The sequence below is a fragment of the Bos indicus x Bos taurus genome, chromosome 21 (assembly GCF_003369695.1).
Source record: "Bos indicus x Bos taurus breed Angus x Brahman F1 hybrid chromosome 21, Bos_hybrid_MaternalHap_v2.0, whole genome shotgun sequence".
Lineage (NCBI taxonomy): Eukaryota > Metazoa > Chordata > Mammalia > Artiodactyla > Bovidae > Bos > Bos indicus x Bos taurus.
In genome coordinates, this window is record NC_040096.1 from 6,131,254 (window position 1) to 6,361,853 (window position 230,600).

The window sequence follows — 230,600 nt, forward strand, 5'->3', positions numbered from 1 at the left end:
CACAGGACTGCACTTTCTCTTAAGGCTCTAGGGGAGAATCTTTCTGGCCATTGCTGTCAATCCTGGGTATTCCTTCACTTCAGTCTCCTCTGTTATCACATGACGTTTTCCCTGTGTGTCTGCTGGTGCTGCTGCTGCTGCTAAGTCGCTTCAGTCGTGTCCAGCTCTGTGCAACCCCATAGACGCAGCCCACCAGGCTCCCCAGTCCCTGGGATTCTCCAGGCAAGAACACTGGAGTGGATTGCCATTTCCTTCTCCATCCCTATATGTCTATGGGTATCCAGTTTCCCTCTTTTTAAGTATACCAGTCACTGGATTAGGGCCCAGTCTCATCCAGTATGACCTCTTGTTGTCTGTTGTTTAGTCACTAAGTCATATCCCATTCTTTGTGACTCCATGGACTGTAGCCCGCCAGGCTCCTCTGTCCGTGGGGGTTCTCCAGGCAAGAATCCTGGAGTGGGTTGCCATTTCCTCCTCCAGGGTATCTTCCCAACCCAGGGGTCACAACTTAGCCTCCTGCATTGCCAGGTGGAGTGTTTATCGCTGAGCCACCAGGGAAGCCCCAGTATGAGCTCATCTTAGCTTAATTATATCAGCAGGGACCCTATCTGCAAATAAGGTTACATTCACAGGTCTGGGTAGGCCTGAAATTTGGGGAGGGACACTAAGCCAGTACATTTATTATTTCCCTTTGAGGTGTTTACATGTAATGTGATATGTAAAAAACTTAAATCTTAGTGGTTGTTTAAAGAGAAGTGATTAGCTTCATGTGTGTGTATATATATATATATGTAATCTATGAGAACACAAGTATATTCTTAAGATTTTTTAAAGATACTTTAAAAAGAAATTTTTTCCTGTTTAAAATAGTTGTGATATGAATAATTCTGTCTTTTAGAGAGGAAGCAGTAAATTCAAGTTTTCATGTCATTACAAGCATGCCTCATTTTATTGTGCTTCACTTTGTATTTTGCAGATGCTGCATTTTTTACAGGTTCAAGGTTTGTGGCAACCCTGTGTCATCCAAGTCTTTTGGTGCCATTTTTCCAAAAATATTTGCTCACTTTGTAACATTTTGGTAATTGCAATATATTGGTAATTGCAATATTTCACACTTTCTCATTATTATATTTGTTACAAATATAAAACTTCTAACAGATAAGGAGTTGCTGCTTATGGATGAGCAAAGAAAGTGGTTTCTTAAGATAAAATCTGCTCCCAGTGAAGATTCTCTTAGGATTGTTGAAATGACAACAAAGGATTTAAAAATATTTTATAAGCTTAGTTGATAAAGCAGTGGCTTTAACATTTTCAGCATTGCTGAAGGCTCAGATGATGGTTAGTATTTTTTTAGCAATAAATATTTCTTTATTATAGTATGTAGGCATAATGCCATTGCACACTTACTAGACTACAGTATACTGTAAAGTTAACTAGTTTATATGCACTGAGAAGCCAAAAAGTCCGTGTGATTCCCCTTACTGTGATACTTGATTTACTGTGATAATTTGGAACTGAGTCCAGAGTATCTCCAAGGTCTGCCTGTGAGGGATTTGTATACTGAGAGTGTAACTGTATTCTGCTGGTGAGTCTGTCATTAAGGCAGTCTAAAATGTTATCCTTAAAACATTTTTAAATGACCCTTTTATAGATAAATATAAGGAGACTGAACCTACCAAACATTAAAATATATTTTAGTGTTAGTCACTCAGTCATATCTGACTCTTTGCAACCCCATGGGCTGTAGCCTGCCAGGCTCATCTCTCCATGGGATTCTCCAGGCAAGAATACTGCAGTGGTTTGCCATTTCCTCCTCCAGGGTGTCTTCCCAACCCAGGGATAGATCCAGGGTCTATTGCAAGCAGTTTCACCACCATCTAAGCCACCAGGAATGCCTAAAATATATTTTAAAGGCTGTGTTAATAAAACAGATTAGTACTCATTGAAGTAGAAAAAGGAAAATCAGTGGAACTAAATAGAGGATGGCTAATCATTATAAAAATGAGATGCTAATATTAACCAAAGAGAAATGCAGAGGTCAAAAAGTTTGGTAACAAAGTTGGGGGTATACATTGGGACGGCTTCTTCTATGTGAAAAAATGTATCTTCTGCTTATAAAAGCAAAAGACTAGAAATACCTGGTTAAATGTCAAAATATATATACTCATAGTATATATGTTAAGTTATATATATACTTATGGAAAGAATGGGCTATATTCATGTTAAATGAAGCACCTACAATAAAAAACAAAAGTAAATATACCAGAGTCCCATTTGTTTAAGGAGAGAAGGCAGGGAAGGAGTAATGCACACACTTAACATATTTATATATGCCTTTCTGTGTCTATAGAAAGCTTGACTTCTCATTGTATATCTTGTTTTACTTTTTAACTGAATACTTTTTTTTAATTAAAATTACTTTTTTTAAAGAAACCTGATTCTTTTGTTTTTAGGGGTACATAAATGCTAAATGCACTAAAGCCATGCTTATATAGATGTGTTTTTTTACCTGTGTTTCTCTATAAGATTAATAAGGAACCGTCAACCCCTTGTTATATGTAAAATGAGAAAAAGGCAATCTCATGTGTATGCTGAGTGTTGGGATTTCAGAGATGCTACATGTATAACTAACCTTTAGGTGTAAGTCAGTTTGTCCTGCCCTCACTGAAGCCCTAGTATTAGTGAGGATGACTGGCACTAGCAGTGTGATAACTTTCCTGGCTGTTCAGAGTATCCAGAGCTGTCCTGAGCTAGTCTATAAGGGAAAACACAAAGCTAGTGATACACAATGAGTTCCTAGTCTGTAACTCCACCTCTTCTCCAAGTAAATACATACGCGCATTCAAGTGAGCACAATTTATTTAATCTAAATTTACAAATCAAATTATGAATCTATTGTTTTAACTTAAAATAGAGACAGCAAAATACACACATGCTGCTGCTGCTAAGTCGCTTCAGTCGTGTCCGACTCTGTGCGACCCCATAGACGGCAGCCTACCAGGCTCCCCCATCCCTGGGATTCTCCAGGCAAGAACACTGGAGTGGGTTGCCATTTCCTTCTCCAATGCATGAAAGTGAAAAGCGAAAGTGAAGTCGCTCAGTCGTGTCCAACTCTTAGCGACCCCATGGACTGCAGCCTACCAGGCTCCTCCGTCCATGGGATTTTCCAGGCAAGAGTACTGGAGTGGGGTGCCATTGCCTTCTCTGAATACAGACATATATGACTTGACTTTTCACAAATAGCATGTTTATGAAACCAGTACCCAACTCAAGAAACATTACTGGTGCTCAGGAGTCCCCCTGGGAACCCTCTCTAGTCATAACTCACTGGTAAAGGTAACTATACCCTAAAAGGAGACAACTAGATTAATTTTGCCTGGGTTTGTCTTTTATGTAAATGGATCTTAGAGTATATGTTTTTTTATATATGGCTTCTTCAATGATATTTGGAACATGGTCTAATTTGTTTTTTAAATAATTGCCAAGTAGTTGCATTTCAGCTGTTACTCATAACAAAATACTTACAACTCCTTAAAATTGTAGATGGCACTCCCAATGTGCCAGGATGGTGAAATTGATAGTGGTTGAAACAAAATAGAGACTGAAACAGGTTATACAGGACCTTGTGTAATTGGCCCCAACCTGTTTCTCTAGCCTCACCTGTGGTTCTCCCCCAACCCCCTGTCTTAGGAACACCGCCTTTTGCCTTATAAATTTGTCGAGCCCCATCTTTTTTTCTTTTGTTGTAGGTTTTTAAAATTTTATTTGTTTTTTGGTTAAGCCCCATCTTAAATGTTGGACCTGTGAAAACTCCTCCACCTGTTTTGAACCATTAGATCCTACCTGCTTTGTATTTTCTTCACTGTGTTCTTTCCTATATCATAGCATTTGTCACATTATGTTTTAATAGCTTTTCAACAGCCTCCATCTGGCATGTTCTTTTTACATTATCCCTTGTGAATAGCATCATGTCTGCCCCATTATAATAAACACAACCACAAGTGTTGAATAAATGAGAAGAGATCCTCTCCAAGGACTTGATAGTCTCCTGGGGCAGACAGGTGTGCAGAAACTTAAAATCTTTAACTTGTACATCAGTCACACTATGCCAGTTGCTGTTCCAAGTGCTCAGATTATCCTTATAATAATGGGCAGGTACTATCATGATCCCTGTTTTGCAGATGAGATTAACTTGGTAAGGTGGTAAAATCAAAATAATGGATTTAGTCAGTCTAGTTCTGACCTCCTCTCCATAACTGACTGACTTCAAGCATGGGGTGATGCACTATTAATATTAACATTGTTGCAGTGAGTGCAGTGAGTGGTATGAAGAGAAGCCCTGCTGGCAGGCTAGCTTAGGGCCAGTTCATCCAAGAGCTTGTGTGCTGTGCTAAGGAGTTTTGACTGTTTTGTGGGCAGTGGAGAGCCCATGTGGTTTTCAAGTCAGTGACTGGTTTTGTGTGTGAAGAAAGTGACTTAAATAGCAGTATGATACAAGTGGCGAGGCAGACAACTAGAAAAGACTGGAAAGAGTCCTGGGAACATCCAGCTGGCATCAGGGACAATGAGAATGGAGGAGGAGGAGCTAAGCCTTTTTGCTGAACTCCAGCAGCAGGCCCCTCTGTCCATCAGATCAGATCAGATCAGTCGCTCAGTCGTGTCTGACTCCATGAATTGCAGCACGCCAGGCCTCCCTGTCCATCACCAACTCCCGGAGTTCACTGAGACACGTCCGTCGAGTCAGCGATGCCATCCAGCCATCTCATCCTCTGTCGTCCCCTTCTCCTCCTGCCCCCAATCCCTCCCGGCATCAGAGTCTTTTCCAATGAGTCAACTCTTCGCATGAGGTGGCCAAAGTACTGGAGTTTCAGCTTTAGCATCATTCCTTCCAAAGAAATCCCAGGGCTGATCTCCTTCAGAATGGACTGGTTGGATCTCCTTGCAGTCCAAGGGACTCTCAAGAGTCTGCTCCAAACCACACTTCAAAAGCATCAATTCTTCAGTGCTCAGCCTTCTTCACAGTCCCAACTCTCACATCCATACATGACCACAGGAAAAACCATAGCCTTGACTAGACAAACCTTTGTTGGCAAAGTAATGTCTCTGCTTTTCAATATGCTATCTAGGTTGGTCATAACTTTCCTTCCTAGGAGTAAGCATCTTTTAATTTCATGGCTACAGTCACCATCTGCAGTGATTTTGGAGCCCAGAAAAATAAAGTCTGACACTGTTTCCACTGTTTCCTCATCTATTTCCCATGAAGTGGTGGGACCGGATGCCATGATCTTCATTTTCTGAATGTTGAGCTTTAAGCCAACTTTTTCACTCTCCACTTTCACTTTCATCAAGAGGCTTTTGAGTTCCTCTTCACTTTCTGCCATAAGGGTGGTGTCATCTGCATATCTGAGGTGATTGATATTTCTCCCAGCAATCTTGATTCCAGCTTGTGTTTCTTCCAGTCCAGCGTTTCTCATGATGTACTCTGCATATAAGTAAAATAAACAGGGTGACAATATACAGCCTTGACGAACTCCTTTTCCTATTTGGAACCAGTCTGTTGTTCCATGTCCAGTTCTAACTGTTGCTTCCTGACCTGCATACAGATTTTTCAAGAGGCAGATCAGGTGGTCTGGTATTCCCATCTCTTTCAGAATTTTCCACAGTTTATTGTGATCCACACAGTCAAAGGCTTTGGCATAGTCAATAAAGCAGAAATAGATGCTTTTCTGGAACTCTCTTGCTTTTTCTATGATCCAGCAGATGTTGGCAAATTGATCTCTGGTTCCTCTGCCTTTTCTAAAACCAGCTTGAACATCAGGAAGTTCACGGTTCACATATTGCTGAAGCCTGGCTTGGAGAATTTTGAGCATTACTCTACTAGCGTGTGAGATGAGTGCAATTGTGCGGTAGTTTGAGCATTCTTTGGCATTGCCTTTCTTTGGGATTGGAATGAAAACTGACCTTTTCCAGTCCTGTGGCCACAAAGGAGCAGTGCGCCATGCAAGGACTGATTTACAGTCCAAGAAAGCCAATGTCTTAGCAGGTCTTTGGACTGAGGGACACCAGACACACCTGAGGACAGGGATACCACACTGCAATGGGATTAATTAGGCACATCTCAATGTTGACAGCCAACTTCCACCCACCCCATTACATTTTCCCCCGGAAAATTAGAGGAAATGTCTGTGGAGTCTGACCAAGCTAAGAGAAAGACCTAAAGATACACTGTTGTTGTTCAGTCACTAAGTCATATCCAACCCTTTGCAACCCCATGGACTGCAGCATGCCAGGCTCCCCTGTCCTTCACTGTCACCCAGAGTTTGCTCAAATGTGTGTCCATTGAGTCGGTGATACTATAACCATCTCATTCTCTGCTTACTTCTTTTGCCTTCGATCTTTCCCAGCATCAGGGTCTTTTCCAGTGAATCAGGTCTTCACATCAGGTGACCAAAGTATTGGAGCTTCAGCATCAGTCCTTCCAATGAATATTCAGGGTTGATTTCCTTTAGGACTGACTGGTTTGGGGGCTTCCCCAAAGAAATTATTCTGCCAAGCCTGCCAACCCTGAAGTCCACAGTCACAAAGTTCACCCATGGGGAGAGTTTCTAGTTGCATTTAGGTGTCCAACTCTTACATGGGAGTGAATAGCCAAGGAACACAAGGCATTTGTGGAAAGTCTCTTAACATTACAGAGCCTAAAAGAAGACAGACTAAGCAAGGAGGAAATTAGTAATATCTTCAGAGATAAATAGTTATAAAAGATATTACACTTAGAATATTCAGGAGGAGAAATAAACTTATAAACGAATAATAGCAGAAATGAAAAACGTAATAGAAATGTAAGTTGAGGAAATCTTCAGAAAGTATAACAGCAGGACAAAAAAAAAAATTGGAAAATAGTAACAACAAAATTTGAGGACAGCTCACAAGATTCCATAGCTGAATAGCACAAGTTCTAGATAGAAAAGTAGGAGCAGAGAGGGGGAAGTACTAAAGTAGTCCAGGAAAAATTTCCAGAACTGAAAGACTGAGTCTTTAAACAATATATGAACATATAACTGGGAGAAAAAAAAAACAATTTTATAAAAAAAATTTTTATAAAGGATGAAGAGAATTAGCCTGAGACAGGCGCTGCGTTCTCACTTGCATTTGTGTGGCGGGAGATTCTCCTGCTGCTATTCCCGGGAAGTGGAACCTCACAGTCTCCACAAAGGAGAATGTGTTCTGCTCTCAGCTGAGTGACTCAGGCATTCTTCAGCACGTGTTGACGCCAAGCAGACAGACAGAAATCCGGTGTTGAAAATTAGAAGGTCCACATTACAGCAGGAGTCATCTTCGTAGAGCATTATGAAATTCATGGGAGAAGGTCTGATCTCCCTGAGGCTGGAGAGAGGAGAGGAAAGAGGCCTAGATGAAGAAGGAAAGTTGAGAGAATTTCAGAGGCAGGAAAACAAGAAATGCTTTGCGGAAACTCAGGTCAGGTAGGGCTTGAACAGGCAAGTTTATGTGGAGTTTAGTATCTACGAAGAAGACTCTGGGTGTTTTAACCTTCAGGAAGCTGTTGGTTACTTGAGAGAGATCACGTGTGGCCCCAGGCGTGCTCGGGAGAGGAGGTGGACACCACGAGGACAGTGGTTTTCAACTGATCTGTGTTCTCTGTCCCTCTGAACACCAGGATCTGTCGTGGCATCTGTGAAATGCCTGTGTTGGCATGGATCTGAATGCCTTCCCCAGAGGCAGCGTCTGGTCATGGAGCCCAGGCTGGGGCTTGGACCTGCCTCTTACCTCCCTCCTCAGAGCCCAGGCAGCCCACTCCGACTGCTCAGGGGTGTGGGAATGGGACCTTAAATGCTGAGCTTTAATTGGTCTTTTATATCATTTGTGACACGATATAGAGTTATCTCGCTTTATATTAAAATACTCATTTGAAAACTGTGGTCGATAAAATGCCTTTTCTTTTTTTTTTTTCTTTCTTTTTTTTAAAATTTTATTTTATTTTTAAACTTTACATAATTGTATTAGTTTTGCCAAGTAAAATGCCTTTTCTAACTGTATTATTAATCATAGGTCAGACTAGCAAACCAACTGTAAGTTTTTCTGATTATTCTAAGGAAAGTGAAGCTGAACGAAGCAGATCAAAGCCTTCACAGTTAACCTCCTAATTATTCGGTTCACTAGTATATTTTTTAAGATGTAGAAAAACAGAGGTCCCCTTCTACATTTGCCATGACATTAACCTTTCAAAGTAGATTGACTAAACTGTAGCTCAGTTTCTCACCATATTGGGTAAAATACATATTTATATATACCATGGATTGCTTGCATTTTTTTTCTCTCTTTGGGATTTTTGCTATTTTTTTTTTTTTCAAGGAAAGTATAGTTTCCTAATACTTAGAGGAATTGAGAAATGGAATGTTATCAGGGTATGATTTCCTTACCAGTGAGAAAAGTTTAAGCATTTTTAGTCTGGTTTGAGACAAGCGTCTCCCTAATCATTGAAAGTTGTAGAGTTTGAAATATGGGTTTATATTACAAATATTGTCTAGGAGTGGGGATTGGGGTTGTCTGTGGCATTATGACAGCATACGCTTTTTTAAAAAAAGTCCTTTAGACCTCCTGCCAGACACACTTCTCTCTGGAGGCCCACAGAGTGAACATGCCAGCAGCACATTTATGATTGCTTATGACTTTGCTTTTTAATTTATTGAACAAGTTTTCCTGCAAACTTTTTTTTTTAATTTGCTAAGAAGGGAAGTTTATTTTTCATTTCTAAATTGCTGACTTTTGTTTGTTCATGTCTATAAAACCTAAGAGTAGTATAGCCCACTATTGTAAAATAGAATTGAATTTTGACTGCCAATTTTCCTGTAAATTGTCTTTAAAATTTTTTTTCTGGTTTAGCTATTTTTTTTTCCTGTAATAAAGTGGAAAGATTTCCCTTACTCACTAGATTGTTGACAAGTAAATAATTTTTGGTATCATGTAGCATTCTTTGCTTGAATATGGCACATGTCCTCTTACTTGTGTGTCACTTTTAATGTGTGAAATGAATGATTTGATGGTTATATGGAAGGGAAATGAGTGGTGGACTAGGAGACAAGATTGATTGGCAACCGCATTTCCCTATACAAATGAGTTTTATTACAAACTAATAGTGAAACCAGAGTAACATTTAGGAGTAATCACAAACAGCCCCATTCTCTGAAATGTCTGTTTGAGTAAAAAGTATGTCAGTATGAGCATGAGGATTTGGGAATGGACTTTGAACAGCACTGCACTTCCTGGATCAGCATGCAGAGTGAAGAAACCACTAAGATTCCATCAGAAGTATTTCTTTTATAACAGCATTGTAAAAAGTTAGTTAACAGTATTGTTTGTTTTGTTCTTTAATAGTCTGTTACGGAGGGTGGCTAAAGGGCCATCTGCAGCAAAGGAATGTCATCCCAGTTGTTGTAGGTCAGTGGTGACATACCCATTGTAGGAGGCTGGGTTCACAAACACAGCAGTGGGATAAGCAGAATACATGACACTCGAACTCATGCATCTGTGTTTTCCACCCAGGCTGTGCTACTTGATTTGTGAACCAGTTGATGAGAAAAAAATCACTGTGGTATTTGAAGAAAAGTGCTTTGGGACCATCCAAGATCAGGGTCCGTCTAGTCAAGGCTATGGTTTTTCCAGTGGTCATGTATGGATGTGAGAGTTGAACTGTGAAGAAAGCTGAGCGCCGAAGAATTGATGCTTTTGAACTGTGGTGTTGGAAAAGACTCCTGAGAGTCCCTTGGACTGCAAGGAGATCCAACCAGTCCATTCTGAAGGAGATCAGCCCTGGGTGTTCTTTGGAGGGAATGATGCTAAAGCTGAAGCTCCAGTATTTTGGCCACCTCATGGGAAGAGTTGACTCATTGGAAAAGACTCTGATGCTGGGAGGGATTGGGGGCAGGAGGAAGAGGGGACGACAGAGGATGAGATGGCTGGATGGCATCACTGACGTGATGGACGTGAGTCTGTGTGAACTCCGGGAGTTGGTGATGGACAGGGAGGCCTGGCATGCTGCCATTCATGAGGTTGCAAAGAGTCAGACACGACTGAGCGATTGAACTGAACTGAACTGAAGATCAGGGTTTGAGGTTCCAAATGTATTCTGTGACTTATAAGCTAAAACTTTGGGTGTGAATTCTTTGGTCTGATCATGTGTAATCAGCAGATAATACATAAATGGACTTTATATTATAAACACAATCAAAAATTTGTTCCCTTTTAATAGCTGAAAAGTTGTTCCTTTTTAAAATATAACATAGTTTTAATCTTAAGATGATTTTTCTTGTCATAAATTACATTATTTTCCATGATAGTTTATTCTTCCTTAATATTTCCTGTTTTCTCTTGGCTTGCAAATGGATTGTTAGTAATTTGTACTTACGTCTTGTAGTTATTTGGAAAACATACCTACTTTTTAAACTATACAAATCATTACCTTTTATGCTTTCAAAAAACATGTTTGAAAATTCCTTTATCATCAAAGCCAAGACTGAAGCCATAAGCCTAGACTCCATTATGTGCCAAATTTAGTTCACTTTTCCTTTTCTTGCCCCATTTAGTTTTCTGGCCATTATTAATTTCATCTGAATTCATTAACCAAAATGTTGTCCCCCCCCCGCCCCATCCCGGCCCCCCAAAGCTTCTAGGAAGCTTCTAGCTTCCTCTAGAATGTATAACTGACATAAATTTTACTTTTGCCTTTTAGATGCCATTTTATTATCACCATTTTATTTGTTAGTCTTAACTATGTTTCACACTGTATCCAATGAACTAATCTCAATTTTGGCTCCTCTTGGGTAATGTTTCCAAGAGGGAAGTCTAGGGTACCTCTCAGCAGTTTTTCTAGGAAGAGGGATATATTTTCTGAGACCTCCTATATTGTGTACCAGAATGTCTTTTGGTTACCATTCATTTTGTTGACCTGAATGACAACTTGTTTGGGAATAGTTTTTGTGTTGCAACTTTTCTTAAACTGTTGCCATTTTTATTCTATTGTTTTCTATCCCTAGCTTCTGGAAGAGAAAGCTGAAACCATCCTTATTTGATTATTTTTAGGTTATCTGATTTTCTGATGGCTGTGTCCAAAATAATGTATTGTCCTTGAAATTCAAGAACTTCCTGAGGTTCTGTCTAGGTCTGGCTCCCTTTTGAGTATTCTTGCCTGGAACAAGATGAGTCTTACATACCATCCCAGATATGTTCCCCGGGATCCCTTTTGCCATGCCTTCATGGCAAGTGTTTACATTTCATTTTTTAAATCATTTATTTGCAGATTGAGCTTCTGCTTTCTAATCTCCATGCTTAATTTCCTCTCTTAACACTCTTAACTTTGTTCTCTTTTCTGTGTATTCTGGTGGAATATCTGAACTCTGCCCTTCTTCACTGGAGAAGAAAATGGCAACCCACTCCATTTTCTTGCCTGGAAAATCCCATGGATGGAGGAGCCTGGTAGGCTGCAGTCCACGGGGTCGCGAAGAGTCGGACACGACTGAGCGACTTCACTTTCACTTTTCCCTTTCATGCACTGGAGAAGGAAATGGCAACCCACTCCAGTGTTCTTGCCTGGAGAATCCCAGGGACGGCGGGGCCTGGTGGGCTGCCGTCTATGGGGTCGCACAGAGTTGGACACGACTGAAGTGACTTGGCAGCAGCAGCAGCAGCAGCAGCAGCAGCAGTAGCATACTAAATACTTTCCAGACTGTTTTTTCTCATTTAATCCTTAGGACAACCTGCAACAAGTAATTATTATCCTTATTTTACTCACGAGGAAAAAAGCATTTAAAAATACTAAAAAGTCCAAGGTCACACAACCCAAAATTAATAAATTGAAGAGTCAAAGTTTAAACCCAGGACTCTCTGGCTCCAAAGCCCATTTTCCTTACCACACTATACTATCTTATCTATAAACGACTGTCATAGAATTATATTTTAATAAAATATTCAAAAGAATAACACTCCCCTTTTACTGGAGCTTTTTTTTTTTTTTTTTTACTGCCCCATTTTATGTCTTCCAGTTCCGATCTATGTCTTCATTCAACATTGTAATGAGAGATCACTGCAAATGCGGGTCCTATTCCTGTCCCTACGCTCCAAGTTGTAAACAGTCTGTAGGCCAGTTACAGTGGTATTTGCCCCCTGGAGAGGTTGTGTAGTTGAGTAGCAAGGGCACCGGGTTTGAAATAATGAAAAACCCAGATTCAAAGCCCAGTTGTGCTATGTGGCAGCCGTGGACAAGTTACTTAGCCCCTGTTACCGTGTCAGTGTGCATGTCGGAGGAGGTGCCGCCCCAGGTGAAGTCCCTGCCACCGTCAGCACATTGTTGGTGGGTGGCGGCCTGCGGGCCCCCCAGTCCCCGCCCAGCCCGGGCACCGCGCACTCAGCGACCATGAGCCGCCCTGTATCCCAGGATGCACCGTCGCACTGGCCGCCTGGCCTGCGTCCCAGGATGCACCGCCGCACTGGCCGCCTGGCTCGGCTTGGCGACGGAGCCCAGCCTCAGGCCCGAGAGAGAAAGGTGCGGAGAGGGTGTGGCTCGGGGCCCGCGGCCTGCTGCGTGCCGGCGCCTCGCAGGCTGAGGTCTGTCCCGGTCCGGTCCCCGCGCAGGCCGTGTCAGAGGCCCTTGTGCTGATGCATGCCGAGGCCATGCCCCGTCCGCCGGTCAGCCGTGTACCAGGCCCCTTCCCGGCGCAGGTCGAGGCCAGGTCCGGCCCTGGCCTCCATCAGGCCGCAGCCCTGCCCAGTCCTGGGCCGAGTCTCCGCCGTCTCGCTGCAGTCTGCCTACCGGCCTTGCAAAGTCGGTTAGACTTGTGCCAGGACTCCAGTGCCAAGCGGGTTTCCCTCTTTGTCTTGCCTTCATGGGTTTTTGTGAATTGCTGGGTTGGCTCCATCTTCTCATTCGGGTGACTAGGGGTCAAGCCCACATTTCTGTGGAGTTCAAGGTAAGGGACCCCGGGACTGTCCGGAAGTGGACTCAAGGCCTAGACTCGATTCACAGACCACCGTGCCCTCTGTATCCCTGGCCAGCACTTCTTCAGGGGCTTCGTTTTTCTCAGGTGAAAGTTATTATCCCTGTGTGACCTTAAGGAAACTCTTAACAATACCCTTTTTTTACTCTAAAATTCAACCAAATGTATCAAGGACCCAGTATGTGTTTACACCCGGTTGTGAGATCTGGGTGCTGGGACCTCAAAGATGAAAAAGGCACCCATCCTATTCCTCATAGTTATAGCTTGTAGGCCTAAATCACCCTGTGATTTTTGATGTTTATTCCAGTTTTTCTTTTACCCCATCAGAAAATGGGGGGTAAAAGAAATCATTTAAATTTAAATCAACTGAAATGGGGGTGTGGGGTGGAATGTGAAGTTGTAGAAAGGGTAAATTGATCCAGTTAAGTTGGTTTGCCTACTGTAAATTGTGCCTTATCTTCCATTAATTGTTCAGTAAACAAATTTAGTAGGTCCAGACCAGCATTTTTTAAGATTAGAATAGACAAGAGAGTACATTATAAATAGTATGAATAAGTATTGTTTTGTGAAACTTTGAGTTGAGCGAGCATGCTCAGTTGTGTCTGACTCTGGCCCCATGGACTACAGCCCACCAGGCTTCTCTGTCCATGGGATTTTTCAGGCAAGAATACTGGAGTGGGTTGCCATTTCCTCCTCAAGAGGATCTTCCCAACCCAGGGATCAAAACTGTGTCTCCTGAGTCTCTTGCATTGCAGGCAGACTCTTTACCCACTGAACCATTGGGTAAGGTTCCAGTTATGTATATTTAACAAGTATATTTGTACTAGGTTGTAATATAAAGTTTACTTATTGTGTATTACATCTTAAAAATTGTTACAGGTTTAGATCAGGACAAATATGTTACATGTATAGAAAGTAACCTTGCAGTAATAATAATTTATCTTGATAACAATTATTTGCAAAGATTGAAACTATGAAAGAGTCAAATGGTATTTCTGCCCTAATTAGCTCCATGTTTTATAATTACTTTACATGGTATTAGCATGGCATGTATTTGGGTATCTGATCCATCACGTTCATTGTAGATGGTTGTTGATGTGTAAGGAATGGAATGGTAAAATTGCTCCAATATATGAGATCAGTCACTCTAGTGGTTGCTGATAATAGAAGCCACAAACCCCATCATTGTTATTGTGAAAATATGCATGATTTATAGGTTATGTCTGTTGTTGCCATGTGTGACCATATGAAGATCTTTGCTTTGCATTTTCCCTGCTAAAATTCAGTAATGAAGTTAAATAATCTGAGAGTTTTCTGATCTGTCCTACTTATGATGTTACTTTTTCTAAAAACCTGATTCAGAGCATATCTGATGTCAAAGGGGTTTTGCTATTCAAAGATGTTTTTCTTTTCAGCTTTGATAAGAGATTTTTTAAATTTTTTAACTAAAATTTAAAGCTCTTAATGGTTGTTGTTGTTCAGTCACTAAGTGGTGTCCAGCTCTTTGCAACCCCATGGACTGAAGCATGCCAGGCTTCCCTGTCCTTCACTATCTCCTGGAGTTTGTTCAGATTCTTGTTCATTCAGTCAGTGATGCTTGCTATAATAATTATTTTTACATTTTGTATTTGTGTTTATTTGTTGACTAGTTGGTTGGTTGATTTTTATTTTAAGGATTTAGATAACTTAAAGTTTGGACTATAGTTGTTGAAACTAATTTCCCAATGTATAATTTATTCTCTAATGTGTCAGTCAGACATTTAATTGTAACTGGCTAATGTTTTATTTTTCAAATGGACCTTGCAAACAGTTTACCATCATCAAGCAACCTATTTTTTTTAACTGTACTTACTGGTAACTGCTATGATAGGAATTCCACAAATGTATGAATTAATGAACATTATAACCATAAATTATTCATGTAAATATTTGGTGATGCATCTTATTAGTTTTTAGCGAAACAATTTTTATACCTGATTTATTTTAAGAGGAACTAATATTTGGCAGTTTTATTCCAGAGAAATGATAAGGCATCTATTTTAAAAAGAGATAAATGAATGGAAATCATCCTGTCCTATTGGACACTTTCAGACCGCACCCAACAGTGAAACAAATAAAGTGATAATCTAAATTTCTAATTCAAAACCAGCCTAACACAAAAGAGGTTAAGAAGGTGGGGGATTGTTTTTCCTCAATTTGGATCTCAGTAGAAACCTGTGAGGGGCACTTTATAATTAGTCTGAGTGGTATTTTGCTCATATCCCTTTAGTCTCTTTCAAAGTGTTAGACTCCAGCACTCACTGTGTAGTTCAGTTGATCTGTTAATAGAGCAAGTGAGTGTTGACATTCAGGGAATGTGCTTGCTTTTTCCAGCAATAGCCAAAGTTTGAGATCCTTAAGTAGCTAGAAAGCGGGGACCATCGCTGCCTTGTTCACTGTGATTTCCTATTTCCAGGCACATAGGAGGTGCTCAATAAATAATTGTTGAAGGAATGAAAATACCATGGAAGGAGGAAGAACAGCAGCAGAAGGTACATGCAGCTTAAAACATAGGAGGAAAGCATATTATCAGATCCGTAACTAGTATTTACTGAGCGTCTCCTATGAACCTAGTAGTGTTTCTGGGGTGAGATCTGGGCTCACAGGCTGTTTACAGCCTAGGGGAGACAAGGAATATACTGATCAATTTGAGTTACAAGAGGATTTTTGTGCTGTACTATTAAAGAATGGGACTGCACATAAAATGGGCCTGATGGTATGACTTGGATGATAAATGTAAAGAGAAAGGTTGATTCAAGTTGCTTTGAGAGGCAAAGTTTCCCAGAGGAAATGGGTGGGGCTTGGATAAGGAGGGATAGCAGGCAGGGCATGAGCATAGCCACTGGCTCACCCCAAGAGGAGATTGGTATTGGGGGACAGTGGGGAGCAAAGTGGGATAGGCTGCCTGGGATCATAGTTTGGAGGAGTGGCTAGGAAATAGACAGTCGTGGAAGTTAGATTTCACGTAACCAGCATAAAGAAGCCGTAAGTTCTGGAACAAGGAAGTATTTTGTTGTAGGCTGTGTTTTTAGAGTGCTCTAAAGGAGGAGGGCAGCTCTCCCTCAGAGACTAGACGGAGACAGGACACAGACCCCAGGACTAGAATTTCAGTACTACTTTCAGTCACACCACAGTGTTCTGGTCACTGTAGATGCTTTGGTGGCACAAATACAACCAATGAGGGGAAATGCATTTGTCCTAGAACTTTATTTTAGGAGGGTCTGGAAATGACCAAAGGCTGTCCGCACCTGTTCAACAGCCACAAACCCACACATGCTCAGTCTGTGTCTCAAGCCTGGTCTGTATTTCTAATGCCCTGTGGAGTATCAAAGTCAAATAAGGAGAGAGAAGTGTGAGTTCTTATTCTTGGGAATGAATCTTAGTTGCTGTCATCATGAAATTTAGTCCAGCTTGTGTTTTTCATAAAGGACTCCATCCTGCCTTTAAAAAACTTTCTCCCAAGAATTCACAAGCTGAAGAGAGGTGCCCATCCTTGGTGGTCTCAGGTTGCCAAGCACACCTTCTCTTGGTTGTTTGTTGGCACATGGTATGTAGGGTATGGGATAGAGGGAGAAGGTGAGTGAGAGGGAAAAGATAGACAGGAAGCTCATTGAGCTCAGGGGTCTCGCTTTCATCTTTGTGTTTCAAGCAGCTTATACAATACATGAATGAATGATGACTGGATATATAAGGGGCATTTTGTTTCCTGATTGTCTGGTATTCATAACATGGTGTCAGTGGCCCAGATATTTATTCAAACACTCATCTCCTTCCTACCTCCTCTTTCTTCACACCTGTGTAGTGCTGGTACAACTCATAAGGTATATGGAATGCTTGGCACAATGTTGGATTAAGGGAATATAGATGTTAAAGCTACCAATTCAAGCCTTCACAGACTGGAACAATCATGGGGTTAATGATTTTGAGGATGAAAAGTTTATCTGCCAACTCCAGTCTGTTTCCTGATGCCATACTATGCAGTCTGAGCTCCTCTTTTAAAATCCATGGCTTATACTTGCATGCACAAAGGCTATGAAGTAGTAAATTTTGAAGTCTGTCTCCTCTATGGTCCCAGTGTGCACCTGGGTAGAGCATATAGATATACTCGTACCACATGTACATGTGTCCATTTCCCTCTGCACTCTTTATTATAGGGTTAGTGAACAATTCTGCTCATCTCTGTGAATATGCATCTGTATCAGTTTGGGAAGTCACTCTGTATTTTTATTCTTGAGATCCTTAGAGCCTTCAAAACACATAATGTTTTATGTTTGGCACATAGTATGAAGCCAGTAAATGCATGCTAAGTGAGATAATGAACAAATACTGTGTTCAGAGAATGGTCATGGGTGCTACTTGAAAACTTTATACAATCCTTATAATCAAGATTTAATTGGAGAAACTAAGTCTATGTGCAAAAAAATAAAGTCTATTAGGAATAAACATAGGAATAAAGCATATAGATTAAATATATTAATAATATTGGTTATTATAATCATAGCTAAAATCTACAAAGTGTTTACTATGTGCCAGGTACTCTTCTAAGAGCTTTGATGGATATTAACTAATTTAATGTTTTCCTAACTCTGTAAGATATTGCTGTTATTTTCCCCATTTTGCAGCTGAGAAACCCGAGGAACTGAGACTTAAGTGACTTGTCTGGAGTCACGCAGTCAGTAAGAGTAAGATCACACAATGAGCACAAAGAGGCACTGGGTTCAGCAGCAAAAACTTTCTGGAGGAGACCAGCTGAGATGTGGCCTGCCCCATCACCAAGGCAGAGACCGTTTGGTTGGCCCTCACCGGGGCTGGTAAACAAGGCTGTGGAGAGCCTGCTCACATAGCCAGATAACTGTTTTTTGAAAGAGATTCTCTCCTTTGAGGAGAAAAGCAGATAAACTCTATTAAACTTATATTTTCTTCTCTAGAAAATTAAGATTTGGTCTCAAATATAACACACAGCTTAGAATATCAGAAGCTGCCCTGCTTCCCTTTCCTCCATGTCCATACCACATGCAGCTGGGTGCCCTCTGGTCCTTGCCAGTGGAGCTGTGGCCCCATATCTAGGGGTCTGCTTCCCGTTGGGGCCCACAGTCCGTTCCCTGTGTCCTGCTTCCTCTATGTTCCTCCTCTAAGTTCCAAAATAGTCCTCCAAAGTCCGGATTGGATTTGCCTGCTTTTATCCTCTGCCCCTCTTTTACACTGTGAACTATTCTTTACACTCTTTCTTACTTTAGTAACATTTAGTGACAAGATTGCTCTGTGTATAAAAACTCATCCGTTTTATAACACATGTCTTATTACTCCCCTCGAAACCTCTCCACTCTTATCAGGCTTGATTGCTTACGTTTTATTGTCAGAGGTAATATTCACTTTTTAAAATGTAGTGAATCACTAATATTTTAATAAATGATTTAATATCTATTAATGACCAGCCTCTTGAGAAACCTATATGCAGGTCAGGAAGCAACAGTTAGAACTGGACATGGAACAACAGACTGGTTCCAAATAGGAAAAGGAGTATGTTGAGGCTGTATATTGTCACCCTGCTTATTGAACTTCTATGCAGAGTACATCATGAGAAACGCTGGGCTGGAAGAAGCACAAGCTGGAATCAAGATTGCCAGGAGAGATCTCAATCACCTCAGATATGCAGATGACACCACCCTTATGGCAGAAAGTGAAGAGGAACTAAAAAGCCTCTTGATGAAAGTGAAAGAGGAGAGTGAAAAAGTTGGCTTAAAGCTCAACATTCAGAAAACTAAGATCATGGCATCTGATCCCATCACTTCATGGGAAATAGATGGGGAAACAGTGGAAACAGTGTCAAACTTTATGTTTTTGGGCTCCAAAATCATTGCAGATGGTGATTGCAGCCATGAAATTAAAAGACGCTTACTCCTTTGAAGGAAAGTTATGTCCAACCTAGATAGCATATTGAAAAGCAGAGACATTACTTTGCCAACAAAGGTCCGTCTAGTCAAGGCTATTGTTTTTCCAGTAGTCATGTATGGATGCGAGAGTTGGACTGTGAAGAAAGCTGAGCACCGAAGAATTGATGCTTTTGAACTGTGGTGTTGGAGAAGACTCTTGAGAGTCCCTTGGACTGAAGGGAGATCCAAGCAGTCCATTCTGAAGGAGATCAGCCCTGGGATTTCTTTGGAAGGAATGATGCTAAAGCTGAAACTCTGGTACTTTGGCCACCTCATGCGAAGAGTTGACTCATTGGAAAAGACTCTGATGCTGGGAGGGATTGGGGGCAGGAGGAGAAGGGGACGACAGAGGATGAGATGGCTGGATGGCATCACTGACTCGATGGACGTGAGTCTGAGTGAACTCCGGGAGTTGGTGATGGACAGGGAGGTCTGGCATGGTGTGATTCATGGGGTCACAAAGAGTCAGACACAACTGAGCGACTGAACTGAACTGAACTGAATGGGGATTCAAATATATAAAACTGATTTAATGTCTTAAGTCCTAAAGTTTTTTAATAAAATGAAACAGTATTTCCTGGAAATGACACCCACACATGCATCTTGCTCTGTCATGCTTCCTTTGCATTCTCTGTTTTCTGTTAGCAATGAACTGATACATTTATCATGAGGCACAAGTGAGAAAGAGAAAAAAAAAGGGAAAAAGAAAATCATTACCTTAGGAGTCCTGGAAGGAACATGTTTGTGTTTATCTTCCTCAGAGAAACTCCTCAGAGGAACTCAGGCTAACAACTCCCCCAGGTCACAACCAGCAAACCTCCAGAATTCCTCCCTTCTATCCCTCTAGCTGCTGTCCTCTGTTGTACAGGTTTTTCATCTGTCTCTAAAGAAGGAGGAACTATACCTTGTCCTTGACTCAAGAAATATAGTAGATGTGAGATTCTTTTGATGATAGAGAAGCTATGAGCTATGTATAAATACTTTATCTTTGATTTGTACATATATCTTATCAGTAGATGACATATATTTAGCTACATAATTGACAAACTTGTGATCCTACAGTACTGTTTTGGCTTATTTAATTCTGAGGGAATCCAGAGTAGAGTTCAGAAGTATCCTTTTCCCCAGATATCTGCAGAGTGAAACTGAGTGTTGGTTGCCCACAAGTTGGGGTGTTAACTATTAACATGTATTGAACAGCTCAGCATGGTGCTAAGCTCCAGGGATATAAGGATGTGTGAGGCATATTCCAGAGGAATTACCAATGTAGTGGGGACTACATGCATGCTCGGTCGAGTCCAGCTCTCTTGCAACCCCACAGATTGTAGTCTGCCAGGCTCCTCTGTCCACGGGATTATCCCAGCAAGAATACTGGAGTGTATTGCTATGTCTTCCTTCCAAGACATAGGGGATCTTCCCAACCCAGGGATCCAGCCCACATCTCCTGTGTCTCTTGCATTGCAGGCAGATTCTTTACCATTGAGCCACTAGAGAAGCCCAGGTAGTGGGGAAGCAGATACAAAACCAGCTAAGTTGTAATAGTAGAGTAGAGTGGTGTAATATCATTATAAACACACAACAGGGTGGGGTCAGAGCTGTGGGACTTGGCAGGTGAGTCAGACTTCCATCAGGCAAGAGAGAGCAGAAAGCAGCCAATGGACGGGCATGGAAGTTGCCTGCTTCTGTTGCCTGGACAATAGTGGGAAAGGGCAAGAGGAGAGTCTAAAGGACTGGTTGTCTCCTGTGACAAATCTAGACTGAGTATTAAAAAGCAGAGACATCATTTTGCTAACAAAGGTTCATATAGTCAAAGCTCTGGTTTTTCCAGTAGTCATGTACAAATGTGAGAGTTGGACCATAAAGAAGGCTGAGCACCGAAGAATTGATGCTTTCAAATTGTGGTGCTGGAGAAGACTCTGAGAGTCCCTTGGTCTGCAAGGAGATCCAACCAGTCCATCCTAAAGGAAATCAGTCCTGAATATTCATTGGAAGGACTGATGCTGAAGCTCCAATCCTTTGGCCACATGATACAAAGAGCCAACTCACTGGAAGAGATTCTGATTCTGGGGAAGATTGAGGGCAAGCAGAGAAGGGGGCAACAAAGGATGAGATAGTTGGAAGACATCACCTACTCAATGGACATGGGTTTGAGCAAACTCCAGGAGACAGTGAAGGACAGGGAAGCATGGTGTGCTGCAGTTCATAGGGTTGCAAAGAGTCAGAGACAGCTTAGCGACTAAACAACAGACTAGAAATGTACAGTGTGGGGTAATTCTGCATAGTCTCCTGGCAAGATCTGGTAAGATCTGAACCACAGTCTGTGCATTCATTGCCCAATCTGCTGACAGATCACCGCCTGCCAAATGAGCTTTAAAATTTATGAAACCTTTAATAGAAAAAATCTGAGAAGAGAAAACCAGACTAGGAGAATTGCATAAGTAAGTGTTGAGTGAAAGGGCCTTGACCAGTTTTCCTTCTTTGAACTAAATTCATTAGGGAAATTTGAGAAACTGTAAAGTTTCAGAGAACTTCAAACTGGCATTTTCCCCTTCTCTGCCTCTAGTCAACTTTTATTTTGCTGTCAGCTATTAAGCTGACAGAAGAAGAAAGCTGTCTTTCAGCGGTTAGAGTCAGCCAATGAGGAGAGCTTCAAACCAGGCTTTCAGGGAGGCAGCACTGCCCAGACCTCCTGGGAGGCAAGGTTCGGCTTATGAGACGGACAGGAATCAACTTGTTGAAGCTTTTTTACTTGTCAGAGCATCTTTAAATAATCCACGGTTGCAGCTGTTTCATCTTCAGACAAAGGAAAGTGAAAATGGTCCCAAAAAGGTGTAACATCTCAAGCTCTGTAAAATGAGGGACACCTGCCTTTAAAATGGAAGCATCTGAAGCAGGCAAACGTTTTTATCATGCTACTGAGTTTGTCTTTCCTTGTCTGTGATGATTATTCTTTGAGACACAAATCAAAAGAAAGCGAATCGCATCCAACTATTCTAAAAAGAAAAGATGACCTGATTTTTTTGGTCATTTTATGGTTCAGAAAGGGGATTTTTCTCAATTGCTAGGAAACAGGTGGGAAAATTGCATTTCTAAGAGTGATGCTCCTTAGTTAATGAGTTTTGTGGTGTGGTGGTGGTGGTGATTTAGCTAGCAAAATCCATGCCCACGTTTCAGGCTTCTGGAGAGTAATACACTGTCAGACCAGCTCAGAGAACTGTGCAGGGCTGTTAGCAGTGTTTCGGGTCTCTCTCAGCCACTAAACCCCTTCCTTTTAATACAAAGAGCAAGACTATCCTGAGTAGTAGTTGACGAATGACTTTTTACTGTGTGCACTGAAACGCAATGACGATGAAGCAATTGATGCATTTGTGATTCACTGTCTCAATGGATTCCACTTTTCTCCTCTCCAAGTGGTGAAACAGAAAACAGCATTGCATCAGGAAGAACCTGAAGGTGTCCTCCAGGAGCTGTGCCCCACGTCACTGATTGCCCTCAGTCAGAAATCTTGACCTGCAACTTTAGAGGGTGGGTCTCTGAAAGAATTTCAGAGCTTACACAGCAGTGAGGTGTGTTGCTCTCTGATGAGAACGAAGCTGGCTGGAGCGCTGGGAGTCTGGCTCTGACTGTTTTCACAAGCCAGGGGCATCTTTGTGCACTGAAGTTTCAGAAAGGTAGGCACCATCTTATGGATGTTGTTATTATTTGAGTACCTTCAAAACCAAGTTGGTCTTGACTCTGTGTATGTGTGTGTGCGTGAGAGAGAGAGAGAAATGATCAAAATGTTTGTTTTTTGGCCTGATGCAGGAGAGAGACAGAAAACAGAAGTTCAAAGCCATTTGCTTGATACATTTTTAGTAATGAGTAAATGGTGAATTCAAACTTCTAACCTGTATTACTTGCTCTTGGCAAGTCTAAACTGATTCAGTGAAGGCCCAGGAAGAATTGTTCAGAGAGTGAAATCACGTGAGGCTGAACGCTGCATCAGTGTAGCTTGATTTATTTGGAAAGCCTTGACTCAAGCTGAAATGAAAAGGGTGCCCATGGATCTCCAGGCAGCATGGAAAAGGCCACTTCAGACTACTTAAGAATGTCATAAATTTGGAACAAGGCAGAACTTGCTCATCTCACAGTGACAAGCTTTTTTAAGCTTGTTCCATCTTGAGGGAGATAATGTCATGTCCAGAAGACATTAGCTGATTAATTCTAAAACTTCCAGCTTTGTGCAGAAAAACAAAACAAAAGCAAAACTCTATTTTTTCTAACCCATGTTTAGTGAAGGTATTCTTTTGAGCAATTTTATTTCCTGAAAAGCCTTATACAGAGCATGGGAAAGAAATTTGGGGAACTTGCCGGATGATGATTCATTCATTAATCTGCAATATACAAGGTCTTTCTCCACTACAAGTGAGGGTTCAGACTTTAAAAAACACCTTTCATTTCTCTTGGGTTTCCACTTAAAATTTCATCAGTAAAATCCTGGACAAAGGGACAAATTCTTGAAGAGGAAAATAGATACAGATAATAATTGTATAGTCTTCCCATTAAAAAATTTCTGTCATTTCTAAAAGCAATCACATTAATTTCCATAAGTTTGAAGATAATTCTGGGTTTAGCAGTAAACTGCACTAATTGAATCCTTACTGTGTATTTATGCATTTCACATTTAATTCAGTGAGACAAGACTCATGTCATTTTCAGATAAGGAAATTTAGTCTCAGATTTATAGCAGCGTAGTAGGGAGGTGAGAGAGCCAGAACTCTGTTGCCTTTCTGCACACAGAATATATGTATGATTGGAGCCCTCTGTATTCCTATCCTTTTCCATCAGCCCTTTATGAGTCCTTGTCACATGGAGGAGTTTCTGAATCCATAATACGAAAATTTTGATATCTGATAGAGCAAAAGACCAAGCATGAATCTATATTTGCTTCTGCTCTGGGAGTGAAGTCATGATGAAGTTGACTGAACATGGACTAGAAAGGCAGACAAACCTAGATTTGAGTCCCTGCTATGTGACCTAGGCAAGTTAGTGAAATTCTTCAAACCTCAGTTTCCTTGTTTATAAGCTAATTGTAATAATGTCCATCATATAGCCTTGTTATAAGGACTAGAGAGACAAATAATGAAAGTGCCATCTGCATGATTGAAAAATGGTAGACTTTCGATCAATAATAGTCATTTCTCCAATAATTTGTTGAAGCTTTGACATGCTGGATCCTGTTCTGGGCATGGGGATATCAGCAGTGACAACAGAGGCAAGACCCTGCCCTCATGGAGCTGACTGGTGCTTATTTATTATATCATTGTGTGACTGACTTTCTGTGAAAATTACATTATGATTATTGAGACCCTTTATCGTGGATACAGTCTGGCTTTGACATAGCCTCTGAAGCAGGGTAATGAAAGTCCTGTGTCAAGATTCCCCTAAAATATAGTAGAATTCGGCAAAAAGCAAGAACATCAGATACTTCTTTTACAAAAGTCAGTTTGTTCTGCTAATCATTTCAGAGTTAGAGGTCAGGAAGGATGTGCTTTTATGCAAACATTTACACACACGCGCACACACAGAGAATTCATCTGAGTTTTCCTGGGCCCACAAAGCCATAGTAGAAGCATTACTGACAGGAGAGGTGTGGGAGGAGGGTCTGGCTCCAAGAACTCATGAAACAGAGTGTAGTGTGGCAACCATTCATGTGCTTTAGGTCCCAGGCCATCTACTCAAGAGCCCTGGGCTTTCCAGGGCCTTCCCAGTGTGAATTTAGGGACAAAGCTTGAACGGGAGATAATATACCTTTATAAAGACAGATTGAGGGCAAGAGCAACTGACTTATTTACCAGCTAAAAGCCTGGAGTTAAGTAGGCCAATTGGCATCAAGAATAGTATTTTGGCATCTGTCCCTAACTTTGAATCCCAATAAACTGCAGATCATCTCAGAAAGATACGAGAGGGACACAGGGAAGCTCCCTCTGGAATCCAATACAACTGTATTCTTCCTTTTCCTGGCAACACCTGCATACCCAATACCACTGCCCTTGTTGGTCTTATACACCCTGAGTTTTTTTATGTAGTTGGTAGACCCAGAATGACTGAACAACTCTGTGTCAGCCCAGACCAGAGAGTTGGCATTATGAAAGAAGGCTTTGTAAAGTGACAAGACTTACTTTTGTAAGCCCAGTCCAACGATCAGTCTCATCATTTTTATGGGTCACGTTGCCTTAAGATTGTGTCTTGTAGCAAGGATTTTAAAGGATGAAAATATAAACTAAGTTAAAAGCCTAATTAAGGCTTAGGTAATAAACCCTCAAAGAGCAGGTGGATGGAGAGATTAAGAATCTTTAACCTTATATAATACTGTAATAGCCTGAATTCTCTCCAGGGATTTCTGTGAATGGGGGACAGACGTTTGATTATAAGTGGACTGCAGAAATCACTGTTTTGAAACAGTTAAATTATTTTGAAATTTCATTATTATCAGACCTTAAAGTCTGCAGAAACCCACTAACAAATGGAAGAGAGCTGTGTAAGAGGGGATGTGACCTTGAGATACATTCCTCCTTTCCCAGGTAGGAGGATTTAGAATTTTCCAGGCAGTGAGTGTTTATATGCTGCTCAAATAGAAAATGTTTTGGTTCATTTTAAAAACCATTTTCTCTTTATTTTTTTGCCCACGTGGTCACTGGCAAGTCTTTGGAGAGCAGTTGTTTAGTGTTCTAAGGAGTGTGAACTGAGCTGACCAGAGACCTGATGCATAGCTGGCATTTAGTGTACAGAAATTCCAACTCAATGAAAAGGTTCCCTTTTTTCCCTGAATTATATCTTCAGGAAATACCAGGAAACTGAGATACTTAACCAGAATTTCTAAATCCCTCTGCTCAGGATTGGTATACACAAACATACCCCACACAGACACACACACACACACACACATGCACACACATAACATAGACACAGACACACACACACACATTCATGTGCATAATATAAAAACAAAATCAAAAGATACAGACTTTGTGTGTGCAGCAAAACTGTAGTTCTCATGTCATAGAGTGCGATAGATTGGGCCTTCTGCCCTCTGAAATACATGGTGTGTGGTCATTGGGCCTGGAGAAAGGAGAAATGGAAGCAGTTTTCTAGCTTTTTAAAAAACTGAGATATAATTTACATATTAGTTTCAGATGTTGTTACATAATAATATTTGTATATATTGTGAAATAATTACCAAATACAATTCTCATTAATGGGAAAACTATAAAATTCACAGCTAATACATATATTTAGGTTATTTGAAAAGATAAAATATTACATTGAGGGATTTGAAATCATTTTTACTTACATTTCCATATTCTACAATGAAGTAATTAGGAAGGGAAAATCATATGGCACAATCCACTTGTTCTTTATAAAGTCCTTATGTTCAAAAACAAGGCCTATTTCTTTTATTTGGTTTCATTGGCCAGACATACTTTAGCAGATAGTCAATAAATACTCACTGGTTAGACTGACAGGCTGAACAATAATTATTTCAAGATTCAAGCAAAAATTCTAAGAGCCTTTTCTTCGATAATGAAGATTACTTAACATCATTTAATAACTACATTGGCTTCAATTTCTTCCCCTCAAATTTTGTTTTCTTGCTTGACATCTGATTAAAGCTTTAAAACTGTAAAATATGCTGATGCTGAACAAATCTCAAACTGTGCAGATGAGCAGTTTTCATGTGTGATGTTCCCATCACAGGCTCACTGTTCCCTCTGACCTTGGGTCAGCACTGCAGACTTGTGATGAGCTCCTCTGACCTTGGGTCAGCACTACAGACTTGTGATGAGCTCCTCTTGTTCCATTAGCTTGGCTTTCCTGTGCTTGTTTCCTGTATACCTGCTTTCTGTGAATTCTGGTCTACGACCACCTGTGAAAGAGAAAAACTTCAGAACTTTGCTAGATGATGGCTGTAAAATAATATTCAGGTTGGATTTTCCTAAGTAATGTTTTCACAGGTTACATTTTAGCAGTGGTTTTCAAACCTTTTTTTGTTGTTTGTTTTTTGGTGATCACTGATGGTAAATACTTCCAGATCTCCACTTAGAATGTACACACACATTAATTGGAAAAAGTTTCCCAAACAATATTTGATATGTATTGATGTTTTCTCTTCTATTCCATTCCACTGCATAACCTTTCTGGCCTGACCTAATAATTTTGTAGCTGGTGCATGCATCACTCATGTCTGACTCTTTGCCACCCTATGGACTGTAGCCTGCCTGGCTCCTCTGTTCATGGGATTCTCCAGGCAAGAATACTGGAGTGGGTTGCCATGCCCTCCTCAAAGGGATCTTCCAGGCCCAGGGATCAAACCTGAGTCTCCTGTGTTGCAGACAGATTCTTTACCACTGAGCCACCAGGAAAGCCTTTGTAGCTGGTAGTGGTTCTCAGTACTAGCTGAAAGGAAGACTTAACTAGGTAATTTAAAATATATATATTAAAGTCAAAATCACACTAGACCCATGAAAAAGACTAGAAATTCCAAAAACAGACCTCTGCTTTACGTATCAGTTGCAATACATTAACTCCAATACATATTGGACCCTTGGTTTATAACATTATAGATACTATAAGGAAAGAATGACCATTTGAATATCTATATGGACAAAATCTTGTTTCTAAACTCAAAATGTATAAAGATCTAAGTGTTAATATGGATGTGGCAGGTAAAACATTAAAGTTCTGGATCTGTGCTCTTCAGTACAGTAGGAATTGAATATCATACGATTATTTTGTTTACTTTCCCAGCATCTTTTTGTTTTTGGTCAACCTTAAGACGTTTATAATTAAGTTTCACCAACATGAATGACACAGGGGAACTTGGAATCCCCTCTTACAGCACGTGGTACCAGCAACCTGCCCTGTGGGTCAGCCCAGCCCCAGTTCCACCACTTTTCTCTAGGTTCCCAAGTGCCCCTGCTTTACAGAATCAGGTTACTGTATGGTTTAGCAGAAAAAAAAATTGAGGAAATACTCAATAAATTTTAGTTTAGAGAAGAAGAAATTTTAAAAAGGCTTAGAAACCTGTAGATCCCACCTCATGATCAGTAGAGTAGCAGCAGGTTGAACTGGCACATGTTGGAGCTTCCCCAGCAAGGGAAAAGGAGTTGGTGCTATACCTGGTGTGGCACTGACTTGGGACCTTGGTATGTGTCAGCGTGGTATTTTCTTTGATTCACAGCAGCTAATGGCAGAAATCCAAGAGACAAATGAAAATCATATAAATATATATTGGAAAGAAATTTAAGGATGCCCTTTTCAAAAGAATGTATATTTGAGAAGTGTAGAAACCTAGGGAAATTTTTGTTTTTAAATAATATGTTACATTTTCATACAATATACCCAGGATGTTTTTCCCTCCAGGTACTTTTGCAGGCAAAAGATCCATAAATTTAAAGCCATGATTTTAATCATTAATTCTCCCAAAAGTATAATTAATAGATGAGATATTTTCTCTGTATTCTAGACTTTGCAAATATGCCACATGTCTCTCTCTGTCTCTGTCTTTCCCCCGTCTACTTAAAACCTGGGTGTTACCTGCATTTTTTTTCATTAAGGAACTTCTTGCATTAGATAGACCTGGACAGGAATGACTGGTTCTTTTCAGTTTTGAGGTCTTACAAGTTATTTTCTTTGGGTGAGTAAGTAGCGAGAGCTGGTGGCCGTAGGCAGTGAAGTTGCCCTGGTTGAGGAAGGCTCAAAGGAGGAAATAGTGACTATGGCAGAAGGTGCCCAGTTTCCCAATTTCATGCCAGCACTACTTGCTAGGGGGAAAAAATCCCCCTTTCTATTGTTATTTTTTAATGATTTCTTAGTCAAAGAAGAAAGCTGCTGGGAACGTGTAATTGAGGTTATTTTTCTGCACTTCTTCACTGCATCCCTGTCCTGTGCTGTAGGCCGTCACACCCATGCATGCCACCCTTATCTGAAGACTATGTGAATCTTTGTCATCTTGTTCTTTTCCAAGGGATGCTTCCTTCTGCAGAGGCAGTTGAAAATATTTCATAAGCAAATATTTTAAATATTAAAATTGGGGGCTTGCTTCATCATGTTGCCCTGATAACACCAAAGTGAAAGTCACTTAGTCAAGTCTGACTCTCTGCGATCCCATAGACTATAGCCTGCCAGGCTCCTCTGTCCTCAGAATTCTCCAGGCCAGAATACTGGAGTAGATAGCCATTCCCTTCTCCAGGGGGATCTTCCCAACCCAGGGATCGAATCCAGGTCTCCTGCATTGCAGGCAGATTCTTTACCATCTGAGCCACCAGGGGAGCCTTCCCTGGTGAGCCACTAAGTCCTTCCCTAAAAGTAAACTTGCCTCCTCTTTATCAGTGAGTAAGACAGATGTTCCAAATTCCTTCCTTTTAAAAAAATTGTTTATTTTTGGCTGCGGTGGGGCTTGGTTGCTATACACAGGCTTTCTCTAGTTGTGGTGTTTGGGCTTCTCATTGCAGTGTTTGGGCTTTCTCTTATTGCAGAGCAGGACTCTGTGGCTTGCAGGCTTCAGCAGTTGTGGCACATGGGCTTAGTTGCTCCATGGACCAAGGATCAAACAAGTATCCCCTGCATTGCACTGCATTGCAAGATGGATTCCTAACCATTGGACCACCTGGGAAATCCCCAAATTCTGTCTTGGTCAAGATGTGGCTGTGCACCCTTCTATAGGTTTCACTCTCTGTCATAGAAGATTCCTTTGTTGAGACTGCACAGGACAAGTATCATGATGTAAGAAATCTTGCTGACACTGGGAAAATTAATTACCTACCCTGTCAAGGAAATGAATTATCCATCAGAAAAGCTTTTCCCAACTGATACTTGGTCGAGTAACCTCAATACTGATCAAGGTATTGTAGGAAATCAGTGAATGATGGCTGGCTGTGGTGCCACCTGAAAGTCCACAATACTGTTGAGGAGGAAATGTAAATAGTGACCACAGTACCAACACCTGCAGTTTACTGGGCACTTACTATACACCAAGCATTATGCAAAGTGATTTAGACACACAGCCTCATTAATCCTGACCTAGATTTTACAGACATAAAAACTGTTATACCTGTTTACAGATGAGATCATATAGCTTTAAAGGGGTGAGGATGTGTGTTCAGATTCCCAAACACTTATTCTTGACAGATCAGTAGGCCTTGGGTTCCTACACGTCCTGTCCTGAAATTCTGTCCCAGTGTGTTGTGTGTGGGGAGGTCTGGGCATCCCCCTTGTGATCTTTGTGGAGTTTGGAACCAGGTGATGCTACACAATACAGCCTCTTCAGGGCTTGTCTCCAGGCTGTCTGTTTAGCACAGCTTGTGTCTGTTATGTGGGCTCCCTTTACTGAAAGAAAAATACGAAATCAGTTATCTTTTCTCAGTAGTGAGAGATGTGCACTTCATGGCAGGAAGGCAGCTATGAAGGACAGGAGGTGTCCCATTCCTCTCCCTTGGAAAATCTTTTTAAACTTAGCATTTAATCTTATTATTTAAGATTTAAAGATTTTTGCCCCTACCCAATAAGATTAGGATAGTAAGATAGTATCATTATATAACATTGATTCCGTACTTCACTGTATTCAAGTATTTTTACATACCTGCTGCTGCTGCTGCTAAGTCGCTTCAGTCGTGTCCGTCTCTGTGCGACCCCATAGACAGCGGCCCACCAGGCTCCCCCGTCCCTGGGATTCTCCAGGCAAGAACACTAGAGTGGGTTGCCATTTCCTTCTCCAATGCATGAAAGGGAAAAGTGAAAGTGAAGTCGCTCAGTCGTGTCTGACTCTTTGCGACCCCATGGTCTGCAGCCTACCAGGCTCCTCCGTCCATGGGATTTTCCAGGCAAGAGTACTGGAGTGGGGTGCCATTGTTTTATCACTCTTAATCCACAACAGGTCCTTGTAGAATTAGCACCATTTAATGGTAATTCAGATGAATATTCAGAGAGGCTGAGTTGTCCAAGACCATTTAGCTATTAAGTGACAGATTGAACCCAGGCCATCTGACTCTAGATCCAAAGTTCTTTCTTTTCAGCCATTTGAAAGACAGTGAGCTACTTGAGGTGGTGTATGTAACACTGCATTCCTTTTTTTTTTTTAATTCTTTGATTTCAGGTTTATGATTTGTATGGTAGTCTTCCTGACCTGAGACTAAGTGAGGTGGGAGCTTCTGCAGGCTCTGCACCCAGCCAATCCTCCAGTTTCTCCAATGGGAAAACTCGAGACAGAATGAGGGCCTCGACTTGGGCTCCTCTGAGTTACTAGCAGCAACAAGGTTCTCAACTCCCTTGCTTTTGCCTACGTCACTCACTTGTGCCTGGGACTAATAACAGGTTAATTTGTGAAGCAAGATGTGTGACTCACCAGACAAGGGAGGAGAGCCTGTAAGAAAGGACTCGGAGGAGAAGAGCAACATATTTAATAGCAACTGGAAAGGAAATGCTGACATGATGCTAATTGAGTTAAGATTTCTTTCCATTGCAACACCATTTTCTGGTTATCCAGCTATTAATTTGTATTTTAGGCTTCCAAAGATAGCTAAAAGGGGCAGGGCAGGGAGAAGAGAGAAAGGGAATTCTACCTTTGAAGGGAAAATTATCAAATCTGTATTACTTTCTCATAGATTTCTTCTCAATCATCTTGGACCCCTCTTCTTTGAACCCTAGGATGTGCATTTTTCTGAAGCTTACCTATTGTGTAACGTTGCTTTACATCCTTCTGATTTCAGCCGTAGCTGTGTTTGTGTGAGCTCCTATCCACGTCACCAGTCTGAAAACACTTCGTCAGTAACTTGCCTCTCTCTGTTCTGAGCTGGCCTTTGGCAGTCTTTGTCAATTAATGACTAGGTCAGAGATGAACCAGATTAAGGTGAAGAGGCATCCAGGAGAATTACTTTTTGGTGACCACTGCCTCCTTAAATCGGAGAAGGCGATGGCACTCCACTCCAGCACTCTTGCCTGGAAAATCCTATGGATAGAGGAGCCTGGTGGGCTACAGTCCATGGGGTCGCAAAGAGTCAGACACAACTGAGCAACTTCACTTTCACTATTCACTTTCATGCATTGGAGAAGGAAATGGCAACCCACTCTAGTGTTCTTGCCTGGAGAATCCCAGGGACGGGGGAGCCTAGTGGGCTGCCATCTGTGGGGTCGCACAGAGTCGGACAGGACTGAAGCGACTTAGCAGCAGCAGCAGCAGCCTCCTTAAATGCCTTTTGCTGTGTTATCTTTATTATCTCCAGAATCTAAAGTCAGTTTATAGATCTCAAGAATCTGTCTTCCTGTTGACCAAATAAGCACATTTTAAAATTTTAGTTACCTGTTTGTGTGTATAGAAAGGCTGTGTTAAGTTTTACGTAGGTAACAAACTTGCCTTATTTCAAATCAGCTATTAGTTTTTGTGTTTGAAACATTAACTTAAAAATTAGCCCCTTAAAAAAAATAAGGTGAAATAAATCACCTTAATAACATCTTTTAGTCATGGGAAGCTGGGTGCCTACTTGGAAAGCAACAATTTAAAAATCTTAAATACCCAGAATTTTGCTGTTTTCAATTATTGTTTTCATGTTTCCATCTAGATTTTGTCTCTGCAAACATGCTCACACACATATACGTAATGATTAAAATAGTATGTTATATAGACCATACACTATCATGTGCTCATAGTATAGATGTAATTTTGAGTTTTCTTTTTTTAAACATGTTATAAAACTTTTCATATTTATAAATTTCATCTGTGTGTTAGTCACTCAGTCATGTCTGACTTTTTGCAACCCTTGGACTGTAGCCCACCAGGCTCCTCTGTTCATGGGATTCTCCAGGCAAGAGTACGGAGCCATTGTCTTCTCCAATAAATTTCACAATTTTTAGCATTAACTGTGTATTATTACATAAAATTAACATTTTAAAATGTATTTAAACATTACAGATTTTTAAAATCCATAATTTACTAACACTAAAGTGTTATTTATTAACCAGGGTTTAAGTTTTTTTGCTCAGATAACACATATTTCTAGGTAGGCTTGAACATTTTCATGACTCCTAAAATTTATTATTCCATTCCAGGATGATGGTATCATTTATGTTGCCACCAGTAACATAGGAATGTAATGGTTTTATATTTACATGTAAATGATATATATAAAACATTTATAGCATCATTAGCACTGAGTGTTATTTTTAAATTTGTCTTCTAATTTAATAGGTGTCATGTATAGAATTTTAGGAAGTGAAAGTTCATTTAGTTCTACTCCTTAGAAGGGCAACATGGTATTTAATAACTTGACTCCAATTTACAATTTAACAGGCATATAATACAGTCATTTACAAATATTTATTCACTTTGTCATTTTAACAACTTCATCAGTGTAGTACTATTATTATTTCTGTTTTGTAGATAAGGAAATTGTCATTAGTTGTCCAAGAGCACATAGCTAGTTAAAGTGTTAGAACCTAGACCGTCTGTCTCCAAAGTCCGTGTGGTTGACTCCGTTAATATCTATTGAGAACTTACTGTTCCTTCAGTTTCTGTAGGCCAACTTACGGATACTATTGTGAGCAAAACAACTGTAGTCCTTGCTCCAGTAGACCTTGAGGTCTGGGGAGGGAACCAGACTTTAATCAAATCAACATATATAAAATTACAAGCTTGATACATGTTATGAAGAAAAAGAATGCAGTAATGGAAGAATCTAACAGGAATGTTTCTTTTAGCTGTAGGAGTGATGGGGTCAGGGGTCATGGAAAGTTTTGATAAAGATCTTAGAGGCACTTAAATTGAGACTTGAAGGATAAGGAGGCGAGAGTAGTGTGAAGATGGGTGAACTCAGCATAAGGAGCAGTCTATGCATATGCCCTGAGGCAGGAAAGGAGTTGGCTTGCCTTTTGCTCTAAGGGTCATAAAGTCAACCAGCTTGCTTGTGGGATCAGAAAGTGAGGGGGAAAGGGAGCAGAAGAGAGCCTAGAAAAGCAGACTGGGGGTCCAGTGGTCCAGGGCCGTGCTACAAATTTCTCACTCACAGAAGTGTGCACACTGAGGAAGAGTGTGAGAGTGCGCACTGGGGAAGACTGTGAGAGCATTCACTGAGAGAGTGCACACTGGGGAAGAGCAGTGAGAGTGTGCACTGCAGAAGAGTGTGAGAGTGTGCACTGAGAGTATGTGCACTGGGGAAGAGTGTAAGAGTGTGCACTGGGGAAGAGCAGTTGAGAGTGTGCACTGGGGAAGAGTGTGAGAGTATGCACTGAGAGAGTGTGCACTGGGGAAGAGTGTGAGAGTGTTCACTGGGGAAGGGCAGTGAGAATCTGCACTGGGGAAGAGTGTGAGAGTGTGCACTGAGAGAGTGCACACTGGGGAAGAGTGTGAGGGTGTACACGGAGAGAGTGTGCACTGGGGAAGAGTGTGAGAGTGTGCACTGGGGAAGTGTGTGAGACTGTGCACTGAGAGAATGTGCACTGGGGAAGAGTGTGAGAGTGTGCACTGGGGAAGAGTGTGAGAGTGTGCACTGAGAGAGTGTGCATTGGGTAAGGGCAGTGAGAGTGCGCACTGGGGAAGAGTTTGAGAGTGTGCACTGAGAGAGTACACACTGGGGAAGGGCAGTGAGAATTTGCACTGGGGAGGAGTGTGAGAGTGTGCACTGAGAGAATGAGCACTGGGGAAGAGTGTGAGAGTGTGCACTGAGAGAGTGCGCACTGGGGAAGAGTGTGAGAGTGCACTGAGAGAGTGTTCACTGGGGAAGGGCAGTGAGAGTGTGCACTGGGGAAGAGTGTGAGAGTGTGCACTGAGAGAGTGCACACTGGGGAAGGGCAGTGAGAGTGTGCACTGGGGAGGAGTGTGAGAGTGTGCACTGGGAGAATGCACACTGGGGAAGAGTGTGAGAGTGTGCACTGAGAGAATGCACAGTGGGGAAGAGAGTGAGAATGTGCACTGAGAGAGTGCACACTGGGGAAGGGCAGTGAGATTGTGCACTGCAGAAGAGTGTGAGAGTGTGCACTGAGAGAGTGCGCACTGGGGAAGAGTGTGAGAGTGTGCACTGAGAGAATGCACACTGGGGAAGAGAGTGAGAGTGTGCACTGAGAGAATGCACAGTGGGGAAGAGAGTGAGAATGTGCACTGAGAGAATGCGCAGTGGGGAAGAGTGTGAGAGTGTGCACTGAGAGAGTGTGCATTGGATAAGGGCAGTGAGAGTGCACCCTGGGGAAGAGTGTGAAAGTGTGCGCTAAGAGAGTGCGCATTGGGGAAGGGCAGTGACAGCCACCTCCAAACACAGCTGGAGTTGCTTTGGACAATAAGCCACAGGCAAAGCCATCCCCAAGGGGGTTTCTTCTGCACACAACAGCAAATGGCGACCCTGCCTGTACTTTTCTAGGAATTAAATGTTACTGGCTCATTATTGGTGATGGACAGGGAGGCCTGGCGTGCTGCAATTCGTGGGGTCGCAAAGAGTCGGACATGACTGAGCGACTGAACTGAACTGAACTGGCTCATTATTTGAGTTAGGAAGGGGCTATTTAAGTTAGGAACCTAGATCAAGGCGTATTGTGCAGTTTTCTTAGAGCCAAGAGAAACATGGCCTGAAGAGAACAGCACCAGGGAAGGGGCTTGGCTTGAGAGAGAAAGTGACCCCGTACAGATGCCAAGTGCCTTGTTGGCATTTTAAGGGTTTATTAGCTCTGCTGGAAATTTTTCCATAATGTTTACTAACAGTGAAAAAGTATTGTCTTAGTAGAAAGTGATAGCTGGCTCATGGAGACATTAACCTATGCTTCGGAATCAGTGGAAGCAAAAATGTAGAAGCACATCTTCCTGAAATCTCAAGTCTACCCTTAATCTCTAAGCAAACTCTATGTACAGCATCAGAAGGGGAAAATGAGAAGGCTCTTTCTTCTCATTTCAATTTCAGAGGCCTTTTGTTCAGTATAACTTTAGCTTTTGTTAATTGGTATTAGAGTAAGCACATAAAGTTTGTTAGACTTTTCCATCAAGTCAGGAAGCATTGGAGAATGAAGGTTTGGCCAGTAGGAAGAACTCTAAGATTATAGGAATCACAGGTGTAGGAAGCAGTCATGACCCCTGGGGCTGAGATAGAGTACACAAGGAAGTAGCCCCCAAGGCTGATGTGCAGACTCTGTTGAACGAGCATCAGTTCAGTCAGTTCAGTCATGTCCGACTCTTTGAGACCCCATGGACTGCAGCACATGAGGCCTCCCTGTCCATCAGCAACTCCCGGAGTTGAAAGAGCATACAGGGTTGCTATTGGAACCAGGAGAACTGGCTGGCTATGGAAGCAGCCCTCAGGAACTTGCAAGAAATTTGCTCTCTAGGGTGCTGTCAATTGGTGAGTGTTTCTTTGGAGGTACTTGGCCACAAAACTCCTCAGGAAGGCACTGATGGGTTCTGCTGGCTGCTGGGGGCTCCTGGAGCCTTCATTGGAAGCACACCAGAGCCAAAAACAAAACTCTGCTCCTGCAGTGTCTCTCCACCACTCCTTACTTACAAAGCTCCTGGGCCAGCTGGCAAAGGGAAATAGGTAAAGGGACTGAAGGGACCAGAATCATTTCACAGAGCAGGTAAGCAGCATCAAAATTCAGTGACTTACATGAGATAGAAGTTTGTTTCCCTTGCACATAACAGTCCAGATATGGGTAGACTGGGGCTAATGTGCTGATTGGCTTCAAAGGCTCTCCAGGTCTGTCATCCCCACTTTCAACTGTTGGGCAGGAGAGAAACCAGGGCATGCAGCTTGGTCTTTGGGAAGATTACCCAAATCAGTTCCATTCCTGTGTCGTTGACTGAGACATAGTCACGGATGACCACATCTAGCCATGCTAAAGGAAGGTTGGGAAATGTTGTCTTGCATGGCAGGGCAGCCAGGTGTCCAGGTTGAACTTGGGGGTTAGGGTGGGGATCTGTAACTAAAAGTCAGGATGAATGGATACCTAGGACATCCTGATGCCCCTCAGTGGCATCTTCGAGGTGATACCATGTTTTTGCTACAGAGCCTCAGAAATTTTCCTTTTAGTCTCTAAATCTATTCTGAATTTCTTCAAGGCTTTAAATTGATATAACTGTGAAATTCAGTATGAGAGAATTAAAATTGTTTTTTTCTTGTTGTAAGTTAATTCTTTACCTAAAGTATAGGACTTTTTCCCCCTTCTTTTCAGTTTTCTAAAGCTATAAGCCCAGGTATTTATTAACTTTTTATGCACTAACTTAGTCATAATAAATATCCTTCAGAGTTAAGTTGCTCTGTCCTTTGCATTGTCTTATCCATTTGAAAAGGCACAACTTAAAATGCTTTTAGAATCGGAATTTACAGTTGGCACAGTTCACAGGAAGCAACTAGGTGCTCATATTTTCTTTCTGTTTTGTCTTAAAGGCATAAACCAGTTGTTTTGACTGAGTTAGTAGAGTTAGTTCCAAAGGAAAAAAAAATAGACTGAAGGTAAATAAACATGTTTGCCTAACCTCCTGCACCAAATTTTAAGTTGTTTTGCAACTAATAAAAATGAAGTTGTACATAGTTAAATTAGATATCATTTTTGACCATAGTATAAACCCTCCGTTGATTCATTCAGTAGACACTTAGGTAGTGTCTACTGTGTGGCAAGCTCTGGGTATACAGCAGTGAATGAGCAGGGCAAGATGCTTGCTCTTCTGGAGCTGACTTTTCTTCACCAGAAAACCCTGGTCCCACTTAATCCAGCTGGTCTCCCAGTCTCAAAAACTCTCACCAACTTTCATATCCTCCAACCATAATAATACTCAAAGACCAAAGAATATTGATTCAAGAGTGTCTCTCTTTCACTCGCATTGCTCAGGAATTTACTTCAGTTAAACTTATTTTCTTAACTTCCCATTTCTCATCACCATCCTCTATCTGAGCAATATTTTCTATTCTGTAGAGACACTTTCTTTCATTCCCCTCGTATCCAAGAGATATGTTCTGTAGAGCTATCTTCTCAACTAATGTGGTGTTTATAGTTGGGATTGGATTGATAGATATCAGAAGCTGTCCAAAACCTCAGCCTGATTTAGAGTTCTTACCTCAGCAATAGTTGGAGTAACACATTTTTGTGAAGCAACACAAAAATGTTGCTTCAAATAGTGATAAACTTGTAACACAGATGATTTTATTTCTTCAAGTCCTAGGTCAGATTTAATAGTGTGTGTCTAAAAAAGTGGCTCAGCAGGCTTCTTTCACCCTGCTGGGTTCTGTATCCATGAGGTCAGAAAATAATGAGTCATAAAAACCTACATGCATTAGATGGTTTTCCCGCAAACTGCTGGCAGCTGGAGTTGAAAATAGGGTTTAAAATTTCCACAGTATTAGTGGGAAAACACAGCTGGGTTAAGATGCCACTTCCATTACTTCCCCAAAGTAAAAGGAAATAACTTCAGGTACTTTTCTTGCAAATATTTCCTATTTTAAAAAATAGCTTCAGATTTTTTATATAGGTAAAAATTGAAGTTCCTTCAGATATCCTTTTTATGTAAATAGGGATTTCAGTACTTAGAGATTGTACAAAAGATGGGGAAAATGGAGTTTGAGTAGCTGATGAGAAAAAAAGGGACTGAGAATGGCCAAGGAGTAAATGAATACGTTTGGTTCCCAGAGGACTCTAAGCAGAGACTGAAGAGTTGTCAATACTCTTGGCAATTTTCAGTTGCCAGAAAAACCTAGATTTCAGCCAAATTAATAAAGACAAGAGGTGGGCTATGAGTTTGATATGATATTTAGTGAGCTTCTCAGAGTGTTCAAGAGTGAGTGAGTCATGGGTAGGGTCCCAGAATGAGATTCATTGTTACAAATGCTTAGGACTTTTTTTTAAGCAGTAACTTGTCTGGTTTTAAAAACAGGGATCTTTCCATCTCATTTTGTTTCCATCTAAGGATTGTTTAAATATTATGATACTTAGTTAATACAGCATCAGGTACCATTCCACTCTGTGAAGATAATATTTGTCATTCACCAAACTTTTTAAGGCTGGCTTAGGGAGGCCAGTAGCCTGTGTTATGCTGAACAACCAAAAAAAACGTTTAAGTAATGACTGAGCACAACTGTCAACTTTGAAACATAGTATGCAGAACAGGAGCAAAAATGGGAGAGAAAGAAAGGAAAGGGGACCAGTGAGTGCCTTTGTGGGCAAGAGAGATTGGTGGCTAACCAGAGGGAGAAATTGGCAGATGCTGCAAGCTACCTGCCCCTCCTCAGTTATTCAAGGGAGTTCCTGCTTCTCCATTTGAAAACCCTAAGAACAGGCACTGTTGCTAAGTTTAAGGTTCAGACAGCTGAGTTGGAGCTGTCAGTTTCTTCTAAAAGAGGGTAAGGAAAATGCTAGGTGTATCAGTCATCACTCTTGATTATAAGCAGTGGAAGCCACCTGTTTCTTATTACCTTAAAAAAAAGACTTCACTGAAAGTGACTCACAGCAGCACCAAAAAAGGTGGTAGGTCAAACCTGGACCACAGTAGACACCAAGCGACCACAGCGATCAGGAAGGGCAGGAAGCCGAGAGATGACAGCTGTCTTCTCAGCAGCAGCAGCTGGGTAGAATGCCATCTGCTGCTGCACTCCCTCTTGTCCCTGTCTGCTCCAGATTCAAAGTCTGGGGCAAAGTGTCCATTTGGCCAAACCCAGGCCAACCCAGGCCAGCCCAGGCCAACAGCCAGCAGATGGAGAATTGTCCACCTTGACTTTCACAGAGGGAAAGCCATGGCACCAGACCCACACACAGCAGTGACTTCCCTGCTATCGTGAGGGCTGGGTGCCCTGCTCCCTCCAGAACGGCACATCCTGTATGCTACAGTCAGAGAAGGTTGACTGTGAAGGATGCCCGCAGTGCTGGAACAGGCCTGTGGCCCTAAGACGGCTGCTGAGAGGCTAAGAGAATGTGACCGGCTTCCTGCTGCTAGACTGAAACGGCAGGAAGGAGGAGGAAAGTGCTTGTCGCAGTTTAGCCCCAGATCGCATCTCGAGAGCAGGCATGGTAGAGCGGCTGGCTGGAGGAACAGTCTGGATGGGTAAAGCCACTGCCCAGAGCTGGAATGTTGGCCTGTGGGCATCTATTGAACAGTCTGTACCATCTGTACTATCATCTGGGAAAACCACTTCTCCTTAGAGGAGTTAGTTGATTTTTGCTTTTTAAAGCATGAACTTTTTTCCTTCTAGAAAGCCATTAACTTTAAAATCATGCTTAAGTCTGAATCTGGATATAGTCTTTCATTTACTTCTGTTTCTGAGTTCGTAGACACAGTTGTTTTTTTGTTTGTTTTGTTTTGTTTTGGCTGCACTGTGCGGCTTGAGGGATCTTGGGTTTTCTGACCAGGGATTAAACGTGCATCCTTGGCAGTGAAAGGTCAGAACTCTAACCACTGTACTGCCAGGGAAGTCCCCTTGGACACAATCATGACTCAGGTGAATTTGGGAGATAACTCTTAAACCCCTTAAATGAGATGATAGGAAGCTTTAACGTGAAGTTCTGGCTGAGCCATGGATTAAAAGACGTAAAGGTTTAAAGGGGATGAAACTTAGAAGGGGAGTTTTTAATGTTTTTTTTCTTTAGATGTAACTCACATACCATACAGCTCATTCATTTAAAGTGTGAAATTTAATGTTTTTTTAGTATATTCACAGAGTTATGCAGTCAACACCACACCCAACTTGTGAACAGTTTCATCACTCCAAAGAAACTCTGTACCCATTAGCAGTCACTCCCCATTTCCCCTGACACCCATTTGTACACCCCAAGAAACTACTAACCTGTTTCCATACATTTGCCTGTTCTGAACATTTCACATGAATAAAATCGTACAAAATCTGCCTTTTGTGCCTGGTTCCTTTTATTGAGCATGTTTTCAAGAGCCATCCATGTAGTAGCATTACTGTTCCTGTTCATTCTCTAAGTCATGTCGGATTCTTTGCAGTCCCATGGACTGTGGCACGCCAGGCTTCCCTGTCCTTCACTATCTCCTGGAGTTTGCTTAAACTCATGTCCATTGAGTCATGATGCCATCCAACTGTCTTTTTGTCTGCCGCCCCCTTCTCCTCTTGCCCTCAGTGTTTCCCAGCATCAGGGTCTTTTCTAACGAGTCAGCTCTTTGCATCAGGTAGCCAAAGTATTGGAGCTTCAGCTTTAGCGTCAGTCCTTCCAGTGAATATTCAGGACTGATTTCCTTGAGGATTGACTGGTTTGATCTCCTTGCTGTCCAAGGGACCCTCAAGAGTCTTCTGCAACACCACAGTTCAAAAGCATCAGTTCTTTGGTGCTCAGCCTTCTTTATGGTCCAGTTCTCATATCCATGTATGACTATTGGAAAAACCATAGCTTTGACTAGATGGACCTTTGTTGGCAAAGTAATGTCTCTGATTTTTAGTACACTGTGTAGATTTGTCATAGCTTTTCTTCCAAGAAGCAAGCATCTTTTAATTTCATGGCTGCAGTCACCATCTGCAGTGATTTTGGAGCCCAAGAAAATAAAATCTGTCACTGCTTCCACTTTTTCCCCATCTGTTTGCCATGAAGTGATGGAACCAGATGCCATGATCTTAGCTTTTTTCATGTTGAGTTTCAAACCAGCTTTTTCACTCTCTTCTTTGACCCTTATCAAGGGGCTCTTTAGTTTCTCTTCACTTTCTGCCATATTCTAAATACATGTCCCTTATCAGATCTATGATTTTCAAATATTTCCTCCCACTCTACAGATTTTCTTTTAACTTTCTTGATGGTATCCTTTGAGAACCAAAAAGTTTGTTTGAAAACCAAAATTTCAATGAGGCCAAATTTATCTGTTTTTTATTTTTGTGCTTTGGGTGTCATAAGCAAGAAAGCTTTGCTTAACCCAAGGTCATGAAGATTTACTCCTACACAAAGAGTGTTATTATTTTAGCCATTATATTTAGGTCTGTGCTTCCATTTTGAGTTAATTTTTGTGTATTCTGTGAAGAAGAGATTCTTAACTCTTTTGAAGCAGCAATAATTGATATTTGGTGGCAGTACATGGAGAAATAGTAAATAATGTAGTTTTTTCTCAGTTTGAGCTACATTTTCCAGGGGATCATTTGCAACTCTAAGTTCTTTCTCTCTCCCTTTATATATTTTTTTTTTTTTTGGTTGTTGGGTGTTAAAGTTACTAGGCTTTCAACAAATCTCATTTTATTGCTTGCATATTATTTAGCATGTCAGCTCCTATATAACCATTGAAAGCTATTTTTTAGTTATGTTTCACACTGGACAATTGGAGAAGGAAATGGCAACCCACTCCGGTGTTTTTGCCTAGAGAATCCCAGGGACTGGGAAGCCTGGTGGGCTGCCGTCTATGGGGTCGCACAGAGTCGACTGAAGCAACTTAGCAGCAGCAGCAGCACACTGGAGAAAATAATCTGTACTGCCTGGAGATGCATTTTAGGAGTGAGTGAACTATTTTGTATAAAGATTATTATAATAATACCAAAACAAACTCACTGCCACTATTTGTTTCCTGAGTCATAGTTTATTAAATTTGGAGCCAATAATGTAATGAACATGCTGAGGCAAACTTTTAGGAAGAAATAGATTTGCCTTTGCAGGAGTAGCTCATTCTGATACAATGAAGGACACAGGCCTGGAACAAGTCTTGTCTTTGATGAGAGAGACTTCTGTTGCCTGGGCTCATTTATAAAATCTATAGGAAGTTTGAACTTTAGTTGTAGTCTGACTCAAAGACTTGTGTCTCCTCTTGTTCTGAGCTGTATCTGACTGTGCACTTCATCATAGGTTCCCTCTCTTGATTCCGTCTTCGGTCAGGTATGTCCGATGGCCCAGGCAACCGGTGCGTTCAGTTCCCTGAATCCTCAGTTCGCCTATGGAAGTGTGTTAATTCTTTCCTCCTTACGTCTCTTTCATCAGTTTGCACTCTCTCTTCCTGAGCCCGATCCAGGCCCGTTCTCACTCAGTTCTAAGCTCCCTAAAGTCCCTTTAGGATCATCCCTTTCCTTTCTGTAGCCCCCAAAACTGATGGAAAGTATTCAATAAATCTTCCTTAATGATCTTTATTCCACCATATTTGCACAATTTTGTGACTGTATTAATGGTGCTTATCCTCCTCCAGGGTAGAGGTTGTAGTAAAATGATTAATACATGAAAAAGAAAGCAGCCCTTCTCTCTCTCCACACAAACCTTTCAGGTGTGGGTGTGCCTGGGTTCCTGCTACTTTGAATGTGCGTGTCTCTGAGCAGTGGATGAGAAATGAAATAAAATAGGGAGTATCTCACCAGGTTTAGTTGTTTGGTTTTGGTATGGATTTTTCTGAAGGATATTGGAGTCCACACTCTGGAATTCCTCTACATCTGAAATCAGAAATCTGTAATGTCGGTACTCCACTCTCAACCTCACCTCTGACAGAGTCTTCACGCTCTTTCGGGTGTTTAGTCTCCTTCCCACCAGACTTGTTCTTTGACCTCCAGCTGCTTGAATTTTCTGTTTTTCCCCTCATTCTCACTTCTTTCTTGGCCTCTCTTTATTCTCTGCCCACTTTGGATCTCATGTGTAATCTTGTGAACAGCATTGTTATCAGCATGTTCAGCTCCCTGATGCCACTGCTCTTTGCACCTTCCCATTTCTAACTGTATCTGCTACCTCAAACTCGGAATTGCTCTCCAGTCTTCCAGTGTCCTGAAATGTGCATCGTTTAACACTGCCAGAGAGCAGCCATGTGTGTGCCTAGATGGGGGTGGGAGGAGGGGGTACTCAGGGGACTGAAACCCAGCTCTCATGTGCTGAGTCTGCCCAGAGGGGACACCTTCCTCTAGTCAGCACAAAGACACCATGTGGGCTCACAGAGAACCTAGGTGCCCAAGCAGCCTTTCTAAAATATCTGATCATTTTATTCTTCTGCATAATCCTCTTCATTGGTTCCATTAGCTAAAGCCCAAGCTCCTTAGCATGGATTGCAGATCCTCTGTGACCAAGTCTGAACTGTCTCACCAGGCTTTTGATGACAGTCACCGTATGGTTAATTACCCAAACTGGGACACTCCTGAAAGGAAGGGGCACTGTTAGTAATTATGGCAGGACAACAAGCTGAGGCTCTGGGCACCTGTGTGTGACCAAGCATCCCACACCTTGGATTCTTACAGTGTGGCTGAACCACACTGCTGGTGGTGTTCCATGGGCACTGGGTTATTTATCAGTCAAGAGATTTTGATAAAGTTATTTTGACTACCCTGTAGTGAATCTGAGGACATTTTTACTTCTTTCTCTGATTAACTATTGAATGATGAGGTCAAAACATCCTCAAGAGCAAAATGTCAAGATTAAAACTGTCATAGCACAAATGATGGGACTGGAGCATCTATATATTCTATATTTCTAGTTACTTGATCAGTGTGCTTTCTTTCTTTAGAACTTCTATTTCCTCTTTCCCATTTTCCTCCATTTCTCTGGTTTATTTCAATTTATTGTTCAAGGCTTCCCTGGTGGCTCAGAGGGTAAAGTGTCTGCCTGCAGTGCGGGAGACCTGGGTTCGATCCCTGGGTCAGGAAGATCCCCTGGAGAAGGAAATAGTAACCCATTCCAGTATTCTTGCCTGGAGAATCCCATGGATGGAGGATCCTGGTAGGCTACAGTCCACGGGTTTGCAGAGTCAGACACGACTGAGCAACTTCACTTCACTTCACTGTTCAAGACACCGCAAGGGTCACCTGTCCCAGTGATCTTTCCCTGACATGTCCTGGCTGGGCTTGGTGCTGACTGTCGTGTTCCACAGCACCCTCTGTGTGTGCATATGTTTAGTCACTCAGTCGTGTTTGGCTTTTTGAGACCCTGTGGACTGTAGCCTGCCAGGCTCCTCTGTCCATGGGGGTTCTCCAGGCAAGAATGCTGGAGTGGGTTGCCATGCCCTCCTCCAGGGGATCGTCCCAAGCCAGGGATTGAACCTAGGTCTCCCGCACTGCAGATGGATTCTTTACCATCTGAGCCACCAGGGAAGCCCACAGCACTCTGTTTTATTGTACCACAAACCTGTTTTATTGCACCTAAAAAAACAAGTGTGTCAGTCATTCAGGCCTGCCCTGCCCACAGAATATAAGGTCCTTAGGGGAAGAACACTGGATTTTTAATCCAGTGCATCCTCAGTGCCTAGCACAGGGCTTGAGAAATAATGGATCTCTGTAAATATTTGTTGACATGGAGTAATTTGAATTCTTCATTGTAATACAAAGTTAAATATACTTGTCCTTTATCTTCTAGAGAAATTCTTAGGATACCTGCTTGGAGATTTTATGAGGTTGGCCTTTGGAATATTGAACTTGTAGAGATTATTGTTAAACTAATTTTCATATGATAGAAATATGTAAGAGGAAGATACAGTCTCATAATATTAATGTATGTTGTGCCAAGAGTATGAACAGTGGTGTGTTAAACTTCAGTTTTCCATGCCATGACCAAAACTGTTCTGAGAGTTTCTGCAGAATGATACCTGTTTAATACAATGAAGAGCCATGACGCCCATTAAATAATAGTACTTCGTTCTTACCCTCTGTTCAGAACTCTCTAGCTTAGGTATTTTGAGTAAAGGTGTCAGTGTTGTCTCAGTTTTAAGTATTTGTTTTATAAGTCTAATATATTCTTGTTTCATCTTTTTAGAATGTTTCAGACATTTAAAGAATGGTTTTGGTTGGAAAGATTCTGGCTTCCTCCAACAGTAAAATGGTCAGATCTTGAAGATCACGATGGACTCATCTTTGTGAAGCCCTCTCATTTATATATGACCATTCCATATGCTTTTGTCTTGATAATTATCAGACATTTTTTTCAAAAGTAAGTAATGTTTGTGTGTCTTTCCTCTCCATCCCCCTTTGCCCCACCTCTAGAATAAAGGATTTTGGTAAGATCCTTAAAGAATCTTAATCTGTTGCTCAGAGGTCACCACTAATGGGTGCTCATGAAATCAGATGCACACTAAATGTTGTCTAGAAACTAAACAAATAAAATCAGAAATTCTGTCTCCACAAGTACATTAGTTTCACAGTGAAGATAATTGAGATTGAGAAAGGTTAAGGATCACAGAGCTTATTAGTGTCAATGATGGTGCAAGAACTTAGCTCATCTTCCACGTACCATGTTGTCTGACAACAGACATGCGTGCCTGTGTCCTTTGTCAGCAATATTAGGAGAGTATAACTAGCGGATGCATTATCATTTTAGAATGGCTATAAAATAGCAGAAATGGTTTATTAAATACCAAACAATATTGTTTTATAGCATAGTTTAAAGGTTTATTGAAAATTTTAATAGCAAGCCTTCATTCCAAAGGATAAAGAAATCAAAGAAAAAATATCAATTTGCTTTCTCAGAAAAAGTGACCTTTTTTTTTTCTTAATTTACTTTATTTTTTTTATTTTTTTTTTTTCTTAATTTACTTTAAATAGATATTACTTCCAACCTTTTTATTAAAACTGTACTAGTGTTATGGTAACTGAAGATAAATGTTCATCTATAATTTTGGTAGTTGTCTCTATTTCAAAAAATTGTTATTAGCACATTAATTTTTTTTGGAGCAAAAGAATATTCAAATGTCAAGAGTTGGATGAACTTAAAACAGAATCCCCAGTAGCTGAGTTGGTAAAGAATCTGCCTGCAGTGCAGGAGACCCTGGTTCTCCTGGGTTCAAGAAATTCGATTCCTGGGTCAGGAAAATTCGCTGGAGAAGCAATAAGCTACCCACTCTGGTATTCTTGGGCTTCCCTTCTGGCTCAGCTGGTAAAAAATCCATCTGCAATGTGGGGGACCTAGGTTCGATCCCTGGGTTGGGAAGATCCCTTGGAGAAGGGAAAGGCTACCCACTCCAGTATTCTGGCCTGGAGAATTTCATGGACTGCATAGTCCATGGGGTCGCAAAGAGTCAGATTCGACTGAATGACTTGCACTTTCACTTCACTTTCACTTTCTTTCAAGACAAAATCTGATAAAGATCATTTTGTCCAAGACTAACTGTGGTGCATATTGTACGTTTATGACCATTTGCAGGGTTCTCATCCCAAGGGTTTAACCAACTCTGTTTAATGGATTGTCCAAGAGGTTTCTGTACAAATAACAACTTTACTTTGGCCAGCAATGTGCTATTGATAGGGGGAAGAAAAGAAAGCCGCTTGATACTACTAAACTCTAGCTGAGAATGCTTGATAGTGTTTTCCTTTTTGACAGTTAACTCTGCTTTTACTCACATGTTTAGATTTGTCAGAGAATGCCTAAATTAGAATTGTGCTGCTGCACTTGTAAATTAGCAAATTACTCTGCTGTCCTGAAATATTTGCTTTTCTTGAGTAGTGTCTGATGAGCTTTGAACTTGACATCCAGGTTGTACACTTGCAGATTTCCTACTTTGGTGTGGACAGCTCCATTTTCAACATTTGATCAGACAGTGAACTAGAAAAGTGTTTTGCTTGCCAACACAGCATAGCTGAGGAAGACCAACTTGCTGTGTCCTGGTCTTGGCCTCTCCAGCAGTTATCAGGAAGGAATAAAATCTTCTTTTAAACCTTAAGGCCATTCTTACTTCTTCTCAAGGGGTTAAGTATAGTCTTTCCTACCCCCTTATAACTTTAACTCCCAATAACTCACCCTTAGTTTTTTCCAACCCATGACACTACAGAAAACTGTGTTGCTCCACTAATCTCGTATCTCTTCTTTTTCATATCTGTTTTAATGCAAAAGAAGGAAGGAAAATTTAACATGAGAGCAAGATCATGCTTTTTGAAGTAGAAATTTATATTTTTTCAGGGCTTTTATGTAATTTTCATTAGATTAAACTGCTTAGATCATAAGATATTACTTACACCTTGCATTTGAATAGAAGCTTATAGTTTAAGAGATATATAAAATCATAAGTGGTATGATCTCAGTCAAGAAAATGAGAGCTAAGTGAGCTGGCCAAGGTCACATGGTTAGTAGGTAAAGAGTAGACCTGAAACTTGAGCCCACATGCTGTGACACCAGATTCAGGGTTGCTGAGTTTTTATTTTCCCCTGAACCAGAACTTCTAGGGCTTTCACAATGAAATACTCATGATGGCAAAAGAGAGTAAATTGATATCCTTTGGGAATATAGAAGATATGGCTTAAGGAGATGATAGCAAATGTGAACTTTCCTATCAAAATTCATGTACACTTGATACCATGTTTCAGCATATCCTGTGATATCACAAGAAAGCTTCTTTCTTTTGCCCTGCATTATGTTTGTGTTATACCTCCTCATTCTAGGAAGTGACCTGGAGTTTTGATTTGTCTGGCTCATTTTTATCTTAGCTAGGAGCCATTCAAAATGAGAAAGGGCCCTCCCCAGAAAGGAGTACAGAGACCGACAGATGAAGAACAAATAAGTAGATCATTTGAAAGTTACTGACATTTGCTTTGTATTTAGAATTTCTTTTCCTTACAAGTTTTAATTTGTGCCTTATGCTTTGATATTTTGGGGGGAGGGGTCTAGAATAGCAGTTACTAACTAGTACATCCAGATTATTCTGTACATCCTTCTTTGTGTCTTAAGTATGATTTAGAGGGGATCTAAGCTACTCAAATTTAAGCACATGTGGAATAAGCACATTATCCCCGAGTAAATTATGGCCCTGGAAGAGTCCAGGGCAAGGGTAAGGGTGGTAAAATCAGAAGGTAAGCTTTTTTTCTTCTACTTTTATAATTTTGTTTATTTATTTTGTCTGTGCTGGGTCTTCATTGCTTTGAGGGCTTTTCTCCAGTTGTGGCAAGCAGGGGCTACCCTCTAGTTGCAGCGCACAGCAGTGGCTTCCCTTGGACAATGGGGAACTCAGGCCTCAGTAGTTGCAGCACACATGGGCTCAGCAGTCGTGACTTGTGGGCTCTAGAGCACAGGTTCAATAGTCGTGGTAAATGGTCTTAGTTGTTCCGCGACATATGGGATCTTCCAGGATCAGGGGTTGAACTTGTGTTTCCTGCAGTGGTAGGCAGATTGTTTACCACTGAGCCACCAGGGAAGCCCTTTTCTTTTACTTTTAATGATACAATGAGTAGATTTCTGGGCTCTGCCATTTCCACTGAGCAACATGAGGGCATTAAGGGTTCTTTAAAGAAGGGTAGGTGTAGCAGTTTACAGGAATTGAAAAAGGATTGTTACTGTCTTCAGTTGAAAGTCTCAAAATATATACCTTGGACTTAAATGTTATCTGAGACTTGCATTGCTTCAGATCTGTGTTCTTTTATATAAAACCTTCTGATTAAACTCTGATCATAGAGCCTTTCAATTCTTAGGAACTAGGAATCAATCTTAATGGCAGTAGGCTGTTGTTTCTGTCTAGATATTTAAACTTCACATGCTTAATAAATGCCTAGGCTTGCCTTCTTTTTTATTCCATAAAAGAATATTGAAAAAAAATATGTGTGGGGTAGTGCTCTGGGATTGCTCTGCTTTTGGCTCACAGGTAACTGTTGTAGTGCCAAGTGAAGAGGTGTCTGAACAAGGCCATCTGAGGGCTCAGTTGTACAATAGTAGCAAACCTGTGACTCATGCCCTGGTAATTAATCTAACTTTGAACCATTTTACATGGGAGTAGAAGTTCACATTCTCTTTTCTTCCTGTGAGATTTTCCCCTTCTATTCCACATCAATACAATGAAAGTTCAGGCAGGTTCATGTCTAAGGTCCTTATAGAGCTAAGACCTGTCATTTCCTTCCTTTTTAAAGTTCAGTTTATCAAATATTTATTGTGTTTCTTTATTCTCTCCTTTTTGAAAATAAGTTTTTAATTAAGCACCTATTCATATTTATGTATACTTACATAAGTATAAGTAAATACATAAGTAAAAGGTGAATTGATTGTCTAGATTCTTTTGAAAAGAAATATAATGCTAAAGTAGCAAACTGTACTTATATACTTCCTCTGTTTTACTGAAAATGTAATTTCTGTTCTTGAAGCCTGGACATGTTAACAAACAGGACTATTATTTCTCTTTCTTCTTTAAATTAATGCTTTGACTGTAGATGTTTTCCTCATATCAGCAAGTATGTTATAGATATGTATTTTTATCCATTGTGTATGCTTATCTCTCACATGACCCTCAGAGGGAAATGTTATACTTTATTTGGCTTTGAAATGTATAGGCCATTTCCAGGAGAACTTAGGTCATCTGGAAATTAGATTGGCTTATACATTTTATCCTGGCTTCCTTGGTGGCTCAGATGGTATATAATCTGCCTGCAATGTGGGAGACCCAGGTTCGGTTCTTGGATCACAGAGATCCCCTAGAGAAGGGAATGGCAACCCACTCTAGTATGCTTGCTTAGAGAATCCCATGGACAAAGAAGCCTGGCCAGCTACAGTCTACTGGGTTGCAAAGTGTTAGACATGACTGCGCAGCTCAACACTAAGGCTAACTAATACATTTTATCAGAGAATTTTCCTAAAATTTATTTTTTTTTATTTTTGGCCATACCATGTAGCATGTGGGATCTTAGTTCGCCGATCAGGGACCAAACCTATGCCCCCTGCATTGGGAACTTGGAGTCTTAACCATTGGACTGCCAGGGAAATCCCTAGGAAATTTTTTATTCAATTCCATGGTTATAAAAATGAATTTAAGGGCTAAATGATCATTCATAACTAAATTTCCAGCATTTAATTACATACAGAAAGTTCTGAATACTAGAATAGCCTGACCTATCAGACAATGGAGCCTTTGTTAGACCTAAGGGAAAAATAGGGACATGTGATTTTTAATCAGCTTTACTGAGGTATGATTTACATATAAGAAAGTTCATCTGAAATTTGATGCATTTTGACAAATGCATGTAACTATCACCACAGTTATGATGTAGAAGATTTCAATTGGCTGAAAACATCCCTGTACCCTGTGTAGTTAATTCTCTTCCTACCTACTGCCTCCTTGTAATCACTAAAATGCTTTGTCAGTATAATTTTCCTTTTTCTAGGATTTCTTATAGATGGAATCATATAGATTATAGTCTTTTATGTCTGATTTCTTTCACTTAGCATAATGCTTTTGAGGTTTTTTTTTTTTCATGTTATTATATGTATCAGTGATTCTTTGTCATTGCTGAGTAGTCTTTTCAACATATTGCTATCCTGAAATTTATTATCCTTTAACTAGTATGGAAATTTGGATTGTTTATAGCTTTGGCCTATTACGAATAAAGCTTCTGTGAACATTTGAGTAGAAGAATTTGTGTAGGTATATGCTTTTATTTCTCCTGGTAAATAGCAAAAGTGTTCTTCAGAAGGCATTGTTAATGCAAATATAAATCTGTACAGTAGATTATTTGGCAATAAAAATGAATGAACTTCAAATGCATCCAGATACATTGATGGATCTCAAAAACATTACTCAATGAAAGAAGCCAGGCACAAGCAACCACAAATTATATGATTCTATTACATTAAATATCCAGAAAAGGCCGTTATAAAGACAGAAAGTAGAGTAGTGATTGCCTGTGACAGGATTGACAGGGAGCAGAGATTAAAGTAAATATATATGAGGTATTATATTGGAATTATGAAAATTTTCTAAAGCTGATTCATGGTAATAATTGTACAACTTGGTAAATTTACTGAAAAAAAAATCACTGAATAGTATACTTGATATGATGAATTGTATGATATGTAAAAATGCATTAATAGTTATTTTTAAAAGATGTCGATAAAATGGAGTGGTAAGTCAGTTTAGAAAATCTATACAAGACATTTTGTATATATTTGATGAGGGACTTAAAGTCAGAATGCGTAAAGAACTCATAACTCAATAACAGACGAAAAGACCTGATTTTTTTAAATGGCCGAAAGTTGGAGCAGCAATCTCACCAAAAGAGATATTAATAGCAAGTAAACACATAGAAGATGTTCAATACCATTAATCATTACCAAAATGCAAAGTAAAACCACTATGCACTGGAAGTTAACGAAAATGTCAGAGTAAGGATCTCTGAAAATTTTCTCCTTCCTAACATCAGGAAACTAGCAAAAACTGTCAAATTAACTTTTCAGAATTCAGAATTAACCAGAGGCTTGCAGCAATCCAGAGAGTGTTATTGAAAAAAAACAGCTGACTGTTGGAAAGAGCAGCAAGCTTTGTGGCATTTTAACTTGCCCTATTTCTATCCTTACCTTTCCTCCTCTCTGATAGCTTTGAAAAACCAACAACCCACAATTTCAATGGAAACCAGCAGCCTGGTAACCACTGAAGGAAGCAGAACAGAGTTGGAGCTCCTTCAAACCATCATTCCCAGAGAATTGTCATTCTCTGACCTGTCTGTTGGTTCCTTGAAAGGGCATTACTCATAAACTGTCTTTATTTCCCTTTTCCCTTGGGGAGAGAAGGGGTACTTGTCTGAAACAATTAGAGATAATTGATTCACTTTGGAACTGCCTGAGGGTAGTGGAAAAGGAAAGATATGCCCATTTGAATGCAGAGTTCCAAAGAATAGCAAGGAGAGATAGGAAAGCCTTCCTCAGAGATCAGTGCAAACAAATAGATTAAAACAATACAATGGGAAAAACTAGAGATCTCTTCAAGAAAATTAGAGATACCAAGGGAACATTTCATGAAAAGGTGGGCACAATAAAGGACAGAAATAGTATGGACCTAACAGAAGCCATCCCCATGGAAAAGAAATGCAAAAAAGAAAAATGGCTGTCTGGGGAGGCCTTACAAATAGCTGTGAAAAGAAGAGAAGCAAAAAGCAAAGGAGAAAAGGAAAGATATAAACATCTGAATGCAGAGTTCCAAAGAATAGCAAGAAGAGATAAGAAAGCCTTCTTCAGCGATCAATGCAAAGAAATAGAGGAAAACAACAGACTGGGAAAGACTAGAGATCTCTTCATGAAAATCAGAGATACCAAAGGAACATTTCATGCAAAGATGGGCTCGATAAAGGACAGAAATGGTATGGACCTAACAGAAGCAGAAGATATTAAGAAGAGATGGTGGGAATACACAGAAGAACTGTACAAAAAAAATCTTCATGACCCAGATAATCACGATGGTGTGATCACTGACCTAGAGCCAGACTTCCTGGAATGTGAAGTCAAGTGGGCCTTAGAAAGCATCACTACGAACAAGGCTAGTGGAGGTGATGGAATTCCAGTTGAGCTATTTCAAATCCTGGAAGATGATGCTGTGAAAGTGCTGCACTCAATATGCCAGCAAATTTGGAACACTCAGCAGTGGCCACAGGACTGGAAAAGGTCAGTTTCCATTCCAATCCCAAAGAAAGGCAATGCCAAAGAATGCTCAAACTGCCGCACAATTGCACTCATCTCACATGCTAGTAAAGTAATGCTCAAAACTCTCCAAGCCAGGCTTCAGCAATATGTGAACCGTGAACTTCCAGATGTTCAGGCTGGTTTTAGAAAAGGCAGAGGAACCAGAGATCAAATTGCCAACATCTGCTGGATCATGGAAAAAGCAAGAGAGTTCCAGAAAAGCATCTATTTCTGCTTTATTGACTATGCCAAAGCCTTTGACTATGTGGATCACAATTAACTTAGGAAAATTCTGAAAGAGATGGGAATACCAGACCACCTGATCTGCCTCTTGAGAAATTTGTATGCAGGTCAGGAAGCAACAGTTAGAACTGGACATGGAACAATAGACTGATTCCAAATAGGAAAAGGAGTTCGTCAAGGCTGTATATTGTCACCCTGCTTATTTAACTTATATGCAGACTACATCATGAGAAACGCTGGACTGGAAGAAACACAAGCTGGAATCAAGATTGCTGGGAGAAATATCAATAACCTCAGATATGCAGATGACACCACCCTTATGGCAGAAATTGAAAAGGAACTCAAAAGCCTCTTGATGAAAGTGAAAGAGGAGAGTGAAAAAGTTGGCTTAAAGCTCAACATTCAGAAAACAAAGATCATGGCATCCGGTCCCATCACTTCATGGGGAATAGATGGGGAAACAGTGGAAACAGTGTCAGACTATTTTTTGGGGCTCCAAAATCACTGCAGATGGTGACTGCAGCCATGAAATTAAAAGACGCTTACTCCTTGGAAGGAAGGTTATGACCTACCTAGATAGCATATTCAAAAGCAGAGACATTACTTTGCCAACAAAGGTTCGTCTAGTCAAGGCTGTGGTTTTTCCTGTGGTCATGTATGGATGTGAGAGTTGGACTGTGAAGAAGGCTGAGCACCGAAGAATTGATGCTTTTGAACTGTGGTGTTGGAGAAGACTCTTGAGAGTCCCTTGGACTGCAAGGAGATCCAACCAGTCCATTCTGAAGGAGATCCAACCAGTCCATTCTGAAGGAGATCAGCCCTGGGATTTCTCTGGAAGGAGTGATGCTAAAGCTGAAACTCCAGTACTTTGGCCACTTCATGCGAAGAGTGGACTCATTGGAAAAGACTCTGATGCTGGGAGGGATTGGGGGCAGGAGGAGAAGGGGACGACAGAGAATGAGATGGCTGGATGGCATCACTGACTTGATGGATGTGAGTCTCGGTGAACTCCGGGAGTTGGTGATGAACAGGGAAGCCTGGCGTGCTGCGATTCATGGGGTCGCAAAGTCGGACACGACTGAGCGACTGATCTGATCTGATCTGAACAGAAACAGAAGATATTAAGAAGAGGTGGCAAGAATACACAGAACTATACAAAAAGATCTTCATGACCCAGATAACCACGATGGTATGATCACTCACCTAGAGCCAGACATCCTGGAATGCGAAGTCAAGGTGGCCTTAGGAAGCATCACTATGAACAAAGCCAGTAGAGGTGATGGAATTCCAGTTGAGCTATTTCAAATCCTGAAAAATGATGCTGTGAAAGTGCTGCACTCAATATTCCAGCAAATTTGGAAAACTCAGCAGCGGCTACAGGACTGGAAAAAGTCAGTTTTCATTCCAATCCCAAAGAAAGGCAATGCCGAAGAATGTTCAAACTACCGCACAGTTGTACTCATCTCACATGCTAGAAAGTAATGCTCAAAATTGCCCAAGCCAGCCTTCAACAGTACATGACCCATGAACTTCCAGATGTTCGAGTTGCATTTAGAAAAGGCAGAGGAACCAGAGATCAAATTGCCAATATCCATTGGATCATCAAAAACCAAGAGAGTTCCAGAAAAACATCTACATCTGCTTTATTGATTACACCAAAGTCTTTGACTGTGTGGATCACAACAAACTGGAAAATTCTTGAAGAGATGGGAATACCAAACCACTGTTCCTGCCTCCTGAGAAATCTGTATGTAGGTCAACAAGTAACAGTTAGAACAGGACATGGAACAACAGACTGGTTCCAAATTAGGAAAGGAGTACAACAAGGCTGTATATTGTCGCCCTGCGTATTTAACTTCTGTGCAGAGTACATCATGTGAAATGTCAGGCTGGATGAAGCCCAAGCTGTAATTATGATTGCCAGGAGAAATATCAGTAACCTCAGATATGTAGATGACACCACCCTTAAGGCAGAAAGTGAAGATGAACTAAAGAGCCTCTTGGTGAAAGTAAAAGAGGAGAATGAGAAAGTTGGCTTAAAACTCGACATTCAGAAAACTAAGATCATGGCATCTGGTCCCATCATTTCATGGGAAATAGATGGGGAAACAGTGGTAACAGTGACAGACTTAATTTTCTTGGGCTCCAAGCTATGACCAGCCTAGACAGCAGAGACATTACTTTGCCGAGAAAGGTCTGTCTAGTCAAAGCTATGGTTTTTCCAGTAGTCATGTATGGATGTGAAAGCTGGACTATAAAGAAAGCAGAGCACCAAAGAATTGATGCTTTTGAACTCTGATGTTGGAGAAGACTCTTGAGAGTCCCTTGGACTGCAAGGAGATCCAACCAGTCTATTCTAAAGGAAATCAGTCCTGAATATTCATTGGAAGGACTGATGCTGAAGCTGAAGGTCCAATACTTTGGCTACCTGATGGGAAGCTGACTCATTGGAAAAGATCTTGATGCTGGGAAAGACTGAAGGCAGGAGAAGAAGGGGACAACAGGGGCTGAGATGGTTGAATGACATCACTGAGTTTATGGACATGAATTTGAGGAAGCTCCAGGATGTGGTGATGGCCAGGGAAGCCTGGTGTGTTGCAGTCCATGGGATGGCAAAGAGTTGGACACAACTGAGTGACTGAACTGAACTGAACTGAACTGAGGGTAGTGCATAATTAATGGGTCAAACAATAAACAAAAAGCTTTCCTTTTTAAAAGACAAGCTGGGAAATATGTCCATAGGGCATTTTGAAAAGCTCTGACATACTCTTGGAAGTTAGAAGGCCACTTGAATTTGTAGAGCTTTGGCCATGCTCAGGGCAACCCACATGATCAAGAAGTATGATCTAGAAGTGAGTCCAAAGCTCTCACCTCTGGATGACCTTAAGGCTTTTGCAAACAGGAAGTGAAGGCTAAGGCAAAGTTGTCCACTGCCTGGTTGAGTGTTAAAGGTGTGCCCTGAAGTGTACACGAGCCCCTTAGCAAACACTGGAAGATTTATTGGTTCCAGACATTTAAGGACATCTCTGTCTAGTTGTTAGTAGACCACTAAGCTAACCTAATAAAGACTTTAGTGCTCACACATAAAGAATATAGACTTTACAGATCGGATTTTAAAAGTAAAAAACAAATGGACAACAACAAACAGCACGAACAACAATAAACTCTGAAGAGGGGGATATTCTGATTTCCAGAGTTGCCACATTATATTAGTAAGCATGTCTACTTTTAAGCAAAAATTATGACATGCAACAAAATAAGAAAGTATAGCTCATACACAGGGAAAAAAACCAGCAGTCAACTGAGTGTGTCACCTACAAAGCCTGGATGTTAAACTTATTAGACAAGACTTTAAGTCAACTATTTTGAAAATGTTCAAAGAACTAGTGAAAACCATGCTTAAAAACTAAGGAAAGAAATGTCTCACTAACTTAAGAATATCAGTAAAGAGATAAAATTATAGATTATAAAAAGAAATCAAATAGAAATTTGGGACTTGTTAAGTATAATAACTCATATTAAAAATTCACTGGAGGGCCTTAACAGCATTTTTGGGCAGGGAGAAGAAAGAGTCAGCAGTCTAAGGAACAGAAAATAAAAAGAATACAGAAAAATGAAGAGCCTCAGAGACCTGTGGGCCCTGATGAAGCATAACAACATATATATAATGGGAATTCCAGAAGAAGAGGAGGAAATGAACAGGATAGAAAATATTTGAAGAAATAAGTGGCTAAAATTTCCCCAAATCTGATGACACACATTAATCTGTAATTTGGGAAGCTAACCAAACTCCAAGAGGAATAAGCTTAATTAAAGAAATTCATATGTAGATATATCATAAGCAAACTGTTGAAAGATAGAATCTTGAAAGCAAGGAGAGAGAAGCATATTATCACATAACAGTGATCTGTGATAAGATTGAGTTGATTTCTCATCAGCAACCGTGGAAGCCAAAGGCAGTAGGAGGACAAATAACAAGAAAAAAAAACTGTCAACCAAGCAAAATTATCCTTCAAAATGAGAGAAAATAAGACATTTCCAGATAAGCAAAAACTGGAAGAATTTGTTGCTAAGCAGACCTGCCCTATGAGAAATACTAAAGGGAGTTCTACTGACTGAAAGCAGAGGATGCAGACAGTAACTTGAATCCACATGAAGAAATAAAGAGCACCAATAAAGGACCCACATAAGAAATAAAAAGAATAAATGCATTTTTTTGGTAATATGTTTTACTCCTATCTGATTTGAAAGACAGCTGCATAAAGTAATAATCATAAATGTCTGTTGATGAGAACACAATTTATAAGTACATAATTTATATGACAGTAGCAGTGCAGAGAGGGGAGGTAATGGAGTTTTGTATAGTGCTTAAACTGTTTTACTATTAATATGAATTAGAAAATTATAAATTAAGATGTTAATTATAATCCCTAGGTAATCCCGAGATGAACCACTAAGAAGATGATTTTTAAAAATAATAAAAAAAGAGAAGGAATTAAAAGAATACACTAGAAAATATCTGTTTAACACAGAGAAGATAATAATGGAAGGATAGAGAAACAAAAAATCATAAGCTGTATAGAAAGTAAGTAGCAAAGTGGCAGATATAAATCCTGTTTTATCAGTAATTAAGTGTAATTTACATTAAATGTAAATGAAATAAATACTCCAACTAAAAGACATAGATAGGAGGACTGGATAGAAATATTAATATATGATCCAAATATATAATTTCTATGAAAGACTCACTTTAAGTTCAAAGACATAAATAGGTTGAAAGTGAAAGAATGAAAAAATATATATCATGCTAAGCTAAGCTAAGTCACTTCAGTCGTGTCCAACGCTGTGCGAACCCATAGACGGCAGCCCACCAGGCTCCCCCGTCCCTGGGATTCTCCAGGCAAGAACACTGGGGTGCGTTGCCATTTCCTTCTCCAGTGCATGAAAGTGAAAAGTGAAAGGAAAGTCGCTCAGTCGTGTCCAACTCCTAGTGACCCCACGGACTGCAGCCTACCAGACTCCTCCCTCCGTGGGATTTTCCAGGCAAGAGTACTGGAGTGGGGTGCCATTGCCTTCTCCAATATATCATGCTAGCAATAACCAAAAGAGAGCTGGGATGGCTATACTTTATCGTTGTTGTTTAGTTACTAAGTTGTGTCCGTTTCTTTGCGACTCCATGGACTGCAGCCCTCCAGGCTCCTCTGTCCTTGGCTATACTAATACCAGACAGTTTAACATCCTTTAAATAGTTGCTGGAAACAAAGGATATTTTATACTATAAAAGGGTAAACATATCAAGATGATATAACAATTATAAACGTATATGTACCTAGCAACATAGTCCCCAAAACATGAAGCAAACAGAATTGAAAGGAGAAATAAACAATTCAACAATAATAGTTGTAAACTTCAATACCCCATTTTCAATAATGGATAGAACAACTAGGCAGAAAATCAACAAAGAAATAGACTCGATCAGTGTTATAACTGAACTAAACCTAACACATCTGTAGAGCACATCACCAATAACAGCAGAATACACATTCTTCTCATGTGCACGAGGAACATTCTCCAGAATAGACCATGTGTTAGGCCTTAAAACTAATCTCAATAAAAGTGAGAGGATGGAAATCATACAAGGTATGTTTTCTGACCACTATTGAATGAAATTAGAAGTCCATAACAGAAGGAACGATACTGGATGCTTGGGGCTGGGGCACTGGGACATCCCCCAGAGGGATGGTATGGGGAGGGAGGAGGGAGGAGTGTTCAGGATGCGGAACAAATGAATACCTGTGGTGGATTCATTTTGATATTTGGCAAAACTAATACAATATTGTAAAGTTTAAAAATAAAATAAAATTTTAAAAAAGAGAGAAATCAGCAAATATATGGAAATTAAACAGTATACTTCTAATAACCTATGGGTCAGAAGAGAAATCACAGGTAAACTAGAAAATCCTATAAGATGAATGAAAAAGAAAGCACCATACCAAAACTTATGGGATTCAGCAAAAGCAGTGCTTACTAGGACATTTATAGCTATAACCACATATATTTAAAAAGAAAAAAGATCTCAAATCAGTAATCTAACCTTCTACCTTAATAAACCAGGGAAAAAAGCAAACTGAATTTATAACAAGCAGAAATTAAGAAATAATAGAAATTAGAATATAAAATCAATAAAAGCCACTACACACCCAGTAGAATTGCTAAAATTAAGACTGGCAATACCAACTACTGGCAGAGATATGGAATAACTGGAATTCTGGCACATTATTGATGGAAATGTAAAATAGTATAGACGCTTTGGAAAACATTCACTAAGTTCTTATAAAGTTAAGTGTATACTTGCCATACAACCTATCAATCCCATTGTTAAGTATTTACTCAAGAGTCATGCTATTTTTCATTAGTTAGAACTTTAAATAGGGGACATAATAATTTCTTTAAGGTAATATCACCAAAGAAAATAATAACAAAACATTTATCTTAATCTTTAGTAGTCTTAAAAATGAAACTAAATAGAATGGTTTATCTTGGTTCCTGGATATTACATATAAATGTATTTGAGTTTATGGCTCAGAGGTTAAAGCATCTGCCTGCAATGCAGGAGACCTGGGTTCAATCCCTGGTTGGGAAGATCCCCTGGAGAAGGAAATGGCAACCCGCTCCAGTATTCTTGCCTGGAGAATCCCATGGACGGAGGAGCTTGGTGGGTTATAGTCCACGGGGTTGCAAAGAGTTGGACACGGCTGAGCAACTTCACTTCACTTCATTTCACTTCAAGTACAGTTGACCCTTGAACAACAAGGGTTTGAACTGCAGGGTCCACTTGTAAGCAGATTTTTTACAGTAGTAAATACTACAGTGCTAAATCTACGGTTGGTTGAACCCATGGATGTAAAACCTTGAATAAGGAGGAACCACTTACCTAGGGGCTGACTATAAGCTATATGAGGAGGATTTTCACTGCACTGTTAGCACCCCTCACCTCCATATGTTTAGTCAAGTGTATTTTGTATTTTAAGTTATTGCTTGTATAAAAATCTCAAATTTTGCTCTTTGAATTTCTGTAAGGCAGATTTTGGCTCTAGGTAGTCTAATGACTTATCTTTCATTTGGAATCTAAAGTTACAGCTTGACTTTGCTGAGGACATTGTGGATTCAGTCTCAGATTTTGAACTTGAAAAGCAAGTGTTAGTTTCTCAGCCATTTCTGACTCTTTCTTTTGTTTACATTTTCATAGGTTTATTGCTTCACCTCTAGCAAAAACATTTGGCATTAAAGAGGAAGTTCGAAAGAAGATTATACCAAATTCTGTTTTAGAGAATTTTTTCAAACATTCCACAAAGAAACCATCTCAAGTAAGTACGAATTCTTTGTTTTGGGATTTTAAAATCTCCTTTCTTAATATTTCCATCATCTGTTGCTTACCTCATCTATGCAAAAAGTTAGTTTCAGTTGAGCAGCAAATAATTTGTTTCATTTGGATTTTTTCCTCTGTTGATAAGTTATAAAGCATTCTGAGCATAATATAAAGTGACACAATAATAATATACAATATAAAAAATACATTTATAATGATATAAAGTAACATTTAACTAGTGTTGAACACTGACAATTTGGGTATAAAGATCAAAATTTAATTTTCAATGGTAGGATATATACAAAGTATACCAATGAAAATGGATCATTATTAAGGCAGAGTAGCCCATACCTGACACTTTTGATGACTGTGACACTGTCAGTACACAGGGCACACATTACAAAAGTGTCCCTTGGGGTGGCTTTCCTGAATATAACCCTTTATTTTATCCACGGCTTCAAAATACTCAGAAATAGTCTGTGCTCCTGCCCACTCCCCAGGGATGGAATCCTTAGGAGAATCACAATTCTCTTCTCTACACAAGATGTACTTGATGAAATGTTACAGTGCACTGCATGTTTACACCACAGAAAAAGACTTTAACGTAAAGGTTATGTAGAAATAGTAGTGTCCAGGCAAGTCTAGTTTCATTATACCCCACATTTAAATGAGATGAAATAAAAACTTCTCCAAAAGTGGCACACTCTCTCCGACAAATACAGACATCTCTCACTAGTAATTTTAAGTCAAAAATATGTACTAATGTGGTTTTAGGATAGATAGATTTTTAAAGTCCTGAACTTGTCTGCTGAATTCACTTGCGTCTTCTATGACACTTTCTGTCACTGGTCTGGCGGGCTCCCTGCACAAATGAGCATATTGAAATCTGACCACATAGCACCAGGCATCACGTACAGAATTATTCATGGCTAGCGGCACTGTCTCTAACTTGTCTGCCATCAGCTTCTGTATGTGCCTTTTTTTTTTCCTAAAAAGAGGACAGTCTGACAAGCCATCTCTGTGTGTTCTTTATTTCTACCTGCTCTAAAAGACTGAAGTCATTCACCTAAATACTGCTGTTACCTCTGGTGATAATAATGCTTAAGCATCATTTTACGTTTTGTAGAGGGGAAGTTATTTAGTTGTGTTTATGAAAAGTTAGGACTCTCTTAGAGAATCCTTATTATCCTTTGTTTCTATCTGAGAACAACTAATAATTATTATCTGAGAATAATTTTATTTATTTATTTATTTAAAACTGGGATTTAACAGTTATTGAAACATCTTTTTCTCCCTAAAGTTACCCTCATTTTTATCAAATATAACCAAATTAAAGCTAGTTTGTTTGCAAAATAGGTCTGTTCTCACTAATTTTGGTCTGATGATTTATATAACCATAATTGATCATAGACTTTTTATATTGCTGAAACATTTATAGAGTCTCAGACTGAACTTTTAAAATAAAACAGGGCTGGGAAACTCACACAAAAGGCTTATCACAGATTTTGCCTAACAAATCTAGGTGAATTCTTCCCTTTTTAAGGTCTCAAAAATTCCTTGAGATTTTTGTAGCTGTTAGTGAGATAACCTTCCTAACTCATTTGATAAACTTACTGGAAACCTAAGAGTTTCAAATTTCTGAAGGAGTCAGATAAAAAATATAATTGTCTTGTTTATAACGTATAATTTTACCAAACTATTTTCATAATTAGTTTGAAAGGAAGGTTTTCCCTACTCCTGGGAAACACAAGATTCAAACCTGTAATTTTTCAGATAGAAACCGTAAAAGTTATAAGCATATTTGCTGGTTCATTCAGTCCTTTGTTAACTTTAGTGAAGTCATCAGGTTTTTCATAAAATACCAGAACATATCAGAATGTTAAGACCTCTATATAATTTCTAGGATATCTATATTGGTAATATTTATAGTACATTATAACATGAGAGGATTTATTACTCATTTGATAATATTTTTCATGTATTTTAACCAAATAAACACAGTTTAATATCTCTCTTTGGGATGTTTCAGGGGCCCTCAGAAGCACCCCAAAGTTAGATAGAGGTCAAAGGAACTTCAAAAGAATTCTATTTAAGAAGTTTTGTCAAAAAAGTCAATTAAAAGGGCTTAGAACATTTGGTCAGATTTAGTCAATGTTGATGGGCGTGTATCATTTAGCTTGTTGATATGTCATGATGGGTGTATATACCGAGGCTCAAGGTCTATGTAGAAAATTTGGCTCTTATCAAATTTCTCAGCTATGAAGATAAATTAGCCACCTGACAGTTAAAGAAAAGTGAAGAAAAGCTGAAAGAAATTTAGCGATTAGGTCATCTTTCTTCTTTACACATTGAGATGAGGAAACTAAGGTCAACAGAGGACCTGTCCTAGGTCATGCAGCTAATTAATGGCTGAATCCAAACCTGGACCCTGGCCCGGGACTCCCTGTCAAGTGCTGCTTCTAATATGCCTACATGATGTCTTTAACTGTGTACAGGATGTTGAAAATGTATTTCAGAGGCTGGAGCTATGTTTGTAAGTAATTATTCTAGTTCAGTTGACAATACAGTATGGTAGTAAGTTATAATTTGGACATTTGCATCAGGTAATAGAAGAAATGTTATATATCAACCCCCAAGTGTTAGAAAGCTTCCTCTACTAAACTATGAAGATGAAGGGACATAAGCAAAACATCTAATTTATATTGTGCATAGATTACAAAATCAAGGTAGTATTTGTATAACAGATCAAGATGACAACAAGTTGGCCAGTAAAATGCCCGTAGAATAAAAGTACTAGAACTTAGGAAGATAGAATATAGTAGAAGAAGGCAAAGTAGATGACTTAATAGTGATTTCAGATGTGGAAACAAAATGATACCACAATATTCCCACACATTAGCTTGGCCAATGTCACATAGACAGCATTTTTGCTTAATTTATAGCTGAGGTAAGACAAGTTGCTAGGAAGACTAAAAAAATTGTGCTGGTTCAAGGAATGGGTGGGTATCACCTCTAACAAAGTATTTCAAGTCCGTAGTCACAGGGCACTGCAGTGGTAATACAGGTATGTAACGTGACTTTATTAAGACAACTGAAGACACAAATCGAGGATTCTTCTTCAGCTGCTACAGACTGCACCAAAAAAACAAAAACATTTCAGATACACAGTATCAATTCTATGCTGGTTAGCACAGAGGATATAACATGGTATTGATGAGGTCCAAAAAGCTATACATGTGAACTGCCACTGAGAGTTTTGTTCTGTGTTTCACACACTTCTTTGTGACTGTGTATGTGCAGCTGTGTGCCCACTGTTTATATATCTGTACGTCTCTCTCTATGTGTATCTCCATGACAATTTCAAGATGAAATTCAAAGAGAGAATCATGATAACATACCAATAGCTCTGGCCAACGGATCATTTTTCCTACTGTTGGTAAAATGAAAGAACAGCAGAACTTATTAACTAGCCCATTTCCTCTGCAAGAACACAATGAGAACTATTGCAGAACAAATGAATGTGTAGTTCTGAAAGGTAATTTAAAGAAAACGTAAGACTGACATATAGCAGGTATTGTGGTCCATAGTTGGAGAAGGGTCCATAGAGGCATTCCAGGTTGCTAGCTTGTCTCAACCATGGATTCAAACATGTTTAGAGCAAAAGGCTCTGTAGCTCTCTAGTCCACTTTATTTTATGGGTGAGACATGTGATAGACAAAGAGGTTGAGTGGCTCCTCTATGGTCCCAGAGAGTTGGTTTTTGCATCAAGTAGCCAGGCCTTATGGCTCCATTTTAGGCCACACTGCTTCTCTTCTGGAGAAGGCAATGGCAACCCACTCCAGTACTCTTGCCTGGAAAATCCCATGGACGGAGGAGCCTGGTAGGCTGCAGTCCATGGGGTCGCTAAGAGTAGGACACGACTGAGCGACTTCACTTTCACTGTTCACTTTCATGCATTGGAGAAGGAAATGTCAACCCACTCCAGTGTTCTTGCCTGGAGAATCCCAGGGACGGGGGAGCCTGGTGGGCTGCCATCTATGGGGTCGCACAGAGTTGGACACGACTGAAGCGACTTAGCAGCAGCAGCAGCTTCTCTTCTAGGTTCTGTCTGAGAGCCTTTCCCTTCCACAGACACATTCTCTGTAGTGTCCAGGCTAAAAACACGAATTGTGAGAACAGACTGTATGTGAAGGTGAGCAGATTAACCCCTCTGCCTCAGTGTCCACCTCTGTGAACTGAGTGTGTTAACAGCAGTTACCTCATAGGACTCTCAATTCAGGGATTGAATTGAGTACTTAGAATACTGCCTGGCACACAGTCAAGGTCAGCTCTTATTATTCATATGTTATACCTATCATGTAGACTTCTACAGGAACGTTCTCAAATATATCTTCCCAACATTAATTATCCCAAGGGAACATCAGTAGTTTCCCAAGTATGCTTGTTGGTATTCCCATAATATCTTAACACAACTTTCTGTACCTAGCAGGTGTTCAATAAATGTTTGTTTCATATATTAATAACAAAATACTACTAAAGACTTCTGTTTGCAAGAGGACTTCTATCCCAATAATATTGTAGATATATGAGGCCAGTGTTGTCAAGATTTTGAATTAGATTCATCTGTGCTCCTAATCAGGAGAAATGCTTCAAATCATGTTTGATTACCATCTTCTAGATGCATTTATTCATCAGGTATCTGTAGAAATGATGAGGTAGTAAAATTGTATTGTTCTCAGATCTGGGAAAATTCTAGTGTGAGAACAGGGACTTGTGCTGAATCTCCAGTGCCTAGAATAGGGACTGGCACTAGTGAGTAGAGGCTCAGTAAACATTTGTGAATGATCAAATGAATAAAACTTTTAAAACAATCAAGTTGGACCCAGAGCCCTTCAGTCTCAGAGGGTACAGAATATAGCGCTGCTGCGTTTCAGAATATGTTCTGCTATGGAGCAAGCAGTAGGATTTGAATTATATCTTCTGTTTGGGGGAATCTATTCAAGCTTACAAGTTATTTTAGGAGTAGAGGAATATATTTTTTGAAATGATTTTCAGTCTATGGTCTCCTTTCTGTGTTCAGCCATAATCTCTAGCATTGATGTAGCACATGATAGATGATTAGATAGAGCCCCAAGATCCTAAATCATTCCCACGAGACAAGAGGCAACCACTCATTGTCAATGCCCCATTTTCCACAGTGGGTCAGAGTACACAGCTCAAGGCTGCAGAGCTAGGAAGTAGCAGAACTCAATCTTCTGTTTTTAGTTCCCTTCCATTCCTACTGCATTCTGTTGCCTCAAAACCTTCCGTGTTCTCTCCTCCTGCGATAGGGCTGTGACAAGTTTGGTGCTGCCTGGGAGAGTGGAATCAGACCTCCAGACTTGTCCCATCTGGAGTGTGAGGTCCTTGCCGTGCGGACCTCATTGAGAGAGGTCAGGGATAATAGGGCAAAGTAAACACTGTCTCCACCTCCACTCATTCCTGGTGCTTCATACTTTACACACTGCAAGAGGAAGCCTTCAAAATGCACACATTTTGAAGATAAATTCAGATAATTCCAGGCAAGGTCCTCCTTGCGGTGGCCCTGACCACATCTTTCCTCCTCACCTGTCTGTATGTTTCTACCCTGTAAGACCTCTTTCTGTCCTTTGAGTACTCCCAGCTCTTCTGTGCTCTCATCCCCAGAGGACCTCACATGCTGCCAGGACACTTCCCTTCTTCAGCTTCTCCTTCTTGGGACATTTTTCAGGGTTTAGCATAAGTATAACTTCCAGGAATTGCCTACATGAAGTTAGGTCCCATGGTACCCTGACCTTCCCCTCTTTCAGTGCTCATCATAATTTATTAGAATTCTTTGTTGCATTTTCTGACTTCCTTACCAGACAGACTTTACCTCATGAAGGGGAGGCCCCATAAATGCTAATCTTGTTCATTCAGATCTTCGGTGCCAAGCACAATGCCTGCAGAAAATACTCACCCATGAATAGCTGCCAATTTAGGGCCATCAAAAACACAAAAACAAACCAAAACAACATAGAACAGGAGGTGAAACCTTGGCCTGTAAAATAATAGTATTAGAGATGACAGTTTACAGGGAAACAGTATAATATGTCTTGTCTATATTTTGTTTTGCTTTCTTTCTCTTCAGATTAAGTAATAGGCTTGCGGTTATCTCTGGGTCGGGAAGATCCCCTGGAGAAGGGAATGGCAACCACTCCAGTGTTCTTGCCTGGAGAATCCCATGGACAGAGGGGCCTGGTCAGATACGACTGAAGCTACTGAACATGCATTAAGTTAGGAGTAAACTGAAATATTTCTTGTACTCAGCATTGCAAACTGAGAGATCAAGAAGACTGGTATCTCAAAAAAATTACAGAGCTTATTTCCTTGTGGAAGTGGAAAGTACTGTAGGTCTAGCATATAAAACATGCCCGTGTTGAAAGAACGCAGCTTAAAATACCACTAGGAAGCAGAGCTGCTTCTGTCAGTCATTTGGGGTTCTTGTTTGGCCCTGGGAGAACTTCACATTTGTTATCTTTGAGCAAATCTATCATCCACATTGTTTTCAATTGTAAACCATAACCTGCAACTTCTGCCTTCCAGAAGAGAAGCAGTCATCATTATTATAATCTGCAATCCTTATTTTTTACAATTGGAATTATTTAAGGTTGGTTTAAAACATGCAGCTGTTGTTGTTTAGTCGCTAAGTCATGTCTGACTCTGTGCAACCCTGTAGACTGTAGCCAGCCAGGCTCATCTGTCCATGGTATCTCCAGGCAAGAATACTGGAGTGGGTTGCCATTTCCTTCTCCAAAATGGGCTGTGCATATGATTAAATGTGAAAGTTTTGGATCTATTAGAAACATTTTATGAAATGACAGAAAGGGCAGGAGCCTAAGGTCATATCCTCACTTTGCTACTAGTTTTAGGTCTTGGACAAGCTGTTAAAACTCTTGGAGTCCCATTTTTCTCACAGGAAAAAATACAGAGATTGGGTTTGATTAACATCTTAAACTATACTACTCTACGTGGAACCTAGGAGGCCCTAAATAAAATTGGCTGAAGAAGTAAGCCATGTATGGAACTTGAATGTATGGGTTGCTACCAACTTATGGAGAATTGGTCTTTCTTAGCAACTGAGTTTTCTGGGAATTAACATTCTCTCTGTTTTGGGATGGGTGTGTGTGATTCCATGAACAAAAGGGGTAAATGCACTGGCCCAAGGTTTAATGCAGAGTCTCTCTCATCTCCACAAATGCTTGTAACTCGGTCTCAGTGTCTCTTGCTTGCAAGCCAGCCTACTCTGCTCTTAAGCACTCACTCATTTGTTTCATCCCCTTTCAGACTGATATTTATGGACTGGCAAAGAAGTGTAACTTGACAGAGCGCCAGGTTGAAAGATGGTTTAGGAGACGGCAGAATCAAGATAGGCCTTGCAGGATGAAGAAATTCCAGGAATCTTGGTAAGAAGGATAGTTAAAACTTTTCAAATGGTACCATTTTGTATGGAGCAGAAAAGTCATCTCAGAAAGAATCCTGAGGTTGCAGCAGCAGAAGGGTTTGAGCCTGCTCTATCACTTACCAATCAAGAGTTTGATACTAGCCACTCATCCACCTCTTGTGCTTCACTTTCCTTCTTTATCAAACAAGGTAAGATATGAGCTGTCTCAGTTAAACAGGAGATATATTATATACTTATCTTGAAGTCCAGAAAAATCATAAAAATGTCTTAACTGGTGTTTATCTTTTCTAGGGTAGCACTTGGCCCTGCTCACCAGACTATCGCCTGTTTCCAATCACACTGTAGTTATTCTGTCACATTATAAGAGCAGAGAAGGTCTGAGAGGGCGCTGTCCTCTTCTCTCAGTACTGGTGGAGAGGACTTGTTTCTGTCTCAACTTGACTCTTACCCTACTCCTGCTTGTGGACTGGACAACAGTTCCTCTCGGTTTCCCCACCAGTTTAGCAGGAGGTCTGGATGGACTGGGCACCACATAGAGTTTTTGCATAGCTGGCTACTTCAGATACATTCCGAGGGCAGTGTGACTGTATCACACTTATTTTTGGCTTTATTAAAATTCTGCTTTTTCCTCTTCTTCAGAGTATTATAGTACTTTAGGTCACTCCCTTGGTGGCAAAAACTGACACCTGCGCCAAAACGAGGGTCTAGGTCATTGCTATTACTTTGTTGTTCTTCTTTACATCCAGACCAATAAATATTAGTTGGGTTGTGTGTGATGCCAAATTCTACATACCAATAGCATTCTTTCATTTTGCCTATTTCTTAAGGTCCTAAGATTGCCTAATGACTTTCATCAGATTTGTTTTGATGGGGATTTGGTATCAAATCACCAAATTATCAAATTATCAAATCACCAGATAGGGATTTGGTATAAGACTCTCAAAGAAATCAAACCTGTGAGAGGCTAAACTTAAATGACTTTCTTTAACTACCTATACATTCCTGAGTACAGTAATTCAACTGTGAGACTGGTGATGTATATTTAGAGGCACAGATCAATTCTTCATAGTGTCTTCGAGATAAACTGCTGGGGTCCAGCCCCGGTTGGATCCATGGATTCCCTCGGGAGGATGGCTTTGGCGAAAAGGATAGCACAGCAGAGAGATCAGAGGCATGAACTAATTGGTTTACACAGAAAGCCAATAAAACCTATGATATCAGGTTTGCACTGACCACGGAGGCCACAGGCGCCCTCTCAAATCGCGGAAAGTGCCCCACCTTAGGCACCTTCTCGAGTGGGTCTTAGAAGCTGGGGCAAATAAGTGGTCTCAGAGGGCCCCTGCACTCCAAATTAGTCATCCTGAAGGAAGAACAGAGAAGAAAAGGAGAGAAAAGGAAACAAGAAAGAACGACATGGGAGACCAAGCTTGATGAGCATGGCCCACAACTTTATTTTCCAAAGTAGCTTTTATACCTCAAGTTGTGCATTAAGGATAATAAGGGGTGTAGAATCATGCAAGGTCAGCAGTCCTTGACTCTATATAGAAGCCAGGCTTTCTTTCTGCAAACTTATCATATGCAAAGGCTTTAGGTGATTTACATCATCTTCTGGCCAGGAGGCCTGTTAACATTTTATGACCCTTTCTTCTAAATAATGGTTAGTCAATCAGAAAACTTATTTTCTCTAAAGGTGATTATTCTAAAGTCAGGTGCCACCCTCCGAAAGCATTAGATAAAGTTGCATTCCTATGGGGCAAAAGTGTGGTGGGCTATAACAAGAAAAGAATTAACTCAAGGGTCCAAGGTTACAAACATTAAAGCTACTACTTACATTTCTATATACCAACTATATTAATCAATACACTCCCAGGGACACAGTAGGTAAGGATCATCAGCTCAAGAAAGAAATCCTCTACTAGTTCTATTCTAACAATTTTAATTCTCTGAGAAGCTCTGCATTGTTAGAATATCTTAAGCTTCCTGTGCCTCTCATGGTTGGGAGGCTGTGAGCAATCACATGCGTAGCTGCAGGAGTCCGAACAAACCTGTCAGGCAAGCTAGAAAGTCATCAGAGGGGTTTGAATTGAAACACTCCTATTATGCCCAGGAGACTTATTAACTAGAGCTCTAAGTTGATTTTCTTCAGAGAAAGGTGGTTGGGGATAGCCCCCCGTTAATGTCAGAAGAGTTGGTGAAAGTCGTGAAATAGTAAAACAGACAGATTTTGGTTTTGGGGTAGATGCTCGGGCAGGTCCAGGGGGCCTCTCGAGTTCTGATTCGCCTTTGCATGTCAGATCCTCTTCGCATGACCTTTGTCATGGATGGGAGCTCCCATACTGGCTCCCGGCAATAAACTTTTTTTTTTTTCTCATCATGGGCTTACTGTTGCCTTTCCCACAGTAGCTGGAGGTGTATGACCTGGTTTGTTTTCTGTTTATCTCTGAGTTTTAGCCCTTGCGAGATTAGTTAATACTGGGTTGCCACTATGTCAGCTTGGCCCAGGTGAATCTCTCTTGACGATCACTACAAAAAACTACAAAGTGAAACTGGTTTCACTTTATATCTTCCTGTTTTTCTATTATCATTTATCCTCTCTAGCAAATGACTCTTTATCTTAAATAAAGTACCAAGCAGGGACTATGTCTCTCCCAGAGCTGAATCATATTCCAGTGAAGGAGTATGGTAATTTCTTATAAATCATAGTGCCTTACAGTTTGTAAATAATCTTGGTTTGATCCTTCCTGCCTCTCACAGTGTGGGGAAGTCAGGGCAAGTGGGGCTAGCCTTGTTTGAGAAATGAGAAACTGCACATATCTAATTGCCCTCAGATATTCTGACTCCTGTGTGGCCCCTGCTACCTAATGCTGACCTCTCAGAAGCAGGGGCCCCCACATGTCAAGTAACTGGGTCAGAAGAGTCCAACATTGGGAGTCTGGCTGTCAGTGAGTCCACCAAGAGTCAGCCACAAATTTCAGGTTAGGGAAGGGAATTATGAGTTGCCATTATCAATCATCAGGCAATGCAGAGGGTTGTGTGGACCATCTTCATAGTATGTGGAACTATCCTAGACCCTGTGGACATGTAGATTTTAAGAGGGAAGTAGAAGTGGAAAGTATGTCACTGGCCCAAAGCAACTAATCAGGGAGATAACACTATCACTTATGAAACTACAACATCTGTCGTTCCATTCCATCCAGACCATAGCACACGGTCTGCACATAGTCTATATATGGCACACAGTCTATCGTCATGTTCAGATGTACTCTGCACATTCAGAGGAGATGGGGTCAGCAGGGCTGGATACACTAGACAAAAGCTTTCTAGAGGTCAGGCACAAGCTGGACCTTGAGGGATGGGTCAGATTTCCACAAGAAAAGAAAGCGTGATTTGAGGGCAGCATATTTTAAGTAAGGCAAAGACAAGAAGCAGTACAGTGTATTTAGGAGACTGAAGTGAACCCACAAATAAAATTTAAGCTTTACCTTATTGTTTAGCAGGACATAGGAATTCACAAATTTCCTATGTCAGTGAACTATTAAAAGTTATTATGGATCAAATAAATAAATTAAAGCAAAATGCAAAGCTCTTTAATTGTGTAGGGACCGCACTTTTTTCCCTCATCTATGAGATGTGCTACAGGAAACATAGCAAGACATACCTAGCCCCAGGCATTTTAGAAGTCTCAGGAAACTTCAGTTCAGTTCAGTCACTCAGTCGTATCTGACTCTTTGTGACCCCATGAATCACACCACGCCAGGCCTCCCTGTCCATCACCAACTCCGGAGTTCACTCAAACTCATGTCCATCGAGTCAGTGATGCCATCCAGCCATCTTATCCTCTGTCGTCCCCTTCTCTTCCTGTCCCCAATCCCTCCCAGCATCAGAGTCTTTACCAATGCATCAACTCTTCGCATGAGGTGGCCAAAGTATCGGAGTTTCAGCCTCAGCATCAGTCCTTCCAATGAACATCCAGGACTGATCTCCTCTAGGATGGACTGGTTGGATCTCCTTGCAGCCCGAGGGACTCCCAAGAGTCTTCTCCAATACCACAGTTCAAAAGCATCAATTCTTTGGCACTCAGCTTTCTTCACAGTCCAACTCTCACATCCATACATGACCACTGGAAAAACCACAGCCTTGACTAGTCCGAGCTTTGTTGGCAAGGTAATATCTCTGCTTTTCAATATACTATCTAGGTTTGTCATAATTTTTCTTCCAAGGAGTAAGCGTCTTTTAATTTCATGGCTGCAATCACCATCTGCTGTGATTTTGGAGCCCCCCAAAATAAAGTCTGACACTGTTTCCACTGTTTCCCATGTATTTCCCGTGAAGTGATGGGACCAGATGCCATGATCTTCATTTTCTGAATGTTGAGCTTTAAGCCAACTTTTTCACTCTCCTCTTTCACTTTCATCAAGAGGCTCTTTAGTTCCTCTTTACTTTCTGCCATAAGTATGGTGTCATTTGCATATCTGAGGTTATTGATATTTCTCCCAGCAATCTTGATTCCAGCCTGTGCTTCTTCCAACCCAGCATTTCTCATGATGTACTCTGCATAGAAGTTAAAGAAGCAAGGTGACAATATACAGCCTTGATGTACTCCTTTTCCTATTTGGAACCAGTCTATTGTTCCATGTCCAGTTCTAACTGTTGCTTCCTGACCTGCATACAGGTTTCTTAAGAGGCAGGTCAGGTAGTCTGGTATATTCCCATCTTCTTCAGAATTTTCCACAGTTTATTGTGATCCACACAGTCAAAGGCTTTGGTATAGTTAATAAAGCAGAAGTAGATGTTTTTCTGGAACTCTCTTGCTTTTTCGATGATCCAGCAGATGTTGGCAATTTGATCTCTGGTTCCTCTGCCTTTTCTAAAACCAGCTTGAACATCTGGAAGTTCACAGTTCACGTATTGCTGAAGCCTGGCTTGCAGAATTTTTAGCACTACTTTACTAGCGTGTGAGATGAGTGCAATTGTGCGGTAGTTTGAACATTGTTTGGCATTGCCTTTCTTTGGGATTGGAATGAAAACTGACCTTTTCCAGTCCTGTGGCCACTGCTGAGTGTTCCAAATTTGCTGGCATATTGAGTACAGCACTTTCACAGCATCATCTTCCAGGATTTGAAATAGCTCAACTGCAATTCCATCACCTCCACTAGCTTTGTTCGTAGTGATGCTTTCTAAGGCCCACTTGACTTCACATTCCAGAACGTCTGGCTCTAGGTCAGTGATCACACCATAGTGATTATCTGGGTCGTGAAGCTCTTTTTTGTACAGTTCTTCTGTGTATTCTTGCCACCTCTTCTTAAAATCTTCTGCTTCTGTTAGGTCCATACCATTTCTGTCCTTTATCGAGCCCATCTTTGCATGAAATGTTCCCTTGGTATCTCTGATTTTCTTGAAGAGATCTCTAGTCTTTCCCATTCTGTTGTTTTCCCCTATTTCTTTGCATTGATCGCTGAGGAAGGCTTTCTTATCTCTCCTTGCTATTCTTTGGTACTCTGGATTCAGATGCTTATATCTTTCCTTTTCTCCTTTGCTTTTCGCTTCTCTTCTGTTCACAGCTATTTTTAAGGTCTCACCAGACAGCCATTTTGCTTTTTTGCATTTCTTTTCCATGGGAATGGTCTTGATCCCTGTCTCCTGTACAGTGTCACGAACCTCCATCCATAGTTCATCAGGCACTCTGTCTATCAGATCTAGTCCCTTAAATCTATTTCTCACTTCCATTGTATAATCATAAGGGATTGCATTTAGGTCATACCTGAACGGTCTAGTGGTTTTCCCCACTGTCTTCAATTTAAGTCTGAATTTGGCAATAAGGAGTTCATGATCTGAGCCACAGTCAGCTCCTGGTCTTGTTTTTACTGACTGTATAGAGCTTCTCCATCTTTGGCTGCAAAGAATATAATCAATCTGATTTCGGTGTTGACCTTCTGGTGATGTCCATGTGTAGAGTCTTCTCTCGTGTTGTTGGAAGAGAGTGTTTGTTATGACCAGTGCTTTCTCTTGGCAAAACTCTATGAGCCTTTGCCCTGCTTCATTCCTAACTCCAAGGCCAAATTTGCCTGTTACCCTAGGTGTTTCTTAACTTCCTACTTTTGCATTCCAATCCCCTATAATGAAAAGGACATCTTTTGGGGGTGTTAGTTCTAAAAGGTCTTGTAGGTCTTCATTGAACCGTTCAACTTCAGCTTCTTTAGCGTTGCTGGTTAGGGCATAGTCTTGGATTACCCCAGTATTGAATGGTTTGCCTTGGAAACGAAGAGATCATTCTATTGTTTTTGAGATTGCATCCAAGTACTGCATTTCGGACTCTTTTGTTGACCATGATGGCTACTCCCATTTCTTCTAAGGGATTCTTGCCCACAGTAATAGATATAATGGTCATTTGAGTTAAATTCACCCATTCCAGTCCATTTTAGTTCGCTGATTCCTAGAATGTCTATGTTCACTCTTGCCATCTCCTGTTTGACCACTTCCAATTCCAGGTTCATATACAATATTGCTGTTTACAGCATTGGACCTTGCTTCTATCACCAGTCACATCCACAACTGGGTATTGTTTTTGCTTTGGCTCCATCCCTTCATTCTTTCTGGAGCTATTTCTCCTCTGATCTCCAGTAGCATATTGGACACCTACCAACCCGGGGAGTTCCCCTTTCAGTATCCTGTCATTTTGCCTTCTCATACTGTTCATGGGGTTCTCAAGGTAAGAATACTGAAGTGGTTTGCCATTCCCTTCTCCAGTGGCTCACATTCTGTCAGACCTCTCCACCATGACCCACCCGTCTTGGGTGGCCCCACACGGCATCGCTTAGTTTCATTGAGTTAGACATGGCTGTGGTCCATTTGATCAGATTGGCTAGTTTCCTGTGATTATAGTTTCAGTGTGTCTGCCCTCTGATACCCTCTTGCAACACCTACCGTCTTACTTGGGTTTCTCTTACCTTGGATGTGGGGTATCTCTTCAGGGCTGCTCCAGCAAAGTGCAGCTACTGCTCCTTACCTTGGACAAGGGGTATCTCCTCACAGCTGCCCCTCCTGACCTCGGGCGTGGGGTAGCTCGTCTTGGTCGCCGCCCCTGACCTTAGGCGAGGGGTAGCTTGCAGGAGACATAAGAGATGCAGGTTCAGTCCTTGGGGTGAAGAGGAAGAGGAATAGCAACCTGCTCCAATATTCTTGCCTGGAAAGTTTCATGGATAAAGGAGCCTGGCAGGCTATAGTCCATGCTGTCACAAGGAGTCCAACATGACTAAGCATGCACACACACAATTTCCAAGTACCTGGTGTGTCTTGTGCTGGTGGGAGGTACTCTCTTGCTGGGTGGACCGCCACTTGCCCAGCTGGCCACTGGGCAGGTCCACCGCCTTCTCCATCCTGCCCTGCCACCATGGAGAACCATGTCTGTCCTGTCTCATGTCGCCCAAGTTCCCGCTGTCCAGCTCCTCCCTGACCTCACTCAGCAGGCCTTCATCTTTCAGCTTTGCCATCTTTGTCTAACAAGTGAATTTGTTTTTTTCCAAGAGGTTTTTTTTCATCCCTCACAATTATGTTTGTCTCAGCCATTCCTGGAAAAAAGGACATTTTACTGCCTTAGGTTCATCTGAAGCAAGGAAAATTAGTGAAGCACAATTAGTCAATTGCTTCACAATTAGTGAAGCAGAGCAGCTCCCAAGGTTTTTGGTTTCAGGACCCCTTTCTTCTCTTAAAAACTATTACAGATCCCAAAGTGCATCTGCTTGTGTGAGTTATACCTATTGATGTCCACTGTACTAGAAATGGAAATTAAAATATAAGATTACACAAGCGCATATGTCATCAGCTATCAGAGCAATGATACCATCACAGAACATGTAGCCTCTGGGAAATGCCACTGGATGCTTGCGAGGAAATGAGAGTAAGAAATAAGACAAATAACATTTCATTATCATTGTGAAAGTGTTTGAAGTCAGAGATCCCTGACTTTGAGAACTCCTGAAATAGTGTAATAGACCTGATAGGGCTGGTCCGGGAGCATGTGAAGCTTGGATTTTACTTTTGCATCTGATTGGGACAGATTTTATTTTCTTGGGTTCCAGTATCACTATGGATGGTGACTGCAGCCATGAAATTAAAAGATGCTTGCTACTTGGAAAGAAAGCCATGCCAAACCTAGACAGTATATTAAAAAGCAGCGACATTATTTTGCCAACAAAGGTCCGTATAGTCAAAGCTACGTTTTTTCCATCTGTCATGTATGGATGTGAGAGTTGGACCATAAAGAAGACTGAACACCAAAGAATTTATGCTTTTGAATTGTGGTTCTAGAGAAATCCCTTGACACTCCTTTGGACTGCAAGGAGATCAAACCATTCAATCCTAAAAGAAATCAAACCTGAATATTCATTGGAAGGACTGATGCTGAAGCTCTAATACTTCGGCCATCTGATGCAGCAAGCTGACTCATTGGAAAAGATCCTGATGCTGGGAAAGATTGAAGACAAAAGGAGAAGCGAGAGGCAGAGGATGAGATGGTTGGAGGGTATCACCGACTCAATGGACATGAATTTGGGCAGACTCCGGGAGATAGTGGACAGGGAAGCCTGGCGTGCTGCAGTCCATGGAGTTGCAGAGTCGGACATGACTTAGTGACTGAACAACAATACTGATTTTTACTATACAGTCTTGGGTGAATTATGTGATCTCTCTCAAGTTTAGCATTCTTTAGTCTTCATCTCATCTACCTTTTAGTGTCGTTGTGAGAACCAAGCAACAACCCACAAAAGGAGCTACTTCATAAGCTTGTTGTAAAGAAGAAAATATGGCATCACACAAGTATGCTTAGCATGGTTCCTGAAACAAGATTAAGATATCAATACATGTTTGAGACACAAATGATACGAGATATGCCACCACACTTATGGCTTCCTTTGGGCCTGACAGATCTCATCATCTTATTTTTGTACTTCTTGTTTGGCCAAAATAATTAAGGGTCAAGGAAATGCTCTCTACATTTAAGCACGTGGCTTTGTTGAACCAGCGGTAAATGAAACAAGTGGGAACAAGTCTCAACTGGCTCACTTTGTGGTTCAACTTTCTGAGTAATTGAACCCTACATTTTTCCTTAATCAAAACAAGCAATGAAGGAAAACCATCATGTAGCTCAGAAGCAGTGACAGTTTTCTGGAAACACTACTGGATTCAGGGTTCAAAGACCTATGTTACTGACTTGACTGTGTCACTGCTTGGCTGTGTGAACTGAGGAATGGCCTCCAGTTTAGTTCAGTTCAGTTGCTCATTCGTGTCCAACTCTTTGTGTTCCCATGGACTGCATCATACCAGGCCTCCCTGTCCATCACCAATTCCCAGAGCCTACCCAAACTCATTCCAAAGTCACTGGCATCAGTATAACCACCCAACCATCTTATCCTCTGTCATCCCCTTCTCCTCCTGCCCTCAATCTTTCCCAGCTTCAGGGTCTTTTCAAATGAGTCAGCTCTTTTCATCAGGTGGCCAGAGTATTGGAGTTTCAGCTTCAACATCATCCTTCCAATGAACACCCAGGACTGATCTCCTTTAGGATGGACTGGTTGCATCTCCTTGCAGTCCAAGGGACTCTCAAGAGTCCTCTCCAACACCACAGCTCAAAAGCATCAATTCTTCAGTGCTCAGCTTTCTTCACAGTCCAACTCTCACATCCATACATGACCATAGGAAAAACCATAGCCTTGACTAGATGAACCTTTGTTGGCAAAGTAATGTCTCTGCTTTTGAATATGCTATCTAGGTTGGTCATAACTTTCCTTCCAAGGAGTAAGCGTCTTTTAATTTCATGGCTGCAGTCACCATCTGCAGTGATTTTGGAGCCCCCCAAAATAAAGTCAGCCACTGTTTCCACTGTTTCCCCATCTATTTCCCATGAAGTGATGGGACCAGATGCCATGATCTTCATTTTCTGAATGTTGAGCTTTAAGCCAACTTTTTTACTCTCCACTTTCACTTTCATCAAGAGGCTCTTTAGTTCCTCTTCACTTTCTGCCATAAGGGTGGTGTCATCTGCATATCTGAGGTTATTGATATTTCTCCCAGCAATCTTGATTCCAGCTTGTGCTTCATCCAGCCCAGCAAAGTAGTAAACATATTCAGAACATCCCAGGTAGTTCAAATGGTGAAGAATCTGCCCACAGTGTGGGTGACCTGGGTTTGATCCCTGGGTTGGGAAGATTCTCTGGAGGAGGGCAGGGGAACACACTCCAGTATTCTTACCTGAAGAATCCCATGGACAGAGGAGCCTGGTTGGCTAGAGTCCATGGACTTACAAAGAGTTGGACATGACTAAGTGACTAATACACACACACACACACACACACACACACACACACACACACAGATAAACACACACAATATATACAAAAAGTAGGAAGACTGGCTTAATAAGCTCTGTATGCTATGTATTCATCACCAAATTTAATAATTATCAACTCAAGGCTGTCCTGTGTCATCTCTGCCCCCGTCCACTTCTCTCTGTTACCATATTTTTTGGATGTGGATATTTTTCTTTCAATTTTATTGTGATATATTTAACATACAGCACTGTATAAATTTAAAGTGTACAGTATAATGACTTAACTTACAAATGTTGTGAAATGATTACCACAGTCATTTTAGTTAACATCTGTCGTCTCATAGATACATAAAGGAAAAAGAAGAAAGAATTTCCTTGTGATGAAAACTTTTTGAACTTACTTTGTTAACAACTCTCAAATATACCATATAGCAGTGTAAATACAGTCATCATGTTATACATTACATTCACAGTACCAATTTAAGTAATAACTAGAAGTTTGTACCTTGTGATCACCTTCCTCCAGTTACTATTGAAGATCACATTTGAAGCAAATATCAGACATTGTATGATTCATTTGTAAGTATTTTAGTATGTATCTCTAAGTGATAAGAACTGTTTTAGATATTGTGTGTGTGAGTGTGTGTGCTCAGTCATGTCTGACTCTTTGTGACTCCATGGACTGTAGTCTACCAGGCTCCTCTGTCCATGGGATTTCCCAGGCAAGACTACTTGAGCGGATTGCCATTTCCTCCTCCAGTTGATCTTCCCAACCCAGAGGTCAAACCCACATCTGTTGAATCTCCTGCATTGGCAGGCATATTCTTTACCAGTATGCCACCTGGGAAGCCCATTTTAGATATTGTCATACCTTAAAAATGTACTTAATAGCAGCAAATATTCAATCAGTATTCAAATTTCCTTGATTGTCTTATACTTTTCTTTGTAGTTTGTTTATTTGAATCAGGATCTAAATAAGACCTGTGCATTACAATTGGTCTTTTAAGTGTCTCTTAATCTATATAGTTCCCTCTCCATACATGAGAAAAAAATATTCTTTTAAAATGTGCTTTTCAGAAACACGACTAAAGTCTAGCCACATAGAAACCTTTTCACTGGGATTAAATTTGGATGAAGTGAGTAATTAGATAACAGAATTATCAAACAGGTCAGTTTTCATTCCAGTCCCAAAGAAAGGCAATGCCAAAGAATGTTCCAACTACCGCACAATTGCACTTATTTCACACGCTAGCAAAGTAATGCTCAAAATTCTCCAAGCCAGGCTTCAACAGTATGTGAACCGTGAACTTCTATATGTTCAAGCTGGATTTAGAAAAGGCAGAGGAACCAGAGATCAAATTTCCAAATCCATTGGATCATCAAAAAGCAAGAGAGTTTCAGAAAAACATCTACTTTATTGACTACGCCGAAGCCTTTGACTGTGTGAATCACAACAAACTGTGCAACATTCTTAAAGATATGGGAATACCAGAACACCTGACCTGCTTCCTGAGAAATCAGTATGCAAGTCAAGAAGCAACAGTTAGAACCAGACATGGAAAACAGACTGGTTCCAAATTGGGAAAGGAGTACGTCAAGGCTGTATATTGTCACCCTTCTTATTTAACTTCTATGCAGAGTACATCATGCAAAATGTTGGGCTGGATGAAGCACAAACTGGAATTAAGATTGCCAGGTGAAATATCAGTAACTTCAGATATGCATATGATACCACCCTTATGGCAGAGAGCAAAGAACTAAAGAGTTTCTTGATGAAAGTGAAAGAGGAGAGTCAAAAAGTTGACTTAAAACTCAACATTCAAAAAAATTGAGATCATGGCATCCAGTCCCATCACTTCATGGCAAATAGACAGGAAAACAATGGAAACAGTGAGAAACTTTATTTTCTTGGGCTCCAAAATCACTGCAGATGGTAACCACAGCCATGAAATTAAGAGACGCTTGCTTCTTGCAAGAAAACTACAACCAACCTAGACAGCATATTAAAAAAAGAGACATTACTTTCCCAACAAAGGTCCATCTAGTCAAAGCTATGGTTTTTCCGGTAGTCATGTATGGATGTGAGAGTTGGACTATAAAGAAAGCTGAGTGCCGAAGAATTAATGCTTTTGAACTGTGGTGTTGGAGAAGACTCTTGAGAGTCCCCTTGGACTGCAAGGAGAACGAACCAGTCAATCCTAAAGATCAGTTCTGAATATTCATTAGAAGAACTGATGCTGAAGCTGCAGCTCTAGTACTTTGGCCACCTGATGCAAAGAACTGACTCATTTGAAAAGACCCTGATGCCGGGAAAGATTGAAGGCAGGAGAAGAAGGGGACAACAGAGGATGAGATAGTTAGATGGCATCACCAACTCAATGGATGTGAGTTTGTGCAAACTCCAGGAGTTAGTGATGGACAGGGAGGCCTGGCGTGTTGCAGTCCATGGGGTCCCAAAGCATCAGACATGACTGAGTGACTGCACTAAACTGAATTGATTATCAAACGTCATTTATTGTGTGTCAGGAACTAGGCTAGGCTTATTAGTAATAACAATAGCTAACACTGGTTGCTTACTTCATACCAGGCACTATATCATAATTTTTCATATTTTTACATTTGGAGATAAGTTTGTTATTTTCATCTTATGGATGAAGAAATTAAGGCTACTTGAATTAAGTGACATACTTGAACTTTTAGCCATCCAACAAGTGGCAGAATCAGGATATTAACTTAGATTTTTCTGACTCCAGAATGTGCATTCTTTCTAAACTGTTATCCAAAATGTTTTTCTCCTCAGATGTCAGTCACCTTAACAAGTGTTTTATTTCTTTTGGCAGCTGGCGATTTACATTTTACCTAATTATTACCATTGCTGGAATTGCATTTCTTTATGATGTAAGTTTTCTTTCTGATATATCTTTGACTGTAATTTGTCTTTAATTTTAAAAATTCCTGCTTACGAATCCCTTGAGATATACTTTCAATAAGGTAACCAGCTTTTAATCCTCTACTCACTCTAATCACTTGTTTATGAACTTTCATTACTTGCCCATCAGAAATCAAATATCTCCTTATCATATTCCCTTTGCATTGTCTGTTAAAATAATTATTAAATGATTATCTCATTAAGTGATATATAAAATTAATAGTAAATTGTTAACAGAAAAAAGATAACTAGCTTTTGGAGATGTCTCTAAAGATTCTTTTAAGATTTCTCTTAAGATATTTTATTGCTATGAATATTTCAAGATTTTTTATTGCTACAGAAGCAGTAATCTAATTGGTCCAGAAACAATTTCATTAGAAGAGCACTTGTTTGAAATAAATAATTTCCTTTGAGAATCAGGACTATTATCGATCCCAGACTCACTAGAACTCTTGCATGTCACAGAGGTATTGTATAAGAACAAGTAGAAATACCTGCGGAAGGAGGGATATACTGCTGGGGGAGCAGGAATGTGATGAAAATATCTTACTGTGCATGTTTCCTCCCTATCAGAGACATCAGGAAGGGCTTAGGTTTCTGCTGAAATCAGCCTTTGACTCTGAACAGTTTCTCTTGGTTCCTTGCTTTTTCAGAAACCTTGGGTATATGACCTGTGGGAAGTTTGGAAGGGCTATCCCAGACAGGTAAGTCCTTCTGATGTAGTCCCTCCCCTCCTCAGCAGCTTGCCCCCTGAGTTAGGTCTGAGTCCCTTCCTGCTCTGTGTCCACTTTCATGCAGTCCTTGGCACTTTGTCCACTGGAGCTTACTCATTCTTATTCGTTATTTAGCCATCACTTGTCTCATTCCTTTACTGTTTATGGTTAATGTAATTATGTATTTGAATTTAAATTTACCATCTTACTATTTATTTTCTACTTGTATCACTGGATTCATTTCCTTTTTTGGTACTCTCTTATTACTTTTTTTATAGGACAGTGAAGTTTTTAAAATTATTACTCTATTTCTTCCCTAATATTAGCTTTTCAGTTATACAGGCACTAGTGGTAAAGAACCTGCCTGTCAGTGAAGGAGATAAGAGACATGGGTTCAGTCCCTGGGTTAGGATGATTCCCCTGGAGGAGGGCATGGCAACCTACTCCAATATTCTTGCCTGGACCATTCTTACCATGGATAGAGGAGCCTGGCAGACTACAGTCCATAGAGTCTGAAAGAGTCAGACACGACTGAAGTGACTTAGCATGCATGCACACATTCATTTTCAGTAGTTTTTCAAGAGATTACCTTTTGCATTCTTCAATTCTTAGAGTCTGATACAAATTAATGCTCTTACCTCTTTCCAGTCAGTGAAAGGTCATCAGACTATGCTTGTCTCCTCCTTCAAATATTTAAAAGCCTACAAGTCACTACTATAATTGATTTGTAAATGTCAACTTGCCCTTTCCTTGATATTATTTGGCATCTTGCATTTCCACACTTTGAACTGGCATTATTATCCTTATGGCTGAAGAAGCCCCTTTGGTTTGCTTGTCTGGAAATGTCATCATTTTACCCTATTTTTTAAAAGGAGTTTTGCTGGGCATAGAATTCTGGGTTACTAGTTATTTTCTTTGAGCACTTTAAAAATGTCATTCCATTGTCTTCTGGATCCCCTCAGTTTCTTTAATTCAGTTGTCCATTTTATTTTTGCTTCTTTGAATGATGTCTTTTTATTCCTCTGTTTTAAACATTTTGTATTTGTCTTTCAGCTGTATGATTGTGATAGGCATAAATGTCGTCGTCTTTGAATTTATCCTGCTTATTGTCCATAGTAATTCTTGAATATGTAGCTTAATGTCTTAAATCCATTTTGAAAAATTCTTAGCTGTTGCTTCTGTTCTTTTTTCTCTCTCCTCTCTTTCTGGAATTTCAGTTTACAAGTGAGCTAATATGCTAGACTTTTACACTAGGTCCCAAATCTCTTACATGCTTTTTCTCATATTTTCTATCCTCTAACTCACTGCTTCAGTCTATAGGAACACAGTTCTCCACAGATCTCTTGCATTTCTGCATGTCATATGAAGTGAAACATAGGCTGACTTTTGTTCTGTATTGTCTTTTGAAGGATGTTTGTATGCCAAACAAGCTTGGAAGATGGAGGCAGTCTCTCCTCTGGAACAATAGATATACATGTTATTGTCCATTATGGAAGATTAAGGTTCCCTATTTCAGGGTTCCTCTCTGGTAACAAAACCCACTGCATGTGCAAATGTCAGTTCAGTTCAGTTACTCAGTTGTGTCCAACTCTTTGGACCTCATGGACTGCAGCACGCCAGGCCTCCCTGTCTATCACCAACTCCCGGGGCTTACTCAAATTCATGTCCATCAAGTCAGTGATGCCATCCAACCATCTCATCCTCTGTTGTCCCCTTCTCCTCCCGCTTTCAATCTTTCCCAGCATCAGGGTCTTTTCTAGTGAGTCAGTTCTTCACATCAGGTGGCCAAAGTATTGGAGCTTTAGCTTCAGCATCAGTCCTTCCAGTGAATATACAGGACTGATTTCCTTTAGGATAGACTAGTTGGATCTCCTTGCAGTCCAAGGACTATCAAGAGTCTTATTCAACACTACAGTTCAAAAGCATCAATTCTTCGGCACTCAGCTTTCTTTATAGTCCAACTCTCAACATCCATACATGACTACTGGAAAAAGCATAGCTTTGACTAGACGGACCTTTGTTGGGAAAGTAATGTCTCTGTTTTTTAATATGCTGTCTAGGTTGATCATAGCTTTTCTTCCAAGTAGCAAGCATCTTTTAATTTCATGGCTGCAGTCGCCATCTCCAGTGATTTTGGAGCCCCCAAGATAGTCTGTCACTGTTTCCATTGTTTCCCCATTTATTTGCCATGAAATGATTGGACTGGATGCCATGATCTTAGTTTTCTGAATGTTGAGCTTTAAGCCAACTTTTTGACTCTCCTCTTTCACTTTCATCAAGGGGCTCTTTAGTTCCTCTTCACTTTCTGCCATATGGGTGGTGTCATCTGCATACATGAGGTTATTGATATTTCTCCTGGCAATCTTGATTCCAGCTGTACTTCATCCAGCCTGACATTTCACATGATGTACTATGCATTTAAGTTAAATAAGCAGGGTGACAATATACAGCTTGATGATATACTCCTTTCCCAATTTGGAACCAGTCTTATTCCATGTCCAGTTCTAACTGTTGCTTCTTGACCTGCATACAGGTTTCTCAAGAGGTAGGTCAGGTGGTCTGGTATTCCCATCTCTTCAAGAATTTTCCAGTTTATTGTGATCCACACAGTCAAAGGCTTTGGCATAGTCAATAAAGCAGTAGATGTTTTTCTGGAACGCTCTTGCTTTTTTGATGATCCAATTGGTGTTGGCAATTTGATCTCTGGCTCCTCTCCCTTTTCTAAATGCAACTTGAACATCTGAAAGTTCTCAGTTCATGTACAGTTGAAGCCTGGCTTGGAGAGTTTTTAATATTATTTTGATAGTGTGTCAGAGAGTACAATTGTACAGTAGTTAGAACATTCTTTGGCATTGCCTTTCTTTGGGATTGGAATGAAACCTGACCTTTTCCAGTCCTGTGGCCACTGCTGAGTTTTCCAAATTTGCTGGCATATTGAGTGCAGCACTTTCACAGCATCATCTTTTAGGATTTGAAATAGCTCAACTGGAATTCCATCATTTCCAGTAGCTTTGTTCGTAGTGATGTTTCCTGAGGCCCACTTGACTTAGCATTCTAGGATGTCTGACTCTAGGTGAGTGATCACACCATCGTTGTTATCTGAGTTTTGAAGATCTTTTTTGTGTAGTTTTGTGTATTCTTACCACCTCTTCTTAATATCTTCTCCTTCTGTTGGGTCCATACCATTTCTGTCCTTTGTTGTGCTCATCTTTGCATGAACTGACCCTTTTGTTTAGCCGTGGGAATTGGAATGGGAGATCTGGCCCAAATATTGTTATTCTGGCAACTGTAGTACTGTGAACAGTAAACTATCCTTTATCTCTGACCCAGGAGTCTCATATATCCTACCAGCATTCATGGAACTGTGGCAAGATAACTTGAAAGTAGGGTAAAATCTCAGACACTTCACAGCTCTGGATATTTTCTACTTCATATCCTCCAGATCACTAGTACATTTTTCAGCAGTGTCTAATCTACTCTGAAGCACATCCTTTGAGTTCTCAATTTTAATTATGGTATTTTTCAGTTCTCAACTTTTCACTTAATTCTTTTCCATGGATTCCAGTTCTCTTATAAAAATTCTCACTAATTTTTAAAAATAACCTTAAAAACCTAGTTAATTTTAAAAGTCATTTGAAAGTCATAGCCTGATAAATCCAATACCTTGATCACCTGTTTTCTTTCTTATCCCTGTTTCCTTTTGCTTGATAACTTTTGGTTGAATGATAGACACTGCATATGAAAAATTATACTTAGGAATGATATTATCTACCTCCTGAGTGGACTTATTTTTGCTTCTGTAAAGCAGTTAGAGTTGAGACAGATCATCTTAAGTTTTATATGTTTTGAAGTGATTTTATGTGAATTCCAGTCTTTGTAAGGGCAGATATATTTATAACTCATCTGTATTTCTAGGGCATTCTCTTACAGTGGTTTTAAATAAAAGCTTATAGTATTTACAAGGACTCCTTTTCCTTGGCTGGCCCTGAACATCAGTTTGCTTCATTGCACTGTGAGATTACCAAAAGTCCTACTTAACTTCTGCTTAGGAATCTGAGCTGGTGTTTTCTAGAAACTCTCTTTCATTTGTTTCAGTTGCACATTTTCTATGTTTGAAATAACATTGTGTTTGAATATCTAGATATTTTCTCTTCACTATATTTTTAAGATAAAGGAATGTTTATACCTCAGAGAATATAGAGTGTATAGAGTCTCTGGGCTCTATAATGCTTGTAAATCAGCAAACACGGACTTTATGCTATACATAAGTGTGGTTTTCTTTGAAATTATCCTGTGTAGGGTCTGTAGTATTTCTTGAATTAAGGATGCAGTAGAAATAAAAGATTCCATTTAATGCATTTTTCTTCTCTTTGAAATCTTGGCTCCATGGGATGCTTCAAGATGCTTTGGTTGTTCCCTGTTACCTTCAAACAGATATTAACTGTACTTTTCCATATTTTTAAAGTAGTTCTCACTAGGAGGGTTAGTCTCATACAGACTTGTTTGTCATAGAAGAAAGCAGAAGTTCTTTCTTTTATGGCCTTATCAAGGATGATGAGTTGATCAGAAATCTATTCCATTTAATGTATTAGCCTTACTCTTCACCTCTCAGGTGTGTCAGTTTATGCTGATGCATAATAAATCATCACCAAAACTTAGTACCTTAAAAACAACAACCACTTATTTGCTTATGATATGGATTAGCAATTTGGGCTAGGCACAGCCAAGCAGTTCTTTTCCATGTGGTGTTAACTGAATTCATTAATGTATTTTCAGTTAGTTCACAGGCTGGTTAGGGGATAGCTCATGTGCCCTCATTTGTATTTTTGTCAGTGGACATCTTGATTCTCTACTTTGTGGCCTCCGATAGGGTAGCTCAGGTTTCTTGTTGTTCAGTTGCCCAGTCGTGTCTGATGTTTTGAGACCCCTTGCACTGCAGCACACCAGGTCTCCCTGTCCCTCACCATCTCCCAAAGTTTGCCCAAGTTCATGTCCACTGCATTGGTGATGCCATCCAGCCATCTCATCCTCTGACACCCTCTTCTCCTTCTGCCCTCAGTCTTTCCCAGCAACAGGGTCTTTTCCAATGAGTTGACTGTTTGTACCAGATGACCAAAATACTGGATGCTTCAGCATCAGTCCTTCCAATGAATATTCAGGGTTGATTTCCCTTAAGATTGACTGGTTTGGTCTCCTTGCTGTTCAAGGGATTTTCAGGAGTCTTCTCTAGCACTAGAGTTCAAAGGCATCAATTCTTTGGCACTCTGTCTTCTGTATGGTCAAGTTCTCAAAACCATATATGACCACTGGGAAGACCATAGCATTGACCACGTGGACTTTTGACAGCAGAATAATGTCTCTGCTTTTCAACACACTGTCTAGGTTTCTCATAACTTTCCTGCCAAGAAGCAACTGTCTTCTGTTTTCATGGCTGTAGTCACCATTCTCAGTGATTTTAGAGCCCAAGAAGAGGAAATCTGTCACTATTTCCACCTTTTCCCCTTCTATTTGCCATGAAGTAATTGGGCCGGATGCCATGATCTTCGTTTTTTTAATATTTAGTTTTAAGCTGGTTCTTTCACTCTCCTCCTTCACCCTCATCAAGAGGCTCTTTAATTTCTCTTCACTTTTTGCCATTAGAGTGGTATCATCCACATGTCTGAAATTGTTGATGTTTCTCCCACCTACCTAATTCCAACTTGTAACTCATCCAACCTGGCATTTCTCATGATGGGCTCAGCATATAGGTTAAGCAAACGGGGTGACAACAGACATCCCTGTGGTACTCCTTTCTAAATCTTGAACCAATCAGTTGTTCCATACAGGGTTCTAACTGTTTCTTCTTGACCTGCATACAGGTTTCTCAGGAGACAGGTAAGATGGTCTGGCATTCCCATCTCTTTAACAGCTTTCTGCAGTTGTTATGATCCACACAGTCAAAGGCTTTAGCCTCAGGTTTCTTACTTGGTACTTATGAGGTCTCTGATTGCATCATATTTGCTATATCACCTTGACCAATGCCCAGAATTCAAATTCTTGGTCATATTGGAGGTGACTGTACCAGGACATGAATATGAGGTGAGATTCATTGAGGGCATTAATGTTACAACCCATCACACCAAGTAATATAATGTCTCAGCTTATCTAAAAGAAGCACACCACCCCTTACTTTAAAGAAAACTCTAGCTGTAGGAATTTCATTCTGTTTTTTAGGAGACCTTTTTAGACTACCTAAATAATTATATATATTTTACTACTGTCCCATTTGAGAATGGGCCAATTTGGGTCACCAGCTTGTCACCAGAAAAGAGGTTAGGACATCAGATTTGAGTAGTACTCAATAAACATAAAACAAGATATTTTGTTGAGCCAGCAAAACAACTTTTCCATCTAATTTAACTCTCAATCAACTAAAAGAATGCAGTTACACCTGTGGTAGTTTTATTAAATTTTAAACAAAATATTTAACTTGATTTTGGAATTCTTGTCTCCCTTTTTAGAAAGAAAATGCCTCAAAATATTGTCTCTAATTCCTTTTCAGAAGTTGAAATGTAAAACATTATTATTTGAGAGGAATTTGTGGTATATAAGCTTCCCTGGTGGCTCAGCTGGTATCAGAATCCAGCTGAGAATCCCCCTGCAATGTGGGAGAATTGGGTTTGATCCCTGGGTTGGGAAGATCCCCTGGAGAAGGGAAAGGCTAACCACTCCAGCTTTCTGGCCTGGAGAATTCCATGGACTGTATAGCCAAATAGGTATAAACAATATTTTTAATCCTTAAAATGAGTTGTTTATATGGTGGCATTAAAGTAGTGAATACTCTTGTTTTCCTCAGCCCTTGCTGCCATCCCAGTACTGGTACTACATTTTGGAGATGAGTTTTTATTGGTCTCTCTTATTTAGCCTTGGCTCTGATATCAAGAGAAAGGTAAGTGTCTTATTTACAAAGCTGCTTTATCCATTTTTTTCAAAAATGTTCATCCCCCTTCCCCAAATCCTAATCTTTAAATTATATTTTTTGTGTTCTTAGTTTTAGTTGATAAGTTTTTGTTTTTTTTTTTACTTTTATAGCACATAGAATAGTGCAAATATGCTTGTTATTTTGTGACTTGATCAGTATTTGTAGTGAAATATTATAAAAACTTTAACTTTGAAGTTCCACACTTGTTCCACGAGAAAAGGACTCTCCTTTACGATGTCTGTTCCTTTCTCTTGGTTTGGGAATGTAGTGTTCTGCGGTGCAAAGACGAAAAGTGCTGGTAGTTTTAACTCTAGAACTGTATCTTTTAGTTGATTACAGACTACTTTATTCTTTCATGTATTCAGTGACTTTGAAAACATTTTTTTTTGCTTTAATTTATCCAAGATTCTTGTTAGGAAATACTGCTTCAGGCACTATTAGCTTTGCTTTATTTGCAGGGAAACTGAGTCACAGGCATGCTAAATGCATCCTCTGAGGTCACAAAGTAAGGTATTTTTAGGAACTGTTTGGTTGCTACTGATTCCTGTTTGCTGGTACAGAAAATCATATTAGACTCTCAGTGCAGGCACAGATTTCCTCGTGTACACTAGCAGTACAGGGCAAATGACAGATACTCTTGGCGTGTACTTTATATTTTATGCTCTATATAAAACATCAATTTGTAGCAAAATTCGTATGATAAATAAAATTCGGTGGAATTCGTATTAAGGAGCTAAAACTAAGCTGGCTTGACTAAATGATGTTTAAATGATGGTGTACATTATCTACCACTAAGGGGCACAGTCATCTGCTCAACTGAAGATCTAAAAAGAAACTTACAGAATAAACCATGAGAACATAGTGTGGAAACTCTGATTGAAATGATTTCCTTTTCGAGAAAACTTGATCACTATAGTTTAATTATTATTAACTTAGTTTAGGCTATGAATATATCAAATTTTAATTGAGGCATTTTCTCAAGGGATAGAATTGAAAATAATCATTATTTAGAAGGTATTAATAGACAGACTCAGATAGGATGACCCCATAATCATCCTTTTCCCACTTTTGAGCCTTTGATTTTTTTCAATAGTCGCTTTCTCTTTATTATTTACAGGTTTATAGCACCTTTCAAAAAATTAAATGTAGGTATACATCATATATTTAAAAATACATACTTTCAGAGACAAAAAACTTAAGAATTGGGTAAAGCACAGGCTCTGAAGTCACACTGTCTAAGTGTAGATCCCGTTTTCACCACTCATTAACATTTCAAGCTAGTTGATTATATTCACTAAACTTAATCTCCTCATATATAGAGTTAAAAATAGTTTCTATCTCCTCCAGTTGTTGTGAGGATTAAACAAGTTAATCCATTTAAATCACTTTCTGGTATATAGAAAGTACTCAATAAATTAGGCTGGTATTGTTATTTTATTTTATTTTTTTTACTTTGGCTACAAGGAAACTGAAATTTTATGTTTTTTTAAAAACATTAAAAAAATTTTTTTAAATGCAAAGTCAAGTGGGCTTTAGGAAGCATTACCACCAACAAAGCTAGTGGAGGTGATGAAATTCCGGTCGAACTATTTCAAATCCTAAAAGATGATGTTGTGAAAGTGCTGCACTCAGTATGCCAGTAAATTTGGAAAACTCAGCAGTGGCTACAGGACTGGAAAAGGTCAGGTTTCATTCCAATCCCAAAGAAAGGCAATGCCAAAGAATGTTCCAACTATCACACGATTGCACTCATTTTACATGCTAGCAAAGTAATGCTCAAAATTCTCCAAGCCAGGCTTCAGCAATATGTGAACCAGGAACTTCCAGATGTCCAAGCTGGTTTTAGAAAAGGCAGAGGAACCAGAGATCAAATTGCCAACATCCATGGATCATCAAAAAAGCAAGAGAGTTCCAGAAAAACATCTACTTCTGCTTTATTAACTATGCCAAAGCCTTTGACTATGTGGATCATAACAAACTATGGAAAATTCTTGAAGAGATAGGAATACCAGACTGCCTTACCTGCTTCCTGAGAAATCTGTATGTAGGTCAAGCAACAGTTAGAAACAGACATGGAACAACAGATTGGTTCGTAATCAGAAAAGGAATACGTCAAGGCTGTATATTGTCACCCTGCTTATTTAACTTCTGTGCAGAGTACATCACGTGAAATGTCAGGCTGGATGAAGCACAAGCTGGAATCAAGATTGCCGGGAGAAATGTCAGTAACCTCAGACATATAGATGATACAACTCTAAAGGCAGAAAGTGAAGAGGAACTAAAGAGCCTCTTGATGAAAGTGAAAAAGGAGACTGAAAAAGCTTGCATAAAACTCAACATTCAAAAAAATTAAGATCATGACATCTGGTCGCATCACTTCATTGCAAATAGATGGGGAAATGATGAAAACAGTGACAGACTTTATTTTCTTGGGCTCCAAAATCACTGCAGATGGTGAGTGCATCCATGAAATTAAAAGATACTTGCTCCTTGCAAGAAAAGCTATGATCAACCTATTAAAGCAGCATATTAAAGAGCAGAAACATTACTTTGCTGACAAAGGTCCTGTATAGTCAAAGCTATGCTTTTTCCAGTAGGCATGTATGGATGTGAGCTTTCTTTCTATAAAGAAAGCTGAGCGCCAAAGAATTGATGCTTTTGAACTGTGGTGTTGAAGACTCTTGAGAGTCTCTTGGACTGTATGGAGATCAAACTAGTCAATCCTAAAGGAAATCAGTCCTGAATATTCATTGGAAAGACTGATGCTGAAGCTGAAACTCCAATACTTTGACCACCTGATGCAAAGAACTGACTTATTGGAAAAGACCCTGATGCCAGGAAAGATTGAAGGCGAGAGCAGAAGGGAACGACAGAGGATGAGATGGTTGGATGGCATCACCAACTCGACAGAAATGAGTTTGTGCAAGCTCCGGGAGTTGGTAATGAATAGAGAAGCCTGGTGTGCTGCAGTTCATGGTGTCACAAAGAGTCAGACATGACTGAGCTACTGAACTGAAAAACATTTTAATGAAGATATGCACATACCGTACAACTCTTCTGTCTAAATACATAATACAATGGTTTTTATAGTATATTCACAGGATTCTGCAATCATCACTACAGTCAATTCTATTTCCATCAGCTCAGATAGAAATTCTGTACCCTTGAGCGGTTGCTCCCCATTTCTTCTAACCTGTACAGACCCAGGCAGGTGCTAACCTATTTTTTGTGTCTATGCATTTGCCTCTTTTGGATATTTTATATAAATGTAGTCATACAATATATTTTTTTTTGTATTAGGTTGATGCAAAAGAAATTGTGGTTTTGCATTGTTGAACTTTCCCATTTGATATTGGAATACATTCTTAAATAAATTGTGATAATATTATACATCATTTTAATGCACATTACTCACTCTATTTTTTTTGCTAATGACTTATTACTTGCTGTTTATTTTATATTTTAGACTAGGGATGTTAGGCAAAAAGCAAATTTGAGCATTTTTCTTATTCAAGTTCAAAATGAGTCGTAAAGCAGCAAAGACAGCTCGCAACATCAATGACACATGTGGCCCAGGAAACTGCTGACGAACCTTCAGTGCAGCAGTGGTTAAAGAAGTTTTGCAAAGGAGACGAGAGCCTTGCACATGAGCGCAGTGGCCGGCCATCAGAATGTGACAAAGACCAACTGAAAGCAGTCATTGAAGGTGATCCTCTTACAACTACTTGAGAAGTTGCCAGAAAACTCAGTGTCAACCACTCTGTGGTCTTCTGGCATTTGAGACAAATTGGAAAGGTGAAAAAGCTTGATAAGTGGGTGCCTCATGAACTGACTGAAAAATATTTTTTTTAATCATTGTTTTCAAGTGTCATCTTCTCTTATTCTACACAACAACAGTGAACCATTTATTGATCAGTTTGTGACAAGTTATAAAAAGTGGATTTTATATGACAACCAGAAGTGACAGGCTCAGTGGTTGGACTGAGAAGAAGCCCCAGATCACTTCCCAAAGCCAAACTTGCACCAAAAGAAGTTATGGTCACTGTTTGGTGGTCTGCTGCCTGTCCGATCTACAGCTTTCTGAATCTGAACAAAACTATTACATCTGAGAAGTATGCTCAGCAACCTAATGAGATGCATCGAAAACTGCAATGACTGTATCTGACATTGGTCAACAGAAAGGGGCCAATACTTCTCCATGACAAGGCCAAACTGAATGTCGCACAACCAATGCTTCTAAAGATTAACAAATTTGGTTATGAAGTTTTGCCTCATCCATGGTATTCTCCTGACCTCTCGCCAACTGACTAACACATCTTCAAGCATCTCAACAACTTTTTGCAGGCAAAATGCTTCTGCAACCAGCAGGAGGCAGGAAATGCTTTCCAAGAGTTTGACAAATTGAAGCACGGATTTTTATGCTACAAGAATAAACAAACTTATTTTTCACTGGCAAAAATGTGTTGATTGTAATGGTTCCTATTTTGATTAATAAAGATGTGTTTGAGCCTAGTTATAATGATTTAAAATTCACAAAAACCGGGGGGGGGGGGGGGGAGGAGCCAAGATGGCAGAGGAGTAGGACGGGGAGAACACTTTCTCCCCCACAAATTCATCAAGAGAGCATTTAAACGTCGAGTAAATTCCACAAAACAACTTCTGAATGCCGGCAGAGGACATCAGGCACCCAGAAAAGCAACCCAACTCTTCGAAAGGAGAGAGAAGAAATACAGCTCCACCCACCAGAACACCGACACAAGCTTCCCTAACCAGGAAACCTCGACAAGCCACCTGTACAAACCCACGCACAGCGAGGAAACGCCACAATAAAGAGAACTCCACAAACTGCCAGAATACAGAAAGGACACCCCAAACTCAGCAATTTAAACAAGATGAAGAGACAGAGGAATACTCAGCAGATAAAGGAACAGGATAAATGCCCACCAAACCAAACAAAAGAGGAAGAGATAGGGAATCTACCTGATAAAGAATTCCGAATAATGATAGTGAAATTGATCCAAAATCTTGAAACTAAAATGGAATCACAGATAAATAGCCTGGAGACAAGGATTGAGAAGATGTAAGAAAGGTTTAACAAGGACCTAGAAGAAATAAAAAAGAGTCAATATATAATGAATAATGCAATAAATGAAATTAAAAACACTCTGGAGGCAACAAATAGTAGAATAACAGAGGCAAAAGATAGGATTAGTGAATTAGAAGATAGAATGGTAGAAATAAATGAATCAGAGAGGATAAAAGAAAAACGAATTAAAAGAAATGAGGACAATCTCAGAGACCTCCAGGACAATATTAAACACTACAACATTCGAATAATAGGGGTTCCAGAAGAAGAAGACAAAAAGAAAGACCATGAGAAAATACTTGAGGAGATAATAGTGGAAAACTTCCCTAAAATGGGGAAGGAAATAATCACCCAAGTCCAAGAAACCCAGAGAGTCCCAAACAGGATAAACCCAAGGAGAAACACCCCAAGACACATATTAATCAAATTAACAAAGATCAAACACAAAGAACAAATATTAAAAGCAGCAAGGGAAAAACAACAAATAACACACAAGGGAATTCCCATAAGGATAACAGCTGATCTCTCAATAGAAACTCTTCAAGCCAGGAGGGAATGGCAAGACATACTTAAAATGATGAAAGAAAATAACCTACAGCCCAGATTATTGTACCCAGCAAGGATCTCATTCAAGTATGAAGGAGAAATCAAAAGCTTTTCAGACAAGCAAAAGCTGAGAGAATTCTGCACCACCAAACCAGCTCTCCAACAAATACTAAAGGATATTCTCTAGACAGGAAACACAAAAACAGTGTATAAACTCGAACCCAAAACAATAAAGTAAATGGCAACGGGATCATACTTATCAGTAAGTACCTTAAATGTAAATGGGTTGAATGCCCCAACCAAAAGACAAAGACTGGCTGAATGGATACAAAAACAAGACCCCTACATATGTTGTCTACAAGAGACCCACCTCAAAACAGAGGACACATACAGACTGAAAGTGAAGGGCTGGAAAAAGATTTTCCATGCAAATAGGGACCAAAAGAAAGCAGGAGTAGCAATACTCATATCAGATAAAATAGACTTTAAAACACAGGCTGTGAAAAGAGACAAAGAAGGTCACTACATAATGATCAAAGGATCAATCCAAGAAGAAGATATAACAATTATAAATATATATGCACCCAACACGGGAGCACCACAGTACGTAAGACAAATGCTAACAAGTATGAAAGGAGAAATTAACAATAACACAATAATAGTGGGAGACTTTAATACCCCACTTACACCTATGGATAGATCAACTAAACAGAAAATTAACAAGGAAACACAAACTTTAAACGATATAATAGACCAGTTAGACCTAATTGATACCTATAGGACATTTCATCCCAAAACAATGAATTTCACCTTTTTCTCAAGTGCACATGGAACCTTCTCCAGGATAGATCACATCCTGGGCCACAAAGCTAGCCTTGGTAAATTCAAAAAAATAGAAATCATCCCAAGCATTTTTTCTGACCACAATGCAGTAAGATTAGATCTCAATTACAGGAGAAAAACTATTAAAAATTCCAACATATGGAGGCTGAACAACACGCTGCTGAATAACCAACAAATCACAGAAGAAATCAAAAAAGAAATCAAAATTTGCATAGAAACGAATGAAAATGAAAACACAACAACCCAAAACCTGTGGGACACGGTAAAAGCAGTCCTAAGGGGAAAGTTCATAGCAATACAGGTACACCTCAAGAAACAAGAAAAAAGTAAAATAAATAACCTAACTGTACACCTAAAGCAACTAGAAAAGGAAGAAATGAAGAACCCCAGGGTTAGTAGAAGGAAAGAAATCTTAAAAATTAGAGCAGAAATAAATGCAAAAGAAACAAAAGAGACCATAGCAAAAATCAACAAAACCAAAAGCTGGTTCTTTGGAAGGATAAATAGACAAACCATTAGCCAGACTCATCAAGAAACAAAGGGAGAAAAATCAAATCAACAAAATTAGAAACGAAAATGGAGAGATCACAACAGACAACACAGAAATACAAAGGATCATAAGAGACTATTATCAACAATTATATGCCAATAAAATGGACAACGTGGAAGAAATGGACAAATTCTTACAAAAGTACAACTTTCCAAAACTCGACCAGGAAGAAATAGAAAATCTTAACAGACCCATCACAAGCATGGAAATTGAAACTGTAATCAAAAATCTTCCAGCAAACAAAAGCCCCGGTCCAGATGGCTTCACAGCTGAATTCTACCAAAAATTTAGAGAAGAGCTGACACCTATCCTGCTCAAACTCTTCCAGAAAATTGCAGAGGAAGGTAAACTTCCAAACTCATTCTATGAGGCCACCATCACCCTAATACCAAAACCTGACAAAGATGCCACAAAAAAAGAAAACTACAGGCCAATATCACTGATGAACATAGATGCAAAAGTCCTTAACAAAATTCTAGCAATCAGAATCCAACAACACATTAAAAAGGTCATACACCATGATCAAGTGGGCTTTATCCCAGGGATGCAAGGATTTTTCAATATCCGCAAATCAATCAATGTAATACACCACATTAACAAATTGAAAAATAAAAACCATATGATTATCTCAATAGATGCAGAGAAAGCCTTTGACAAAATTCAACATCCATTTATGATAAAAACTCTCCAGAAAGCAGGAATAGAAGGAACATACCTCAACATAATAAAAGCTATATATGACAAACCCACAGCAAACATTATCCTCAATGGGGAAAAATTGAAAGCATTTCCTCTAAAGTCAGGAACAAGACAAGGGTGCCCACTTTGACCATTACTATTCAACATAGTTTTGAAAGTTTTGGCCACAGCAATCAGAGAAGAAAAAGAAATAAAAGGAATCCAAATTGGAAAAGAAAAAGTAAAACTCTCACTATTTGCAGATGACATGATCCTCTACATAGAAAACCCTAAAGATTCCACCAGAAAATTACTAGAAATAATCAATGACTATAGTGAAGTTGCAGGATATAAAATCAACACACAGAAATCCCTTGCGTTCCTATACACTAATAATGAGAAAACAGAGGAATTAAGGAAACAATTCCATTCACCATTGCAATGGAAAGAATAAAATACTTAGGAATATATCTACCTAAAGAAACTAAAGACCTCTATATAGAAAACAATAAAACACTGGTGAAAGAAATCAAAGAGGACACTAATAGATGGAGAAATATACCATGTTCATGGATTGGAAGAATCAACATAGTGAAAATGAGTATACTACCCAAAGCAATTTATAGATTCAACGCAATCCCTATCAAGCTACCAACAGTATTCTTCACAGAGCTAGAACAAATAATTTCACAATTTGTATGGAAAAACAAAAAACCTCAAATAGCCAAAGCGATCTTGAGAAAGAAGAATGGAACTGGAGGAATCAACCTACCTGACTTCAGGCTCTACTACAAAGCCACAGTTATCAAGACAGTATGGTACTGGCACAAAGACAGAAATATAGATCAATGGAATAAAATAGAAAGCCCAGAGATCAATCCACGCACCTATGGACACCTTCTGTTTGACAAAGGAGGCAAGAATATACAATGGATTAAAGACAATCTCTTTAACAAGTGGTGCTGGGAAAACTGGTCAACCACTTGTAAAAGAATGAAACTAGACCACTTTCTAACACCATACACAAAAATAAACTCAAAATGGATTAAAGATCTAAACGTAAGACCAGAAACTATAAAACTCCTAGAGGAGAACATAGGCAAAACACTCTCTGACATACATCACAGCAGGATCCTCTATGACCCACCTTCCAGAATATTGGAAATAAAATCAAAAATAAACAAATGGGACCTAATTAACCTTAAAAGCTTCTGCACATCAAAGGAAACTATTAGCAAGGTGAAAAGACAGCCTTCAGAATGGGAGAAAATAATAGCAAATGAAGCAACTGACAAACAACTAATCTCAAAAATATACAAGCAACTCCTACAGCTCAACTCCAGAAAAATAAATGACCCAATCAAAAAATGGGCCAAAGAACTAAATAGACATTTCTCCAAAGAAAACATACAGATGGCTAACAAACACATGAAAAGATGCTCAATATCACTCATTATCAGAGAAATGCAAATCAAAACCACTATGAGGTACCATTTCACACCAGTCAGAATGGCTGCGATCCAAAAGTCTACAAATAATAAATGCTGGAGAGGGTGTGGAGAAAAGGGAACCCTCTTACACTGTTGGTGGGAATGCAAAGTAGTACAGCCACTATGGAGAACAGTGTGGAGATTCCTTAAAAAACTGGAAATAGAACTGCCTTATGATCCAGCAATCCCACTTCTGGGCATACACACTGAGGAAACCAGAAGGGAAAGAGACACGTGTACCCCAATGTTCATCGCAGCACTGTTTATAATAGCCAGGACCTGGAAGCAACCTAGATGTCCATCAGCAGATGAATGGATAAGAAAGCCATGGTACATATACACAATGGAGTATTACTCAGCCATTAAAAAGAATACATTTGAATCAGTTCTAATGAGGTGGATGAAACTGGAGCCTATTATACAGAGTGAAGTAAGCCAGAAGGAAAAACATAAATACAGTATACTAACGCATATATATGGAATTTAGAAAGATGGTAACAATAACCTGGTGTACGAGACAGCAAAAGAGACACTGATGTATAGAACAGTCTTATGGACTCTGTGGGAGAGGGAGAGGGTGGGAAGATTTGGGAGAGTGACATTGAAACATGTAGAATATCATGTAAGAAACGAGTTGCCAGTCCAGGTTCGATGCGCGATACTGGATGCTTGGGGCTGGTGCACTGGGATGACCCAGAGGGATGGTGTGGGGAGGGAGGAGGGAGGAGGGTTCAGGATGGGGAACACATGTATGCCTGTGGCAGATTCATTTTGATATTTGGCAAAACTAATTCAATTATGTAAATTTTAAAAATAAAATAAAATTAAAAATAAATAAATAAATAAAATTCACAAAAACCTCAATTACATTTGCACCAACCTAATATCTGGCTTCTTTCCCTTAGCATGATGTTTTCAAAGTTCATTCATGTTCTGGCATACATCAGTACTTTATTCCTTTTTATCAATGAATAATATTCCATTATGTGGAAACACTACATTTTGTTTATCTATTTATCAATTAATATCTGGGTTGTTTCTGCCTTTTTGGCTATTATGAATGATGCTACTGTGAACATTTATATGAAAATTTTTACATGAACATACATGTTTATTCTTCTCAGATATATACCAAGGGGTGGAACTGCTGTACTATATAGCAGTCCTATGTATAACCTTTAGGGGAATTGTCAGACTATTTAACAAAGCAGCCATGCCATTTTACATTCCTACCAGTAACGTATAATGGTTCCAACTTCACAACATTCTAGCCAGTGCTTATTTTTTGTTTGTTGCTTTGTTTAGTATTAGCAAAATACTTCAATATTTCACTAATGTAGTTATTCCACTTTTACTTGTTACTTATTTCATATGCAGTAACTCTATTTTAATGGTTGTGTAATTTTATTACATCTGTCTTGGAATTAGGCAGGAAATTAACAATAAAGGTAAATGTACATAGGAATATGCTTATGTATATATATGTCTTTCATATGTGTGTAAAGTGTACATATATCTGGTGTAGAGCAGTGGGAAGAACAGCAGATATTAGGACTTAGATGGCAACTATTCAGTGTTATCTCAAAGTTAAATGACTTCATCAATGAGGATAACACTTGTTCTATCTCTCTCATAAGAATTGTGTTTAAGAATGAAAGTGAAAGCATTTTACAAATTTCAAAATATGCAGATGTAAGTTGTTAGTTTTTAAATTATTATTATTATCTATTCAACTGATTGGAAAATAGCTGCATTTACTTAATGGTCTCCATTTGCCCTCATTATGTAGGATTTTCTAGCTAATGTCATCCACCACCTGGCTGCTGTCAGTTTGATGAGCTTCTCTTGGTGTGCTAATTATATTCGCAGTGGGACCCTCGTGATGATTGTACATGATGTGGCCGATATTTGGCTAGAGGTAAATGTTTGCCATTAAAAACTAATAACAGTACTATGTCCTGGGTTAACCGTGACTCTCTATAGGAAGAACTCTCTGTGAGTGATTTAGCAGAGCTCTCAGTTCTGAAAACACCTAAAGTCTGTGGATATCTCTAGGTCCTCAGGTCTTTCAGGCTCAAAGAAAGGAAAGCTTTCAGTTTTTAGTTTCTAATCTTTTTTCTCCATGGTAATCCAGAGAGAGGGGTTATTTTGTGGGATTCTATTTCTGCAACGTGCACGCAGATATTAGCTTAGGAAGTAAGCTGAGGTATCTGAAGAAAAAATGAATTCTCATCTTTTAAAAGGAAAACTTGGACTATGGCATTGTGGATTTTTAAAGCTGATTGGCCCCATATATTCACTTAAGCCAAAGTTAAATAGGCACTGAATGCTTGCACTGCCCTGCATGTTCCTCCTCCAGCTTTAAGGAATGAGAATTAATGTTTATTTAAATGATATTTATTTTCTAAGGAAGCAATGTTTCAGAGCAGGAGACTTTAAAACAAGAGTCCCTAATCTCTAGTTATACAAAATATAAGAAACAAAGCAAAATTAGGATTGTTTCCTCTACGTGTTTCTGTTGTGTATCGGTTCTGTTTACCCTGAGACAGTGGGTCCTGCTATACTTAGAGCCACATTATTCACTATTTACATATACTCATTCATAATGAAAGTGAAAGTTGCTCAGTCAGGTCCGACTCTTTGTGATCCCATGGATTGTACAGTCCATGGAATTCTCTAGGCCATAATACTGGCGTGGGTAGCCTTTCCCTCCTCCAGGGGATCTTCCCAACCCAGGGATTGAACCCAAGTCTCCCACATTGCAGGTGATTCTTTACCAGCTGAGCCACAGGGGAAGCCTGAGCTGGGGGAAATGATACTAACATATTTGCATTCAGGATAACCTCTTGAAGGGCTAATAATTAAATGTAAGTTGATATGGAAGAAATTAATAAGATCTTGTTCTTTTAGATCAGAATTCAGCCAGTTCAGTTCAGTTCAGTTGCTCAGTCGTATCCGACTCTTTGCAACCCCACGGACTGCAGCACGCCAGGCTTCCCTGTCTATCATTAACTCCCTGAGTCCACTCAAACTCATGTCCATTGAATCATTGATGACATACAACCATCTCATCATCTGTTGTCCCCTTCTCCTCCTGCCTTCAATCTTTCCCAGCATCAGAGTCTTTTCAAATGAGTCAGCCCTTTGCATCAGGTGGCCAAAGTATTGGAGTTTCAGCTTCAACATCAGTTTTCCAGTGAATATTCAGGACTCATTTCCTTTAGGATGGACTGGTTGGATCTCCTTGCACTCCAAGGGACTCTCAAGAGTCTTCTCCAACATCACAGTTCAAAAGTATCAATTATTTGGCACTCAGCTTTCTTTATAGTCCAACTCTCACATCCATACATGACTACTGGACAAACTATAGCCTTGCTGGATTCAGCAAACTTTTTGGCAAAAAGATCAGATCAGATCAGATCAGATCAGTTGCTCAGTGGTGTTCGACTCTTTGCGACCCCATGAATCGCAGCACTCCAGGCCACCCTGTCCATCACCAACTCCCGGAGTTCACTGAGACTCACATCCATCGAGTCAGTGATGCCATCCAGCCATATCATCCTCTGTCGTCCCCTTCTCCTCTTGCCCCAAAAGCCAGGTAGTAAATCTAGCTTTGTGGACCTCATACAATCTCTTGTCACATATTCTTCTTTTTCTGTTGTTTTTCCTTTTCTTTTATACTCCTTTAAAAATGTGAAAACCATTCTTACCATTCTTAGCTCAAGGGGCTGAGAAGCTTTAGTCCCTAGGCTGAATTGTGATTTGCCAAATCCTGTTGTAGGTGTACCCAGAAGTCATTTGAAGACATTTCAAAGAAATTGGCTACTGTTAAAATTGGCTAAGTACAGAATTGTGTTTCTTGTATGTAGCCATAATTAGACATGTAAATCCAGTTCTAAGGGTAAAGATTATTATATGTGCTTCAGAGCAGCAAATGACTTAGCAGAAGGAGGATTATGCCAGTTCTTCCATGTGTTGCTCTCTGAATGTAGTCATCTCTGTTATAATCACCTCCTCCTCCAATCATATCTCAGTAACCCTTCCTGAAAATTAAGACCACATTGGCTATGACTTTAAAACTTTGTGCTACTCTGTGTTAACTAAAAGGGAGATTAGGTATTAGGACTGGGAATAAGCACCGTGTTGTCCCTGCCTACCCTGACATTGATATGACATAGGTTCCCTAGGTGACCTGTTTAGATCTTCCTAAAGATGGAGACTATTAATCTTTCCTGTTCCTCAAAAGAATTATTGGGTCATTTCTTAGTTCTTTCTTTGCAAGGAAGAACAGCTTCAGCATCTACAGTTTTTACTCATAAGCAGTCTTGTGCCTTCTTCATGTATCTTCATGATCCTCTTTTTCTACACGTAAAGTTTGGATCCAGGACCCAACACTTTAACAATATCTTGACTGCAAAGGAGAGAGGTTACTGTCTGATATCCATCTTTGCACAGTCCAGCATAGGTGGCATGTGTATGGGCCCAAAGAAGTGCTACTTTGCCAACTCAAGTGGCTCTCTTCACATCTATGCATATCTCCAGCTTCCTGCTGGGCCTGGCTGCCGACCCTTCAAACAGCTCCCTCTATTCCAAGCCCTGTAACCTTCTGGCTTTCTCCCCATATCCAAGTTGGGCCTCACTGGCATGCCAGCCTTCCATTTCAGCAGTGAAGGCTACTTCCTTTTGGGCCTCTGCTAACCCTATAGTCTGATCACATTCCTACCCCTTGGTAAGTAGGGAAAAGTATGGAAAATGCAATGTAAACCATTCCTGAAGTGTAATAAGCTACTTCTCTTGTTCTAGATGGACCTTGACTTTCCTGGGAGATTTCAGTTCTAAAACTGGCAGGCCTAAGCCACACTTCTGCCCAGCTTCCACACCCACCTTCAGACACTTTCCCATTCAGCCTTGAGCTACACTGGATAAAGCAAGAGAATCCTCATTACATTAATACCACATTAAACAGCACTTTGTATAATTCTTTTTACTCAACACAAATCATATGAACATTACAGACTAGCATGAAATAAGCAGGAAAAATCAAGTGCTTGAAACTCTGCTTCAACCAGGATAGGGCCCTAAGGGCTGCCTCCTAACTCCACTCTTTATCATCTGCCTGAAAGTAGCTGCCTTGATTGCAGCGTGCCCAGCCCAGCCCGGGGCTTCACTTATATCCCAGCCTTTCTTCAGTCCAGCTCTCCTCCCAGTTAAATGTAGGAATTCAATAAATGTCAAGCTAACATACATGGTAAAAGTAGTTATGCTAATTTGTAGTGCTTATGTAATACAAGAGTAATATTACAGTCATTCTAGCTAATTTTTTAAATGTTGTATTATGCAAGGTTCCAAACATATGACAAGGTAAAGAATATAATGGGTCCAATGGACCCACCATCCAGCTTTAATAGTTATTAATGTGGCCAATCTTATTTCATCTACTTTTATCCATAACCCAACTTGCACCAAGATTTTGAAGCAAATCCCAGGTGTAATTTAATTTATAGATATTTAATTTTACACAACTATCACCCTATCTGAATGCAATTTCTTTCTATTTCCTCAGTCTGCTAAGATGTTTTCTTATGCCGGATGGAAGCAAACCTGTAACACCCTGTTTTTCATCTTCTCCACCGTGTTTTTGATCAGTCGCCTCATTATTTTTCCCTTCTGGTGAGTAAACAAGCTGCTGTGTATGCCTTTGGTCGCTATGCTGAGGTCGCCTTGCATGTTGTTCAGGTTGGAGCATTGCCCTTTCTTTCTCACACTGATTTCCAGCTATTTGTGCCAAGTTTAGCTGGACAGAAGAATGTGAACAGTCATTTTTATAGATAATTAAAACCACACCTTCTAATGTGAAAGGCTTGCTACAAAGGAAGATAAAAGATGTGTGACCAGTGGAAAGCAGCATCTCTTACTCTATGTCTGGTCTCATGAACATGGATCTTTTTTGCAATTAACAACTTTTCCAGTTATTCAGTGAAATGTCATTGGTCAGTTATCAGCTCTTTAAAAGAGAGGCAAATTCTGTGTTAAAATTGCAATAGTTATAACCACCATTAATTGAATGCCAGGCATTGGATTAGGCCCTTAATACATCTTGGCACTAGCTATACAGCAAACCATAAAGATAAGTGTCATCACTTCCACTTCACGTATGAGGAAACTGATGCTGATTTCATTCTTCCAGATCTCTGGTCCTAACAGTGGTATGGACCACTGGCTCTTGCTCAGTCTGTTGATTTTGTTTAGCCAAGAGCTGGCAGTGTAGGACTTATGTTGTGTCTCTCCTGACAGCCTTTCCTTCAGCAAGTGCAATTTCCCATGTGTCGATTGACAGAAACCAGAGGAAAAATGTGAGGAAGACTTTGAGGGTTTGGAAAGAACAGCTTAAAACTAACTGTAGTTTGGGGCTAGCCTAGGAGTTTCAGATACTCTCAACAGAAAAACTAATGTTGTTGGAAGTCCTAGGTTCCAGGGGAAAGAGATGGAGACCCAGGTTGCAGGGCTGATTCCTTGTGAGAGGAGAGCACACAGGAAGACTGGTTAGAGAGTTCAAAGGGTGCTGGCCACTCTCTGGAAGCCAGCTGCATTCTTTAACATAAGACTGGGTGTCTTGATTAGATACTTTTTTCTAGAGAGAAACAGCAGAGTGCAGTGATGCATTTCATGGGTGCAAGTCAGTCCTTGCTGCAAACTTACTACCTGTGCGATCTTGCACAGATTAGATCAATTTTCTCTGCTTCAGTTTCTCATCTGTAAAATGTAAGGATTGTCATGAGGCTTAAGTGAGATAATAAATATTAAATAGCTTAGAACAGTGTCTGGAACATAGTAAAGACTCAGTAAATGCCAGCTGTTATTACTGAAATTATTCATGAGTCTCTGAGAATTTGGAGTTTAATTCAGAATCAAATCTGAGATGCATGTTTAAGATGCTCTTCTTGGTTGATGAATCATATTACCATCACTTTCACTTTGGCTGATCAAGTGTGTTTGTGAAATTAGAATATTGTACAGTATTGATAGGATAAGAATTGACTTGCAGATAGCAGTTAAGTTGTGGCTTTTTAGTGTGACTTTCATGGTGCTCTGAATCTAGCATATGCCCACTGCTTATTTTGTTTCAAAGGTACCATGTGTTCCAGTTATCTATAGCTGTAAAACAAACCTTTTAAAAAGCTTAGTGGCTTAACACAGTAGTGAGCAATTTTTTTCTATAAAGGGCCATAGAATAACTATTTTAGACTTTAAGAGCCATATATGGTCTCTGTTGCATGTTTTTCTTTGTTTTGTTCTGTTTCTTTTACAATCCTTTAAAAATGTACCAAACCCAGCTTAGATCACTGGCTGTAGAAAAATGCTCTACAGGCCAGACTTTATCAACAAGCCGTAGTTGGCAGGCTTCTCTCTTAAAATAACACATTATTATTATTATCATTATTATCACCTCTTATGGATCTCGGAATTGACTGACCTCATTTCATGGTTTTCACTCATGTGGTCACAGTCAGATGGTAGCTGGGCAGCCGGAGTTGGAGTTTTCTTGAAGGCTTCCTCAGGCACAAGGCTCAGGTGACACCCATGACATCAGCTGGTTTATGCTGGTCGTTGGTTGGGACTGCTGCGGGCCTGTCAGCTGGATTGCATGCCCATGCCCCTTCACTGGCCTGATCTCTTCCTAGGACAGCAGATGGATTTTAAGGGTGAGCAGTTCAAGAGAGAGCTTTGGCAGATGCTGTGTTTCCTTTTGTAACTCAGCTTCAGATGTCATAGCATGTCACGTCCAACCTCATTTTCTTCATTGGATCCAGGTCACTAAGGCCAGTTCATATTTAAAGGAAGGAAAATTAGCTTCCACTTCTTGTTAGGAGTAGTTTCAAATAATTTATAGACATATTTTAAAAACACATACCATGGAAGTTCTCAGTCTAGAGAACTCTCTGAAAAGCTTTTAAGTATTGCTGCTGTGGTTGATTTGTGATTCAGCAACAAAGGATCTCACCTAGAACTTTACTTTAACATCGCAAAATCAACAGGCAAGCTTACCGTAACCTCACAGTTGAATATCAGGTTAGGGTTGAGTGATTGGGAGGTGGTGTGTTACTTTCCCATACACCCTCAACTTTAAAATCCTAGACATAAGAACTCATTCTCTTGCCAGCATTTCTGGATTTCAAGGAGAATTAGTTACATGCATTTGGCATTTTCTTGATCCTGATATTTTGCTGAATTCACCAGCTCACTGCAGAGGGCAGCCAATACCACTGTTTGCTGTCTTCAGAGAGTTTGGGCTGCAAATAAACCAGTATTAGTAGACTTGACTATAAAAATTTTTTGTGGGTAAAATTTTTTCTGTACTGATGTTGACTGATCCTCATTTGGAGGGTTAAAGAAAACCTCAACAAGCTATTGGAAGTTTGGGAGCTGGGTTTCTCATGGTTTTCAAAAGCATCAGTTGTAGTGTATTACTCTGGCTTAAATAGCTGTCCCATCAGCTTGAACCTGTTACACAACCATCTTGTGGTGCCAAAGAGGAAAAGTCAGTTCCTTGTTGTGAGTCTGGCTCCAGACATCTGTCTAAAATTTGTAACTCCGCAGACTCACTTCTTAAGGACATTTTATTAGTCCAGATTTGTTGGGAATTTACCGTGAACCAAACAAGGTGCAGACAAGAGGCCCATTTCAAGATTCAGACGTTTTAGAGGTGCTGTGGGAGGCAGTTCGCCATCTAGTTGCTCTGTTCTTCTCAGTTGTTTTTGCTACGCATTTTGTAGTGAGATGTAAGGACTGAGTGTGGAGAAAGCTCCTGGGTGTTGCCATCTGAAAGGGATCTGAAACCCTGAGAAAAAGAACAGGAGTTTGACGTCACGTGTGTCTTTCCCTTTCTTCTCCTTCCCTTTATTCCCTCAGCCTCAAGCAGGTTTGCTTTCCCCTTGTGAATTTCCGTATGTGTTTGTACAACTGTGTTGCCAGTTCTCCTTCCCTCCAGTTCTTTTCAGGGAACTTATAGCCATTTTTCAGTCAATGTCAGCAAGAGTTAACTGGTTTGATTTTCTAAGCATTGCTACTGTCAACATTAGGTAGACACTCCAGTTGGCACGGGCCAAACTGCTTTAATCTAATTGCTTGGTTACCCTATTTATTTGCGTTTTTCTTCAAAAGTGTTTAAATTTCAGGCTTATGTTTTTCACATTGTATTCCAAACTATTGTATTAAAATAATGGCTGCTATATTTGCGAATTATTGGATGTATTTCTCTACTTTATACAAATACCACCTGAGAATCATTCCCCAACCCAGGGATCCAACCCAGATCTCCCTCATTGCAAGCAGATTCTTTACCAACTGAGCCACCAGGGAAGCCCATTCAGTGAAAAAGATCCTCCAAAGGTCAGATAAACGATTCCCCTGACTCCTGACAGTTTTTCTCCTTAAATAAAAAGAGCAGATACTGATTTAGTCCCAGATGGTTGACCTGAAGGGAAGGAGCGTGTTGTAGCTGATGTTTCCAGGTAGCAATGCTGGTCATCACTCCATTTCTTGAGCTCATCACTAGATGTTGTGAGGAGCTCACAGGTGAATGAGATGCAGCTCCTCGCCTGCAGGAGTTCATGATGGCAGTAGAATAGATCTTTGTATCCACCACCTTATTCATATATTTGAAGAGTATTAATACTGACCTGTGTTTTTTGGATATTCCAAAAAGAAAATAGTAAGACATTTCTTTCAAATCAAAACTACAATAAGATATTGCCTCACACTGTTCAGAATGGCTGACCATCATTAAAAAGTCTACAAATAATAAATGCTGGAGAGGATGAGGAGAAAAAGGAACCTTCCTATATTCCTCCACTGTCAGTGGGAATGTAAATTGGTGCAGCCACTAAGGAGAACAATATGGAAGCTTCTTAAAAACCTAAAAATAGAGCTACCATGTAATCCTATAATCCCACTCCTGGGCATATAGGAAAAGATAAAAATTCTAATTCAAAAAAATACATGTACCTCAGTGTTCATAGCAGCACTATTTGTAACAGCCACAACATGAAAGCAACCTAATTTGTCCACTGACAAATTGATAAAGAAGATGTGGTACATATTTACAATGAATATTACTTAGAAGTAAAAGAGAATGAAATAATAGCATTTGTAGCAACATGGATGGACTTAAAGAGATTATCATACCAAGTGAAATGTCAGACAGAGAAAGAGAAATGTCATGTTATATCACTTATATGTAGAGTCTAAAAAAATGATACAAAGGAACTTACAAAACAGAAACAGAGTCACAAATGTAGAACACAAAGTTATGGTTACCTAAGGAGAAAGTGAGGGAGGGATAAATTAGGGATTTGAGATTAACAGATACACACTACTATATTTAAAATAGGTAAAAAACTAAGACCTACAGAGGAATTGTATTCAATATCTTATAATAAATAACCTATAATGGAAAAAATCTGAAAAAGATTAGATACATATATATATATGTGTATATATATATAGCTGAATGACTTTGCTATACACTTGAAACTAACTCAGCATTGTGAATTAACTATACTTCAGTTTTAAAAATGGTTAAACAATAAAACATTTCTAACTGTGAAAACAACTTCCTTACCTCCAAGGATACATATGCTAGTGGTAACTTTATTTCCCCACCACTGGTTCACAGGACTTTGGGCTTCATCTTTTGATGATCCAGGTCTCACTGGTATCAAAAAAATGGTACCCTGAGAAGCCTCATATGTAAAAGAATTTTGTGGGCGATGAGACAATATAAACCCTTGAAATGGCTGTTAGAGGACAGTTTTAAGGAGACACAATGGAGCCAAAAGCCTCTAGTCCATCAGAGGGAAACTAGAGTGAGGACATGATAGTCTTTTTCTTGCCTTTTAACGCCTGAGGCCTCAGTTCTGAGCAGGCAGGCAGGGGCAGGCAGGGGTCTTCCGGGGTCCCGTCAGCTTCCACACCTGCCTGGAATAGCAGTGTCCTTCCCTCAGTCACCAGAGGAGACGCTAGGCCAGAGGGCTCTGTTGTAGCTGGGGCTGCTCCCTGGGACCGCCCTGCAGATGCCTATCTCAGAACTAGACTTTCCAGTCACACGGCTTCTGGAGGAGACAGCACAAGTCACCACACATGTTTGCTCAGAGTCTCGCTCGGTGGGGAGCTCCTCCCACACCCCACAGGCTTGGTACTTCTGCTGCTGCTTGTAAACTTATGAAAGACAACTACCACAGTCCATAGAACTTTAGAATGAGGGGCTTTATTCATTATTTAGTGCAACCCCTTTGTTTGTTTATTTGTATGGAAATCATTTCAAGCTTGCAGAATAATTTCAAGTATATTACAGAGAACTCTTACCTGTTCCCTTTACCCAGATTTACCAGTTAACATTTCCCTGATTTGCTGTATTTCTTTCTTTTTCTCTCTCAATACACACACACACATACACGCTCACATGTGTGTGTATATGTGTATATATATATATGCACATATACACACACATTTTTTTCTGAACCAAAGTTGAAACTATCATGCCCTTTTAATCCTAAATAGTTCAGTGTGTATTTCCTAAGGACAAGGACAGTCTTCTACAGAATCTTCCATCAGTTTCAAGAAAGGTAGCAATCTACCATCGGTGTTTTGGTTTTGTCAGTTGATCTCATAGTGCCTTTCATTGCTTTTTTCCCCTCACTACCGGATTTGGCCAGGATCACATTCTGCATTCAGATGTCATCCGCCTGAAATAGTTCTTCTACTGGGTACTCCTTGCCTTTCGTGTCACAGACATTGTTGAAGTGTTGCGACTTAGTTTATTTTTCACGTGAGAAGTTAAGATAGATCTAGGATAGCACTGCTAGTTATGCAAGTATCAAGACCAGAAACAGGACATTTGAAACAGAAAACAGGTATGTTTCCAACTAAATTAGTTAATTTGATAAGAGCAGACATGGCTGCCTTGCCTAAGTTTTAGAAAGTTTTCTTCAACTATTTGGTCACTTAGAAATATAAGCCATCTCTAAAATGTAAGATAGGCAATTAAACACCTAGAGAACCAATATTTGTTATCCTGAAAAGGCTTAATGCTTACACCCACAATTAGCAAGAAAAAAAGACCTTTAATTTTTATTAGAAAAAAACAGCTTTTGGTGACTGCCTTATCCAGCCCAGCAAAACCAACAATTTATACCAACAATGTGATTTTTTCAAACCATGTAAACTTTAGCAATTGAAAGAGTGAAGATGGGGAACAAAACCCCAAACAGAGAAAAGGCCAAGCTTTGCCATCCATAGGCGCCATGGTAGTGTGTCCATTGGGACAGGTTAAAGGCCAGTGTACAGAGCAGAACTCAGGAGTATTCTCTGAGAAAAGGGAGATTCCATAGGCCCCACAAGGTAAATGTGCAAGTGTTTGTGTGTTCACACGTGTCTACACACTTGATACATGTATGTTCAGGACACATACTTGATACACGTGTATTTGAGCCACACAAAATTTAGACGGGCAGATAAGTTTTGTTTTTTTCCTTCCTATTCTTTTGGTAAAGGATGAGAAGAATTAAGGCTGACAGATTGGACTGTCCTTTAGGTATCATTCTGGATCTCACCCCAAAAGATCTCCCATGGTTTCCACTTTTTGTTTCAGTTCAGCTTGTTACATGCCGACTGTGTAAACTATAACTTCACTAGAATGACCTGTGGAGCCTTAAGAAAATGTTCATGGCCAGGTTCTAATTCAGACCAATACTAGAATCTACAGACTGGACCCAAACACTGTGTTGCCCTCCATGTGGTATTAACTAGCCCTTTGCAGTAGGAAAGCGGGTGGTGGTGGAAGCCGTCTCATCATAGTGGTGGTCATAATAATGCTATAACTACCATTTTTGAGTGCTCACTGTATGCTGAGCTCCTCCCATTTGTCAACTCATTTAATCCTCACGACAACCTAATGAGGTGAGTTCTGTTTTATTACAGAAGAAACTGAAGCCCAGATAAGCCAGTAACTTGCTGTAGATGCCAAGGAAACCATGATCCAAATGTAGCAGGCTCCAGCACCCATGCTATTCACTGACCTCTCCTCTCTGCAGTGGCTTCTCCGTCTCTGGAGCTGTTTGTCAATGGCAGTCTCTTCCATTTCTAGAACTCTTAAGTTTGCAAAGCTGACTCTGGGTTTCTCTGGAGCCTTAGTCAGAGAGGTGGAGTTAGTTTCACCCAAGGAACAGGAGGTTGTGTAGGTTGCCAGGCAAAAAATAGCAGCCTCAGTCCCAGAGCCCAGCTCTGATGATGCTAGGCCAAGTATTGTTTTTGTTGTTCAATCACCAAGTCGTGTCTGACTCTGAGACCCCATGGACCACATACAACACGCCAGGCTTCCCTGTCCTTCACATCTCCCGGAGTTTGCTCAAATTCCTGTCCACTGAGTCGGTGGTACTGTCTGACCATCTCATCCTCTGCCACCTCCTTCTCCTTTTGCCTTCAGTCTTTCCCAGCATCAGTGTCCTTTCCAATGAGTCAGCTCTTTGTATTAGGTGGTCAAAGTATTGGAACTTCAGCTTCATCAGTCCTTCCAATGAATATTCAGGTTGATTTCCTTCAGGATTGGCTTGTTTGATCATCTTTTAATCCAAGGGACTCTCAAGAGTCTTATCCAGCACCACAATTCAAAAGCAACGATTCTTCAGTGCTCAGCCTTCCTTATGGTCCAACTCTCACATCCATAGGTAACTACTGGAAAAACCATAGCTTTGAGTATAAGGGCCTATATTACTCTCCTTCCTAAAACCTGCAGAGGTTCCCAAAGCTCTTTCAGGGAAGGCCACACCTCTGACCTTGGCTTTCTAGGCCAGTGAGAGATGGCTGCATTCACCAATCCATCTTCATCTTACACACCCAGCCCACGTCACCCCTCTTCCACCCCATCCCACCCCCTGCCCCTACCCACCTTGCCACACCGGTCTTCTTTTTAGCCCTTGAATTTTCCAGAATGCCTCCACCTGAGAGTTTGTACATGTCACTCCCTCCAACTCTGTCTCCCCTTCAGCTATAGAGAGAAGAGGGAAATCTCCATTCAGTCAAAACCCTGGAATATTCTCCCTTATTCTTTTCTTTTTTTCTTTGCATGGACCACAGTTAAATTGTAGGTTTAGGTAGCTATTTACATTCTTGATAGGATGTATAAAGGAGGTATTTTTGAGTAGATTCCTTTGTTAATTTTGACAGTGACAAATTCCCATTAGGGAGCCTTGTATGGGACTAGGTCCTGGAGTAGGCGATGGGAGAATACATGTGAGATGAAGGCTTCATGGCCACTGCCTGTGAAAGCTTGCTGGCTAATGAGGAGTCAGCTCATATAAAAGCTTTCACTGTAAGGCAGAGTGAATCAGCCCAATGCTCTAAAGAAGTTCGTAGCAGAGGAGCCCTGAAGAAAGTTATAAGAGGTGATCAGGAGATATTTTTTTGTAGAGGAGTCCATGCTTTGATAGGTGAGAAGAATTTCAGATAAAAAAGGAAGGGCATTCTAGACTGAGAGAGTGCAAAATAAGGCACACAGTTGCTTAAAGACCCAGCAAATCATAATAGCAAATAGGCTTTATTTATATTATTTCCCTTAACCCCTGTGGATGCAGGCACCAAAATGTAAGCCCTACTAGCTCAGGAATTTCACTCTGTTTTATTCATCCTGGCTCCCACAAAGTGCCTGGTATCATTTTGGTGCTTAATAAATATTTAGTGAATGAATAAGGTAGGTATTTATTGCTTCCATTTTGTAGTTTAGAATATACACAAAAAAGTGACTCAGCGTACATAGAGTCAGGATTTTAAGAAAATATTGGGGATATATTTTATAATGTTAGGGGTGAGAAAAACATTTTAAAGCATAACATAGAGAAAGCAACTGTAAGGGAAATAATTGATAATATTGGTTACAAAATTGTTTTATAAATTAGTCAAGAAAAATTATAAATGAAGTTGTAAAAATCAGACCATGTGATATCATTTAACATGATTAAAAAGTAATGCATTATTGTTAATATATAAAGAGCATTTAGGAGTCAGCAGAAAAAGTAAACATCCCCCCCGGCCAAATTGGACAGATACCATGAAGAAGCAGTTCACAAATGTACAAATCATAATAATAATTTTTAAAAACTCATATATATCTTCATTTCACAAGAAATAAAAATGTAAATATATAAGCAGTGTAATGTTATTCTAGTAAAAGCTGACAGACTACAATGTTGATCAAGATCCCAGGAAGCAGACACTCTCATACACTGGGTTCATTTCAGTTCAGTTCAGTCACTCAGTCATGTCCGACTCTTTGCGACCCCATGAATCACAGCACGCCAGGCCTCCCTGTCTATCACCAACTTCCGGAGTTCACTCAGACTCAGTCCGTCGAGTCAGTGATGCCATCCAGCCATCTCATCCTCTGTCATCCCCTACTCCTCCTGCCCACAATCCCTCCCAGCATCACAGTCTTTTCCAATGAGTCAACTCTTCGCATGAGGTAGCCAAAGTATTGGAGTTTCAGCTTTAGCATCAGTCTTTCCAAAGAACACCCAGGACTGATCTTTAGAAAGGACTGGTTGGATCTCCTTGCAGTCCAAGGGACTCTCAAGAGTCTTCTCCAACACCACAGTTCAAAAGCATCAATTCTTCGGCACTCAGGTTTCTTCACAGTCCAACTCTCGCATCCACACATGACCACTGGAAAAACCATAGCCTTGACTAGACGGACCTTTGTTAGCAAAGTAATGTCTCTGCTTTTGAATATGCTATCTAGGTTAGTCATAACTTTTCTTCCAAGGAGTAAGCGTCTTTTAATTTCATGGCTGGTGCAAGAATATAAATTGGTGTAGTCTTGATGGAAAGCATTTAGCAATACACTCTAAAATATAAAATGAATATACTCTTTGATTCAGAATTTTAGCAACTTGGGAGGAAGTGAACAATTTAATCAAAATGTCTTCACAAGTAACATTCTCACAGTGTTCTTCATAATGTAATGAAGATTTGGAAACAACTTAAATGTCTATCAATAAGAGATTAGCTAAATAAGTCATGATATGTATAAATGGATTTCTGTGCATTTATTACATAGAATGGTATATAGTAGGGGTTGGCAAATTGGCTCATAGGCAAAATCCAGTTCGGTGAACTATTTTGCTAGTAAAATATTATTGGCACACAGCCACACCTACTAACTGATACATCGTTTATAGCTAGTTTCACACTGCAGTGGTCACTTGAGCAGTTGCAACAGAGACCAAATGGCCCAGAGGCCTGAAATATTTATTATTTGTCCCTATTAAAAAATGTTTGCTGATCCCTAATTTATAAATATGCTCACTGACATGGAAAGCTCTCTGTAACATGTTTGATTGCTAAGTCGTGTCCAACTCTCTTTGTGACCCCATGGACTGTAGCCCACCATGCTCCTCAGTCCATGGGATTTCCCAGCAAGAATACTGGAGTGGATTGCCATTTCCTTCTCCAGGGGATCTTCCCAACTTAGAGATCAAAACTCTGCCTCCTGCACTGGCAGGCAGATTCGTTACCCCTGAGCCACCAGGGAAGCCTGAAAGCAGGGTACAAAATCTGTTATATAAGACCACGTGGTAATAGGGAAGGGACAAAACACTTTAAAAATGTATTTTTCAGAAAGATGTTTTGAATTATGTTTATCAGACATAGTATGTACTGGGTACCTGTGAGTTGTGAGATTTTAAGTGATTTTTACTTTAACCTCTTTATATTTTCTGTAATTCCTAAGATTCTAAAAAAATTACGTAAGTAAAATGGATAAATGACTATTGAGTTCAGAGTTCATATCATTGCTTTTTGAATAAAAATCTTGAATTAACAACTCACAAAAAAAGGAAGTAGAACTACTAAGGGAACTGTCAAAGGTTGCAAATAATGCAAGCTGAAATTGTTTTATTTTTTAAATTAGCAAATTTTAAACTGAATTGGTACTGGCTGGAGAGTTCAATAAAACTCTTCTTTCATAAATTGCTTGTGTCCTTATCGGTTCAGTTCAGTCGCTAGGCATGTCCAACTCTTTGCGACCCCATGAGCAGCAGACACCAGGCCTCCCTGTATATCACCAACTCCTGGAGTTTACCCAAACCCATGTCCACTGAGTCGGTGATGCCATCCAACCATCTCATCCTCTGTCGTCCCCTTCTCCTCCTGCCCTCAATCTTTCCCAGCATCAGGGTCTTTTCAAATGAGTCAGCTCTTTGCATGAGGTGGCCAAAGTATTGGAGTTTCAGCTTCAACATCTGTCCCTCAGGTGAACACCCTGGACGGATCTCCTTTAGGATGAATTGGTTGGACCTCCTTGCAGTCCAAGGGACTCTCAAGAGTCTTCACCAACACCACATTTCAAAAGCATCAATTCTTCGGCGCTCAGCTTTCTTCACAGTCCAACTCTCACATCCATACATGATCACCGGAAAAACCATAGCCTTGACTAGACGGACCTTTGTTGGCAAAGTAATATCTCTGCCTTTCAATATACTATCTAGGTTGGTCATAACTTTGCTTCCAAGGAGTAAGCGTCTTTTAATTTCATGGCTGCAATCACCATCTGCAGTGATTTTGGAGCACAAAAAAATAAAGTCTGACACTGTTTCCACTGTTTCCTCATCTATTTGCCATGAAGTGATGAGACCGGATGCCATGATCTTCGTTTTCTGAATGTTGAGCTTTAAGCCAACTTTTTCACTCTCCTCTTTCACTTTCATCAAGAGGCTCTTTAGTTCTTCACTTTCTGCCATAAGAGTGGTGTCATCTGCATATCTGAGGTTATTGATATTTCTCCTGGCAATCTTGATTCCAGCTTGTGCTTCTTCCAGCCCAGCATTTCTCATGATGTACTCTGCATATAAGTTAAATAAGCAGGTGACAATATACAGCCTCGATGAACTCCTTTTCCTATTTGGAACCAGTCTATTGTTCCATGTCCAGTTCTAACTGTTGTTTCCTGACCTGTATATAGGTTTCTCAAGAGACAGGTCAGGTGGTCTGGTATTCCCATCTCTTTCAGAATTTTCCACAGTTTATTGTGATCCACACAGTCAAAGGCTTTGGCATAGTCAATAAAGCAAAAATAAATGTTTTTCTGGAACTTTCTTGCTTTTTAGATGATCCAGCAGATGTTGACAATCGATTTCTGGTTCCTCTGCCTCCTCTAAAACCAGCTTGAACATCTGGAAGTTCACTGTTCACGTATTGCTAAAGCCTGGCTTGCAGAATTTTGAGCATTACTTTACTAGTGTGTGAGATGAGTGCAGTTGTGCGATAGTTTGAGCATTCTTTGGCAATGCTTTTCTTTGGGATTGGAATGAAAACCTGGACCCTGCCTCAAGGCTGTACCACCATTTGGTTGCTCCTCCTCTGTTTCTGTATCCCCTCCCTTCCCTGATCAGCAACTGTTTGAATCTGCCTTTTGGGACTCAGGGAAGGTCAAGGATGCTGAGTGAAGCCTAGATCCTACAAACGAGAAATGGAGATCACAGAGCAGATCTATACTCTAGAGTCCCACAGAATCCTGCTTGGTTTTAATTCAGGGAATTGTGAAACTATGACTGATAACTTCCTGTCAAAATGGGGCATAGGACTGCCTCAGTTTGGAGAACAGACACTGAACTGGAAGTAGTTCTGATTTCCAAGTCCTAGATCTGAGTTTTGTATGTTTAAAATGTCAATCTCTTGGTCTCCTATTTTGGTGTAACAGACCCAACTAGAAGTAATTGGAGGAGTGACAGCTCAAATTTTAATAGAATAAATCTCATTTCTTTTCAGAAGAATAAGCGTGAAACCAGGTTTGGACCTGGCACTTTGGGAACACTTGTAGCCAGGTAGCCAGTTGCCTAGTTTTATAAAAAGTAAGGTTGCAGTTATTAGCTTCCTGCAGACATTGTTCTGAGAATGTCTGGTGGCATCTAAGTCTGACACAGCTCAGAAAACTCAAATTCAGTCTGAAATTACACCCATACTGTGACTTACTTATTTCCATGGATATCTGAACCATAGCTACTTTATTTTGATTTTTAATTGTGATATTCTCCTTAATAGCCAAAGCAGAACTATAATTAACAATGTTAGTGTTTTTCTAGGTATAAGAAGTTGCAAGGATTTGGATTCATAAAATCTTTTCCTGAAAATATCTATCTGAAGGACTGTTTTTGCAGTTTTTCCCAGAGCACTTTGTTTTTTTATCTCCACCCTGAACTCCTTTCAGGGGTGTTAAAGGTCAGCAGCTGCAGTGGCCATGATTTGTTCTTTGTAGAGGTAGATGGCAAGTGTCAGTTTTCAGTTGATAGGGCCCCTTCATGGTCATAAGCTTGACTGTGATTTTGGGGGCACATCTCATGACCATTTTCTCCCATGGTACTGAGAATGCTGACAATTCCCAGGTCTGGCAAATATTTCTCCAATAGGCCATTCAATGTGCTATTACTGGACTAGGCCATAAAACAGTATCCAAAATTCTCTGGACCACCTGTCTTACTAGCTTCTTGGTCCAGGAAACATTCTCTCTTGTTCTTCTTCCCATATCTAGAGTTACACTGTTATCAATCTCATATGAAACTACATATTATTTTATCAAAGGCTCAGTCACACACTTGGTAATGTAGGAAACAGCAGTTTTGTAAAACAGGTGAAATACAAATAACATAGCCAGCAGTATTAAAGTCATAAGTAAGAATTAAGCTAAGAGCTTCCATTAGATGCAGCCCAGTATATCCCTGGTCATCTGACTTAGTCTATTCCATATGAATCCTTATCTTCCAGGGAAATTATATATTGGCACTGTCTATAAGGTACATAGCCCAGTTTCCTAGTGTTACTAGACTGATTATCCTTCAGTTCAGTTCAGTCACTCAGTCATGTCTGACTCTTTGTGACCCCATGAATTGCAGCGTGCCAGGCCTCCCTGTCCATCACCAACTCCCAGAGTTCACCCAAACTCATGTGCATTCAGTTGGTGATGCCATCCAGCCATCGCATCCTCTGTCATCCTCTTATCCTCCTGCCCCCAATCCCTCCCAGCATCAGAGTCTTTTCCAATGAGTCAACTCTTCACGTGAGGTGGCCAAAGTATTGGAGTTGCAGCTTTAGCATCAGTCTTTCCAAAGAACACCCAGGACTGATCTCCTTTAGAATGGACTGGTTGGATCTCCTTGCAGTCCAAGAGACTCTCAAGAGTCTTCTCCAACACCACAGTTCAAACGCATCAGTTCTTCAGCACTCAGCTTTTTTCACAGTCCAACTTTCACATCCTTAGTATGACTTAATTGTTCCCAACATAGAGGAGACTTTAAACCTAAATTATCATAGCCTGGTGTTATCTATATTAATCCATCCTGTAATTGTGGGAGATTTTTTCCTTTGCTGAAACTTTGCTTGTTGCTCTGATTGAGCTTGAGTAATAGAAGAAAACTCAAATTTATGACCAGGGTCAAAGCAGGCATTATTAACTGGCCAAGTGAGGAGATCCCATTCAGTAGTATCAGTAGTGACCTGAACATGACTATAATTTTCCTTGTAAAGTAAATTTTCTCAGGGCCAACCAATCTGAGCCTTGGAGTGAAGAAATTCACCAAGATAACCCAGAACTGGACACAGGTAATTGGCCACAATCCCAACAATTGGATTGATTTCTAAAACTAGCATAGGATCAGGCCTATGATAGAAAAGCGTTTGATTTATATGCAAAGGTCTAAGAAGTCGAGAAAACATTATAAATGATCATATGAATCAGGTGCAGCGTTTTAGGCAAACTGTCTATCTCTAATGTTGTCTTCTTCTCATCCTGGTGTAGTACAGTTTCTCCTCTGGGTGTCATTTTAAGGTGAGATCAGGTCAGCTGTCCTCTCTATAGACTAGTCCAGTGTAAGGGCCTTTGGAAGTGGGAATTAATCTACGAGTCAATTTACCTTCAATTTCATTGTGAATGAGCTAGTTAAGAGTACCTGATAAAAAGGTCCTTCCATCCAGGTTGGAGACAGCCCATTAAATTATGTCCTTTTCCGGTTCTGCTTGTAGATTGTGAGGCATCTGATCTTCGTCCAAAGATAAATTACTGAGATAAGCTTCAGAAACAAACTTAGGGTGTCTCTTAATAATTCAAGTGAATTTTGCATTAATATACCATAACAGCAAAGAACTATTCAGGAAATGGGTCTTAGTAGATACAGACCTTCATTAACAAACTGGGATTTAATATTTATTAAACATCTTTTTCTCCCTAAAATCACCCTCATTTTTACCAAATGTAAACAAATTAAGACTAGTTTGTTTGCAAAATAGTTCTGGTGTGAATAAACCTGACCTGATGATTTATATAACAATAATTGATCATAGACTTTTTGCTTTGCTGAAACTTTTATGGAATCTCAGACCAAACTTTTAGAATAAAATCTTTCAGGGCTAGGAAAGTCATGCCAAAGGCTTATCACAGATTTTGCCTAACAAATCTGGGTGAAGTCTTCACTTTTCACGGTCTGAAAAATTCCTTGAGATTTCTATACTTGTTAGTGACATAACCTTCCTAACTTGTCTGATAAAGTTATTGGAAACCTAAGAGTTTCCAATGTATGGAGGGGTCATATAGAAAAGATAATTGTTTCCATTTGTTTATAATTTTACCAAATTAATGTCATAATTAGCTTGAGGGGAATATTTACCCTACTCCTGGGAAACACTGATTCAAACCCGTAAATTTTTTCAGATAGAAACCATAATAGTTATAAGCATGTTCACTAGTTCAGTCCTTTTGTTAACCTTTGTAAAGTCATCAGGTTTCCCATTAGAATATCAGAACATGACAAAATTTTAGGAACTCCATATAAGTTCTAGGTTATCTATATAAGTAGCATTTGTCATACAATATAACCTGAGAGGATTTATTACTCATTTGATAATAATTCCCATGTAATTTAACGAATCAAATAAACACAACTGGTTTAATATATCTCTCTTTGGGATGTTTCAGGGGCCCTCTGAAGCATCCCAAAGTTAGCTAGAGGTCAAAAGAACTTCGATAGAATTTGATTTAGGAAATTTTGTCCCCCCAAAATCAAAAGGGTTTAGAACAGCCAGTCAGATTTAGCCAACACTGTGGGGTGTGTCACTTAGCTTGCGTGTGTCACAGTGGGTGTACACACCAAGGCTCAGGGTCTAGTGGCAGTGCATTCTGCCATCTTGGACCCCGTTGGTTCTAACCAGTCTTCCTGTGGCTAAGTCATTCCTAACAAAATCTACTTACCCAACTAACTGTAATCCAGTCTTAGAAAGTCCTGATCATGCGTAACTCACTCATTTCACTACTTTTTCATTTCTCACACCTTTTCTTACTGAAAGCACTTCCCTGAAAGTTTGTCTTCCAGGTTGTGTTTGTTTCTTTCCTTGTTAACAAATCTGTAACAAAGAGAATACAGTCTTATTTGACCTCTAGTAAATCTAGGTACAACAGAAGTATTATACTTATTGATGGTTCTAAAGACATGTCTATATCACCAAGTATTAATTTAATATTGAATTTTTCCTAGTTCACAAGAACCTGAAATTCATTTAGCTTAATTTAGAATTGTTTGATTTGTAAGCACTTACATTTCTTTAAGCCATTTAAATAGAGCTCATTTACAAATTAATCTCAACAATATTATCCAGAGACTGAGACACACACATATCCAGAGAGCCACAACACAAGATTTGGCTTCATTTTCTAAACCTAGTCCTGAATCAGATATAACAATATAAAATTTACTAGTTTATAAATAACAGTTGGGATAAATAATATTTTTAAAACCTTCTTCCCATTTGCCCTTCAGTCTTAAGAATTAGAGATGGTCTAGATTAGTGTTCCTAAGAGCCCTGATCTCAAGGCAAGGAAGAGAAAATCAAGCTCTAACAAAACAGCACAGGTCTAAACAAAATGGCAGCCACACAAAGCAAAATGGCCATCATAAATCACAACACAGAACACATGCACATACCCAACCATCCTAATCAGACACTCCCGTAAATACAAGATTACATTCTCTCAGAAAACCTCCTATAGAGACACAGAACTTCAGATCCAAGTTCTACCAGAGTGAATGAAAGTAATCTCAAGTCTTCAAAGATTTCAAAGGGAGGAAAGGAAGTCAGGCTGAAAGAAAAGGGGGAAGGAGGTGGGATGGGGGCGCAAAAGGGGTGACCTTACAGACATCTCTTGCCACCTGCAGATACTCAGGTGTTATGGGACTACTGGGCTTCCAAAGAAGGGAGGACTAGAAATCCGCCCTACCAGAGACCAGGCCAGACCAGAACAGAACCAGAATTCAAACCAGAAACCAGAACAGGACCAGAATTCAAGTTCTCTGCCAAGCAGGGGTGATTGGCCTCCGATCCTCAGCTCAGTCTGAGGCCCTGCGAACAGATTCCTGTGTCTAAGACTGGGGGACTAGAAAAAAGGGTAGGATAGGAAGGGTTAAGGAGAGGAAAGAGAGAGTGAAGGTGAGAGAGGTCAGTAGAGTCTCTTGTTCCTTACCCGGTCGGGGCACCCTGGCCAGTTGTCTGCGTCAGGAGGAGACCAAGGACAAAAGGGTCCCAGTTGGAGCTGCTGGGTCTGGTCCGTTGGCGGGCAAGCTGGTCCCCAAGCACCCTGAGTGGTCAGTATGTCACTTGAGTACCCCAAGTAGTCAGGATGTCAGTGGTGGTGAAGAAGAGTCCACACCAGAGTCACCATTTGTTGCAGGAAGGGGGACCCCTTCCAGGGCCCAGAAATGGACTCTTGTCTAACACTCAGAAACCAGTTGTCTGAGGAGACACACGTGCTAACAGAGCAAGAGATTTTATTGGGAAAGGGTGGAGAGCAGAAGGGTAAGGGAACCCAGGAGGACTGTTCTGCCCCATGGCTCGCAGTCTCAGGTTTTATGGTGATGGGATTAGTTTCTGGGTTGTCTCTGACCAATCATCCCGACTCAGAGTCCTTCCTGGTGGTGCACACATTGCTCCGCCAAGATGGATGCCAGTGACAAGGATTCTGGGAAGTGGTCAGACACATGGTGTCTCTTCCGGTTGGTGGTGGCTTACTAGTTCCATGTCCTTACCAGGACCTCCTGTCATAAAACAGCTCATGCAAATGATGACTATGGTGCCTGGCCAGGGTTGGCAGATTCAGTCAGTGTGCTTCCCCTAACACACCAAATTGTTCAAACAGTGTAAACTTTTTTTTTTTTAAGAACATAAAGTGGGGGTTTATTTACGTAAGGATACGCTCTCAGGGAGAGTGAGCAGGCAGGTGAGGAGCTGCCACACTGGATTTCTTTGCTAAACTGGTTATGATGAGCATACTAATGAAGGGGCATGATATTCACTAAGGAGTAATTTGGGGGGCATCTTCCCTGGTTTTCATGCCAGCTCCATTTTCCTGAAAGGAAGAGGGATTTTTGTCCTTATTTAGCTTAAATCAGAAGTGTCAGTACATGATGGGTACTTCTTATCTATAAGGCTAATTTTATTTTTAATAAGATCATAATGAGCAAAAGGTTACATTTGAACGCAGGAGATTCCCACCTTTCCCCACCTTTCTTTGTCTTCTATTCAGACCCTCATCACCCAATTTCCTATCAGTCTGAAGGTTTCTGCTTTGCTTTGTCTATCTGTGGACCCCTGCTGTTTACAAGATATGTGATTTCCTGCTACCTTTTCTCTGCTCATATCTAGCTACCTGCATGCTGTAAGATTTCCCCCTCAAGGAGTCTGGACTCTTAAAACCTTATAAGTGGCAGAGGGGCTGATGGTCCATCTTCTGTAACCGCTTCAAGCTGACCATGGGCATTGTCCCTACCTGTGGATCCAGATCTCCTTGCTGTTTGTCAGAAATAAGGTTCTAGGGATTGTGTGTAAACTGTTTTGATTTAAAGCTAAATGAAACTGAATGTAAGATTCCACAAGTGATACTTTTACTACAGTGGCAAAGTCTCTACAGAATAATAATAAGTGCTGCTGAAGATGAGCAGCAACTGGCATTCTCATTCTTTGCTGATTGGGATGCAAAAGAGTTATTTTGGAAAACAAGTTTTCAGTTTCTTGCAAAGTTTAGTGTATACTTGGCAGTGTGATACCCAGCAGTCCCACCTGTATGTATTTACCATTAAAAAATGAAAACTCATGTGTACACAAAAACATATATATTACATAAATATTTATAGCAGTCTGTCCACAATTATCAAAAACTGGAAACAATGCAAATGGTCACTAATGGGTATACCCACACAATGGAATACCACTCACTAGTTTAAAAAAATCGTGCTATTGAGACCCACAACAACTTACATGAATCTCAGAGGCTCTGTGCTGAGTGAAAGAAGGCAATCTCAAAAGCTGACACACTGTATGATTCCATTTATATGGCCTTCTTGACAAGACAAAATTAAAGGGATGGGGACTAGACAAGTGGTTGCCAAGTGTTAGGTCTGGAGACATGACTATAAAGGGACAGCACCAGGGTTTGGGGGTTGATGGAACCACTCTGTCTCTATATCGTGGTGGTGGTTACAAAAATCTATGCTTTTATTGTAATTTGTAGAACTGCACACCCCCAAATAGTCAATTTTACTATATGTTAATTTAAAAATAAAATTTAAATATATGTAAGAAAGGTTAGAGAAGAATGCACAAAATAACAGTATTATTTTTTTTTAATTGTAATTTTATGGGCAGCGTTCTTATTTTTCCAATTTTGTATGAAAAAACTATATTTACAAACGTATATACAAAAAACTATATTTACAAACAGCAATGTTTGCAGTTTGGGAAGACAACAGATAGCCTTCATACTGCAATTGTATCTGAAAGCACTGTGCATCCTGGTCGTTGAGGGCAGTTCATATTGTGTCCAGGAGTCTGTTTATGAAATTAATAAAGTATTCAATTCACTTCAGAAAGTGGAAGTAAAAGTAATAATAGAATTTTTATTCTATGAAAGTAATAATAGAATTTTTATTCTATAAAAGTCTATAAAAAAGTCTGTTTTATCCAGAAAATTTACTGATGTAAAATTTCCTGTTCACTTTTGATGCCAAATAGATGAGACTGTGTCCAAAAGGCAATAATAACCCCATGCACACATGCATTATCTCATGTTCTCCAATCCCGGGAAGGTGAGTGGGGTTAGGATATACAGTTCTCTTTGCAGAGAGCAAACTGATGTAGAGGAACATTTGTGACTTTCCAAAAATGATATAAAAGGTGATATTACCATATTGTTTTCTTGTGGGTCTTTCCTGAACATTATTAGAAATGAAATAAATGTTGTATGCCTTTCAGAGAAAAAGTACCTGTTTCCTCACTGAAAATTCGGAAGTGCTTTGACTGTAACGAAACATTCTCATTTGTTTGGTTTTTCAGGATTTTATATTGCACGCTGATTCTGCCTCTGCAATACCTTCAACCCTTCTTTTCATACATCTTCCTCAACCTACAGCTCATGGTCCTCCAAGTTCTTAATCTTTACTGGAGTTACTTGATCCTGAAGATGCTCAAAAGAAGTATATTCACGAAGGTAAGGCCGTTCAGGTTTTATTGCTCTTAGCAAGTAGATTTCATTGCCGGAACAAAGGTGAGGCCCAGATGATGGACCAAGAATTTTTTCTTGATTTGACCATCTTGATGAGAATTTCTCCAAAATATTTTTTAAAATATTATAACAGAGATTGAGAATTTGTCTTTTCAAGTTCTTTATGTCTGACAGGTGCCTAATAAGTAATTTTGAACATACAAATGAATAAACAATTTTGGGAAAGAAGTTGCAGTATTTTGGATGGCCAGTTACAAAATAATTTATGAATCTGTTTATGGTCATTAAGTAGATTTCCAAGGTGTACTTAAGAAATTGCTTTTATTAGAGGACAAGGATTTTCTGGAAAATTTTTATTCAAGAATTGATTGCTGCTTCTTGAAGAAAGTCCTAACGAGTCTAAATTTGCTCCAGTTTGGGGCAGGCTTTATTGTGAGAGTTAAGTGCTGTTTCAGATCCTTAGTTCACCTTTGCTGATGGTCCAGTTTGTGCATAATGTTCTCCCCCCATGAGCTTTCTTCTCCTCTCTGAAATTTTGTCCATTATTTGTCAATACTCTTTTTCTGAAAATATTTTCTTCCCTAAGAAATGAATAATACATTTTAGACAATGGAAGAGAAATTTTTTGTTTGTTTAATTTAGAATTCTACTTTTTAATTTCAGAACAGGGGAGGAGATGGCTTAAAGAAATGAATAAGACACAATTGTTGCTTTTGGGGAAACAGCTCAGAATCTAGTTGGGGAATATTCATTTACTAGCAACTATATCAGATCAGATCAGATCAGATCAGTCGCTCAGTCACGTCCGACTCTTTGCAACCCCATGAATCACAGCACGCCAGGCCTCCCTGTCCATCACCAACTCCTGGAGTTCACTCAGACTCACGTCCATCGAGTCAGTGATGCCATCCAGCCATCTCATCCTCTGTCATCCCCTTCTGCTCCTGCCCCCAATCCCTCCCAGCATCAGAGTCTTTTCCAATGAGTCAACTCTTCGCATGAGGTGGCCAAAGTACTGGAGTTTCAGCTTTAGCATCATTCCTTCCAAAGAAATCCCAGGGCTGATCTCCTTCAGAATGGACTGGTTGGATCTCCTTGCAGTCCAAGGGACTCTCAAGAGTCTTCTCCAACACCACAGTTCAAAAGCATCAATTCTTCGGTGCTCAGCCTTCTTCACAGTCCAACTCTCACATCCATACATGACCACTGGAAAAACCATAGCCTTGACTAGATGAACCTTTGTTGGCAAAGTAATGTCTCTGCTTTTGAATATACTATCTAGGTTGGTCATAACTTTCCTTCCAAGGACTAAGTGTCTTTTAATTTCATGGCTGCAGTAACCATCTGTAGTGATTTTGGAGCCCAGAAAAAGAAAGTCTGACATTGTTTCCACTGTTTCCCCATCTATTTCCCATGAAGCGGTGGGACCAGATGCCATGATCTTCATTTTCTGAATGTTGAGCTTTAAGCCAATTTTTTCACTCTCCACTTTCACTTTCATCAAGAGGCTTTTGAGTTCCTCTTCACTTTCTGCCATAAGGGTGGTGTCATCTGCATATCTGAGGTTATTGGTATTTCTCCCATGGAATCAAACAATCTTGATTCCAGCTTGTGTTTCTTCCTGTCCAGCGTTTCTCATGATGTACTCTGCATATAAGTTAAATAAGCAGGGTGACAATATACAGCCTTGACGTACTCCTTTCCCTATTTGGAACCAGTCTGTTGTTCCATGTCCAGTTCTAACTGTTGCTTCCTGACCTGCATACAGATTTCTCAAGAGGCAGGTCAGGTTGTCTGGTATTCCCATCTCTTTCAGAATTTTCCACAGTTTATTGTGATCCACACAGTCAAAGGCTTTGGCATAGTCAATAAAGCAGAAATAGATGTTTTTCTGGAACTCTCTTGCTTTTTCCATGATCCAGCGGATGTTGGCAATTTGATCTCTGGTTCCTCTGCCTTTTCTAAAACCAGCTTGAACATCAGGAAGTTCACGGTTCGCATATTGCTTAAGCCTGGCTTGGAGAATTTTGAGCATTACGTTACTAGCATGTGAGATGAGTGCAATTGTGCGGTAGTTTGAGCATTCTTTGGCATTGCCTTTCTTTGGGATTGGAATGAAAACTGACCTTTTCCAGTCCTGTGGCCACTGCTGAGTTTTGCAAATTTGCTGGCATATTGAGTGCAGCACTTTCACAGCATCATCTTCCAGGATTTGAAAGAGCTCAACTGGAATTCCATCACCACCACTAGCTTTGTTCGTAGTGATGCTTTCTATGGCCCACTTGACTTCACATTCCAGGATGTCTGGCTCTAGGTCAGGGATCACACCATCATGATTATCTGGGTCGTGAAGATCTTTTTGTATAGTTCTTCTGTGTATTCTTGCCACCTCTTCTTAAAATCTTCTGCTTCTGTTAGGTCCATACCATTTCTGTCCTTTATCGAGCTCATCTTTGCATGAAATGTTCCTTTGGTATCTCTGATTTTCTGGAAGAGATCCCTAGTCTTTCCCATTCTGTTGTTTTCCTCTATTTCTTTGCATTGATCGCTGAAGAAGGCTTTCTTATCTCTTCTTGCTATTCTTTGGAACTCTGCATTCAGATGCTTATATCTTTCCTTTTCTCCTTTGCTTTTCACTTCTCTTCTTTTCACAGCTATTTGTAAGGCCTCCCCTGACAGCCATTTTGCTTTTTTGCATTTCTTTTCTATGGGAATGGTCTTGATCCCTGTCTCCTGTACAATGTCACGAACCTTATTCCGTAGTTCATCAGGCACTCTATCTATCAGATCTAGGCCCTTAAATCTATTTCTCACTTCCACTGTATAATCATAAGGGATTTGATTTAGGTCATACCTGAATGGTCTAGTGGTTTTCCCTACTTTCTTCAATTTAAGTCTGAATTTGGCAATAAGGAGTTCATGGTCTGAGCCACAGTCATATTTGGAGAAGGCAATGGCATCCCACTCCAGTACTCTTTCCTGGAAAATCCCATGGATGGACGAGCCTGGTAGGCTGCCGTCCATGGGGTCGCTAAGAGTCGGACACAACTGAGCGACTTCACTTTAACTTTTCACTTTCATGCACTGGAGAAGGAAATGGCAACCCACTCCAGTATTCTTGCCTGGAGAATCCCAGGGATGGGGGAGCCTGGTGGGCTGCCGTCTATGGGGTCGCACAGAGTCGGACACGACTGAAGTGACTTAGCAGCAGCAGCAGCAGCAGCAGCAACTATATTTGTTATGTAGAATGTCCTGTGCCAAAGAGAGATCCCAGAAACTTGCTGTGAAAAACAAGAGAAATTGACTCAAGGTAACCAGGGAAAGTTTGGTTGTATAGATGGAATTTGACTGGAATTTTTAAGGCAAGTTAAAAAAAAATCAAGTCATAACTCCTTCCTTGCCTAGCAGTCATACATATAAGGGAATTTTAATTAAGAATCTTTCAAGGTGAAAGTTACAGCTGGCCCACTTTTGGGTGTTACCTAATCCCTGTATAACATAGCATTGTATCATGATCAGAATGAGTGACATATGTAACAGATGTGCTTGTAGTTTATCTGATAAGCTCATTTTTTAAATCAATCTCTGATTAATTTATTTTCCTAGTTTAGCATTTGTGTCTCAAGGATCATTGAAAAGTTGACAAATGAAGTTTAGGTTGCCGTAAATGACCTCTGCTGCTGCTGCTGCTGATGCTAAGTTGCTTCAGTTATGTCCGACTCTGTGCGACCGCATAGGCAGCAGCCCACCAGGCTCTGCCGTCCCTGGGATTCTCCAAGCAAGAACGATGGAGTGGGTTGCCATTTCCTTCTCCAAATGACCTCTAGGTCTTCTAAATCTAGACGAAGGTATTGGAAATTAGGCTACATCTGGATTAATCCCAAATCAAATCCTGAATTTTTTTTTTTAAACTAAATTGATGATTTGAACTTGTTTTCCTGAGAAAAATATCTTTTCTTTAGCTGGCTGCTGCTGCTAAGTTGCTTCAGTCATATCCGACTCTGTGTGACCCCATAGACGGCAGCCCACCAGGCCTCCCCGTTCCTGTGATTTTCCAGGCAAGAATACTGGAGTGGGTTGCCATTTCCTTCTCCAATGCATAAAAATGAAAATTGAAAGTGAAGTTGCTCAGTTGTGTTCAACTCCTAGCGATCCCATGGACTGCAGCCTACCAGGCTCCTCCGTTCATGGGATTTTCTAGGCAACAGTACTGGAGTGGGTTGCCATTGAGTGGCTTAGAAAATAAACCTTTCGTTGAATGATTCTAGTTTATTAATGTTCTCAATAGTTTTTCTATGATCTCTGCAAAAATTACTTTATCCCTAAGTGACAGGTACAGCTGAAATAACTGAATTTGAGCAGTTAAGACAATCTGCATATCCAGGGGTTGGAAGGAAGGCAGGTCACTGAACTCAGCCTGCCCTGCCTTCGGGTCCAGCCTTCCTAGAGCTCCTGTCTCAGTCAGAAGCAGTTCCCTTTTTAACTGGTCATTGTTGTTGTTCAGGCCCTAAGTCATGTCAGACTCTTTGCAACACTATGGACTGTAGCCTGCCAGGCTCCTTTGTCCATGGGATTCTCCAGGCAAGAATACTGGAATGGGTTGCCATTCCCATCTCTAGGGGATCTTCCTGACCCAGGGATCAAACCCACATCTCCTAGTGAGTGACAATAATTACAGGCTTGGAAGGGATCCAGGCAGAACAAAACTTGGAAACTAGAAAATACTCTTGTTTGGTTTCATCATGATTTTCATATTTCTGATCTCTAATGGGTAATACCAAGCCTGATTAAAAACCCTGTGGGTTGGGGAGCTGTGGACAGGAATTCCTGATTTCTCATGCTGTACTTTGGAAAAGCTGTTTCCAATTGCAGTTTGACAGCAGCAGTGGAGGCCCCCGTGGCCCTAATCCTTGCAGCCCTTATGACTTCAGCTGGCTTGCATGTGCACTCTGTTTTCCACAGCAGTGGCAAATCTGGCTGTGAAATCAGCTTCTTCCTCCAAAGCCATAAAGCCGCCTTTTAAAGAATGCTGTTTGAAGGCGTAGTTGCATTGCAAAGGGGAGGAGAGGGATAGAGGCAGGAGCTGAAATTTTTAGAGGACACCTAACGAGTCAGTTTTCAATTCTGTTTAATAAACATTTAGCATTTAACACACAACACAATTGTTACTAAGGTGACTAATTCTTGATATTTATAAAATGGAATTGCAGAGGTCTGTAGGCCTCCAAAATAGGAGGATTTTAAAAAACCCTGTAACAGAGACTGAGAGTTTGTCTTTTCAAGTTCTTTATGTCTGACAGGCCCCTAATAAGTAATTTTGAACATGCAAATGAATAAATAATTTTGGGAAAGAAGTCACGGTATACAAAATAACAAGTTACAAAATAATTTATGAATCTGTTTATGGTCTCTATGAATTTTCATGGTAGACTGAAAAGATAAAAGTGATTTTTCTTAAAAAAAATTGTGATTTTTTTTTAAGAATAAGAAAAACTTATTTTCCCTAAGCAATAGGATTGCTGCATACTTACGATGAATTTGCTAGTTTAACAATATTGTTGTAATTTCAAGACACTAACATATACACACCATGGTTATCAGGCAGCTTGCTTTTGAAAACAAGAATTGGCATTGAAACTTAACTGGTTCCTATAAAATGGAGGATTTTGTGATGAACTACCAGCCCACACATCACATCAGGAAGTATGATGGGCTGACATATTAAGCTTACTCTCTTTGCAAACATGAGAACTGCTTTCAGAGGAAATTAGAAGAAGCATAGCATGCTTTTGTTTGATATTACTTAGAACTTGATCATTCTTAAGTTTTTATTTTCTTTCTTCTAAATATCATACTGGGTGCTGGCCAACTTAAGCATGTTTCTGTGACATCTTAGACTGGTACATCGCCAGAACATGGAGGTGGGACTGTAGCCTGCAGCTGTTACAGCCAGGCTGGAGAAGCCAGTGCCTTGGCAACTGGCCCTAGCCATCTGCTCTTGACAAGCAGTGTCTCTTAAGTTCACAGAATGACACTTCAACACATGCAGAACTATTTTAGTTAGAGAAAGGAACACTCTAATAAGGGAAACTGAGGCCCAACCACATTCACACAGTAATTGCATGGTAAGGTCAAGACTAGAAGACCCTGAGTCTTTTAATTTATAATTGTTGTTGTTCAGTTGCTAAGTCATGTACAACTCTTTGCAACTCCATGGACTGCAGCATGCCAGGCTTCCCTGTCCTTCACCATTTTCCGGAGCTAGCTCAAATTCATGTCCGTTAGGTTGATGATACCATCCAACCATCTCATCCTCTGTCGTCCCCTTCTCCTCCTGCCTTCAGTCTTTCCCAGCATCAGGGCTTTTCAATGAGTCAGTTCTTCACATCAGGTGGCCAAAGTATTGGAGCTTCAGCTTCAGCATCGGTCCTTCCAATGAATATTCAGGACTGATTTCCTTTAGGGTTGACTGGTTTGATCTCCTTGCAGTCCAAGGGACTCTCAAGAGTCTTCTCCAACACCACAGTTCAAAAGCATCAATTCTTCGGCACTCAGCTTTCTTTATGGTCCAACTTTCACATCAATTCATTACCACTGGAAACATCATACTTTTGACTATACGGACTTTTGTTGGCAAAGTGACATCTCTGCTTTTTAATATGCTGTTGGTCATAGCTTTTCTTCCAGGGAGCAAGTGTCTTTTAATTTCATGGCTTCAGTCACCATCTGCAGTGATTTTGAAGCCCAAGAAAATAAAGTCTGTCACTGTTTGCATTTTTCCCCCATCTATTTGCCATGAAGTGATGGGACTGGATGCCATGATTTTTTTGAATGTTGAGATATTTTTAAAAATTTATTTTTTTGAAATATAATTGCTTTACAGAATTTTGCTGCTTTCTGTCAGACATCAACATGAACCAGCCATAGGTATACATATGTCCCCTCTCTCTTGAACCTCTGGAACAGGACCAGATTAGAGTCTGAGCTGCCTCCACAGCAGGTCCAGAGACCAGTGCAGTGTTGCAGGGCATATTAGGGAGGCGAGGTGGACTGTGACTCCCAGCGAGGGAAAGGACGCTGACAGCAGAGACTCAAGAAAAACATTATTATTTTTATATTTTGAATGCTGAGTTTTAAGCAAGCTTTTTCACTCTTTTTCACCTTCATTAAGAGGCCATTTAGTTCCTATTCATTTTCTGCCAAAAGGGTGGTGTCATCTGCATATCTGAGGCTATTGGTATTTCTACCAGCAGTCTTGATTCCAGCTTGTGCTTCATCCAGCTCGGCATTTCGCATGATGTACTCTTTGTATAAGTTAAATAAGCAAGGTGACAATATACAGCCTTGAGGTACTCCTTTCCCAGTTTTGAACCAGTCCATTGTTTCATGTCCAGTTCTAACTCTTGCTTCTTGACCTGCATACAAGTTTGTCAGGAGGCAGGTCAGGTGGTCTGGTATTCCCATCTCCTTAAGAATTTTCTGGTTTGTTATGACCCACACAGTCAAAGGCTTTAGCATAATAAATGAAGCAGATGTTTTTCTGGAATTCCCTTACTTTTTCTATGATCCAAAGGATGTTGACAGTTTGATCTCTGGTTCCTCTGCCTTTTCTAAACTCAACTTTTACATCTCGAATTTCTCAGTGTACTGTTGAAGGCTAGTTTGAAAAATTTTTGAGCATTACCTTGCTAGCATGTGAAATGAGCACAGTTGTAGTAGTTTGAACATTCTTTGGCATTGCTCTTATTTGGATTGGAATGAAAACTGGTCTTTTCCAGTCCTATGGCCACTGCTGAGTTTTCCAAATTTGCTGACATATTGAGTGCTTCATTTTAACAGCATCGTCTTTTAGGATTTGAAATAGCTCAGCTGAAATTCCATTACCTCACTAGCTCTGTTGGTAGTGATGCTTCCTAAGGCCCACTTGACTTCACATTCGAGGATGTCTGACTCTAGATGAATGACCACATGGGTCATTAAGACTTGCCACCCGGGAAGCTCTATAATACTTAACCTTTCCTAATTTTTCAGGGAAGATTAATAACCAGAAAATTAATTTAAAATAGTTGTATGGAATAAAAAATAGTGAGTACAGAAACAAACTGAATAATCAAAATAGTAGATTAAAATATAGATCTTTCAATTTATTTTTTAACTTTTTAAAAGCATAAAATAGTTTTGTAATTATTTTTTTAAATGATTTTTAATCTTTACGTTTTTACCTCCTAGTAAAGCATCAGTTCTTTGGCACTCAGCTTTCTTTGCACTCCAACTCTCACATCCATACATGACCACTGGAAAAACCATAGCCTTGACTAGATGGACCTTTGTTGGCAAAGTAATATCTCTGCTTTTCAATATGCTGTCTAGGTTGGACATAACTTTTCTTCCAAGGAGTAAGCGTCTTTTAATTTCATGGCTGTAATCACCATCTGCAGTGATTTTGGAGCCCCCAAAAATAAAGTCTGACACTGTTCCCACTGTTTCCCCATCTATTTTCCATGAAGTGACGGAACCAGATGCCATGATATTAGTTTTCTGAATGTTGAGCTTTAAGCCAACTTTTTCACCCTCCTCTTTCACTTTAGCCAAAGAATTGATGCTTTTGAACTGTGGTGCTGGAGAAGACTCTTGCGAGTCCCTTAGACTGCAAGGAGATCCAACCAGTCCATCCTAAAGGAGACCAGTCCTGGGTATTCATTGGAAGGATTGATGCTGAGGCTGAAACTCCAGTACTTTGGCCACCTCATGCGAAGAGCTGACTCATTGGAAAAGACCCTCATGCTGGGAGGGATTGGGAGCAGGAGGAGAAGGGGATGACAGAGGATGAGATGGCTGGATGGCATCACCAACTCAATGCACATGAGTTCGGGTGAACTCCGGGAGTTGGTGATGGACAGGGAGACCTGGCGTGCTGCAATTCATGGGGTTGCAGAGAGTCAGACACTACTGAGCGACTGAACTGACCTGAACTGAACTGAAAGCATTTAGGGTAATAGCTAAGACTAATGGCTCCATGTAGATTCATATCTTGAGCAGTATTATTTCTCTTCATTGCCTCAGTTTCCTCACCTATAAAATGAGGCTGATCATATTAGTGCCTGCCTTGTAGGAGAAAGCCCTTAGTAGAGTGTCTGGCACCCAGTGCCCACATGGTAAATGTTAGCTGCCATCATCACTGTCACTGTTATAAAGCAGCACTACTCCTTGTGCTGAATCCCAGAGGCCCTGTGAGTTTCAAGTGACCTGGCAGTTTACTTGCAGTCAAGCTCTGTCTTCCATTTGCTTAGATAAAGCTACAGCTGATGTCAGAGGTCAGAGTCCTTGACTTTCTGCCAGTGGCTCTGGTACAGTTTCCTAAGCTGTCTTCTGCCAGTTGACTTCCACAACTCACATTCTAGATGGTACTTTGGACACATTCACTCAGATATCAGCATTTTAGGGAAGGAACATAAAATCTGTAACTTCCAAGAAGACTTCAGTTCTCTTTTGTTAGTCGGTGATAGTGGATGTAAAAACAGCTGAACAAGACATCATAAAAATATCACAAAGACTGACCATTGAAGTACAGTGTTATAAAAATGCTGTCTATTTGTATTTCCATATATCTGGGTATTATGTAGATTAATTAGTTTAACTATCTATTCAGGAAACAACAGTGGAATCTAGAAAATTTGATAACAAAAACAATTTTTCAAAGTTACTGGACTTAAAGAATTTCAGATTTGAATGTTCTTTATGCTTGACGTTCAGCCCAGCCACAAGTAGAGAATCGTGTAGGATTTCGGAGCTAGCAGAGACCACTAAGTGTCTGGCAGGAAACCAGGGTCCCCTCACGGTGCTGCTACTGCCACCTACCGCACACGTCCATGTGGATGGTGGTTTGGGTCACCCAGGACAGGGGCTTCTTGAGGTTAAATTAATGCTGTTCTCTGCCTCCCCAGGAACAGTGTCCATCTGTGTGTGTGTGTTTAGTGTGGCTTATGGTCACTTCCCACAAACTTCATGATCTTGTCATTGACTTTGCTTGGTTACCTTGGCAAATAATCAATTAATTCCAGCTCTTCATAGAGGCTGCTCTTCAGAAAATCTCAGTGAGGGCAAATTCCCATTGGGAGATTTTCTGGTGTAAATCAATCATAAACCTCTTTTACACCTGAGTGTAGAGTTGTTTAAAGAAGTCAAAGATAATAAAAGAGATAACATATCTTGAGTGAGGGCCAAGCCCACAAGCAGACTGGCCTCTTCTAAGCCCCATGCCCCCAACAGAACCCATGCTGCTTCGCCCTCTACTGAGAGGCCTCCACAATAGGCCCACATGTATAGCCAGGACCCTGAGGTGGTTTCTTGGGAGAAGCCTCAACCTCACATTCACAGTGGAGGTGGAAGTGGCAGAGAACTGGAAGGAGAGGATCACCTGCCCAAAGGGGAATCGGAGGCGTGGAGGGAGGAAGGGACTTCCTAAGGCCATGCAAATCCAGACTGGAACCACCAGCATCCTTCTCAGGGAATACCTCTTTTTCACCCTAGGATAGCATTATGCAGGCATTTTCTTACACTGGCATGGGTCAGTATGTTTTCTAAGATATTTGGCAATTCTTCTGTTGGTTTTTTTCTAAACTGTTTCTTACTTCTGTCCAAACAGTCACTGGGAGGCGTATACCAAGACGCACACCCGTCACTGGGAGGCAACCCCTCTTCCTGCGGCTGACCACCGCAGTGTAGCTTTTCAGCTCTTAATTGCAAGCACGCTGACCTCTGAGGGAGAAAGATTATATTAGGATTTTTAAATAAGTAAAAACGAGATTTTATTTGAGTTTTCTTCAGCTACCCTCTGTTCCTTTGGAATCAGGCATGAAAAGCAGCTGGGTGCTAGTAGCTGAGTGGGACCTGTTCCCTCTAGGAGGTTTCAGCTGCTGGGTGTCTGTCTAAAAATGACAAACCTCCCTTTCCTGCAGTTGCCCATGAACTATGTAATTATATGGTGATTTTCCACACTTACTTTATCAGGTTTTGGCTCCCTATGCATGTACCCTTAAGTTTCCTGTCTTATCTGTTTTCTAACAATGGTTATCAAGATGCTGTTCTTGGAGGTACTGGACTACATAAGTTATTTGATGGACAAGCGGTTAACTGAAGCTGTTGCAGAAGGAGGGCTCCAGTTCTGGTGAGCGCTGTCCCATGAAGTATTTTTGAGGACAGCAATGGGTGCTTAAATCCTGCCTTTAGTTCCTTTGTCCCAAATGTTGACCTGATGCTCCTCTCATAGTGTATTGCTAAAGTTGAAAAGGAAGGGGGACTATGGGGGAAAGATCGAAGTGAAAATAGATAAAAGAAACTCCTACATCTCTTATACTCATGTTTTTAAAAAACAGTTTCACAAAATGGAATGGCTTTTTATATACTTCTAAAAGGAATAGATATTCTTCATTTTATTAGTAGAGAAACAAATGCATAAGTACATGCACATAAACACACACACACACAAATATTTTATATGGAACTTGAGTTTTGGTTTCTGTATCGGCCTAGACAAGGGCTTTTAATAAATCTACACACTCACACCAGAATGTGAAAGTTTTATTAATGGGCTCTTGGGCTAGAGAGATTGGTCAGAGCACATGGAGGGAAGAGTGTGCCTGGCCGATCCTGTGCCTGTTATTCTCCCACGGTTTTCTGTGGCCGTTACCCCTCCGTGCCCTAACTGCATAAGACTCAGGAGAGGGCTTTACATAACACAAAGGGAACCTATTCCTGAAAATTCATTTTGCTTGTAGATATGGATAAAACTAGTTCATTTTTAAAAAACATTTTCATTTTGATTTATCATATGGGCTTTAGCGCTTGAATGATTTATGATGCAGATGGCTTTATCCGAGTTCTGTTTAGGGAATAGCAAGCATGCCATCTGTGGAACTCTGACTTTCAGGGGCGCTATTTTCTATTTTCTGCAATTAGTATCTCCTTGCCACACGTGTCAGGCTCAGGAAATCTTAAAAGCGAGCAGCACTGGGTACATGCTCCCTTCCTGTGGCTCTGAAGTGTGTCTTGCAGGCCTGCCCTGAGACCTGTCATCTCCTCAACATTGCCCTGAGCAGCTCAGGTCTGCTTCTGTGTGCTTCTGTGATGTCTTTGGTGTGAACCTGGAAACCGTGGTCAGGTCTTCTAAGAAATGGAATTGGCTGTTCTTCCTTGTTGGCTGGGTTGGGACCTCCAATCCCATCACTGGAGCACTGCATTGAGGCCTGGCCACAATGAGGTTGCAGGCTAAGGTGAATACTGGTCCTACTCAGTAGCTTCACTAGGTGGCTACTTACATCATGATTTGATAGAAGCCAGTCAACCTTTCTGCACCCCCAACAATCAATTTACCCATTTCTCTGGTGCAAGATGATATGAAGAGTGTGGAGAAAGTCCAGCCTCTGGGAGGCCCCAGGATCTTGGCTATCCAGAAAAAGAATAATGAGGGGGAGGTAAACTCAGTGAAGGCATAGAAGAGACCCAATCAGACTTTATCTCCTTTCTGTAGCCATTGTTTCTTCCCCATATTACATGCGAGGATGAGTGTGTATGTGTGTGGATGCATACACAGAGGTCTTTAGGGGTTCTCTGGGATTCCACATCTGTGAGGGAGAGAAGGGAGCTGAACTGGGCAGAGGGAGAAATTAAAATGTGGTACAGTTGCTACAAAGGCCTCAGCCCACCCTCTAGAGCACGCTAGAGCTGAGTGGCCCTTCAGAGATATTACAGCTAAAGCAGTGGGGCCAGACCTCTGTACCCCAGCACTAACCTGTCACTGGATGTGGCTGCCCTCTGGAGAGGGGCATGACTCTGGTCAAGGGAGCTCCCTTTAGCCTAGGATAATACCAGAGAAGAACACAGCTGGAAGCTCTCACAGCTGGGAAATCAGAGCTGTGGTCCTGAATGGGCTTCTGGGCTGTGCATCGTGGGGTTCACATGGCCTCCAATCTCTGCCTGCCCTACCCCAAACCTAATACCAGCCCCCACAAAGAGAACTAGGTCTACCCTCTGTAGGGAGGCAGACTAGAGATCAGAGGGTATGGGCTCCCAAACACTTAGATGTGAAGCCTCAAAGAATTTATTTATTTTCCATCCTCTGTATTCTTTCTTTTTTAATTGAAGTGTAGTTGATTACAATATTTATTAGTTTCAAATGTACAACAGAGTGATTCAATATTTTATAGATTATATTCCATTTAAGGCTGTAACCAAATAATGGCTGTATTTGTTTCCCCACGTTGTACAGTACGTCCTTGTTGCTTATTTATTTTCTACATAGTAGTTTGTGTCTCTTAATCCCATTTCCCTATATTGTCCCTTCCTGCTTCCTTCTCCCTACTGGTAACCACTAGTTTTATCTCTATGTCTATGAGACCTTTTCTGTTTTATTATATACATTCATTTGTTTCATCTTTTAGATTCCACTTATAAGTGATAATGTAGAGTATTTGTCTTTCTCCATCTGACTTACTTCATTGAGGTCCATTTATGTTGTTGCAACTGAACTGAACTGATGTTGTGATTAGCAGAATTTCATTCTTTTTATGGCTGAGAAATATTCCATTGAGTATATATACGTACACCACATTCTTCTTTATCCATTCTTCTGTTGATAAGCACTTAGGTTGCTTCCATGCCTTGGCTATTGTAAATAATGCTGCTATGAGCATTAGCAGCACTATATCTTCAAATTAGTGTATTTGTTTTCTTCTGATATATCCCCAGTAGTGAAATTGCTGGATCATATGGTAATTCTGTTTTTAGTTTTTTTGAGAAAACTTCACACTGTTTTCCATAGTGGCTGGATAAATATACGATCCCACAAATACTCTGTGTGTGTGTGTGCGTGCACATGTGTGTGTGCATGTACGTGTGTGTGTATGTGCACATACACTCTGTTACTCAGTTGTGTCTGACTCTTTGCAACCCTGTGACTGTGGCCAGCCAGGCTCCTCTGTCCATGGGATTCTGCAGGCAAGAATATTGTAATGGCTTGCCATTTCCTCCTCCAGGGGATCTTCCCTGACCCAGCAATTGAACCAATGTTTCCTGAGTCTCCTGCATTGGCAGGTGGGTTCTTTACCACTGAGCCATCCGGGAAGCCTCACAAAATTGTACTAGGATTCTGAATGATAACCTTGCTGGGTAGAATATCCTGGGTTGCAGGGTTTCCCTTTCAACACTTTTAGTGTATCATGCTACTCCCTTCTAGCTTGCTAAGTTACTACAGAAAAATCAGCTGTTATCCTTATCATATACAAAGGGTTCCCTTGTATCTCTTTGTTTTTCTCCTGTTGCCTTTAGAATTGGCTCTTTGACTTTTGCCATCGTAATTATGATCGGTCTTGGTGTGTGTCTGTTTGGGTTCATCTTATTTGGGACCCTCTGTGCTTCCTATACCTGGATATTTGTTTTCCTCTTCAGGTTTGGGATGTTTTCAGCCATAATTTCATTAAATACATGTTCAGTCCCCTTCTCTCTCTCTTCTCCTTCTGGGATACTTGATGTTATCCCAACGATCCCTTAAACTATTTCCATTAAGAAAAATGGTTTTTTCTTTTTGCTGTTCTGATTGTGTGCTTTCCATTGTTCTATCTTCTAGTTGACTTATGTGTTCTTCTGTGTCATCCAGTCTGCTGTTCATTCCTTTCAGTGTTTTGTTTTTTCATTTAAGTTATTGTATTTTTCAGTTCTGACTGGATCTTTTTTATACTTTCTAGTTCCTTGTTAAAATTTTCACTGTCTTCATCTGTTCTTTTCCCTAATTCAGTTTGCATTCTTATTAGTGATGCTTTGAATTCTTTATCTAGTAAATTGTTTATTACTGTTTCATTAGTGTTGTTTTTTCAGGGGGGTTCTCTTGCTCCTTCAGTTGAGACAAATTTTCCTCTGTCTTATTTTGCTTGTCTTCTTCTCTCTATGGAATTAGGTAAAATAATTACCTATCACAGTCTCGAAGGAGTGTCCTTATGGGGGAGCATCCCTATGCAGTCTGCATGTGCCCACTGGCCTTGTTGGGAGAGCTGGATTTGGCATGAACACGAGTCATGCCTTTCTTCAGGGTGAACTGGCAGTTACCACCTTGGAGGGAAGTGGGCCTGGAGAAGGAGGAGCTAGAACCAAAGCCGTGGGTGAGGTAATGCTTCTACCTCTGCCCAGTGGGTGTCACCCCTTTGTTGGTGCTTTTGCTCTTACTGTAAAAAAGCCACAGATTCCCAAGCACAGAGTTTACTTAAGGCATTTCAAAAGCACAGCTCTGCAATTTTACTGAAGCTGTGGTTGTAGGTGTCATTCCCAGAGTGTGTGAAAGTGCTTGGCAGAGATTATTCATAATTTTATCTTCTTAGCATATTTTTATCATTGTCAAAGTTTATTTTTTTAAGTAATCCTTGCAATAATTTTTGAGGCCTGCACACCAGGGCCAGCTGCTTACTTTCACTAATGGGTAAATCATGATTAATTCATGATTTATGATTCATGTCTCCAGTTTTTGGAGCAGAAGCTCTGTCTAAGTGTGTGCTCTGTCCCGGCCCTGGCACCCTCAGCTTATAAGGGTAGCAGAGTTGGAGTAGGAGGATCTGGGTACTCAATGAGGGTCAGGGCAGGGGTTGTAGCAGCCTAGCTGCCATCAGAGATGAGATCTGCCTCTGAGGCACTGTGTCTGCAATCGCCAGGCCTGGCTGCCTGCTCCCTGCTCAGTTGCCACTTGGATTTGAGCTGCTGCAGCATTTCACGGTTGAGATTTTCCTTGGTTGTAATTGCCCATGCTCCCGTGTGGAGTTGCAACACAAGGCAAACAGTGCTGGGGTATTGACTCAGCTTGGGCTGAGGGGCACACTAGAGTAGTCACAGAAAACCAGTCAGACAGCCATGTGGTCTCAATCCAGTCTTTCTACCCTGCCTTGGGAGCAAGCAAGTGTTCCCACGCTTCTCATGAGCAGAGTCTAGCTTTCACTCAGACCTTCTGTTTGTGTTACCAGTCCTTCTACTAGACAAGGGGTCTCACCTTCCCTTTGTTGCGCCCCAGGGCTGAGGTGGCCAATATATGGCTCAAGCCACTCACTCCCTAGGAAGCATCTCCACCCATGTCACCTCCTTTATCTCCGAGTCCTCTCCAGGGCCCAGGTCCAAATGCAGTTGCTTCTCTTTCCTTCCTGCATGTGTCTTCCTTACAGTCTTGGTTGTATAGGAGGTTTACTGCCAGTTTTCAGTTAGATTTCAGTGAGAATTTTTCTGCACGTAGGTATATTTTTGATGTGTTCATGGGGAGAGGTGAGTTCTGTGTCCTCTTTCTCTGCCATCTTGATTTGAGTCTCCACCTTCCATTCTCTAATTCAAGTTGATAACTGCCTACCTGCCTTACAGGGTTGTGGTAAGGATAAAACGCTGTGATGTAAATGAAATTCTCCCTCATAGATCACAGCCTTGTTGTAGTAAAGGGGCTTGTGTAAGTCAATGAAGCTATGGACCATGCTGTACAGGGTCACCCAAGACATACGGGTCATAGTGAAGAATATGACAAAACGGGGTCCACTGGAAGAGGGACTAACAAGCCACTCCAGCATTCTTCCTGTGAGAACCCCATGAACAGTATGAAAAGGCAAAAAGATTTGACACCAGAAGGTGATCTCCCCAGATTGGATAGTGTCTAATATGCTACTGGGGAAGAGCAAAGGGAAATTACAAAGAGCTCCAGGAAGAATGGAGCGGCTGGGCCAAAGTGGAAGTGATGCTCAGTTATGGATGTGTTTGGTGATGAAAGTAAAGTCTGATGCTATAAAAAACAATATTGCATAGAAACCTGGAATGTTAAGGTAAATTGGAATCAAGGTAAATTGGATGTGATCAAGCAGGATGTGGCAAGAGTGAATATCAATATCTTGGGGATCAGTGAATATCATCATCTTAGGAAATAAAATGGACAGGAATAGGAGAATTTAATTCAGATGACCATTATATCTACTACTATGGGCAACAATCCCCTAGAAGAAATGGAGTAGCCCTCTTAGTCAACAAAAAGTCCGAAATGCAGTATTACTTGCAATCTCAAAAACAACAGAATGATCTCAGTTCGTTTCCAAGGCAAAGTATTCAGTATCACAGTAATCCAAGTCTATGCCCCAAACACTAATGCTGAAGAATCGAAGTTGATTATGAAGTCCTACAAGACTTTTTAGAAGTAACACCAAAAAAAAAGATGTCCTTTTCATCATAGGGGATTGGAATGCAAAAATAGGAAGTCAAAAGACACTTGGAGTAACAGGCGAGTTTGGTCTTGAAGTACATAATGAAGCATGGCAAAGGATAACAGAGTTTTGTCAAGATAACAAACAGGTCATAGCAAACACCCTTTTCCAACAACCCAAGAAACAACTCTACACATTGACATCACCAGATGGTCAATACTGAAATCTGATTGACTATTGTCTTTTCAGCCAAAAATGGAGAAGCTGTATACAGTCAGCAAAAACAAGACCAGGAGCTGACTGTGGCTGAGATCACAAACTCCTTATTGCAGAATTCAAGCTTAAATTGAAGAAAGTAGGGAAAACCAATAGGCCACTCAGGTATGACCTAAATCAAATCCCTTATGATTATACAGTGGAAGTGACAAATAGATTCAAGGGATTAGATCTGATAGAGTGCCTGAAGAACTATGGACAGAGGTTCATAACATTGTGTAAGAGGTGGTGACCAAAACCATCCCCAAGAAAAAGAAATGAAAAAAGGCAAAGTGGTTATCTGAGGAGGCTTTGCAAACAGCTGAGAAAAGAAGAGAAGCAAAAGGCAAAGGATAAAGGGGAAGATATACCCACGTGAATGCAGAATTCCAGAGAATAGAAAGGAAAGATAAGAAAGCCTTCTTAGTTTGATGCACGATACTGGATGCTTGGGGCTAGTGCACTGGGACGACCCAGAGGGATGGTATGGGGAGGGAGGAAGGGAGGAGGGTTCAGGATGGGGAACACATGTATACCTGTGGTGGATTCATTTTGGTATTTGGCAAAACTAATACAATTATGTAAAGTTTAAAAATAAAATAAAAAAAAAAAAAAGAAAGCCTTCTTAAGTGAACAATACAAAGAAATAGCAGAAAGCAGTAGAATGGGATAAACTAGAGATCTCTTCAAGAAAAGTGGAGATATCAAGGAAACATTTCATGTAAGGATGGGCATGATAAAGGACATAAGAGAAGCAGAAGAGATTAAGAAGAGGAGGCAAGAATATACATCACTATACAAAAAAGGTCTTAATGACCCAGACAACCGTGATAGTATGATCACTGACCTCGAACCAGACATCCTGGAGTGTAAAGTCAAGTGGGCCTTAGAAAGCATTGCTATGAACAATCAATTGAATTCAAACTGAGCTATTTCAAATCCTAAAAGATGATGCTGTTAAAGTGCTGCACTCAACATGTCAGCAAATATGGAAAACTCAGCAGTGGCCACAAGACTGGAAAAATCGGTTTTCATTCCAATCCCAAAGAAGGGCAATGTCAAAGAATGTTCAAAGTACCACACAGTTGTACTCATTTCACATGCTAGCAAGGTAATGCTCAAAATCCTTCAAGCTAGTTGTCAATAATATGTGAACCAAGAAGTTCCAGATATACAAGCTGAGTTTAGGAAAGGCACAAGAACCAGGGATCAAATTGCCAACATCCATTGTATCATAGAAAAGGCAAGGGAATTCCAGAAAAACATAAACTTCATTTACTATGCTAAAGCCTTTGTGTGGATCACAACAAATTTTGGAAAGATATGGGAATACCAGACCATCTTACCTGCCTCCTGAGAAACCTGTATGCAAGTCAAAAGCAATAGTTAGAACCTTACATGGTAAAGCAGACTAGTGCAAAATTTGGAAAGGAGTATGACAAGGCTATATGTTGTCACCCTGCTTATTTAACTTACATATATCATGCGAAATTCTGGGCTGAATGAAGCACAAGCTGCAATCAAGATTGCTGGGAGAAATATCAACAACCTCATATATGCAGATGATACCACTCTAGTGGCAGAAAGTGAAGAGGAACCAAAGAGCCTCTTGATGAAGGTGAAAGAGGAGAGTGAAAAAGCTGGCTTAAAACTCAGCATTCAATAACTAAGATCATGGTATCTGGTCCCATCACTTCATGGCAAATAAAAGGGGGGAAAGTGGATTTTATTTTCTTGGGCTCTAAAATTACTGTGGATGGTGACTTCTGCCATGGAATTGAAAGACACTTGCTCCTTGGAAAGTGATGACAAATAGTGTATTAAAAAGCAGAGCCTTCCTTTGCTGGCAAAGATCTGTATAAAAGCTATGGTTTTTCTAGTAGTCATGTATAGATCTGAGAGCTCTGAGCACTGAAGAATTGATGCTTTTGAATTGTGCTGGAGAATACTCTCAAGAGTTCCTTGGACTGCAAGGAGATCACACCAGTCAATCCTGAAGGAAATCAACCCTGAATATTCATTGGAAGGACTGATGATGAAGCTGAAGCTCCAATACTTTGGCCACCTGATACAAAGAGCTGACTTGTTGGAAAAGACCCTCATGCTGGGAAAGATTGAAGGCAGAAGGAGAAGGGGGCACAGAAGATGAGATGGTTAGATATATGCTCATGAATCTGACCTGACTCCAGGAGAAGTGAAGGACAGGGAAGCCTGGTGTGCTGCAATCCATGGGGTCACAAAGTTGGACACGACTTAGCAACAACAAAAGTAACTGAAATTTCTCTCCACACTGTGAGATATAGAGAAATATGTGGTAGTGTCATAATCATGGAACCAAACATTGCAATGATTCCAAGTCAGTCTCAACCCCAGTATATTTTCCTATTCTTCTGTCACTCCCAAGACACTTGTTTCTCTCATGTTGTATATACTTTTTGAGCTGTGAAAAATAGATTACTGAGCCCTGGCCCACCCACTGAAGCATTGAAACACTTTGCTGAGGTGTCTGGTGAGAAAACCTGCCACATGAGGGTTTTTGGAGTGAGAACGGGTGAGTAGGCATAGCCTGAGCCCCTGGACACTGCCCTGTAAAGGGGTCAGCAGTCAGACTGAGCCTTCCCAAGAAGTTTCATAAAGCTGTTGGGAGGCAAGTGCTGGAGTCTGGTAGATCTGGTCCCTCATCCGCTCACTCTCATCACCTGCAGAGAAGGCGGCCCTCCTGGCTCCCAGTCTTCACAGAAGGTCCTGTAAGTGCTGACTGCCTCTCTTCCCCATGTGTCCAGAGGCATCCTTGAAGTTAGCAGGTCTGTCTCTGGCTCAGAGCTTCTCAGCAGTGAGACATCCTGGGCCAGGCGACTGTTTGTTGTAGGGGCTGTCCTGTGCACTGTAGGAAGTTTGAGCAGCACCCCTGGGCTCTGCTCACCAGATGTTAGTGACACTCTCACCCACAGTCATGACAACCACGAATGTCTCCAGATGTTCTCAGATGTTCCCAGGTAAAAATCTCCATGATTGGGAATCACCTCCTATCTGCACATATATCCTTTTCCCTTTTCTGTAGAGGTAAATCATGTGTTCTTCCTCAACCACAGAAACAGTTTTATTTACTTACTCACTCCTTTTTTTTGAGTTACTGTTGTCATGCATTTTAATTGTATATAATAATTATATAAATTCTATATAGTTTTAATTATGTAATGTTTATATAAAAAACAAATATATGTAAATACTAGTTATATGTATTATAAATAACATATTGCTTTTCTGCTTTGAACAGTTAACTTAAAAATTAAAAAGCTTAACGTATTTTATATTTCCCTCCATATGTGTCATTTCTGGCTCTCTTCATTCCTTTCTGTAAATATAAGTATCCATTTGGTAGCATTTTTTTTCCTGTTCTTTTTTCCACATGAAGACACTCATTTCTTGTAGTACAGGTCTGCTGGTAATTAATTATGTCAGTTTTTGTCTGAAAAAGTCTTCAATTTTTTCTTTTTTATTTACTTTTTCTTTTTTTCCCCTTTCTTTCACTACTGTGAAGATGCTGCTTCATTGTCTTCTGGCTTACATACTTTCTGGTGAAATATTGCTATCCTGTTAGCTTTGTTACTCTAAATAATGTATCTTCTGGCTGATTTTAAGATTTTCTCTTTAGCACTAGTTTTCATGATTAGGACATGTCTTGGCATGTTTTTATGCCTGAGGTTTGTTGAGCTTCTTGAATCTGTGGAGTTTATAATTTTCATCAAATTTCAACAACATTTTCAAAGTTTCTTCTGTCATTCTTTTTCTGTCTTCTTCTGGGACTTCAGTTACCACTTTACTGGCCCACAAATCGTTGCTGTTCTATTCATTTTCAGCCTTTTTATTTTTGATCAGTTTTATTTTGAAAATTTTCTATTGCTATATCTTCACAAGGCTATGGTTTTTCCTGTGGTCATGTATGGATGTGAGAGTTGGACTGTGAAGAAGGCTGAGTGCCGAAGAATTGATGCTTTTGAAATGTGGTGTTGGAGAAGACTCTTGAGAGTCCCTTGGACTGCAAGGAGATCCAACCAGTCCATTCTGAAGGAGATCAGCCCTGGGATTTCTTTGGAAGGAATGATGCTAAAGCTGAAACTCCAGTACTTTGGCCACCTCATGCGAAGAGTTGACTCATTGGAAAAGACTCTGATGCTGGGAGGGATTGGGGGCAGGAAGAGAAGGGGACGACAGAGGATGAGATGGCTGGATGGCATCACTGACTCGATGGACGTGAGTCTGAGTGAACTCCGGGAGTTGGTGATGGACAGGGAGGCCTGGCGTGCTGCGATTCATGGGGTCGCAAAGAGTCGGACACGACTGAGCGACTGATCTGATCTGAACCACAGTTAAGCCTATCCTGTGTGTTTTTAAATTTCAGATTTCTATTTTTCATCTCTATAAATTGCATTTTGATCTTTTTTATATCTTCCATTTCTTTCATTAATGTTTTTCTCTACCTCCTTGAATATGAGGCATAATTTATAATAATTATCTTAGCATCTTTGTGTGCTAATTATGTCATCTCTAATAGTTCTGGGTCTGATTCTATTAACTGAATTTTCTCTGAGTTATGTGACATTTTCCAACTTCTTTGCAAACCTGGTAGTTTTTGATTGGATTCCAGACATTTTGAATTTACTGTGTTAGATGCTAGATACTGTTCTATTCTTTCAGATAGTATTTTTTTTTTTTTAGTAGCACAGCTGTTGTGTGTTAGTTTTGCATTAAGCCAAGTTACTTGTAGTAAGTTTGATACTTTTAAAGCCTGCTTTTAGCTTTATGAAGATGAGAGTAGAACAGCCTTTAGTCTATGGCTATTAAGTGGAGTCCTTCATAGTATTATCCTTACTGCCTGTGTACAAAGAGTTCTTTCCACTCTGGGTGGTGAGAAGACAACAAATGGCCAGTTCAGCGTGGGCTCCAGAGGTTGTTTTGCCAACTCCCTTCTGATGGTCCTTGGCCTGGTCTCCAGTAGTTTCCTTATACACATGCACTGATCAATATTCAGCCAAAGGCTGAAGGGGACCCCACTGAAGATTTGTGGAGCTCACTCTCTGTGTAACTCCTTTCTTACCAGCATCCTGCCCCATGAATTCTAGCGCCCTTGGCTTTGGTGAATGCCAGTCTCTGTTTCCTCTCCTCAGTGGCACCACTGGGCTCCATTTGTCATCCTTGTTATGCTTCAGCTTTTGGAAGCTTCCTCCAGGTGGTAACTGGGGCAGCTGAGGGGCTCCCCACCTTCATTTCCCTTTTCTCAGGAATCACACTCCCAAGCAGCTTATTGGCCAGTGTCTAAAAACTGCTGTTTCGCATATTTTATCCAGTTTTTTATTTATTTAACACAGTAGAATAATCTAGTCCCAATTTTTCCATAATAGCCAAAAGCAGAAGTCATAGTATTTTATTTTCTAAATAGCTGTACTTAATATGCTTCCTGAGATGTAGTATTTTACCTTTCAAATAAGTAAAACTATTTGGTGATTCCTTCTTTTTTCCTGATTTTTCCCTCAAGGCCAGTGCTGTCCAATTAAAATATAGTGTGAGACACATACATAATGTTAAGTTATCTAGTCGTGTAATTATAAAAATAGTTAAAAGTATATTCTATTTAACATTATACAAGCAAACTATTATCGTTTCAATTTTGCCTAAAGTATATTTTGTCTGGTATGTATTTTATTCAGGAGAAGATTATAATTCTTATCTAAAGCTAATATAGTCATTCAGCAATCAGTACAGAAAAATCATTAATGATACATTTTTTATCCTTTTTTCATAGTAAGTCCTTGAAATTCAGTGTATTTTACACATATAACATCTCTGAGTTTGGACTGACCACACTTCAGAAAGCACACGTGAATGGCTGGCTGCTGCGTTGGGTGTTATATCTTCTGGCTTTAGACTAGCAATTATGCTTCTTGACCACCACATATGCAACAGGTGGTGGGATATGTTCTCATGGGGTCCTTGGTGTTATATTCAATTGTAACATGCTGGCTGTACCTCTTTCTTTCCACTCAAAAACCCTATCCAGTTTGTGAGCAAGGAAGGAAGATAGATACTATTCTTAGGATCATTATTTTTAAAGCAATGCTTTGTCTTATTTTTGTTTCTTTTCTGCAGGAGCCTTACTTTACTTCTTCTATTTCCTTCTTTCCCCTCATTGCTCATCTCCAGGTACCACTCTTATCTCTATACCCAGTTCTCCCTCAAGTTCTGCTGCTCCGAGGCTGACATTTCCTATCTTGCGTACGTTGGGACCTCCTTCTCTTTAGCAAGGGTTATGAACATCCAGGTCATTAATGGTTTCACTTTTTCTTTCTGGGGGTAATTTTGTCTGTGCTTCTTCTAAGTCCTGTACTCCCACGCTGCTTGCTTTTCCAATCTCCTCTTCCTGCTCCCTTCCTAGAAACAAGCTAGAGGACTGTGGGAGCTAACTGGAATTTGTAATTTTTTTCTTTTTTATCCAGATTCTTCTTTAAATGAGCACTGGTTTCTTCTAGGTATGGTCTGACTAATACAAGGCCAAGAACGTCTGATGTCTCTTTCTGTGAAACTGTAGTGCATCAGTGCATGGTGCTTTCGCTTTGAGTTGCTGGTAGTTCACATTAGCTGTTAATTCACAATGAGCTTGAAATTGATTAAAACCTTTAAGTGTTTTTTGCATAAGCCAGGCAACATTTCCTCTCAGGATTGTCTGTGATGATAGTGACCTTTGTGAAAGTTATATTCCTTCTTGTTAAACTTCATTTTGCTTGACCAACTTATCATTTGAGCCTTTTGTTTAAGAATGGGAAAGCATGACATCTGGTGACAGGTACTTATATGTTTCAGAAGACCTTTTGTCCAAAAGGCCTATTAAAAGAATTCAGAACTATCCTATGTAATCTAGTTCATGGGGGGAAAAGTTATTTTTTGGCTCAGGAGAAGACTGTAATCAAATTTAAGATGATTGAAAAATAAGGTATCATTCTGGACCTCACTCCAAAAGGTCTCCCAGGATTTCCACTTTTTGTTTCAGTTCAGCTTGTTTCATGTTGACTATGAAGTTGTAGTTACAACTTCACCAAACTGACCTGTGGAGCCTTAAGAAAAATATTCATGGCCAGGTCCTAATTTAGACCAACTAGAATCTACAAGGACTGGACTCAAACACTGGGGATTTTGATAGTCCTCTTCTTCCCTCATCATAAGTGATTCTCCTCTGTCCCTCAGGTTGAGAGCCACTAGATCAAGTGGGGAAACGCAGCTGTGTGTGTCCTTTCCACTCCGCACCAGTGTCCTTTGACATTTCTCTGATTGCACAATCCGTTTTCTAAAAAACAAAGGTAGCTGCACTCTTCCCCATGTCCTCAGCAAATACTCCCATTGTGCAAAAAATTGACAAGAGTGGTAGACTTCGTGTTACATAGATCTTCTCTGCTGAAAAATCCTTACAAATAAAAAGCTGAAACAAGGCACCAAGCACTTTGATATTCTTTCCTTTGTAGAAAACCAGAGTTCTCTAAATAGTATATTTCTCTGGAGAATTAAAGACATGAGTCATTTTATAAGATGACTTACTAGTTATTTTTAAATGACCATCTATTACATAAAGTGAGACATCAGATCAGATCAGATCAGTCGCTCAGTCATGTCCGACTCTTTGCGACCCCATGAATTGCAGCACGCCAGGCCTCCCTGTCCATCCTAACTCCCGGAGTTCACTCAGACTCACGTCCATCGAGTCAGTGATGCCATCCAGCCATCTCATCCTCTGTCGTCCCCTTCTCCTCTTGCCCCCAATCCCTCCCAGCATCAGAGTCTTTTCCAATGAGTCAACTCTTCGCATGAGGTGGCCAAAGTACTGGAGTTTCAGCTTTAGCATCATTCCTTCCAAAGAAATCCCAGGGCTGATCTCCTTCAGAATGGACTGGTTGGATCTCCTTGCAGTCCAAGGGACTCTCAAGAGTCTTCTCCAACACCACAGTTCAAAAGCATCAATTCTTCGGCACTCAGCCTTCTTCACAGTCCAACTCTCACATCCATACGTGACCACTGGAAAAACCATAGCCTTGACTTGACCTTTATTGGCAAAGTAATGTCTCTGCTTTTGAATATGCTATCTAGGTTGGTCATAACTTTCCTTCCAAGGAGTAAGCGCCTTTTAATTTCAAGGCTACAGTCACCATCTACAGTGATTTTGGAGCCCTCAAAATAAAGTCTGACACTGTTTCCACTGTTTCCCCATCTATTTCCCATGAAGTGATGGGACGGGATGCCATGATCTTCATTTTCTGAATGTTGAGCTTTAAGCCAACTTTTTCACTCTCCACTTTCACTTTCATCAAGAGGATTTTTAGTTCCTCTTCACTTTCTGCCATAAGGGTGGTGTCATCTGCACGTCTCAGGTTATTGATATTTCTCCCGGCAATCTTGGTTCCAGCTTGTGTTTCTTCCAGTCCAGCGTTTCTCATGATGTACTCTGCATATAAGTTAAGTAAACAGGGTGACAATATACAGCCTTGACGAACTCCTTTTCCTATTTGGAACCAGTCTGTTGTTCCATGTCCAGTTCTAACTGTTGCTTCCTGACCTGCATACAAATTTCTCAAGAGGCAGATCAGGTGGTCTGGTATTCCCATCTCTTTCAGAATTTTCCACAGTTTATTGTGATCCACACAGTCAAAGGCTTTGGCATAGTCAATAAAGCAGAAATAGATGCTTTTCTGGAACTCTCTTGCTTTTTCCACGATCCAGCGGATGTTGGCAATTTGATCTCTGGTGGTTTTTCTATACTAAAAAGATTCACAACATACAGAGTTAAGGAAATCAAAATTGTTTGCAATCTTGGGATTTTAAAATGTGAAAGACCCTTAGGCAACCCTCTACTTCAACTTTTTCTTTCTACAAAGAGCAGCAGTCTAGAGAGGGTCTTTGACCTCAGCAATCACCTGCTAACTACAGTGTGGTCCCTGACTGTCAGCCACAGCATCATCCAGAGCTGATGAGACATGCAGCCTCTCAAGCCCCACTAGATACTTTCTGTATTTCATAAAGAACCTTAGGTGATTCATATGCGCATTAAAGTTTGAGTAGCACTGGTCTAGAAATTTCATATTCCAGATAACTGACAGGAAATGTCCATGTATAGCCCAGTTTCAGAGAATCCAATTTAAATTTAATGCAACTCCTTTGAAGAGAAAAAAAGAAAAGGGAAAAACTCAATTGTTTTTTTCTGTAACCTTGTCAACTTGGATAGTAAGAACTAATATAACAGAAAGGAATGTATTTTGATAGTAGTTTAGAAAATAAAACTTTTATTGAGTACATTTCTTTTTCATTCAGTTAAAGCTAAAAGTTTCTTTCAAAACAGCATAAAGTGCTTATTATAGTGTTCTTTGTTTCACTGCCAACTGTGGATTTCGATGTGGAGCCATTCAAAAAGCAGTGGGACGTTATGAGTCATTCATGACCTCCTGGGCTTTTGACATTACTGTAAAGCCACAGGTTCCCAAGCACAGAGTTTAGTTAAGGCATTTCAGAAGCACAGCTCTGCAATTTTATTGAAGCCGTGGTTGCAGATGTCATTCCCAGAGTGTATGAAAGTGCTGTGGAAGAGATTATTCATAATTTTATCCTCTTAGCATATTTTTTTCTCATTGTCAAAGTTTATTTTGTTCAGTAATCCTTGCAATAATTTTTGAGGCCTGCACACCAGGGCCAGCTACTTACTTTCACTAATGGACAAATCATGATTAATTCCTAAAGGTGTATATATTCTGGAATTTTAAGATAGAAACAAAATTACACAAAAATAAAGCTAACAGTATAGACATCATCAGGGCTTGACTTTAAATTTGTACTCACTTTTTTGGGGGGTGAATATGAAAGTGGTAAGTTGTGTGTTAATTGAGTGGTGCTGTCTGTGTTACACATAGATAGTCCAGAGTAGGGTGGTGGCCGTGGATGGAAATAGGTACTTGTAAGATATGTAGAGTAGTGAAGGGTTTGGTGCCATGTCACATGAGGATAAACTGAAGAAAATGAGAATATTTGGCTTGAAGAGGAGTTAACTTCAATGTCTGAAGGAAACACATAGACCCCTTTTAGGTAGAGGCAGATTTTAGCACCATATGAAAAATAAACAGGTAATGAATTACTGGAAATGTACAAGCAGGAGAATGTACATCTTCTGCTCTGGTTGTTAAAAAAAAAAAGGCATATCAACATCATGTAGAAATTGGATTGTGTGTGTGTGTGTGTGCTCAGTCTTATCCAACTCTTTGTAGCCCCATAGACTGTAGCTACCCAGGCTCCTCTGTCCATGAGGTTTTCCAGGCAAGAATACTGGAGTGGGTTGCTATTTCCTTCTCCAAGGGATCTTCCTGACTAGGGATCGAACCCACATCTTCTGTGTCTCTTGCAGTAGCAGGTGGATTCTTTACCCCTGAGCCACTTGGGAAGCCCCAGAAATTAGATGAGCTTAAAAGTCCCTCCAAATCTGGAGGCCTCTGGGCACCATTCTTTCTTATGCAATTGCCCCTCTACACCTCAAATGCTACCACTCCAGTCCAAGCCACTGAAATTTCTCTCCTGGTCTATGACCACAGCCTCCTAAGTGCTCCACCTGGGGCCACCCTGGATTCTTTCCAACTCTTTTCACACAGCAACAGAGAATACTGTTATATATAAACCAGTTTCCGCAGAAAGCAGAAGATTTCTGAGGATACAGACCTTGTCTTTTGTATCATGTATGTTCCTAATACTTCAGACAGTGCTACACAGCAGCATCCATTTGGACACAGAAGTAACTCGGAGCTTTTAAACATGACCTTTAAATCCATAATCTGGTCCATGCATACTCCCTGATTTCCTCTTAGCTCATGCATCATCTTTCTTATCACATTTTAGCTGTACTGCCTTTCTGATCTCTGAGCATGCCATTCATCTCAGGGCCTTTGTACACACTACGTCTTCTTCCTGAAACGCCTATCCCATCTTCCCTGACTACTCCTCAACCTTCCAGTTACAGCCTTTGAGTTCCATTTCCTTAGCAAGATCTTCCTTCCCATCTAAGTGAGGTCCCCAATTTATGTTGTGGTATGTATTTTCTACTTCATAATACTTACAAATGTGTGGCTACGTATTAATATGTGTTTGATACCTTAGGGTTTGGCTCACTGAACATAGTGTAAGTTATTTGAAGACAGACTATTATATCCTCAAAGTCTTACACAATGCACAGGGGCTCAAGATACATCTTTGGAATCAGTGGTTCTCACTCGGAGTGATTTTGCCCCTGCCAACACCTGCCGGGACATTCCCAGGTGGCTCAGTGGCAAAGAATCTGCCTGCCAGTGCAGGAGCCACAGGAGACATAGTTCAATTCCTGGGTCAGGAAGATCCCCTGGAGGAGGAAATAGCAACCCACTCCAGTGTTCTTGCCTAGATAATCCCATGGACAGAGAAGCCTAGCGGGCTACAGTCCATGGGGTTGCAAAGCGTTGGATGCGACTGAGCACGCATTAAGACATTTTTGGTGGTCACAACTGGCATCTAGTGCTGAGAGACCAGAAATACCTACTGTTAACCCTCCTGCAATGGGCAGAACAGTCCCTATAGAATTAACTGGCTGACAATGTCAAGAGTACCCAGGCTGAAATCCCTGGAATGAATAGGTAAACTCCTCTCTCCTTTTATTGATTTCATTTTGTAGTTGGTGTTGATCCCAAATTGTCTTGCTTTCTGACCTGACAGTGTCATCCTATACAGAGAAAAGTTAGGTTTTTGTAAGAACAGTCAAACACACTGTTTCTTGAGTGCCTAGCTTTCCATAATTAACTGTTAAGAATTTCTTCAAGTTGGGGAATTTAAGATTACTCAAGTTATAATCACAGATGGCTGCCAACCATTTCCTATAGAAATAAGACAACTTCATTTGGAAAGTTCTGATGGATTGAGAGAATGAGATTGCCACTAATTGTTTAGGTGTGGGTGAAAGTCACTCAGTCGTGTCTGACTCTTTGCAATCCCATGGACTATACAGTCCATGGAATTCTCCAGGCCAGAATACTGGAGTGGGTAGCCTTTCCCTTCTCCAGAGAATCTTCCCAACCCAGGAATCAAACCCAGGTCTACCGCATTGCAAAAAATCTCCCGATTCTTTACCAGCTGAACTGCCAGGGAAGCTCAATTGTTTAGGTGTAACTGAGAGAAAAATGATGGCTTTGATGGTGCCACACTTTTCTGTTCCTTATTGGCTTTGTGCGGGGTGGTCTGGGAAGGGCACTCTGGGTGAGGCAGGGTGGACGTGGCAGACGGGCGTTCCTCATCCATTCTCATTCACCTAGTGACCAATCCTCTCTCCTTACTGTTCTCCTCTTGACCTTGCTGAATGCTGGGTCTACCCCAGCAGAATCATTCATGTTCTGGAGGCAACCAGTTCTCACCTCCTGCCCTGAGAACACACCTTTCTCTCCTAGGAGCTACATGGGTTTTCATCTTTAATTCAAGCCTCTGCATTTATGAGGAAGTCTTCCAATGCTGCTACTTAAGGAAACATTTCATTCAGCTCTGTAGTCAGTCTAGGACACTGCTTCCCAGCTTCCTCACCTCAGGCACCAGAGAAATTAACATTTGTACAGCACACGGGGGAAACTGACAGGACTATCAAAGCAGGAGGAGCCTGGGGCTTTGCTGGTTGCCCCAAGGCCCGAGCGGGTCAGTATCTCAGCATATCTTCTAACCCTTTCCTGGAACATCAGTTGGAAAACACGTGTATTGATGGAGAAGGCAATGGCACCCCACTCCAGTACTCTTGCCTGGAAAATCCCGTGGACGGAGGAGCCTGGTAGGCTGCAGTCCATGGGGTCGCTAAGAGTCGGACACGACTGAGCGACTTCACTTTCACTTTTCACTTTCATGCATTGGAGGAGGAAATGGCAACCCACTCCAGTGTTCTTGCCTGGAGAATCCCAGGGACGGCGGAGCCTGGTGGGCTGCCGTGTATTGATAGAAAAACCCCACTACACTATGATTGCTCAGCTATGAGCCACTTATGTATTTCCTTTTGAAATTTGGCTGGTGGGTGGGAGTTATCTAAAAGTAAATTATATTTCTCTATCCATAGAGAAAGGCAGGCTAGATATTTTAAAGTTTTCCTTATTCAGGAATCTGAAGCAGCACTGTCCAGTGGGAGGTATCTGCAGTGGCCATCACAAGTCTTGCGAGGTAGCACTACAGAACACTGTGGGTCAGCAGGGGTCTTTCAGGACCCAGACCTGTGCAGCTGCATCTCAGAGGGTCAGCTGCACCGCCCAGCTTGGCTGACTGCTCTGCCCTCCAATTCTGAAGCCCTAGGCCGGGACCTGCCAACAGAACAGTTGAGCTCAGCATCTGGATGTGGCCACAGAGATTAGATGTAACTTGTAAACCACTAAGACAGGAGCTCGGGGATCTGTGTCAAAGAGCCCCTCACATGTGATAAGCAGGGAAACAAGGTCTCCCATAAAGGCCTGGACTGAGGATGACCTGGCAGTTTTGCCTGGAGCAGCTGTTTGGATGGGAGTGCCATGTGCTGAAACATGAAAGGCAGAGAAAAAAGGTGGTGAAGGGACTTCCCTGGCGGTCCAGGGGTTCAGATTCCACCTTTCCACTGCAGGGGGCATGGGTTTAATGCCTGGTTAGGTAACTGAAATCCCATGTGGTTCAGCCAAAAAAAATAAAAGAAAGGTAGTGTAAATGGAGCCTAGAATATTACAAGGCCTCAGGCAGCTGAGAGGAAATGGCCTGAAGCCTGAAAGGAGGTCCATGCTGGGATACAAATTTGGGATTACCTGCATTCAGATGGTATTTAAGATTCTCATCTTGTGGGACTAGATTCGTTCATTCACTCACTCACCAAATATACACTGGGTGCTTGCTGAGTGCTGGATGGCATCACCTCAGAAAATCTAGAGGAGGAAGATGGCACAACCCAGTGTATTTCACCCCCTCCTCTCTCCCTTCTTCCTCTGCAGAGGGAGCCATGGAAGCTGATGTCCTTCCACCTATGCTTTTAAATGCTTGTTATGTTTGGATATAGCCAAAATTAAACTATTGCTTTTTTTGTTGTTAAACTTTACATATATGGTATGATTTAGTTTATATAGTGTACAACTTTTTTCTTCACTCATTATAACATGATTCATACTGACAAATGTTACTGTGAAAGTGAAAACCACTCAGTTGTGACTGACTCTTTGTGACTCCGTGGACTGTGCAGGTATTTTCCAGGCCAGAATACAGGAGTGGGTAGCCTATCCCTTCTCCAGCAGATCTTCCCAACTCAGGAATCAAACAGATCTCTTGCATTGCAGGCAAATTCTTTACCAACTGAGCTACCAGAGAAGCCAGTGTTACAGTGGGTCAGTGCGTTTCCCTCCTGTACAGAATCCATCATGGAATAATCTAAAGTCTGCATATCCTCCTGTTAACATTCTTCCATCTGTCTCCTGGTGAAATGTGTGGGAGTTTCTCTATAAGTAGAGTACCTGAGTCAAGTTTACCAGATGCTGCCACACAATTTGCCAAACTAACTGTATGACAGTCTCTCTCTTTTTTATTTTTTTTTATTGAAGGATAATTGCTTAACAGAATTTTGTTGTTTTCTGTCAAACATCACATGAATCAGCCAAGGTATACATAGATCCCCTCCCTTGGAACCTCCCTCCCATCTCCCTTCCCATCCCACCTTTCTAGGTTGATACAGAGCCCCTGGTTGAGATTCCTGAGCCGTACAGCACATTTCCATTGGCAGTCTATTTTACATACGGTAATGTGTTTCCATATGTTACAAAGAGATTTATGGTACTCTTTCCATACATCTCACGCTCTCCTCCCCTTTCCCCATGTCCATAAGTCTATTTTCTATGTCTGTTTCTCCATTGTTGCCCTCTAAGTAAATTCTTCAGTACCATTTTTCTAGATTCCGTACATACGCATTAGAATATGGTGTTTATCTTTCTCTTTCTGACTTACTTCACTCTGTATAATAGGTTCTAGATTCATCCACTTCATTAGAATGGACTCAAATGCATTCCTTTTTATGGCTGAGTAATATTCCATTGTGTGTATGTACCACAACTTGTTCATCCATTCATCTGTCGATGGACATCTAGGTTGCTTTCGTGTTCTAGCTATTGTAAATAGTGCTGCAATGAGCAATGTGATACATGTGTCTATTTCAATTTTGGTTTCCTCAGGGTATATGCCTAGGAGTGGGATTGCTGGGTCATATGGTGGTTTTATTCCTAGTTTTATAAGGATTCTCCATACCATCTTCCTTAGTGGCTGTATCAATTTACATTCCCACCAACACTGGAAGAGCATTCCCTTTTCTCCACACCCTCTCCAACATTTATTGTTTGTAGACTTTTTGATGATGGCCATTCTGACTGGTATGAGGTGATATCTCATTGTAGTTTTGATTTGCTTTTCTCTAATAATGAGCAATGTTAAGCATCTTTTCATGTGTTTATTAGCCGTCTGTATGTCTTCTTTGGAGAAATGTCTGTTTAGGTCTTTTTCCCACTTTTTGATTGGCTTGTTTCTTTTCTGGTATTGAGCTGTATGAGCTGCTTGTATATTTTGGAAATTAATCCTTTGTCTGTTGTTTCATTTGCGATTATTTTCTCCCATTCTGAGGGTTGTCTTTTCACCTTCCTTATAATTTCCTTTGCTGTGCAAAAGCTTTTAGATTTAATCAGGTCCCAATTGTTAGTTTTATTTTTATTTCCATTACTTTAGGAGATGGGTCATAGATAATCTTGCTTTGATTTATGTCATCAACTGTTCTGCCTATGTTTTCCTCTAAGAGTTTTATAGTTTCTGATCTTACATTTAGGTCTTTAATCCATTTTGAGTTAATCTTTGTGTATGGTGTTCAGTTCAGTTCAGTCACTCAGTCATGTCCAACTCTTTGAAACCCCATGGACTGTGGCACACCAGGCCTCGCTGTCCATCACCAATTCCCAGAGTTTCCTCAAACTCATGTCCATAAAATTGGTGATGCCATCCAACCAATTTATCCTTTGTCATCCCCTTCTCCTCCTGCCTTCAATCTTTGCTAGCATCAGGGTCTTTTCCAATGAGTCAGCTCTTCGGATCAGGTGGCCAAAGTATTGGAGTTTTCAGCTTCAGCATCAGTCCTTCCAGTGAATATTCATGACTGATTTCCTTTAGGATGGACTGGTTGGATCTCCTTGCAGTCCAAGGGACTCTCAAGAGTCTTATTCGACACCACAGTTCAAAAGCATTAATTTTTTGGCGCCAGCTTTCTTTATAGTCCAACTCTCACATCCATACATGATTACTGGAAAACCAGGGCTTTGACTAGATGGAGCTTTGTTGGCAAAGTAATGTCTCTGCTTTTTAATATGCTGTCTAGGTTAGTCATAACTTTTCTTAAGAGGAGCAAGCGTCTTTTAATTTCATGACTGCAGTCACCATCTACAGTGATTTTAGAGCCCCCCAAAATAAAGTCTGCCACTGTTCCCATTGTTTCCCCATCTATTTGCCATGAAGTGATGGGACCAGATGCCATGATCTTTGTTTTCTGAACGATGAATTTTAAGCCAGCTTTTCCATGATCCTCATTCACTTTCATCAAGAGGCTCTTTAGGTCTTCTTCACTTTCTGCCATAAGGCTGGTATCATCTGCATATCTGAGGTTATTGATATTTCTCCCAGCAACCTTGATTCCGGCTTGTGCTTCCTCCAGCCCAGCGTTTCTCATGATGTACTCTGCGTACAAGTTAAATAAGCAGGTGACAGTATGCAGCCTTGACGTATTCCTTTCCCTATTTGGAATCAGTCTGTTGTTCTATGTCCAGTTCTAACTGTTGCTTCCAGACCTGCATTCAGATTTCTCAAGAGGCAGATCAGGTGGTCTGGTATTCCCATCTCTTTAAGAATTTTTCAGGGTTGCTTGTTGTCCACACAGTCAACGGCTTTGGCATAATAAAGCAGAAATATATCTTTTTTTCTGGAACTCTCTTGCTTTTTCAGTGATCCAGCAGATGTTGGCAATTTGATTTATGGTTCCTCTGTTTTTTCTAAATCCAGCTTGAACATCTGGAAGTTCATGGTTCATGTACTGTTGAAGCCTGACTTGAAGAATTTGGGGCATTAATTTACTGGTGTGTGAGATGCATGGGATTGTGTGGTAGTTTGAGCATTCTTTAGAATTGCCTTTCTTTGGGATTGGAATGAAAATTGACCTTTTCCAGTCCTGTGGCCACTGCTGAGTTTTCCAAATTTGCTGGCATATCTTGAGTTGCAGCACTTTCACAGCATCATCTTACAGGATTTGAAATAGCTCCACTGGATTTCCTTCACCTCCACTAGCTTTGTTTGTAGTGATGCTTTCTAAGGCCCACTTGACTTCACATTCTAGGATGTCTGCCTCAAGGTGAGTGATTACACCATCGTGATTATATTGGTCATGAAGATCTTTTTTATACAGTTCTGTGTATTCTTGCCACCTCTTCTTAATATCTTCTGCTTCTGTGAGGTCCATACCATTTCTCTCCTTTATCAAGCCCATCTTTGCATGAAATGTTCCCTTGGTATCTCTAATTTTCTTGAAGAAATCTCTAGTCTTTCCCATTCTATTGTTCTCCTCTATTTCTTTGCATTGATCGCTGAGGAAGGCTTTTTTTTATCTCTCCTTGCTATTCTTTGGAACTCTGCATTCAAATGGGTATATCTTTGTTTTTCTCCTTTGCCTTTTGCTTCTCTTCTTTTCTCAGCTATTTGTAAGGACTCTTCAGACAACCATTTGCCTTTTTGCATTTCTTTTCCTTAGGGATAGTCTTGATCCCTGCCTCCTATACAATGTCACGAACCTCCATCCATACTTCTTCAGGCACTCTGTCTATCAGATCTAATCCCTTGAATCTATTTCTCACTTCCACTGTACAATCATAAGGGATTTGATTTAGGTCATACCTGCAAGAGAACGCACTGGTCATAGCAAACACCCTCTTCCAACAACATAAGAAAGACTACACATGGACATCACCAGATGGTCAACACCGAAATCAGATTGATTATATTCTTTGCAGCCAAAGATGGAGAAGCTCTATACAGTCAGCAAAAGTAAGACCGGGAGCAGACTGTGACTCAGATCATGAGCTGCTTATTGAAAAATTCAAACTTAAATTGAAAAAAGTAGGGAAAACCACTAGACCATTCAGGTATGACCTAAATCAAATCCCTTATGATTATACAGTGGAAGTGAGATAGATTTAGGGGACTAGATCTGATAGATAGAGTGCCTGATGAACTATGGAATGAGGTTTGTGACATTGTATAGGAGACAGGGATCAAGACCATCCTCATGGAAAAGAAATGCAAAAAAGAAAAATGGCTGTCTGGGGAGGCCTTACAAATAGCTGTGAAAGAAGATAAGCAAACAGCAAAGGAGAAAAAGGAAAGATATAAGCATGTGAATTCAGAGTTCCAAAGAATAGCAAGAAGAGATAAGAAAGCCTTCCTCAGCGATCAGTGCAAAGAAATAGAGGAAAACAACACAATGGGAAAGACTAGAGATCTCTTCAAGAAAAACAGAGATACCAAGGGAACATTTCATGCAAAGATGAGCTCAATAAAGGACAGAAATGGTATGGACCTAACAGAAGCAGAAGATATTAAGAAGAGGTGGCAAGAATACACAGAACTGTACAAAAAAGATCTTCATGACCAATATAATCACGATGGTGTGATCACTCACCTAGAGCCAGACATCCTGGAATGTGAAGTCAAGTGGGCCTTAGAAAGCATCACTATGAACAAAGCTAGTGGTGGTGATGGAATTCCAGTTGAGCTATTTCAAATCCTGGAAGATGATGCTGTGAAAGTGCTGCACTCAAGATATGCCAGCAAATTTGGAAAACTCAGCAGTGGCCACAGGACTGGAAAAGGTCAATTTTCATTCCAATCCCAAAGAAAGGCAATGCCAAAGAATGCTCAAACTACTGCACAATTGCACTCATCTCACACACTAGTAAAGTAATGCTCAAAATTCTCCAAGCCAAGCTTCAGCAGTACGTGAACTGTGAACTTCCAGATGTTCAAGCTGGATTCAGAAAAGGCAGAGGAACCATAAATCAAATTGCCAACATCCGCTGGATCATGGAAAAAGCAAGAGAGTTCCAGAAAAACATCTATTTCTCCTTCATTGACTATGCCAAAGCCTTTGACTGTGTGGATCACAACAAAACTGTGGAAAAGTCTTAAAGAGATGGGAATACCAGACCACCTGACCTGCCTCTTGAGAAATCTATATGCAGGTCAGGAAGCAACAATTAGAACTGGACATGGAACAACAGACTGGTTCCAAATAGGAAAAGGAGTATGTCAAGGCTGTATATTATCACCCTGCTTATTTAACTTATATGCAGAGTACATCATGAGAAATGCTGGGCTGGAAGAAGCACAAGCTGGAATCAAGATTGCCGGGAGAAATATCAATAACCTCAGATATGCAGATGACACCACCCTTATGGCAGAAAGTGAAGAGGAACTAAAAAGCCTCTTGTTGAAAGTGAAAGAGGAGAGTGAAAAAGTTGGCTTAAAGCTCAACATTCAGAAAACAAAGATCATGGCATCTGGTCCCATCGCTTCATGGAAAATAGACGGGGAAACAGTGGAAACAGTGTCAGACTTTATTTTCTTGGGCTCCAAAATCACTGTAGATGGTGACTGCAGCCATGAAATTAAAAGACGCTTACTCCTTGGAAGAAAAGTTATGGCCAACGTAGACCGCATATTAAAAAGCAGAGACATGACTTTGCCAACAAAGGTCCATCTAGTCAAGGCTAAGATTTTTCCAGTGGTCATGTATGGATGTGAGAGTTGGACTGTGAAGAAAGCTGAGCGCTGAAGAATTGATGCCTTTGAACTGTGGTGTTGGAGCAGACTCTTGAGAGTCCCTTGGACTGCAAGGAGATCCAACCAGTCCATTCTGAAGGAGATCAGCCCTGGGATTTCTTTGGAAGGAATGATGCTAAAGCTGAAAATCCAGTACTTTGGCCACCTCATGTGAAGAGTTGACTCATTCGAAAAGACTCTGATGCTGGGAGGGATTGGGGGCAGGAGGAAAAGGGAATGACATAGGATGAGATGGCTGGATGGCATCACTGACTCGATGGATGTGAGTCTGAGTGAACTCCGGGAGATGGTGATGGACAGGGAGGCCTGGCGTGCTGCGATTCATGTGGTCACAAAAAGTGGGACTTTACTGAGTGACTGAACTGAAATGAACTGAATGGTCTATATGGTATTAGGAAGTGGTGTATGGTGTTAGGAAGTGTTGTAGTTTCATTCTTTTATATGTAGCTGTCCAGTTTTCCCTGTACCATTTATTGAAGAGGCTGTCTTTGCCTCATTGTATATTCTTGCCTCCTTTGTCAAAAATAAGGTACCCATAGGTGCATGGGTTTATTTATGGACTTTCTGTCTTGTTCCATTGTTCTGTATTTCTGTTTTTGTGCCAGTACCATACTCTCTTGATGACTGTAGCTTTGTAATATAATCTGAAGTCAGGAAGGTAGATTCCTCCAGCTCCATTCTTGTTTCTCAAGACTGCTTTGGCTTTTTGGGGTGTTTTGTGTTTCCATATAAACTGTGAAGTTTTTTGTTCTACTTCTGTGAAAAACCCCATTGGTAGTTTGATAGGGGTCATATTGAATCTGTAGATTGTGTTTGGTAGCAGAGTCATTTTTACACTATTGATTCTTCTTATCAAGGAACATGGAATATCTCTCCACCTGTTTATGTCATCTTTGATTTCTTTCATTTGTGTCTTATAATTTTTTCTATACAGTTCTTTTGTCTTCTTAGGTAGGTTTATTCCTAGATATTTAATTCTTTTTGTTGCAATCATGAATGGGATTGACTCCTTGATTCCTCTTTCTGATTTTTCATTGTTAGTATATAGAAATGCAAGTGATTTCTGTGTATTGATTTTGTATCCTGTGACTTTGCTAAATTCACTGATTAGCTCTAGTAATTTTCTGACACTATCTTTAGGGTTTTCTATGTACAATATCATGTCATCTGCAAATATCAAGAGCTTTACTTCTTCTTTTCCAATCTGGATCCCTTTTATTTCTTATTCTTCTCTGCTTGCTGTAGCTAGGACTTCCAGAACTATGTTGAATAATAGTGGTGAAAGTGGACACCTTTGTCTTGTTACTGATCTTAAGGGGAATGCTTTCAGTTTTTCACCATTGAGAATAATGTTTGCTGTAGGCTTATCATAAATGGCCTTTACTATGTCAAGGTATGTTTTTTCTATGCCCATTTTTTGAAGAGTTTTAATCATAAATGGGTGCTGAATTTTATCAAAGGCTTTTTCTGCATCTGTTGAGATTATCATATGGTTTTATCTTTCAATTTGTTAATATGGTGTATCACATTGACTGATTTGCATATATTGAAGAATCCTTGTGTCCCTGGAATAAACCCAAGTTGATCATGGTGTATGAGCTTTTGATGTGTTGCTGAATTCTGTTTGCTAAAATTTTGTTGAGGATTTTTGCATCCATGTTCATCAGTGATATTGGCCTGTAATTTTCTTTTTTTGTGTGTTGTCTTTGTCTGGTTTTGGTATCAGGGTGATGGTGGCCTCCCAGAAATGAAGTGTTCCTTCCTCTGAAATTTTTTGAAAGAGTTTTAGAAGGATAGGCATTTGCTCTTCTCTAAATGTTTGATAGAATTCTCCTGTTAAGCCATCTGGTCCTGGGCTTTTGTTTTTGGGAGATTTTTGATCACAGCTTTAGTTTCAGTGCTTGTAATTGGATTTTTCATAACTTCTATTTCTTCCTGGTTCAATCTTGAAAGATTGAACTTTTCTAAGAATCTGTCCATTTCTTCCAGGTTATCTATTTTATTGCCATATAGTTGTTCATAATAGTCTCTTATAATCCTTTGTATTTCTGCATTGTCTATGGTATCCTCTCCTTTTTCATTTCTAATTTTGTTGATTTGATTCTTTTCTCTTTTTTTCTTGATGAGTCTGGCTAAAGGTTTGTCAGTTTTGTTTATCTTCTCAAAGAACCAGCTTTTAGTTTTATTAATCTTAACTATTGTTTCTTTCATTTCTTTTTCATTCATTTCTGCTTGGATCTTTATGATTTCTTTCCTTCTACTAATTTTGTTTTTTTTTTTTTTGTTCTTCTTTTTCCAGTTGTTTTAGATGTAAAGTTAGGTTGTCTATTTGATGTTTTTCTTGTTTCTTGAGGTAGGATTGTATTGCTATAAACTTCCCTCTTAGGACTGCTTTTGCTGCATCCCATAGGTTTTGAGTTGTTGTGTTTTCATTATCATTTGCTTCTAGAATTTTTTTCATTTCCCTTTTGATTTCTTTAGTAATCTGTTGGTCATTTAGAAATGTTGTTTAATCTCCATGTGTTTGTGTTTTTTACAGTTTTTTTTTTCTTGTAATTGATAATCTAATCTCACAGTGTTGTGGTCAGACAAGATGCTTGAAATGATTTCAGTTTTCGTAAATTTACTGAAGTTTGATTTGTGTCCCAAGATGTGGTCTATCCTGGAGAATGTGTACTTGAGAAGAAGTTGTATTCTTCTGCATTTGGATGGAATGTCCTGAAGATATCAATGAGATCCATCTCATCTTATGTATCATTTAAGACTTGTGTTTCCTTATTAATTTTCTGTTTTGATGATCTGTCCATTGGTGTGAGTGGGGTGTTAAAGTCTCCTACTATCACTGTGTTACTGTCAATTTCTCCTTTTATGTCTGTTAGTGTTTGTCTTATGTATTGAGGTGCTCCTATGTTGGGTGCATAGATATTCACAATAGTTTTGTCTTCCTCTTGGATTGATCCCTTGATCATTATGTAGTGTCCTTCCTTATCTCTTGTAATCTTCTTTAAGCTCTATTCCATCTGATATGACGATAGCTACTGCAGCTTTCTTTTGCTTCCCATTTGCATGGAATATATTTTTCCACTCTCTCACTTTCAGTCTATATGTATCTTTAGGTCTAAATTGGGTTTCTTGTAGACCGCATATATATGGGTCTTGTTTTTGTATCCATTCAGTCAGTCTATGTCTTTTGATTGGAGCATTTAATCCATTTATATTTAAAGTAATTATTGATGTATATGTTCCTATTGCCATTTCTTAATTGTTTGGAGTTGATTTTGTAGATCTTTTTTCTTTTCTTCTATTTCTTGACCATATAAGTCCCTTTAACATTTGTCATAAAACTGTTTGGTGGCACTGAATTCTCTTAACTTGTGCTTGTTTGGAAAGCTTTTTATTTCTCTATCAATTTTGAATGAGATCCTTGCCAGGTACAGTAATCTTGGTTGTAGATTTTTCCCTTTCAGTACTTTAAATATATTCTGCCATTCCCTTCTAGCCTTCAGAGTTCCTACTGAAAGATCAGCTGTTAAGCATATGGGGTTTCCCTTGTATGTTACTTGTTGCTTCTCCCTTGCTGCTTTTTAATATTCTTTCTTCGTGTTTAGTCTTTGTTAGTTTGATGAGTATATGTCTTAACATGTTTCTCCTCGGGTTTCTCCTGTATGGGACTCTTTGTGCCTCTTGAACTTGATTGACTATTTCCTTTTCCATGTTGTGGAAATTTTCAACTATAATCTCTTCAAAAATTTTCGCATACCCTTTCTTTTTCTCGTCTTCTCCTGGGACCCCTATAATTTGAATGTTGGTGTATTTGATATTGTCCCAGAGGTCTCTCAGACTCTCCTTAGTTCTTTTAATACTTTTTACTTTATTCTGCTCTTCAGAAGTTATTTCTACCATTTTATCTTCCAACTCACTATTTGTTCTTCTGCTTCAGATGTTCTGCTATTGATTCCTTCTGGAATATTTTTTATTTCAGTAATTCTGTAGTTTGTCTCTGTATATTTATTCTTTAATTCTTCTAGGTCTTTGTTAATTGTTTCTTGCATTTTCTCCATTTTGTTTTCAAGGTTTTTGATCATCTTTACTGTCATTATTCTGAATTCTTTTTCAGACAGTTTGCCTATTTCTGCTTCATTTATTTGGACTTCTGTGTTTCTAGTTTGTTCCTTCATTTGTGTAGTATTTCTCTGTCTTTTCATTTTTTTTTTTTTAACTTATTGTGCTTGAGGTCTCCTTTTCCCAGCCTGCAAGGAAAGTTGAATTTTTTTCCTTGAAGGAGGTTGAATTCTTTCTTCCTTTTGGTTTCTGCCCTTCTTAGATTGGTCCAGTGGTTTGTGTAAGCTTTGTATAGGGTGAGATTTGTGCTGACTTGTTTGTTTGTTTGTTTTTCCTCTGATGGGCAAGGCTGAGTGAGGTGGTAATCCTGTCTGCTGATGATTGAGTTTATATTTTTGTTTTGTTTGTTGTTTAGATGAGGCGTCCTGCACAGGGTGCTACTGGTTGTTGGGTGATGCTGGGTCTTGTATTCAAGTGGTTTCCTTTGTGTGAGTTCTCACTATTTGATACCCCCTAGGGTTAGTTGTCTGGTAGTCTTGGGTCTTGGAGTCAGTGCCCCCACTCCAAAGGCTCAGGGCTTGATCTCTGGTCAGGAACGAAGATTCCACAAATGGTTTGTTTTGGCATTAAGTGAGATTAAAACAAATATCCAAAAATGAGAAACAAAAGATGATCCCCAGACAAATGACAGTTACAAAATCAGGAAAATAATAATTAAAATAACGGAATATACACATATACATATATACCCATGAGCAAAGTCAAAACAGTCCAACAAAAATAAAGTACATAGATTGAACCAGTGAACAAAGGAAATAAAAAATTATATTTACCAGTTAAGAACAAAACAGATTAAAGCACAAACTGGAAAACAAAATTAAAGCAAGGTGCCAAGTGGGGAATAAAGCCCTGAAAACAAAACTAACAAATATGTTGAGAGGAAAACAAAGAAATAAAAAATAGATATGCAAAGTTAAATCGAGGTAGATGAAGAAGATTTTTATACATTAAAGATTAACAGCAAGGGGAAAAGAACAGTAGGAAAGGCAAACAAAGGAATAAATGTAGAAAAAATAATAATAGGTTTTAAAAAATGAAAATTATAAAAAAGAGAAAAGAAAAAAATGGAAGAAAGAAAAAAAGGGAAACTCTGCAGAACTGCAAAAGCCCAGTGTAGAGTAGAGGTTTATAACAATAACAAGTGTGACTGAATACACACATATACATGTACACACGTAAGCAAATTGACCCGGTGAACATAGGAAACCAAAAGTCATATCTACCAGAACAAAACTAACTAAAGTACAAACTGGAAAACAAAACTAAAGCAAGGTGCCAATTGGGGATAAAGCAATGAAAATAAAACTAACAAATATGTTGAGTGGAAAGGAAAGAAAGGAAAGAGGAAAAATAGAGATGCAAAGTTAAATAGAGGTAGATAAAGAAGATTTATATATGTTTAAGATTAACTGCAAGGGGAAAAGAACAGTAGGAAAAGCAAACAAAGGAATAAATGTACACAAAGTAATAATAGGTTTAAAAAATTAAAAGTAAAAAAGAGAAAAAAAGAAAAAGGAAAACTCCACAGAATTGCAAAAGCCCAATGCAGAGGCAGAGGTTTATAACAACAATAAAAAATGTGACTGAGAAAAAAGAAAAAGCTTAATTGGATTTCATAGTGCCAATAAAATCAACAACTACAGCAGAGGGGGAAAAAAAGAAAAAAATTCCAAAAGATTCTACAGAACAATTCAAAACATAAGAATAATAAATGTTTTTCTTGAGTCACTGCTGTTAGAGTTCTTTCCCTCACTGGGAATCACAGTCCACCTCACCTCCCTAGGATGCCCTCCAACACTATGCTGATCTCTGGATTTGTTGTAGGGCAGCTCAGATTCCAATCTTGTCCTACTCCTGTGTGTTCTTGCCTCCACGGTCCACAGCTATCAGAACTAGTGCGTTTTCTTTTGTAGGAGCTCTCAATGATCTTTTACATATTCCATAGACACAGAGTCTGCCTAGTTGATTGTGTGGATTTAATCTGTAGCTTGTACAGCTGGTGGGAGGGATTTGGGTCTTCTTCCTTAGCCACACTGTCCCTGGGTTTCAATTGTAGTTTTATTTCCACCTCTACCTGTGGGTCGTCCACTGGGGTTAGCTCCTGAGGCTGCCCTGGAGGACTTGGGTTTGCCACCAGGTATGGAGGTGGTGCAGTTGCTTAGGTCGCAGGGGTCCTGGCAGCACCAGGTACTCAGCGGGGTTGGCGGCTAGGGCAGCAGGAAATATAGTGATCTAGAAGGGTATGGCAACCAGTTTTGGCCAATATGCTCCAGTATGCTTGCCTGTAGAACCCTCCTCCCTGACAGAGAAGCCTGGCAGGCCACAGTCTACAGGGTCGCAAAGAGTTGACACAACTGAAGCGACCCTGCACGCATAGACGCAAGACATTTTTTGCCTGTGGCTGCTCTGCCTCATTGAAGATTGAGCATGAAGGTGGCACAGCTGTTTGACTTGCAGGGACCCTGGCAGCACCAAGTGTGCAGGGACTCTGACTGCCTCCGCGACAGGAGTCATGGCCCTATCAGAGTCTTTTTTGAGCCTTTTGTAGCTGGCGATCAGAAGGCCTCTTTGGCCAGTCTTTCTCCATACCTCTGCCCCTTCAGGCACTTAGAGGGCTCCCTTGTCTAGGGTCCTTCTCTGTTGTTCAGTGTGTCAGGAACATAGAGGGCCCCCCTGACTGGGGTCCTACTCTGTAGTTCAGTGCCTCCATAGTTTGATGGGCCAGCCTCTCTATTGTTCAGCTGCTGTTACTGGCCTGTGGGGGGAGAGAGGCTATGGTGATGGCTCCACCCCCTACGCGTGACTGAGCAGTATCCTCTTGCTTCTGTGGCTGCCTGGCTTTCCTCCACAGGCATTTCCCCTCACAATCTCCTCCCTCATATCCCCTCAGTCCGTCTCTCCGCAGTCAACGGCAGCCCTCGCCCTGGGATTGTTCCACAATCCCTAAACTCCAGTCGCTGTCCCTTCCAGGAGACCCACGTTCCTGCCCGGCATATGTATGGCTGCAGCAAGAACTGTCTGATTCTCATTCAGTTTGCGCTGCCATAGATCAGCTGTTTCACTCTCAGCCTTAAATGTTTCTCCTCTGACTCAGACAGTTGCCCCGATGTGGGGATCAGACCCCTGCTTCAGTTCCCCCACCCACCGAGGGCTGGTCCAATTCTATCATGTGTGTGAGTGTGTGTGTGTGTGTGTACATGCTCAGTCATGTCTGACTCTTTGTGATGCCATGGAAATTAGCCACCAGGCTCCTCTGTCCGTGGAATTCTCCAGGCAAGAATAATGGAGTGGGTTGCCATTTCCTTTTCCACCAGTCCTCCTAATACTCCTGTTTTTCCCCCAGTTCCTTTGTCCTACCTAGTTTTGCATGGTTCTATATATTCTTTTCCACTGGTCAGTTACTCCTGTCTGCTCTAAGCTGGTGTTCTGCGCGTGCTTCTGTGTCTGAAAGTGTATTCCTGGTGTATCTGTGGAGAGAGATGTACTCCACGTCCACTGACTCCTCTGCCATCTTCGAGAGTCTCTCTTGCCCAACATCCTCGCCATCAGACATTTCAATAGTTACCAGTTTGATGAACATGAGATTTTTGTCTTATTTTAATTAGCATTTTTCTTATTACTAAGCTTGAGCATTTTGTATAGTTGTCTATAGCCGTCTCTTCTGTGAGTCATCTGTTTATATCTTTTATCTGCTTTTCTGTCATGTTGAATTTTTTCTCTTAATGGTGCATATGAATTCTTTATTTGATGCTAACGTTTGAAACAAACTTTAACATTTAGATTTTAGTATTCATTTTCTGGGCTGTATACTTAACCCTCTGTCTTTTCATGGTTATTTCCTAAATGTTGCTTACTTAAATCCTGAAGATTTTTTTCAAAATGGTTTTGTATATTTTTGCTGAACTAGAGTTGTGGAATTTTCAGGCTATTGAATTTAAAATTGTGTTGAAAGGATGCAGAATGTATAGAAAATATGCTTAATTTAATGGTTTTAATCCCCAAAGCAAAGTATGTTTATGATATCAAATCATTTTCTACATCACAACTTGATGATTACCACACAGTCTTTTAAATTTATTTTCAGGTAATATAGAGAATATTAAAGAAATCCATGCACTTTTATCAAGAGCCACATTTTATAATTTGAGTTCTTCTCCACTAAACCGAGTCACTGAGCTGTCTGGGATCAACTACTGTAGCTTTAATCTCTTCTGGAAAATAAATGTGACTGACCAGATGTTCTCCAGAATCTACCTATCCCTAAAACTTACTTTTTGTCTTAGAAGTTAATTTTTAAAAGCCTATAAGCCTTAAGAAAAGTGAAATAATTTCTTAAGGAAATTAGATATATAGATAGCAGCAAATGTAATGAAAATAAACACCATCTGTGGAAAATAGAATATATTTTATACTGGTGAGTTGGGACAGTTTACAAAGCAAGAAACCTTTAAGCCTGGTTCTGAAGATCAAGAAGAGGGACTCTATGTATACAGACCAGTTGCAAAAAATTGGGAGCCATGAATAAGCCAGCTATAGGGTATGTTTTCAATACTGCTGACTCCAACTCAGGACTGAGGAAGCTGAGACATGGTCTTGGTCCTGTACCCTGTGTCTGAGACATTTGACACCAGCCAGAGCAAATTACTGTGTCATGTTACAGGTTCAAGCATTTTTTCATGAGCCCCACTCCCAAAGAAAAAGGATAACTAGGAGAAGTTGGAAGTGTGTCCATTGCTTTAGGATTCTCCCATGCTTGGGTGAATGAGTCTTTGAACATGCTTCAGTTAAGCTCTGTGCCCCTGCTCCTAGAACATGCCTTTCAAAGGGGAAAGTTGGTTTAAATTGCCTTTAATCTAGGGGAGAATATTTCAGTCCCAGCTGCAGAGTTGCTGTTTCTCTCAGGGTATGGGATGCTCTCAGACAGACTGATTGCACGCCTTCCTTCACAGTGACTGTGACTTCAACACCATCTTCTGAATGCAAGTCTTCTCTGCCCTTTTGGAGTGCCAGGCTAATGATATTTGCCAGTACTTGTGCCACTGGTGATGTGAGGGTTCCAAAGCCCTTATTAAGACCAGTAACAAGTTCTCTTTTATACAAGTAACTTGTTCTTCATTTTCACCATCACTTTGTATAACTGAAGGGAGTTGCTGAGAAGAGGAAGGAGGTACTTTTAAAAGACCTTGCAGAAATTATACTCATGAAGTTCCAATTGTGGAATGAATAACATTGTTAGTATGTATTCTAGAGGACCCACATCATTTCTGGAAAACAACCAGTTAAGTATTAGATATCTTTGCTAATTCCATAAAGTTATCTAATGTTATCAGAATAGTAATGTGATGTCTGTAATGACACAGCTAACCCTTCAACAAGGGCAGCTGGCAGCAGGTAATAAGGAGCGTGTGTGCTGCAACATGCTTGGCACATGTAAGAGTTGTGCACCCAGTGACTACAGTCCTTTGCTTGCTGAAGCCCAGATTCACCCTTTACTCTTCAAAGAAGATCCTTGGATATTTTTGGATCCTTCTTTTTGCATGGATTTTCTCTGGTCCTTAATGATTTATGGGATGGGTTAGGGCCAACGAGTTACATGAGACCAGTTCTACAAGCTCAGGAACAACTAAGAAATAGGGAAGTAAGGGGTACTGGTGTGCAGAGAGCAAGCAAAGAGAAGGGCAATACAAGAAAAGAAGCTGGCTGATTGCAAGAGAAGACTCACTGCTGCTGGTACAGGCAGTCTTGTCATCTCATCAAGGCAGACAGGTAGAGTTCCAGAAAACACTGTGGCTTGACTTTTAACAAGTATTTATTAGTAGATTCCTTGTTCCCCTAGAGCTTGCTTGACTTATTTTTTATTTTTATTAAGTATTGTAATTTCTGGAAAAGATTTACCTTTTGAGAAGGTACTTTGCAGAATATAGATTGTAGTTTATATCTTAAACTTTCCGGATTTCAGCTGATTTAGAAAAGCATCATTTTTTTCTAGCACATCTTAGTCAAGGTTTTTTAAACTGGGGGTTGAAGATCATTAATAGGTTGCCAAATCAGTTTTGTATCATTTTTAAATGAAATAGAATAGAATAAGGTATGTCAGTGTCTGTCTGACCCCCTGGATGCCCTGTCTCTCCAAGTATTCCAGCAGGGGTTTGTAGAGCACTGTGGTTCAAAGTGTCTAACTTTAGATCAGGGTTTTCATCCTATATGCCTCTCATGATTGTGTGACCTTGAAAAAGTTACTCAAGCCCTCTAAGCCTCATTTTCCTCCCTATGAAAGTAAAGAGAAGGGTGCTATATCCTAGGATTGCTGTGAGGAGGAAATGGTATTGTTCATGCTAACTGCTTAGTTTGGTGCCTGGCACATTCACATTTATAGTGTGGGTGTCTATAGCACTTTCATTTATAATTACCAACACTTGGAAGCAACCAAGATGTCCTCCAATACATGAGTAGATGCATAACTGTGGTATGTGCATCCAGACAATGGAATAGTCTTCAGCAGTAAAAAGAAATGAGCTATTAACTGTGAAAAAACTTAATAGCTTGTTTCTTTTTATTTAGTAATGTTTGTTACTAAGTGAAAGAAGCTAATTTTAAAAGCTAAATACTGTATTATTCTAACAACAAGGCATTCTGGAAAAGACAAAACTATGGCAAAATAAAAAGATCAGTGATTCCAGTGATTAGGCAGGAGGGAAGGATGAGCAGGCAGAGAACAGAGGATTTTCAAGGCAGTGGAAAAAAATAACCCTTTAAGGATGCCATTGTTGTCGTATTACAGGTAGCATATACAAGATGAAATTGAATATAATATGAGGTTTTATTAATATTTATTTCCAATTTACATTACATTCAATTTCCAGTTTACACTATTAAAGTTTGTATAACGTGCAACCATTCATCATGCATCTAACAACTCTTAGTAACAGGAAATCCTTTCTGAGCTTCACCACCAAGGGCAGTGGTTCTCCATTCTACTGGACCCACACTCCCTTCACTAGCCTGAATTTAAATTCCTAGTAATAGCACTCACCCAAAAGCATAATTTCAAAAAAGCAATATAGTGCCCCAACTGTAATAAAAAAGAAATAAGATGAAATAAAATATGCGTTTCATGTGTAACGTGCACCTGAGAGCACTAGAGAATGTGCCATGTTGACAGGTGCTGTGTTGCTTATGTGGAGACTCGCCGTGAGTGGGGCAGCTGCAAATTCAGATGGTGCAGTCTTAAATGCCACTGGTAGAGTTGCCACCCGTGACATGGCTTTCTGAAATTGTAAAGTTCTGAACAAAATGAAGTATAGTCTTCCTTTGATTTATGTATGTAGTTGCATTCCTGAAGAATTGAGAATATATTAACCATGCAAGAATTCCTGTGCCTGAATGTAAAATGGAGTTCGGTTCCAGGCCTGGATAATTACCAAGGCAGGTCTGGGAGGACATTTGGGTGTCATGCACATTGTTAGATGTATGGCATCCCAAGCCAATGCTCACTAAAAGTCAACAGTGCTCAGAAAGTCAATCTTTCTGACTGTGAGGATGTCATACATTTCCAAAGTCCCTATATGGTCCAGGCCCTCTTCTTGGAGGTGAGGGTGCTGAATGTAGGACGTGGCTTCAGGCTGTGGTGAGCATCCTCCAGGGTGAATTTATCTCTCAGCCAGAGCAGCTACTCAAGTCCTGAGAAAGGGGTGGAAGTGGACTTCCCTGGTGGTCCAGTGGTTAAGAATACACCTGCCAGTGCAGGGAACACAGGTTCAATCCCTGGTCCCACACGCCGCAGAGCAACCAAGTGCATGTGCCACAACTACTGAGCCCGAGCTCTGGAGACTGAGAGCCCCAGCTACTACGCCTGCGTGCCGCAGCTACTGGAGCCTGTGCGCCTGGAGCCCGTGCTCCACAAGTGAAGCCACTGCAGTGAGAAGCCTGTGCAGCACAGCTAGAGCGCAGCCTCTGCTCTCTGCAGCTAGAGAAAGCCCGAGTGCAGCAAGAAGACCCAACACAGCCGTAAGTAAATACATAAATACCTTTTAATGGAGTGGAAAGATGCTAGTATGCCTTTCTAAGAAGAAATTAGGGGCGGAATCAGCGGTGACTCAGACGGTAAAGAATCTGCCTGCAGTGCAGGAGACCCTGAGTCAGGAAGATCTCCTGGATAAAGGAATAGTAACCCACTCCACTGTTCTTGCCTGGAGAATCCAAGGGACAGAGGAGCTGGTGGGCTACAGTCCATGACGGGGAGTGGAGGGGGTTACAAAGAGTCAGACAGAACCGAGCGACTAACAGTTCATACTTTCACTTTCAGGGAGAAATTAGTTTCTTTGTTCTGATTCAGATTTCCCCTTGTTCCCTACAAAAATCATTTAAATAATGAGAAGGAGAGCCAAGGGGCATTGTCCATGAAAGCAAACATCAACCAAGCATGGCTCTCCCCTGAAGGACTCTGTCTGCAGGGGGCAGCACTCTGATCCTGGCTCCCAGCCAGTTGTGGAAAGGTTGCCTTTCTCTGTTGCATCGGTTTTTTTCCCCCCCCCCCTAATTTTTATTTTTATCTATTTATTTATTTTTAATTAATTTATTTATTTTACTTTACAATATTGTATTGGTTTTGCCGTAGATTGACTTGAATCCACCATGAGTGTACATGTGTTCCCCATCCTGAACCCCCCTCACACCTCCCTCCCCATGACCCTCTGGGTCATCCCAGTGCACCAGCCCTGAGCACCCTGTATCATGCATCAAACCTGGACTAACGATTCGTTTCACATATGATATTTTACATGTTTCAGTGCCATTCTCCCATATCATCCCGCCCTCGCCCTCTCTGTTGCATCTTAACTAATGTGATGCCAAGTTTATTCCTCAGGGTTTACAGTGAGCTTTGTTTATTTTGAGACACTTTCTGTGTTGTAGAAAAGAGCAGAACGTATAGAAAAGGGCCTATGGAGTTGTATTTCTGTGATTAAGACAGCAGAATGTGTACATTGTTGTTGGTGTTGTTTAGGCCTTTGTCTGCACAAAGAAGTGTTTGGTTACACATACCCCAAGAAGCTCCAGAGGTATTCAGTTTTAGTCTTCAGGTCACAAAAGGGAAAACCCTTATGGTTATAGATGTCATTTTGAAAAATGATGTGTGAGGAAACAGTCTCACCTTCCATGTTTTTTTTTCTGCTCTAGGTTAGGGTTAATAGATACATTTGTGAACCAGCTTAGAGAGTCAGAGATCATGTCCAACGCTGGCCTTGCACAGAACTTGAGTTCTTGGTATTGTTTTAATAGTTCACACCATCTTTTATCTTTTGTAGTGAAGTCTGATCTGTGACAATTCCATCTGCCTTCCTTGGGAACAATTTTATTCCTCTAGGAGTTTTCCTGGCAAAATTCCTTTCAGAATACTGTGAAGCCAAGGAAAAACATATAACTCTTTATTAGGAACTGTCTTGGAAGGACATTCCTGCATAAAGAAAACAGGAAACATCCTATCCCTCAAAGCAAAAATATCCTGACAACCAAAATGCCCACATGAGTAATACTTTACTTAGCAGATGTTTACTGGGGAAAACCATCATGTTTGCTTTATAACAAGAAATGCTTTTGTTTTATTTTTAAACTTATCAGTAAAATATTTTTGTACTGTTGTACAGTTCTATGAATTCCAACACAAGTGTAGATTTGTGTAGCCATTGCTATAATCTGGATATAGAATAATTCTGTCACTCCAGTAGCTCCTCCCTCCACCCCAGCTCTTGGCAGCACTTTCCTGTTCACCATCCCGACAGTTTAGTCTTTTAAAGAATGTCATGAAAAGTACATTAGTATGTCTTTTGGTAGGTAACCTTTGGAAACAAACTTTTGACTTAAAGCCTTTGAGATTCATCCAGTGTCTTATAAATATCAGAAGTTTGTCTCTATGGATGTACAACTGCTTACTAATTTACTTGTTGAAGAACATTTGGATTGCTTTCAATTTTTGGCAATTATGAATAGAGTTTTTGTAAACATTTGCTTTTGTGTGAACATTAATATTGTATCTGTCTCTAGGATAGATCCTCAGGGGTAGGAATGCTGAGACAAAGTGTCTATACCAATTTGCATTTCCATCAGCAATGTATAAGAGTTCCTTCCAGTCACTCTGCATCCTTGTCAGCACTTGGTATTCTCAGAATTTTTAAGTTTAATTCTAATTTTAGAATAAAATTCTAATTTTAATTTAAATTAAATTTTTAATCATGATTTTAATTTGCATTTTCCTAATGGCTCATGATGTTGAACATCTTTTCACGTGGACAGCCTTTATCCTCATAGAGTGTCTATTTTTATATATTTTCCCATTAAAATTTTTTTTCACATTGTTATGAGAATGTTTTATTATCCTACAAGTTGAATATGGGATTTGCAAATATCTCCCAGTTTGCAACTTGTATTTTTATTCTCTAAACTGTTTCTTTTACAAAGCAAAAGTTTTAATTTTGATGTAGTACAGTTTATCATTTTTTTAATGGAATATGCTTTTTGTATCATGTCAAAGAACTCATTACTCAACCCTAGGTTGTAGGTTTTCTTCTGAAAGTTTTGTAGTTTTATTTTTTATATTTAGATCTATGATTCATTTTATGTTAACATTTGTATAAGGTTAAAATTTACTTTCTGCCTAAGGATTTCTAATTGCTTCAGCATCAGTTGTTGAAAAGACTACCCTTTCTCCATTGAATTGTTTTTGTACCTTTGTCAAAACTCAATTGGCCGTATTTGTGTGAGTCTATTTCTAGATTCTCTTTTCTGTTTCATTGATCTATGTGTTTACCCCTTTGCTAATACCATCCAGTCTTTATTACTGTAACTTTATAGTCAAGTCTTAAAATTGGGTAATTCAAGTTTTCCAATTTTATTCTTCTTTTTCATTGTTGCTGTCTCTATTCTAGTTCCTTTGCATCTCCATATAAATTTTAGAATCAGCTTATCTATAAGAAAGATTTTAATTGGTATTATGTGGAATCTATACATAAATTTGGGGATAATTAACATATTTACTGTATTAAAACTCCAAGTCATGAGCATAGTATGTCTCTTTAGTTATTTAGATCTTTGATTTCTTTTATCAGAGTTTTACATGAAGATCCTATACATGCTTTGTTATACTTGTACCTAAGTGTTTTGTTTTATAAAACTATTGTAAATGTTCCTCATTTTTAACTTTCTGTTTTAGTTGGAAATTTCTAGTCATGTTGGTTTACTATGGCTGGTGTAACAAACTACCACAAACTTGGTGGCTTAAAACAACAAAACTTTACTTTCTGAAGTTCTGGAGGTCAGAAGTCTATGATCAGTTTTGAGTAGAAATCAAAACTGTGTGGCAGGTGTGTGTTCACACATGAAGGAAATCAGTTCTTTGGCTCTTCTAACTGCTGGTGGCTGCCAGCACTCCTTGGCTTATGGCTACATCACTGCAGTTTCTATCTCTGTCTTCATATTCCTTTCCTCTATGTCAGATCCCCTCTGCCCCTCTTATGAAGCCATGATCATCTCTCATCTAAAAATCCTTAATTTAATCACATGTGCAAAAAACTTCACCATGTAAATTAGCTGTCACAGATTACAGGAATTAAGACATAATATTTTTGAGGACATTTTCAGCTTATTACATGAGAAGGAAATGGCAGCCCACTCCAGTATTCTTGCCTGGAAAATCCCACAGTTGGAGGAGCCTGGCAGGCTACAGTTCATGGGATCGCAAAAAAGTTGAACACAACTGAGCGACTTAACTTACTTAAATTTACATTAGTGTTTAGAAGTCAAGATTGTGTGTGTGAGAGTAAGAGAACAGAGACATAAAGATACAGAGACACACAGAGAGACAGATTGTGTATGTTGACCTTTTAAACTCATATATTAATTCTAGGAATTTTGGGGTTGATTCTTTATATTTTCTATATAAATAATTATGTCATCTGGGGATTTCCTTGGCAGTCCAGCAGTTAAGACTCCACACTTTCAAAGCAGGGGGTCGAAGTTCGATCCCTGGTTGGGGAACTAAGATCCCACATGCCACATGGCATGAGCAAAAAAGTAAAACGTTAAAAAAAATATGTCTTCTGCAGATAAAGATATTTTTATTTCTTTCTTCCCAATTTGTATGACTTTTGTTTCTTTTTCCTGCCTTATTTCATTGGCTAGAATTTCCAATGCAGTGTGAATAGGAATGGTGAAAGTGGACATCCAGACTTGTTCCTAGTCTTAGAGGGAAAGCATTCAGTCATTCACCATCAAGTAGTCCTTCTTTGCAGAGTTTTCAAAGTTTTTTTTTTTTTTAAATCATGAATGGGTGTTGAATTTTGTCATATGATTTTTCTGCATCAATTAATGTAATCATTTTCCCTTCTTTATATTATTAATATGATGGGTTACATTCACTGATTTCCAAATATTGAACCAGCTTTGCATTACTGGGACAAACCTCATGGTGTACTATTTTTTATACATTGCTAGTTGTGATTTGGAACATTTTATTGAGGATTTTAAAGTCTGTGTTCATTAAAGATATCAGTATGTAGTTGTATTTTCTTATACTGTCTTTGTCTGGTTTTGGTATCAGGGTAATCTGGCCTCATAAAGTAATTTGGGATGTGTTCCCTCTTCTTTTTTTCTGGAAGAGAGTTGGTGTTTTTTCTCCTTTATATGTTTCATGGAATTTGCCAGTGAAACCATCTGTTCCTGATGATACTCTTTTTCAGAAGATTTTAAACTACATATTTAATTCTTTTTCATAGTTTCAAGACTACTCAGGTAACCTCTGTTTTCAATTTCATTGATTTCTCATCCCTGTTATTTCCTCCCTTTTGCTCACTTTGGGCTTATTTTTCATTTCTTTTTTCCCCTAGTTTCTTAAGTTGGAAGCTCATATCAATAGAGCCTTTTCTTCTTTTCTAATATAAGCATTTGTAAGGTATACATTTCCTTTTAAGCACTATTTTAACTAGATGAACAAGTTTAATGTGTTGTATTTTTATTTTAATTAAAAGTATTTTCTAGTATTCCTTGAGACTTACTGTTTTGATCCCTTGATTTATTTATAAGGTGTTGTTTAATTTCCAAGTGTTTTGAAATTTTCCTACTATTTTTTGATAACGATTTCTAGCTTAATTCCATTAGGACATGAAGATACTTTTCATAATTTCAATTAAGTTTGTTAAGGTTTGTTTTATGATTCCTGATATGTTCTGTCTTGGTGAATGTTTGGTTGTGTGAATGAATATGTGTTTTCTCTGAAGGGAGTCATACCTCTGAACTGGGCCCATTTGTTTGCTTATTCACCTAAGAGTCTTTCTGGAAAGCTGTCTCTCACAGCCCGTTGTTTTCTTTGTCCAGAGCATCCGGGATGTGAGAAGTGACAGTGAGGATGAGTATGAAGAGGAAGAAGAGGAGGAAGAGAAGAAGAAAGAAGCCAGGGAAGGCAAAGAGACAGACCGTTTGAAGAACAGCCTTGGAGCCAACAGGCACCTCATCCCCAATGGTCAGCATGGCTATTAGCTTGAAGGCCACATAGCTCCCAGTGCACAGTGCACCGCGAGGGCTGCTGGGAGGGGGACGTGCTCCCTCCTCCACTGCTGTGGCCTCAGGACCCAGAGGGACCACAGATTTTGCCCTTCTTTCGTTATTACCACCTTCCCCCCTCCTAAGATATATTTAACAGAATGTTGTTTTTGTGTTAAAATGTTGAATATAAGCATACCAGTGGATTTTACTGGAGTTAGGACTCAGGCTTCATAGATTTCTCCAGAGAACCCTTCTAGTTCTAATTGTGCCCATTCATGCATTTGAGACACTTGGAGCCAACTTGGTTGTGGGCCTTCCCCTTCCCACCTTGCCTGTGTTCATGATGATTTGAGAAGTGCTAAGGCAACCCACCTTTTCCAGGTGTGTTTGGCCACAGAAATGACTCACTTCCCAAAAGTGAGCTAGAGATAGCAAAGGAAGAGTGGTGGCAGGACCAAACTAAGGGGCCAGGCTTCAGGGCTCACAAGCTCCCTTCTGCCGTGGAAAGTATTTAAGCCTTCCATGCTGTGTGCTGCGTCTCTCCAGTCGGAAGAACCAGACGTGCCCTTTCCCCTCACAGGGATGGAGTAAGGATCAAATGAGATAATAATAGGCATGAGAGTGCATACTGTAGGCTGTGGTGTTCCTATTACCAGACCCTCTCTCCACCGTGACCCCAGCCCTGACCCTCTCTCCACTCTGACCCCAGCCCTGGCCCTCCTTTCACTGTGATCCCAGCCCTATTTGGGAGAGCAGCGTGGTGAAACTTGACACTGAATGGGCCTGAACAAAAGGCATAGTCTTGAAAAATTCCTTTTAAATGTGTCTGGAGACACCTAGAAATGCAAGTACCCAGAAAGCTGTTTCCACTTAATCTGGTGACTCTTTGTTAGCTCCCCAAAGGTAATTTTCACATCCCCCAGGTTCTCGTCCCTCAGGCTCCATGGCCAAGAGAAGGGAGTTTGGGCCCCACTCCTTGTATTTTGCTGGTTTCTCGTTTCCTCTCCGAGAGGGATGTGTCCCTGTTGCGTCCTGAGCCACCCCCTCAGCCAGCAGAGCTACCCAGCAGGCCATGGGGTCCACCAGGGCACTGGACCCAGGTCAGGCTGCTCCCCGAGTCACCATTACTCAAGAAGCCCAGCATCTGGAGTGCAGCATGCACCTGAGCTCCTGAGCGAAGGAGATCTTGGAAACAGAAGGAGATGCTTCACAATAAATCTCTGCAATCCAAGCCAAACAGAGTGCAAAGCAGTAACACAGAATAAGAGAAAGTCTGGAGAATGCCCCCAAGTCAGCATCACCTCCTAGGCCACCTACCTCTTTGGAAGGACAGGTAGGGGTTGGTAGGTCAGTAGCCACCTCTCAGCCCCCACAGGGGTGCTTCTCCTAAGGCTCGCGTGCAGGCACCTCAGGCATTCTCAGGTTGCTGACTGAGGAGAAGCAGAACCTTACAGGGGAAGAGCTGAGCAGAATATGCAACTTCTCCCCACCCAGTCTCTCATATTTTTTGGTCACATTTTGCATCTTCATCCTGTTTTGCTAAGGGTCTGTATTACCAAGCTAAGTAAGTGGAAGCTGAGACCACAGGGACTAGTAAAGCCCACACAGGCTCCACCCATGGGGGCCGCAGCCCCTGCAGCACAAAAGAGGCTGTATATGGTAAAGGTGTTGGCAGTTTGTTTTTTTTTTTTTAAGTAAAAAAATTTTTTTAACCTTCAGAATTCTTTCCCAACAAAATTTCTTTTTGAGGAATTGTTAGAACAACAGAAAAAATGTGTCGGGTTTCTCTGTATAATATCTGTTTTTATGAGTACAATAACATTATATGTAAATGTATATTATAAATCTAAAATGCCTCCAGTTACAGCTGTTCAAGCATAGCTCTTGAATTATTATAATAATTTTTTTTTGGTGAAAGGTCACACTAAGATATTACTTTTATTTTCCAGTTAACAGAAACATTTTCCTTGATTTATTTCAGTCTCTGTACCATATATCTTCTTGCTTGAAGTAAAAAAGTGTTTAGTTGTTTCATTATCCTCCAGTTCTTTTTTTTCTTATTTGAACATCGAAAGTAAAATTTGATAAGCGAACTCCAACTGCCTATGGAGAGCTGGAAGCACCAAACTACCTCTGAAGAGGTAGAGATTCATGTTTTGTAACATCTTTTAGGGCTTTTGTGGTTAATTTTAAGGCTGACCTCTATTTTTTACAGCAAACAAAAGCTCATACTATACACCAAATGGCTTTATAAAAATGTAGTCCACCATGCCATCAGTATTATTGGAATGGTAATGATTTACAATAAAACAAAGACAGAGTCCTGTGTGTGTGTGGTGATTGAGTAGATTCAGCTTGGCTTCCTAGAGATTATTTCTGGTCTTATTGAGTGGTGGAAACAAAGACTTATCAGTCTTCTAGAAATACCCTGCGGGGAATCAGGAGGAACAGTGAGGAGACCAGAGCCAAGTTAGGACCTGAGGGCCACTGGCCTTGGGATACAGACAGCAGACAAGGAGACACACAGACCAGGCCTGACGAGGGCGAGCCTCTCAGCTGTGCGCAGTGCAGACAGACACCAACTTGTGGACTGGAGACTAGCCTGAGCCCTGTGATGTGTGGCCCTGAGGAAATGCTGAAGAGCATGGCCCTAAAGGTGTTTTCTCAGCCCTCTTTTCTGTACCTACCCTTCAAAGGTGGAGGAGGAAATAGGGTCTATTGATGGTTCAACTAAATTACCTGTTGAGCTTAAAACATACCTTGCCTGCTCCACATTTTATTTCATACTTCTGGGATGAGGGAAAAAACTGCATTTTAACCAAGCCCAGGTACTTCTGAAGAGCAATCAGGACTCTGTGTGACCCCCCACCTAGTTTTATTCCTGTGTGGACTTTGCATGCATGCTGTTGTGTCTCACTAGCAGTTTCATATACTAATAAATGAGAATAGACAATGATACAGACTAAATCCAAATAAAATATAAAGGAAAAAAGGAAACCTGAGAATAGTCAAGACAAATAGAAAACACTACAAGAGTGATACACTGGTTAGTACAATGGCAGTGTTGTTGTTTGTGTGTTTGTTTAGTCACTAAATTGCATCCAACTCTTTTGCAACTCCATGGACTGCCAGACTCCACTGTCCATGGGATTTCCCAGGCAAGAACACTGGAGTGGGTTTCCATTTCCTACACCAGGGGATCTTTCCAACTGAGGGATCAAACCCACATCTCCTGCATTGGCAGATGGATTCTTTACCACAGAGTGACCAGGGAAGCCCAAATTACCAAATCCAAATTATGAGTAATTACATCCATATGATTATCTCAATAGATGCAGAGAAACCCTTTAACAAAATTCAACATCCATTTATGATAAAGACCCTCCAGAAAGCAGACATAGAAGGAACATACCTCAACATAATAAAAGCCATATACGATAAACCCACAGCAAACATTATCCTCAACGGTGAAAGGTTGAAAGCATTTCCCCTAAAGTCAGGAACAAGAAAGGGTGCCCACTCTCACCACTGCTATTCAACATAGTTTTGGAAGTTTTAGCCACAGCAATCAGAGAAGAAAAATGAATCCAGATTGGAAAAGAAGAAGTAAAACTCTCACTGTTTGCAGATGACATGATTGTCTACATAGAAAACCCTAAAGCCACCACCAGAAAATTACTAGAGCTAATCAATCAGTATAGTAAAGTTGCAAGATATAAAATTAACACACAGAAATCCCTTGCATTCCTATACACTAACAATGAGAAAACAGAGAAATTAAGGAAACAAATCCATTCACCACTGCAATGAAAAGAATAAAATACTTAAGAATAAATCTACCTAAAGAAACAAAAGACTTATACATAGAAAACTACAAAACACTGATGAAAGAAATCAAAGATGACACAAATATGAGAAATATACCATGTTCATAAATCGGAAGACTCAATGTAGTGAAAATGAGTATACTACACAAAGCAATCTATAGATTCAATGCAATCCCTATCAAGCTACCAACAGTATTTTTCAGAGAACTAGAACAAATAATTTCACAATTTGTATGGAAATACAGAAAACCTCGAATAGCCAAAGCAATCTTGAGAAAGAAGAATGGACCTGGAGGAATCAACCTGTCTGACTTCAGGCTATACTACAAAGCTACAGTCATCAAGACAGTATGGTACTGGCACAAAGACAGAAATATAGATCAACGGAACAAATAGAAAGCCCAGAAATAAATCCACGCACCTATGGGCACCTTAACTTTGACAAAGGAGGCAAGAATATACAATGGAGAAAAGACAACTTTTAACAAGTGGTGTTGGGAAAACTGGTCAACTACTTGTGAAAGAGTGAAACTAGAACACTTTCTAACACCATACACAAAAATAAACTCAAAATGGATTAAAGATCTAAATGTAAGACCAGAAACTATAAAACTCCTAGAGTAAAACATAGGCAAGACACTCGCTAATGTAAATCATAGCAGGATCCTCTATGACCCACCTCCCAGAGTAATGGAAATAAAAGCAAAAATAAACAAATGGGACCTAATTACAAATAAAAGCTTTTGCACAACGAAGGAAACTATAAGCAAGGTGAAAAGACAGCCTTCAGATTGGGAGAAAATAATAGCAAATGAAGCAACTGACAAAGAATCTCAAAAATATACAAGCAGCTTATGCAGCTCAGCTCGAGAAAAATAAATGATCCAATCAAAAAATGGGCCAAAGAACTAAACAGACATTTCTCCAAAGAAGACATACAGATGGCTAACAAACACATGAGAAGATGCTCAACATCACTCATTATCAGAGAAATGCAAATCAAAACCACAATGATGCACCATCTCATGCCAGTCAGATGGCTGCTATCAAAGTCTACAAACAACAAATGCTGGCGAGGGTGCAGAGAAAAGGGAACCCTCTTACACTGTTGGTGGGAATGCAAACTAGTACAGCCACTATGGAGAACAGTGTGGAGATTCCTTAAAAAACTGGAAATAGAACTGCCATACGACTCAGCAATCCCACTGCTGGGCAAACACAGTGAGGAAACCAGAATTGAAAGAGACCCATGACCCCAATGTTCATGGCAGCTCTGTTTACAATGGCCAGGTCATGGAAGCCACCTAGATGTCCATCGGCAGACGAATGGATAAGAAAGCTGTGGTGTATATACACAATGGAATATTACTCAGCTGTTGAAAAGAATGCATTTGAATCAGTTCTAATGAGGTGGATGAAACTGGAGCCTATTCTACAGAGTGAAGTAAGTCAAAGAAAAACACCAATCAGATCAGATCAGATCAGTCGCTCAGTCATGTCCGACTCTTTGCGACCCCATGAATCGCAGCACACCAGGCTTCCCTGTCCGTCACCAACTCCCAGAGTTCACTGAGATTCACATCCATCGAGTCAGTGATGCCATCCAGCCATCTCATCCTCTGTCGTCCCCTTCTTCTCTTGCCCCCAATCCCTCCCAGCATCAGAGTCTTTTCCAATGAGTCAACTCTTCGCACGAGGTGGCCAAAGTACTGGAGTTTCAGCTTTAGCATCATTCCTTCCAAAGAAATCCCAGGGCTGATCTCCTTCAGAATGGACTGGTTGGATCTCCTTGCAGTCCAAGGTTCTCAAGAGTCTTCTCCAACACCACAGTTCAAAAGCATCAATTCTTCAGTGCTCAGCCTTCTTTACAGTCCAACTCTCACATCCATACATGACCACTGGAAAAACCATAGCCTTGACTAGATGAACCTTTGTTGGAAAAGTAATGTCTCTGCTTTTGAATATGCTATCTAGGTTGGTCATAACTTTTCTTTGAAGGAGCAAGCACCTTTTAATTTCATGGCTGCAGTCACATCTGTAGTAATTTTGGAGCCGAGAAAAATAAAGTCTGACACTGTTTCCACTGTTTCCCCCATCTATTTCCCATGAAGTGATGGGACCGGATGCCATGATCTTCATTTTCTGAATGTTGAGCTTTAAGCCAACTTTTTCACTCTCCACTTTCACTTTCATCAAGAGGCTTTTTAGTTCCCCTTCACTTTCTGCCATAAGGGTGGTGTCATCTGCATATCTCAGGTTATTGATATTTCTCCTGGCAATCTTGACTCCAGCTTGTGTTTCTTCCAGTCCAGCATTTCTCATGATATACTCTGCATATAAGTCAAATAAACAGGATGACAATATACAGCCTTGACGTACTCCTTTTCCTATTTGGAACCAGTGTGTTGTTCCATGTCCAGTTCTAACTGTTGCTTCCTGACCTGCATACAGATTTCTTAAGAGGCAGATCAGGTGGTCTGGTATTCCCATCTCTTTCAGGATTTTCCACAGTTTATTGTGATCCACACGGTCAAAGGCTTTGGCATAGTCAATAAAGCCGAAATAGATGTTTTTCTGGAACTCTCTTGGTTTTTCCATGATCCAGCAGATGTTGGCCATTTGATCTCTGGTTCCTTTGCCTTTTCTAAAACCAGCTTGAACATCAGGAAGTTCACAGTTCACATATTGCTGAAGCCTGTCTTGGAGAATTTTGAGCATTACTTTACTAGCATGTGAGATAAGTGCAACTCTGCGGTAGTTTGAGCATTCTTTGGCGTTGCCTTTCTTTGGGATTGGAATGAAAACTGATCTTTTCCAGTCCTGTGGCCACTGCCAAGTTTTCCAAATTTGCTGACATATTGAGTGCAGCACTTTCACAGCATCATCTTTCAGGATTTGAAATAGCTCAACAGGAATTCCATCACCTCCAGTAGCTTTGTTCATAGTGATGCTTTCTATGGCGCACTTGACTTCATATTCCAGGATGTCTGGCTCTAGATCAGTGATCACACCGTTGTGATTATCTGGGTTGTGAAGATCTTTTTTGTACAGTTCTTCTGTGTATTCTTGCCATCTCTTCTTAATATCTTCTGCTTCTGTTAGGTCCATACCATTTCTCTCCTTTATCGAGCCCATCTTTGCATGAAATGTTCCTTTGGTATCTCTGATTTTCTTGAAGAGATCCCTAGGCTTTCCCATTCAGTTGTTTTCCTCTATTTCTTTACATTGATCGCTGAAGAAGGCTTTCTTATCTCTTCTTGCTATTCTTTGGAACTCTGCATTCAGATGTTTATATCTTCCCTTTTCTCCTTTGCTTTTCGCTTCTCTTCTTTACACAGCTATTTGTAAGGCCTCCCCAGACAGCCATTTTGCTTTTTTGCATTTCTTTTCCATGGGGATGGTCTTGATCCCTGTCTCCTGTATAGTGTCATGAACCTCATTCCATAGTTCATCAGGCACTCTATCTATCAGATCTAGACCCTTAAATCTATTTCTCACTTCCACTGTATAATCATAAGGGATTTGATATAGGTCATACCTGAATGGTCTAGTCGTTTTCCCTACTTTCTTCAATTTAAGTCTGAATTTGGCAATAAGGAGTTCATGATCTGAGCCACAGTCAGATCCTGGTCTTGCTTTTGATGACTGTATAGAGCTTCTCCATCTTTGGCTGCAAAGAATATAATCAATCTGATTTCGGTGTTGACCATCTGGTGATGTCTATGTATAGAGTCCTCTCTTGTTTTGTTGGAAGAGGGTGTTTGTTATGACCAGTGCATTCTCTTGGCAAAATTCTATTAGTCTTTGCCCTGCTTCATTCCGTATTCCAAGGCCAAATTTTCCTGTTACTCCAGGTGTTTCTTGACTTCCTACTTTTGCATTCCAGTCCCCTATAATGAAAAGGACATCTTTTTTGGGTATTAGTTCTAAAAAGTCTTGTAGGTCTTCATAGAACCATTCAACTTCAGCTTCTTCAGCGTTACTGGTTGAGACATAGACTTGGATTACTGTGTTATTGAATGGTTTGCCTTGGAAACGAACAGAGATCATTCTGTCGTTTTTGAGATTGCATCCAAGTACTGAATTTTGGACTCTTTTGTTGACCATGATGGCCACTCCATTTCTTCTGAGGGATTCCTGCCCACAGTAGTAGATATAATGCTCATCTGAGTTAAATTCACCCATTCCAGTCCATTTCAGTTCGCTGATTCCTAGAATGTCGACATTCACTCATGCCATCTCTTGTTTGACCACTTCCAATTTGCCTTGATTCATGGACCTGACTTTCCACGTTCCTATGCAATATTGCTCTTTACAGTATGGGACCTTGCTTCTATCACCAGTCACATCCACAGCTGGGTATTCTTTTTGCTTTGGCTCCATCCCTTCATTCTTTCTGGAGTTATTTCTCTACTGATCTCCAGTAGCATATTGGGAGAATGTGGTCCACTGGAGAAGGGAATGGCAAACCACTTCACTGTTCTTACCTTGAGAACCCCATGAACAGTATGAAAAGGCAAAATGATAGGATACTGAAAGAGAAACTCCCCAGGTCAGTAGGTGCCCAATATGCTACTGGAGATCAGTGGAGAAAACACCAATACATTATATTAATGCATATATATGGACTTTAGAAAGATGGTAACGATGACCCTATATGCAAGACAGCAAAAGAGACTGATGGAGAGAGCAGTCTTATGGACTCTGTGGGAGAAGGCGGAGGTGGGATGATTTAAGAGAATACCATTGAAATGTGTATATTACCATATGTGAAACGGATCTCCAGTCCAGGTTCAATGCATGAGACAGGGTGCTCAGGGCTGGTACACTGGGATGACCCTGAGGGATGGGATGGGGATGGAGGTGGGAGGGTGGTTCAGGATGGGAAACACATGTACACCTGTGGCGGATTCATGTCAATGTATGGCAAAAACACTACAATATTTTAAAGTAATTAGCCTCCAATTAAAAATAATTAATTAAAAAAATAAATACATCCATTGAAAAACAGAGTATCAGATTAGACTTTTTAAAATCCCAACTATAAGCTACTTATAAGAGATATGCTATTAATATAACCAAAAAGAAATGTTGAAAGTAAGAGGAGGGAGAAAGGTATACCAAGCAAACTCTATCCCCCCAAACTTGACATAGCTATTCTAATATCAGACGAAGGCAAAAAGAACTAGCAGATATTAAGAGGAATGTTTCATAACAGTGAAAGGGATCAGTTCACCAGGAAAATATTTAAAAATTAAATCTGGAGACACTGAATAATATACCTTTAAAATATATAAAGTTTACAGAATTAAAAGGCATAACAAAGTCATAATTATGTTTGGGTGGTTTTAACACACCTTTCAGTATGTGATAAAACCAGCTGACCAAAAAGCAATAAGAATATAGATGTGAACAATTAAATGAACAAAACTGACCCAGTTGATATATGCAGAGAGCACTGTACCCAGCAAATGCAGACAGTTATTCTCTTCAAGTGCACGTGGATATTTACCCAGGTTGGCCACATGACAGCCCTTAAAAAATATCCCAAAAATTTCAAAGATTTTAAATCTATAGAGTATAATCACTGATCACAGTGAAATTACTAGAAAAAAGTCACATATTTTTAAGTTAAACAATGTACTTCTACATGTAGCAAAGAAGAAATCACAATGGAAATAAAACATTTTAAAATGCATAATAATAATAAAAGGTGGGATTCAAATAGTGACAAATTTAGAGGAAGTTTTATAATATTAAAAGCTTTTATAAATATAGAAGACTGATGAAAATCAACGATTGAATGTCTCAAAAACAGAAGAGAAATGAGTAAAATAGGAAACAAACACATGATAGAGAATATTATAAAAGCAAAAGTTTCTTTAAAAGAAAGAAATTTATAAAATTCTAGCAAGACTGATTAAGACACAAATAATATGAGGAATCAAAAGGATCTGTCATTATAGATTAAGCAGATATTTAACAAATAATAAGAGAATATCGCAAACAACTTTATGTCAATGAACTTCTCTGTTGGCTCAGGTGGTAAAGAATCTGCCTGTAATGTAGGAGCCGGGTTTGATCCCTGGGTTGGGAAGATCCCCTGGAGAAGGAAATGACAATCCACTGGAGAATTCCATGGACAGAGAAGCCTGGTGGGCTACAGTCCATGGGGTCACAAAGAGTCGGACACAACTGAGCAACTAACATCATGAAGAACTTTATGTCAAAAGTTTAATTTGTCAAATTAAAAAACTAATTTGTCAAAATGAGCACAAGAAGAAATAGATATCCAAATAGTCTTCTATACAAAACAAATCTGAATTTTAAAAATCTACTCCCCCAAATCTTTAGTCCCAGATGGCTTTTCCAGTGAATTCTTCCAATATTTAAGGAAGAGTCAGCACAAGTATTACAGAAAGTTTTCCAGAGAAAAAAGGAAGGAATGCTTCCACATTTGTTTTGCAAGGCCAGCATAATCTTGATACTAAAGTCTGACAAGATATTTGGAGAAAAAGACCCAACAAATATAAGCCAAGTCATTCAGAATCATAAGTGCAAATTTTCTAAACAAAGTAACATATAGTACACGACAAACAAGTTTGGTTTATTTCAGGAATATGTGGCTGATTTACTATTTGAAAAACAATGTTGTTAACCATTTAAAAAGAATAAAGGAAAAAGCCAAATTTTCAAAAGCCTTAGATAAAATTCACCCCCATTCATAAAAAAAAAACTCACAGAAAAGATGCTGTTTATCTGATAAACAGCATCTTCAAAAACTGTAAACTCAGTATCATGTAATCCTATAATAGGGAGATATTGAGATTTACCCCCCCTGAGATTATTATCACTTAGACAAAAATGTCCACTATCTGCAAGGAGTCTCATCATCCTGAATATAATATTATATAATATATAAATATAAATATAATATTTAATAAATAAAAATTACAAGGCTCAAAAGGAAAAAATAAAAATTGTTCTTGCAAACATATATGCAGAAAAACCCCACACATTGTGTTGTGTGTAAATTTAAACATAAATGTCAAAGATTAAGGCTGACACCAAGAGAGGGCATCAGAGGGCAGACAGACGGAAACCACAATCACAGACAACTAGCCAATCTGATCACATGGACCATAGCCTTGTCTAACTCAATCAAACTAAACCATGCCGTGTGGGGCCACCCAAGACGGATGAGTCATGGTAGAGAGGTCTGACAGAATATGGCCCTCTGGAGAAGGGAAGGCAAACCACTTCAGTATTCTTGCTTTGAGAACCCCATGAACATTATGAAAAGGCAAAAAGATAGGACACTGAAAGATGAATGCCACAGGTTGGTAGGTGCCCATATGCTACTGGAGATCAGTGGAGAAATAACTCCAGAAAGAATGAAGGGATGGAGCCAAAGCAAAACAGCACCCAGTTGTGGATGGGACTAGTGATAGAAGCAAGGTTTGATGCTGTAAGGAGCAATATTGATAGGAACCTGGAACATTAGGTCAAAGAATCAAGGCAAATTAGAAGAGGTCAAACAGGAGATGACAAGAGTGAACATTGACATTCTAGGAATTGGCGAACTAAGATGGACTGGAATGGGTGAATTTAACTCAGATGACCATTATACCTACTACTGTGGGCAGGGATCCCTTAGAAGAAATGGAGTAGCCATAATAGTCAACAAAAGAGTCTGAAATGCAGTACTTGGATGCAATCTCAAAAATGACAGAATGATCTCTGTTCATTTCCAAGACAAACCATTCAATATCACGGTAATCCAAGACTATGCCCCTACCAGTAATGCTGAAGAAGCTGAAGTTGAACAGTTCTATGAAGACCTACAAGACCTTCAGAACTAACACCCCCAAAGGGTGTCCTTTTCATTATAGGGGACTGGAATGCAAAAGTAGGAAGTCAAGAAACACCTGGAGTAACAGGTAAATTTGGCTTTGGAGTACAGAATGAAGCAGAGCAAAGGCTAATACAGTTCTGCCAAGAGAATGCACTGGTCATAGCAAACACCCTCTTCCAGCACACAAGAGAAGACTCTACACATGGACATCACCAGATGGTTGACACCGAAATCATATTGATTATATTCTTTGCAGCCAAAGATGGAGAAGCTCTATAAAGTCACCAAAAACAAGACCAGAAGCTGACTGTGGCTCAGATCATGAACTCCTTATTGCCAAATTCAGACTGAAATTGAAGAAAGTGGAGAAAACCACTATACCATTTAGGTATGACCTAAATCAAATCCCTTATGATTATACAGTGGAAGTGAGAAATAGATTTAAGGGACTAGATCTGATAGAGTGCCTGATGAACTATGGACAGAGGTTCGTGACATTGTACAGAAGACAGGAATCAAGACCATCCCCAAGAAAAAGAAATGCAAAAAAGCAAAATGGCTGTCTGGGGAGGCCTTACAAATAGCTGTGAAAAGAAGGGAAATGAAAAGCAAAGGAGAAAAGGAAAGATATACCCATTTGAATGCAGAGTTCCAAAGAATAGCAAGGAGACATAAGAAAGCCTTCCTCAGAGATCAATGCAAAGAAATAGAGGAAAACAACAGAATGGGAAAGACTACAGATCTCTTCAAGAAAATTAGAGATACCAAGGGAACATTTCATGCAAAGATGGGCTCAATAAAGGACAGAAATGGTATGGACCTAACAGAAGCAGAAGATATTAAAAAGAGGTGGCAAGAATACACAGAACTATACAAAAAAGATCTTCATGACCCAGATAATCACAATGGTATAATCACTCACCTAGAGCCAGACATCCTGGAATATGAAGTCAAATGGGCTTTAGGAAGCATCACCACGAACAAAGCTAGTGGAGGTGATGGAATTCCAGTTGAGCTATTTCAAATCCTGAAAGATGATGCTGTGAAAGTGCTGCACTCAAGATATGCCAGCAAATTTGGAAAACTCGGCAGTGGCCACAGGACTGGAAAAGGTCAGTTTTCATTCCAATCCTAAAGAAAGGCAATGCCAAAGAATGCTCAAACTACCGCAGAGTTGCACTCATTTCACATGCTAGTAAAGTAATGCTCAAAATTCTCCAAGCCAGGCTTCAGCAGTATGTGAACCGTGAACTTCCTGATGTTCAAGCTGGTTTTAGAAAAGGCAGAGGAACCAGAGATCAAATTGCCAACATCCGCTGGATCATTGAAAAAGCAGGAGAGTTCCAGAAAAACATCTATTTCTGCTTTATTGACTATGCCAAAGCCTTTGACTGTGTGGATCACAATAAACTGTGGAAAATTCTGAAAGAGATGGGAATACCAGACCACCTGACCTGCCTCTTGAGAAATCTGTATGCAGGTCAGGAAGCAACAGTTAGAACTGGACATGGAACGACAGACTGGTTCCAAAGAGGAAAAGGAGTTCGTCAAGGCTATATATTGTCACCCTGTTTATTTAACTTCTATGCAGAGTACATCATGAGAAATACTGGGCTGGAAGAAGCACAAGCTGGAATGAAGATTGCCGGGAGAAATATCAATAACCTGAGATATGCAGATGACACCACCCTTATGGCAGATAGTAAAGAACTAAACAGCCTCTTGATGAAAGTGAAAGAAGAGAGTGAAAAAGTTGGCTTAAAGCTCAACATTCAGAAAACTAAGATCATTGCATCTGTCCCATCACTTCATGGGAAATAGATGGGGAAACAGTGGAAACAGTGGCTGACTTTATTTTTCTGGGCTCCAGAATCACTCCAGATGGTGACTGTAGCCATGAAATTTAAAGACGCTTACTCCTTGGAAGGAAAGCTATGACCAACCTAGACAGCATATTAAAAAGCAGAGACATTGCTTTATCAACAAAGGTCCGTGTAGTCAAGGTTACGTTTTTTCCAGTGGCCATGTATGGATGTGAGTGTTGGACTATAAAGAAAGCTGAGCGCCAAAGAATTGATGCTTTTAAACTATGGTGTTGGAGAAGACTCTTGAGAATTCCTTGGACTGCAAGGAGATCCAACCAGACCATCCTAAAGGAGATCAGTCCTGGGTGTTCATTGGAAGGACTGATGTTGAAGCTGAAACTCTAATACTTTGGCTACCTGATGCGAAGAGCTGACTCATTGGAAAAGACCCTAATGCTGGGAAAGATTGAAGGCAGGAAGAGAAGGGGACGACAGAGGATGAGATGGTTGGATGGCATCACCGACTCAATGGACATGAGTTTGAGTGGACTCTGGAAGTTGGTGATGGACAGGGAGACCTGGCGTGCTGCAGTTCATGGGGTCTCAAAGAGTCAGACACAACTGAGCATCTGAATTGAACTGAAAACAATGTCTGTAAAGGAGCATCTTAATGAAGCAGGTTAAATGAAAATAAAGAGCTTCTATTTCTCAACAAAGCATTAAGAGAGCGAAAAGGCAAGCCATGGAGTGTTAAAACTGACAAATGGCTCATATCCAATATATGTGAAGAAGTCCTACTCAAACCCGATACTGACAACTCGATTAAAAAAAAATGAACAAGGCACTCAACAAACACTTTACAAAATGCCGTATCTAAATGACCAATAAACATATGAAAAGGTGCTCAATCTCATTATTAGAAATACTCATAGTACCAGATGGCAATACATGGAACAATGGAAACTCACACACTGTTGGAGAAGTTTAAACAATTATAACCACTTTGAAAAACCATTTGTCATTATTTCCTAAAATTGAACATAGGCACATATAGCCGAGCAATTTCATTCCTGGCATATATCAGAAGGACACTCACAAGAGCGCCAAAGGAATGCATGTTAACGTTCACATGAGCAACGTTAACAGTAACTCAAAGGGGCACTTCCCAAATGTCCACCAAGAGTAAAGTGGACATTGTGGTCTATTTACTCCAAGGGATGCTGTGTTGCAAGGAAATGAACCAACTGGTACTTACAACAATGTAGCTTCCTCTTACAATCTTCATGTTTAGCAAAAAAACTCTAATGAAAAATAAATAGATGTTTTATGTTTCCATTTTTATAACATTCAAAAACAGATAAAACCAATCTATGATAGTAAAACTCAGAGCAGAGGTTAGCTCTGGGGAGAAGAGAGGAATGGTGCCTGGATGAGGCCTGAAGGGACTTCGGGTGCTGGCGATGTTCTGCTTCTTGACGCGGGTGCTGCTTCCATGCGTGCATTCAGTTTGATCCATCACCAAACCGTACACTTAGGATTAGTATGATGTTCTGTATATACATTACAATTTCTTGAAAGCTGTTAAAAATGAAAAAGCAGAAACTAGCTACTTTTAAGTCCTTACCTTTCTAAGACAGCTGATGTTTAGAGACAACAGTCTCTTCTTTTGCAATATAAATTTTAATACCAAAAGTACCTATCGTAAGATATACATAAAAGCCCGTAGTCTTACTACCATGTAATCCACATTGGCATCTAAAATAATTGCTTCCCATGTGATACTAGTGGTAAAGAACCTGCCTGCCAATGCAGGAGACTTAAGAGACATGGGTTCAATCCCTGGGTCAGGAAGATTCCCTGGAGGAGGGCATGGCAACCCAGTCCAGTAGAATCCCATGGACAGAGGAGTTTAGCAGGCTACAGTCTATAGGGTCGCAAGGAGTCGAACACGACTGAGGCTAAGCATACATGCATGCAATGAGTAATGCATGTGCATAATTAGAGTGTTCAAATAATGCAGTAATAATGTGAAAGTGAAAGTGAAGTTGCTCAGTTGTGTCCGACTCTTTATGACCCCATGGACTGTAGTCCACCAGGCTCCTCCATCTATGGAATTTTCCAGGCAAGAATACTGGAGTGGGTTGCCATTTCCTTCTCCAGGAGATCTTCCCAACCCAGGGCTTGAACCCAGGTCTCCCGCATTGTAGGCAGACGCTTTACCATCTGATCCACCAGGGAAGTCCCTGTACATAATTAGAGCATTCAAATAATGTAGTAATAATGTAAATATGTATTAATATTAAATGAAAAGTGAAAAGCTCTCTGCAAAAAGGAAGCACTCTTGACATTCATTATGATTCCATTCAGAAACATGAGTATTTAACCTGAATTTTTTTTTGCTATGCCAGCTCCCCAAACATCCCCAATGCAGCCTGTTCTTGAGACAAACCGAGCTGATTGTCCATGGCAGTAAGACAGAGCACCTAGAGGGGAGTGGCATTGAGCAGTGAGGGAAAGGCAAGGTCAGATTATTTCTGATAATTTGAAGTTTGTTTTATGGGTCCTTCTATGCCAAAACAATGAGTATAATCAATCTGATTTCGGTGTTGACCATCTGGTGATGTCCATGTATAGAGTTTTCTCTTGTGTTGTTGGAAGAGGGTGTTTGTTATGACCAGTGCATTTTCTTGGCAAAACTCTACTAGTCTTTGCCCTGCTTCATTTAGTATTTCAAGGCCAAATTTTCTTGTTACTCCAGGTGTTTCTTGACTTCCTACTTTTGCATTCCAGTCCCCTATGATGAAAAGGACATCTTTTTTGTGTATTAGTTCTAAAAGGTCTTGCAGGTCTTCATGCGAAGAGTTGACTCATTGGAAAAGACTCTGATGCTGGGAGGGATTGGGGGCAGGAGGAGAAGGGGACTACAGAGGATGAGATGGCTGGATGGCATCACTGACTCGATGGACATGAGTCTCAGTGAACTCTGGGAGTTGGTGATGGACAGGGAAGCCTGGTGTGCTGCAATTCATGGGGTCGCAACTAGTCAGACACGACTGAGCGACTGATCTGATCTGATCTAATGCTAAAATAAATGCAAAACATATACTTGACAACTATAAAAGATGGTGGACAGAAATCTAAGATGTAAGTAAATGGGAAAATATCCCCTATTCCTATGTCAGAAGACTTAATCTTGTTAAGATGCCCCTATTTCCCAAACTGATCTTCAGATTTCACACAATTCCGATCAGAATCCCAGCTGACGTCTTTGTAGAAACTGATGTGTGTGTGTGCCCAGTTGTGTCCAACTCTTTGCAACCCCATGGACTGTAGCCTGCCAGGCTCCTCTGTCCATGGGATTCTCCAGGCAAGAATACTGGAGTGGGTTGCCATGCCCTCCTCCAGGGGTTCTTTGGGACCCAGGGATCAAACCTGCATCTCCTGCATAGGCAGGCGGGTTCTTTACCACCCTCCCCACCTGGGAAGTGTCACCTAGAAACTGGTAAGCTAATTCTAAAATTCATATGGAATTGAAGGGTACCCAGAAAGATAAAGCAATCCTGGAAAAGAAGAATCCAATAGGTTTCACACATTCTAATTTCAAAACTTACTACTGAGCAGCAGTAATCCAGACAGCATGGTACTTATTGACACAAAGATAGACCTAGAGATCGATGGGATAGAACTGAGAGTGAGAAATAAACCCACATGGGGAAATCCATGGCCGTCCAGTGGCTAATACTCCGTGCTTCCACTGCAGGGAGCACAGGTTCGATCCCTGATGGGGGATCTAAGATCCCACATGTCATGCAGCGCAGCCAGAAAAATAAACCCACACTTCTATAGTCAACTGACTTTCAGCCAGAGTGCCAAGACCATTCAGTAGAGGAAGAAGGCAATCACCAAAGGCCATTACTATGTGATTCCTTTTAGGGGAGGATCCAGAATAGGGACTCTAGAAGTAGATAATGAGTGCTGAAGGCTGCAGTGGGGGCGCAGAGGGGTGACAGCTAAAGGACTGGATGAAAATGTCCTAGAATTGACTTGTGATGGGTGCATATACCTGTTCAGTTCAGTTCAGTCACTCAGTTGTGTCCAACTCTTTGCGACCCCATGGATCGCAGCACGCCAGGCCTCCCTGTCCATCACCAACACCTGGAGTTCACCCAGACTCACGTCCATCGAGTCAGTGATGCCATCCAGCCATCTCATCCTCTGTCGTCCCCTTCTCCTCCTGCCCCCAATCCCTCCCAGCATCACAGTCTTTTCCAATGAGTCAACTCTTTGCATCAGGTGGCCAAAGTACTGAGGTTTCAGCTTTAGCATCATTCCTTCCAAAGAAATCCCAGGGCTGATCTCCTTCAGAATGGACTGGTTGGATCTCCTTGCAGTCCAAGGGACTCTCAAGAATCTTCTCCAACACCACAGTTCAAAAGCATCAGTTCTTCAGCGCTCAGCCTTCTTCACAGTCCAACTCTCACATCCATACATGACCACAGGAAAAACCATAGCCTTGACTAGACGAACCTTTGTTGGCAAAGTAATGTCTCTGCTTTTCAATATGCTATCTAGGTTGGTCATAACTTTCCTTCCAAGGACTAAGCGTCTTTTAATTTCATGGCTGCAGTCACCATCTGCAGTGATTTTGGAGCCCAGAAAAATAAAGTCTGACACTGTTTCCACTGTTTCCCCATCTATTTCCCATGAAGTGATGGGACCGGATGCCATGATCTTCCTTTTCTGAATGATGAGCTTTAAGCCAATTTTTTCACTCTCCACTTTCACTTTCATCAAGAGGCTTTTGAGTTCCTCTTCACTTTCTGCCATAAGGGTGGTGTCATCTGCATATCTCAGGTTATTGATATTTCTCCCGGCAATCTTGATTCCAGCTTGTGCTTCTTCCAGTCCAGCATTTCTCATAATGTACTCGACATTCTAGGAATCAGCAAACTAAAATGGACTGGAATGGGTGAATTTAACTCAGATGAGCATTATATCTACTACTGTGGGCAGGAATCCCTTAGAAGAAATGGAGTAGCCATAATGGTCAACAAAAGAGTCCAAATAGGGGATATTTTCCCATTACTTACATCTTAGATTTCTGTCCACCATCTTTTATAGTTGTCAAGTATATGTTTTGCATTTATTTTAGCATTAGATCAGATCAGATCAGTCGCTCAGTCGTGTCCGACTAGTTGCGACTAGTTGCGACCCCATGAATTGCAGCACACCAGGCTTCCCTGTCCATCACCAACTCCCAGAGTTCACTGAGACTCACGTCCATCGAGTCAGTGATGCCATCCAGCCATCTCATCCTCTGTCGTCCCCTTCTCCTCCTGCCCCCAATCCCTCCCAGCATCAGAGTCTTTTCCAATGAGTCAACTCTTCGCATGAAGACCTACAAGACCTTTTAGAACTAATACACAAAAAAGATGTCCTTTTCATCATAGGGGACTGGAATGCAAAAGTAGGAAGTCAAGAAACACCTGGAGTAACAAGAAAATTCGACGTTCACTCTGGCCATCTCCTGTTTGACTTCTTCCAATTGGCCTTGATTCATGGACCTGACTTTCCAGGTTCCTATGCAGTATTGCTCTTTACAGCATGGGACCTTGCTTCAATCACCAGTCACATCCACAGCTGTGTATTGTTTTTGCTTTGGCTCCATACCTTCATTCTTTTTGGAGTTATTTCTCCACTGATCTCCAGTAGCATATTGGGCACCTTCTGACCTGGGGAGTTTCTATTTCAGTATCCTATCATTTGCCTTTTAATACTGTTCATGGGGTTCTCAAAGCAAGAATACTGAAGTGGTTTGCCATTCCCTTCTCCAGTGGACCACATTCTGTCAGACCTCTCCACCATGACCCTCCCATCTTGGGTGGCCCCACACGGCATGGCTTAGTTTCATTGAGTTATACAAGGCTGTGGTCCGTGTGATCAGATTGGCTAGTTTTCTGTGATTATGCTTTCAGTGTGTCTGCCCTCTGATGCCTCTCGCAACACCTACCATCTTACTTGGGTTTCTCTTACCTTGGACGTGGGGTATCTCTTCACGGCTGCTCCAGCAAAGCGCAGCTGTTGCTCCTTACCTTGGACGAGGGGTATCTCCTCATGGCTGCCCCTCCTGACCTTGAATGTGGAGTAGCTCCTCTCGGCCCTCCTGCACCCGCGCAGCCACTGGTCCTTGGACGTGGAGTAGCTCCTCTTGGCCTTCCTACACCCACGCCACCGCCACTCCTTGGATGTTGGTTTTCAGCTCTTCCTAAAAATCAGGAATGGATGTGGATATTTAATTACATTTCTTGGGGTGCTGATCTAGTAGTTTTTTACTCTGTTAATGTGATCTCATATTAGTTTCTTACTACTGGCTATCTGCCTGCAATGCAGGAGAGCCGGGTTCAATTCCTGGGTTGGGAAGATCCCCTGGAGGAGGAAATGGCAACCCATTCCAGTATTCTTGCCTGGAAAATCCCATGGACAGAGAAGCCTGGCAGGTTACAGTCCATGGGGTTGCAAGAGTCAGACACGACTTAGTGACTAAACCACCACCACCGGACTAGCCTGGTATTCAGGGAACCAACTCTTGGTCATGTATTATTTTAAAATTTACTGAAAATATGTTTTTGCTAATATTCTGTTGAACATTTTACAATGAATGTTATTAAAGTATTTTTCTACAGTTTTCTACTTTTGTTCTAAATGTTCTTTGTATAAATATTGTGTAGAGCTGATAAAGAAAAATTTGGAAGGTTCTTTTCTTGCCCCTTTTTTACTGTATTCTTTCCCTTATTATTATTTTTTTTTTGTTATTGCTTGCTCTGAGTATTGCATTTTACATACATAACTGATCACTGGCTTTGGCATTTTTACAAGTTCAAGTGAAGTGCGAGAATCTTATTTCCCTCTGTCTCTTTACCATCCTACATTTATAATTGTTTAAATATTTCCTGTATATACTTTGAGAATCACATCAGATAATGTTATAATTTTTGCTCCAATCCTCAAAGTTAATTTAGAAAAGTTAAACAAAGAAGGCTACATCTTTGCTTTCACCTGTACCCTTTTTGTTGTATTCTATTCTGTCTTGAGATTCTAAGATTCCTTCTTTTATTGTGTTTTTCTTTTTCAAGGACTCTCTTTGAACATTGTTTAGGGTAGGTACTTATAATATTTCATTTCCTTTACCTGATAACATTTTCATTTTCCCTGCATTTCTGAAGGACAGGTTCACTGAATATAGAATTACAGAATAAATGTATACTTAAATAACTATCAAATTATAGTTATTTTCTTTCAGCACTTGGAAACTGTTGTGTCACTTCTTTCTGGTCTTCATGGTTTCTGATGAGAAATCTGCTGTGATTTGAATTATTTATACCCTATTGATAGGTATTATTTGTGTCTTGCTGCTACAAGAATTTTTTCCTTTGTTTTTAGTTTTTAAGTTTGATTATGACATGTAGGGAAAACCACTAGACCATTCAGGTATGACCTAAATCTAATCCCTTATGATTATACAATGGAAGTGAGAAATAGATTTAAGGGCCTAGATCTGAAAGATAGAGTGTCTGATGAACTATGGAATGAGGTTCGTGATATTGTACAGGAGAAAGGGATCAAGACCATACCCATGGAAAAAAAAAAGCAAAAAAGCAAAATGGCTGTCTGGGGAGGCCTTACAAATAGCTGTGAAAAGAAGAGAAGCGAAAAGCAAAGGAGAAAAGGAAAGATATAAGCATCTGAATGCAGAGTTCCAAAGAATAGCAAGAAGAGATAAGAAAGCCTTCTTCGGCGATCAATGAAAGAAATAGAGGAAAACAACAGAATGGGAAAGACTAGAGATCTCTTCAAGAAAATTAGAGATACCAAGGGAACATTTCATGCAAAGATGGGCTCCATAAAGGACAGAAACGGTATGGACCTAATAGAAGCAGAAGATATTAAGAAGAGGTGGCGAGAATACACAGAAGAACTGTACAAAAAAGATCTTCACAACCCAGATAATCACGATGATGTGATCACTCACCTAGAGCCAGACATCCTGGAATGTGAAGTCAAGTGGGTCTTAGAAAGCATCACTATGAACAAAGCTAGTGGAGGTGATGGAATTCCAGTTGAGCTCTTTCAAATCCTGGAAGATGATGCTGTGAAAGTGTTGCACTCAACATGCCAGCAAATTTGGAAAACTCAGCAGTGGCCACAGGACTGGAAAAGGTCAGGTTTCATTCTAATCCCAAAGAAAGACAATGCCAAAGAATGCTCAAACTACAGCACAATTGCACTCATCTCACACACTAGTAAAGTAATGCTCAAAATTCTTCAAGCCAGGCTTTAGCAATACGTGAACCATGAACTTCCAGATGTTTAAGCTGGTTTTACAAAAGGCAGAGGAACCAGAGATCAAATTGCCAACATCCGCTGGATCATGGAAAAAGCAAGAGAGTTCCAGAATAACATCTATTTCTGCTTTATTGACTATGCCAAAGCTTTGACTGTGTGGATCACAATAAACTGTGGAAAATTCTGAAAGAGATGGGAATACCAGACCACCTCATCTGCCTCTTGAGAAATCTGTATGCAGGTCAGGAAGCAACAGTTAGAACTGGACATGGAACAACAGACTGCTTCCAAATAGGAAAAAGAGTACATCAAGGCTGTATATTGTCACCCTGCTTATTTAACTGATATGTAGACTACATCATGAGAAACACTGGACTGGAAGAAACACAAGCTGGAATCAAGATTGCTGGGAGAAATATCAATAACCTCAGATATGCAGATGATACCACCCTTATGGCAGAAAGTGAAGAGGAACTAAAAAGCCTCTTGATGAAAGTGAAAGAAGAGAGTGAAAAAGTTGACTTAAAGCTGAACATTCAGAAAACAAAGATCATGGCATCCGGTCCCATCATTTCATGGGAAATAGATGGGGAAACAGTGGAAACAGTGTCAGACTTTATTTTGGGGGCTCCAAAATCACTGCAGGTGCAGCCATGAAATTAAGCTTACTCCTTGGAAGAAAAGTTATGACCAACCTAGACAGCATATTCAAATGCAGAGACATTGCTTTGCCAACAAAGGTTCGTCTAGTCAAGGCTATGGTTTTTCTTGTGGTCATGTATGGATGTGAGAGTTGGACTGTGAAGGCTGAGCGCCAAAGAATTAATGCTTTTGAACTGTGGTGCTGGAGAAGACTCTTGAGAGTCCCTTGGACTGCAAGGAAATCCAACCAGTCCATTCTGAAGGAGATCAGCCGTGGGATTTCTTTGGAAGGAATGATGCTAAAGCTGAAACTCAGTACTTTGGCCACCTCATGTGAAGAGTTGACTCATTGGAAAAGACTCTGATGCTGGGAGGGATTGGGGGCAAGAGGAGAAGGGGACGACAGAGGATGAGATGGTCGGATGGTATCACTGACTCGATGAACGTGAGTCTGAGTGAACTCCGGGAATTGGTGATGGACAGGGAGGCTTGGTGTGCTGAGATTCATGGGGTGGTAAAGAGTTGGACATGACTGAGCGACTGAGCTGATGACATGTACTGATAATGAATTTCTTTGTGTTTATCCTGTATGTGTTTGCTTAGCTTTTAAAATCTGTATATTTATGTCTTTTACTGAATCTGAAAAATTTTCAGTCATTATTTATTTGAAGGCTTTTTCAGCCCCCTCTTTTTCTCCTTTTCACTTGGGACTCAAATGACACAAATGTCAGCACTTTCATTAGACTCCCATAAGCCCCTGAGGTTTTGGTTTGGTCATGGTTTTGATTTTAGTTTTATTCACTCTATTTTCTCTTTCTTGTTTAGACTGGACAATTTTTACTGTATTAATTTCCAGATCATGAATTCTTTCCTCTGTCCTCTCCATTTTGTTGTTGAGAGAAACAACATAAAACTCCACTGAGTTTAAAAATTTTAGTTATTGTATTTTTTAATTCTAAGATTTCTATTTGGTTTTCATTTATATCTTTATTACTGAAACTTATTATTATATCTTTATTGCTGAAACTTTTTCACATTTACATTTGTTTACAGAATTTTGTAACTGTTCCTTGAGGCATTTTTAAAATTTAGAACTGCTTTAGAGTGTTTGTCAAGAAGCAAATAATAAAATGAAAGTAGAAATGAATAAAAGTGAAAGCAAAAACAATAAGAAAAAGCAATGCAATGAGCTGATTCTCAGTTTAACTGTAGAATTACCAAACATGTTTAAAAGTTAACACCAATTTTACACAATCTCTTCCAGCAAGATAAGAAGGTGAAAACATTTCTGAAACCAGTACTGCCTCAAAAATTACCACAAATACAGTACAAGAAAATACAATCATCTATCAAAATCTCCCATGACTTTGTTGCAAAATTCCTCAACAGAATGCTAACAAATTGAACCCAGCATTGTGGTTTTTTTGTGTGTGTGTGTTTTTAAAATGATATACCATCACCAAATGTGACTATTCCTGCTATGTGAGACTAGATCAATGTTTGAAAATCAATTACCTTAAGCAATGGCACCCCACTCCAGCACTCTTGCCTGGAAAATCCCATGGATGGAGGAGCCTGGTAGGCTGCAGTCCACGGGGTCGCTAACAGTTGGACATGACTGAGTGACTTCACTTTCACTTTTCACTTTCATGCATTGGAGAAGGAAATGGCAACCCACTCCAGTGTTCTTGCCTGGAGAACCCCAGGGACAGGGGAGCCTGGTGGGCTGCCATCTGTGGTGTCACACAGAGTCGGACACGACTGAAGCAACTTAGCAGCAGCAACCATATGAACAAGTTAAGAACAAATAATATATGATTTATCAATCAATGCAGGAAGAGCATTGGACAAAATCTAATAAACACATTATGAAAACTCTCATCAATCTAGTAATAGAGGGAAAATTTTCAACTTAATGAAGAGCACCTACAAAGTAACCTACAACTAACATCATAGTTAAAGGAAAGACAATGCTTTTCCCTTAAGACTGTGATTGAGGCAAGGATGTCTCCTCTTAGCACTGTTATTCTGACCACCTGGCAACATGGCATTGGAGGTCCTAACTGCTGTAATAAGACAGTAAAAAGAAACAAAATGCTCACAGATTGAAAAGGAAGAAAAGAACTCCTTATTTTCTGATAACATTATCTATGTAAAAAATACTAATGAATCTACAAAATCCTCACAAAATTTCACCACATATGAGTTCATCAGGTCACAGGACATAAAATCATCAAAGAATTAACTGAAATTCTACTTATTAAAAAAGAACATGTAGAAACAAATTTAAAGCATGATTCCATTTCTAATTTTCCAATAAAATGAAAGACTTACCTATAAGTGTAACACATTCAGGGTCTGTATACTTAAATTTGCAAAATTCCAAGGAAAGAAATAGAGAAAGACTTAAAAAATAGAAGATAAGTCCTACGTTCATGGATTGGAAGACTCAACTTAGTAAAGATGTTGATTCTCTGCAAATTCTCTAGTTTTAATAAAGTTTCTATCAAACCACCACTTAATTTTGTTTGTTTTTGTGGACATCAACAAGCTTTTTGTAAAATCTATATGGGAAGGTATGGTAGTAGTGTAGGTAAAACAACTTGAAAAGAATAAAGTGGTAGGAAAAACTTTGATACTAAAGCTTACTATATAGCTTTACAGTAGTCAGGACAGAGCGGTACTGGTAAAGGGATGTCTGTGTGTATGTGTGTGTGTGCTTAGCTGCTCAGTCATGTCTGACTGTTTGTGACCTCATAGACTATAGCCCACCAAGCTCTTCTGTCCTTGGAATTATCCAAGCAAGAATACTGGAGTGGGGAGCCATTCCTGATAGCTTATGGTGAACGGTGTCAGATACGAGACCTCCGAAGAAGAAAAATTAGCTTTGGGACCAGAGACAAGGCTTAAGGCGCTTAGAGCTTCATGTGGCAAAAGTTTTATCACAGTGAAAAAGGGACAGAGAGAGTGTTTGACACAGACATCGAAGGGGCAGAGAGCGCCCCACTGGCCTGTCTTATCAGGCCTGTCTTTATATACTTTTTCAGTTGGTTATTAACAATAGAAAGGTCTTAACAAACCCACTCCGGCAACATGCATCTTAAGATAACAGGATTAGTCAGAAGGTTCTTAAGAAGAAGAAACGTGTCCTCGAGCAAGATACATTGTTGTTATACAACTGTTCAGATCAGATCAGATCAGTCGCTCAGTCGTGTCCGACTCTTTGCGACCCTGTGAATCGCAGCACACCAAGCCTCCCTGTCCATCACCAACTCCCGGAGTTCACTCAGACTCACCTCCATCGAGTCAGTGATGCCATCCAGCCATCTCATCTTCTGTCGTCCCCTTCTCCTCCTGCCCCCAATCCCTCCCAGCATCAGAGTCTTTTCCAATGAGTCAACTCTTCACACGAGGTGGCCAAAGTACTGGAGTTCCAGCTTTAGCATCATTCCTTCCAAAGAAATCACAGGGCTGATCTCTAGAAAGGACTGGCTGGATCTCCTTGCAGTCCAAGGGACTCTCAAGAGTCTTCTCCAACACCACAGTTCAAAAGCATCAATTCTTCGGCGCTCAGCCTTCTTCACAGTCCAACTCTCACATCCATACATGACCACAGGAAAAACCATAGCCTTGACTAGACGAACCTTTGTTGGCAAAGTAATGTCTCTGCTTTTCAATATGCTATCTAGGTTGGTCATAACTTTCCTTCCAAGGAGTAAGGGTCTTTTAAATTCATGGCTGCAATCACCATCTGCAGTGATTTTGGAGCCCAGAAAAAGAAAGTCTGACACTGTTTCCACTGTTTCCCCATCTATTTCCCATGAAGTGATGGGACCGGATGCCATGATCTTCGTTTTCTGAATGTTGAGCTTTAAGCCAACATTTTCACTCTCCACTTTCACTTTCATCAAGAGGCTTTTGAGTTCCTCTTCACTTTCTGCCATAGGGTGGTGTCATCTGCATATCTGAGGTTATTGACATTTCTCCCAGCAATCTTGACTCCAGCTTGTGTTTCTTCCAGTCCAGTGTTTCTCATGATGTACTCTGCATATAAGTTAAATAAACAGGGTGACAATATACAGCCTTGATGTACTCCTTTTCCTATTTGGAACCAGTGTGTTGTTCCATGTCCAGTTCTAACTGTTGCTTCCTGACCTGCATACAGATTTCTCAAGAGGCAGATGAGGTGGTCTGGTATTCCCATCTCTTTCAGAATTTTCCACAGTTTATTGTGATCCACACAGTCAAAGGCTTTGGCATAGTCAATAAAGCAGAAATAGATGTTTTTCTGGAACTCTCTTGCTTTTTGCGTGATCCAGCAGATGTTGGCAATTTGATCTCTGGTTCCTCTGCCTTTTCTAAAACCACCTTGAACATCAGGAAGTTCACGGTTCACATATTGCTGAAGCCTGGCTTGGAGAATTTTGAGCATTACTTTACTAGCGTGTGAGATGAGTGCAATTGTGCTGTTAGTACAGAGTTTAAGGAAAAACATACCTCTGAGTAAGATGAGTTGTTTTATTGTGTAATCATTAGCTCTGGGCTTAAAGAAAGTTAGTCTTAGAAGAAATAGATTGTTGCCATAACAACTCAGAGTTCAAGAAAAAAAATCTTACATGACTAAGAAAAAGGAGAGTAGAAAAAAAAGTTTGTCCTTTACTCCTCCTCAAGAGCCCTAGACTCCTTATCTACCTACCTAAGAACTAGCTCTCTCATTCCCTTCTCCAAGCCAGGCTTCACCAGTACATGAACCGTGAACTTCCAGATGTTCAGGCTGGTTTTAGAAAAGGCAGAGGAACCAGAGATCAAATTGCCAACATCCGCTGGATCATCGAAAAAGCAAGAGTTCCAGAAAAAAATCTATTTCTGCTTTATTGACTATGCCAAAGCCTTTGACTGTGTGGATCACAATAAACTGTGGAAAATTCTGAAAGAGATGGGAATACCAGACCACCTCATCTGCCTCTTGAGAAATCTGTATGCAGGTCAGGAAGCAACACTTAGAACTGGACATGAAACAACAGACTGGTTCCAAATAGGAAATGGAGTACGTCAAGGCTGTATATTGTCACCCTGCTTATTTAACTTATATGCAGAGTACATCATGAGAAATGCTGGGCTGGAAGAAACACAAGCTGGAATCAAGATTGCCGTGAGACATACCAATAACCTCAGATATGCAGATGACACCACCCTTATGGCAGAACGTGAAGAGGAACTCAAAAGCCTCTTGATGAAAATGAAAGAGGAGAGTGAAAAAGTTGGCTTAAAGCTCAACATTAAGAAAACGAAGATCATGGCATCTGGTCCCATCACTTCATGGGATCTAGATGGGGAAACAGTGGAAACAGTGTCAGACTTTCTTTTTCTGGGCTCCAAAATCACTACAGATGGTGACTGCAGCCATGAAATTAAAAGATGCTTACTCCTTGGAAGGAAAGTTATGACCAACCTAGATAGCATAGAGAAAAGCAGTGATACTATGCCAAAAAAGGTCCATCTAGTCAAGGCTATGGGTTTTTCCAGTGGTCATGTATGGATGTGAGAGTTGGACTATGAAGAAAGCTGGGCGCCGAAGAATTGATGCTTTTGTACTGTGGTGTTGGAGAAGACTCTTGAGAGTTCCTTGGACTACAAGGAGATCCAGCCACTCCATCCTGAAAGAGATAAGTCCTGGGCGTTCATTGGAAGAACTGATGCTGAAGCTGAAACTCCAATACTTTGGCCACCTCATGGGGAGAGCTGACCCTGGAAAAGACCCTGATGCTGGGAGGGATTGGGGGCAGGAGGAGAAGGGGACAACAGAGGATGAGATGGCTGGATGGCATCACTGACTTGATGGACATGAATTTGCGTGAACCCCAGGAGTTGGTGATGGACAGGGAGGCTGTCGTGCTGCGATTCACAGGGTCGCAAAGAGTTGGACACGACTGAGTGACTGAACTGAACTGAACTGAACTTCCCTTCTCCAGATATCTTCATGGCCCAGGGATTGAACCTGGGGCTCTGCATTGCAGGTGGATTCTTTACCATCTGCGTCACCAGTGAAGCCTGGCAAGGGATAGACACAAAGATTAATGGAACCAAAGAGAGATCCCAGAAATTCATCTACACAAATATGTCCAACTTATTTTGACAAAGGTGAAAAGCCATTCAAACAAGGAAAGATAGCATTTTCAAGAAAGTGTGCTAGAGAAACGAGACATTAAATGAGCCTCAACCCAAATATCATGTCTATATGAATCACAGACTTAAAAGTGTAAAATAAAAACTGTTAGAGAAAAAAAAATGGGAGAAAGTCTTGAGGTTCTTGTGCTAAAGAATTCTTACACTTGACACCAAAAGTATGATCCATAAGAGAAAAATATTGATAAATTATACCTCATCAAAATTAAAATATTTGCTCTGTAAAAGACTTTGTTAAGAGGATGAAAAGGTAAGCATATCTACAGACTAAGAAAAAATTTTGCAAATCATATATTTGAAAAGGGACTTGTATGCAGAATATACAAATAACTCTCAAAATTCAATGTCAAAAAAACAAGCGAATTAGAAAATGGGGAAAAGTTATGAACAGATATTTCTATTCATGAGGATATATAGATGGAAAACAAGCACAGGTAAAGAAGTTCAATATCAGTAGTCATTTGAATTTACAAATTCAAACTACAATGAGATATTGCTACACAACTTCCAAAATAATTAAAATAAAAAATATTGATAACACCAAATGCTGAAGAGGCAGAGAGACTTCATCACTCATTTATTGCTTGTAGGAATGTAAAATAAACATCCACTCTGGAAAACAGTTTAGCAATTAAAAAACAAAAAACAAACTGAAGAGGTAACTAGCATACGAATCACGAACTGCACTTGAGCATTTATCCCTGAGAAATGGAAGCTTCAATTCACACAAAAATGTATATATAAGTGTGCACAGTAGATTTATCAGTAATAGCTCCAACTGGGGCTAAGAAGAGGAAGTTCGTCACTGATGGCATCTTCAAAGGTGAACTGAATGAGTCTTTCACTGAGGAGCTGGCTGAGGTGAGGTCCATGTTACACCAACCAGGACAGAAATCCTTATCTTGGCCACCAGGACACAGAATGTTCTTGGTGAGAAGGGCCGGTGGATTCTGGGAATTGACTGCTGTGGTTCAGAAGAAATTTGGCTTCCCTGACGGCAGAGTAGAGCTTTATGCTGAAAAGGGAGCCACAGGAGGTCTGTGTGCCATTCCCAGGCAGAGTCTCTGTGTTATAGACTGGTCGGTCCTCCACTTCCTGTGCGGCGGGCCTGCTGTGGTACGCTGCAGCTCCTCCTGGAGAGGGGGGCCAAAGGCTGCGAGGCGGTAGTGTCTGGGAAACTCTGAGGACAGAGGGCTAAATCCACGCATGGCTAAGCCCACGCAGATGGCCTCATGAGCCACAGTGGGGACCTGTTAACTACTATGTTGAGCCTGCTGTGTGCCCTATGCTGCTCAGACAGGGTGTGCTGGGCGTCAAGGGAAAGAGCATGCTGCCTTGGGACCCAGCTGGTAAGACTGGTCCTAAGAAGCCTCTGCCTGAGGACGTGAGCATTGTGGAAGCCAAAGATGAAACGCGCCCACCACCCTCGTCTCTAAACAGAAGAGTGGGAAGCCTGAGCCGCCTGCATGCCCCAGCTGGTACCCACAGCAAAATAGGTCTCCTTGGCCACTGGATCTGGAGTTTGGATGCTGCTCTATAAAGATGTTTAAAGAAAAAAAAATAACTCCAACTGGAAACAATTCAGTTGTTCTTCAAGGGATGAATGATTAAACAAATTTGTACATCTGTATCATGGAATTCTATTCAGTAATAAAAAGGAATAAACTACACACAACAATCAAGATCTTAAGGAAATTATGCTGAGTGAGAAAAACCAATCTCCAAAAGTTACATACTGAATGATTCCATTTCTATAATATTCTTGAAAATGAAAGTCGCTTAGTCTTGTCTGACTCTTTGCAACCCCATGGACTATACAGTCCATGGAATCTCCAGGTCAGAATACTGGAGAGGGTAGTCTTTCCCTTCTCCAGAGGATCTTCCCAATCCAAGGGATCCAACCCAGGTCTCTTAAACTAATGTAATTATAGACATGAGAAACCAATGAGTGGTTTCTAGGAGTTAGGATTTGAGGGAGGGTTGGCTCCAAAAGGGTAGCCCAAGGGAGCCTTGCGGTGACGGAGCAGTTCTGGACCTCAAGATGCTAGATACACAAAGCTCCTATGTGACAAATTTCATAGAACCACACACACACACACACACACACACGCATGCACATGATTGTTTATACAACTGGCAACACCTTAATAAACTCTGTGGGTTGTACTAATGTCAGTATCATGGATCTGATATTATAGTCACGCAAAATGCTACCTTCGTGGGATTAGGGGTACAGAGCACACAGGATGTACTATACGTTTTTCCCTACCTTCCAAATTAGTTTCTTAAAATTCCTTGTCACATAATTCCAACTTCTGCATCTTCTCAAAATTGGTGTTTGTTGATTGTATTTTCTCATTCAAGTTGAGATTTTCTGACAATGATTTTCAATTGAATCCTGAACACGTGAGTATTGCGTTATGAGACACTAGCTTTTATTCAGGTCTTCTGTCTTATCAGTGCCTACTTACTGCCTGCTAGAGGTAGAAGTTCAGCAACGCTACTTTGCCTGTGCTGACACCCAGGGACAGAAGGTGCCCCGTTACTGTAAGACCTCAGGGTCCCCACTAGATGTTTGCTGACACAAACACCACCCTGGTGCTTCCATACTCTGACACTGACACTGCAGAGTGGGATAAGGACTCACTGTTGTCGGGAGGCTATAAAAGTCTCAGCTCCCCACTCCAGCATGTCTGACACCACCAACCCATTGCGGGTGGGGGTGTGTCTTGTCACAACTTGTGAGCGTCTAGGCCCCTCTTATATTTTGGTTACAGGAGTAGGGTGAGGCCCTTGTTTTTTCCACAGTGCTTGACTGGAGTAGGGGAGTTATCACCTAGAAGTGTTCCGTCTTGCTAGGCTGCCCCTTCCCTCATGTTCTAGACGGAGAGAGCAGGCTTTTTGGAGGGCTCTCTGTGTTGCTATTTCTGGATAGCTGGCTTCTCCAGCTCCCACTGTTGGACACAGGAGGCAGAAAGAAAACCCAAGGAACCTGCCTCTGTGTTGTTCTTCGGTCCTGCGGTCCCAGCCAGGCTGACTGCTTTTCTCCACCTCTCAGTGTCTTCTTGCTCTCATTTGATGTATAGTATCGAGGTTATAACTGTGCTTAGTGGGAAGAACAGGGAGAAGTGCATTTATTTACTCCAGAAGACTTTTATTTCATGTTAATTCCATAGTCATATTTGTTATAAATTCTCTGTAATCTTATTTTCAGTTTAAAAAAAAATTCATATTGGGGTATAGTTGATTTTAGTTTCTGCTGTACAGCAAAGGGAATCAGTTTTATATATCCACCCTTTTTTAGATGTTTTTCCCACATAGGTCATTGTAGAGTATTGAGTACAGTTTCCTATGCTATATAGTAGTTAGCTACTCGGGCTTCCCTGGTTGTTCAGATGGTAAAGAATCCACCTGCAATGTGGGAGACCTGGAATTCTATCCCTGGGTTGGGAGGACCCCCTGGAGAAGGGAATGGCTACGCACTCCAGTATCCTGTCCTGCAGAATTCCATGGACAGAGGAGCCTGGCAGGCTATAGTCCAGGGGGTCACAAAGAACTGGACAAGACTGAACAACTTTCACTTTACTGGGTTGGCCAAAATGTTTGTTCGGGTTTTTGTACACTATCACAAACCTGAATGAACTTTTTGGCCAAGCCACAATATTTTATATATGCTGCTGCTGCTAAGTCACTTCAGTCGCGTCCGACTCTGTGCGACCTTTTATATATAGTAGTGTGTATATGTCAATCCCAATGCCCCATTTTATCCTTCTCCCCCATTCAGCTCCCATAAAATTATGTTAACCATAAAATTGTTTTCTACATCACGATTCTCTCTCTGTTCTGGAAATAAGTTACTTTGTCCATTTTTTAAGGTTCTATATACAAGCAATAGCATATGACGTTTTTCTTTCTCTGACTTACTTCACTCAGTATGAAAATCTCTAGGTCCATCCATGTTGCTGCAAATGGCATTATTTTGATCTTTTTATGCCTGAGTAATATTCCATTGTATATATGTACCACATCTTCTTTATCTATTCCTCTGTCGACGGACATTTAGGCTGCTTCTGTCTCCTGTCTACTGTAAACAGTGCTTCACTGAACATTTGGGTGCATGTATCGTTATGAATAATGATTTTCTTTAGATTTATCCCTGGTAGTGGGACTGTGAGGTCATATGGTACTTCTGTTTTTAGTTTTTTAAAGGGATCTCTATAATGTTCTGTATTGTGGCTGTACCAATTTACATTCTCACTAGCACTTTAGGAGGGTTCCTTTTTCTCCACACCCTCTCCAGCATATATTGTTTGAAGATATTTTGATGGTGGCCACTCTGGTGGCGCTAGTGGTAAAGAACCCACCTGCCAATGCAGGAGACTTAACAGACATGGGTTTGATACCTGGATTGGGAAGATCCCCTGGAGGAGAGAGGGCATGGCAACCCACTCCAGTATTTTTGCCTGGAGAATCCCATGGACAGAGGAGCCTGGTGGGCTACAGTCCATGAGGTCACAAAGAGTCAGACAATGAAGCAACTTAGCAGGTAGGTACCCTCTCTGACCAATGTGAGCTGATCACCTCATTGGAGTTTTGGTTTGCATTTCTCTACTAATTAGTGATACTAAGCATCTTTGCACGTGCTTTATGGCTATCTTTGGAAAAGCGTCTATTTAGATCTTCTGCCCATTTTTTGATTGGGTTGTTTGTTTTTGTTATTGAGCTGCATGAGCTGTTGTATATTTTAGAGATTAATCCCTTATTGGTCACTTCATTTGCATATATTTGGTTGCCTTTTTACTTTGTTTATGGTTTGCTGAATTCTCCCTCCTTTCCTATCTTCTGTTAAAAAAAAAATTAATAAACAGAAACCTCAATTAAATAGGATAGAAGACCAGAAGGGGGAGCTCTCACATCCTCTGATGACAGCAGAGCCCAACAAGAAGACCTGGTAAGAACTGGTCAAATTGTTAAACTGCACAGAAGAAAATGCTAAGCTAAAATCAGTGAAAAAATGGAGAGGACATTCCTGTAGTACCTTAGGGTTGAGACAAAGACCCACCAAGCTCTCAGAGGAAAGGCCAGAAGCAGTTTCCATGTTTACATTCTAGGGCCTGAGGTGAGCCAGATACAGACTGATCCTTAAGCTGCTTACAAGGGATACACTTTAAATATAAGCACATAGAAAGTTTGAACTAGAATCATGGAAAATAATTTACTACAGAAAAATTTTCCAAAACTAAAATGCAAATTCACTTTAGTGGAAGACTAAAACTCACCTCTTTTAATAACAGAAGCAGCAGACCACAAAATATTAAAAAAAGATTCAAGTACAGATGATCTGAATAAGACAATCAACAAACGATCTAATTAACACATTGAGAACATTTGGTAAAATGTTAACATTCTCGTCAAATACACAAATCAAAATCGACTACATGCTGGGCCAGAAAGAAAGCCACAGTATATTTCTGTGTGACAGGACAGAGTATGTTCTTGTTCATAGAAAACAGTAACTATAGTATATTAGAAAATGTCCAGCTGCCTAGAAATTAAAGACTATAGTTATAAATAACCCAGGTTCAAAAATTACAAACAAAAATTTGAAAATATTTTTAAATTAACCGGTTTGTTTATTTTTGGCTGTGCTGGGGCTTCGTTGCTGTGTGTGGACTCTGTCAGGCTGTAGTAGGTGGGCTTCTCATCCTGGGGACTTTTCTTATTGTGGTGCCCAGGCTCAGTTGCCCTGAGGCATGTAGGATCTTCCTGGACCAGGGATTGAATCCGTGTCCCCTGCATTGGCAGGCGAACTCTCAACCAGTGAACCAGCCAGGAAGCCTCTGAAAATACTGTAAAATGAATGATAAAGCAGGGGCTGAGGGACAGACAAAGACAAATGAAGCAGAACAGACTCCACGAAATCACCAACACAGATCTAGGGACCTATGCCACACGGCAATAGGAAGTGATGGTAGTGTATCAGTTAGTGTCCAATCGGGAACAGAAACCACACGTGATTTAAACAAGGGAAGTTTAATATAAAGCTATACTATTAAGCCATGATAAAAGAGAAAATATAACTTACAATGGAACCCTAGGACTGAGGAAGAGTGCCCAAGGAGGAATAAACTTCAAAGTGTTATCAACCATGGTCCTTGGACTCTAATCAGTAGAAATGAAGAGGTCTGATGAGCAATTCAGGTAAGACTTCACCATGAGAACATGTTAACAGGTGCCTAACTGGGTCTTGGAGGAGAGTGGGGTGGTTCTTTAAATGGGCTGAGGGTGGGGGCATTGGTGGGCCTGGCCAGAGGAATGGTTTAGGTGGTCTTCTCACACCCTTGTGGCAGTGCTGTAAACAGGAATCATGCTCCTGGCACTTAGAAGGGGCAGTTGATTTGTGGGCTTTTCGAATCTTATTGCTCATAATTGCTGCATTTGCACCTGTATACAGTTATTTTGAGTCCCTTGTAGCTTCTCGGTTTTCCAGTGCTGGAATATAGATGGAAGAGACATCTATGTGCAAGTGCAAGCACTCCAGTAGAGGGTCCCAGGTCCCAGCCTAGCTCCCACCCCTGGTGGAGAAGTTCCGGGCCTTGCCTAGAGCAGAGCTGGACCATGGTTGCTGAGCCAGCAGAAAGCAACCTTGGGAGGCAGACGAGCCACAGCTGGAAGCTGGGAGGGAAGCGTGCAGGAGGAGTGGAGGTGCTGATGAAGATGGGAGGCCAGGATTGTGCTGTCTCCAAGAAAGCCACGGGGAGGGGAGAAGCAGGCTGTGCTGGGGTTAACACGTTGCCGAGGAAAACGTGTCCTGGCCGTGTGGCTTAGGTGAGCATTGCTGGGTGTCCCCCATTGCAGTGCTGACTTGGTGCACAGCCCCTGGAAGGTACAGGACAGCCCCTTCCCCTGGTGGTCTCCCTCCAGCTGTCTCTGCTGAGAAAGGTTACCTCCTCTCTCTCGCTCTCTTTAGTCGCTCAGCTGTGTGGACTCTTGCGACCCCATAGATTGTAGCCCACCAGGCTCCTCTGTCCATGGGAGTCTCCAGGCAAGAATACTGGAGTGGGTTGCCATTTTTTTCTCCAGGGGATGTTCCCGACCCAGGGATCGAACCCAGGTGTCCTGCATTGCATGCAGATTCTTTACCGAATTAGCTATGAGGGAAGCTGAAGGTTACCATGCTGCCCCCTTAACGGAGAGCCGCCTAAAGAGCTCTGTCTGCTGTTGCAGAGAGCACTGCAAGGTGCACTGGGGGCTGAGAGGCGATGAACTGATAACTGGTACAATTACTTTTGGTAAATAGTACTGGTTCAATTGGAGATACATATGGAAAACGTATCTTTGCCCATTCCTGCACTATGTGCAAAATTAATTCTATAGACAATGAATCTAAATGTTAAAGATAAGAAGGAAATATGGATTTTTTAGAAAGATTTCTAGATTTAAGAGCACTCTCTAGCTTTTCAGAATGTTTTTTTTTATTTTATTTTATTTTTAAACTTTACACAATTGTATTATTTTGTCAAATATCAAAATGAATCCACCACAGGTATACATGTGTTCCCCATCCTGAACCCTCCTCCCTCCTCCCTCCCCATACCATCCCTCTGGGTCATCCCAGTGCACTAGCCCCAAGCATCCAGTATCGTGCATCGAACCTGGACTGGCAACTCGTTTCTTACATGATATTTTACATGTTTCAATGTCATTCTCCCAAATCTTCCCACCCTCTCCCTCTCCCACAGAGTCCATAAGACTGTTCTATACATCAGTGTCTCTTTTGCTGTCTCGTACACCGGGTTATTGTTACCATCTTTATAAATTCCATATATATGCGTTAGTATACTGTATTGGTGTTTTTCCTTCTGGCTTACTTCACTCTGTATAATAGGCTCCAGTTTCATCCACCTCATTAGAACGGATTCAAATGTATTCTTTTTAATGGCTGAGTAATACTCCATTGTGTATATGTACCATAGCTTTCTTATCCATTCATCTGCTGATGGACATCTAGGTTGCTTCCATGTCCTGGCTATTATAAACAGTGCTGCGATGAACATTGGGGTACACGTGTCTCTTTCCCTTCTGGTTTCCTCAGTGTGTATGCCCAGCAGTGGGATTGCATAAATGGGTTGAATGCCCCAACCAAAAGACAAAGACTGGCTGAATGGATACAAAAACAAGACCCATACATATGTTGTTTACAAGAGACCCACTTCAAAACAGAGGACACATACAGACTGAAAGTGAAGGGCTGGAAAAAGATTTTCCATGCAAATAGCGACCAAAAGAAAGCAGGAGTAGCAATACTCATATCAGATAAAATAGACTTTAAAACAAAGGCTGTGAAAAGAGACAAAGAAAGTCACTATATAATGATCAAAGGATCAACCCAAGAAGAAGATATAACAATTATAAATATATATGCACCCAACACGGGAGCACCACAGTATGTAAGACAAACGCTAACAAGTATGAAAGGAGAAATTAACAATAACACAATAATAGTGGGAGACTTTAATACCCCACTCACACCTATGGATAGATCAACTAAACAGAAAATTAACAAGGAAACACAAACGTTAAACAATACAATAGACCCAGTTAGACCTAATTGATACCTATAGGACATTTCATCCCAAAACAATGAATTTCACCTTTTTCTCAAGTGCACATGGAACCTTCTCCAGGATAGATCATATCCTGGGCCATAAAGTTAGCCTTGGTAAATTAAAAAAAATAGAAATCATTCTAAGCATCTTTTCTGACCACAATGCAGTAAGATTAGATCTCAATTACAGGAGAAAAACTATTAAAAATTCCAACATATGGAGGCTGAACAACACGCTGCTGAATAACCAACAAATCACAGAAGAAATCAAAAAAGAAATCAAAATTTGCATAGAAACGAATGAAAATGAAAACACAACAACCCAAAACCTGTGGGACACTGTAAAAGCAATCCTAAGGGGAAAGTTCATAGCAATACAGGGACACCTCAAGAAACAAGAAAAAGGTAAAATAAATAACCTAACTTTACACCTAAAGCAACTAGAAAAGGAAGAAATGAAGAACCCCAGGGTTAGTAGAAGGAAAGAAATCTTAAAAATTAGGGCAGAAATAAATGCAAAAGAAACAAAAGAGACCATAGCAAAAATCAACAAAGCCAAAAGCTGGTTCTTTGAAAGGATAAATAAAATTGACAAACCACTAGCCAGACTCATCAAGAAACAAAGGGAGAAAAATCAAATCAATAAAATTAGAAACGAAAATGGAGAGATCACAACAGACAACACAGAAATACAAAGGATCATAAGAGACTACTATCAACAATTATATGCCAATAAAATGGACAACGTGGAAGAAATGGACAAATTCTTAGAAAAGTACAACTTTCCAAAACTCAACCAGGAAGAAATAGAAAATCTTAACAGACCCATCACAAGCATGGAAATTAAAACTGTAATCAAAAATCTTCCAGCAAACAAAAGCCCAGGTCCAGACGGCTTCACAGCTGAATCCTACCAAAAATTTAGAGAAGAGCTAACACCTATCCTGCTCAAACTCTTCCAGAAAATTGCAGAGGAAGGTAAACTTCCAAACTCATTCTATGAGGCCACCATCACCCTAATACCAAAACCTGACAAAGATCCCACAAAAAAAGAAAACTACAGGCCAATATCACTGATGAACGTAGATGCAAAAATCCTTAACAAAATTCTAGCAATCAGAATCCAACAACACATTAAAAAGATCATACACCATGACCAAGTGGGCTTTATCCCAGGGATGCAAGGATTCTTCAATATCCTCAAATCAATCAATGTAATAACAAATTGAAAAATAAAAACCATATGATTATCTCAATAGATGCAAAGAAAGCCTTTGACAAAATTCAACATCCATTTATGATAAAAACTCTCCAGAAAGCAGGAATAGAAGGAACATACCTCAACATAATAAAAGCTATATATAACAAACCCACAGCAAACATTATCCTCAATGGTGAAAAATTGAAAGCATTTCCTCTAAAGTCAGGAACAAGACAAGGGTGCCCACTTTCACCATTACTATTCAACATAGTTTTGGAAGTTTTGGCCACAGCAATCAGAGAAGAAAAAGAAATAAAAGGAATCCAAATTGGAAAAGAAGTAAAACTCTCCCTATTTGCAGATGACATGATCCTCTACATAGAAAACCCTAAAGACTCCACCAGAAAATTACTAGAACTAATCAATGATTATAGTAATGTTGCAGGATATAAAATCAACACACAGAAATCCCTTGCATTCCTATACACTAATAATGAGAAAACAGAAAGAGAAATTAAGGAAACAATTCCATTCACCATTGCAACAAAAAGAATAAAATACTTAGGAATATATCTACCTAAAGAAACAAAAGACCTATATATAGAAAACTATAAAACACTGGTGAAAGAAATCAAAGAGGACACCAATAGATGGAGAAATATACCATGTTCATGGATCGGAAGAATCAATATAGTGAAAATGAGTATACTACCCAAAGCAATTTATAGATTCAATGCAATCCCTATCAAGCTACCAACAGTATTCTTCACAGAGCTAGAACAAATAATTTCACAATTTGTATGGAAATACAAAAAACCTTGAATAGCCAAAGCGATCTTGAGAAAGAAGAATGGAACTGGAGGAATCAACCTACCAGACTTCAGGCTCTACTACAAAGCCACAGTTATCAAGACAGTATGGTACTGGTACAAAGACAGAAATATAGATCAATGGAACAAAATAGAAAGCCTAGAGATAAATCCAGAATGTTTTCTAGATTTTAAGAAGAAAACATAGGCTATATCATCATTACTTGGTAATAGGCAAGTATTTCTTAAGAGGATATGAAAAGCACTAATAAAAGTGAAATTTCTTAAATTGGACTGTGTTAAGATTTAAAACACCTGTTCAAAACCCTGGTGGCTCTGTGGTAAAGAATCCACCTGCCAATGCAGGAGGCACAGGAGACAAGGGGTTGGATCCCTGATCCTGGAAGATCCCACGTGCGGCCCCGCAAAGCAACTAAGCCCCTTCACCACAGCTTTTGAGCCTGTCCTCTGGAGCCGGGAGCTGCAGATACAGAGCCTGTATGCTACATCTGCTGACGCCTGAGTGCCCCAGCACCCATGCTCTGCAGGAGGAGAAACCACTGCAGTGAGAAGCCCTTGCACCACAACTGGAGAACAGCCACTGCTTGCTACAACTGAAGAAAAGCCCGGGCAGCAACAAAGACTCAGCACAGTCAGAAATAAATGAATACAGTGACCCAGTTCCATAAGCAGAGCTGGGCTCAGAAATGACAGCACTTAGCCTAGGACCTTCCCTATTTCATGTGAAGCTTGTACTAATAGCACCAAAGTCATCCCTATCACCATATATTTTTATTTGAAGATAAATAAAATTTCAAGTTTATTTTCTCAATGTAGGTGAGTTCTATTTGAAGAAAATCCCGCTATTGGGGACTTAACTGAAAGAGAAATCTGGGCAATTTCCAAACTTTACAAAAACTTCCCTTGCAGCTTTCCCTTTAAAGGGGCATAGTCCCACTGTACTTTTTAAAGCACAGTTCAGTTAGGAAGAATTCAGTCTACATGCAGATTTTTCAGAAATGTTCGGATGCATCAACCTATGTACACCTTTGTTCTGATCCCTTTTTTTTTCTCTGTTGAGTATCTTCCATTCTAAACATAAGCCACATGGTAGTATGAGATTGGTTTGATCACTGGGCACAGTATTTGAATCAATTATAACAAGATAAGTAGTAGTTACAATCAACTTTATTGTTGTATTTAAAAACTGTCCTTTTATACAAGACAACGTGGGCTCAGCTTATGTATTAATATTGGCTTGAACACATGTATCTAATTTAATTCCTTCTCAAAAGTGCACTAAAACTAAAATAGCAGATTTCTTTTTTTTTTAATATAAATTTATTTTAATTGGAGGCTAATTACATTACAATGTTGTATTGGTTTTGACATACATCGACATGAATCTGCCACGGGTGTACACGTGTTCCCCTCCTGAACCCCCCTCCCACCTCCCTCCCCATCTCATCCCTCTGGGTCATCCCAGTGCACCAGCCCCAAGCACCCTTATCATGCATCGAACCTGGACTGGCGATCCATTTCACATATGATAATATACATGTTTCAATGCCATTCTCCCAAATCATCCCACCCTCACCCTCTCTAACAGAGTCCAAAAGACTGTTCTATACATCTGTGTCTCTTTTGCTGTCTCCCATACAGGGTTATCGTTACCATCATTCTAGATTCCATATATATGTGTTAGTATACTATATTGGTGTTTTTCTTTCTGGCTTACTTCACTCTGTATAATAGGCTCCGGTTTCATCCACCTCATTAGAACTGATTCAAATGTATTCTTTTTAATGGTTGAGTAATACTCCATTGTGTACATGTACCACAGTTTTCTTATCCACTCGTCTGCTGATGGACATCTAGGTTGCTTCCAGGTCCTGGCTATTATAAACAGTGCTGCGATGAATATTGGGGTACACGTGTCTCTTTCCCTTCTGGTTTCCTGGGTGTGTATGCCCAGCAGTGAGATTGCTGGATCATAAGGCAGTTCTATTTCCAGTTTTTTAAGGAATCTCCACACTGTTCTCCATAGTGGCTGTACTAGTTTGCATTCCCACCAACAGTGTAAGAGGGTTCCCTTTTCTCTGCACCCTCGCCAGCATTTATTGCTTGTAGACGTTTGGATAGTAGCCATTCTGACTGGCGTGAAATGGTACCTCATAGTGGTTTTAATTTGCATTTCTCTGATAATGAGTCATGTTGAGCATCTTTTCATGTGTTTGTTAGCCATCTGTATGTCTTCTTTGGAGAAATGTCTATTTAGTTCTTTGGCCCATTTTTTGATTGGGTCATTTATTTTTCTGGAATTGAGCTGCATGAGCTGCTTGTATATTTTTGAGATTAGTTGTTTGTCAGTTGCTTCATTTGCTATTATTTTCTCCCATTCTGAAGGCTGTCTTTTCACCTTGCTTATAGTTTCCTTTGTTGTGCAAAAGCTTTTAATTTTCATTAGATCCCATTTGTTTATTTTTACTTTTACTTCCAATATTCTGGGAGGTGGGCCATAGAGGATCCTGCTGTGATTTATGTCAGAGAATGTTTTGCCTATGTTTTCCTCTAGGACTTTCATAGTTTTGGGTCTTACATTTAGATCTTTAATCCATTTTGCATTTATTTTTGTGTATGGTGTTAGAAAGTGTTCTAGTTTCATTCTTTTACAAGTGGTTGACCAGTTTTCCCAGCACCACTTGGTAAAGAGATTGTCTTTTCTCCACTGTATATTCTTGCCTCCTTTGTCAAAGATAAGGTGCCCATGCTGCTGCTGTGTCGCTTCAGTTGTGTCGGACTCTGTGCGACCCCATAGACAGCAGCCCACCAGGCTCCCCCGTCCCTGGGATTCTCCAGGCAAGAACACTGGAGTGGGTTGCCATTTCCTTCTGCAATGCATGAAAGTGAAAAATGAAAGTGAAGTCGCTCAGTCGTGTCTGACTCTTAGCAACCCCTGGACTGTAGCCCACCAGGCTCCTCCATCCATGGGATTTTCCAGGCAAGAGTACTGGAGTGGAGTGCCATGGTGCGTGGATTTATCTCTGGGCTTTCTATTTTGTTCCATTGATCTATATTTCTATCTTTGTGCCTGGACCATACTGTCTTGATGACTGTGGCTTTGTAGTAGAGCCTGAAGTCAGGCAGGTTGATTCTTCCAGTTCCATTCTTCTTTCTCAAGATTGCTTTGGCTATTCGAGGTTTTTTGTATTTCCATACAAATTGTGAAATTATTTGTTCTAGCTCTGTGAAAAGTACTGTTGGTAGCTTGATAGGGATTGCATTGAATCTATAAATTGCTTTGGGTAGTATACTCATTTTCACTATATTGATTCTTCCGATCCATGAACATGGTATATTTCTCCATCTATTAGTGTCCTCTTTGATTTCTTTCACCAGTGTTTTATAGTTTTCTATATATAGGTCTTTTGTTTCTTTAGGTAGATATATTCCTAAGTATTTTATTCTTTTTGTTGCAATGGTGAATGGAATTGTTTCCTTAATTTCTCTTTCTGTTTTCTCATTGTTAGTGTATAGAGATGCAAGGGATTTCTGCGTGCTGATTTTATATCCTGCAACTTTACTATATTAATTGATTAGCTCTAGTAATTTTCTGGTGGGGTCTTTAGGGTTTTCTATGTAGAGGATCATGTAATCTGCAAACAGTGAGAGTTTAACTTCTTCTTTTCCAATCTGGATTCCTTTTATTTCTTTTTCTTCTCTGATTGCTGTGGCCATAACTTCCAAAACTATGTTGAATAGTAGTGGTACGAGTGGGCACCCTTGTCTTGTTCCTGACTTTAGGGGAAATGCTTTCAGTTTTTCACCATTGAGAATGTTTGCTGTGGGTTTTCTTTAAAAAAAAAAAAAAAAAGACGTAAACCCCTAAGATAGCAGCACCATTTTGGAAGCTGAAAAACAAATGAACAAATAAAAACTGATTTAATAAGCACAAGAGCACTGAACCCCTAGAAAGCAGTGGGGAAAACTAAGAGTTGATTTGAATTATCCTGCTGAATCTTTAAAATGCACAAGAAATAGCACCATCACATACCTCTGCAGCTGAAAGTGAGAAGCGTGTGTATCGTGTCTGACTGTTTGAGACCCCACTGATGATAGCTGGCCAGGCTCCTCTGTCCATGGAATTCTCCAGGCAAGAATACTGGAGTGGGTTACCATTGCCTTCTCCAGGGGATCTGCCCAACCCAGGGACTGAACCCAGGTCTCCTGCACTGCAGGTGTCTTTACCATCTGAGCCACAAGGGAAGCCCAAAAGTGGGAAGGATCTTACCCTCAAATAAGGATAACATGAATGAATGATCTGAGAGCAGTTTCATCTCTAGATCTTTCTTCCCATTCATGTTCCTAAGCAACTGCTTCTCCCCAACCCTATGGAATTCTGCATGTTTATTCTCTGGAGCAGGTAAAACAAAATCTAGAAAGGGAGCACCAGACTCAAAACAAGGATTAAGTGACCATATGCATACTGAATGATAAATGTAGAGGCAAACTTTATTTCTCTCCCAGAGGTATGCAGCCAAACTCTTACCCTCCAGACAGTCTCTTAGAGAATTCTTCTTTGGAGAATCTAACCAGGCCAACAGGAAAAGACTTCAAGATACTGACTTCAGAAGTTGCCCCCAAATATTCCTGTAATGCCACTGAACAGTGATGTTCAAAGTCAATAAGTCCTGCCTACAGACCCAGAGTTTCAGTGATTATTTTAGTTCCTCTTAATTAGGAGCAGATGAGGGAACATTATCAGACATCTGAGAAATACCTCAGAGAGAGGTATATTAGTTTCCTAAGACTGCCACAACAAAGCTGTTTAGTCTGCGTGACTTAAACAACAAAAATTTATCTTCTCACAATTCAGAAGACTGGAAGTCTAAGATCAAGGTGTCAGTAGGGTTGGTATCTTCTGAGGCCTTTCTTCTTGCTTGGAGATGACCATCTTCTTTCTGTGTCTTCACAGGATCTTCCCTCTATGTAAGTCTGTAACTTAATCTCTTGTAAGGACACCAGTCATATTGGATTCAGCTCAGTTCAGTCATTCAGTCATGTCCAACTCTTTGCAACCCCATGGACTACAGCATGCCAGGCTTCCCTGTCCATCACCAACTGCTAGAGTTTTCTCAAACTCATGTGCATCGAATTGGTGATGCCATCCAACCATCTCATCCTCTGTCGTCCCCTTCTCCTCCTGCTCTCAATCTTTCCCAGCATCAGGGTCCTTTCCAATGAGTCAGCTCTTTGCATCAGGTGGCCAAAGTACTGGAGCTTCAGCTTCAGTGTCAGTCTGGATTCAGATTCAGCATAAGCTTCAGAATCAGCATCAGCTTCAGCATATTGGATTAGGTCATCCTAAACCCCATGGACGGAGGAGCCTGGTGGGCTTCAGTCCATGGGTTGGACACGACTGAGCGACTTTGCTTTCACTTTTCACTTTCATGCATTGGAGAAGGAAACAGCAACCCACTCCAATGTTTTTTCCTGGAGAATCCCAGGGAGAGGGGAGCCTGGTGGGCTGCCGTCTATGGAGTTGCACAGCGTTGGACACGACTGAAGCGACTTAGCAGTAGTAGCAGCAGCAGCAGCAATGACCTCTTTTAAACTGATATCCCCTTTAAAGACTCTATTTCTAAACACAGTCTCATTCTGTGTTTGAGGGGGACAGAATTCAGCCCACAATAAGATGATAGGGACCAAAAGAAACCATAACAAAAATGCAACTGAAGGAAACACTGTGCAAGAACAAGAAACCTATTAATCTTAGAGACATAAGAGAAGAGATTAAATAAGAACAAGACACCACAGAAAAGAAACATTCAGAGAATGGAAAGGGGTTCTTGGAAGTTAAAAACATAATAGCTGAAATGAAAACAATATTGGAAGATAAAGTCAAGGAAATCTTCTAGAAAGTAGAGTAAAAAGAATTGGAAAACAGGATGAAATATTTAAGAAAATGCTAAAAACCAATCCAGGAAGTTCAATATCCAAATAGTATGATTTCCATAAAGAATGTTTGGAATAAACAAAGAGAGGCAATCATCAAGAAAAGAACTCATGAACTACGAAAATTCCCTTCTGGCTAAATTGTAAAATGTCTCAAAGACCATCACTCCCACCCTAACAATGAGAAGAAGCAAGATAAGCTACAAAATAATGGTTTAAAACCATGATTTTTAAAAAGCTAATCAAAATGCCTGTGTGTACAAACAGAGATGAACAAAATTCTAGAAAGTCATAAGTTCTTTTTAGGAAGGAAGATACCCACTGCTGATTTCATCTTGGTTAGAGCTGTGGGAGGAGGAAGAGTCTTCCAGACAAATTTAATATCCACATATCATAGTTACTTACATATATGGTTAATTACTTTAAAAAATCAAGGTGAGAAATCAATTGAATGGGGGAAAGAACTTTTTCTTGCCTTTAAAAAAAATGATTGATGCTGTGAAAACTAACCAGATGGGAAAAAGATAAACCTTTTCACACCAGAGACAAAAATTAATCTGAAATGGATCATATATCTAAATGTGAACACTAAAACAATAGAACTACAGTAAAACAAAAATATTATTATAACTCTAGTGTAGACAAAGACTTTTAGGTTGGACATGAGAAACACTAGCCATGAAGTAAAATATTAAATTAGAAGTCTCTGTTCATTAGAAGACACCAGTGCAATAGCTGAACACTGGAAATATCTCCAAATATCTCCAAGAGAACTGATAAATACACTAAAGCATAGTTATACAATGGAATCTACTCAGCAATATAAAGGAATAAAACTAGAGATATACGCTATACATGTATGAATCTAAAAAATATTATATTGGGGAAAAGACATCAGAAGAAAAAGATACATATTGCATATGACCATTTATATAATGTTCAAAGACAGGAATGGAGAAGGAAATGGCAACCCACTCCAGTATTCTTGCCTGGAGAATCCCAGGGACGGGGGAGCCTGGTGGCCTGCCATCTATGGGGTCGCACAGAGTCGGACATGACTGAAGCGACTTAGCAGCAGGAGCAGCAGCAAAGACAGGAAAAAATTAAGATCATACGAATCAGAAAACAGTTGCCTCTGGGATAGGAGGCACTGACTAGAAAGGGGAACAATAGAACTTTCTGGGGTGATATAAATATTTTATGTCATGTTTGGCAGTTACACAGGGGTATACATTGTTCCAAAATGAACACAAGATTTGTTCACTTTATTGTTTGTAGTTACACCTCATCAAATTGTACTGAACTCTGAGCAAACTGGGAATATAAAAAATTTCCCTAGCTTGGTCTACAAAAAGTTACAGCTGACATCATACTTAATGATGAGGAACTAGAAGCTTTCCCACTAAGATCAGGAACAAGGTGAGGCTATCCCATTTCACTGCTCCTTTCAACATCATACTAGAAGACCTAGCTATTGCCTAAGACAAGAAAATAAAAAGTGTATAGATTGAGAAAGAAGAAATAAAACTTTCATGATTATGTATTGGTAGAAAATCTAAAAAAAAACCCAAAAAACTCACAGAACTTACAAGTGATTATTACAAGATTATAGGGTATAGGTTTAATACACAAAAGTCAATCAGTTTCCTATCTAATAGTAAAGAACAAGTAGAAGTTGAAGTTAAAACTCAATACCATTTACATTAACATCTCCAAAATGAAATACTTAGGTATAAACCTAACAAAATATGGATAAGATATTTATGAGAAAAACTGTAAAATTCTGATGAAAGAAATAAAAACACTAAATGAATGATATTCCATGTTCATACCTCTTAGGATATGAAGGGAGACTCATTATTGTCAAAATGTCAGTTCTTCTCAACTTGATCTACAGATTCAAGGTAATTTCAATCAAAATCCCAGCAAGTTATTTTGTCAGTATTGACAAATTGATTTTAAAGTTTATATGGAGAGGCAAAAGACCCAGAATAGCCAATTCAGTATTGAATGAGAAGAACAACTTTGGAGGGTTGACTCTACCTGACATCAAGATTTACTATAAATTTACGGTACTGAAGACAGCATGCTATTAGTGAAAGAATAGATAGTGTAACAGAATAGAGAGCCCAGAAGTATATTCACACAAATATAGTCAACTGATCTTTGATAAAGGAGTTAAGTTACTAGGATGAAGAAAAGATAGTCTTTTCAACAAATGATACTGGAACAACTGTATATCCACATGCAAAAGAATGAATCTAGACACAGACCTTATATCTTTCATAAAAATGACTCAAAATTGTTGACAGACCTAAATGTAAAACAAATAAAAACCATAAACCTTTTAGAAGAAAGTGAAAGTGTTAGTCACTCAGTTGTGTCCAAATCTTTGCAACCCCATGGACTACAGCCCGCCAGGCTTCTCTCTCCATGGAAATCTCCAGGCAAGAATACTGGGGTGGGTTGCCATTTCCTTCTCCAGGGGATTTTCCCAACCCAGGGATCAAACCCAGGTATCCCGCTTTGCAGGCCAATTCTTTCCCATGTGAGCCACCAAGGGACAGGAAGGGGAAACTGTTAGTTGTGAAATGTGGGGTTTAGTTCCCTGACCAGGGATTGAACCCAGGCCCCCTGCATTGGGATTATGGAGTCTTAGCCACTATACCACAAGGGAGATCCCTTTGGCAGATAACATAGGAGAAAATCTAGATGATCTTGGGTTTGGTGGTGACCTTTTTAAGACTCAAAACCAAAAGCATGATCCATGAAAGAAATACTTGATAAGCTGGGATTCAGTGAATTAAATACTTCTTGTCTGTGAAAGACAGTGTTAAGAGAATGAGAATTCAAGCCACATACTGGGAGAAAATATTTGCCAAAAAAACCCACATCTGATAAAGCACTGTTACTCAAAACATATGAAGAACTCTTAAAATTCAACAATAAGGAAAGTAAGCAGCCATATTTTAAATGGGTTAAAATCTTAACAAATCCTCACCAAAGAAGATATTCAGATGTCAAATAAGTATGTGCAAAGATGCTCCATATAATCCACTAGAATGAAGTCATCAGGGAAATGTAAATTAAAACACTGAAATACCTCTACACACCTCTTAGAACAGGCAAAATTCAAAACACTGTCAATACCAAAAGCTGTCAAGGATGTGGAACAACATGAACTCTCATTCCCAAATGAGTTGAAAATGTGTGTGCACACAAAAACCTGCATATGGATGTTTATAGCAGTTTTATTCGTAATTGTCAAAACTTGGAAGCAACCAAATTGTCCTTTGGTAAGTGAATAAACTGTGGTACATCAAGATGATGGAATATTAGTCAGCATTAAAAAGAAATGAGCTATCAAGCTATGAAAAGACATGAGAGAATATTAAATATTTTATTAAGTGAAAGAAGCCAATATGAAAAGGCTATATACTGTGTAATTCCAACTACACAACATTCTTAAAAAGCAAAACTATGTTTGCCAGGAGTTGGCGAAGAGAGAGGAATAAGTAGGCAAAGCATGGTGATTTTTAGGGCAGTGAAACCATTCTGCATGACAGTAATGGTAGATATGTGTCATTATATATTTGTTCTACTCCAGGAGTAATCCTAATTTTAACTATGCATTTTGGGTAATAACGGTTTTTCAATGAAGGTTCATCAACTTTAACAGATTTACCACTCTGATGTGGGATGCTGATAGTCAGGGGTGGGGGCCGAGGGGCGGGGAGCAGACTCCCAGGTGGCTCAGGGGTAAAGAATCTGCCTGCCAATGCAGGAGACACAGGAGATGCGGGTTCAGTCCCTGGGTCAGGAAGTTCCCCTGGAGGAAATGGCAACCCACTCCAGTATTATAGCCTGGAAAATTCCATGGACAAAGGAGCCTGGTGGGCTACAGTCTTTGGGGTTGCAAAGAGTCTGACGTGACTGAGCGACTGAGCACACACCCACGTTGATAGTGGGAGATACTATTTGTATGCAGAGGGGAGGGGTACGAGAGAATCTCTGTACCTTCTGTTCAAGTTTGATGTGAACTTAAAACTGCTCTAAAAATATAGTCTATTAAAAATGTGTTGAAGTAAAAAACAAAATGATTCCAGAAAACTTCTCTAAACTGAAGGATAAGTGATGTATGAGTGAAAGGACCCACCAAATGTTTTGTACAACATGTGAAAACAGACCCACACCAAGGTACAAAATTATGAAATTTCAGAGCACTGTATGGGTCCAGAGATAAAAAGCAGGTAACATACAAAGAATTATGAATCAGAATGATCCTGGACTACTTAACAACACTGGACACAGAATGACAGGGTGACAATGGCTTCAAAGTTCTGAAAGAAAATCATCCTCAACCTCAAATTCTATACCCAAACTGTCAAATAGGAGGAAAAAGCAAAAAAAAAAAAATTTTTTTTTTTTTTTTGAGATACACAAGTTCTCAGAAACTCTCTCTTATGTCTCTGCATGCTTCTTAGGAGACTACTGGGGATGTGCTTCACCAAAATGAGAGGAGAAAGCAAGACAGAGGAAGACTGGAGTCAGGAACCAGGAGATCCCAGAGAGGAGACTGGTGAAAGGATGCCCAGAGGGGCGTTTGCAGAGACAGCTGCCAGAATGAGAGCTGACTACCAAATGCAGCACGTGACTCAGGAGAGACTGTCATCACCACAATAACACCTCTGTAGTACCTCCATAACCTGAGCAAGAATACCCCAGAGTGTGGCCCAAGCTCTTACCTGCTCTTCATTTTCTCTGACCGTATGTTGACTGGGGCTTCCCTGGTGGCTCAGAGGCTAAGAAATCTGCCTGCAATGTGGCAGACCCAGATTCAATCCTGGGTCAAGAGGATCCTCTGGAGAAGGGAATGGCAACCCACTCCAGTGTTCTTGCCTGGAGAATTCCATAGACAGAGAAGCCTGGTGGGCTGCTATCCATGGGGTCCCAAAGAGTGGGACTTGACTGAGGGACTGTCACTTTCACTCATGCTGATTAAATTCCTGCTCCCCCTCCAAGCCCTCCTGCCTGGATCTGCTGAAGACACTCATTTCACCCCACGGAAGCACTCTCAGTGTACTCCTAAGATTTGGAGATGCTGCCGCTAAGTCACTTCAGTCGTGTCCGACTCTGTGTGACCTCATAGACGGCAGCCCACCAGGACCCGCCGTCCCTGGGATTCTCCAGGCAAGAACACTGGGGTGGGTTGCCATTTCCTCCTCCAATGCATGAAAGTGAAAAGTGAAAGTGAAGTCGCTCAGTTGTGTCCGACTCTTAGCGACCCCATGGACTGCAGCCTTCCAGGCTCCTCCATC

General features: G+C 40.3%; 1 protein-coding gene and 1 pseudogene across 1 annotated transcript; both read left to right on the plus strand.

The window, feature by feature from the left end:
- The first annotated feature begins 22,505 nt into the window (after positions 1–22,505).
- CERS3 (ceramide synthase 3) lies at positions 22,506–182,375 on the plus strand. The gene is made up of 11 exons (XM_027521876.1): positions 22,506–22,650; positions 45,617–45,790; positions 60,711–60,828; positions 68,175–68,293; positions 81,457–81,514; positions 82,199–82,249; positions 89,094–89,186; positions 100,202–100,330; positions 103,976–104,082; positions 124,828–124,981; positions 179,884–182,375. The coding sequence occupies exons 2-11, from the start codon at positions 45,618–45,620 to the stop codon at positions 180,043–180,045; spliced, it is 1,164 nt and encodes a 387-aa protein (XP_027377677.1). The 5' UTR covers positions 22,506–22,650; position 45,617; the 3' UTR covers positions 180,046–182,375.
- Positions 182,376–205,362: 22,987 nt separating this feature from the next.
- LOC113880079 lies at positions 205,363–211,291 on the plus strand (annotated as a pseudogene).
- Positions 211,292–230,600: the final 19,309 nt, after the last annotated feature.

Coding starts and splice junctions, on each gene's coding strand:
- CERS3 (XM_027521876.1), top strand. CDS start 45,618: ATGTTTCAGACATTTAAAGAATGGTTTTGGTTGGAAAGATTCTGGCTT. Junction 60,829..68,174: donor CCACAAAGAAACCATCTCAA/GTAAGTACGAAT, acceptor ATCCCCTTTCAG/ACTGATATTTATGGACTGGC. Junction 104,083..124,827: donor CTCATTATTTTTCCCTTCTG/GTGAGTAAACAA, acceptor TTGGTTTTTCAG/GATTTTATATTGCACGCTGA.